The sequence below is a fragment of the Mixophyes fleayi genome, chromosome 2, assembly GCF_038048845.1.
Source record: "Mixophyes fleayi isolate aMixFle1 chromosome 2, aMixFle1.hap1, whole genome shotgun sequence".
Lineage (NCBI taxonomy): Eukaryota > Metazoa > Chordata > Amphibia > Anura > Limnodynastidae > Mixophyes > Mixophyes fleayi.
This window is the reverse complement of record NC_134403.1, coordinates 30458596-30746953: the sequence shown is the minus strand read 5'-3', so window position 1 is coordinate 30746953 and position 288358 is coordinate 30458596. Positions and strand designations below refer to the sequence as shown.

Here is a 288358-nt window from a genome sequence, read left to right as displayed (position 1 = left end):
TGGATGCCCGAGGCCCCTGGGCTGTAGCCCAGTTAGACCTCGGGTTAATCCGGCCCTGCCTGAGAGTCAGGGATTTATACATTGCAGAATTCCTGCCCTACTCCATGTTCAGGACTGTGTGCAGGTGCGCCGACACTGTTTACTGAACCGTACTAGCAGCAGGACCGGTGCTAGCATGTCCGGCACCCCCCTGCAAAAAATAAAATTTGCACCCTCCTCTTTCATAAATGATTTGTTCATTCAATAATGCTTTTACTTTTGATGCAAATCATATAACAAATTTTAATAAAGAGAGCAATACAAAATAAATACATTAAACAGTAAACATGAATTGCCATATGAATAATATAAATCAAGACTATGGGGTAAATGTATCAAGCTGAGAGTTTTCCGGCGGGTTTGAAAAGTGGAGATGTTGCCTATAGCAACCAATCAGATTCTAGCTTTCATTTTGTAGAATGTACTAAATAAATGATAGCTAGAATCTGATCGGTTTTTCAAACCCGCCGGAAAACTCTCAGCTTGATACATTTACCCCTATGTATTCTTTGTAATAAAATGTAACATTTTTGAGAAATTAGTTTGGTTGTGCCCCCTCCTTCATCACAGTGACCCCTCCTTCATCACACTGTGCCCCCTCCATCACACTGTGCCCCCTCCTTTATCACAGTGACCCCTCCTTTATCACAGTGACCCCTCCTTCATCACAGTGACCCCTCCTTCATCACTGTGCCCCCTCCTTCATCACACTGTGCCCCCTCCTTTATCACAGTGACCCCTCCTTCATCACACTGTGCCCCCTCCTTTATCACAGTGACCCCTCCTTCATCACACTGTGCCCCCTCCATCACACTGTGCCCCCTCCTTCATCACAGTGACCACTCCTTCATCACACTGTGCCCCCTCCTTTATCACAGTGACCCCTCCTTCATCACACTGTGCCCCCTCCATCACACTGTGCCCCCTCCTTCATCACAGTGCCCCCTCCTTCATCACAGTAACCCCTCCTCCATCACACTGTGCCCCCTCCTTTATCACAGTGACCCCTCCTTCATCACACTGTGCCCCTTCATCACACTGTGCCCGCTCCATCACACTGTGTCCCCTCAATCACACTGTGCCCCCTCCATCACACTGTGCCCCCTCCTTTATCACATTGACCCCTCCTTCATCACACTGTGCCCCCTCCTTTATCACATTGACCCCTCCTTCATCACACTGTGCCCCTTCCTTTATCACAGTAAGCCCTTCTTTATCACTCTGTGCCCGCTCCATCACACTGTGCCCCCTTCTTTATCACAGTGACCCCTCCTTCATCACACTGTGCCCGCTCCTTTATCACTGTGCCCCCTCCTTTAGACTGTGCTCCCTCCTTTATCACAGTGACCCCTCCTTTATCACAGTGACCCCTCCTTCATCACATTGTGCCCCCTCCTTTATCACTGTGCCCCCTCCTTCATCACACTGTGCCCCCTCCTTTAGACTGCTCCCTCCATCACATTGTGCCCCCTTATGATCACACTGCATCCTCCATGCTGCTTTTGCTCCCCTTAAGCTGTTTTCCCTTTATCACACTGCACCTTCTGGGCCCTCATTTCCTTTACTTACCGTTCTATTTCCTTCTTTCTTCTGTTTTCTTCTCTTCTGTCTGCTGTCTTGCTCCTGGCTCCTCTCTGCGCCGCTCCTCAGTCACGCCCAACAGTCAGTGGGAACGGGGCAGCAAGGAGGGGAGGAGGGTGCCCTGCCATGATAAGGTAAGTATTTCATTTTTTGCTGGCCCGGCGGACAAGTGGGGGATGGCAGGTGGAGGTGAGCACCTCTCAGGCTTAGCACCTCCCCCCCCCCCCCCCCGCATTTCTTAGGCCCTGATTGGCAGTACAGTGATACAGCTTTGTTAGAGTTACACAGTTTTCTGTTTTATTTATGTATTGGATGAGCCTTAGTGGTGCCTCCGGTTCCTGTACTATATAAAGGCTGCAAACTCCTGAATATTGGATCAGCCCACAAAATGTTCACATTCACCTTCTACAGACATAAGGTGCTCTGTATAACTGCTTGGTAAACATGGGCCTATAAGCAGAGCAGTCACCTGGCCATGGTTTAGGGGCCACTAAACCACTAAATGAGTTACAAAATGTCATTGAGTATCTTTATTATCACTCCCCTCACTAGGGGCACGCTGTTGACATAGAAGGGCAGCATTTGGCAGCTTCACAGGTAAGAAGCTGCCCCTCCATGTTGGTAATGGGCGGGGACTGTGGTGCCGGGTTATGATGTCACAGCCTGGCACCACAGTCTCACGAGGAGACCATGGAGCTTTGCCCGGCTCCAGCCAAGGTAAGAAGTAGGGTGGGGGCGGGGAATGGTACAACAGGAAGGGGTGGTGGTGGGACAGCACCCGATTGAAAGGGGAGTACCCACGGGGCACGCGCCAAGCCTGGCTATAACGTTTGGCAACTTTCTCTGTCATGACATGTTTACAGACCAAAGTATATCTCACACTCATGAGTGGACTTGCCCATTCTCCTGCCTGAGGGAGCAATTAAATTCATACTTGCCAACCTTTGAGAAGTGAATTCCGGGAGATCCCGGACAGGGGGCGTGGTTGGAGGGCGGCAGGGGGCGGGGTGCGGCCAATTGCGTAATTTTGGCTCCACCCCCGCAATGAAAACGTAATTTTGTTGTGGGGGCGGAGACAAAATGATGCGATTCACCGCGAATCGCGTCATTTTGGCAAGTAAATTCCAGTATGCGGGATACTTGCCTGCTCTCCTGGGAGTCCAGGAGACCTACTCGGATTTCGGGAGTCTTCAGGACATTCCGGGAGAGTTGGCAAGTATGACTAAAATCATCCCTTATACAAACTACCATAAAGATTTATATATGAGTTGTGTGCACTTTCAAATACAAATATTGTCATTTTTAATCCCTATTAGAGCTAGCAACAAGGAAAATATCACTAATTCACACATTTGTGTCAAGAAAACGATGTATTTTTAAACTAACACCCTTCATTTTGTTTACCTTCAACGTGCGCTCCCGGAGACAGCTGCCACAGGTTGCCTAATTATACCCCTGATCCCACTTCGCATAATCACAGCATTTCGGATGCTTATTACTGATAGTCATCTGGATAGCAATAAATAAAAAATGTCATCACCTGCCTGTGCTTCCTATTAAGTGATAAAATGTAACCGACTGAAAATCACTGACACATAAATAACTGTCTCTTATAAAAACTTACATCAGGGGGTCAAGCTTCAGGTTCCTGACATGTGTTGCTGTCAAAACAATTATTTTTATTGCAGAACTTTGTACAACCGTAGTCCTTTATTCCTCAGTCAGAGGAAATCAAAAGTACCAGCGACAAGTCAAAACACCACCATTTTTTTTTTTTTTTTTATAGCTACGAAAAATGTGTCTAGTTTATTATGTTCCAAAGAGACAAGTGTATATTGTATTCCATCCTCCTCAGAAGTACAGTAATAAGTCTGCCATGGCGTCTCTGCACATCTGTTTTTCATATCTGGCTTCCAAAACTTTGGTTTGTCTGTAATATTGTGACCTGTTTATTTTTTGACCTGCTCTGTGTACAGAAAGGGCAGCCCACTGTACAATTATTGGTTCTCTGGTGCTCACCCAGACCGAGATTGCTTTACAAGAGAGAAAAACAGCTGTTTGCGTTTTTTTATAAGAGCACCGGAGGACTAGGGAGGATTCTCATCCAAAAAGCTTTTTATGTCCCTTCTAAATTCTCGTATGCCTTCTTAAATTGCAGCTTGGCAGATGGAGAGTAAATGAGCAGCAGAGAGCAGTAGATTTAAAATGATTATAGAGTAGTAATAATCCAGGACTGATCCTCTCACCGCTTTGTTATGTGTTAACTCATCTGAACCGGGCATAGCAAGAAGCCACTTCTTAGTATCAGATATGAATACAGCTGTCATGTATTCCTCATTCCTTATAACATACATTATTTGAATATAATAATATGTATACTGTGAATTGCAACTGAGTATTTGCAAAGGGGTTGGGTAGATCAGAGCCTCATCTCAGCTTTCAAATCACCCTGTTCACCTTGAGATATATAGAGAGGACATTTATGAAGTGCCAAATGAACCAATGTGCAGTGCAAATTTAGCTTTGGGGCAAATTGATCAAACTGCGGGTATGGAAAAGTGGAGTTGTTGCCAATGTCAACCAATCAGATTCTGTCATTTTGTAGAATGTACTAAATAAATGACAGCTGGAATCTGATTGGTTGCTATAAGCAACATCTCCACTTTTTCAAATCCGCAGCTTGATAAATTTACCCCTTGGTCTTGATAGGTGCCGTGCGTAAGTCTACCTTGATTTCTGCCAATGCGCATAGATTGGTAAAGCAGAATTGTGGAGGAGGGGAAGTTTGCACATGACGAGGTCAGGAGTTGGGTGGAGGCAGAATCCTTCTTGCAAAGTTCGGAGTAGTTGCAATGTTGCCTCTAGTTTTATAAGTTGGACTTTGATGTGATGTTTACACTTTTGCTCAGCAGACCTCCTAGGACTTTTTATGCGCACTGGGAGGACCACTCAGAAGCAATGTAGCAAAACTAATGCAATTTGCAGAGCATATCGTGTGCGCTTCAAATCTGAGTCCCAATCTGCTCATCAACGGCTCCATATGAGACCCAATTATAGGAAGGGAAAGTAATTGTGCAGACAATTAGCTTCTTATCAGTCCGCGCAGCCACACGCACTGTGCTGTTCATGCAAAACCGACTTTTGCCTAAGAGTGCGCCAAGCACCTGCTGCACCTGGGTCACAGGATGAGTGGCATCAACCTAAAGAATTCTACAGCCCTGAGCGCTTGTTTGCAGCAGTGAAGGGTTCCGGTGACTCTGCATTGTTGTGGGGGCATAAATTCCTGGCATGGTTTGGCTGCAGTCATGCCCATAGAAGGCTAATCACTATATAATGTCACTGAGTGATCATCATCACCCCAGGTTGCAGCATTTGTTTCCTGATGGGAGCTGCGTCTTCCTGGATGACAGTGCCCCCATCCACCGAGCATGTGTGGTCACCCAAAGGTTTCATGAGCATGACCCTGATGTTATACATATGTCTGGGCCTTCTCAGTCAACAGATCCCAATTGAGCATTTAAGGGATATTTTGGAATGACCCCTGGGACAGTGTCTTCTACCACCATCAACCAGGCCTCAGTTCAGTGACTGTTATGTGGAAGAATGGTGCTGCGTCTCCCCTGTACATTTCCAGACATGGGTTGACCATACTCTCCCGGAATGTCCGGGAGACTCCAAAATTTCAGGTGGGTCTCCCGGACTCCCAGGAGTGTATGGCAGTTTCCCGCATCTGCCCACTTCCTAGTGAAGTGGGCAGAATTAGGTCCAAAATGATGCGATTTTCTGGGAATCACTGCATTTGGCCCCCCCACCCCCCGCCGCTGTAATATGACGTGTTTGTGTCATTACGTCATGGGGGCAGGTCCAAAATGATGCGATCTACGAAGTCACCCCCCCCCCCCCCCCCGCACGACCACCTCCTCCCGGACGCCAACTACAAGAAGTAGGCAAGTATGGGGTAGATACAATGCCACAGTGTATGCAGGACATAATGCCCGAACGTGGTACCTTAACGCTCTATTAAGTGACTTTATAGTGATTTTTCCATGTTTTCATCTACTACCTGTACATTATATGGTCATTTTATATGTAATCTTTATTTCAATACTGATTTCCTAAGCAGCAAAGCCCAATTAGACTAAGGACATGTGGGGCACAAATCCTGTTCCCAACTTCTATCCAAGCAGACAAGCTACAGTGCAAAACAAACCATCTGGAGATCATTTATGACATGTTCAGAATGGGCACCGTATGTGGGTTTTGTTCTTTTAGTACTGCACCTACCTGGGTCTCCCAGCACACTTCAATGTCCATGTCTACTTTCTGGTCTTTAGAGACGCCTTCGCAAAGTAGAAGTTCCCCAAGCTTTACAGGCCGGAGGAAAAGTGAGAAGACATGGACTGTACAAAAGTGTCAATGTGACATCAAAGTCATCATCAGCAACAGCTATTTATATAGCGCCACTAATCCCGCAGCGCCGTAGAGTCCAACCTCCTCTCACTTTATAATCACCCTTTTATCAATGAACGTTGTCTAAAATACTTCTTGCTTTAACTACATCATGGATTAAATAAATGATGAGAGTGAGGTGACATCGGGACATAATTACACGCCGGCTTTTTTGTGGTTTTGTTTTTTTTTTTACATTGGCAAAGTGCGGCCACAAATGCGCTTGTGGCTGAAGTGCAACCGAACAGAGCAAAAATGTGTCCGCTTATAAATATATGGGGTGAGACCTGGGGGTACATGTATCAAGCTGAGAGTTTTCCGGCAGGTTTGAAAAACCAATCAGATTCTAGCTATCATTTATTTAGTACATTCTACAAAATGGCAGCTAGAATCTGATTGGTTGCTATAGGCAACATCTCCACTTTTCAAACCTGCCGGAAAACTCTCAGCTTGATACATTTGCCCCCTGATCTTCACCTGCAACAATCAAACAGTGCTTCAGCTTTTGGCGTTAAGGGGGGGTTGTGGGTTACAGTAAAAACACATGGACTTACCTGGCTGATCGGACCAAAACTCTGGTGCCATGGTGTTTGAATTGGTACTTCCTGAAATATAAAAAAGATGAACATGAATTAACATAAAATAATTAATAGATATGGGTCAGAGAGGGCAGTGGTGATAGACTAATACATTGCAAGCTACATATCTTACAAAGAATTTAAAGGACCACAAAATACAATGCACTGTGCAGTGTAAAACCATATATTGTGTAGTTGTATCTTTTTCACTACCAGGATTGCGTCTTTATGTGAGTTACTTCATCTGGACAGTTGTCAGATGGGGATGTTAGGTTGGGTAACTCAGTAAACTCATTTATTTAAACCTACAACAGCCCAAAATCATTAAAAAAGAAATGACGCGTTTACAACACTGTTGTTTAAAAAAGCAAAACAGTAACTAACTGGGCAAACCTGGGTTTGTCAGGGGTGGCAGAGACTTTTCGGACCACAAACAAAACTTTTACATCTGCTTGGAATAAATTTGGACTTCTACAGGATAGCTCTCTGCAGAAAGTACTTGGATAATAGTTGTGAACCCACGCAGCACACAAGTAGACCATAGTTGCCTACTCTCACGAAATGACCGGGAGACTCCCGAATTTTTGGGAGTTCTTCTGGACACTCGAGAGCAGGCACACATCCCGGATGTAGCCATCTCCGTTGTTGAAGAGGGAGGAGGCATCATCATGGCCCGCCCCCTGCTGCGATTGGCCAAAATTGTCTGATTGCCCAGGGCGGGGCATAACGGCGCAACACGCGTGGTCACGCCCCCTCAACGAACCCCCTCCCGGACAGCTGCCTTCAAAAGTAATCAAGTATGAAGTAGACGCACCCCTGCAAGTTTATGCCTTTTCTTAGTTCTAGTTGAGACCCATTGGGTGAAGTTTGCTCCTTCTGTGTTGTCCTAGAGAATCTACGTGAACGCCGTGACACTATATAGAAATATATAGGGTAGTCCTGCAGTGGTGGGATTCAGCCGGTTCGCACCGGTTCTATAGAACCGATTCCTAAACTACTTGCGGTTTGCTAGCCTGCTGTGCGGCCATAGCCGGATTAAGGGGGGGGCACAGGGGGCACGTGCCCCGGGCCCACCTCTCTCCAAGGGCCCCCCGCCGCCGCATGCACTTTCCTGCTGTCAGTTTCTAACTGACAGCAACTGCTCCGGGCCCCCCTCTCTCCGCGGCTTTCCCCTACCCCCCCCCCGTTGCCCATATGACCCAACCTGCTCCTGCTGTCAGTTGCTGTCTGACAGCTCTGCCTATGATTTATTTTTTTTTTCGGCAGCGGCAGGGGGGGGGGGGGGAGGGGGGGGTGGTTTGCGGGCGGGTTCTGGGCTGCTCCTCCTCGTTGGTGGGGGGAGCAGGGTAGCAAAAAAATATATATATATTTAATCACCTGATCTCAGCGCTGGCGTGCCTCCTTCCTCTCTGCTCTGTTAATGCTGAATGACAGGTGTGACATCATCAAGTCACGCCTGTCATTCAGTGAGGAGCAGCGCGGAGAGGAAGCAGGAAGAGAGAAGACAGAAGAGAGGAGAAGAAAAGAAAAGCTAATAGAAAGGTAAGTGAAAAAAGGGAATTAAGCAGAAAGGCAAACTATGAGGAAAAAGGAGATGAGAGAGGCACAGTAAGGAAAAAGGAGATGAGAGAGGCACAGTAAGGAAAAAGGAGATGAAAGAGGCACAGTAAGGAAAAAGGAGATGAAAGAGGCACAGTAAGGAAAAAGGAGGTGAGAGAGGCACAGTAAGGAAAAAGGAGGTGAGAGAGGCACAGTAAGGAAAAAGGAGGTGAGAGAGGCACAGTAAGGAAAAAGGAGGTGAGAGAGGCACAGTAAGGAAAAAGGAGGTGAGAGAGGCACAGTAAGGAAAAAGGAGGTGAGAGAGGCACAGTAAGGAAAAAGGAGGTGAGAGAGGCACAGTAAGGAATAAGGGGTGGAGAGAGGCACATTAAGGAATAATGGGAGAGAGGCACAGTAAGGAATAAGGGGAGAGAGGCACAGTAAGGAATACGGGGAGGAGAGAGGCACAGTAAGGTAAAAGGGGGGATGGGAGAGGCACGGCATGAGAAAAAAGGGGGGAGATGCACAGATTGAGGAAAAATGGGGAGACAGGCACAGTATAAGGAAAAAGGTGGGGAGAGAGTCACAATAGTAGGGACTATTAATTTAAGATGGGGTGGTTTGGGGGTGAGTTTGGGGAGAATGAGGTCTCTATTAAATGTGCCTATGAATAATTTAATGGCAGTGACAGGTTCAGGAAATAGGTATATTTCTGAAATGCAAATACTATTCATTTATTGCTGGACCTGTTTGTAGGGAGGAAAATAGGTTTATTTATTAAATATGAATACTATTATTTTAATGTTGGGGCTGGAGGAAGGCCTAATTATTAATCGTGGGTGGTATTGATTTAACCTCGGGGCTGGCTGTAATTTTCTAAATGTACCCATTTTTTCCTCCAACATTCCAGGATCCAGACAAGCCGCAACTAAAAAAACCTGCAGCACAGGTGGTGAAAGTAAGAAGAACAGGTAGGAGAGAGCAGCAGCAGAGTCTGTGAAACGTTGTGATTCTAGTGGGACAATCCTAATTTTTGGTGACCGTTCAATGGTGTACACAACAATGCAGGTTTTTTGGTCTGTAGGAGGGTGCATCAACACACCCATTAGCAATTTTGAATAAATATTGAATAAAATTTTAGTACATTTTATATATATATATATATATATATATATATATATATATATATATATATATATATTATTTTTTATGTTAGTTATAATGTGCGGTATCATTGCTAGTTTTAATGTGCATTATCAATGGTATTTTTAATATGCGGTATCATTGCTAGTTTTAATGTGTGGTGTCAATACCAATTTTAATGTGGTGTTTTGATGATTGTTTTAATGTACAGTATTTTAGTTTGTGTAAACAATGATATTTCTTATGCAGACAACCCAGGCGAGCCCTCTGGGAGAGCTGTAAGTGTCATACTGTGGGCTGTAGGTGATGTAATGCAGCATCTGTCACTATTCCCTTCATTTTAGATCTTAAGGGCCCCCCTGTCTTAAGTGCCCCGGGCCCCCCAAAGCCTTAATCCAGCTCTGTGTGCGGCTGCTTTAAATTTTTACACCTTGTGCACTGCAGCTTGCCCTGCTGGCCTGGACAACGATCCCAAATCAGTTTAATAGCTCACACAGGCCTGGCTCTGCTGTTCTAAGCTGTGCAGGGCTGTTCAGGCTGTCAGTCATCATGTAAGCCCCACCCTGCCTCCCTTGTTCTTTGCAACGATTGGCTCCCCCTACACGTGTCCTGAACGCACAACAGACTGTGCAGAGGAGAGATGCGAGAAGAAGATCCAGCCCAGGGAGGAGGCCGCGGAGCCACCATCAGCCATCACGCGGCAGCGCAGAACAGCAGAGCAGACAGGCAGCCCGGGCCGGGAGTACGGACATTACTGGGTCACTCACCGTCGCCGACCGTCGGCATCTGGGGTGAGTAACCGTGATGATGCTGATGTGCTGAGCCTGTCACTGCAGGTCTTATCGGCCTACCGCTGAAGGAATGGAATCCTACTCCTACAGTGCAAAGATGGTTAAGGGTAAATCACACAGCTGATGATGCTCGGATAAAAGCAAAGAAAATTGCAAGTGAGGACGCCAATCAAACAGCAATATGGAAATATCTTCACTAACTGTTTGTGAGGTATTTAATATTAAAAATCTTCCGTTACACATAATCTAGTTGTCTTTACCTCTTTTACTGTTCTTATTGCAGTATTTAATGCGTGAATTGTTAGACTACCTTTCGGTATATCTTTTGGTATAGTTAAAATGGTCATTAGGACATAGAACCTGTTGTTAATTTTTTTGAATCCCACCACTGTAGTCATGTCTTAAGCCTAGAAGAGGACAAGTAGGGAGGTGCTTTATTCATGAATTAGCCGAAGAGAGGACAAAGGAGCCTCCTTCTTACCTGGGCCTTTTACCATTGTACAACCTAATCTATGCATGATGGTAGCAACCATCTCCGGCGAATGGGAAAGATTGTGCTACAAATTGGGGATCCGTTTTGCAGCTACGGGACACCCCACCAACTGGAGTGCAACACAAAGTGATTATTTCTGGGGCAGCACAGTGGTTAGTATTGTTGCCTCACAGTGCTGGGGTCATGAGCTCAATTCTTGACCAGTGCGCTTTGTGGAGTTTGTATGTTTTCCCCGTGTTGGCGTGGGTTCCCTCCTACACTCTAAGGACAAACATGGTCGGCTAAGAGGTGTTTGAGCGTGGCACTCGCACTCCACCATTTTCCAAGTTAAAGGTTATTAAACCAAACAAAAAACAAGCCCGTGCTCGGTATATCCCATATTATATATGGTACCAGCTGCTTGGCAATAAGCCCGCGCTCGGTATATACCATAATGTATATGGTACCAGCTGCGTGGCAATATAAATGCTCATATATGTATGCAAAAAAAAAAGACAGTTGTCAGCGCTTATTCTTTACACTGCATATCTGTGTGTGTCTAGCAAAAGGAAAACATGAGGTATTAGTTCATATTTTGATCAAAACTTTAAGCCTTCATCCCAGTGTCAAGGGCACCTCATTATATGCAGGTCCTACACTGACCTATATACTTTAAACACCATTAAAATGTAGTTAAAATCAGATGCACTAACCTCCCAAGCTGGGATGCAGGCTTAAATGTTTTGATCAAAATATGAACTAATACCTCATGTTTTTTGCTAGATACACACAGATATGCAGTGTAAAGGATAAGCGCTGGCAACTGTCTTTAAGTTAAAGGTTATGACCTCTTACTGTCATGGGTTAGACGTAAAAGACAGTCAAACAAACACTAATTTTGTAGAAAAATAAAAACATTCAAATGAATGAAGAGGATAGTCCAGATGTAAGAGCAGAGAATACTTTAAGATAATGTTTTTACCTTTGCTGACAAGTTGCATTTCTATCACAGTCCAAAAACCTGCAAAATGTTCCTGGCAGCCCCTAAATTATGTACATAGCTGGGGTTGGCTAGTCTGGGGGGCAGAGGGAAATCTGTCCCCAGGGCTGGTCACATAATGGGCTACCCTGTGCTGGGACACTGGTCTACCTGCATTTTTTTCTTCCTTTAAAATGTTCCTAATTGGCTACTGGGCCCATTTTCGCCCCCCCCCCCCCCCCCCCCCCGAGCTAAAATTTGCTAGTCAGCCCCTGGTACATAGCACAATAAAAGGTGCAGTAGGTATAAAATAATTTACTACGCTCCCTCATTGTTTCTGCTATTAAAATGACCCTCTAGAAGAGAGAGCATCAGAACAAAACAATTCCTAAAAAAAATAAAAATGAAATACATTGCACTGTTCAATAATATTTATTTTCACATAATATCTTTCAAATTGGATGTGGAGGAGAATTCCGCTTTAAGTTTGCAGCTGTCCGCCCACACGTCAGTAAGGAAGGATGAATGTTGGAGATATTTGCACTTTCTTCCACTTTTCGCACTGGTTGCCTAGCAACGGCTGCACCACATAAATCCAGTAATAACACCACATTATTTTATCATCTTAAATTAATAAAACGGTCTCCTGAAAAATACACTTGTCTCATTATGGGTCCATAGAAAATTACCTCATAAAGAATTTGCTCCTAATAATTTGAAACAAACACAACAAAAAACAGAGCAATCTATGAGTGGGCTTTTAGTGAAAACATTTAGAACAATGGTTCAATGAGGGGGATCCGTCTTCTGTCTGAGAATGTAGGCAGAAGAAAATCAATTTCGTAGCCTAGACTGGCAGATGATCAGGAAATTTCACACACAAGTTTTTAGGCATACGTCGTCCTTGTAATATATGCACAGTGAAATGAATAACTAACACACTTCATAAAACCAGTTATCACCTTCCAGGGACAGTTCCATTGTTTGAAGATTTGTCCCTCAAAATTTTTGTTGACAATAATGTCCCTAACTTTCAATACGGACTAATTTTACAATAAAATTCCAATAATAATTCCTCTTTTGTGCAGGTTAGATACAATCCTATCTTGCATTTTATTTTATTATCTTTGCCTTTATGAGGTAATTTTCTATCATGGAGTATTTAAAATGCAAAAACAACCCCATAAAATTATCAAATTTAGTAAACATGGCATTATATATAGGGCAGCACAGTGGCCTAGTGGTTAGTACTTTTGGGATCATGAGTTTATTTCCCGACCATGGTCTTATCTGTGTGGAGTTTGTATGTTCTCCCCGTGTTTGCATGGGTTTCCTCCAGGTGCTCTGGTTTCCTCCCACACTCCAAAAACATACTAGTAGGTTAATTGGCTGCTATAAAATTGACCCTAGTCTGTGTGTGTGTGTTAGGGAATTTAGACTTATTATTTATGCTGGAGATTCCAGGGCTGGACCTGACTCAAAATAGCATGGCTGACATTGAAAAACGTTCTCTATACTTTGGAAACCCAGGGGCAAACGCAGGATTTGTAGAGGGGGGTTTCCACATCACGCCGCCAGTGGGCGTGACCAGCATGCAAGGGGGCGTGGCTATAATTTTAGACAGTGCTGGGCTGCTCTCCAACTCTTCCTATCTCCATAATATACATGGGCAATGCTGCGTGCACTACTGTTAGGTGCACGCAGATCTCCATTTTCAAGCAGAGCTGTGTGAATCGGTAGCAGGGTCCAGCCACCTCAATTAGACATTGCCCCAAGCTTGAAGGGGGGTTTTCAGGCACTAGGATCCCCCACCCCCTCGGTTTGCCTATGAAACCCTGCTTTAATTTACTATTAAAACATGTTTAAGATAGAAAAATCCTTGTACAGAGAAGTAAAATCTTAATTACAACGTACAGTTATTACAGTTCAGGCTTGAACGAATGACTGACATGTAAAAGTATAAAATTGTATATTGTGTAATGAATAATTTGACACATAAAGGAGACAGGGGAATTATGTAGGGGGAAGGATATATAGCAGTGCATTGTGACTAGCAGGGAAAGTTTAGACTCCACCTCTCCTGTTAGCGTAATCTCTACAACAATATTATATAACAAATATATATCTGCCACCATGTTGCGTATTGTGTGATTATAAAGCAATATATTTGAAACCTGTGGCTTAGGTCTTGAGACATATCCTCTTGCATGTGTATGCAGTGATAGTGATGTACAGTACACACAACTGTACAAACAGCAATTTGCAGCCACACTGGGAGTTCTCACCCTGTTGCCTCAGGCAGAGGTAAGACCGAATCATTGGTTCACAGCTGCAGAATGTTTGAGCTAGAAAAACAATAGCTGTAAGATATGAAGTTCAGATGACTCAACACAAGTTCTGTGATTATTTCTGGGTACGCAGTTCTATAAAGTAGGTAAGACTGGAGAAATCTACCACTGGCTTTTATCTACACCATGGTTCAGTCCCCTGACCTCAAACAATTGTCTGTACTGCATATACACTATATGGACAGAAGTATTTGGCCACACCTGTTAATTATTGAATTGAGGCGTTTCAATCAGACCCGTTGCCAGAGGTGTGCAAAATCAAGCACCTAACTATGCAGTCTCCATTTGCAAACATTTCTGATACAAAGTGGGTCGTTCTGAAGAGCTCAGTGACTTCAAACGTGGTACTGTGATAGGATGTCACCTTTGCAATAAGACGGTTCGTGAAATTTCATCCCTGGTGGATATTCCGCGGTCAACTGTAAGTGATATTATTACAAAGTGGAAGCTTTTAGGAACAACAGTAACTCGGCCATGAAGCAGAAGACCACGTAAAATCACCGAACGGGGTCAACAACTGCTAAGGCGCATGGTGTGTAAAAGTCGTCAACACTCTGCTGATTCCATAGATGAAGAGTTCCGAACTTCCACTGGCATTAATGTAAGCACAAAAATTGTGCGGCAGGAGCTTAATGGAATGGGTTTCCATGGCCGAGCAGCTGCCTGCAAGCCTCACATCACCAAGACCAATGCCAAGCATCGGATGGAGTGGTGTAAAGCACACTGACACTGGACTGTGGAGCAGTGGACACGTGTGCTGTGGAGGGATGAATCACGCTTCTCTGTTTGGCAGTCAGATGGGTGAGTCTGGGTTTGGTGAATGCCGGGAGAACGTTACCTGCCCTACTGCATTATGCCAACTGTGAAGTTTGGTGGAGTGATAATGGTATGGGGCTGTTTTTCAGGGTTTGGGCTAGGCCCCTTATCTTAAGTGAAGGGCAATCTTAATGCTTCAGCATACCAAGTCATTTTGGACAATGCTATGCTTCCAACTTTGTGGCAACAGTTTTGGGGAAGGCCCTTTTCTTTTCCAACATGACTGTGCCCCAGTGCACAAAGCAAGGACTACAAAGACATGGTTTAATGAGTTTGATGTGGAAGAAATTGACTGGTCTGCACAGATTCCTGACCTGAACCTTATCGAACACCTCTGGAATGAACTGGAGCAGAGATTGTGAGCCAGGACTTCACGTCCAACATCAGTGCCTGACCTCACAAATGCTCTACAGAATGAATGGGCACAAATTCCCACAGTAACACTCCAACATCTTGTGGAAAGCCTTCCAAGAAGAGTGGAAGATGTTATCGCTGCAAAAGGGGGCCCAACTCCATATTAAAGTATATGTATTTGAATACAATGTCATTACAGTCCCTGTTGGTGTAATGGTCAAGCGTCCGAATACTTTTGTCCATATGGTATATATCTCTCTTCGGGTACAATATATATGTTCCCTACTTAGAGTACTGGTAGGTTACTTTACTAAGAGGCTTACGGCCTAACGCGTGCTGGTGGCCTCCGTATATACTGCTGCTGCCGCACACAGAGTGGGCCATAAGCGTGGCCAATAGATTTTTCATTCATGGATGCAGTGTATGTCTCTTTGACAGACTCCTTCTCCCCTAATCAGAAGGTTCCAGCTCTTACCCCAGTGTCTGAGGTAAAAATGAAAGAACCCATAACCACCCGCTCTTCTCCCTGATCCGGGGGTTCCCAGAGAGGGAGAAAAAAGATTTCTGGTCAGGTTTCACCTAAGAATGTTTGAATAAAAACTTGTTTCCGGGACGCTTGTTCAAGCGCTTTTACCTCCTTCCACAGCACTACCAGCAGCCCCTCAGCCTATCTTTACGTGTAGTAGGCACTGCACAACATGGAGTAGGGGGTCTGGTTCGAAGCTTAACTGGCAATTGAAAACAATGGACGCAGGTGTATGCGTTTGTGCGCAGTATTCAGACTTCAAGATGTGCTCAGATTTAAACGAGCAGCAGATGCGTGCGCTTGACAACAAGCACACCCTTGGACCCTTTCGCAAAAGTGCAAAAAGTCCAATTCGCAAAAATGTACAAAAACCTTTTATGTTATGTTACAAATGCGATTGCTTTGGCGCATCATTCAAACTTGAATAACTTGGCTACGACAGCAGGAAAAACTTCCAGACATGCGTGCATAAAACAAATTAAATAAATTTATCTTTGCTACAATGCGCTCGATAAATACTAATCTATGGCTTAGCAACTACAAAAGACCCAATAAGCGTCTGCGAATCACTTGCAAACCTCTCATTAGATGCGGTTCCCTAGTTTTGGTGTCCGTCATCTACTTGCTTTATCAGGCGCATCTGAAACTACTTCCCAGTCTGAATCCAGCTCAATTGCTCGAACACGCCCTTACTGTCTACGTTAGAATCTCCCTTCCCCACCCCGTCACGGACCCTACTTACCACGATCCCTATGACTTTCCCCTGCACCAGATCAGGATGGATCAGGTAACCATACTAGTTACAGTTTGGCCATGGTTTGATTTCCCATAATTCATCAGGGCCCCAAACTTCCTCTGGGGTTCTCCTGGACTGCTTCCAGGGCATTTCCTGGATTTGTTAAAGACCCTGTCTCACTGCATGTGGATGGCAATATCACTGGGTTGCTAACAGATTTAGGGGTATATTTACTAAACTGCGGGTTTGAAAAAGGTGGAGATGTTGCCCATGGCAACCAATCAGATTCTGGGGGGGGTATTCAATTGTTCGGCTTGACGGCCAAAAAACTCGTGCTCTAAAACTATTACCGTTAATACGGTAAAATTGCACTTAAAAACCGTTCATACGGTAATTTACTCGCTGAATTTCAGCTCGCAGCTCCTTCAGCGAGTAATTACCGTATTAACGGTAATAGTTTTAGAGCGCAAGTATTTCGGCCATCAAGCCGAACAATTGAATACACCCCTAGATGTTATTTATTTATTGCATTCTACAAAATGATAACTAGAATCTGATTGGTTGCTACAGGCAACATCCCCACTTTTTCAAACCCGCAGTTTAGTAAATATGCCCCTTAGTGTTAGCATTGCCTAAAAAGACTTTTATTAGCGCGTGCTTGAGTTTCTGTACTTGGGATAAATATTTGCTCTCATCGGAGAATTTGACCTTTGGCTGGCTCTTGCATATCACACAGACTTATTAGCTTGGAAATATGAGGCAGGTGTCTGGATCCTGTGTCCCCTTGGTGTGCTTTCTAGCACATCTGGAGTTAATGCTTCTTCAACACCTTTGCACCTGGTTTTGTAATCAGGCCCTCTGTATAATCTGGCTAAGGCTTACTCCCACTGCCAGTAATTCTGTACAGCCTTTCTCCTGGTTCTGTCGTGGTCCCAGGCCTTGTCTGTCTGTATTCTCATGCTGGATTGTCTGGTCTTGTCCCTGGCTTCTTGAACTCCTACATTACTCTGCTGCCTGAACCTTCTGGCATTCCATGGGTATTGCATTATCGCACTTCCCTTTGAGTTTCCCAGCATCTATTCAGCAAGAAGCTGTTATTGCTTGTTTTTGCATTATGTTTTGTTTTTTTCTAACTTACTAATTGACTCTATATTTCTTGTTATATCTGACACGAAAAAAATAAATATTTTCTTTATCCGGTATCTTGGCGTGTCAAATCCTTACAGCGATTATTGACTACTATTATATGTATCTGCTCTTTCTCTGTTGGTTCAGAACTAAACAAAGAATGTTGTATATTTGCTTGCTGCGTGTCAATACGTCGGACATTCTTTCTTAGCATTTCTGCCCTCTGCGAATGAAGGTTCTTCTGATACTGGTTCCCATTCACCTTACAGACCCCTGGTTAATGGGGACTACAGGGGATAACATCTTTAATGGGCGCACAAAAAGACCCTTATTTAATCAGTCCATTGCAGAATTTTATACCGGCTGGCACCCATGTATTGTTCCCACAGTTTAATGTCACGCTTAAAACCTATTAACTGTCCCTCCAAGACATACATGCTGGTCAGTTGAGCTAGGTAGGAGAACTTCCTGCAGTACATCCCAAATTATTTTTTTTTTTTTTTGTTCAATTTTTTTTTATTGAGGTATAAAATATCACATATACAATTAAATGCATTATGAATAAATACATATTTTCACAATTCTCATACAATTAAATAAGTCACCAACATCCCTTGTTTCCTCTTCCCCAATAACCCATCCTATCCAGGACCTAACTATTAGAAGGTGGAGATAAAATAATCGGAGGGTCTGCTGAAACCATTCTTAACCCGTACCACTCAGTATTGTGGAAACTATTCCAAAGTTGTGTTCGTATAGTATGAGGTAAGAGAGTTATAAAGCTCTCCCATGTGCCAAAGAATTGCTTTACTCTAACTTCCTTCTGCAAAGACGTTTCTATCCAGTCCATTCGGAATATGTGATAGAGCTTTTCTTTAAAAAGGGAAAACATGGGAGGCGAATCCTGGGCCCAGACCTGGAGTATGCTCTTCCTGGCCGCAGCAGAAACTGCTAATAGTAGTTTTTTGCATCCTTTACTAACTTTACAAGTATTTGGAAGTATTCCAAATATCGCCCATTCCGGAGACAGAGGTGCATAATTTACCAGGTGTGTGTTAGAGAATCTCCAAATCTGGGTCCAGAATCGTTTAATTGGGGGACACTCCCAAAAACAGTGTGTCAAATCCGCTCTTGGAGACCCACATTTCGGACAACAGTGTGATTCTGATAGACCTATCTGAAATCGACGAGATGGAGACAGATATGCCCTATGATAGATATTTAGGAACATTTCTGTGTAGGTCATGGCCGGTAATATTTTAATGGAATTGGTCAGTGCCTTTAAAAGAACCTCTGGTGTCAGGTGAGGAAATTGTTCCTGCCACAATGAAAGGCCAGTTTTAGAATGGTTATAGTCAAATTGGGTACGTAATAGGGAATAATGCTGTGAGATGGCTTGACGGGTCAGGGGAGGTCTCGAAAGCATAGCCTCTAAGGGATTATCCCAATCCTCCGGAGAGATTTTACTCAGTACTGTATTAATGTAATGTTGGCATTGAAATATTGCTAGATGATAAGGGGCTAGTTGTGGATAAGTAGAGCTTATTTGAGTATAGGTCATAGGTTTTCGCGTATTTGCATCAATTAATGATCTTATCTTAGTAATTCCTAATTTCGCCCAGTTAGTAAATGGGAAGGAAGCTGATCCGTCCTGAAAGTTAGGGTTGTTTAATAATGGGAGGTTCATTGAAATATAAGGTCTTAAATGGTATATGTGGCAAAGCCTATGCCAAAGTTTACGCACAGTATACAAGATTGGATTATTTATAGTTTGAGTTGGAAGATCTTTTTCATGTAGATGAATAAAGGCTAATAAGCTAAGGTTAGGAATGAAATTCTGATCTAATGTAGTATTAGTATAAGTATCCGTGTTATGCAACCAGTCTTTAAGGTGTCGCAATTGGGCCGCTTGGTTATATTTGGTAGCATTTGGTAAGTTCAGCCCTCCTCTATTTTTTGACTGTTGTAATTTGATCAACCCAATACGCGGTTTTTTGGAATTCCAGATAAAACGTCTAAATTCTGTATCCAATTTCATTGCATCTGATCTAGTCAATAATAAGGGTAAAACTTGTAATGGATACAATAGTTTAGGAAATATGATCATTTTAATTATGTTTATTCTACCTCCATAAGAGAGGCAGAGATGTTTCCAACCTTTCATCTCATGTTCCACTACATTTATCACCCTAGAGATATTAAGGTTATATAGAGAGTGAATATCTCTTGGTAGTTGGATGCCCAGGTATGGCATGGCCGACCTTGCCCATGTAATGGGAATATCCCTTGCCCATGTTGGGACTATGACACCCTTTCCCAGATACATAGCAGTAGATTTTTCAAAATTGACAGAGAACCCCGAGACAGAACCAAACTCCACTATTCGGTCCATTAGAGATCTAAGAGAGACTTCAGGATTAGATATGTAGATCATTACATCATCAGCAAAAGCTGTAATTTTGATTTCCTGATCTCCAATCCTTATTCCCTCCAACTGCGTCCAATTTTGCAAGACTCTGAGCATAGGGTCCAATACCAAATTAAAGAGTAATGGAGAAAGTGGACACCCCTGGCGAGTGCCTCTATACATTTCCAGTGGGGAACCCTTGATACCATTGACCAATAGAGATGTTTTAGGAGAGGTGTAAAGAAAGGCTACAAGTGCTCTAAAATCAGTGTCAAAACGCCTGCATGAAAGAATTTCCTTCAAAAAAGGCCATGCAACAGAATCAAAGGCCTTTTGGGCATCTAGACTAAGGATCATGTTTGAGGTGGATCCCACATCTGAGGCCACAATCGCTGAAATGGCTGTCCTAATACCTTTGACCGAGTGGCGTCCTGCTACAAATCCCAACTGATGAGATGTTAACAACCCAGGAAGGATACCTTGTAAGCGGTCTGCCATGATTTTTGCTAAAAGTTTGTAATCTGTGTTTAAAAGAGTGATAGGGCGATAAGACCCCTCCATCATAGGATCCTTACCTGGTTTAGGGATAAGGACTGTATGGGCCACATTGAACGATGGATATACAGGACGTTCCCTATGTATTTTTGAAAACAAATCTGCTAAAATATGAGCCAGATCTCCTTCAAGGACCTTATAATACTCTGCTGTAAAGCCATCTGGGCCTGGTGTTTTATTAAGTTTCAAATGTTTGATTACAGTCTCTACATCTCGGGAAGTAATATCTTTTGCCATAGCTTCTCTCTGTTCTGGCGTTAGTGAAGGCAATTTGGCCTCAGTCAAAAGTTTGGACATTAGTTGGGGATTTGGTGTAGAGCCCTTATATAAGGTTGAGTAATAAGTTTGGAAGGTTTCTAATATCTCTTCCGACTTGGTAAGAATCTTAGAAGAATTATGGGCTTTAAGGGCAACTATATGACTTTTACGTTTCTGAGGTTTGGTTATGTTTGCAAGTAATTTGCCAGCTTTATTTCCCCATCTAAAGAATTTATTTTTTGAAAAATCAATTTGTTGTTTTGCTTGGGAAGTCAAAAAACTCTCTAAGAGTTGTCTCGCCTCACGATAAGTTGTCCATGACACATCCGACTGATCAGAAGCAAATTTAGCATATGCCTCAGCCGATAATTTGCTCAAATTATCATAAATTTCCCTAGCCTTCTTACGATGTCTAGACACATACGCAATTATGTGTCCCCTCATAACTGCCTTTGAAGCGTCCCAGAAAAGAATTTTGTCATCCCATTGGTCAATGTTATCATCTAGGTATTCAGCCCATCTGTGTCTTAGAAATTGTTGAAAGTGGTCTGAATTGTATAGGTAAGTAGGAAATCTCCAATGTCTAGGTCTCTGTCTCAAGCTCGGATTCTGGATCGTAAGAGAGATCATTGCATGGTCCGAAATAATTATGTCAGCAATGTCTGCCCTACGAACCCACGGCATTAGGGTGTCCGTGACTAACAAGTAATCTATTCTTGAAAAAGATCTATGTACACTAGAGTAGAAGGAATAGGATCTATCTGTTGGATTTAGGAGGCGCCACGGATCAACCATGCCACACCTGGACATCAGGCCAAAAAAACACTCAGGGTCCCTTGGACTAGTTGTAGAAGATGCCTTTGACCTATCGTACTTTGGATCAATAACGGAGTTAAAGTCGCCTGCTATCACAAGGTTAGGGGTGTCGCGTTGTAGGACTAATTGAATTAGGGACTGGTAGAAATCACGTTGTGATCCATTGGGGGCATAAATATTCAAGAAGGTATATTTTTCATCATTGATTTGTAAAGAAAGTAGTAGATACCGACCCTCAGGGTCTATGACTGTATCTAGAACTGTGTATTGGAGGTGTCTAGCTATTATTATAGCCACGCCTCTGGTTTTTGTTTTATATGAGGCCGAAATGCAATCTCCAATCCAGCTTCCCCGCAGGATATAACCATCATCCTTTCTCCAGTGTGTTTCTTGAAGAAACGCTATATCGATATGAGCTCTTTTAAGGTGAGTAAGGACTTTTTTACGCTTAATAGGAGAATTAAGCCCACCCACATTCCAAGATGATAAATTGAGGGTCTGCTGAGTATTAGGCCCATGGGAATCTAGCTGTGTAGGCTGCATTCCTAACCGATACCCACGGTGGGGCAATTAGTCAAACCAAAGGTGTGCAGGGTGAGATTGCAGACCAACCCCCCCAAAACCATCAATAAGTAAACTTGACCCAGACCATGGGATTCACCACCCCACATTTGTAAACTGAGACATTGGATATTTAACCATTTTGTGAAATATGAGAACAAAACATATAATGCATTACATTTTCTATACCTCAAACTTTTTCTTAACATTTTCCTAACCAAATTTTGCGTGTGATCCCTGGGAGTGTTACCAGAGATCACAGAATATTCAACAATAAACATTTGTAACATAACTAAATATATACGCATATACATGTGTATACATATAGAGAGAGTTTACATTAACAACATAAGCAAGAATCACAGTCACTATGTGATTTATCAGCCTTTTAACATCTTATCTAAATCTAGACTGCTATACCATTCAAGTTGGTGCATTAGAAGGTGAGCGAGCTCCAGCTGGTGACCTTGAATGCGGAGTAGGCACTTGAAAATGACTCTTTGCCATCTCCGGAGTTTCAAAAAGTAATGTACGACCATTCTCCACCACTCTGAGCTTAGCTGGGTACATAAGAGCAAAACTTTTATTATTACCAGCCAAGAATTTGCAAATTGGTGCAAACTCTTTTCTCTTCTGTGACAACTTAGCTGAATAATCCTGGAATATTAGTATTCGGTGACCCTCGATCTCCAATTGTTTCTTTCTCCTAAATGCTAACAATATTTTCTCCTTATCTTTGAAGTCTAAAAATCTAGCCAAAACAGGTCGAGATCTAGCTGAATTGCCCTCCCTAATTGAACCCAGACGGTGGGCTCGTTCTATTTGTAAGTTGTCTATTTCGTCATGTAAATTGAGAGCAACTATTAGGTCTTGACTAAGGTAAGAGGATAAGTCAGGCCCTTTCACCGATTCTGGAATACCAATAAACCTAAGGTTATTTCTTCGACTACGGTTTTCCAGATCATCAATTTTTTCTTGCATTTGTGACCATCTGCGCGAATCTTGTTCAGATCCGTTTTGCAAGGCTAGAACATTATCCTCCACATCGCTGGTACGTTGTTCCAGCGTGTTAATTCTAGCCGTGTTTTCTGTTATTTTGGCAATAGCCGCATCGAAGGTATCTTGAATAGCTCCGAATTTTTTGTCTATGATAGGAAGGAGGATATTTAGAATAGTTTGAGCCGTATCTGTACTTGCAGTATTTGTGCATTGAGTAAGAGGAGTTTGATTCCCCTCCTCCACGTCCCCCATTGAGAGGGGCGAGGAAGGAGAAGAAGCATCTTTGCTCGCTCCAGATTTGTTTCTGCCCGTCTTACTCTGATCCAGCTTGCTGTTTGCACGCTTGGATGAATTTTTGCTACAATATTTTTCCATTTCTAAGCAAACCAAGTACAATTATAAGGCACTAATCTAAGAGTCTGTCAGAGATTATTATATCAGAAATTCAATAACATGTGACTAAGGTTATATTGTAAACTCTCTCTTCTTATTTTTAAACTAATCACATATTAGTGGAAAAAATAAAAAATATAAGAAGTGTTAAAAAACAAAAGTATTCAAATTACTTTTTTTTTTTTTTTTTTCCCTCTGTAGTGTCAAGACTATACCATCGCGTAAGAATATTTGTATGAATTATCGATTTTGACACTTATTTCAGTATTTCAGATCTAATAAGCAATATTTAGTATTAAGCAACCAAACACATATAATTATACGTATCTAACTTCAGGAATGTTGCAATGATTATCTGTGTTCTACAGGCCCGCTTGTGTGGCCGAACTCCGGGGAGAGAATGAAGAGACTTGTTAAAACGCGGTCAGCTAGGTGTACCGCCCACCGGAAGTTCCTGTTATTAGATATTTAGTCAGTCATTTAAGCAGGGTGAGTTTCGAGGCTTTTAGTAGTCATCAGCCATGGAAAGATGATGAAGCACAACGAACCGCTCTGTTGTATATACTCTTTTCAGTGGTAGTGATGTAGCTTGTACTGAGACAGATTTGTTATGGAATAAAAGATGATCCTTGAAGCAGTACAATAAATGACCACTAGGTGGCAGAGTTTGTTGATTGTAGACTGCTACAGGAGGTAACTGCTTTATAGAGCTTTCGTGCAGAGAGATATGACAAATCTGCTGTAATTATTAGGATTGAGGTGTTGTCATGTATCATGTGGCCCCTTTGGTAAATGATTGGAGCTGCAATGCTATCAACACCAGCAGGTTATTGGTTAGTATTTCCACAGCTATTCTGCACTGCTGTAAGATAGAATCTTCGTTACAATGCAGCTAAACGCATGGGAATTATCAGTATCCACAATGTGAATCATCTGTGCTGAATCAGTGTTGGTGCATCCTCCCCAGAATTGCTGGATAAGCCACTTAGCAGTATTGATGTTCACTCTCTCCACCTGTCATGTAGCCAGATTTGGTGTTAATAATGTATTGGGGCTTTTCAGGTATAGAGGAAAAGGCAGGTTCCCCTCCACCCCCACTGCATACCTCTTTATTCTCCACAACGTCCCAGGATGGCTCCCAGCAGGCACCACGAGGTCTGATTCACCGGAAGAGAAGACAGTAATGGCGTTCTGCCACTTCCGGTTCTACTCCACCGACACCACGCAGCTCCCAGATCACATGAATGGCTCCCAGGCAGAAATCCCGGCGTCTATGCACCTCGCATGGGGGACCAGGCTCTCTCCTCTGAGATCTCCCCTCAGCCGTCAGTCCCTCTTAGCCGCGTCTCCTCTCAGCTCTCCAGGGCAATCTCCGCTGTCCCGCCTCAGCCGCTGAAGCGCTTGTCAGGTGAGCGCTTTTCCCCACACAGGATTTGGGGCTTACCTGTGTGATTGGGGTTCACTCAATCCGCCACTAAAGTGAGTTTTCCACTCTTTCTGTGCGGAGCTCCGTGCAGATGCGGCCGTCTCGCTCGGCTTCCAAGCCACGCCCCCCATCCCAAATTATTTAACCAGTCAACTGTCTAAGGAGCATATGATAATTGATGTCTTATAGAACAGTATTTCGGACTCTTTCCTTTCCAACTAACTCTTTCTGTAAGGAAATGCTCAACAATCCCCCCCCCCTTTATGTTTAAATGTGAGCTCAATCTGGGGGAGACTTTTAGCTTGCTCTCCCCCAAGCACTAGTACATCGCTGTGTCCCCTGGGACTCCTAACATTTTGAAAATACAGCACCAGAGCTCAAGCACGTACTCTTTCGGCAGTCATAGCCTGGATAGTGGTTGTAATGTAAGAGCTGCAGGAAAGGACGGATCTCATGCAAAACCGAAATGACATCTAGCTCCCGATTGGGCGAGTGCTGCAGTATCTCAACAGGTGACGGTGACACATTAGGATGTGAGCGGAGTCGGGGCTCTCGGTACTAGTGCTGAGTCGGCGCACTCTGTACTAGTGCTGAGTCGGGGCACTCGGTACTAGTGCTGAGTCGGGGCACTCTGTACTAGTGCTGAGTCGGGGCACTCTGTACTAGTGCTGAGTCGGGGCACTCTGTACTAGTGCTGAGTCGGGGCACTCTGTACTAGTGCTGAGTCGGGGCTCTCGGTACTAGTGCTGAGTCGGGGCACTCTGTACTAGTGCTGAGTCGGGGCACTCTGTACTAGTGCTGAGTCGGGGCACTCTGTACTAGTGCTGAGTCGGGGCACTCTGTACTAGTGCTGAGTCGGGGCACTCGGTACTAGTGCTGAGTCGGGGCACTCGGTACTAGTGCTGAGTCGGGGCACTCGGTACTAGTGCTGAGTCGGGGCACTCGGTACTAGTGCTGAGTCGGGGCTCTCGGTACTAGTGCTGAACCGGGGCACTCTGTACTAGTGCTGAGTCGGGGCTCTCGGTACTAGTGCTGAGTCGGCGCACTCTGTACTAGTGCTGAGTCGGGGCACTCGGTACTAGCGCTGAGTCGGGGAACTCGGTACTAGCGCTGAGTCGGCGCACTCGGTACTAGCGCTGAGTCGGCGCACTCGGTACTAGCGCTGAGTCGGGGCACTCGGTACTAGCGCTGAGTCGGGGCACTCGGTACTAGCGCTGAGTCTGGGCACTCGGTACTAGCGCTGAGTCTGGGCACTCGGTACTAGCGCTGAGTCTGGGCACTCGGTACTAGTGCTGACTCGGGGCACTCGGTACTAGTGCTGAGTCGGGGCACTCGGTACTAGCGCTGAGTCAGGGCACTCGGCACTAGCGCTGAATAAAGATGATGTGGATGGATGTAAATCTTCCTGAAGGTAAAATAATGCCTCTGGCAATGTATATATATATATATATATATATATATATATATATAAAATATAAATACACTACAAGATGCAAATTTCTCTAGTAATATATAGCAGTTCTGTTGCTGACATAAAAGTTGCGTGCTGCTGATAATGTTTCTGGTTTGTTTTTGAAGTATAAGACGAATGCCTCTGTTTCTAATACATGTAGTTATTATGTAAATTGCAAGCACTATTTTTATCTGTATGTTAATAGCGGTTGATGTGACAGCAGTAACCAGAGGGAAGGCTGGAAGGGGTGCCTGGTTTATGAAAGCAAACCTCAGTCTCCTCTCTTACCCCGCAGCAAAGTCAGCCTGTCCCCCCCTAGCAGTGTTATATTTAGCACAATTCATCAGGAAGAGAGATAAGATATCTGGATTACATACATATAAAGTTATTCCACAGGGCTGTTTAATTAGTGTATAAATATATTTGAAGAAAAATAACGGCTAAGAGATAAATCGCTGTAATATTATACATTATATATGGATAAATTGATTGCAGGTTTTCATACCTTGACCAAACTCATGTTCTTCGTGGTGCAAGCAGGAGAGGGTTGGCAAATTTGACTCAACAGCAGGTAACCCAGTGACCTAGCCCAAGATAGCCACTATAGGACCAGCCTGGGGGACAGATAACCTCTTGCCCCCCTGTCCCTGAAAGGAAGTCGCCTCAGGTCAGGGTAGTGGTATGTTAAAGTTAGAGAGGGTTCAAGGCGCATTCATTTCTGTATTAAAATTAGGGCTACACTGCCCTCGACCATAAGAAGTTATCTGTCCATTACCACTGTCTTCTAATCACTTCCAATCTATTCCAATTTAAATTTGAACCACTAGGGAAGAAGATGTGGACTCCACCCTAAGTATCAACAAGATAGTCAGATAAACATAGGAGATATAATTATTATTTTATAAATATCTTTATGTTTGATTCTGTTTTATATTATTGGTGATCCTACTTGGGGTGGAGAATTTTCTTCTGCTTCTCTCCTGTCTGATCCGATAGTGGCACTGTAGCTATACCTGTCTATGAAACCTGTTCTCAGTGGATATGCCGACAGTAAAACATACCTCGTCTTGATCCCATGCGATGAGCCATCGTCATTTGAGTTAACCTGCCGATTTCATCCTGCAGCCATCGCTCGTCCATGGTCCGGCACAAGTCTTGTCGGTGTTACCGCACCTGAAGGAACGAAACACAGGCACAACTCATCAGAAAGTCAATGCGGGCATCATTAACAACGTATAAAACAACCAAGGCACAGATTTGGTGACGCCATGTACATTAACTTTGCAGGTGCACCAACATTTCCCCCAAAGTACATGGTTTTGTGGAGCCGGTGTTCTGCTTTTGCAGAAGAAAAGAGGTTTGCACTGGGCAATAGAAAAAATTGACATTCACAGTGAATTGGACATTCTTGCTTAAACCTGTGCTCACTCTACGAGATGTTTGGACTGTACTTCCATTTGTGTATCAAACTACCATGATTGTGATTTTGCATATTTTATGTATGTTAAACATAAAACCCCTGTGTGGAGTTTGTATGTTCTCCCCGTGTCAGGTTTCCTCCGGCTGCTCCGGTTTCCTCCCACACTCCGAAAACAAACTAGTAGGTTAATTGGCTGCTATCAAATTGACCTTAGTCTCTCTCTTTCTGTGTGTGTGTATGTTAGGGAATTTAGACTGTAAGCTCCAATGGGGCAGGGACTGATGTGTGTGAGTTCTCTGTACAGCGCTGCGGAATTAGTAGCGCTATATAAATAGCTGATGATGATGAAGATGATGACGTTTATATAAACTTGCTCTATATATATATATATATATATATATATATATATATATATATATATATGAGCGCTGATCACTCAACCCAGATATATTTTACCAATGGAAGAAGTTTGGTTGACTATGCACACTCCCTAGATTTGTGGGGCGGTGCAAAAACAAGACTTTATATTGCAGACCGAAATCATTGAGTTAATGGGTGCATTTTTAGGGAAGTTCCTTGTTTTGAAAAATGGTTTACAGACTTTTATACCCCACAACAGGACTTGACTTTTGGACCAGCTGTGAGCTGGTCGATATTGCGTATCATTTCTATACTTTTAATGTTTGCAATTTGCGTCGTCCAGCGGCACTTTGATGGCGAAGCGCATTTTGTAAACACACACGTCCTGCGATTTTTTTACACATAAACAATGTATGAAAGTGCGTTTTTACATGCCATAACTGGACGTACGCCCCATTTAATCAGGACAGCGGTATTTAATACACATAAGCAGTTTTAGCATTGCATTTTTATTACAAGCATATTTAATAAAAATTTAATTTTGATGATAGTTCTCCTTCGAAATGATGATCCTTGGAAATAATAAAGTTCTTATATTATTAGCATTTTTTTTAACAGTTATTTAAATAGTGTCAGTACATATAGAAGCGCTTTCATCCTATGAATTAAACCAATGAATGTATGGTAATCTAAAACTTCTACGAATACTCCGATTTACTAAACACTACATATTTCCTCACTGTTAGGCAGGAGAAATGTATAGCCGAAGGGTTTAGTATATGTTCTTCATATCACCAGAGATAGTAGAAGTTGTTCTCAGGCTAATACAAAATATGTAGCTACAGATAAAAATGCAGCGCTCAGAACTAGCCGTATTCCTGTACAACAAACAAATCAAATTAATGAACCTTTCACAGCGCTAAACAGGGACGCAAGTAGATTTATTTCTTAGACTAAGAACCTGCAAACTTGAACTGTTCACAGTTTCATAATTCCTCCAATTGTGTAATGTTTCATTTACAGATTGCACTTGATATTTAATTGCACAGAACACCGCAGTCTTCCCAAACACCCTTAACAGATACATCCTGATAACTGACAGGGAATCTCATATGTTCCCAATAACTGGATTCTTCCATTCCTTAAAATAAGAAATGACTTTTATTCCTGCAAATAGTTCTAACAGAGACACCGCTCACATATAATGCAGTAGATAAAAATTAAAATAGAATAGAAAATAATTAGACATTTTGATAAAATTAGTTAAAATTAGAGATGCTCACTGACCCCTGTGAACTGGTTTTGGATCTGGATTAGCTTCGTGTTTTGGTTTTGGTTTCGGTTTTGGCAAAACCGCCCTCGTGTGTTTTGGTTTTGATTTTGGATGTTTTAGAAATAATTCTAAAATATGCTAAAATCACATAATTTTGTTCTTTTTTTTTTTGTTCCTACATTATTATTAACCTCAATAACACTAATTTCAAGTCATTTGCAGTCAATTTTGACCACCTCACAGGTCACAATATTATTTTCATACACTTTGGGACAAATACTGCAGCGACCTGGCTGGATGGTAAGCGACAGAGCAATGACACAAACACACGGCAGTTCCTAGCACATCTAGGACACATTGGCACACAGCAGTGGCAGAAAAGAAAAATGGGGGTCCGATTCAAGCTTTGGTCATCTCTAAGGTACATGTTGTTCAGTTGTATCACTTACACCAGCTATAGCGCAGGTGTAAGTGCCGAGTGATAGTGATGACGGCAGCTAGAACATGTGTTTGCAATCAAGAGCAACTGTAAAAATTAATTATGTACAGTAGATATTAATACACCTTGATAAATGTATTTCATGGGGGGGAAAAAATGGGAAAAAAGTGTTTTGTTAATTTTTTTTTTATTAATGACTATATTATTAACAATAAATTAATATTTTTTTTCTATGTTCTGCTGGGATCTATATTGCACATATGTGTAGTACATATCCCTCAGTGCGTTGTGTCTGTCTCAATACGACAAGTGCTGTATTGGCTGAGTATATCTAGACCTGTATTCAACCAGAGACGTTTCTTCAGAACCGCTTGTAGTTGAAGGCGGACGTGCGTAAGCCCGACTTATGCGCGTTTAAAAACAAAAACGCACAGTATGTTCCTTTTTGTTTGCCTTAATGAATCAGGCCTGTTACCCCTTAATATGACAAAAAGTAAAAAAAAACTATACATGTACAGTCTCAAGAGCTTTATTATAGACAATATATACGTAGCCCAAACTTCTAAGAAGGTGAACATATGTTGTAGCGCTATTAACAATAGGCAATGAAAAATGTATTTTGGTGTAACTAAATGTATGGAAACAGCAAAGAGTGCAAACATGACTGTGACAGGATGGACTGCCTATGCCACCCTGTCTGTTGTCGCTGGGGACCGGCTGGGCTCACTTTCCCACCGCCCCCTTTCTTTATCCCAAATACGCCCCTCCTGTCGCAATAGTAGGAGCCTGCTGCCACCACTAGGCTCCTACACCGGTACCTAGAACCGCTCTCTTCTGGGTAACTCTGGCTGCTAGGGTACCCCCTCGCTGGTATACCTGGACTGGTATACCTAACCTCTTGCCTTCAGATCAGGGTTGCTGTGGATGGTTCCCCCTGGCCTATCACACTGGCCAGAGGGGCAAAGCGTTGGCACTGGATTGCTGGGAGATCAATCGAAGAATGGATTAGATTTGGGTCTAATCTGTAGGTCACGGGAATTTACAGCAGGGTAAGTAGTCGTCAAAGCAGGTTCTTGAAGCAAAAGGTGGTTTATTAGTTCAAGTAGTCCTAACAAGGACAGTTCATATGCCAGTCTGTGGTACTAGCGATCTTTCCAGGAGTATAGATGGTACAAGAATGATACATTACATGTTCAAACAGCTAACTTTTTATTCAGTTCTGACATGACTCCTGGCAGGGGGTAAGCCAGCTCCCTGATCCCAGTTGGTTCCGCAACTTCTGAGCTATTTTTAGAATCAGTATACGATATGTTTTCCCAAATATGGATTTACATGCAATGCTAACAATATTTACAATACTAAATGCTAAAACTTGATGCTTGCATTATCTGAGATACAGCCACACCAGACAGAAAGGCAGTGGCCCCCTGCTGGGTATAGAGGCTAAACAGTTGATTGTTACTTCACATAAAAAGACTTACTTAGCATTTCCTGCTATCAGCAAAACAGACTTCCTCTAGCAAAGTTACAAACCCAAATAATGACACTTCCATACAAAACAGATCCCAATGTAACACTATAGGGGGTATTCAATTGTTCCTCCGGGCGCCGCCGGAACGAGCGCGTTAAAACTATTACCGTTTATACAGTAATTACTCGCTGAATTTCATCTGAGCTGCGAGATGAAATTCAGCGAGTAAACTACCGTATTAACGGTTTTTACACGCAAGTTTACTGTATAAACGGTAATAGTTTTAACGCGCTCGTTCCGGCGGCGCCCGGAGGAACAATTGAATACCCCCCTATAGGTGCATTTGCAGTTATTTACATTGGTGCCTGCACCACTAATTGAAATACATTTCTACAATAAATTATTTCTATATGATCCAGCCACAATGACTAAGAGCAATATTGACTATTTAATGTTTCTTTATGCATCCTTGAAAAATATTTTGACTAAATTGGCCAAACTTTGCAAACATGCCTATCAGCCTGAAAGCTGAGTGACAGACTCACAATTCATATCGTGTATATACGAGTTGCCAGTTTGGACAAGATCTGGCCCAGGAGGCTAGATCAGATCCGCTGCCACAGGTCTGGTAACACAGTCAGAAGATTGCTGCACACACACATAACCATCTTGACCACCAACTACATTCACTAACGTGCCATATAATGCGCTATAAATTTTGATAGGGTCATTATGGGGTGCCCTGCCGGTGCTGGCACAGATCTCTAGCTGCAAAAAGAATATTTTTATCATAATTAACTTCATCTTTCTGAACAGTGAAGATGTGTTTCTGCTTGTCTGTCAGGAAGGTGTTTTTCCTGCAGGGTATATCACTATAGCTAATTACCTAATTGCACAAGGATGTGATTAGTCTGCATGACCTCACTGATAGAAGGTCAAAAAGCCAATTACACAGGGGTCTTGTCCGTTCCAACAGTGCACTCCTTTCATTACTAGAACAGACTGCAGGAAGATGCCCAACATGAGCAGAGAGATATGATAATAAATATAATAACAGTTACAACAACTGGCATAATCCATTACCCACTGGATTTATAGCATTTTAGGGTACAAACCCTGATCTTGAACACATCGACTGACTGCAATAACATGTATATAGCAATGGAAAGCACAGCCAATCTAATCCATGCCTCTGTGTCACTGTGTTCCAGCCTCTGTGTCTGCAATAATAGGCAATAAGTGACACTCGCTCCGAGTTTTCCTGACCTACAGAATTTAATAGCAATCTGTGAGCTGCTGTTTAAAAATAGCTGGGAAAATGTCAGAAAACCTAACTCTGCTTATAAACAGAAATACATGTCACTTGGCTAATATATCATGGAGAGGACAGAGGCAGAAGGAAACGTGGGACAAAAAGGGATGAAACGGCGGATATACAGAATCTAGGAAGTGGTACTGTGCAGCTATCCATACGTTAACAGTAAGAACTGACAATTACACCATAAATTTATAGTGTATATTTGTCCTTAAATATATACAACTTTAAAATATCCCTATCGATTCTTATTAGAATGAGCCCATCTCTATAGCTCTTCACATGTTGACCAGAACAATCAATCCCACACTGAGGAGTCCCACAAGGCCAAACAGTCTGTCTGTAGATGGTTAGTCCGTGTCTGAGGCGTTGACTTAAAGAGCTGCCCTGAATATAGGGGTCATTTAACTGTTTTATATTGTTTGGGATATCATAGGATTTTATCAGGTGGGGTTTACAGGGCACATTGGTGTCCTGGAGTTTTATTTCAACATTTTGGGATCCCTACTTTTCTCTTACCAGTAGTCGTATCCGTGCTTGGACATCTCTACCCTTCATGTGAACACAGGTGACCATGGGTAATTTGGAATTTTTAGATGTTCTCTATATCTCTCTGTTGGGGAAAGTCGGGGAAATATGTAAGATTAGGAATAATCCCTGGATAGTTCTGCCCCAATGACAAATGAGGCTGAATAGGACGAATGCACTTAAAGGGCGACAGGGTTTGTAGTAAGCTGTACAAATACCTGAAGGTGTTAACATGGGTTGGCCCGACCAATGTGTAATCCAGTGGGAGGGACCTTGATTGATATAGGAGGCTGCACTTCCTGTTCTGGTTCATTCCACAGCACAAGATCCCACCCGCCCACTCCTTTGTGTAGTATTTTCGGTTATGTTGCGGTAGGAAGGCACTGCGTTCAGCGGCTGATTTGTGGGTGCACTGGTAGTTGTCGTAGGTCACTGCCCCCCGTTGAGGCACCAGTAACTCCCTTTTTGGCCCTTCGGTGAGGAGGGTCCCTGTTCGACTCGGTGAGGGAGGGCAGAGTGAGTTTTAAAGGGGGCAGTCACTCTGACGCCAACTCAGCGCAAAAGTTATGTTGGGATTTGTTCCCCGTGGTGGTGGACGTACGGCGGTTTGCGCCAGTCCACACGTGACAGTGTTTGTCAGCTTGAGAGTTGTTTCGCAGTGCCCTTTCTCCGCCACCATAGGTCTAGTTAAAATTAAAATCATAATAAAATTTCTGGCAATTTTTAATAACTTATACAAGTCTCCGTGTGTTTATTTGCATGCAAAGGTTTAGAATTATAAGGTTGATGTAAGGTTTACGGAGCATACACGGTGAGCCCTTTATGACCCTGTGTCACATGTCATGCATCCTTTTAAATGCATATTTGCATTAGAAATACAGAAACAATGTCTATCATATAACCACGCCTCCTGTTTTTGCGCAGTCACACCCACTCAAATCTGAGCTCCTCCCATCTCGTTGCTCCTCCCACCAAACCTTATACTATTCACAAACTTTACCATTGCAGAGCTTTGCCCTCCACATTGATCAGCAATGTCTATCCAGCCTCATGTTAGTCAGTGTCCTTGTTTTTTATTATCTGCACTAAGCTTAAATCATTGCTTTGCTCCCTTTCTTATTTACGCCTCAAGGTTATTAATTTCACCTCTTTTATGTCTCCCCTTATTTATTGTCAGTCTGTTTAGTCTTTGCTTGCTCCCTTCATTATAATATTAAAACGCACATTGTCATTGCTCCATTAGTATATACTGACTCTCTTTAGAAATAGCTATTTTGTTATTTGAAGTTTGGCAGGCTACGGGAAAGCCTGATAGAATGGGGAGATCGTTCCAGAGAAGGGGGTCAGCATGAGAAGATGGGTGGTGAGTCAGCGGTCGTTGGATGACCGTAGAGGGCAAGAAGTAGTATTTGTGGAGATGAGGTTGGAGAGAAAAGGAGCAATGGAGTTAGAGAGGACTTTATAATGAGGGTGAGGAGTTTGAAGAGAATTCTGAAGCGGAGGGGGAGCCAGTGTGAAGCTTGACAGAGAGGGGGGGCAGATGAGGACCAGCGGGAGGGGAAGATAAGTCGGACTGCAGCGTGTAGTGTGGACTGAAGAGGAGCAAGATGGGTGCGTGGGAGGCCAGTGAGGAGAAGGTTGCAGTAATCAAGGCGGGAGATGATCAGAGAGTGGATGAGAGTTTTGGTGGCAGGGTCTGATCCGGGCTATACTGAGGAGGTGGATGGGGCAGGATTGGGCAAGGGATTGTATGTGAGATGTGAAGGAGAGGGAGGAGTCAAGGGTGACCCCCAGGCATTGAACTTTTGGTAAAGAGGAGATGATGGTAGAACAAATAGTGATAGAGATGATGGGAGGGGAGGAGTCTTGTGAGGGGGAGGGGGGGTTATAAATTCAGATTTGGTCCTAGTTTAAGGAAATGTTGGGATAGTTATTACTCATTTTAGTCATTACACACCCTTGTTATGTAACGCATCTCTATTTACCCCTTATTACTGACGGCACTTCTGTTTATATATTCTTCACCTTGTTATTTACTGCACTTACTTATTCTGTACACCTACATATTTCATGTGTATTATAATTAAGAAATTATTTAGCTGGGGTGGTAAGGTGGCATGGATTTTATTAATATTTTTTCATACCACACACCCTCATCTTAATCTGGCACCACTTCCCCATTTATTTCTAACTGTGGAAATTCAGTGAAGGCGATAGGGAAAGGAATGCTATCAGCCAATTATACTAACAGAGCTGCTGTGAGCCAATAATCCAATCAGGACCTGGTGGATGACAGAACAACAACTAGTGATTGGGGACTGTAATGTCCACTAGCCACCAGTGAATTGGGCCTGTATTACCAACCAGCCACTGGTAAATAAAGGCTGCCTGCCACACCAACCACGAGTAAATGGAGTTTGTGTTACCCACTAGCTTTTAGTGAATGTTGTCTGTATTAGCCACCATTTAATTGGGTATTTATTTATTACCCACTAGCCAGCAGTGAACGGGGACTGTTTTGTCTACTAGCCTTACGTAAATTTAGTCTGTATTGCGAGGGGAGGGAGAATATTTCCTCATCCTTCCCTGCATCTTCTTTGTCCCAGCTGCCAGTCACCCCATTGCTCTTAAAATCACAGCAGGAGGTGGCTTCCATCTGCAGTCAGTGTTTGTGTAAGCAGTGTCTGTCAGCTACAGGTTCTCTTAAAGTCACAGCAGGAGGTGGCTTCCTTAAAGTCACAGCAGGAGGTGGCTTCCTTAAAGTCACAGCAGGAGCTGGTTTTCAACTGCAATCAGTGTTTGTGTAAGCAGTGTCTGCCAGCTACAGGTGCTCTTAAAGTCACAGCAGGAGCTGGTTTCCACCTGCAGTCAGTGTTCCTGTAAGCAGTGTCTGTCCATTACAGGTTCTCTTAAAGTCACAGCAGGAGGTGGTTTCCACCTGCAGTCAGTGTTTGTGTAAGCAGTGTCTGTCCATTACAGGTTCTCTTAAAGTCACAGCAGGAGGTGGTTTCCATCTGCAGTCAGTGTTTGTGTAAGCAGTGTCTGTCAGTTACAGGTTCTCTTAAAGTCACAGCAGGAGGTGGTTTCCATCTGCAGTCAGTGTTTGTGTAAGCAGTGTCTGTCAGTTACAGGTTCTCTTAAAGTCACAGCAGGAGGTGGTTTCCACCTGCAGTCAGTGTTTGTGTAAGCAGTGTCTACCAGCTACAGGTGTGAGATGGCAGAAGTTATACTACGCTTCGGGACGCATAGTGGTCTGGAACGCTAGAATCACTGGTGACTTTAGTAGGTCAGATTCCAGTTAAGTATAATGGGTTTATGGTAGGAATGCCATAATAGTTGAAGCTAGTCGCACCAATGCTTCACTTTGCACATCATTTAGAAGTTATGCAAGAACAAGTAAAGGTTGTTAATTACTGAGCTGAATAATATAAATGAAATGATTGGGGTATTTATACATAACAAAATACGTACATGATTACATGATGCTCATCTTGACTCCTCTGCAGCAGGATGCCATGTTAGAGGAGGATGTGCTACTTTAACTAAAGCGGCAGCGTTTGAGTGACAGCTTTGCAGACAAACTCTGGGGATTCATAAACAATGAGGTCACATTATTTCATTCTCAGCTTTTTCTCCTGTATGAGATTCCATTAAAAAAACGGCAATAAAAATAAGGGAGGGGCTTCCTCTGACAGTAGTGGATTGGGGGGTGGTAATACATTACTTTCTTTTTTAACAGAGCTACAGTGGAAAGTCAAGGTAACACAAATGTTTACTTCCATGGTTGATACTGTATTTTAGGGTTTAGTGGTCCTTTAAGTGTAGCTTATTTACTAGAAGTAGTTACACTGTCTTTGTGTCAGGATTTTGAACACTGAGGGCTAAATTTACTAAACTGTGGGTTTGGGAAAGTGGAGATGTTGCCTATAGCAACCAATCAGATTATAGCTTTCATATATTTAGTACATTCTACAAAATGACAGCTAGAATCTGATTGGTTGCTATAGGCAACCTCTCCACTTTTCAAACCTGCAGTTTAGTAACTATACCCCTGAATGTCTTAAGTGTTTGTATTACAGCGGCTGGAATGCTGAATGGGAAAGCACTCACCAAGCACAGCCACGCGTCCTATTCTGTGTTTATCTGGCCGTGCTTAATGAGCATTGAAAGCTTATATCAGGAACATGCTTCTGCCTGTGTCCAGGTATTCATTGTGGGTGAAAACAATTTCCTGTTGTGTAATGAAATATTGTCAGAGAAGTCAGAATGCAAATACCGTGATAGGGAAAACCTGCCTGGGGATTAGCAATACATTACATTTTCTACATTCTAATGCTGCTTTGTATTTCATATTCTAATAACTATGCCCGCAGCAAGCCTACACATAAAAGGGGTGGAAAAGACTGGCAAAGATGTTTTCTTTAAAAAATAATAAATAAATAAAAAGCCTTAAATAAATATAAAGGCCACTTATACAGTAACTGTGAATAAGCTTAGGACCTGTTTATAAATAGCTGCTGAAAATGTTAAAATGTAGTTTATCCCTTACAAGCAAATATAAAATTATTAAATGAATAATAACAATATCTGTTGTGTAGTGAAATTCTATCCTAAGATATCAGGCGTTGCTGTTATACATATTTTCCCGGGTACAGGAATAACGCCTTGATCTGTATTCTGCATAGCAGAGGACTTGTACTATATAGTTGGTAAATTCTGAAAATCAGGGACTTTTCTGGGATAAAACTTTGGACAAGTATGGACAGAACCAGCAAGGTACGTTCGTCATGTGTAGCTGCACAGGGTGCTGAGACCTAGGGGACACCCCACGCAATGCACAATGTTTTAACATCTAAGGGTTCAGCACACAGGGTCAGCTCGAGGTACAGTCTGACCTAGCAGTCAGACAGTGCCTCGGTCCCCCTCCTGCATTCGCTGGTGCGGTGTGCTCCGGCGCCCTGCTCTCTCCTTTTCACTGACTGTCAGGTGTGATGTCATCATCACGTCCAGATGCTGTCAGTAAGGAGCCGCGATAGAAGAGGAGAGAGAAGTGAAGAAGACAGTAGAAAAGAAGGTCATAGGAAGGCAAGCAATGAAGGGAGGTGAACAGTGTGATGAAGGTGGAACAGCGTGGGGAAGGGGGAACAGTGTGATGAAGAGGGAGCAGTGTGATGAAGGAGAACAGTGTGATGAAGAGGGAGCAGTGTGATGAAGGGGGAACAGTGTGATGAAGGGGGAACAGTGTGATGAAGGGGGAACAGCGTGGGGAAGGGGGAACAGCGTGGGTAAGGGGGAACAGTGTGATGAAGGGGGAACAGTGTGATGAAGGGGGAGCAGTGTGATGAAGGAGAACAGTGTGATGAAGGGGGAACAGTGTGATGAAGGGGGAACAGTGTGAAGAAGGGGGAACAGTGTGATGAAGGGGGAACAGCGTGGGTAAGGGGGAACAGTGTGATGAAGGGGGAACAGTGTGATGAAGGGGGAGCAGTGTGATGAAGGGGGAACAGTGTGATGAAGAGGGAGCAGTGTGATGAAGGGGGAACAGTGTGATGAAGGGGGAACAGTGTGATGAAGAGGGAACAGTGTGATGAAGGGGGAACAGTGTGGTGAAGGGGGAACAGTGTGATGAAGGGGGAACAGTGTGATGAAGAGTGAGCAGTGTGATGAAGGGGGAACAGTGTGATGAAGGGGGAACAGCGTGGGTAAGGGGGAACAGTGTGATGAAGGGGGAACAGTGTGATGAAGGGGGAGCAGTGTGATGAAGGGGGAACAGCGTGGGTAAGGGGGAACAGTGTGATGAAGGGGGAACAGTGTGATGAAGGGGGAGCAGTGTGATGAAGGAGAACAGTGTGATGAAGGGGGAACAGTGTGATGAAGGGGGAACAGTGTGAAGAAGGGGGAACAGTGTGATGAAGGAGAACAGTGTGATGAAGAGGGAGCAGTGTGATGAAGGGAGAACAGTGTGATGAAGGGGGAACAGTGTGATGAAGGGGGAACACCGTGATGAATGGGGAACAGCGTAAGGAAGGGGGAACATCATGGGGAACGGGGAACATCGAGGGGGACGGGGAACATTGAGGGGGACGGGGAACATTGAGGGGGACGGGGAACAGTGTGGTGAATGGGAACAGTGTGATGAAGGAGGAACAGTGTGATGAAGGGGGAACAGCGCGATGAAGGGGAACAGTGTAATGAAGGGGAACAGTGTAATGAAGGGGGCCGAGTGTAATGAGGGGGCACAGTGTGAAAAAAAGGTGAGTAGTGTGATGAAGGGGAACAGTGTGATGAAGGGACACAGTGTAATTAAAGGGGGAGCAGTGTGATGAAGGGGGGCAGTGGGATAAAGGAAGAGTGCAATGTAATGAAAGGGGCACAGTGTGATAATGGCAATACAGTTTGATGAAGGGGTAACTGTGTGATGAAGGAGAAGCAGTGTAATAAAGGAGAACAGTATAATGAAGGGTGAACAGTGCGATGAATGGAAACAGTGTGATGAATGGAAACAGTGTGATGAAGAGGAACAGTGTGATGAAGAGGGCACAATGTGATGAAGAGGGCACAGCGTGATGAAGAGGGCACAGCATGATGAAGGGGCATAGTGTGATGAAGAGGGGCATAGTGTGATAAAGGGGGCACAGTGTAATGAAGGGGAACAGTGTGATCAAGGGGGTACAGTGCGTTGAAGCGTGCACAGTGAGACAAAGGTGACTCGACAGTGTGATGAAGGAGGATAATGTGAAAAAGGGGGGACAGTACGTTGAAGAGGGCACAGTATGAGAAACAGGGGACAGTGTGTTAAATGGGGAACAGTGTAATGAAGGGGGACAGTGTGATGAAAAGGGGACAGTGTGATTAAGAAGGAACTGTGTGATGATGGGGGAACAGTTTGATAAAAGGGGGGACAGTGCGATGAAGAGTGCACAGAGTGATGAAGAAGGAACAGTGTAATTAAGGGATGGGTGTCCCGCGCAGCTTTTATATCTGCATTGGAGTCACCAGAGCCGCTATTTTCAAATCATCTGTGGCTGACGTGATGACGTATTGGCTAACTTGAGGCTAATAGCCGGGTATATGAAAAAAGCGGTTCAAATGGAAGAAGCGGCACTGTGCTTAGGAGTAACAGTGGAATCCCTATAATTAACAAGTAATAAATAAAATCATAAACTTTATTCCGTGGGATGACCACGTTCCCACTAGTGGCTGGCCTCACCTCTCTGGCTACATCCCTTCTGTTGGCTGACAAGGCCAATACAATACAGTGGTGCGCCGCTGCGGAACACCCTATTTCATAAGACTCCCCTCTTGGGCTCTTCATGCTCCATTCCGACAGTGACTGTACCAGTAATGTTAGATTCTGAAACACTTCATGACTGGTATGTTTTAAAATATACAATGTTTGATAGCAGACTACAATTTCAATGGTTTCTTCTAACCTTCATAAGATCCACGCATTACCCTTAATCTCAGTAATAAGATAAAACAATACATTTAATTAAAGAATGAGACACCTATCTGTAATAACATATCTGCAGGCTTTTACACAAACGTTACGATCTATAGCAAGGAAATCTGACAATAAAGCAGTGAGGAGCTGAGAGCCGCAGGTGAAGGTTCTGGGGGTTGTATGTTATCCATCACTGGCCTACAGGCCAACTGCTTAAAGCTGGGCCATGGTCATCAAGCAGGGTGAGAGTCAGAGAAGGGATTTAAAAGTAAAACAAAGAAATGATAATAAAAATAATTATAAAACAAGAGAACTGATTTAATGTTTGGTTTGGTCCATTCAAATCCCACATACAAATCCATCGCTCCAGTTTTTTTCACGCTAATTTCCAAATGAATTAAAGAATTTATATCAAAGATATTTTTACATGAATTTAATTTAGTATTAAATCACGTTTCTTGCCGAGTGAATGTGGGATAAGAACATGAATGTGTATAGTTAGGCACCCATATGCAAAAGTAAGATTTAGGAAACATATTTTGTGGGCTAAGCCAATATTAAGAAGAACGCAGACTGTCAATTCACTAGCAAGTAGTGCCGTCCCTCAGACACGAGGCACAGAGTACCCCATTACGGCCACCAGTTCCAAGTGGATTGATCAGTTGCACAGTGGTTAGCATTGCTGCCTTACAGTGCTGCGGTCGTGTGTTTGATTCCAATCAGGGCTCTCTCTGCGAGGAGTTTGTATGTTCTAACCATGTTTGCGAGGGTTTCCTTTGAGAGCTCTGCTTTCCTCTCATCGTCCAAAAACATACTAGCATGTTAATTGACTTCTGAAAAAAATGGACCCGTGTGTGTGTGCGGTAGGAAACATCTCCAATGGGGCAGGTATTGATGTTCATATTCTCTGTACAGCGCAGCGTAACATGATTGTCACTATATAAACGGTAATAATATTATACAAAATATGGCTGCCTCTACTGTTTATAAGTGACAGGTTCACTTTAAATGCTAAAGAACCGATACCGAATAAGTCATTACTCGCCTATAATACTGTAAGATAAAGTCAGTATCTCACAAACAGAAAAGAAATTTGTTTCTACTGCAAAACTGTCTTCATCTTTATCAAATGCAGAACAAAAACCACATTGTTGCTTAATTCTATAGCCACAGAAGTCTGTGATGGTTTGTAGCCTCTCGGTATAAAGTTAGTTAACTAAAGTTTTTTTTTACCTTTTTCCTCTGTTTGTTCTGGAAAAGCGTGGATCAGAGCAGAGCGTCGGTGTCTCTGGGAGAACTGAGCCGAGTACCCAGCATCGGGCTGTTTGAATACAGCGGTGACGATGACTCGCAGAGAAATATGCAGCCATTGCCCGGACTTGCTTAGTTTTCACTACATAAGGCCTGGAAATGAGCTGATTGCTTTGAATTTGAAAAGAAGCAACGCCGTGCTGTAACATGCTATCAGCTCTAAGGATGCCAAACATTCTGCTAGTTCTCCCTGTTGCCAGATTTTCTACTGGTGTCCAATGCACGGCAATGCAACTTACAGCCAAAAAGTTATATTATATATAGAAAACACTGTCTGTCTATTTTTGTATTTAATTTTTTTTTTTTTTTTAAGCTTGATGCTACTTTCTCTGCAGCAGGCTTACAGTTTCACTTTTATTTATTATGGAATATATTTTTAACTAAACCCTAAAACCTGACATTTTTTTCAGATATGAGGCATGAAGGTGAGATGCAGGATTTAGGGTTCGCTCACATGTATGTGTTGGGAAATCACATGAACACTAGGGCAAGCTTTAGATGCATTGTTGTATTAACGCATGCCCGGGATGCCCCTCCTCTGGACCCACCTCCCGCGCTCTATCCGCTCTATCCGACTGTCCTTTAACCTGTGCACCTTCAAACGGGCACTTAAAACTCATCTGTTCCTCAAAGCCTACCAGCCATCCACCCAGGGGCGGATCTAGAATTTTTTTCGGGGGGAGGGGGGGCAATTTAGTCCCCGCCCCCTTTTTAAACTTGTAATAGTATGGTCTGCTGGGGCAATCACCCCTCCCAATCCCTAGCAGGGACGTTCAGCCAGTAGGTGTGATCTGTGTGGGCAGCTCTGATGATTGTGTTTTAGACCGCAGGCAGAACATTCCTGCTAGGGGGCGACGATTGCCCCCCCCTCGATCCGCAGGTGCATCAAAATTTATCAACAGTGGAAAGCTGTGGACGAGTCCTTAATCTTACTAGACAATCCACTGTAGTTAAAATGCCTAATACATAAGGCATCAAAACATACGCACTTGCTAGTGTTTATAACGCTAGAACAACGCATGTAAACAGGGTTGCCATTGGAACCCATTGCTTGCAATGTTACCACTCACATTCGTACTGGTGTTAGGGAGAGTTGCATTTGCATCGTGCGTGTACCTCCCAATATTTAGAATCCCAAAAGCATGACGAAATTAGCCCGCCCAAAATTGACAAATTTGAGTATAGCCCCACCCACTTTTCTGTTAAGCCCTGCCCCCTTTACGGCCCGCGAGCCGGGACGTCTCACCAAATTCGGACAGTTGGGAAGCACGTGCAGCATGTTTTTCTGGACACCGTCCCTTTTTTTTTTTTTTTGCTTTCACACAAGTTAAACGCATTATGGCCGACGTTTAACATGTGCTGTTCACACTCTAGTGGGCGTCAGGGCTCAGGGTGATAGAATGTTTAATTCTCCTATACCACAAAGAGAAGGTAAATCTTAGGTCAGTGATACACAGACAATTGATATATAGTCCATGGTCTTATCTGTGTGCAGTTTGTATGTTCTCCCTGTGTTTGTGTGGGTTTCCTCTGGGTGCTCCGGTTTCCTCCCACACTCCAAAAACATACCGGTAGGTTAATTGGCTGCTTTCAAATTGACCCTAGTATGTGTGTCTGTCTGTGTGTGTGTGTCTGTGTGTGTATGTTAGGGAATTTAGACTGTGAGCCCCAATGGGGCAGGGACTGATGTGAGTGAGTTCTCTGTACAGCGCTGCGGAATTAGTGGGTCTATTTACTGAGCGGCGATAAGCCAAAAATATGGCGAAAACAGATGTTCTCACCAGGGAATGGCCATCGCAGCTCTTCTTTTAATTTATCATGGGGATAAAGCAGAGATTCCGCCAGTCTTAACCTGGCTACGGCTGGTGACTGCAGTCCTCATAGACTTCTATTCCAATAGTATGGGCTGGCTGAGGAAGACTTCCTGGGACTTTATATGGAGCCCTCGAACCTCTGCACGATCTTCCCAGGGCGACATCCTCGCACCTCCAGCAGGCGACTGATAGACTTCTATGGGGACTGTGATGTGATCCAATTTAACAAGTGCTGAAAACGTTAAAAAAACTATTGCCATCTTGAGATGGAGTTAGCTTAGCTTTTTAATGGTGCACTCCATCGCCCCTGGAGAGGAACCTCTTGGTCCAGTGCCGGGGTCGCATTGCAATTCGCATGGACGTCCTAACCACTAGGGTCAGATTGCATGCTGGGTAAAATATAAAATATCTTTCATAGCTCTTAGCACAACAGTGCCACCCAGTGGGCAAATTCTGAAAACTTCTTGGCAGTCCCCATCTTTGCAGCAGGTAGCGGCACCAGAAGTTAAGGTTGTTGCTTTATCTGGGAAGTGTCATGTTGGCGATTTTTCAGTTTGGATTTTCCACAAAAAAATGGCTGACGGCCATCACCTTTTACTGACACGACTACACTATTGTACTATATTCTCTATTTCATAGGAGGCTCACTGATTGTAAGCAATGTGCTAAAACCATTCACAGCCTCAAAATCATTGGCAGAAAAGTATAAACTGCGTATTATTGATGCTCAATTTCCACTGTACAATCACCTTCCCACATGTCACAACTTAATACTGTAAATTGCAAAAAAGAATTGGGCACAGTTATAAATTTGACAAAGTTAGGTCACAGTTTTACCTATAATAAATTGGTGGCGGAGAAAGCAAAAATGTGAGACAGCTAAAACAATTGAATACTGAACAAGTGAATGGGCAAATGGCCTCTTGTGTCATAGTGCAGGTCTGGGGTGGTGAAACTACAAGCCCCAGCATGCTTTGCCAGCCGATTGTTGTCACGGTATGCTGGGACTTGTAGTTTCCATTACTTTCCAACTGTGTAGGGGATTGGAGTGTTGCGTATCATGTCATTTTGGTTTTGCCCCCTTTCCTCAATGCAATGCTGCGATCACGTCATTCCTCATGGGGGTCAGCCAAAATGAAGCGGTTCACAACGAATCACGTCATGGAGGCTCACGTTTTAAATGGGAGTGGGCAGGAGGTGGAAGAACTGCCTACTTACCCGGGAGACCTATCCGGAACTCGTGAGTCTCCCGGACATTCCGTGAGAGTTGGCAAGGATGGCAGTTGCACAACAATTGGAGAACCACAGGTTGGCAGGCCTGCTTTAGGGTGTCTTATTGTGGTGTCGTTATACAATGGCAGCAAGAACATTGCATTTTTGGTTTTTAATTGCACCAATGATATGTGCAGCCCCATCACTGCTCCAAAGTGTGTGTATTAAACGCACATATTCAATGCTAGAGCACAGTGGTGGTTTTAATCCATCTATACAGTGCTCCATCCAGGGGCGGATCTAGAGAATATTTGTACCCGGGGCGATGTGGGGGGGCGGCGATTTAGGCCCCGCCCCCTTTTTGACATCTGAGGCTGCCGGCGGCTGCAGGTCCGTTCAGCAGTGACAGTGTGCTCCCCGGATGCTCTGATTGTGTTTAAAACACAATCAGAGCAGCCGGGCAGCACACTGTCCCTGCCTGTCACTACAAACGGACCTGCACATAGTATGCAGCCGCCGGCAGCAAGCCACTGCTAGGGGGGGCGATCGCCCCAATCGCCCCCCCTGGATCCGCCACTGGCTCCATCCTGCCACTGGTAAACAGAAGACAAAAGTGGAGGGGATGTTTGTGCTCTAGGGCTCATTGATCCCTATGAAAAAATGTCTGACTGTGCAAACCATCCGCTTGGTATAATGTGGGACTGACATGTAGGCAAAAGAAACTCAAGTATTTTTATTTAGGGTCCATCTGTGTTATGTGAAGAAGCACGTGTATACTGCACTATATCTCATAGGGATCAGTGATCCCTATTGTGTCAGTTTGTTTTTTATCATTCGACTGAGAGAAAAATGGGATGCAGCGAGGACAGATTAATTATGAATTTCTACTTTAACATATTTCAGTGCGGTTTAGCAAATGTCATTTTTATGTAAATTTTTCTGTCAAAACACTGCAATACAGAAGGGAGATTAAGGCCATGGTTTCACTGAGGAAGCGGATTAGCTGATGCAGCGGTTTTTACATCAAAGATGATTTTCACTCTGACACAGGAACCTTCATGTAACTTTTCGCTTATTATGATAAAACTCAGGATGCCTTTGGCTGTTCCAAGCAATAAATGTATTTTTCATGGTTTGTTTTTTTCCTGCGAGTAGACATAACCTGAGGTAAAGGAATCTTCCAGGATTAAAGAACAAGGCTGAAACCAATGTGTTTAATATAATTTAGTCTATTGAATGAATGAACTTGTTTTACACCTCAGCCAGTTATAACATATAGGGGTAAATGTATGAACGTGCGGGTTCTTCAACACCCGCGTGTTCAGCGTGTTCGGCGATTAAATTTCAAGCAGCGCTGCATTGTAAAGGGAAGTTTCCCTTTACAATGCAGCGCCACTTGAAATTTAATCGCCGAACACGCTGAACATTTACCCCATAGGGGTAGATTCAATTAGCTGCACATTGTTATCATTACTGCAGTAATTTCTACCCGGAGTTTTTGCGAGCAAACGTCAGCAGAGAAATTACCTTAGTAACGGTAATAATGTGCAGCTATTACCGTAATAATGGTAATAATTGCGCAGTCTACCCCATAGCGTGTTTGGACAGCGTGTTTGGCGCTGGCTGTGATGGCACTGCTCGGCTTGTGATTGGTTGTGTGGTCACGCGCTGAGTACTTACTGCGGGCGGCGGCCGTTGTGTTTCGTTACACAACTGACGTGTGTGGGTGTGACGTGTGTGGGTGTGTGTACAGTGACTGACTATGTGATGTGAGTTCCGGCACCTTTTTCCATACAAAAAAAGCACTGGGCGGTACTATCATTGATGCAGTAGATGAGGTGAAGATAATGGGGCCCATGGAGATAATGGGGCCCACTGCACAGGAACTAGCAAGCTGTGGGCGCCAGTTCCCTCCTCCTCATTTATTTTTGCACCGGTGGCCACAGCTCGCTAGTTCCACCTTGGGTAGGTGTGATGGCAGAAGTCTTATTGTACATATGTGTTTTCCATATGTCTGTTGTTATTAGGGCAGAATAGCTTAGAAGGGGATTTCTACATGCAAAGAATTCGGCCATTTAATGAAATTGTGCCCTCACAATGTGAATCACTCCCTCAGTAACGTGACTCTTCCAATGTTACTGATGGATATAAGTATAAGTATATCGTCATCTTTGGAACACTAAGGACAACGGAATCACAGGTCAGCGAGTGCGACGTACTGAGATGTAAGCCCCGTTCTGCTCTATGGCACAGGAAAAGGGGTGCGCTAGCTGGAAAAGAACTATGCTTTATCAATTAATCTTTTATTATTGAAGCTCGACGTGCTTGCTCCAAATCACCCAGTGCCATGCAAAAACAGTGCTGGGGGCTTGGGACTTTAGACCCTTCCCAAAAAGGAAAGGGCCCCGTTGCTCCCTATCCCCCGAAGCCAAAAGGCCCCTTAGGGGAACAGATCTTCGGACACCCCTTCGCCAAAGCTAGGGGGTGCCCCTTTACATCCCCGACTCCCGGAACCAAAAGGCCCCTTTGGGAGCAAGGGTCTTCAGGATTGCCTCCGCCGCAAGGCTGGGGCAGCCCCCTTTACCCCAGGGTCAGCCGAAGCTTTCCCCGGGGGACTGGTTCTTCAACTCTCCCCATAAGGAGAGAGTCTCAGGTGACTGAGGGAGAGGGGTTCCCCTTAGGGTCAAACCCAAACCCAAAACGTGCAAACGAAAATCAAACAAACTGAAATCCGTGCAAAAAAAGGACTTTGCTGTGCATAAGTGTTCCATGTTCAATAAATAAAAAATAAAAAAGCATAAGCCCCAGCCTGATGCTTTATTAATTAATGACTTAATTATGTTTTTTCTCTTAAAATACTGGTCATAGCAGCCTCATTTGTGCCATGAGAGTGAGGGATTATTGGGTCTTAATTACATTTGGGAGATTAGTAATAAAGTTGATGTGTAATAAAGTAATTAGTAATAACTAGGGATGTGCACCGGCGACTTTTGAGGTCTCGTGTTTTGTGTTTTGGATCCGGATTTTCGTTATTTTTGAGGTTCGGATTTGTCTCGCAAAACACTTGACGAAAGGTCTCGGTTCGGATTTAAGGTATTGGATTCGGATTTTTTTTGAAAAAAACATAAAAAGTTTAAAAATCAAGTTTTTGGGCTTATTTTCACTCCTAGGCTATTATTAACCTCAATAACATTCAATAACAAGCATTTCCACTAATTTACAGTGTATTCTGAACACCTCACAATATAGTTATTAGTCCAAAACGTTGCAACAAGGTATCTTTCTGGACTGCGTAGAGGAGTGGGTCACCACAATATCTTAAAAACCCTGAACTTTTATGATTCGCACCAATAATTGTACCTGGACTGCGTAGAGGAGTGGGTCACCACAATATCTTAAAAACCCTGAACTTTTATGATTCGCACCAATAATTGTACCTGGACTGCGTAGAGGAGTGGGTCACCACAATATCTTAAAAACCCTGAACTTTTATGATTCGCACCAATAATTGTACCTGGACTGCGTAGAGGAGTGGGTCACCACAATATCTTAAAAACCCTGAACTTTTATGATTCGCACCAATAATTGTACCTGGACTGCGTAGAGGAGTGGGTCACCACAATATCTTAAAAACCCTGAACTTTTATGATTCGCACCAATAATTGTACCTGGACTGCGTAGAGGAGTGGGTCACCACAATATATTAAAAACCCTGAACTTTTATGATTCGCACCAATAATTGTACCTGGACTGCGTAGAGGAGTGGGTCACCACAATATCTTAAAAACCCTGAACTTTTATGATTAGCACCAATAATTGTACCTGGACTGCGTAGAGGAGTGGGTCACCACAATATATATTAAAAACCCTGAACTTTTATGAATCGCACCAATAATTGTACCTGGACTGCGTAGAGGAGTGGGTCACCACAATATCTTAAAAACCCTGAACTTTTATGATTCGCACCAATAATTGTACCTGGACTGCGTAGAGGAGTGGGTCACCACAATATATTAAAAACCCTGAACTTTTATGATTCGCACCAATAATTGTACCTGGACTGCATAGAGGAGTGGGCACTGGGCACCACAATAAAATATATAAAAAACCTTCAACAGATCTGCATTACACTACACATACGGCTGCTCCTCCATCCTCTCCATCATATACATGTTGGAGTTTTAGCGTGTGACAACCTCTTGTTTTTGATAATGTCAGTGCATTTTGAATATTTTTCAATTTGCCCCACACCACTGAATGTACTTTATCTATGATACGCAATACGCATCTATCTATCTTGACTGCGTAGTGTGGTGGCCCCGGTACACAATTTGGTACCGAGGCCACAATATAATTAAAAAACCCTCCACGTGTCTGAATTCCACCAAACAAGTATCTGGACTGCATAGTGGGGTGGCCCCGGTACCCAATTTGATACCGGGGCCACAATACCTCCTCCAAACATGGTACAGACAATTCGTCATTGAGAGACCCCAGACAGACAGGGTCGAAGTGTTATTGTTTGACTTTGTAAACCCAAAAAAATGTCCCTGTTGCACATAGTCGTGCAATGAAGACTGACTTTTTCATTTAAAGGCACGATCTTTAAAGTGTAGTGTTTGTAAGTTTAAGTCATATTATACTTTTGGTAAAATTGGTTTATTTTGTTTTGTTCCTCTTTATGGTAATTAATTAGTAATAGAATTAAAGTAGGAAATAGAATTAAAGTATGAAATAGAATTAAAGTAGGAAATAGAGTGGTATAGAGTTGTAGTGTGGTATAGATAGAGTGGTCCACACAATATAATAATAAAACCCTCAACTGGTCTGAATTCCACCAAACAAGTATCTTGACTGCGTAGTGGGGTGGCCCCGGTACACAATTTGGTACCGAGGCCACAATATAATTAAAAAACCCTCCACGTGTCTGAATTCCACCAAACAAGTATCTGGACTGCATAGTGGGGTGGCCCCGGTACCCAATTTGATACCGGGGCCACAATACCTCCTCCAAACATGGTACAGACAATTCGTCATTGAGAGACCCCAGAGAGACAGGGTCGAAGTGTTATTGTTTGACTTTGTAAACCCAAAAAAATGTCCCTGTTGCACATAGTCGTGCAATGAAGACTGACTTTTTCATTTAAAGGCACGATCTTTAAAGTGTAGTGTTTGTAAGTCTAAGTCATATTATACTTTTGGTAAAATTGGTTTATTTTGTTTTGTTCCTCTTTATGGTAATTAATTAGTAATAGAATTAAAGTAGGAAATAGAATTAAAGTATGAAATAGAATTAAAGTAGGAAATAGAGTGGTATAGAGTTGTAGTGTGGTATAGATAGAGTGGTCCACACAATATAATAATAAAACCCTCAACTGGTCTGAATTCCACCAAACAAGTATCTTGACTGCGTAGTGGGGTGGCCCCGGTACACAATTTGGTACCGAGGCCACAATATAATTAAAAAACCCTCCACGTGTCTGAATTCCACCAAACAAGTATCTGGACTGCATAGTGGGGTGGCCCCGGTACCCAATTTGGTACCGGGGACACAATACCTCCATCAACCCTCTAAATCCCACTCCACTGATGGCGGACACCGGGCGCACGTCTAACACCAACATTGCAGTTACAGCCGCAGTTATACGCTTTGCAATAGGGTGACTACTATCGTATTTGGTGGTCATGGCAAACGACTGTTGGACGGTCAATTGTTTTGTGAAAGACTTAGCGGTCTTACGACTTCCCCTCTGGGAAGATGACCGACTAACAGCAGCAACAGCAGCAGTGGCAGTAGTAGGCGTACCGCTGCAGGATTCCTCGGATGAATCCCGTATTGAGGAGGACTCAGTCTGGCTGCTGACTTGGGCTGCAGGACTGAATCTGATGGAGATTGTGGAGGAAGTTGACGAGGAGGGTGTTGCTGGTGTGTATCCAACTGGACCACGGGATTTAGGTGTCCCTGTACCGATGAGGGTCCTAGCCCCAGTTCCTGAACTAACCACTGAACTATGAAGGTTATTCAGGTGACGTATAAGGGAGGATGTTCCTAGGTGGGCAAGATCCTTACCCCTGCTTATTTGAGCTTTACATAAGCTACATATTGCCATACATTGGTTGTCCGGATTTGGATAAAAATAACTCCAGACCGAAGAGGTGCATTTTTTGGTCTTCTGACCAGGCATGACGATGGGCTTTTTCATCCCATGGACATCAGCTGTTTCCCCCCCTGGTGCCTCATTTACAATAACCACATCACCATCCTCATCATCAAGTTCCTCCACAGCGCCAGCTACATCATCAATAGCCTCCTCCCGAGCCACCTCTTCCCGTACAGTGATGGGAAGGTCAGGCTTGACAACCACCAACACCCTTGGACTCGCCTTGGGGATTTGTGATAATTTCTCTTTAGAAGGCAGAGTTGTTTGCTGTTTTGTTGCTGACAGCATAACTCTCTTCAATTTTTTGTAGGGGGGGGGGAGGAGGAGGAGGGCTAAGATCCGTGGGTGAAGCTGAACCACTAGTCATAAACACGGGCCAGGGCCTAAGCCGTTCCTTGCCACTCCGTGTCGTAAATGGCATATTGGCAACTTTACGTTTCTCCTCAGATGATTTTAAGTTTCTCTTTTTGCTACTTTTTCTTAACTTGGGCTTTTTGGATTTTACATGCCCGGTACTACGAGATTGGGCATCGGGCTTGGAAGACGACGTTGATGGCATTTCATCGTCTATGTCATGACTAGTGGCAGCAGCTTCAGCATTAGGAGGAAGTGGGTCTTGATCTTTCCCTACTTTATCCTCCAAATTTTTGGTCTCCATTATATGTAGCACAAGATACTGCAGAATGTGTGAACTTGGTAATATTGCAGTACCAATGGACTTATACTGCTGGATTGGTTTTGCAAATTTGGTTATAATTATTATATATTTTTTTTTTTTTAAATTTTTTATTTTTTTTTACTTTTTTTTTATTTTTAAAAAACTTGGGAATAGTGGGGAAATAACTATGCCCTTAGAAGCACAGAGCACAGGACACAGCACCACTGGACTGAACAGGACACGGCACAGGACCCAGCAGCACTACGGAACTCAGCAGGACAGAGCACAGGACACAGCACCACTGGACTGATACTGCAGAATGTGTGAACTTGGTAATATTGCAGTACCAATGGACTTATAATGCTGGATTGGTTTTGCAAATCTGGTTATAATTATTATATATTTTTTTTTTTTTTTTAAATTTTTATTTTTTTTTACTTTTTTTTTATTTTTTAAAAACTTGGGAATAATGGGGAAATAACTATGCCCTTAGAAGCACAGAGCACAGGACACAGCACCACTGGACTGAACAGGACACGGCACAGGACCCAGCAGCACTACGGAACTCAGCAGGACAGAGCACAGGACACAGCACCACTGGACTTTTACTGCTGAATGTGTGAACTTGGTAATATTGCAGTACCAATGGGCTTATACTGCAGGATTGGTTGTGCAAATTTTGTGGTAATTAAAAAATATTAAAGTAGTTTTTGGTATTTTTTAAAAAAACTTTTTTTTATGTAACACCCCCTTGTGTATTAAGCGTTGTGAGGGTATATATATATATTGAACCACGCAGATGCTTCTCACCTTGGTACTTGGTTTTCAGTGCCTCCACCCGAATCTCTGCTTTCTCTTCTGGGGGGTGTTCAAAAGATACACCAGGGGGAGATTCGGGAAACCCCCTGCCCAGTATTAACACTCTGTGACAAAATGTGTGCTGCAAAAGCCAGCCAGGCACATTTATTTAAATGGAAATCCTAAATGCAGCTTTGTAATTTTATAGAAAAATATACTTTGGTATAATTTGAAATAATAGTGCAAACAATACAATACAGTAATAAAACAAGTGTGGATGAAAGTGGCGCACCACTTCTTACTATGCACACCAAGTTAACACAAAAACTCGCAATAAATCAATAACAGCATACAATATAATATAATATATAACAATATAACCATTAACTGTCACAGCTTTATACACATGAAAAAATATATCAGATATCTTACTTGCTCCTGATACTGTGAATATCTTGCAGGGTGAATTTATATATTTTCCCTTATAGCCCTACAATGTACTGCCAAACACACACAGCAGTATTCAAACACACCACACAAATAGAGCAGTGCACTGCAAGTTGGGGCCCTTCTGTATGTATGCAGCATGGCATGGAAACATCATGTGTCCAGTTTGCAGATTTTGGAGATCTTTAAATCACTTGCAGTGAGGTACAGCAGTCACAGTATGCAGACCCTCCTCTAGCAACAACTGTAAAATCCTTTCTAATTTGTATCCTGGGACTTGTAGTTCCACAAGTGCTGATTAGACACACACTTGGTGCATATTTACCTGCCCACCCATCTATCCCTAACTCTTCAGCCCTTGTGGCCAGATATAGTCCAAACCCCACTTGAACAACAACAGATAGATAAAAATAACCAGTAACTTATCTGCACCAGTGTGTCACAGGTCTGAACTTGATTATCTCCAAAATGGCTGACTTGTAAAATGTCCTTCTTCAGAGATGCATGCAAACCTCCTCCTACAGCTTCAAACTGTGGCTTCCAGCAGGTTCTGTTCAGAACTGCACCGAGCTTTGATATCTCTGCAGACTGCTCTCTCTGCTCAGATCACTCATCCAGTGCCCTTCTGCCTAGGGTCACCTATCTGAACTGGTCACACAGCTCAGTCTCTCCCAGGATGCTCCTCTCTCCCTCTCTCTCTCCGCCCTCTGGTTTCTCAGTCTTCTTAGGCTCCGCCCCCTCTTCATAACAGCTTTCTGGGAGATGTAGTTCCTTCTCCTTGACTGGTAAATAGCTATATGCATCTCTTTTCTTACTGATGCAATTGTGATTATTAGCCCCTGGGTGCTCAAGTCCAACTGCAGCATCCCCAGGGGTTACACACTCCCCCTGTGGGGCAAGTCCACAATGAACAAATGATGAGGCTTGTCCCACATCCTGCAAATTTAAAGGGGTTAAGACATCCTGTCTAAATACACTTTCACATCCATACACAACAGGCCCTGGCATAACAGATATGGGAGTCAGATATGGCCACTGATAGACCCAGCTAGGATGAATCACCTTAGGAATCTCAGTCATATGACCTAGACTATCATAAGTCAACATCATTGGGGCTCTAGGGGTCCTTTTAGGCCGACCCTGGACTGGTGGGTTCCCTTCCTCTCCCCCCAACACCCTGTTGGGGCGTTCAGTGCATCCTCCATCTGGATCAACGACGTCCCCATCCATGTCAACTTCCTGGTTAGAGCCTTCCTCTACTGAACACTGAGAATCCAACCGTCCAGCTACTCTTGGGTTGACACTTTCATCTGAAATGGCAGGCATAGTTATCCTTTCTTCTACTTGTGGAGGTCTTACAGCGGCCCCCTCGGTAGACCTAGTGAGCCTTCTGATATCTTGTCTCCAATCTATTTCTCCCAATTTACCTGGAGCATCATACCCCCAATCATCTCCATCATCTTCTTCTGTGGTCGGTTCTCTGATTCGCCGTGATCTTCTGGGTGTGGACACTTTTGGCTCATCTGTTTCAGGCTCCTCCCAAAACCGGACACCATCTCTGATGGGAAGCAAATGTTGTCGATGGTATGTCTTTATAGGGCCTGTTAGCCCCTCGGGCCTAATTCGATAGGCTGGGATGTCTGGCAATTTTGCAACCACAACATGAGGATCCTTTCGCCAACGATTGGCTAACTTGTGTTTCCCCGGGAGGCCCAAGTGTCTAAGTAAAACCCTGTCACCTGGCTCCAGAATATGCTCCTTGACCTGTAGATCATAACGACCCTTGTTTCGTTGTCCAGCTTTTGATGCAGCTGCTTCCGCTAGTCTGTAGGCCTCCTTTAGTTCTTGTTTCAGCTGCTCCACATATTTCAAATGGGGCTTTTCTTGGGGATCAGCAGTGTCCATTCCAAAACAGATATCGATTGGTAATCTAGCCTCCCTTCCAAACATTAAGAGATATGGGGAGTACCCCGTGGACTCGTTTTTCGTGCAATTGTAGGCGTGGACCAAATGGCTGATGTGCCTACTCCAATGTGCCTTTTTTTTAGTGTCCAAAGTGCCCATCATGCTGAGAAGGGTCCGATTAAATCTCTCCGGCTGCGGATCTCCTTGGGGATGGAAAGGAGTAGTCCTGGACTTCTTTATCCCGCAGACCTCGCACAGTTCTTTTATTAGCTTGCTCTCAAAATCCCGACCCTGATCTGAATGAATGCGGGCAGGCAGTCCATAGTGGACAAAGAACTTTTCCCATAGGATTTTTGCCACGGTCACAGCTCTCTGGTCTTTTGTCTGGTAGGCTTGAGCATAACGGGTGTAATGATCTGTCACCACTAGAATGTTACACTTGTTGCTTTCATCCGGTTCCACTGATAGAAAGTCAATACAGACTAACTCTAAAGGCCCATTGCTGGATATATTCTTTAAGGGGGCAGCCTTTTCTGGGAGGGATTTTCGAAGTATGCATGTCCCACAAGATTTACAATAACTCTCAATGTCTATCTCCATTTTCGGCCAGTAGAATCTATCTGAAATTAAACTCATGGTCTTCTCTATTCCCAGGTGGCCGTGTTTATCATGCAACGCACGGAGAACCATGGGACGGTGCTTCTTTGGCAATACTAGCTGTTTCCTCTCTCTGCCATCTTTGCGGCTGGTTTCTCTATACAGTAGCCCCTGCTTCACCACCAATGACTCTCTCTGTCTGCTTAGCAAAATAGCTTCCTCTGTTTTCAAACTACTCGGGTGGATTCTTTGTCTGTGTTTAACAGACCACCTAACTGCTGCTATAGAGGAGTCATTCTGCTGATCTTCTTTGACTTGGCTTGAACTCAACTTCTGAAGATCACTGAGCTCCATTTGACTCAGCCAGCAATATTGTCTTGGTAGTGCATCTGTCGTTGCCCCTAGAGCTGTTAAGCATTCTTTGACTGGAGGCACGACCACACGTCCCTCGTGACACATCCCCTTCACCTCTGGAGCTGGCAACTCTATCCATTCTTCTTCCTGAGATTCCACAAACCTTCCCGGTAATCTTGACAAAGCATCGGCATCTACATTTCTTCTCCCAGGCCTGTACTTTATTGTGAAATTGTAAATGGCCAGCGCCGCCAACCATCTGTGCCCAGTTGCATCTAGCTTTGCTGTGGTCTGCACATATGTGAGGGGATTGTTGTCTGTATGCACTTCGAATGGTACTCCATACAAGTAGTCGTGAAGTTTGTCAACAACTGCCCACTTAAGGGCCAGGAACTCCAACTTATGCACCGGGTAGTTCCGTTCACTGGGTGAGAGACCTCGACTGATGTAATAGACTGGTCTTAACCTTCCTTCTTGCACTTGGTATAGCACTCCCCCAAGTCCCTCAAAGGAGGCATCTACATGCAGAATGTATGGTAACTCTGGATCGGCATATGCCAGAACAGGCGCTTGAATCAGGCAGGTTTTCAATCCTTCAAAAGCTTGTTCGCAAGCCTCACTCCACCTTTCCCCGAACGCATCATTTACCCGGAACAATGGTTTCTCTTTCCGATGGGAACCTCTTGGAGCAGGATAACCTCGAGTTAGATCTGTAAGGGGCTTGACAAGTTTACTGTAGTTTGGGACAAACCTTCTGTAATAGCCACAGAACCCCAAAAAAGACCTTAATTCCTTCAGTATTGTTGGTCGAGGCCATTCTTTCACCGCTTCTATCTTCGCTGAATCTGTAGAAATTCCTTCCCGATCCACAACATATCCCACATACTTGACCTGGGTTTTACAGAAGCTACACTTGTCAAGGGACAACTTCAACCCTTTCTTTATTAAGCGATCCAATACCTTGAGGAGTCTTTCGTTGTGCTCATTCAATGTTTTGCCAAATACTATCAAATCATCCAAGTATACCAGCACTTCCCTGAAATTCATGTCACCCACAACATCATCCATGCATCGTTGGAAAGTGGCTGGAGCCCCTGATAATCCTTGTGGCAATCTTTTGAACTGAAAGAATCCAACCGGGCAGATGAAGGAGGTTTTCTCAGCATCCTTCTGACTCATCAATATCTGATAGTACCCGCTGCGTAGATCTAGCACAGAAAACCACTTGCTTCCCTGAAGACAATCAAGGGCTTCGTCTATCCTAGGGACAGTGTACTGATCAGGAATCGTGCGCTTGTTTAATGTCCGGTAGTCCACGCACATCCGTATTTTTCCCGTCTTCTTTCTAGCCACCACAATAGGAGAAGCATAGGGACTCTCAGATCTCTCAATCACATCATTCTCTAGCATCTCCCTTAAATGTTCCCGAATATCATCCAAATCAGCAGGGCTAGGCGTCTTGACCGTTCTCGGAAAGGTCTGTCGTCCGTTAGCCTTATGTGGTGCTCCACTCCTGTCGCTAGACCTAAATCCCAGTCCCCCGAAGAGAAGGCAGCCTCTCTTTGTAGCATTTGCATAACTAGCCAGTGTCGGTCTTCTTGACTAGCATCACTACCATTAAAGCATTGATCAAAACTTCCTATTTGTAATGTGGTTTCTTTCTGAGATTTTTTTTCCTCTTTCTTCTTATAAGCAGCAAGGCACATAGGATGAATCTTAAGTGTTTTACTATAACTTGCTCCTCCCACCTCTTGGCACCAGTTGGCCAGTATCTCGAACAAATGGGAGTTAGTTCCAATAATCACTGAGACATCTCGAGGTTCTCCTTCGGCCTCAGGACAGACAAGTGCAAGCACGTTCACCTCTTCTTCTATTCCAGCTACTTCCCGTGGGAACTTCAAAGGTACAGTGATGTACCCAAGGTAGGGATAATTCTTGTCACTCAGACCCCAGATGGTCAGTCCACACAATGGCTTTATGGGCAAGTCAGATAGATTATCTCGGTACCACTTCTCGAACACAATGGACACCTGTGAACCACTATCTAGCAAGGCCATACAAGGTCTCCCATTTAGACATGCCGGCACGTGAGGAGAGGGTCCCAGCAATCCTTTGGGCAAAAGACCCCATTCCAGGTGAGAGTTCCCCACAGTGTTAATGTCAGCTTTCTTTAGAGGGCCAGTGTGGGGGTTCCTGGTCCTCCCTTTCAGTTTTCCGAAAGCTTCCTATCCCGGTGGGATGGTGAGGGTGACCACCTTCCTCCCTTCCTCTGAGGACATTGTCTAGCGAGATGCCCAACTTCTCCACAAGTGAAACAATTGTTCTGTTTCCGAGTAGTGTTAGCTTCGAGAACTTGCCGGGGGTGGATGTTCGGGTGCAGTTGCTCGGTAGTGTGGTATTTCAGCATCTGTGCTTGAATCTGCTTCTGCATCTCCAACAACTGAGCAATCTGCTCACCTTGTTTCTCCACAATCTTCATTAACTCAGTGCTGGGAAGGTCAGCCTCGGGCTTTGACTGTACGACCTTGACTTTCTTGGTCACCCTCTCTCGGGATTTAACTATAGCTTCCTCTTGTTTAACATCTTGTATCAACTGAAGAAAAGTAGGTGATGGTTGTCCCAGTTGAGCATTTCTTATCTTCATCGCTACTGGGTCATGGGACAGAGCACCCCGTAACAACTGTTGCATACGCCTGTCGTCTACTTCTGCTAGGGGTATTCCTTTCTTTGACACAATAAGGTGGATCAGCTTGTCCAGCCGATAGATATAATTGGACAATGTCTCCCCTGACTCCTGATAGGTGTGGCGTAGCTGATAGAGCAGATCTGTTGCATCCTCTGCCATTCCATATTCCTGATCTAGAGTCGCTAAGTAGTGTCGTGCAGTGGCTTGGGGGTCACTTCTCCGTACAGCTTGGATTAGTTCTCCAGCGGGACCTCGCAGACTTTCAACGATCCGCTGTCTCTTATAGGGTTCGGAGCAATGCCATTCCTCCAGGTATTGGGAAGCCATCTCTTTCCATGCCTCGTAAGTTTCTTCCCCAGTAGGGACTGGTTTTATTCCTGAGAAGAGCCGGAGCCTTCTGTAGCCCCCTTCATGCTGTGACTTTCCTAACTGGTCTACCAGTTTCTGTACAGCAGTGAGGAACAGTTCGCTTTGATCCTCATCAGTTTTCCTAGTACTGGAGGGTGACTGAGAATTCTCTTCCCTGGCCTGAGGGAATACTTGTCGGTTAATATCTCCATCTGGAAGTTCAGCATTAAGAGGTGCTGCGACTAGCTGTTTTGGCTTTAACGGTATCACAATATGCCATTGTTGTTTTTGTGGCCCAGAAACGAGGGAGGGAAGAAAATCTTTATCCAATTCTGCTTGCGTCTCACAGAGGATCAGACTGGTCTTATGCTGATCTCTACCTTTCCATCCAAGGATTTTAGGATGTTCTACCCCATAAATCCTGTGGAGCACATGCAGGACTTCCTCATCTGTCACTCCCTGAGAGTCACCATAGATCCCTAAACATCGAGTTGGGGCCACAGTCTGTTGTTCACACCACAGAAACACTTCTTCTCTTATACTATCCATGACGTCTGTGCTGATGGGTTTCACTGAGTGTGTCTTCAGTATCTCAGCAGTGCCTCCACTGTAACACCCCCTTGTGTATTAAGCGTTGTGAGGGTATATATATATATTGAACCACGCAGATGCTTCTCACCTTGGTACTTGGTTTTCAGTGCCTCCACCCGAATCTCTGCTTTCTCTTCTGGGGGGTGTTCAAAAGATACACCAGGGGGAGATTCGGGAAACCCCCTGCCCAGTATTAACACTCTGTGACAAAATGTGTGCTGCAAAAGCCAGCCAGGCACATTTATTTAAATGGAAATCCTAAATGCAGCTTTGTAATTTTATAGAAAAATATACTTTGGTATAATTTGAAATAATAGTGCAAACAATACAATACAGTAATAAAACAAGTGTGGATGAAAGTGGCGCACCACTTCTTACTATGCACACCAAGTTAACACAAAAACTCGCAATAAATCAATAACAGCATACAATATAATATAATATATAACAATATAACCATTAACTGTCACAGCTTTATACACATGAAAAAATATATCAGATATCTTACTTGCTCCTGATACTGTGAATATCTTGCAGGGTGAATTTATATATTTTCCCTTATAGCCCTACAATGTACTGCCAAACACACACAGCAGTATTCAAACACACCACACAAATAGAGCAGTGCACTGCAAGTTGGGGCCCTTCTGTATGTATGCAGCATGGCATGGAAACATCATGTGTCCAGTTTGCAGATTTTGGAGATCTTTAAATCACTTGCAGTGAGGTACAGCAGTCACAGTATGCAGACCCTCCTCTAGCAACAACTGTAAAATCCTTTCTAATTTGTATCCTGGGACTTGTAGTTCCACAAGTGCTGATTAGACACACACTTGGTGCATATTTACCTGCCCACCCATCTATCCCTAACTCTTCAGCCCTTGTGGCCAGATATAGTCCAAACCCCACTTGAACAACAACAGATAGATAAAAATAACCAGTAACTTATCTGCACCAGTGTGTCACAGGTCTGAACTTGATTATCTCCAAAATGGCTGACTTGTAAAATGTCCTTCTTCAGAGATGCATGCAAACCTCCTCCTACAGCTTCAAACTGTGGCTTCCAGCAGGTTCTGTTCAGAACTGCACCGAGCTTTGATATCTCTGCAGACTGCTCTCTCTGCTCAGATCACTCATCCAGTGCCCTTCTGCCTAGGGTCACCTATCTGAACTGGTCACACAGCTCAGTCTCTCCCAGGATGCTCCTCTCTCCCTCTCTCTCTCCGCCCTCTGGTTTCTCAGTCTTCTTAGGCTCCGCCCCCTCTTCATAACAGCTTTCTGGGAGATGTAGTTCCTTCTCCTTGACTGGTAAATAGCTATATGCATCTCTTTTCTTACTGATGCAATTGTGATTATTAGCCCCTGGGTGCTCAAGTCCAACTGCAGCATCCCCAGGGGTTACATTTATTTTTTTAAACACAGGGGAATATTGGGGAAATAACTATGCCCTTAGAAGCACAGAGCACAGGACACAGCACCACTGGACTGAACAGGACACAGCACAGGACCCAGCAGCACCACTGACCTCAGAAGGACAGAGCACAGCACACAGCACCACTGGACTGATACTGCAGAACACAGCACAGCACAGCACAGCACAGCACTAAACAGCACAGCACAGCACAGCACAGAACTAAACAGCACAGAGGACCACCTAACACACCCTCCCTCTACCCTGATCAATGCCCGAGTGAAGATGGCGGCGACTAGCGGGGAATTTATAGGGTCCGAGTATCGCGAGATCCGACAACGGGATTATGAGTCAGAGCCTCAGTTTCACTTTTGAATTTGGCGCCAATACCCGGATCTGTCTCGGATCCGACTCGGATCCGCAACGTTCGGGTGGGCTCGGATTTCAGAAATCCGAGTGCGCTCATCCCTAGTAATAACGTGTGTGTCTCATATGTTCAGTGCCCCTGGATGAACAAAGAGCTTCTAATTGAATGTATTGGTTTAAATTCTGCCTTTGAGATATGGAAAAATCATGTTGTTTTGCAGCCTAAAAAAGGCTTTGTAAATAAAGTCACCCGTAATGCACAGAGTCCAGCCCTTAAAGCTTGTTGGATTGTCTCATCCAGGAGAATAACTTACTGTGGCTAGTATGTGGGATACTGCGATGTGCCCATCTCTGCGTCAGGAGCTACGTTATTTCCACACTCATAAAGGACCTTTAAAGAAGATGTCCACTTATATAAGTATCATATAAGTAATCCCCCACCTCCTCCCCAGATGCCAGGAAAGGCCTGAGAGCCTTGATCATTGGGATTATCGCAGACCAATTAGTGTAGTGGTCAGGGAACAGGGGTAAATTACCCCAAATGGGGTAAAAATGAAAATCCCGGGGGTAATGCTGCCGATTCACATGCTGTCAGTTGGATTGTAGACCCCTTTAAATGTGAAATTGCTGTTGTACCAGAAGAGCCTCAAGGGTTGGCAGAGGCACTTCTTGAGCTTCGATGCAATAATGAAGCACGTATTGCATTTGAAAACAAAGCAGATGTCATATTTTTGGATGTCAACAGCTGCAAAGGCATCAAAATTGCACATGAAGAGTCAGTCAAAAAGTTGCTGCCTTTTGCAACAATCTACCTTTGCGAACAAGGATTTTCCACGCTAACCAACATAAAAACAAAGCAGAGAAATCGATTGGACGCTGATGACTGTATCCAAATTGCTCTGACATCAAAATGCCCCAATATTGATGCTCTCGTATCAAAAATGAAGCAACATCATTTCTCCAAAAACCGAAGTTTTGAAGTTGAACCTTTCAAAGAAATTTTGAATAGATTCAATAAAATTTAGAATTCTAATAATTAATAATATATGATTTCCTTCCTTTCAAATCAAGGGGGTAACGTCGGCGTATCTAAATATATTTTGGGGTAAAAGGTAAAAAAGTTCCCTGACCCCTGAATTAGAGCCATCTTACAAGCCGCCATGTGCGGTGTCTCCTGAACAGATGCACGTCTTTCTGACAACTGGGGGAGAGGGATTTACTAATAAAACACCTCTATGGGAGATGGCTGACTACCTGCCAATGTCTATAGTGCGCCAGTAGTATTAAATTACCACCTACTCTACTAAAACTCATGTGAAACAATAGAAAAATTGCAGCCGGTAACATGAGATTCATCTTTTACTACCAGGAGCTAATATGATGGATCTATTTTCTGTGGTGTTATTTATTCTGGAAATATGATATTTTGCTATAACAGCTATTGGAGCAAAGCCTGTGTTGTTTCAGATGTCCATTTAAACATTGTCCTCCACAGAACATGATTATCCTATAACGTGTATTGCACATGTACAGGTATGACCTCTATTACCCAGAAAGCTTGGGACGTATTTCTGTATAAAGGGCTTTTCCCTAATTTAAGATTGTGCATAAAATCTAATAAACTATACACATTAAAATGTGACCATTGGTTTCCCCCATATTGCACTGGTAATTACTCTCCACGTTATATATTCTGCAGCAGTACTCACAATGATGGTGGCAGTGGGAGATCGCGTCTGTGTATTACAGATTCCGCCAATTATGTTGTACAGCGGCGCTCCTCACAGTGGCTTAAGACTCTCCAATACAACCTTTTCCAAAAAGTTAAAAAGTGGTCTGCTCCTGAACGTCCCACCTAATTGACCAGTGCAGTTACCTGGGCTGAATTCATTAAAGAGAAACAGAAAACAACTGCGACAATCAAGTTAAGTATGTGGGAAAATTCGGGAGCACCGCATTCTGCATAGGTGGAAGGGATATCCTGCGGACCGCGCAGGCATGGCACCTATCCTGAATGACTGCATCTAGTTATTTCCTACCCAACAGTCACTTCTTCTAATTCAACCTCCCACAATTCACCACACAGTCATTAAAACAATATAAATTAACTTATAATTTATTGTTATTAATTTGTCAGCAACTTTCTAGTGGAAAAATAACCATTTATTTAACATTGTAACCTATCTACTTGTGTACTGGGTATTTCAGCTGACGTGTCATTTCAGTTTGAAAAGAGAGTGGTCTAAGCTCAAATCACCCTTCCGTTCCTGTCCTCTAAAACACAGCTTAGCCTACTGCCCTGACGAAAGATAGGGGGTTTTAACGCTGTTGCAACACTGCTGCTGCTGCAAGACAGTTAACTCTTAAAGACCATCTAACCCCAAAATGTCGATTTTCACATATGATCCCTAAAAACAAAATGCATTGTAGTGTTAACCTGACATTCTGCTGCAGCTGTTAAAAAGTCAAGTATCACTAACCCACTCTGTTATAGGCAGCCGAAGCTCCTCCTACATCCCTAGAACAGTGTCCTGATTGGATCAAATACAGGTCAAAAAGCTCAGAAATCAGTTAACATAATTAGCAATAACCCTCTTTATGATTGAACCAATACAGACAGTGCATTTCTGCAAAGCAAGTCTGCCGACCTGTCAGTCACTATGCGCTTGCTCTGTTAAGCTGGGTACACACTACACAGTTTTCATCCAATAATCGCTTAAATCAGCCGACATATGACCGCTCGTTCGAAAGTCGGGTCAGTGTGTACAGTGACACGATGGTCGAAAGTCTGCCCAAATGGACGATTGTCACCTCATTTGGTTGGTCGTACCGTTTAATATTTTCGTTCCAATCTCGTTTCCGCTGTGTAGTGTGTATAAACTTCCGACCGATCCACAACAGTGAGTACGAAATTACAGTCATTGCTCACGACAACATGGCTGTAAAAAGTCGCTAAAGGGACGTCCGCTCTTCCCTTTATCGTCCTAAACAAGGCTAGTGTGTATGCAGTCCATGGACCGAGCGATCGGACCATCGGTCGCATGTAAAATCGCACGGCATAAAAAGTTGGTCGAAATTTCTGTAGTGTGTACCCAGCTTTAGAAAAGCACCTTTGTTCAAACGTGGCAATCTGCTGCAGAGCAGTTAAAGGAAGCATAGTTGACTTAATAAGTCAACATACCTCCCAAAAGTCCTGATTTTTGGACCCTAAAAGTAGGTGTGGCCTATCAAGGAGTAGGTATGATTTCACATGCATGTAGGCATGGCTTGAAAGATGGGTGGGTCTTAATTTCATCCCACCTTTGCTTTCTAAAATGCTGTGAGGTATGTGTGAAAATATTACAGTTCTAACATATATATTATTCATCTCAGTATTGTACGGCTATTCACTATATTTGTGTCATTGTCTTTACTTCATACTACAGAGTGGCGGATGAGCTTAAATGTTTGCCAGACATAAGGCAGCAGGAACTTCACTGTTTGACAATTCTTGGACCCCACCGCTGGATGCCAAAGTTATTTCTTACTGTGCGTATACTGAAGTTGTCATGTCAATAAAAGATCTGTGTCTGCAACCATTTAGTGGCAAGGGCTGTTACACTTGCGTTGTTGACCTGCTAATTAAAAGTAAAGCACCAGCATTAATTGGTTTAATTAGAAAACAGATGTGACCTTCTGCAGATATCAGTCACTGCCAAATTCAGATAGATCAGTGTATAGGTTCACTGCTCTACACTGCCCCTGCTGGCCCTTTGCAATACTGCACTTGCACACAGAGGTAGAAAAACGTTTTATTCCAAGAGTAAACACAGGCGTTCTGTCCTAGTTATTCAGTAACGCAGTAAATATCTGGAATGTAAAATAACATTTTTATAATCTGGCAGTATTAAGGACATTACAAAAAGTAGCAGAGCAAGACTACAATATTAGACCAGAACCTTTCTTTGTCTGCTCTTAGCAATGTTCTCATTTACATGAAAAACAACATTGTAGCACTTTATTTTATTGTCCTTCTTTATGATCGTTCAGTAACTGGTTCCTATGTTTTTTATTACAAATTTACTTTTTCTTCAAATTAAATCCTCAACTTATCCATAGCCCAAAAACATTCTTGTAGGTTAATTGGCTTCTGACAAAATTTCCCTGCTGTGTGTGTCTTCATGGGCTTGAGAATGTAGACTTTAAGCCCCAATGGGGCAGAGATGATGTGAACGACTAAACATTCTCTGAAAAGCGATTTGTAACATGTAGGTGTTATTTCAAAAAAGGAGAATGAAGACTAAAATAACTGCTCAGTTAGATACACACTTGTGTAAGAGTGTATCTAACATGACCTGAATCGAGCACAAAATTCTCCTGTCTGCTAATTCAGGAACTTTGTGGGGACACAGGGTATGGCAATGGGCGACCGGCCATTTGTCCCCTTACATCCCCCTCCAGAGTTTCAGTTAGTTAGTGTATCTAACCAGCAATTGCAGATACTACTCATTTACATATTTAATTAAAATGTCCATAAAGATGGAATTTCCCTAAAAGTAGATATCCTCCCTAAAGTCTAATTTACAAATTAATCTCCCCTATATACCTCTAACATGTAGACCGTGGGGGTCCTGGACGAGCCACTGAGCGGTATATTCACACAGAATGACCCACGATGTCGGCCTTGGTGATGTGGATGTTACTTGGGCCACAAGGGGGAGCTCTTCCGCAGCTGCGGGGGCCCGTACGTGGCTTGTAATTTTTCTTATGCTTGGCTCTTAATAAATATGGTTCCTAAAAGTAATGGCGGAATTAAACAATACAAAATGCTTATTAGTAGAGGTATGAAATACTGTTGCATAAATGTTATTAATAAGGAATTTATGTGCAACTCTAGATGACATTAAGTTTAGTGAGTTCAAAGAAGTGAAAATTACTGATAGCTGTTCACAGGTCAGATGGGAGGAACAGCGAGGAGTAATGGGTGTAAATTTACTAAACGGTGGGTTTGAAAAAGTGGAGATGTTGCCTATAGCAACCAATCAGATTCTAACTGTCATTTTGTAGAACTTACTAAGTAAATGATAACTAGGGGCCTGATTCATTAAGGATCTTAACTTGAGAAACTTCTTATTTCAGTCTCCTGGACAAAACCATGTTACAATGCAAGGGGTGCAAATTAGTATTTTGTTTTGCACATAAGTTAAATACTTACTGTTTTTCAATGTAGCACACAAATATCAATTTTAAATTTCAATGTACAAATAAGCTATCAAGTATTTGTGTACTACATGAAAAACACTAAGGGCTAGATTTACTAAGCTGCGGGTTTGAAAAAGTGGGGATGTTGCCTATAGCAACCAATCAGATTCTAGCTTTCATTTATTTAGTACCTTCTACAAAATGATAGCTAGAATCTGATTGGTTGCTATAGGCAACATCCCCACTTTTTCAAACCCGCAGCTTAGTAAATCTAGCCCTAAGTATTTAACTTATGTGCAAAACAAAATACTAATTTGCACCCCTTGTATTGTAACATGGTTTTGTCCAGGAGACTGAAATAAGAAGTTTCTCAAGTTAAAATTCTTTATGAATCAGGACCTAGAATCTGATTGGTTGCTATAGACAACTTCTCCACTTTTTCAAACCCGCACTTTAGTAAATATACCCCATTTTACACAAAATACAGCACGCAATGGGACTTCTGTTCCTTAAAGATTCAGGTACTTAAGGTGCACTGTACAATTTTTCTTTATGGACTAAATAATAATAATAATAATAATAATATTAAACATATAAAAAAAGGGAAAACATCCCAAATAGTTAATTTTAATTATGAGTAATCTGAATGTTGGACTAGCTACATTATTTGTGCCACAAATTGAAATGTACTATAGAAAATGCAAAAGAATCTGATACTGTACACATCTACAATCTCAATTGTTTGAATATCTCACCATTGCCATTACTTATCTGTTTATGAACTTTCTGCAGCAAGTCGTCCTGACATGTCCTTTGTGCACCACTTAGTGGCAGCAACAAGAAATGCAAGTACATAGGTGTCATACAAAGCATGGGAAATTGTTATTTTATTTCATAGTTTAATATTTTCACAGCAATGTATATTGTACAGGAAGTCTATGGGTGCAATAGAGTATCACAATCTATACATGTATGAGATATTTAATGGAAAACTACAGGATGATTGATCATTAAGAAGCAGATGTAACAGGAGTGTAGACATATAGGACCTGATTTTGAGCGTATCATATGCAAAGTCATTCTATGCATGGCCAGAACTGGGACATACGCCAGTAAACACAGCCCTGTCCGTTCCGCCTTTGAACGCAAAGGACACTTACAGCCTATGATTTCGGGGTGTCAATGGGGCGGGGAAGGGGAATTTTGCAATAGTCAATGTACAGTAGGGACGTGCCAATCTCAAGCGCACACAGCCACGTCCGAATCCAGCTCTGACCATCTCAAAGCTATTTGTTCTTCTGCTGTATCTCTTGCTCCAGCTGCAGGGCTTGTCTAAGTCCTGATCAGCAGTGATGACGGTCCCCTATGCATGCTATAACATGTGTTTGCAATTACAAACAACTTTAAACATATATTTTATGTTCAGAAGACATTAACAGCATCCTAATAAATGTATTTCAGGAGAAACAAACAATAAAAAAAAATAATACTCCACACAGGTTTTGGACTCATCCTGCAGCGTCTTAGAGCACAGCAGACCTACACCCGAATTCAACAGCCCACGTATCTTGAGATCCATTCCTTGATGAATTCGGGAGTGCGCAAAGCCAAAATACGTGCATTTTAAACTAAACGCAGGTTGCGCTCAATATGGGTGCCTTGATGCGTCAGGCCCGTAGAATGTGAAGTGAGGTGTTACTAAGTAGTGACTGACAGGCTGCCAAACCTGTGCACATGTCCCATACACAGGTATTTTTTTTTAAATTTGATTCATTTAGCAAATAATTAGTAATTGTGCATTAAGGACCTAATTTACAGTAAGTCGCAATTTTGCAGCCCGAAATTATGGCCTGTGTACTTTCAGTTTCGAGAATCCTTTTTTTGATTATTTTTATCTTAATTATCTTAATCGGGACATCATTGTCCCACGGGTGGGAAATTTGGGAGGTATTTTCTGTTCATTGCTGCTTTGCATGTCTGAGCAGTGTGAATGGGTGCCGCACGCAATGAAGGTGTTTGGAGGGGAGGAGACAAGAGTATGGTTATAAAGTGCTATAAACGCCTCCCACCGTGATGTTGCCATACCGGCTGTCCTGATACCCAAATGTTGGGAGGTAGGTAATGTGTTATAGAGAATAAAACATGAAGCAAATGCCAGTCAGAGATTGCTGGAACATGTTTCGAATGGTGAAAAAAAAAGCACAGGCACTGAGGGGTATATTTACTAAACGTCGGGTTTGAAAAAGTGGAGATGTTGAATATAGCAACCAATCAGATTCTAGCTGTCATTTTGTAGAGTGCACTAAAAAAAATGAAAGTTAGAATCCGATTGGTTGCTATAGGCAACATCTCCACTTTCTCAAATCCGCAGATTAGTAAATCTAGCCCTGAGTGTTTTCATCATTTGTTTCAAATACTCACGCAAATCCCTAATTTTTAACTTTTTTATTCACTTTAATCCACATAGAATCTTATTTTCTTCCACCCTGAAGTAATCTGTCATGAATAAGAAAAAAAACAAAAACCATTAGCAAGTGACGTGAACTTGATCCTAGTGGAACTGCAACGGGAATGAATGAAGGGGCCTTTCCTTCAATAGCCAACTAAAGCGGTTTTGTAAGGCAGGTCAATTAAGCTCATTAACTGACTGGGAAGCGGTAAATGTATTAAACTGCAGTTCAGTCAAATCACAGATATTCTGCGATTTTGACAGCCATATGTAAAACGGCAATTTTATTAAAAGCAAAAACTGGCAAGTTTTGCCTTTGATAAAATTACAGTTTTAAATATGGCCTTCAAAATTGCAGAAAATCGGCAATTTGACGAAATCGCAGTTTAATACATTTACCCCAGGGGGTAAATGTATCAAGCTGATAGTTTTCCGGCGGGTTTGAAAAATGAATCAGATTCTAGCTATCATTTACTTAGTACATTCTACAAAATGACAGCTAGAATCTGATTGGTTGCTATAGTCAACATCTCCACTTTTCAAACCCGCTGGAAAACTCTCAGTTTGATACATTTACCCCCAGGAGTCAAAACATGAACAGCCAATCAAAACCAAGTCTCCCTGTTATAGTGTGACCAACCCTGCGTGGTCATGACTTGCGAGATGCTGTTTGTTCCCCTTCATCAATGGTAATCAGCCCAGGTTATAGTTACTCATGGGGGAAATTTTGTTTTTTAAAGAATGAATTTTTATTTTACAACTGTAAGTATACATGCTGATGTCTTACGTGTACTAGTCCCTACTGTAAGTAAAACAAAGTGCATATTTAGGGCCTAGATTTGAACTTGCATCCACCCCTAAATCAGGCCATAAAAGTGTAGAAATGTTTACATTTGTAACTGTGAGGATCTGCCACAATACTAACTACAGACAGGTGGAAGTGCACTGACAACTGCAAGATGTGAGGATCTGCCGTAGTACCATCTAAAGACAACAGTTAGCAGTGCACCATCAACACTGATGTCCAACGTGAAGTAGGACTGAGCTCAAGAAAACAGAGCTTGGGAAGCAGTCTAGAGGTACAGAGGGTGATGGAATAGTAGAAGGAGGACACAAGGAAAGAGGACACTGCTCGTGAGAGATTACGTCCTAAAGGAAAGGGGAAGACACAAATAGGGTGGTACCAAATGGGGAAGTGGAGGTGATAGCCGAGACAAGGGAGTTAGGAGAAGGGATGATAGACTTGAATAAAGATATGACTATTACGGGCAAGCTTGAAGCCTTGGATAGTAGAGACTAACCTGATAGGGTGTGGAAGATCGTTCCAAAGCTGAGGAGCAACAAGAGCAAAGTGCTGGAGGTGAGAGTGGGAAAAGATAATTAGTTAAGTAATAAGGCGGCAGGGGAGTCAAGGAGTGTAGGTAGAGTTGAAGTTGGAGATGTAGGAGGGGGGTGTATTGGATGAAAGCTTTATAGGTGATTGGGCAATTGTAAAGCGCTACGGAATCTGCTGGCGCTATATAAATAAATGTTGATGAATGCTGATAAGGTGAGGTTGAGGAATTTGAATCTGATTCTGTAGGCTACGCAGAGCCAATGTAGCAACTGGCCGAGTGAGACGACAGAGATAGAGCGGGGGGAGAGAAAGATAAAGTGGGCAACAGCATTGAGGATAGATTTAAGTGGGGCAAGCTGGAAGTCCGGTAGGCTAGAGAGGAGGTTACAGTACTTAAAGGCAGCAGAATGGTCGAGAAGTATATCAAGGGAGGTGACCTTTAGATTTAGCGAAGAGAAGGTCGTTAGTGACCTTGCTCAGGGAACTATTGGTAGAGTGGAGGAAGCGAAAACCGGATTGAAGCAGGTCAAGGAAGGAGTGAGATGAGAGATAGGAGGTGAGACGGTTTAGACAACCCGTTTGAGAAGTTTGGAGGCAAAAGGAAGGAGGGAGATAGGGTAGCAAATAGAGAAACAGGCCGGGTCCAGGGACAGATTTTTTGAGAACGGGGGAAATAAAAGCATGTTTAAAGGAGGAGTGGAAGATAAAAGAGGAGAGGGATAGGTTGAGGAGGTGGGCAAGGTGATAGAACAGGCCTCGAGGAGTGGAGGAGGTGAGAGGATATGAAGTCAAGTGGGCAGGTGGAGGGAGGTGAGGAGAATAGAAGGGTGTGGATTTCATCTGTAGATACCGGAGTGGAGGAAGAGAAGGTCGGCTAGCAAGAGCGGGTGACAATGGGGAACAAGGGATGGAGATAGTGTCCACAGAGGAGGTTGGGTGGCAAAGTGGGTAAGTCGACAGCAGAGAGCAAGGAGGAGGGGAGGGAGTCAAAGGTGGCAAAAAGGCGATGGGGGTTTGAGGATTGGGAGAAAATGAGAAGTAGGACTGTTTAGAGAGTGATAAGGCAGAACTGTAAGAGGTGAGTATGAACTTGAAGTGAAAGAAGTCTGCATGAGTGCATGACTTCCTACAGAGCTGTACCGTGCTACGGGAACATTTTTGAAGATAGCGCGTAAGTTTGGAGTGCCACGATTGAGGCGGGGACCAACAGAGCTTCATAGTGACAACTGGGGCGACAGAGTCAAGTGCAGTGGTAAGGATGTGATTGTCAGGGTTTCCTCTTGTCGCGGCAATCGCCCCGGCGCTATACTTCCGGCTAGCGCTGCCGCGATCATGTGATCGGGGCAGTAGCGGGGAATTCAAACCTCCCTGCTACTTAGGCTTCACTCTGACAATCTACTGTGTCAGAGCAACAAGTGTGCTTAGCGTCTGGCTGCTTCTGATCACTAAGTTTTCTCTGTGCACCTCTCCTTGTGGAATTCTGGATGATCTTCTGTGTACCGACCCAACTTGTCTGATTAACCCTGCACCTGCTGAATCCCTGGCAACACGTTCTGGCTGATCTTCTGTGTACCGACCCGACTGCCGTTCCTGACTCATCTTGTGTTTGCCTCCTCGTGCTTCTCTACTGGAGTCTGGATTCCACCTCTATACAGATAATCCGCTATTACCTAGCTTGACGTAGCCTTTTACTGTGTTCTCGGAACCATTCATCCTCCAGCTACCCCTCTAACACGCCGGTGGGCTTACCTAGGGGCCGCGACTTGTGGGCTTCCTGTAGCTAAAACCATCCCGCCTTGCGACGGTTCTTGGAGAAGACCAGGGGGTCTGTTAGACTCCACGCCCTGGGAAGGACAGTGCCAATACTGGCTGGTAGTAGTAACCAGTGAGATGTAACAGTGATTATAGAAGGAGACAACCTTATCAGGGCAAGAAAGTGAGATGATGGGTTAGTGGAGTGAGACTTGTGAGGAGAGCGTGGTAGGATAAATGGTGCCCAGGTTTTGCCTGGTGAGCATAACTTTATGGGATTGGGAAGGTGAGAGGGGTAAGGAAATGCTAAAAGTGAGGAGATGGTGGTCAGAGGGAGGAAAATTGAATTGTTGAAGTCGGAGACAGTATAATTGTGGGAAAAGACCACATAATGGGAGTGGCCACTGCGGTGGGTGGGAGAGGAGGTTCATTGAGATAGACCGAGGGAAGAGGAAAAGGGAAGTTTGGAAGCAGCAATCTCTGAGGGAATGTCTATAAAAATATTAAAGTCCCTCAAGATAAGAGTCGGGCAGGTCAGAGGAGAGAAAATGAGGGAGCCAGGTTGCGAAGTGATCAAGAAATTGAGAGACAGGACCAGGAGGACGGTAGATAACAGCCACTCCTCTACGTACCATTCCATATTCCGGATAGATTTGATTTTGTCCTCCTATAGATTGGCTCCATTTGTTACCTCTTTTGAACATCTTCCAAGGGGAATATCAGATCACTTCCCAGTGTTGATGAGTATTGACATGATTAGTGAGAGGAACGTCTTGTTCTGGAAATTAAATCTTACTTGACTTACCTATATGGGAGCTGGGTCAGACCTGATTAACATGGGGATAGGATTTTTCAGTGAAAATAAGGTGACTTCTTCCCGAACCATCCTCTGGGACACCTTTAAAGCCTTTCTTAGAGGGACCCTTATCAAGCGGGTTTCTGACATCAAAAGCTTCAATAGGAAGACAGAATCTTATTTAGAACAGCGATGCAGGTATTTAGAATGCTTATATCTTAGGTCACATACTACGGAAGAGACCACCTTTTTAATAAGTCTAAAAGTCGCCTCCTGTTTTCTAAACATCTGAACTACTCTTAGACGGATATGGGAGGGAGTTATTTGGCTTGGATGAATTAGCTAGTAGGACCATACCGGCTATATATAATGACTAGCTAATAAAACATTTTAGGAGTAGTGGAATTGCTGAAACCTTTTTTCATTACTATAGGGATGACTACACCTCTAAGGTGACCTATACACCTGCTCAACTCACTTATCTTAACAGCATTAGGTTACCCAGACTTTCCCAGGATTCAGTGGCCCTTTTGAGTGTGCCCTTTACAGTAGAAGAGATAAATGTGGCCATAGCTTTGCTTCCAAACAACAAAGCTCAGGGTGTTGCATGGCATCTCTCTACAATTGTATGAGAAATTCAGACATTTTTTCGTTCCACAATTATTGGACATTTTCACACAACTATTGAAAATGAGCCACTTGCCACCATCCATGTCGGAGGCGCCAATTGTTCTATCCAAACCTGGGAAAGGTTCTCTACACTGCTCCCACATCATGCTGAGCAGGGGCTTTGGTGGTGTCCCTTGATGCTATCAAGGCCTTTGACTTGGTGGAGTGGGACTACTTATGGAAGATACTTAACCGATTTGTGAATGGGGGGGTTTATTAACCAGCTCAAATGACTGTATTCCGCTCCCGTGAGCCGCGGCCAGAGTTTGTGCCAATGGTCATACCACTGCCCTGTTTAGTGTGGGTCGGGGTACTACACAGGGTTGTCCCTTATCCCCTGCTGCATTTGCGTCTGCTATAGAGCCTTTGGCGTGTTTGATTCCGACTCATCCTCACATAATTGGCTTCCCCGTGGCTATGGCCAAGGACACTGTAGCTCTCCATGCTGAGGATATGCTCCTATGCTTAACTGATGCCTCTCTGAGACATCTTCTCCACACGGCTAAGGATTTTGTTTTTTGGGTCTGCTGGTAAACTAGGAGAAATCAACTATATTTCGATTACATGGTATTAGTATCCCTGCGGCTTCACCACGGGAATCCTTGCAGTGGACACTGCTTTTTTGTGTTTAAATTCTTTATGTAAACAGGAAACAACAGGAAAAATACAAACAGCACAATACTGAAAGAAAATATGAATGTACAAGCGGGTCGGGGTAAAGGATCGGAGATGACGGGGGTAAGGCAAGTTGGAAAGGCACTAACAGCATCAGGAATATTGCTAAGGATAATATGTGCAACACGTCTGGGGACAAAACGTCCCATATAATTAAGAATCGAACATCAGCAAGGACAAGGTTCTTACCCACCATGCACTGCACCCAGCCTGGGTGATCCGGAGGCGGCCCAAACACTGTGTTCAAATTGAGGAAAGGGGAGCTGAAATGGATAGGCATCTACGGCTTGATTGCGAGTGCCACGGGCCCACACCTTGTCGAACTGATGGGGTTTGTCATGGAGATAGTATGTAATACTCTCCATGTTTGCGACATGCCAAATGTAATTCTGTAATTCCCGCATAGAGGGTGGATTAAAGTCTTTTCAATGCTTGGGTAGTAGGGATTTGGCAGCTGCCAGTATGTGAGAAATTAGCTTGTTGGAAGGGACGCTGTCATCAGGTATGGGGCGAGAGAGGAGAAATGACCAATGGTCCATATCAACCTGCTGTTCTGACATGGAATTTATAAGTACAAGGAGAATGCTCCAGAAAGGAAATATACGAGGGCAGGTCCACCATATATTTAGCATCGTACTCCTCTGACCGCAACCCCACCAGCAGCCCGGAGTGGCTGCAGGAAACATTCTAGACAGCTTGTCTAGTGTGTAGAACCGTCTATAGTACAATCTGTAGGCCGTCTCCTTGATTAGCGTAGAGATTGAGCTCTTGGCAACTCCCACTCCGACCTCCTCCCAACAAGATTGTGGACGTTGCATTTTAAATACCTTGGAGTATGGATATTCCAACCCTCTGACAAGTTTATATCCATGAATCTTGATCCTGTCACGACTATTTTATATTGAAAGCACATACCTGGAAAACACTTTCCTTCACTGTGACAGGCAGGTTTGTTCAAAATGATCATCCAACCCAAATTCTTTATATCTTACAACACTCACCTATCTCTCGAGCAGTCTTTCCGGCTTATCAACAGGCTCAGTGTGGTCTTTGCTGCCGAAGAACCGCAGGTCGCGGCCCCCAGGTTAGCCTACTGACGTAAGGGAGAAGGTTCTAAGTGATGGATAGTCAGACAGGCAATATGACAAGTGATGTAAGTACAGGCACTAACTGTGAATTCCAGGGTTTGAAGGTCTGGAGCAGTAAGCGGTAGATGCACGGAGTTAATGAGTGCGTAGCAGGAGATGGGTCCAGGAACACAGCCGGGTCGGTACACAGGAGATATCAGGTATACGGTGCCAGAGGGAAATCCAGAGAGAAGTTGATAACACAGCCGGGTCGGTACACAGGAGATATCAGGTATACGGTACCAGAGGGAAATCCAGAGAGTAGTTGATAACACAGCCGGGTCGGTACACAGGTAAGACAGTCCAATACGTGGTGCCAGGAATAAGCCAAAGAATAGTCAGGTCACAGCCAGGTTGGTACACAGGAGTAGGAGGAATAAAGTAGTACACAGGGAGCAGGTTCACAGGAGTCAGAAACACAGGTACTGTTAGCCAGGAACAGGAAACACATTGCTCTCACACAGATAGCGTGTCAGAGCAGGAATAAGTAGTTTTTTGAATTCCCCGCCCAGAGTCACATGACCCCTGCTGCGAGAATCCGGAAGTGCAGCGGCGCCATCAGGGAGAGCGCTCCCCGCTGAAGATGACAAGCTGCCAGACCCGACAGCGCAGCAGAGCGGGGAACAGGTAAGATCCTAACACAGGTCCTATTGGGGGAAAGCATACTAGATGGGTAGCCCTGATTATTGGGCAAGCAGTTGAGATATGGAGATTTTGCCAATCATCTGCTGGGGGTTTGTGGTTATGATCCATGTACTCAACTTTGGTGCAAATTCACTCTCCTGAACTTGCTAAATTGCAGAATCCTAACATATGTCAGGTTTGAGGATACTGCTATAGGTCAATTGTATCAAGGTGGCTGTTTAAAATCCTTTGCACAGTTGTCGCAGGAATTTGGAGTCCCCAACTGCGACATACCCCTTACTTCACAATTCTCTTTCCCCACCGCTGATTCAAACTTCTCCAAATAAGCACCTGTTGCCCACAGTGGGCAAATGCAAAACCATCTCTGTCTTGTACTCTACCCTCAACTTTGAGCTGGACCCCAATGGCTTACATATGTTTTGGTCCAAATGGGGCTTCTCTCTGATGACGGATGGACTCATATGCGTAATAACCTTAGAGATGCCACGTCATGCCTCCGATATAAACAGACACAGATACATCTGTTTATCCTATACAAGGGGGTAAATGTATCAAGCTGAGAGTTTTCCGGCGGGTTTGAAAAGTGGAGATGTTGCCTATAGCAACCAATCACATTCTAGCTGTCATTTTGTAGAATGTACTAAATAAATGACAATTAGAATCTGATTGGTTTTTCAAACCCACCGGAAAACTTTCATCTTGATACATTTACCCCCGGGTCCATCACTCTCCAATTGAGCTGTTTCGTATGGGGAGAAGAAATCATTTGAGATTCGAGTGGTAGCGGCTTCTGGCATATGTTGTGGGAGTGTTGAGAGGTCCACAATTTCTGGTCAGAGATCTGTGATTGTGCCCTCAATACTGTACCTATTGCCCCCCCCCCCCCCCCTCTGGATAACAAATGGTGTCTTTATGGTAGATATTACTGACAAGTTTACCTATAAATATATATTTAATCATATGACCTTGGCCAAGGTTATAATTGCTTGAGCTTGGCTTGCTCCTGACCCACCTGACTTCCAGAGGTGGACAGCACAAGTCAATGACACAGTGCAGCATAAGAGATACAGTATGTATATATACCTGTAGAAATTCCAAGGATAAATATCACAAGATCTGGTCTCGATGGTACCGCTTGATGGTACCTGTTCAGGTGATCTGGTTGTCCTTGACTAGATCTACTGTTATTGTGATGGGGGGGGAGGGACTCCTGTGTAACAGCATGTTCTTATAGATTTGTATACAACACCTAGCTACTATATGTTGCACACAGTGGTTCTGTCACACACAGTGCAATATGTAACTCTCTGGTTGTTTTCATTGCGAGAACATCCATGTCTGTTGTTCTATGCCATACTACATGTCTGGCTTTATTTGGGGTCGATACCAAAATGTTTTCCTTTTAGTTTGCAAGGTTTTGAGGGTTTAATGAGATATACCGAGCGCAGGTTTATTTTTCTCTGGTTTTGTCTCAAAATATTGCCTTATGTTGTCATAGCAGCTATCCATCGAGCTTATTTAAGGCACATTTGGATGTGGTTTAAAAGCCAGCCCCTTGCTAGATGTAAACCCCTATACCTGGGAGGTGAGTGCATCTAATTTTAAATGCATTTTAATGGTGTTTTAAAGCATATAGGCAAGTGTAGGACCCCTGCATATAATGAGGTGATCTTGACGCTGAGATGCAGGCTTAAGTGTTTTGATCAAAATATGAACTAATACCTCATGTCATTGTGCTAAATACACACAGATATGCAGTGTTAAGGATAAGCGCTGATAACAACTGTCTTTATACATATATGGGTGTTTATATTGCCACGCAGCCAGTAGCATATATATAATATGGGATATACCAAGTGCGGGCTTATTTTTTCTCTGGTTTAATGGGATAGTTATATATGTTATATTTCCTTTTAGATTTTTATTTAACTTTTTCAAGACAAACACATCTGATTTAAAAAAAACAATATTCTCTGTAAAGCACTGCGTAGTAAGTAGGCACTATATAAATAACTTAATAAATGAAATGTTAATGTATTTTACTGTAGTGATATAGTAATATGCAGTTTACTCTTAGCCACAAAAGCAACTAGGGGGCTTTGCTCTGCCCCAATATCACCACTGCTTGGGTAAAAATTCCACCCATTCACCATCCTTGGTTATAGTAGATGCATTTTCTTCTCAATCCGAGTGTGTTTTATAGCCAATAACTATGCGGGAGATGTTTATAGACAGCAGTTTATAACTGTAGGTGTTATGACAATAATCTATATCACTTGTTTAGCACTTAATTACGTGTGGGATGTTGTAAATAGTCAATGAGCACCGAGGACTATTCCTACCTAGAAACAAGTTCAGGCAGCACGGTGGCTTAGTGGTTAGCACTTCTGCCTCACAGCACTGTGGTCATGAGTTCAATTCCCGACAATGACCTTGCCTGTGAGGAGTTTGTATGTTCTCCCCATGTCTGCGTGGGTTTCCTCCAGGTGCTCCGGCTTCCTCTTACACTCCAAAAACATACTGGTAGGTTAATTGGCTGCTATCAAATTGACCCTAGTTTGTGTGTCTGTCTGTGTGTGATTGTGTGTCTATAGTAGGGAAGTTATACTGTAAGCCCCAATGGGGCAGGTACTTATGTGAGCGAGTTCTCTGTACAGCGCTGCGGAATCAGTGGCGCTATATAAATAAATGGTGATGATGATGATTCAACCGTTCACAACGATCTCCTTGTGGTAATGTTATTATTAACCTCCACCCATAGCGAGATTCAGCTTCTCCACAAACAGCAGCTGCAAGTATCAGCTGACCTTAAAATCTATTAGACACATCCGAGTAGGATAAAAGGCTGAACCTGATTGGACAGAGAGGACAAACCGCTCAGTATTTCATTCTGCATGTCTTTAAACCACTTGAGACTGATTCCCCCTTCCCCCCGCACTTTTATTTATTGATGGGGGCAATGCCTAATCCCCCCAGGTAGACATCCCAGAAATTATGCATCCAGTCTGTTTGATCCAGAAAAACAACAACCTAGATAACAAGAGACAGTACTTTTGCTAATAACTCTTCAAATTTGTTTTGGTGACATAATTCATTGAAAAATGTGTACCTCTGAGCTGTTGAAATGTGAAAAGGACAAAAAAAACAAAAAACAAAAAACAAAACCCAAACACATAAAGTACAAACAATGACACTTTAATCTCAAACTAGACATTATCTACAAAACATGGAGAACATTCTGACAAAACTATACAAACAAACTGACATTAACACCCCTTCTGTAGGGTGTAGATATGGAAACTGGCAAGCGTTACGGCACGAAGATCTACCGTTCCATTACTGGTAACAACCACTTATAAATAAAATAAAGTGTTTGCAAGCTCCACACTGGGTTCTCTGTGGATACTCTGGCCGACAAGAAAGGTGAGTTTATGAGCGTACTGGCACGGAGCAGGCACGCGGATCACCCCCTAAAAAGAAATGGAAACAAATTTGGCAACAAAATTCACTTAAAACTGCAAAAACACCTTTACATTATATTCTAATAATTTCTCAGAGAGCTACAATGACGACAATATTGAAACACTACTTTTCACCTAAGCTTATGGCTTTACATTTAGCAATATGTCTGGGAAAAGATATGATTTGACTCTTTGGGGTATATTTGCTAAACTGTGGGTTTGAAAAAGTGGAGATGTTGCCTATAGCAACCAATCAGATTGTAGCTGTCATTTTGTAGAATGCACTAAATAAATGAAAGCTAGAATCTGATTGGTTGCTATAGGCAACATCTCCACAGTTTAGTAAATCTAGCCCTTTGACTTTCATGGAGGTAGCTGTAATGCCTGCCCACTACCTCTCCAAGGTAGCCGCCGACGTAACATTTACGTAATCCGTTGTCTCTCAGTAAACAATGTGTAAAACTGTGTAAACTGATGGGGGGGCACTTAGAATCATGTTGCAGGTTCAATCTGAATATGGCTCTACTCACTACTCTCCCTCTTTCTATTGTAACACTGCCCCCAACTGGCTAGCTACACGTACTGTCAAATTCTGCCAGCTATGATTTCATGCCTCAGTGTTGACACAGACTCCAAGTGAATACATAAACTGCATTCTACTTTGTGCCTCATGCCTCAATAGTGGCATTAGTCTATAGTGCATTATACCAATTATTATTTCAGCCTATAAAACGGCTGCCTCCAATGCGTGCAGGCTACGTAAGATTTAGAAGAATGTATGTTTGCAGTATATATCTCGGGTAAATTACTGGTGCCAGGTAAGTTGTTATGATCTCATGTATCCCACTCAACACTGCTTTATTTTGTGTATAGCATTGATTGTGGTAGTAGCAATTTCTAGGTCAATGCCCTTCTCCACTTGTAACAGCAGAGGTCGCTAGAGCACAGGGAACGCAGCCAGTCTGCGCTGAGATTTATCCCACGAAGTCTGCTCTTGTTAATTTAGAATATTCTTGCTCAATGTGTTTTATTAAATCTTCAATAAACTGCTATGTCCAGCACATAAAATCCATCACAATGTCTGGATAATCTTCACAGTATTAAGAAGTGTAGAAATGCACTGATACAGCAAATCTTCATATCTTGTCTGAAACATATTACATCCATCCTATTGCTCAATACGTTTTACTATCTTTATTATTATCATTATTAACCCATTACCAGAACTACACTGCTGTGTGTGTGCTGCCTGCAACTAAAACGCACAATCACATATTCCTAATATTTGAGCTCTTGTTAGATCTTCTTCACCCAACAGTTTCAGATATAACGTTAAAAAAGTAAAAAAACAATTAAAAATATTAAATAAACAGACACAAACTTTAGTCTAGACCAGGCCTGGACAACCTATGGCTCTCCAGGTGTTGTGAAACTACAAGTCCCAGCATGCTTTGCCAGCCGATAGCTGGCCTGGTCTAGAAGAATAAAATAGAATCTTACTGATAGAATCAGGACACCCATTGTGACATTTCTATCACCCCCTCCCCTCTCCTCCCATAATGGGTATTAATTTGAACTTATCCCACTTCCAGCTCTGATCCAGTGGTATAGGCACTGCACATGTTCTCGATTATGCTCCTTTACAGTTTGGTAACTTGATGGGATTGAAGACCTTTGTTTACATGGAGCAATCCTGCCTCCATATTACATTATTATATGCTATATTTGACAGCTTATGATTGTGCTAGGGTTCCCTGTAATGTGTACAGTGTATCTGACAGACAGGAGAGTTATAGTATATTTTCACAATTTGCTATGATTGCATCCTCAGTTTCTTCAGAAACTGTTTGTATAAAGGAGAAACGTGTGAAAGAATTTTATCGAAGTGTCAAATTGCTCCCCTATCTTGAGAGACACTTATGGATCTTCTGGTCTTGTGAAAGTGTTGGTTTTTCTAGCCCCAGTGCTGATTATGGATAGAAACCTACAGAAAACAAGATGAGTCTATTTGAGGTTTAAGTGCTCCTCACGGGACTGATACACCTTGCCCTGGCGCTGTGGAGTGCATGCGGCTGCACACTACAAATCGCAGTACCGGCGGTGTCGCCTACTAGGAACCAAGGTTTGTGCAGTGAGAGCCGCTCAACGCTCCTCACGTGACTGATATACCTTGCCCTGGCGCTGTGGAGTGCATGCGGCTGCACACTACTAATCGCAGTACCGGCGGTGTCGCCTACTAGGAACCAAGGTTTGTGCAGTGAGAGCCGCTCAACGCTCCTCACGGGACTGATGCACCTTGCCCTGGCTCTGTGGAGTGCATGCGGCTGCACACTACTAATCGCAGTACCGGCGGTGTCGCCTACTAGGAACCAAGGTTTGTGCAGCAAGAGCCGCTCAACGCTCCTCACGTGACTGATACACCTTGCCCTGGCGCTGTGGAGTGCATGCGGCTGCACACTACTAATCGCAGTACCGGCGGTGTTGCCTACTAGGAACCAAGGTTTGTGCAGTGAGAGCCGCTCAACGCTCCTCACGTGACTGATACACCTTGCCCTGGCGCTGTGGAGTGCATGCGGCTGCACACTACTAATCGCAGTACCGGCGGTGTCGCCTACTCAGAACCAAGGTTTGTGCAGCAAGAGCCGCTCAACGCTCCTCACGTGATTGATACACCTTGCCCTGCCGCTGTGGAGTGCTTGCGGCTGTACACTACTAATCGCAGTACCGGCGGTGTCGCCTACTAGGAACCAAGGTTTGTGCAGCAAGAGCCGCTCAACGCTCCTCACGTGATTGATACACCTTGCCCTGCCGCTGTGGAGTATTTGCGGCTGTACATTATTAATCACAGCACCGTTGTCAGTAACTAGGAACTATGGGCTACGGATACTTCTTGTGAACACTAAGTCCTGATTGTTTGCAGTTAGTCTTTATCACTAATTACCGCTAGGACCAGAGATACCTCTAGCTGGTGAAGTTGATATACACCGTGGACCAGCTGATATCGTTTTGAGATGGACGGAAAGATTTGGGAACCAATCTGGTTGCTCAAATAGAGCCTAGAGGGATTTCTTACTATGAGAGTGTCCACCACAATGTATTGGAACTATCTTCCATCTATATCACTTGGCCGTGTTATACAATGATTGTACCTACTATGGGTTCGGACAAATATATTTTAATACATTTTTACTTTTAATAAGTTGGAGTAGGTAAATTGACATAGTAATAGTCTTCTTACTTTTGTATACTGTATGCTGTCTTATGAGAAATAGACAAGAAGTCTAATTAGGCCTTAATTATAGCCCAATGTTTCAACATATAAACTTGCAATTCAGAGATCTGACGTGGAAGAGAATCCATTGGTCATTACCCCAGAGGGAGAATTACTCACCGGCCAGTTGTAGTACAGATGACACAATTTGTAAGTTAGACGCTGCAGATGGTCCGGTTTCAAACAGTTGGTATCGAACACCACGTTGTAGTATGTTGGGTTCACTGACCCCTGACGAGCATTTTGACTTATTAGAAAAAAGTCGTACCTAGGAGAGAAGATTATTCGTTTATGTAAACACAGATCATTGTTGAATAACCTCAGCTGGAGGGAAGAGCAGAAAATCTGTGAAACCAATAAGGACACTAATGTGGCCGTATACACTGTGATAGAGCAGCAAGTATCAGCAATGGAACCTACATTGCAGTATGTAAAGCCCAAAAATAATTGTGTATCTCGATAATGATCCAAACTGACAGGATCATCATTAGACATATTCATAAACATGGCCGGAAGATGACCACAGATCACCCCAATGACAATGGAAGTGATCCAGTGAATGAATCTGTCTGACATATACAGGGGGTGAGGAAGGAATTTATCCCCCAGCAAGACCCATGTAGGGACTGCAAAATCCTCCCTTCCGCACACTTTGTTTGAGAGTTTGTGACTTTGTGTTTCACAGGTTTAATTACATTTCCCAAAGTGCTTTCAAAAATGCTCTTTCCCCACTTCAGAGGTGATGAAAAAATCAAGTCCTTTTGGCTGTTGGCGGCATCCTGCAAAGCAGGCAAGGCCCCAATAACTACGTCACCCACTACCACCTCCTTATCCAACTTAAATATCTGCTGGAATCTTGTCATTGACAGTAACAAACCCTATTCCCTCCTTCCCCTACTTGCGGAAACTGACTCACGGGGGTAGATTCATGCGAGGCGACGCAATGTGTCTCCAGAACAGTTCATTTGCACAGCAATTGCACAGACCATTTGCAAATGTAAATCAGCTGTGAGGATGCATCTGGATTAACAGTTAGAACTTTTTTAACTGAACTGTACAACATAAGCCAATCCCATACATAGCAAGTTCTACTTTGCATTTTCAGAACTACTGTACTTTACAACGGGTTATAGATAGAGAGTACAGGTTCACACAATCTATGGTGATTGGGTAGCGGAGGTGATTTACTAATCAAATTAATAGTTGTGAAAAAGTTAATATTGTTGTTTTCAGTGAATGTTCATGTCATGGAGACAGTGAAACACTCACTTTATAAAAGAGAACAAAACAATTAATTGATAATTCTGAAGTTGAAAAACAAAATAATAAATAAGATGATATCAGTATTATATAATGTTTCAGTTTCAAGACCTTGGGGTAAATGCATCAAGCTGAGAGTTTTCCGGCGGGTTTGAAAAACCAATCAGATTCTAGCTATCATTTATTTAGTACATTCTACAAAATGACAGCTAGAATCTGATTGGTTGCTATAGGCAACATCTCCACTTTTCAAGCCCGTCGGAAAACTCTCAGCTTGATACATTTACCCCCTTACCTAGCTTCTATAAAGGTGTTATAACTCTGCTTGCTGATTTTACTATACAGTGCACCATAATCCTATTATCTCTGACCAAAACACTTATTAAACACAAAACGCTTAAACAAGTTTGATAATCTCCTCAGCAGAGCGACATGACCAACTTGGGAGGAATCGGAAAAAAGACCAGAAAATGGGGAGCAGACATAATTCCACAAGTCTAATCATAGCCTGGAAAGTAACATAACATACACCAATGTCTAACATATACATTTTCTTACACAATTTAGCTACGAAATGCCTCCAAGTTGAAGTATAAAAACAGCAGCAACAACAATTATTAGTGGATTGCAAACTGAGAGTTTACTCACCATTCAGGTCTCGTAGCCTGATTGTCAATGACTGTGCCCACCGGTGGGTTCTGTAGTCCTCTGTTTGTCTCACTGAAGAACCTTATGGTGCATCTCTTCCTCACCACGGCCACGGTCATCTTAGGACTAGGAAAAACACGTACAGTCATTCTGTGCATTAGGAAAGTGACCCCTGCAAACATATTGTGCAGCAATATATAAAAGTAGCCTCATATATGTACTATACTAATATAAATGTAACACTGTATGTTCTATACAAACATATCTGTGTGTGTGTGGAATGTCAAAAGTAAAGATATTCACATATATGGATGCCTGGCACGGAGAATAGCAGCGGAGGAAAGTCAACAATTGTTCTATTTTTACTCAAGATCGACATAAATACACATTGTACAGCATATAATAGCATGGATGTTATTATGTAGCCATTATATACTTCACAACAATGGGCAATAGACGGATATTGCTGCCTGAAAGCCAAGCAGTAGGATGTTTGCTCTACATGACCACACACTTTGGCCTGCATTGTGGCGGGATAGCAGGGTCAGAAAACAGCCCGTAGCACATACAGACCGACAGCAGTCATACAGCAGCCCCATTTCTTTCTCCATTGAAGGAGAGTATGGAGGCTGCACACGCAGCATTCTCTGCAGGAAGGTCTGCACCTCCGAATGTAAACTGACCGAAATCTGAACCTTCAAGGAGCTAAGTCTCAAGGATACCTTGCAATAGCGCTAACTGGAAGGAAGAAGCAGGATGCCCTATGCACCAGGAAATTTAGGTCCTTCAGAACCTATGATAGTTCCTGTCCAATATCGGTTTGCGATACCTCAATATGGTCTGCACCATGCTCTCTGCAAACCAGATGGCATTAAAGATCATGGCTTCAACACCCACGCCGTTAAAGCCAGCAGAGGTAAACTCTGGTGCAAGAAGGGATCTTTGCTTAGAAGGACTTGGAGGGAGCCTTCACAGAGCAGTCTCTGTCATGGCGAGAAAGCTCTTTGGCCTGTCTGGATCCACCAGGATTGCTTGGGCACCCTCCCTCTTATTGAGACCCTTGGGTAGCATGGTGGGAACAGCTAAATGAGGAGAAATCCCAGGGAACCGATACTGCGTCTGTAACAATGCCTGGGGGTCCCTTGTCCTGGAGCAATAGGTGTCTTGTGGTTCAACTGGGAAGCCATCATGTCAACACCATCTGTTGGAAGATATCTGGTTGTAGAGATCACTCCCTGGATGAAGGGCCTGCCAGCTCGGGAAGTTTGGCTTCCAAGTTGTCTACCACTGAAATGAACACTGCTGTGATTGTCGGAACATGTTGTTCCACGATCCAAGCAGTATCTTTCATGGCCTGGGCTCTCTTGGTGCCGCCCTGGTAATTATGGTACACCGCAGCTGTTGTGTACCATAGATCTTACCAGGGCTTTGAAAATTGCCCTGCGTTCCAGTATGTTTATTGGAAGCTTTGCCTCCTCTGGAGTCCAAAGGCCCTAAAAACGGTACTGAAGGTTGAAAGCCTCCCGGCTCAAAAGTCTGTCATCCTGGAGTGGAATCTTGTAACCTGATCTGGATCAAAAGTGGAGACTATCCTAGAGTATTTCTGGACTCTGCGTCTGCCTGCCAGGCCCACAGCCAGAAGGCTACCACTGAAGCAGATATTCTGGACCCCACGAGGCCAGCATCAATTGCAGTTTCCCCTTGGTATATGGAAGCCTCACGGCCATGTTCCACTAAAGTGAGCAAATCCGCCCTGGGTGTTCCCGATTGCCGTCTGCTCTGACCACCTCTCCAACTCCTTGTTAACCCAAATCGCAGCATTATTTGGCCTAATAGTTTGAGTTACCACCTCCGACAGCCCTCAGCAGAGAAGGGCAATTGCAGGCATTGTATAAAAAGCTTCACAAACACAAAAGTGCCACCTGTAATAAAAACTGTCCAATTTCTTCTCACTCTCATGATTTATTTACATCATGCGTGAGGCTAAAGCAAGCAGTATTTTAGGAGTAAAATGGAAATGATTTCATTAAAAGGGATGGTTCTAACGAAATGCCTCTCTGCACTTCTAGGCTTTCAGTACGCCGAGGTGGCTCCTGAGTACAGAGAGAAAATGTGCACGTTAATGTGCCCTTGGAGGACAAGGTGCACTGGGGTGCTCGTTGGGTGCCCTTCGGACCTCCACTAACTTTTCACATAATTAGCTGTACAGTCTGACTACTATATTTACGATCTGCAAGACCACGGTGTTAGTATAGCTGCACCACTTACAGAGAATCGTATTTCCCCTTTGGTCCTCGACTAACCGGACCTGTGCTCATACCTGTAAGCAGTCCGAGTCTCCTTGAAGTAAGCAAGAATCTGAGGGATTTCATAATCCACGACCATCTTTAGCTGCCCGTCCCCGACACCGTCACGGTAGATGATAATGCGGCTAGGCAAGTCATTATTGCATTTCTGCCACTTCTCAATGGCACCTGTTGAGGAGAAATATAGTTGAAACAGTACATTTAAAGGGTCGCTTCATTTTAAATACACCATATTCCAATGCTACGAATACATAAGTTTACATCCCTTGAGATGTTTTATTTTGTGTTAATAATTGCTGTGTAGCTACCGTTCGCTGTTATCAAATAATTCAGACTAAGAGGGTCAGTTACGGAGCACTTTTGTGGCTGCTTGGGACGTTCAGAGCCCAAATATGGGCTCTAGGTACAAACATGGGTCTAGTTAGTGCCTACTTGGCCCACCTCCCCCTTTTAGTCAACATGATCTTAGTACTGACAAATAAAGCTTTATCCAGCTATATTCTCCGCCTGTCTACAAAGATTCCGTACCGGACGCATAGTCTGGCAGCAATGGTTCCACCCATGGTAAAGGACAATCAGTGAGAATGTAGCTTTAATAATACAGAAGACTGGTGTCCAGTCTTCTGTCACAAATATTACATATACAACATGTTTATTAATATTGACTCAAAGGTCTTGAAGATGAGGTGGGTCCTGCTAGAGGCAGGCCCACAGACAAGGACGGCTGGAAACAGATGGGCGGTTGGTTATTTTTTTTAAGCCATTGTTATTCTGCTTTAAGGATGCTGATAATTAAAGTTAATTTATGTTCAGTGACCAAAAGGCTGCGACCGTTGGGGCGAATTCCATCACAAAAGTTATGCACACATTTGCAAATATAGAGCCATATTGAAAGATGTGTGGTCCTCGTATCTGACCATGATTGGTCAAATAACTTGGGTTTATTAATAATGCGGTAAAGATAATTTTGGTAAGCCACTGCGCCACTGACCCCTTCAACTCAATGGTAATGACAAAACACTCATTTGATCAACATAGAGCACAATAGCATTTAACATATAATAATAAATCAATTTTCAGGTAAATCACTTAACATTAATATTCAACGAAAACATTTGGTGCACCAATATCCCAGTGCTGGGTTAAACCTCTCATGAAAAGTCTATATCTGGTGTCCTGCAGGTAAAGGCTGTATTTAACTTCCACCCCTGTGTACAGTAGTCTGGGTCCTAGACTCTAAACAATGGTCCTGATCTATGGAGAGTCAGTCCTCGTACCCTTATAGTCAGGGAGTACAGTAACTGTGGCCACCGTCACCCTGTCAAATTGCCAGAGGACAGAAAGAGACTGGAATGGAATACGTAGCTAGGAGGTTGTAGAACCTTTTAACTCCTCAACACCATGAAATTGTCTGATGAGAAGACAATGGACATGATCAAGTAAGGGAGGTAAAAGTTTGATTTAAGGAAAAAACAAACAAACACAGGAGATTACAATTGACCTAGGTCATGAGACTAAACCTAAAAGCACAACATATCTTATCTTTGCAACCTACACATTGACCTTGGCTATGCTATAAATGTTTCAACTATCAACTAGGACAAGATGACAGCCTGTGAAACTACATCAATGCTTATTTACAAAGACCCTTAGCCACATGGCAGGAAGGGAGATTGGGAGTTAAGAGACACCAAACATGCCCTTTCCTGCTGTAAACGCAGGATTTGTAGAGGGGGGGTTTCCACCCTACGCCACCAGTGGGTGTGACCAGCATGCATGGGGGCGTAGCTATAATTTTAGACAGTGCTTGGCTGCTGTCCAACTCTTCCTATCCCCATAATATACATGGGCAATGCTGCGTGGACTCTCCCTTTTCAAGCAGAGCCGTGTGAAGCGGGGGCAGGGTCCAGCCACCTCAATTATACAGTGCCCCAGGCTTGGAGGGGGGTTTCCAGGCACTAGCCCCCCCCCCCCCCCTCGGTTTGCCTATGCTTTCCTATAGCAGGCACTGCAAGCATACTCTCTCTCTCCACGATATGACTATATAGTATACTACACTTCCATTGGTAACATATCTTTAACACTAATATAAAGCTGGTTGCAATAGTGCTTCCCCTATATATATACATGAGATATTATGGGATAATTGACCCTCTGTTCAAATGATTTGTACAGGGTAAACAGCACTTGTATGAAATCCATACTTGCATATATCATAAGGCAATCGTCCCTCATCCCCTCCACTTACTAGCTGCGGCAGTGTTGCTAGTGATGGATTTCGCCTTATGCCCCTAGTATCCTTTCACGTTACTTAAATTAGGATACAGCCTCTTGATCTATATATCTCTGTACTAAAACACCGAAGCGGGCCATACTAGCCACCATTTGCTCTAGCAAGAAAACAAACAAGACAAAACCTACAGGTTGTTATGGCCATTCTGCCACAGGAGATGCTGATTGATACTTCTGTCTTCTCCTGGACTGATATAGGGGAGGGTGTGCGCGTATCTATTATATCTATGTTGATAATCGCTTGTTGCTTATGCAGAGGGGTCAGAGAGAATCAGCCTCCTATTATTAATGAGGGAGTCAGAAGAATGAAGGTTAATTGAATTTGTATAGAGGGAATTGATATGCTTTATCCTGTTGTAACTAGCGCCCAAGGCTAACCGCAGACTTAACGAGCTTTCGCCACAATCTTTGTGAACGTTCCGCAGTACAGCTTCATCTTCCCTTTTCACCACACCGAGCACTTTCTTTACTTTCCTAAATGTTATTATGTGACGTACTGACTAAGCGGGTTAACGAAAGTATAAAAATGTCTGGACATGAAATAAATTATTTTGGGTGGGCTCCCAGTTATATGAGGCAGTTTCACATTTTGGTCTTCCAGGCAAATTTTTTTTGTCTTACAAAATGTAAACTTTCTATTTTCCACCAAGTGTAAGCTCTCTCTCTATGTATATATATATATATATATATATATATATATACATACATTGCATGATGGTTTATTGCAGCTAATGTCAGAAATGCAACTGTTGCTCATATTAGCCATGTCAACTTTCTGACATTAGCTATAACATATTCACATGCTGGGCAGCACGGTGGCTCAGTGGTTAGCACTTCTGCCTTACAGCACTTGGGTCATGAGTTCAATTCCCGACCATGCCTATATCTGTGTGAAGTTTGTATGTTCTCCCCGTATTTGCGTGGGTTTCCTCTGGGTGCTCCGGTTTCCACCCACACTCCAAAAACCATACTAGTAGGTTAATTGACTGCAATCAAATTGACCCTAGTCTCTCTCTATGTCTGTGTGTTAGGAAATTTAGACTGTAAGCTCCAATGGGGCAGAGACTGATGTTAATGAGTTCTCTGTACAGCGCTGTGGAATCAGTGGCGCTATATAAATAAATGATGATGATGCAGGGGTGTATGAACCAGGGAGGTAGAGGGGGCAGTTGCCCCCCCATGATTTCTGTTGGGTGGGCAAAGACTGTCTTGTGCCCCCCCCCCCCCCCCATGAACTTCTACACACAAGCCTTCAGGCTACTTTCTGAAGTCATGGTATCTGTTCTAAACTTGTGAAACATTTTTAGATTGTCTTAGTATAAATACCAGATGTTCTTTAATATAGATTGCCTTAGTATAGATTTAATACTGATTGATTGATTTGTTTATTTAAAAAGAATTCTAGGTGTTCCGTTCTTAAACATTTAATAAATAACTTGTATTGTTGATGAACAACTATTCACTTTATTTTTACTCAGAATTTCGTGCGGTGCGTCCAGTAACAAACATGAGATATAAAAATGTATATTTATAGCACATATCATAACCAGTGAGTCAGTGACCATAGATGTAAAAATATTCCCAATCAAGTGAGATTAGGCTGTCAACGAAATCTGAATAAAAACTAGGTTAATGACTATAAAAAATGTACATTTTGAAAAAATGAACAATTGAATTTATCTATCTTTCTAGCAGCTATTGTACTAATTGGTAATTAATATTAATAATAATATTTATTTAATAATGTATAAATAAATTATTGGCCAGCCCCTGAAACACTGACAAAAATTAAAACAGGATCGGGAGTCTTTGTATAACTACAGTCACTGCTATAACTGTTGTAAAACGAGATAACAAGCGCAAGAAAAAGGGTCTCCAAGCCCCTATAGTAGTCCTTGGCCTTTAACCCCCCCCCATGAAGGTATTCATTCTTACGCCCCTGTACATATATACTGTAAACTGTAATCCCACCGCTAGCCTCCTGTCAACCTGACCTCTCCCTGGCAATTAATTTCTCCTCTCATAACCGTTGTTACCCTTTTACTCACTTCCAACCATAATTGAATTCCTCCACCACCATCACTTCCCTGGAATTCATTCCGCCTCCCACAGCCCTCTCCTGTAATTCATTCTCTCTCCCATTAATTCATTCTCCCTTCCCCTGTAAAACATTCACACTCCGCATCGGCTTCTTGAGTCATATACAAGTTGCGTGCAGCACAGTGGCCTAGTGGTTAGCACTTCTGCCTCACAGCACTGGGGTCATGAGTTCGATTCCCGACCATGGCCTTATCTGTGTGGAGTTTGTATGTTCTCCCTGTGTTTGCTTGGGGGTGCTCCCACACTCCAAACACATACTGGTAGGTTAATTGGCTGCTATCAAAATTGACCCTAGTCTCTGTCTGTCTGTGTGTGTATGTTAGGGAATTTAGACTGTAAGCTCCAATGGGGCAGGGACTGATCAGGCCTGGTGCTCCCATTAGGCGAGGTTAGGCACTTGCCTAGGGCGCCGGGCTCTGGAGGGCGCCACAGAATACTAAATGTCTTTAAAACTGTGCGGCGACCGCTGACCATACCTGTCACGGCCGCCGCACAGCATTCAGATGCACGGGGGAGGGGGGAAGAGGCTATTTTGTCACCACCGCCGCCTCTCTGCTCCGTCTCCTCCCCTCACTAGTGTCAGTGAGTGGAGGGGAGGAGACGGAGCAGAGAGGCAGCGGTGGTGAGACAAGGTAAGGAAAGATGGGGTGAGGAGGGAGCCGATTTTTGCGGGGGGCGCCGATTTTGTAAAAATGCCTAGGGCACCATGGACCCCAGCACCGGCCCTGGGACTGATGTGAGTGAGTTCTCTGTACAGCTCTGCGGAATTAGTGGCACTATATAAATAAATGATGATGTTAATGAAGGAAAGTCTATGACATCACAGCATGCGGCTGCCCTGACTCTCTAGTAGTCTGTGGGCAAACGCAGTATGGTGATGACATCACTGCAGCACCCTGCTCACAGTTGAACAATGACATCAGGCAGCAGCATGTTGTATAATACCAGGGACATCCGCTGCTTGTAAATGAGGTAAGAACTGGAGGAGACGAGGAATTACAGGTGGAAGAGAGAGCATGTACATGCAGAAAAGGGATTATTTTATATGTCTGGATATAGCAAGGATGCAGGCAATGTGTTTGCCCCGCAGATGATGTGTCAGGCTGTTATATTACACCAAGTAGGCACAACACCTTTGTTTTTTTTATATAAAATTTATTATCTTCTATTTGGACTGCTGGGAGGTGTATAGCTTTGTAACTTTGCTCATGCATTTACTTATATATATATATACATTTTAATCTATATTACTATTTTACGAGTAGATATGAATATACACACACGTGATTAACATTGATACATTTTATATGTCATTATTTTCATTCCCTTTTTATTGAGTTATTACCACTTATTGATTGTGGTTTTTGATGTATTTGGAATAAAATATTGATATTTATCCACGGTTCACAGTTGTTTTGTGGACAAGCCATACACTATTGCATATGTTTTCTTTTTACTTATTGTTTATTGGAGGATTGCAGACCTCCTGCAATTAGTGGTTTGTGTCCATTGCCAATACAGTACCAGGAGAAAAAACCTCCTTTAGCACTAAAACTGTCTACAAATTTGACCCCCTGCAGTGCAACATGGTTTTGTCAAGGTATACAATGCACCTTCTTGTCTGATGTATTCCTAACTCTACATTTAATCAAATAATGAGAAACCTATCTGTAATAAAATATCAGCAGACACTGTACTCAAGTGTTACAAGCTATAACAAACAAGTCTGAGAAAACAACATGATGAGCTGGGGCCGCTAGTTGCCTATCACTGGTCTATATTGACTACAAGACCAGGAAACTATTGGAATGAGTCGTGGCCTTCAGACCTCTGCTCCCCCTGTAGATCAATATAAAGTTATGCTCTAAGTCAACCCTTCATACACACATATAAAGGTTGAGCTTATGTACAGATAATTATTCTTTATAACCTGATGAGAGTAATATCTGTCATAAATTAGAGCAACGTGTTTATGTCAGCACAGGCTCCATCTGCCCATTCATGTGGGCAGTGAAAGATAATGTTCTGAATGACTTACAATCTACAAGCTGAATAAATATAGCCACACATCTTATCAGCTATAGTTTTCTATTAACAGACGGGATACAAGAGTTCTTGGGAGCACGTGATATTTTCCATTTCTAATCTTATTCTTCAGATAATAGCTGTTGCCACAAGTCTTATAAAGACCAAATACCTTTCATTAGAAGCCTCAATGAGCAGAATGCAGCTACTTACGTGGGGGAGGGAGAGAGGGAGAGGGAGAGAGAGTGACAGGGAGGAGGTGATAAAGAGAGGGAAGAGGAGAGAGAGTGACAGGGAGGAGGTGATAAAGAGAGGGAAGAGGAGAGAGAGAGAGTGACAGGGAGGAGGTGATAAAGAGAGGGAAGAGGAGAGAGAGAGTGACAGGGAGGAGGTGATAAAGAGAGGGAAGAGGAGAGAGAGAGAGAGAGAGAGAGTGACAGGGAGGAGGTGATAAAGAGAGGGAAGAGGAGAGAAAGAGAGAGAGAGAGAGAGACAGGGAGGAGGTGATAAAGAGAGGGAAGAGGAGAGAGAGAGAGGGGGGAGGGAGAGTGAGGTGGTGAGAAAGGGAGGGAAGAGGAGAGAGAGAAAGAGAGAGAGAGAGAGAGAGAGAGAGAGGTGGTGAGAAAGGGAGGGAAGAGGAGAGAGAGACAGAGAGAGTGACAGGGAGGAGGTGAGAAAGGGAGGGAGAGTGAGGTGGTGAGAAAGGGAGGGAAGAGGAGAGAGAGAGGGGGTGAGAGAGAGAGAGTGAGTGGGAGGTGGTGAGAAATGGAGGGAAGAGGAGAGAGAGAGGGGGGATGTGGTGAGAAAGGGAGGGAAGAGAAGATAGAGAGAGAGAGAGTGGGAGGTGGTGAGAAAGGGAGGGAAGATGAGAGAGAGAGAGAGGGAGGGAGAGTGAGGTGGTGAGAAAGGGAGGGAAGAGGAGAGAGAGAAAGAGAGAGAGAGAGAGAGAGGGAGGTGGTGAGAAAGGGAGGGAAGTGGAGAGAGAGAGAGTGACAGGGAGGAGGTGAGAAAGAGAAGGTGAGTGAGGTGGTGAGAAAGGGAGGGAAGAGGAGAGAGAGAGAGGGGGGAGGTGGTGAGAAAGGGAGGGAAGAGGAGGGAGAGAGAGAGAGAGAGAGAGGGAGGTGGTGAGAAAGGGAGGGAAGAGGAGAGAGAGAGAGAGAGAGAGAGAGGGAGGTGGTGAGAAAGGGAGGGAAGAGGAGAGAGAGAGAGAGAGAGAGGGAGGGAGAGTGAGGTGGTGAGAAAGGGAGGGAAGAGGAGAAAGAGAGAGAGAGAGAGAGAGAGAGGGAGGTGGTGAGAAAGGGAGGGAAATGGAGAGAGAGTGTGACAGGGAGGAGGTGAGAAAGAGAAGGAGAGTGAGGTGGTGAGAAAGGGAGGGAAGAGGAGAGAGAGAGAGGGGGTGAGAGAGAGAGAGAGAGTGAGTGGGAGGTGGTGAGAAAGGGAGGGAAGAGGAGAGAGAGAGAGGGGGTAAGAGAGAGAGAGAGAGGGAGGAGGTGAGAAAGGGAGGGAAGAGGAGAGGAAGGAAGAAGGAGAAAGGGAAGAGGAGTGGAGAGAGAGAGTGAGGAGGGGGAGAGAGTGATAGAGAGGGGGGTGTGTGGAAGTACATGCTTAAAAATAAAGATAAAAGGTTAGGAAACCCTGCTTTAGTTACGGGGGATGGTGACATCTATCTGCGTCAGGTAACATGTCATGAAATAATATGTTATTATTGACTCATGACATATATGATTAGTCTGAGTCAAGCTTAGGACATATCAAAGGTACACGTTCTCCTGCCGTATCTCTAGCACCAGTTACAGGTGCTGATTACCAGTGGTGACATCTGTGTATACAGCTACAACATGTGTCTGCAATCAGGACCAACTGTAAAAATTTATTTTATGTACAGTAGACATTAATAACATCCTCATCAATGTATTTTATGGTGTGGGGGGGTTAAATGTTTAAATGCTTTGTCATTAATGATTATATTAATAACAGGTGACACTAATAGTTTTTATGTTTTGTGCTTTCTTTTTGCGAACCTTAATGAATCAGGGCTAATGTGTAGAACTTTTGTGCAAACTGCTCCCATGTTAGAAAGGCGAATTGCTCAATGGTGATCGCTTGGACAATTATTCTACTGTTTCACATATTAATTTGGACTCTTGGGGGTGTATTTACTAAACTGCGGGTTTGAAAAAGTGGAGATGTTGCCTATAACAACCAATCAGATTCTAGTTATCATTTATTTAGTACATTCTACAACATGACAGCTAGAATCTGATTGGTTGCTATAGGCAAAATCTCCACTTTCTAGTGGAGTGTAGAGCAAATATAAACCCTATTCCTAAAGAGGGTATATATTTATATTTAAGAGTTCTATAGAAATACTTGCACCACAAAGTAATACCCTATTTGCCCCATCAGCATTACATAATAAATGTCTAACATCCAGGAGCAAAAATCATGTTATAGCAAAATATATTCTCCCTCAGTTCCACTGGTGTTGTGTTCTGACGTCACTGGATGTATATCAAATGCCAGGCCCGCAGTCAGGTCCCAGCAAACTTACCTGCTCCAAGCAGGGGTCCTTCCTGGCGTTAAGTGGGACTGTCCGATGACGGTGGCCATCTTGCGTATGGGTCTGCGCATACGCTTCATAAGTCCTCTCCCTCTCTGTCATTGGTGGCTCACCACCAGCAGGATATTTAAGGCACCTGACCCTGCAGTCAGGTGTCTGTTCTTTATGTCAAACCCTGACTGTGAGTAAGACGAGGTTCCCTTTGCTTCTGCTGCTCTATTCTGCTCGCTGTTCCAGCGATTCCTTGGTTGCTGTTCAGTGCCACTCATCCACACCTATCACCTCCTCGTGTTCAGCTTGCTGTTCAGTGATTCCTTGATTGTTGTTTAGTACCACTCATCCACAACTATCACCTACTTGTGTTCAGCTCGGTGTCCCAGTGATTCCTTGGTTGCTGTTCAGTGCCACTCATCCACAACTATCACCTCCTCATGTTCAGCTCGCTGTTCCAGTGATTCCCTGGTTGCTGTTCAGTACCACTCATCCACAACTATCACCTCCTCATGTTCAGCTCGCTGTTCAGTGATTCCTTGATTGTTGTTTAGTACCACTCATCCACAACTATCACCTACTTGTGTTCAGCTCACTGTTCCAGCGATTCCCTGGTTGCTGTTCAGTGCCACTCATCCACAACTATCACCTACTTGTGTTCAGCTCGCTGTTCAGTGATTCCTTGGTTGCTGTTCAGTACCACTCATCCACAACTATCACCTCCTCGTGTTCAGCTTGCTGTTCAGTGATTCCTTGATTGTTGTTTAGTACCACTCATCCACAACTATCACCTACTTGTGTTCAGCTCACTGTTCCAGCGATTCCCTGGTTGCTGTTCAGTGCCACTCATCCACAACTATCACCTACTTGTGTTCAGCTCGCTGTTCAGTGATTCCTTGGTTGCTATTCAGTGCCACTCATCCACAGCTATCACCTCCTCGTGTTCAGCTTGCTGTTCAGTGATTCCTTGGTTACTGTTCAGTGCCACTTATCCACAACTATCACCTCCTCATGTTCAACTCACTGTCCCAGCGATTCCCTGGTTGCTGTTCAGTGCCACTCATCCACAGCTATCACCTACTTGTGTTCAGCTCGCTGTCCCAGTGATTCCTTGGTTGCTGTTCAGTGCCACTCATCCACAACTATCGCCTCCTCGTGTTCAGCTCGCTGTTCCAGCGATTCCCTGGTTACTGTTCAGTGCCACTCATCCACAACTATCACCTCCTCGTGTTCAGCTCGCTGTTCAGTGATTCCTTGATTGCCGTTTAGTACCACTCATCCACAGCTATCACCTCCTCGTGTTCAGCTCACTGTTCCAGGGAATCCATGGTTGCTGTTTAGTGCCACTCATCCACAACTATCACCTCCTCATGTTCAGCTCACTGTCCCAGCGATTCCCTGGTTGCTGTTCAGTGCCACTCATCCACAGCTATCACCTACTTGTGTTCAGCTCGCTGTCCCAGTGATTCCTTGGTTGCTGTTCAGTGTCACTCATCCACAACTATCGCCTCCTCGTGTTCAGCTCGCTGTTCCAGCGATTCCCTGATTACTGTTCAGTGCCACTCATCCACAGCTATCACCTCCTCGTGTTCAGCTCACTGTCCCAGCGATTCCCTGGTTGCTGTTCAGTGCCACTCATCCACAGCTATCACCTACTTGTGTTCAGCTCACTGTTCCAGCGATTCCCTGGTTACTGTTCAGTGCCACTCATCCACAGCTATCACCTCCTCGTGTTCAGCTCACTGTCCCAGCGATTCCCTGGTTACTGTTCAGTGCCACTCATCCACAACCATCACCTCGTGTTCAGCTCGCTGTTCAGTGATTCCTTGATTGCCGTTTAGTACCACTCATCCACAGCTATCACCTCCTCGTGTTCAGCTCACTGTTCCAGGGAATCCATGGTTGCTGTTCAGTGCCACTCATCCACAGCTATCACCTCCTCGTGTTCAGCTCGCTGCGGGGCAGTGGCTGCAAAGCCCATACCTTCTTGCGGGGTTCCTGGTGAAGACAACCTGTCCCGTTAGACTCCTTGCCTCTGGGTAGAGTAGTGCTTAGTCAGACAGATACGGTGGTTTTTACATTTCTGCATTGGATCGTCACGATGTTGTTGCTTCCTATTGGTGAACTTCTTAAAGAACGGCTCGTTATTATCTGCCATTGGTCCAAATTTGCTCCTGGATTGTAACTATTAAACTAGATGAAGTCTTATGGCAGGACTTTATCAAGAGCTCTCGAAACGTATTACCATAGAATACAATTTGCCGAATGCTTACAAGAACACATCTTTGTTAAACCAAGTGACAATGAAGCCAAACATTCAGAAGGGATGTATCCAATAAACTTGTGCCTTATACTCCCCCTGCTAATTAAGAGTCTACAGGAATCGCTGCGTCCACAAAACTGAGATGTACATCTACTTAATTATCTCTGGTCTGTAGGCACAAACAATCACTGGTGTTTAGTCTCCGATCTCTTACAGTGGAGCACACTGCTGACCTGCATTCTGGCTGCTGAACTGTAGATGCAACTGATATATCTAAGTACAGCATTGAGTACAATACAGCACTATACTGTACTATATCATTTTACTCACCATTCACCAGCCAGAACACACATTATTTGGGCGCGAGGGACGGATCGATTCTGGTGGCTGTGAGCAGTGTGTGAACTTAACTTTCACCAAACAAAATCCTTTTTTATATATTTAAAATACATAATATAATAAAGCATCACACGGCAGTAGCAGAATCATTCTTAACCAGTGCAAATTGCTCTACAACTAATGTTTTTAATATAACCCTTTTAATGTACAATGGATTATAATACATCACATTTATCTTTATTCAAGCCTTTCTCCTAACTCCTTTCCATCGACTGTCCCCCCCCCCCCCCCCCACTCCCTCACTCGGTGTCACCCTATTTGTGTCTCCCCTTCCCTTTAGGATGTAAGCTCCCACGAGCAGGACCCACTTCCCTTGTGTTCTCCTTCTATTATTCCATCAGCCTCTGTACCTCTAGGCTGCTACCCCAGCCTTGTCCTCCTCAGCCCAGGCCTACTGCTCACTGATTGCTACCATTACTCTCACTCATTGTCCTGTAAATAACTTGATCTGCAATACCAAGTTATCTGTGTAATCTGTTAATTAGTACATATCTGTCCTTTGTATTATTATGTTTTTAATGTATTATGTAATGCGTTATGGATCGCTGCGGACCTTTTGAAGTGCCTTATAAATAAAATATAGTTATTAATATTAAACGGCAATGTGAACTAGATGCAAAGAGAAACTTCTAAGACGATTGATAAAATAATCCTTTATACATGCCTGGTGTTATGTTTCTTGCATGAATTATCCACAGTAATTTGCCTCTTGGGGGTACAGGAAACCCCCAATCAAATCACAGCATTTACCCAATGCAGTCAGAGCACTGGACAGCAGCGTAACGTACCTGGCTAAAGAAGTCATTCCAGGATTAGATGCGACAGTCACATGATCGTCTCTCACCTTAATTCGGATAGACCTCTTCTGATTTACCCCGTGCTGCTGTCCTGTCATCCAGATACATCACAATAATTGTTGAAATGTAACTAGGGGTTCTTATCGCTTTAACACCGAACAATAGCTAATAAACTATATAAATGCAATTTTTCTCATTACGATTATCTGGGTGCAACAGACAATTGGGTTCTCTGTGGCCGTAATATCTGGACTTTGGGTAAAGCCCAGAAATGAAAACTTGGTATCACTTCGTCAATTGTCTGCAACCTACAATTTTGTTTGTATTTGCATAGATAGTGCCCATAGATGGCAGTAATACCGATGGACGCACTGGTAGCTCTAAACAGAAGTGGCTGCAAAATGCTACATGAGTGATCACTATAAGAGTGCTAAATCTGTGCAAAATCTGATTGGGACTGATCAGTCAGATGTAGATTGCAACAAATGGGTCACGTAGAATCCATTAGTTGGCTTCAGCACCATAAAGTCTGTCCAAATTGGCCATAGAGTGGCACCAAATGAAACAGATTCAGTAGCTCAGCACTTTGAGTCTGCATTCAGATCTGCTGTGTAAGGGCACCGTCTGCACCCTCCAGGACAGACTGGTAAACAACGTTAGACCTATTCATTTTTGAAATACTGGACTTCGTCTACTATGCGCCATGCAAAACGTCTTTGCATAGCACCGGAACGCCTATATCGTCCACCAAGCTTCCTGCACTTACGCTACACTATCGGGAGATGCCTTTGCAAACTGCACATCAAAAGTCTAACCTTCTACCTGACCCACCCCACATAAAACGTTACCGTACTTTTTCTCCTAAATTATTATTTATGGCTTAATTTAAAACAGCAATAGCACATAAAGGGCCTAACTCTAACGCAATGTGAACGCAACCTGCGTTTAAGAAGATTGAATGTAACTTGTACGTACACAAGGGGATCTCAAGAAACTTTTCCATTTGAATCTGGGTATAAGTCCGCTCTGGCTCTACGTTACTTACCGTATGTAGACAGACAGAACACAGTGCAGGAAACACACATGTATATGTGCAACATAAAGGCCCATTAGAACACATGCAAATAAAATATTTTCTAAAATATATGTATAACTATTAAAACTATAATCATTAATAATAATATAGGTAAAAATGAATATATATATTTTTTTACATGAAATGCATAAATCAGGATGTTCTTAATGCGTACTGTACATAAAATGCATTTTTTAAAGTCTGTCTTACTTGAAAACACATCTTCTGGCATGCATACGTATAGTCGTTATCAGTCGGCACTTACACCTGTCCTGTGTCTGGTGCAAGTGATACGGCTAAAAATCACTTACCTAAGAGATGCCCAGAGTTTGAATCAGACGAATTCCCTTACTGTACATTTCCGGCATGCGTCCACCCCTTCCCGCCATTCAAGTCATAGGCCGCCAGAAGAGTCATTTGCATTTGGACATGAAGTCCGTTTCTGAGCATGCATAGAGGAATTTCTCGACAAGATACAGCACGCAATGGGCTGAAGATGAGTCCGACCCGGATTTTTTATTTTTAAATAGCAAGTTAGTTATCATGTACCTCATCTTCTTAAATATCCTCTACAAATCATTATCCCAATTTCAACATATCTTGGTTTGGCATAAAACAGATACAGTCAGTCTACCACACTGGCACAGGCTCACAGCATGTCATGTGATGACATAGTGCAAACAGAGCTCAGAGGGGTGTTACACAGCCTCACTGCTCATTAAATCATGTGCCATGTAACTGTGGTTGCCATGGTAGTCCACAGTCACATGTGCCATGTGACTGTGGCAACCACAGTCACATGTCACATCATTAATAGCAGCCTGAAGAACAAATATCGTAAATATCAACATTCTTCTTATAGCCTTCCACAGTGATTTACGTTAGACCGCAGTTGCCAGCTCAGAGCTGGTGATAAAATTAAGTCCTTTGACAGTGTGGAAGTGGCTATGTGCCCCTAAAATGTTCCCCAACCACATCATTATATCATTTCAATATTCTCATACAGCAAAATCAATTCTCATTTTTCCACTGTATTGCAAATCTCCATACTTACTTACATCTCCATGTACTTTATATATTGAAATTCTGTCTAATCCTAGTTGAACACGTTAACATTAGAAACAACTCGGTGCTTTTGGTTTCGCCCCACGGAAGAAAACATTATGCAGATTAATTGTAAACATGTTTTCGCTGCCTATTTGCCGCCTGATATTTCAAGACTGATTAATATCCAGGTTGAGCGATCTGCCGGTCCTAGCGGCTCCGGGATACATTACCTCTCATGCAAACTTTCAGGCAATCGGCAAAATCTGTTGATGTTTTCTGAATGATGCATTGTGAATACCACCTGAAGAAACAGAAATAAAAAGATAAAACACTAGCGCAGTTGTGTATCCAGCAACCTAATTCTCTCAGCCAGCAATGTAATGATCTTCACTGCTAAATAGCCTACAGTGCAGAAGAAAGACATTCAGCTTCACACTAAAATGATAGTTTTATGAGAAATATTGAAGAAAAATATAAAATTAGAAAAGTTCTGCAGCGCGGATAAGTTTTAATCTATATATTGCCATATAACACCAACAAATCAACCAAGAGAATTGTTCACATAATTCCTTGTTTTAGTTTTTCCCAGGATGTGCTCGTTGCAGGAGCCTTTCCAAGAATGAAGCTTTTATAGGGATCATTCATCCCATCGAAGACTCTTCCTACTTCCTTCCTACCAAGGGAGCAAACCCCATATGCAGCTATCTGCAAACCAGTGACAGCAAAGTTTAAGAGCAAACTTACTGGCACCTCTTCTGTCAGGTACTGCCAGTACCAACATGGCCTCTACTTCTGCCTGGATCATCCATGTGGTAGGGACCCTGGGCCCATCCAGATCAGAGAGACATTTATAGACCTGGAGCCTCCAGAATTTGTGGGAGATTTAACTGGCCGTGATGTGCTGCCGGACATCACCGCAACGTCTGATTGCACACATTCCATTACGGAATAGAATCTCCACTCAATTTTCCCTGCACCTCTATGGGGTGAGCGGAGATTCCATCTGCAATATCAGAGCAATGCGTCTCCGCGAACTGTTCAGTAAACACAATCATTGGAAATCGAGCTGCTTTCTGGGGAAATGTATGTAGACATGAAGTGGATGACGAAACAGAAAGGGTGTGCATGGAGGATCTGTGTGCAATGGGGGAATCAATGAGCAAATGGAGAATCTCTGGCAAAGTTGGCGTCTCTGGGTAATGGATCTGTGCATTGGGGGAATCTGAGCAAATGGGGGACCTTTGTGCATTGGGGGAATCTTTGTGCAATGGGGGAATCGCTGTGCTTTGGGAGAATCTGTGCATTGGGGGAATCTGAGCAAATGGGGGGAATCTCTGTGCATTGGGGGGGAACTGTGCATTGGGGGGAATCTCTGTGCACTGGGGGAATCTCTGTGCACTGGGGGGAACTGTGCATTGGGTGGAATCTCTGTGCACTGGGGGAATCTGTGCATTGGGGGGAACTGTGCATTGGGGATCTCTGTGCATTGGGGAATCTCTGTGCACTGGGGGAATCTCTGTGCATTTGTAGGGAATCTCTGTGCACTGGGGGAATCTCTGTGCATTGGGGGAACTGTGCATTGTGGGATCTCTGTGCATTGGGGAATCTCTGTGCACTGGGGGAATCTCTGTGCATTGGGGGAATCTCTGCACTGGGTGAATCTCTGTGCATTGAGGGGAACTGTGAATTGGGGGAATCTCTGTGCATTGGGGGAATCTGTGCATTGGGGGATCTCTGTGCATTGGGGGATCTCTGTGCATTGGGGGAATCTGTGCTTTGGGGGAATCTCTGTGCATTGGGGGAATCTCTGTGCATTGGTGGAATCTCTGTGCATTGGGGGGGGAATCTCTGTGCACTGGGGGAATCTCTGTGCAATGGGGGAATCTGTGCATTGGGGGATCTCTGTGCATTGGGGGAATCTGTGCTTTGGGGGAATCTCTGTGCATTGGGGGAATCTCTGTGCATTGGGGGGAATCTCTGTGCACTGGGGGGTGGAATCTCTGTGCACTGGGGGGGGAATCTCTGTGCACTGGGGGGGGAATCTCTGTGCACTGGGGAAATCTCTGTGCAATGGGGAAATGTCTGTGCATTGGGGGAACTGTGCACTGGGGGAATCTCTGTGCATTGGGGGAACTGTGCATTGTGGGATCTCTGTGCATTGGGGAATCTCTGTGCACTGGGGGAATCTCTGTGCATTGGGGGAATCTCTGCACTGGGTGAATCTCTGTGCATTGAGGGGAACTGTGAATTGGGGGAATCTCTGTGCATTGGGGGAATCTGTGCATTGGGGGATCTCTGTGCATTGGGGGATCTCTGTGCATTGGGGGAATCTGTGCATTGGGGGAATCTCTGTGCATTGGGGGAATCTCTGTGCATTGGGGGAATCTCTGTGCATTGGGGGGGGGGAATATCTGTGCAATGGGGGAATCTGTGCATTGGGGGATCTCTGTGCATTGGGGGAATCTGTGCTTTGGGGGAATCTCTGTGCATTGGGGGAATCTCTGTGCATTGGGGGGAATCTCTGTGCATTGGGGGGAATCTCTGTGCACTGGGGGGAGGAATCTCTGTGCACTGGGGGGGGGGGGGGGGAATCTCTGTGCACTGGGGGAATCTCTGTGCAATGGGGGAATGTCTGTACAATGGCAGAATCTCTGTGCATTGGGGGAATCTGTGTATTGGGGGGGAACTGTGCATTGGGGGGAATCTCTGTGCAATGGGGGAATGTCTGAGCAATGTGGGATCTCTTCTGCAGCTTCCATTACTCTATATGTATTATTTCCAGACTGAAACATTATATACTGAGAATCAGAGATGTGTAGCCAACTTAGGGGAAGAACTAAAGTCACCACACTTACTTGGTGAGCCTGGCATTTGTGCTGGCCACAAACCCAACGACTGATTGAGATTTATTCAGCGAATCTTTGTTGACATCTATCCCGATCACCATGAGGGACTTGAGCTGTGAGAACATAATCACCAACAATTACAATAACACCGTATTTCTTTAACCGTTGTCTATAAAGGAAGGAGGAGGAACTCACAGGAATTTCCACAGCCCACAGTTCTCCTCCTATCTTACAGATGATCTGCATGGCGATCTTGTTAGCCACGCTCATCAGCATGTGCTGCTTGCTTAGCGTGCGGGACTGCACGCACTGGCTGGGGACCGGCAGCTCTAGGCTCAGGTACTTCTTTATGGAATCATAGCTATCTTTTGAATTGAAAGGCAGAATACAAAACACCTGAGCAGAGTAAGAGAGAACACAATCATCATTTGTATTAGCAAAAGCTTCAGCTCATGATACATGTAAGAAGAAAAACAAGATTAAGTAATACAAATGCAAACGTTTTAGTAACTTCTCAGAACTAAAGAGATCTAAAAGAAGGCTATGGGCTAGATTTACTAAGCTGCGGGTTTGAAAAAGTGGGGATGTTGCCTATAGCAACCAGTCAGATTCTAGCTGTCATTTTGTAGAAAGTACTAAATAAATGCCAACATCCCCACTTTTTCAAACCTGCAGCTAAGTAAATATAGCCCTATGATTCTTATGGGGGAAATATGTGTCTATGCACAACTAACTTCCTTCTAGGGGAGCAATTCAATCAGGGCCGGATTTACCACTAGGCAACATAGGCAATTGCCTAGGGCCCAGCGGTCCCTAGAGGGCCTTCCCAGGGCTGGCGGTGGGACCACCCTTTAAAAATGGCCTGCTACTTATGGGCCAGTGCTATATGCTTGCCCCCCCCGGACTAAAGTCTGCCAGCCTGTTCCTGAATAGGGGTATATGTTATGCTAAAAAAACTATAGTGCTATGGATTTTTTCAGGGAGGGGGCCCCAAACCAGTATCTTGCCTAGGGCCCCATAAGGTCTAAATCCGGCTCTGAATTCAATCGAACCTGCTGTTCAGGTTGAAATCTCAGCTCATTTTTGCTCACACCTCCTTCTCTTAAATAGTCACCATGAAGTAAATACCGAAGTGTTTGCGTTATATATGGTTGTTTTTGTTGAGCAACATCCTACAATCCTCAAACCTCTGTATACCTAATGCATTCTTCAGGTCAGAGACATCAACATTTGACTGCTTTGGTTGATAATCCTCTGGGGATAGTTTAGATAAGACATGCTAAAAAAATAAAAAATATTAATAATTGTGCTGTGATGCTGGCACATTCTTACAGACTGGTCAACCAGGATCTTGTAACATACACAGCTGTGTATGGACAGGACTCGCTTTTGAGAAAAAGTTGGGAAAAAATTAGCTGTGATAAGAAGTAACCGAGCATGATTTAGAACAGTGTTAGCTAACCTGTGACAGTCCAGGTGTTGTGAAGCTACAAGTCCCAGCATGCTTTGCCAATATATGTAGCAGCTTATTGCTGGAAAGGTATGCTGGGGCTTTTAGTTTGACAACACCTGGAGTGTCACAGGTTAGCCAACACTGATTTAGAATAATACCAAGGATGGATCTATTTAATATCACCACCATTTTTTAAAAAATTTCAGCCCATGAAAGAAATACTGCATGGTGATTGATGGAAAATGTGCGACCTGTAAGCACACATGCAAAAGGATAACAGAGGGCAGGAATTGGCCCAAGAAGGTATATAAGCGCCCAGGTTGAAAAAGATAAAGAAAAATTGAGCCTGGCAAGAGTTAATATTACAGTTTTATTATGGTTTAACAGTCAATCAGTAATGATGTCTGGGGAAGGCCTGATATGGGGAAGGCTAATAAGGACTGGATTAGTTTAGTTTTACTCCATTACCACTACCCAGGCCCTGATGTCACTGTATGGATTGCATTGTTGTCTGCTCTGCATTTTTCTTCCTGAAGGGTCTTGGTGTTGGACAAGCATGCCAATCAGCCGCCATTATGACACATTCGGGTGCCAGTTGGGCACTCTCCCTTAATAGGGAGGTGTTACAACTCTGTCTGTTATTTGTATCTAGCAGCAGTACCTCATACCACCAGAGGTGCTGCTGTTCTGTTCCTGAACTCTTCTACATGCCTGAAGGAGTTAATCTCCTTGAAATATGACTAATTAGAACTGCACCTGTCGCACTGCTTTAAATACCTGCCTCAAGCTGTGCTCTGTGCAGTTCATCCTGTTTATTCCTGGCTGCTGCTGCCCTGCTCCTGTGCTGTTTGGTGTATACCTTCTGGATTGATCTTCTGTTGTGACCCGTGGCTTGATTCCTGAACCCTGCTCGTTTGACTGTTGCCCTGACCTTTTGGCCTGACTTCTGGACTCCGCTTATTTGCTTGTGACCTTGATCTCTGCCTGGCTATTTGGATTTGTTTGTCTGATCTCTGCTTGATCCCTGGACTCTGTCTGCTCTCCTGGACAGTCTTGTGCCTTCTGGACTGGGGTAAAACTTATAATACCTGTTCCTGTCATTTTTACTATACAGTCTCCTTAGGAACCTGTTCTTATCCGTGGATCTGAGTTATCTTTGTTTGTGTATTTACATGAATAAAGACACTTTGCTTTACACTCCTTTGCTCTTCGTGAATACACTGGGAGTCATAACAGGAGGTTTATTTAGTAACACTCCATTACAGGGAGTTATGGGACACACCGCCTGGAAAGACGGGCCCCGGCTATTGAGCCAAAACGGGGTATAGTTGGCTCCACCGCCTACAAGTGACCGAATACATTGGGTAGGCATAATTCTGGCTTTTGGAGTGGCTAATAGATGTACTGCATCACAAAACACATTTGGAGGTGGAAGCATTTGTACTCCAAGCGTATATAGGACAAAATATACGTAAAAAAAATCTTGAGTTGAGTTGGATGTATTTCAGGTGCATACAGCTCAAAACAGTAGCATTTGCGCCAGATGTTTGTCAGTGTGTGCAATTGCTGATGAAAGCAAATCTATGTTTCCACCCTTACCTATCTCCGACCTTCCTATACCAAGTATCTAGCTGTCTATCTGCTGCATGTACCTGGGAGTCACAGCGCTTCCTCAAACTCATTATCTCCAAATCAGAGATCAGCATCTTTCCTCATATTCCTCCCAATATTTTCCTCTTGGTTGACAACAAAGCTCTCAGTCCTGTCACCCCTCATATCCAGTCTCTCACCAAATCCGTAACATCATGAAAATCCGTCCCTTCCTCTCTCAGGAAGCAACCAAAATCCTGGTGTATTCATTCATCATTTTTTCGTGTTTGATTGTTGCAACCTCCTTCAGATTGACCTTCCGGTCTCTAACTTTTCTGATCTTCAATTCATCCAGAATAATACAACTAGGCTCATCTTCCTCCTCCGTCGCTCATCTTTAGCTTCTTCTCTGCGTAAATCTCTTCATTGGCTCCCTATCCGTTTCAGAATTCAGTTCAAGCTCCTCACCCTAACTTACAAAGCCCTTACCAACACTTCTCGTCCGTACATCTCTGACCTTGTCTCGCAGTACATATCTACCCGGCCACTCCGCTCCGCCTATGACCTTCGTCTCAACTCACCTCTTATTACCTCCTCAAATGCTCGCCTCCAAAACGTCAGCCATGATGCTCCCAAACATTGGAACGCCCTACCCCACCCAGGGCCGGATTAAGGGAATGGAGGCCCCTGGGCTAAGGGCGCCTCCATTCCCCCGTGAGGCCCCAAATGTGAGCCACCCGCCACCCCCCCCGGACCCCGTGAGGGCCCCCCCCCCCAAGCGCTTAACTGTCACTGTAGTCCTCCGTCCCCGGCGCGCTGTAAGCTCCTTACTGAGGAGATCTTGCGAGAGTTCACTCGCGAGATCTCCTCAGTAAGCAGATTACTGAGCGCCAGGGACGGAGGACTACAGTGACAGTGCTCAGCAGCATTGATCAGGCTGGGGGCGCCCCGTCCCCGGACCGATCAATAATGCTGCTGAGGACTTTGAAGGGCCCCCTGGATGCCCGAGGCCCCTGGGCTATAGCCCAGTTAGACCTCGGGTTAATCCGGCACTGACCCCACCTCACTCAACTCTCACTCAACCTCTGAACGCTCACTCAAGACTCGCCATTTTAAGCTTTCCTACCCTACTGCCTCCTGACCATCTTATCCATCATCTTCTCTTCTTTCGAATTCCATCTCTATTTTTTCCCAGTTGGTTCTACTGTCACTCACCCCTCCCTTTAGAATGTAACCTCTCACGGGCAGAGTCATCTCTACCTATTGTCCCACGTCTGTCTACTGTCTGACTCCCTCATTCGTCCTGTCATGTCTTTTGCTGCTCTCTGTTAGAGTCCCCATAGCATTACTCACATTCATCTGTGCTAATATGTATAACCTCATCTATTTGTTATTTGTATTCAGTGCTACGGAATCAGCGGCTCCTTATAAATAAATAATAATACTTACGCCCCATGATAACGTAGAGAATGTGTAGAGATAGTGTAGCTGAGTGTTAGTAGTAAACGTTGATGTTGCATTACACTATTAGTACACAATAGAACAATTCAATTAGGAGTTCTATATGCAGGAGAGAACAGTGTCTTAAAAGAGATTAGCAAATGCAAAAGATTTATGTTCATTAAAAAATTGATTTGAATACAAACACCTCCACATCTGTTGTTTACGCTTTTAAAAATCAATTGGGACGTTTTCTTTCTGTAGTGGTCTAAATGGAAATGTCAATTAGGTAAGACTAATAGATCATCATCATCATTTATTTATTTATATATATAGCGCCACTGATTCTGCAGCGCTGTACAGAGAACTCATTCACATCAGTCCCTGCCCCATTGGAGCTTACAGTCTAAATTCCCTAATATACACACACACATACACACACAGACAGACAGACAGAGACTAGGGTCAGTTTGATAGCAGCCAATTAACCTACTAGTATGTTTTTGGAGTGTGGGAGGAAACCGGAGCACCCGGAGGAAACCCACGCAAAAACGGGGAGAACATACAAAGTCCACACAGATAAGGCCATGGTCGGGAATTGAACTCATGACCCCAGCGCTGTGAGGCAGAAGTGCTAACCACTTGGCCACCGTGCTACCCAATAGATGGTTGCGACTTCATACAATATCAATGATTTAAGTCCTATCAGCTGGATGGGTCACTACTCAATCAGTCAATCAGAAGAAGATAAATAGTGCTGTTGATAGCCATCAATGCACCAACTTGGCGATACCCACAATAGACACACCACCTAAAAGGCGTATCTGACCCGCAGTTACGCGAACACATCGTTACTGTACTCCGCTATGCTTGCACATCTCTGTCTGCTCTTGGTCTGCCTCTCCTTGCCTATGCAGGTCAAAGGTATGCAAAAATCCAGATACAGACGTACGCGCACACTTTTTTGGTGCAAATGCACAGTACGGAAATGACTATCTTCCTAAAAAAAATTGTAAGCCCAACTCTGCAGCATAAAAGCCATAGTGTCCTCTAGCGGTAGCAGTCAGTTTCACGATACTGACTACCCCGACACAGAACAGAGCGACATGAGGATTCCGAATGAAGATGGACGGACCCGCCTGTCATTTATGTAAAGTAAGTACTATTTTAGGGGTTAAGGTTAGGGTTAGGATTATGGTTAACCCCAACTCCTAACCCTAATATCCTTAACACCCCATACCCCTAAAAGAGTACTTCATTTACATAAATGACAGGCGGGTCCGTCCATCGCCGCTTTAAGCTGAGTCGCAGTTCCTGATGACGTAATTTTCTCAAGCCGGCAAGACAGGGAGTCGTGATGTGAAGTCTTCTGCATTCCGGTAAGTAGGTTTTTTCACAGGTCGGTGTAGTCTTCACTCGGAATCCTCATGTCATTCTGTTCTGTGTCGGGGTAGTCAGTACCGATAATAGGTACTACACCCTCCTCTAGATCCAACAGTTGGTTTTCCTCTAGTTGCCAGCAGACGTTTTAAGATTTCTCTCATTCCAACCGCACTCCACCACCGAGCGCTACACAGAAATGCCAGTGGCCAATGGCTGCGTTATTATTGGCGGCTGATAAATCTGCTGCCTAACAATAGCCACACCCACTTGCCCCACAGATCGTTACCTTCTGTTTTACGTCACTGTATGTGATTGGTTTGTCATGATCCCCTCAATGCACATCTCTGCACAGTATGCTAGCATGTCAGCGCTGTACAAATAAAATATATTAATAAAAACTATAAAAGACCCCCCCTATGTGCACTCTGCGTCTATTCATACTGAGCGAGGAATGCTCTCAGCTTGTCCAACTCAACCTCGCCTGTAAGATGAAAGCTTGATTTACTTCACTTTTAATTAAACTTATTGTGAATTTATTATTTAAAAACAAAGAACAAAGCATCATTTAATACTAGATTCCCGACCATTCTTGTAATTATGTAGCATTATCTCAGCGTTACAAGAACGATGTGATGTTGATTTATCCTCTCCTTAATTGGGTACGTGCTTCTAACAATAAAACTTGGGAATGTTAAACTGTCCATTTGTCTGTTCTGGTTTTTTTTCTTTAATATGCACTCAAAACATTAAGTAATTATCTGCTAGAAAAATATTCAATATTGCTGTTATTTTCTGAGCAAAGATACTCAGCCAGACCTAAATATATTGATTACTTTCTTGAAAGAAACATTTCCTAATTTAAATGTAGTAATTTGGTTGTTAAGAAGCAATAAGAGACTGCAAAAAGATGATGTCGTTTCTGAAGCTCGACTCCTACTGAAATAAGCTATTTCTGCCTACTGGTAGATAACGCGACTTCCCGCAGAACCCGGCGGTGATACGGGATGAGAGCCGACATCTCACTGCTATTCTAGGAATTACAATCCGAACACAAAGCCGTGTCTCTCAGCTACCGGCTTCAGCTTTATGTCTGACACAATACTGGGGGACTGAAGCCGGTGTTTCATGTTTCTACTGAGCCGAGGGTATCTGTTCCCCAGAGCAACTTCTATCCACTGGATACAATCACAATTAACCACCAAATCATTCAAAGCAGAGAAAACTCATTTAATTGCTATCAACGGCACTGAAGATGTGTAACTTACTCGTCTGGAATTTTAATAAAGCTTTTCAGAATATGTTATTGTGTCAGTTTAAAGGAAAACACAAACACTCACAAAGGAGTGTGTGCTTGTCTTGTGGACGGAGGCGTGACTGCGCGGACTGGTAGCTTGCTATTGGTCTGTGCGATCACACCCTCCAAAGCTGTGTGGGCGCAGCCTGGGGGGAGGGGCGAGTTTTTTCTGAGGTTGCACATACAGCCTAAAGAGGGAGTTAGAGGGGCCCCAGCTGCATCGGGGACAAGGATCCACCCATGGGGCATGAGCAGAGGTAACTAAGTGCTGAAGTGACATTATAACCCTCTAGTAATCACTTATGAACATTCGCGCACAATACACATGGTCGGCAAGTGCGGTCATATCACAAATATATTTAGGGACAATGTGCCGATTTTGATGTAACATAGTAACATAGTTGATGAGGTTAAAAAAAGACACCAATCCATCAAGTTCAACCTATTTGGATCTCCTGCGATCCTGCACTTATATTTGAAATTGATCCAGAGTAGACAACCGCCAAACTGTTTCAATTGTGATGATCTCCCATACCCAATATTGCAGTCCTATTTTTACCCTATATCCACTACTATCCTTCATTTTCATTAACGGTCGTATCCCTGGATACACTTTTCCCTAAAAATTTGTCTAACCCTTTCTTAAACATATCTATTGAATCTGCCCTCACAACCTTCCCTGGCAATAAATTCCATATCTTGACTGCCCTGACTGTAAAGAACCCCTTCCTCTGCTGGTTGTGAAACTTCCTCTCCTCTAACCTTAGGGAATGACCACGTGTCCTGTCTATAGTCCTTGGGATAAAAAGTTCCCATGAAAGTTCTCTGTATTGACCCATAATGTATTTGTACATAGTAATCAAATCTCCTCTTAGATGCCTCTTTTCTAAAGTAAACATGCCTAAACTGGCTAACCTTTCCTCATAACTTAATGACTCCATACCCTTTATCAATTTTGTCGCCCTTCTCTGAACCCTTTCTAGTTCCAAATGATCTTTTTTATAGAGTGGTGCCCAGAACTGTACTGCATATTCAAGATGAAGTCTTACCAACGATTTATACAGTGGCAAAATTACACTGTATTCCCTTGCATCTATGCCCCTTTTTATGCATGCCAATACTTTATTTGCCCTTGTGAAAACGTCCAAATCAAAGGAAGGGTCCATTACCAGCCTCATACTTCAGCGATGGCTCTGTTTACTAGTGAACTGACTGCATTTTCACTAATGTCTTATCCTGATTATATAAAAGCATATGGCAATAAATCTGAACAGATGTATTTATATGTGGGCAGTGTCAGGTCCTTATCAATAAAGGCCACTCCAAACTGGGAGAGAGTGTCATCGACCCTGATGCAAAGAGACGAGACTCCTACTGGAAGACGACTCCAAGGAAGAACATGATCTTAGGAATGATGTCTATTAGAGGCAGGGGCGGATCTAAAAAACTGGTGTACCCGGGGCGATTTAGGCCCCGCCCCTTTCTAACATCTTAGGCTGCCGACGGCTGCATACTATGTGCAGGTCCGTCCAGCCGTGACAGGCAGGGACAGTGTGCTGCCCGGCTGCTCTGATTGTGTTTTAAAACACAATCAGAGCAGCCGGGCAGCACACTGTCCCTGCCTGTCACGGCTGGACGGACCTGCACATAATGTTCAGCCGTCGGCAGCAAGTGTCTGCTAGGGGGGGCGATCGCCCCGATCCCCCCCCCCCCCTGGATCCGCCACTGATTAGAGGGTGAATAGGGAGTTTTGGGGAAGGGTGAGTACTGGGGAACGGAGGACAATTAAAAATAAGCAATATTAATAAACTATAGGAATCAATACTTTACACTCTGAAATCCTTATCAGATAATAATTAATACTAATACAGTTTATCCTCTTAACATGCTGAGAAATTCACAACGGAACACTTAAACTGTAGATAAGTTAGTTTCAGTGAATGATACATTCTGTTAAAACTAGGGCAATAAATAACATGGAGTTCTATCTCCCATCTATAAAAAACACATTTTACTGATGAGTAAGAAAATCTTTGGTGATTTCATAACTTGTTTTAGGACAATTAATTGTTCAGTTGGGTTGGGAGCGAAATCCAAACACTTCTCCTGCTAACATGAAAATTCCGACAGGCTAAATGCCGGTAGTTTAATTTCTCTGCCAATGGTAAAATATCAACATTGTGATGGCCGACACTGATAATGACAACAGTCTCAATGCTGACATTAAATTGGCAATGCCAGAGGGTTTAGCGGCTGAACAGTAAACAGTCTTAAAAATAAGTGTAGAAATAAAAAAGTGTGACTGTTTTGTACAGCTATGTAGACGATCTATACTGGCATAATGACAGTTTGCGGAACTTTTTCTGAATATCCCGATCACATGTTTGTGTCTAAGTATAAAACACATACCAATTGTACATCACGATCCACATGCTGCTGCAAAGCACGCAGGAATGAGACTGAGCTGTCTTCTACTTGTATTCTAGGAGACAAAAAGATAGACATCATCAGATATAAAGATATTACAGGCCTTTACTCATTGGTATAAAAATACATGTGCTTGTTGACCAGCGCCAACATGTCAGACGTAATCAAGATTCCGTGGATAAGGGCCCTGAAGATCAAAGGAACAAACATACGGATGCACGGAGCTTTCCTATTTCTATCTGCCTGAACTATCCCCGGAAAATCAATCTGTACCAACTTTTGCAGGATTGCTGGTCTTACTGGGAACGGGCAGAGTGGAAACGTCTCTACAAAGTCCTGCGTACTACCACCTCATTCATTTAAACTTGTCCTAAATTATGGCTTGGTTTATCCTGATTGATATCTTCATTCATCACAGGAGTGAGAGCTTCAGGACTGGCTTAATTACATGTGGCGCTTATATTTGTTTGAAAGTTTTAATTACCTTGGTTGATATGTATGTACCTAGAATTGTGCTTTCCTGTACGGAATGTGTCTAAACAGAGCAAAACGTGTCCCACTGTAAGTCTAGTATTTCCGATAGACTGATTACCGGAATCCTCCTGATCACCCAAAAATTCAAGTCCCCTAGTGTGGGGGAAAATGCTATGTAGCTCTTTGAAAAATAGGGAATACCCCTAACCCCTAGAAACACCGCTAAGTCACACCAATCCTTCATCAGAAGGTGCAGAATTTTGCCTTCACACCGATGCCATCCACAACTTCATACTCATCATCATCACCAATTATTTATATAGCGCCACTGATTCCACAGCGCTGTACAGAGAACTCACTCACATCAGTCCCTGCCCCATTGGAGCTTACAGTCTAAATTCCCTAACACACACACACACACACACACACACACACACAGACAGGCAGGCAGAGAGAGAGAGACTAGGGGCAATTTTGATAGCAGCCAAATAACCTACTAGTATGTTTTTGGAGTGTGGGGGGAAACCAGAGCACCCGGAGGAAACCCACGCAAACACGGGGAGAACATACAAACTCCACACAGATAAGGCTATGGTCGGGAATTGAACTCATGACCCCAGCGCTGTGAGGCAGAAGTGCTAAACACTTAGCCACTGTGCAGCCCACAATCAATCTTCTAGTAAAAACAGGGGATTGTCGCAAAGTGCTAGAAGCACTGCGAGGGGGTGATGCATATTATGCACTTCTGAAAACTATATTACATCAGAAGATGTTTTTAAGACGGTTGTATATTCCCTCAATGGCCCACTAGATGGGCCGTGCAACTAAAACTATAACTGCCACTGAATTTCCAAACATTATCTAATACGCTGCTGGAACAGCTATTAGATCTGCCAATTTATTTTGAGTAACAACCTATTTTATTGACTCAGCAGCTGGCGTACCCGTTTTACAATGTCAATTAGTCTGTTTTATCTCAGAGACCTGCATACACACATGACACCATCATTTGCTCTAAGTCAAACAACGGCCAGAGCAGGCTTGCCTACAATTGTGGGGATTTATCATCAATTTGTTAATAAGATTAAATGGGAGCAATAATAGTCTACCAATCTCACATTTGAAACAAGACTCCAATCCAACAAATGTTAATCTATTAAATGCTCGGTGTCCCTCCAATCAGAAATCAATTACTAGACTATTACAGAACTGGACTAACCACATTCCAGACATTAACCTCCATAATCTTTAGTAAGTTCATATTGTATAAGTAGAAACAAGAACTATCTGGGGAAAATTCAACTGCCGGCAAAGAGCCACCGCATTCTTCCTCGCACCTCTATGTGGAATATCAGCGCAGTGCGTCTCCATGGATGTTCCGGAGACACATCCTGCTGAATTGAATATCCCCCTGTAGGTGTAAAGGAAGGACGAGTCTGATAGCCCTTAATCAAGATTGTGAACAACATTAGCTTTAGTAGTATTGAATAAATTACATTGCTGTTGTAAATATATTAACCTGTGTCCAGTTTCACATCAGCCATTTAAAGAACTTGTTTCTGCCTGGCCATGCAGAAGGAATTCTGGACATCTCAAGGTTAAAAACGTTTCCTCCAACACGTTAATCTGAGGCAGTCAGAAAGACGAAGCAGATATGATGTATGAACCAACAGGGCACATCCAAGTCTACTGCAACCAGCATAGGACCCTGGTGTTGGGGCTGCTGAGGTGTGAGGTGTCCAGCCTCCCAAGTATACAGAATTATGATGATAGCACTCAGCACTGTAATTACATCAACTGAAAATAAATCTTATGGCCTGTGAGTGTGAATGGGGACATAGGTAATACAATGATCCCACTTGTCAAACATGTGAGCCAACTGTGTATGGCGCTAGGCTGGTTTGAACACTGTTGGTGGTTCAAAATTTTATGTATTCTGATTCTTTGGCACAATAACATACAACATTATTAACAAACACAGTTAATACATCAAAACGCTTGCAAACACTGATTTGCCGTCATGACAACAAAAAATGCCTGCACATGAATTTATCACTAAATCACTTATACTAAATACCATGTTCCATTGCATAGAACAATTCTTGCAAATCTATGTGAAGGAATAACACTCTCATTTTCAAGGTGCAACGCATGTGCTACAGAAACTGAAATATTTCAAATAGTCGGATAATTACTTGCGATGTGAATTTTTCCTATTATGTCATTTGTCACCTACAAGGTCTTACATACATCAAACACTTTTTAAACAAAGATAACAGAAAAAAAGAGCCACAGTTATACACTGTAGTGAATGCAATCAGATTCATTCTTAATCCCTATTACATGTGGTTCAAGAACATTATTATCTGCAGAAAACATTTTCGTGGTCATGTTGACAAATTTGTGTCTGCAAGCTTTTTAATGTATTAACCTTCTTGTATTAATAATGCTGTATGATTAAATGTCATGGAGGTTTGCCCCTAATTATGCAAACCTATTTATGAATCAGAGAATATTATATACCTTATTGAAAATCCTTGTAATAATCACTATATAGGAAGAGCCACCAGGATACTCAAAATAAGGATAAATGAACATTTCAGAAACAAACGCAAGGGCCTCTCTAATCATTATACAAACCATCATAACCGTAACCTCATGGGCCTTAGTATTATGGCCATTAGAAAAGTAAACACGGATAAACATATGCATTTTACACTTAAAATTTTGGCACCATATCGGCTGAATGTGGAGTTTGAGATACACATACTATCATCCTAAACTTTGGAACAGACAATAATATCCTCTTCTTCTATCTCACAATTTCCCCCTAAGACCCTGCGAATATCACTTATAATGTCTGACGAGTAATAAGCAAAGGAATTATACTAAGAATAGCTCTTAATTAGTGATCCTGGACACAAGCACCACCACAGATGGTTGGACACTTGTTTGAGGCCTAACAGAACCATTAGAAGATCCCACCTTCTATCCACTTTACATGGGCAAAGGTAACAGAATCAGTTACAACTACTGGATGAGTACAGTACGAGCCTAAAGCTGAACTTTCTGCCTAGTCGGTATTTTAAATACCCATGTTAACTTCGTAACCCGTAGGCACAACTATTATTCTTAAAATGCACCATACAAGGCGCATACATTTATATGTAACTGTAAACTTACTTTATTGTGAATAAAATCTCAATACTCTAGACAACACCATAATGGTTGTTTTATAACCGATATGATAAGGAACGTTAATGTTTTATTCCGCTGGATTGCTGTACTGGACGATGACCATAGCTTCTTAGATATGATTATTATTGCATATCCTAACAAACCATTGTCTCATGTACCTATATCAACTTTATTTTAGATGACCAAGCTAGACACCACAATTATAACCGAATCTGGATTGAGCTATGAATAGACAGGATTATTTTCCATACTAAGGCGCCTCCATGTTTAATACAGGCAATGAATAAAGACGATCACAGTGGCCAATTAAGAGGCCCTAAGTCGCCCATAAAGATGGAACTCACTAGACTTGGATAATTGCAAAATTAAAAGCAGTTACTAGCACTTAAACTAACTGATTAATTAAACAATTAACCAGAACCTCCATGTACATGATTTATTTAAGATTGGGAGAGGGCTACTGCCAACACACACTCCCTGAGAAAGTTGGTGGCGAAATGCGTTAGTTCATAGTATATGTCAACATCTTTTATAATTTTCTTTATTGCCACTGAGCTAAGTGTGTCGACGGCACAGCAAGTGGGTTAAATTCTTCACATATAACTATGAAACCGTTAGGGACAATGATAAGCGCACAAACACCGAGGCCACAGCTTGAAGATGAAACCCTTGTAAGAAAGACTGTATCCTTGTGACGGACCACAAAATCAGAGTGGGATTCGTACCAGAACTTAGGGGACCATGGCCACATCACAGACACAGGTAATATGGATAAGCAATAAGCTTATAAAAGCAATAAATAAAGCCTTGACATTTAAGTAAATGGAAATATGCAATTTCTGTACTAATATTTGTTACATTTTATCTCCTAAATTAGATTATAGTTTCCTTCTAGCCTTAACAATGTGAAACGGTTATTGTTCATGTTTTTGTTCGAAAAATGATTTACACAAATATATGATTAAGCTTCGCCCAGGAGATTAGAAACTGGTTTTAGATAGGTTCCTGAACATCCGTTTTCTCCATGCTTCTGTTAGGATGTGAACATGTCTATAAAAACTGCCATTATTAGACTAGTGTTCAGCTTTGCATTCTTTTGAAATTGCAGACACTGTACATGCCTGAAATAAAACTCTTGACTTAGAAAAGACTTCGTTGTTTCCATAATTTTTCCATAACAAGGGGAAAAAATCCACCCCCTCACTCTGTGAATACGCTTCTAGACACACTGCATTATGAAAGCCTCACACACTCTCCTGTTAGGAGTGTATTACCAGCAGTTCATGAATTATCTATTAAAGACTAATCATGCTATTCATTGACCAGATGGTTATACCGTAAGTGCTATAACATAAAGACAGGTATGGACAATTTACTGTGGCATGGGTATGTCTGTCAGCCTACGGAAAGTGAATATATTACTGTTTCGACTGAATATTTCTTGAATACTATGCAGGGCCATCTTTTCCATTGGGCACGATAGGCAGGTGCCCGCGGGACCCCACGGGCAAGGGGGCCCCCATAGGAAGGGCTCTTAATTAGAATAAATAATCCTGCAAAAGAAAAAACCTGCAAAAAAAACCTTCAAGGGTCACTGAGCAAGTACATCTATCTCTATAACTATATCTGTATCTCTATACATCTATATCTATATATATATATCTATATATGTAGGGGCCCTGGTGCACTGCTTTGCCCGTGGGCCCATAATGTTGTTAAGTTGGCCCTGATACTATGAGAATTGTCACAATCCATTAATCTGGACCAGTGTCAGGATTCTGTTTCCTAATTGTTTCCTCCTCTGCAAGGACATAATATAGCAAAAATAATTTGAAACAAGGTATTTACTATAAGTGACTTACTGATACTGTCCTGGGCAGGCATATTTGATGTCATGATGAATTTGTATCTGCCAGCTTTTGATGTATTAACCTTTTTATATTAATATTGCTGTATGTTTTTATGCTAATGAATCAGAACACAAAGTTTTGAACCACCACATACAATGATAAAAAACACAATAGTGTTCAAAAAAGGGGATTTTTGATGCTTTTGTAAAATCCTTTTCTCGTAATACATAGGGTCACTACACGAGGTACACTGGAGTCACAATAGGGTATAGACGCGGTGTGCGGAGCTCTGACACTTTAAATAAATCATGAATGGCAAGCTTCTCCCCCTCTATAACTCTAGTGGAGCCTAACAAGAGGAGAGAGAGAGAGCGAGCGAGATGGAGAGAGAGAGAGGGAGATAAAGAGAGGGGGAGAGAGAGAAGGGGGGAGAGAGATAGAGGGGGAGAGAGAGAAAGAGAGAGAGAGGCATGGAGATAGAGAGAATCGCTATAACACAAGGATGAAGAAGAGGAAAACTGAATCAAAAGAGCACATCAGGAAGGGTGTTCAGTGTATCACCTGTATTACGAGAAAAGGATTTTACGTAGTAACTTGCAAAAATCCCATTTTCTCTAACATCCTATGAGGGACACTCGAGTCACAATGGGGAAGTTCCAAAGCCGTCCCTAGAGGGAAAGCTCCACAACAGTACATAGAACCCTGCAACCAAAATACTATCTGTGGAAGCAAAAATGTCATGGATGGGTCACATATATAATCCACCTGACAATAGTCTGTTTAGAGACAGGCCATTCACTCTTCTGCACATCATTCAAGCTGCATATCTCTTTTGTTCTCTAAATATAAACATTTATATATATATATATATATATAGATATATATAGATATATATAGATATATACATACATACATACATACATACATACATATATATATATATGACAGGAACCACAATTTCCTGGTTAAAGTGGATCTTGGACACTACCTTCAGTTGGAATGAAGGTTTCGTTCTGAGCAGCGCCTTATCCACGTGAAACACAAGGAAGGGAGATCAACAAAACAAGGTCCCCAGTTCTGAGACCCTGCAAGCTGTAGAGATCACCAGGAGGAAAGCCGTCTTTAAGGACATATATTTTAACTCTACAGCTTGTAAGGGCTCAAAGGGCGGCTGTTGTAACTGCTTGAGCACAAGGTTGAGGTCCCAAGGGACCACTGGATGGACGTAGCGAGGCTGCAAATGTAGCACACGCTGAAGAAAAGTTTGAACCTCAGGCATGGATGCCAGCTTCCTCTAGAAGAACATGGACAGGGCTGATATCTGATATATGGACCTTTAAGGTATGGAGTCTAGGGCCTTGATCCTTACCCAAAAGAGGGATAAAAGGAAGGACAGTCAAAACAGCTATATAAGGAACGTTTTCTTTTTGCACCAAGAAATCTAAGCTTTCCATATTCTATGGCAGTCCCTGGTGGAGACTGGATCTCAGCATTGTCTGCACCATGCTATCTGAGAGACCCTTAGCTTTTAGGATAACGGTTTCAATAACCACCCTGTAAACTAGCCATAATATATGTTGATACAGGAACAGATCTTGAGCGAGAGGGTCTGGACACAAAGGAAGTCTCCAAGAAGGAGCTGCCAGCATGCTGATCAGATCAGATCAGATTCCAAGATCTGTTGGGCCAGTCCGTTACTATGAGGATTGCGTTGACTCTTTCTCTTTAGATCTTTTTAAGATCCTTGAAGCATGGACACTGGAGGGAAGAGGTAGACTAGTGGAAAGACCCAAGGAACCACGATGGTGTCTATGAACAATGCTCGGGGGTCTCTGAACTGGCCACGTAGTCCTTCCCCTTGTGGATGAACCTGGACTCCAGGTCAATTTCTGTCAGTCTCACCAATTCACCAGTTGTTGGAAAACTTCTGGGTGAAGTGACCACTCTCCTGGATGAACATCTGACGGCTGAGATAGTCCTCCTCCCAGTCCAGGATGGGAATGAACACGGCCATGATGTCCTAAATATTTTTTTTCGGTTCATCTACTTCATGGCCTTGGTGCCTCCCTGATGATTCAGATACGCCATTATGGTGGCATTGTCCGATTGTACCTTTCTGGCTCGTCCTAGAAGGTTGGGGTGGTCCTTGGAAGGTGCCTTTAGAACTGCACTGAGTTCCAGTATATTAATCGGGAGACTGGACTTCTGGGTCCATCTACCCTGGAAGTGCTGCTGTACTCCAACCCCAGAGGCTAACATACGTGGTGAGAAGAATCTAATTTCAGATAATGAATTGATGATCTTTGGTGAGAATGCTTCTCTTCAGCCACCACAGGAAGAACTTGAGCACACTGGGGGACAAAACAATGCATTGTCAACCGTAAGTGGGACCTGTTCCATTTCAAAATGAGTTAGTTATGGAACTCCCTCAAGTGGAACTGGGTGAACTGGATCCTCTCGAAGGATGTAACCATCTTGATCTGGACTCTCTTACAGAGGTGGACACCTGATTCTTGGTCAAGAGGGACTTCACAAATTCCTGAAGGAAGACAATCCATTCCACCATCAGAAACACCTGTTAAAGGAGGGTGTTTAAGAGCAACCTCAAGAAAAGCAATTTCTATGTTGGTACCAGGTTGGCTTTTTTGAAGTTCAACATCCACCTTGGCCATCTCTGTTATGTGATTGAGGAGTAACTCTGGGGACTCTGTCTTTGTCAAAAGGTCATCCAGGCACTTGATCACAGTTATCCCCTTCGTTCATAGCAAGGGCACCATGATGTCGATGACCTTGGTAAAGTCCCTCGCGGCTGTGGACAACCTAAAAGGTAAGGCCCTGGACTGCCTTGCAAACAGGAGGAAACACATTGAGGTCTCTCCCAGATAGGTATGTGCAGGTACGTAGAACACCATGGAATCCCCTTGCTCCATAATGCTGAGTACAGACTTCAGCGAGTCCATCTTAAATTTGTTCACGTGTAGATGGACGTTCAGGGACTTTAAGTTTAGAAGTGATCTGAAGGAAGTAAAAACCCATTACTCTTTCATTTTCTGACGCTGGCGAAATGACCCTTGAAGAGAGTGTCCGATGTCAAAGCCCCTTTGTCCTAGAACAGAAGCAGGCGGTGTCTCACAACAGGTATTCCCTGGGTGGCCATCCAGCCCAATATGCTGTTCGGTTATCAGTGGGCTTTCTGGATGCAGATTGCTTCCGTAACCGCTTATTACCTCTGGGTCTGGAAGGTTGGGCCCTAGAGGTGGCCTGGATTTTAGGCTTCCCAGGGGAGCATAAGGACAGAAAAGAAGGACCCCTAGGTCTAAAAAATCTTTTGATGGGAGGAAGAAGCTCTTCCCCCTGTGGCAATCTAGATGAGCTTGTCTAGCTCCAGGCCAAACAAAACCAGACCCTTTTTGGATTTGTCATTTGCTCCGTTAACTCTCAACCAGAGAGCGGCCTCCACTAATTACTAATTAGCATCCCGGATGTGTTCTGAGAGTAAGAGTGACTCAGACTTGGGTCTACCTGTCACAGATTTAGGGTATTTGCCTACTGATTTTTGCACTACTCACCCAAGAGGTGCGGAGTCTAACGTGTTCCTGGTTTTCACCAGGGACCCCCGCAAGGAAGTGTGGTCTTAGCTGCGGGAACACGCAGGTCGCGTTCCTCTAAGGGAGTAATCAGTGAAGCAGTAGATGAAAGCGGTGTCGTACAGGCCCAGTCCAAACCGTGAATTCAGGAGATGTCCAAGGGATAGTTCAAAGCCGTAGTCAGGGAAGCCGGGTCGAGGTCAGAAGCACAGGAGGAAGAGTCAAATATCAAGCCGAGGTCAAGTTCACAGGGAGCACAGAACAGGGGTAGTCAGTAACAAGCCGGGTAATACACAGGAGGCGCTGGAAACGGTACACAGGAACGCTGGAGCTAGGATGAGACCTAATACTCTGGCACTCTCCATGTGCCAGAGTGAGGTTTTTATACAGGTGCGGACCAATCACTGGCGGTGGTGACGCTAAACACCACCGCCGGAGTTACTAGGAAGCGTTCCGTTGCCTAGCAACGGAACGCGCGACCGCTGACCCGGAAGTACGCTCGGTTGCCTGGCAACCGAGCGCTCAGTCACAGAAGCAGACGTCCGTCTCTGTGCGGCAGGCATAGCACGGAGACGGCGTCTGACAGTACCTCCTCCCATACTTTGTTGGATAGATCTTTGTTTGAGGAACTGTTTCAATAACCGTGGGGCGTGGAGATCTTCTTTTTGCACCCAGGATCTCTCTTCTGGCCCAAAGCCTTTCCAATGTACTAAGAATTGGTGTCGTCCATGAAGGATACGGAAATCCCGGATACGACTAACTTCACATTCTTCACCTTCCGTAGTACGTACAGGAGCTGGACGATGAGGCGACTGATGAAATTTATTGAGTACAAGTGGTTTGAGAAGAGAGATATGAAAGACATTGTGGATCTTCAGGGAAGGGGGTAACCGGAGTCTGTAGGTTACTGCATTGATCACATGTGTTATGGAAAAGGGACCAATATAACGGGGAGCCAATTTTTGAGAAGGTACTCTTAACTTAAGGTTACGTGTGGATAACCATACTTTGTCGTTACCCTGTAAAAGAGGGACCAGTCTCCGATGGCGGTCTGCTGCTTGCTTATAGCGTAGGGAAGTCTCTTGGAGTCTAGCTTTTGTGTTAGACCAAATCTGAGAAAGGTTCCGCATGACATCCTCCACTGCGGGGACTGACAAGGAACTTTGGCTGGAAAAATCTGGGAGGGTGGGTTGGGAACCATAAACAATAAAAAATGGAGAGGCACCAGTAGACTCGTGATGATGGATATTGTGAGAAAACTCCGCCCAGGGTAAGAGATTAGCCCATTCTGCTTGATTATCTGAAGAAAAACATCGTAAGAAGACTTCGAGATCTTGGTTAACCCGCTCTGTTTGACCACTGGTTTGTGGATGATAACCTGATGAAAACTTGAGGTCAGACCCAAGTATTTTACAAAAGGCCCTCCAGAATTTGGAAACGAATTGCACTCCACGGTCAGAGATGATCTCACGAGGACATCCATGAAGTCTAAATATTTCTTTAATGAAGATAGAAGCTAACTGAGAAGCAGATGGTAGAGCAGACAAAGGTACAAAGTGGGCCATTTTAGAAAATCTGTCCACAACAACCCAAATAGTGGTGTATCCATTGCTGGGGGGAAGGTCTGTGATGAAATCCATGGATATGCTTTGCCAAGGGAAATCTGGAATGGGAAGTGGTTGAAGGAGTCCAGAAGGGGCCATTCTGGGGTTCTTACAACGGGCACATGTATCACAAGAAGCCACAAAACTTCGTACATCTGAATGTAGTGTCGGCCACCAATATCTCTGACGAAGAAATTCAAGAGTTTTCTTAACACCAGCGTGTCCTGCCAATTTAGAGGAATGCGCCCAGCGGAGGGCTTTAATTCGCAAATTAGGCTCTAAGAAGGAACAGCCCCTTGGGGGTGTCTTGGCCGTGGTTTTGGTAAGGGCGATAACCCTGGTAGGATTTAGAATGGGTAGAGGTTCCGAGGAAGTACAGAGATCCGTGTTGTCAAAAGATCGAGATAGAGCATCAGCTCGGATGTTCTTGGATCCTGGGTGGTAGGTCAGGATGATATCAAAACGTGCGAAGAACGATGCCCATCGAGCTTGGCGTGGATTAAGGCATCGAGCCTCGCTAACATAAAGCAGGTTTTTATGATCGGTAAGAACCGTTACTGGATGACGTGAACCTTCAAGTAAGTGTTGCCACTCCTCTAGGGCAGCCTTGATAGCTAGTAACTCTTTGTCACCAATTACATAATTCTTCTCGTGGGATAAAAATTTTTTGGAAAAGAACCCGCAAGGTAAATGAGAACCGTTTTTGGATTTTTGGAAGAGTACTGCCCCCACACCTATAGCAGAGGCGTCAACCTCTAGAAAAAAGGGTTCAGATTGATCCGGTTGAGACAGGGCTGGAGCGGATGAAAAGGCCTGTTTCAGGAGATTAAATGCCTTTAGGGCTTCTGGAGACCAATTCCTGGGGTTGGCTGATTTTCGTGTCAGCGCTGTTATAGGTGCAATAATGGAGGAGAACCCTTTAACAAATTGTCTGTAATAATTGGCGAATCCAATAAACCTTTGGATGGCCTTGGTGCCCTGGGGAAGAGGCCAGTTGGTAATGGCAGACACCTTTAGTGGGTCCATGCTTAATCCTGCTCCGGAAACAATGTACCCAAGGAAAGAGATTTGTTCCACTTCAAAGATACATTTTTCTAATTTGCAGAAGAGTTGATTAGCTCGTAATCGGAGTAAGACTTCCTTCACATGGTGTCGATGGGAGGCAATGTCTTGGGAAAAGATTAGAATGTCGTCCAAATAGACAACGACGAAGTGATATAAACAGTCTTGGAAGATTTCATTAACGAAGGATTGAAATACTGCGGGGGCGTTACTAAGCCCGAATGGCATGACTAGATATTCGAAATGTCCGTCCCACGTGTTAAACGCTGTCTTCCACTCGTCTCCTTGACGTATCCGTACTAAATTGTATGCCCCTCTGAGATCTAGTTTGGTAAAGATGCGGGCTCCACTAATCTTGTCGAAAAGGTCCATAATAAGGGGTAATGGATAACGATTCTTGATAGTAATTTTATTTAGATGCCGATAATCAATACACGGGCGTAAGGATCCGTCTTTCTTCTTAACAAAGAAAAATCCTGCTCCGGCTGGAGAAGATGATTTTCTAATGAACCCTCGGGCTAGGTTTTCAGATATGTATTGTGACATAGCTTGGGTCTCCGGTAAGGACAGGAGATACGTCCTACCGCGAGGAATTTGTTTTCCCGGGATTAATTCAATCGGACAGTCCCACGGGCGATGGGGTGGAAGAATCTCTGATCTTTGTTTGGAGAAGACGTCCTTAAAGGCTAAATAGACCGAAGGTAATGTACAGGTTTTAGAATTCGTCTGAGTATGACAGACATGAAAGCGGTGTGAGGGAATACATTGCTTATGACACTGCGGGCCCCAGGAAATTACCTCCGCACGAATCCAGTCAAATTGAGGAGAATGGTTCCGGAGCCAAGGAAGGCCCAGTATCAGTGGGTTAATAGACTGTGGTAATACTAGGAATTGGATCCACTCTTGATGTAAGGCTCCTACCAACAATTGAACCGCACTCGTAATGCTGGAGATGACACCGTTGCTGACACGGTTACCATCCACGGCAGTGAGGGTAAGCGGTTGGGGCAGATCTTGAATGGTTAACTGGAGCTCTGAAGCAAGAGAGGCCGAAATAAAATTTCCTGCGGCACCGGAGTCCACGAAGGCAGAGATTAGTTGGGGTCCTTTAGTAGTCAAGAGCTGGACAGGCATGAGAAACTCGAGATTGGAGGTGGAGTAGGGAGTGGAAACGGTGACTCCTAAGGCGGCCTCCCTCTTACCGTCTAGGAGGAGGCGTTTCCCGGTCTCTTGGGACAGAGACTTAGAACATGACCAGACTCCCCACAATATAGACATAATCTCTGCTTGAACCGTCTCTCGCGTTCTTCAGACGTTAGTTTAGAGCGGCCAAGCTGCATAGGTTCTTCAGTGGAAGATATTGGGTTTTGAAATTGGGGAGCCAAACGGGGAGTCCGTCTTGTAGAGGACCTTTCTGAACTTCTCTCTCTGAAACGCAGATCGATCCTGATACATAATGAAACGAGGGCGTCCAACTCCGAGGGGAGTTCTCTGGTAGCCAATTCGTCCTTAATTCGATCGGTAAGACCCTGCCAGAAGGAAGCAATGAGGGCTTCATTGTTCCATCGAAGCTCAGAGGAGAGAGTCCGAAATTGTACGGCATACTGCCCGACAGACATAGAACCTTGTCGCAGGTTCAATAGGCTAGATGCGGCAGAAGAGACTCTGCCCGGTTCGTCGAAGACCTTCCTGAACATGTCAATAAAGGCTGCGGAGTCCTCCAGCAAAGGGTCATTGTGCTCCCATAACGGGGATGCCCAGGCCAGGGATTGCCCACTAAGTAGCGAAATTATGAAGGCTACCTTGGTACGTTCCGAGGAGAATGCTGTAGAGTTACACTCGAAGTGAATGGCACACTGGTTAAGGAACCCTCTACATCTTTTTGGATCCCCGTCAAACTTATCGGGGGAAGGTATTCTTAGTCCAGTAGTGGCGGCTGGAGGGGCAGCAGGAGCCGCAGGGGACACTGCAGAGCGAGAAGGAGCCGCAGATGGTTCCGTAGGAGGGGTTTGTCCTGTCCGTAGAGAGTCCAGGCGAGATAGGATTCCCTGCACACACTGGAGTAAACGAGAATGGTCCGCCTCCTGTTGTTCCACTCGGCGGCCCAGGTGGATAATGAGGTCCCGAGTTGTAGGTTCACCTTTTCCATCTGACGTCATGGCCAGAGTATACTGTCACAGATTTAGGGTATTTGCCTACTGATTTTTGCACTACTCACCCAAGAGGTGCGGAGTCTAACGTGTTCCTGGTTTTCACCAGGGACCCCCGCAAGGAAGTGTGGTCTTAGCTGCGGGAACACGCAGGTCGCGGTCCTTTAAGGGAGTAATCAGTGAAGCAGTAGATGAAAGCGGTGTCGTACAGGCCCAGTCCAAACCGTGAATTCAGGAGATGTCCAAGGGATAGTTCAAAGCCGTAGTCAGGGAAGCCGGGTCGAGGTCAGAAGCACAGGAGGAAGAGTCAAATATCAAGCCGAGGTCAAGTTCACAGGGAGCACAGAACAGGGGTAGTCAGTAACAAGCCGGGTAATACACAGGAGGCGCTGGAAACGGTACACAGGAACGCTGGAGCTAGGATGAGACCTAATACTCTGGCACTCTCCATGTGCCAGAGTGAGGTTTTTATACAGGTGCGGACCAATCACTGGCGGTGGTGACGCTAAACACCACCGCCGGAGTTACTAGGAAGCGTTCCGTTGCCTAGCAACGGAACGCGCGACCGCTGACCCGGAAGTACGCTCGGTTGCCTGGCAACCGAGCGCTCAGTCACAGAAGCAGACGTCCGTCTCTGTGCGGCAGGCATAGCACGGAGACGGCGTCTGACACTACCTGATTGTAGACCCTCCGTGAATTGATTTGTCCACCATTCCATGGCATTGCTGACTAGCTAAGGTAAGGCCAGGTTGGATCTAAGCAGAGCCCCTGCTGCAGAAAAAATTTATTTAAGTGTCACCTCCATTTTTCTGTCTGTGCTATCAGTCAGGGAAGGTAATCCCGGAACTGGGATTGTGGTGGATATAGATAGGCACAGTACAGGAGAGTCAACTTTGGGTGGAGATTCCCACTTGTGCGTGTCGAGAACAGACAAGGGGCTCACAGACTGAAGTCTAAGGGATACCTGAAAACTCTGGTCAGGATGGCCCCAAGCTTCAAACAAAAAATCCTCCAATTGGGGAGAGGAAGTGAAAGTGAGCCCCACTTTCTTCCGGCGTTTGAAGAGAGATATGGTTTGAACAGTCTTGGATGTTCCATGACCTTTTGGACCACTCTGATTAGGAACTGCACTCTCTGTGAAGCAGAAGGATACTCCTCCGTCATAGACGAAAGATCTGGAGCAGAATCAGCCCTGGAACATAAGGCCACAGGTATTGGATGTCTCTGGGACCTAGCAGTGGAGATACAATCATTATTGCCACTGTTGATCTGCTACAAAGATGATGACAGCTGTGCTAACCCCTGAATGGTCTTGGCCATCTCTTCTGCCCAGACCATTCCTGTCGCAATACCTGGAGAAAAGTCAGTGAGACCATGGGAGTCAGTGAGACCTCTCATATTATCAGGGATAATACGAGAGAGTAATCCGGGGATAAAGCCAAAGGTCAGAGCCAAAACATAATGCAGGAACAGGAACAGGAACAGAAAGCTGATGAACCAATACTCTGGCGCCAGATACAGCCAGAAGGAGGTTTAAATAGAGGGAAGTGCTCCCTAATAGGCAGGGGTGATTAGGGGATCAGCTGCAGTTGGAGTGTCGGCTAGCAGGAGAACTGCGTCCTGTTGCCTTGCACATGTGCGTGCAGCGTGGCCGCCCGAAATCAGGAAGAGCGTCCCGTTGCCTAGCACTGTCAGCGAGAACAGCAGGCGTCCGTCCCCGGCACTTAGGAGAAGTTGTCACGGTTCTTGCGATGAGACTCGGCAGATGTAGTGACCCCAAGGGATTCGAACAGTTTAGCACTACTCCAACAGGGCGCGGAGTCTAACGAGGAGACGGTGTTCACCAGGAACCGCCGCAAAGCGGTATGGGCTTAGCTGCGTCTACCTCGCAGGTCGCGGTCCCTACTAGAGCACTGTACGGAAGTCCCTGAGAGACTTCAGGCAGTAGTACCGTAGTAAGAGTGGTAAATATAATAAGTAATGGCAATGAAGATGATGCAGTTCGGTGTAACTCTGCAGACCACTATGTGGTGTTTAGGTTCAGGAGAATGAGCGTCAGCTCTGAAGACAAATGTAGAGAAGTTGTCCGGAGATGAGTGTCAGCTCTGCAGGCCACTATGTGGCGGAGAGTCTAGTAGAATGAGCGTTAGCTCTGTAGACCACTATGTGGTGTAAAGTTCAGTAGAATGAGCGTCAGCTCTGCAGACAAATGTAGAGACAATGTCCGGAGATGAGCGTCAGCTCTGCAGACTAGGATGGAAGAAAATAGCTGGAAGATAACAGGAAGCCACTTCTATCACCAGGAGGTGACTCAAAGAACAGGCACTGTAGGTAAGGAGGAAGTGCCTTTTAAACTAAGCGCCATTAGAATCCACCAATGAGAGGAGAACAGAGGTTTTAAAGAAGCCGTCAGGTCTGCGCATGCGCAGACCCGAATCCAAGATGCCGGCGCCCAGGACGGAGCGGAGCGCCGGAGCCAGGTAAGTCTGCCGGGTGTCGGGTGCGCTGCCCGCACACCCGGCGTGTGATAGAAGTGCAGCGATGGTGCCTGACACCCCCCAAGCGACTGTGGGCAGAGAGCCACCACCTCACAAAACAATCCTGGGTCTGACTGTGCCACTGGACTTTGGCATTACACTTGGAGCAGGTGAAAATCTTTGCTACTGCTTCCCCGGGATGAGGGGCTTTACTCTTCCTAGACATGTACAAGTGCGGGAGGAAAAGCACACAATATGAAAAACAGTAAATACAGTAAAATGTCTTAGCTGCAGGACAGTGACTGACCTGGTAAAGTAATGCTAAACAGCATAAGTCACAGGCACCATCACATAAGAGGATAATGGACCAGAGAATGAGTAAAGAAAAAAACAGGAATTAACCAGACACTCACAGAAGAGTATGAAAACTGTTACTGTTTTTGGGCCAAAGTTAAATTGCAAGCTCTGTAGACGAGGTAATAATCCTGGTCCCTACATTAAACAGAAAATAACTGCTTCCAAGGTATAAAAAACAAATAAACAGTATAACTAGGGCATTATAGTAAATAAACCTCCCTCTGACCAAATTATACATAAATGCTTGATTGACATTGCGGAGGGCATCCAAAATGAGTTATTTTGAGTTTATGCAATCATTACTATCATCGTAATTACTCAAAAAGGACAACTTCTGCCACTGTCCAAAATGGTTTAGCAAACTCTCAATTATTATACAAGAACCGGACAATGTCTGGCAGAAGAATGCTACCTCTCACCACACCGCTCAGTGAACTTGGGGAATAACAACACGTCTTACTATTCATAAAGGAAGATGGGTGTGTGCTGCACGGTGCTGGAGTTTGTGCTCGCCCTTTAGGGACAGGCGCATACCCATTAAATGCATTTTACAGCTAATCAGGTAAAGCAATGTTGGCTGACTGAGCGCTATACAGGATCTTTGCACTGAAGGACCAGGCAAATAAAAGGAGCTTGGTAGGCAACAGCATTTATGAAATGTTGCATGTATGGTCTTTTTATAAAACAGAGATGCAATTCACAATACAATCTTCCTGAATCAGTTTGATAAGAGCCACACATCACTACTATGGGCTGTGGGTGAACCCTGCACTTTCCATTATATAACTCTCAGTCCATGACTTCCTGATGCCTCCATTCCCCCTCCTCACATCATGTCACTGCCCCTGTCACATGCAGCCCTGTCCTCACTAACACATCACTCATCTCCTGATATACTCTGTGCTGCTGGGGGACCCTGCTCCTTCCACTATATAACTCTCAGTCTGTGACTTCCTGATGCCTCCATTCCGCTCCTCACATCATGTCACTGCCCCTGTCACATGCAGCCCTGTCCTCACTAACACATCACTCATCTCCTGATATACTCTGTGCTGCTGGGGGACCCTGCTCCTTCCACTATATAACTCTCAGTCCGTGACTTCCTGATGCCTCCATTCCCCTCCTCACATCATGTCACTGCCCCTGTCACATGCAGCCCTGTCCTCACTAACACATCACTCATCTCCTGATATACTCTGTACTGCTGGGGGACCCTGCTCCTTCCACTAGATAACTCTCAGTCTGTGGCTTCCTGCTGCCTCCATTCCCCTCCTAACATCATGTCACTGCCCCTGTCACATGCAGCCCTGACCTCACTAACACATCGCTCATCTCCTGATATACTCTGTACTGCTGGCGGACACTGCTCCTTCCTCTATATAACTCTCAGTCCGTGACTTCCTGATGCCTCCATTCCCTTCCTCACATCATGTCACTGCGCCTGTCACATACAGCCCTGTCCTCACTAACACATCACTCATCTCCTGATATACTCTGTACTGCTGGGGGACCATGCTCCTTCCACTAGATAACTCTCAGTCTGTGGCTTCCTGATGCCTCCATTCCCTTCCTCACATCATGTCACTGCGCCTGTCACATACAGCCCTGCCTAGATGTACCCTCTGTCCCAGCTCTCAGGCCTCCAGCAACATAAGGAAGACCAGAAAAACAGGCTCAATCACATGTTCGTGACCTGTTGGACAACGGGACCCAGGGGCAATTCGGCATTTACAATCAAATATCAGCATCAGAAATAGCTAGCACCCCTCTGGCTGAAGTTCTCCCAAATGTTCAATGCTAAAATCATTATTTTCAGCTACTGTAGGAACCATATACATCTGCAAAGCATTAGAATAATCATTTACCCTGAATTCTCTCATGCATTGTTTACCTTAGCTAAGTCTGAGGGGACTGAACATTACTAATTTTACAAGTTAAAAGTACCAAGAAGATCTTATATACAGGTTGTATTATTGGTTTAGGGACAGGTTTTAAAAACATTTAGTGGCTGCAGTTGAGAGCAGACAAAGCCAATTTCTGCACTTGTGGTGTGTTCCACCCTTTGAACATTTTACCAGTTATTTACTCTCATTTATAGCATTGCCTGTGGGCTACCCATGGGAAGGCTGCAGCTAATTCTTGGTGTGTCTGAGCCTCTCATACAATGTATTTACCTCTCTCACGTGATACTAAAAACGAGACAATAGGAAGAAGAATACAAGCTTCCATAAGAATCAGGGGAAGCCATTTAGCACCCAGAGGCCGTTACAGCGACCTCTCAGTGCCTGTAAATTGAAACCAAAACTAGGTGGTGGGTGTTATATTTTGAAAAAACAAACATAAGTTAACGTACCAGGTAGATACAGGTAGATAAACAGCTTATATAACCATGCTATCCCAGTGCCAGACTTAGACCTCATGGGGCCCTAGGCAAGATACTGGTATGAGGTCTCCCTCCCTGAAACCATCCTAGCACTATATTTTTTTAGCGTAGCACATACCCCTATAGCAGAGTTGAAGTGTAAGCTATGCGCATTGAGGAGGCGCGCCATTAAAGGAGGTGTGGCTGTACCACTGGGCGTGTGGCTTGCATCGTTAGGGGTGTACCTAGCAGGTGAAGAGAGCTAGGCCACCTTCCCACATATAAACCCTGCATTGCTGCATACAAAATTGGCAGAAATGTGACACATAAATCCAAGGATGTGCACCTTGTCTCTTTTGTCCCTTCACAATAACACTGTGCCCCTTCACAATAACACTGTGCCCCTTCACAGTAACACTGTGCCCCATCATAATTTTGTTTGAAACAACTTGTTTCCCCTTTATCACAGTGTGCCATTGTGCCTCCGTTAGTTTACTTACCTTTTTATTGTTTTCTTCTATTCTGTTTTCTTTTCTTCTTGTTAGGAACCCCTCCAGCCGGCACAACACAACCCGGAATCTACTCTGCCAATCAGGTGTTCACTGGAGCCCCTGATGGTGGGGACAGACTGGGCCGCAGACTGACAGAGGGTCGTGAAGTGCGTACCAGCTGGGGAGAACCCAGGCAAGAGGAGTCAGGTCCACGCAGAGGTCAAGGGCCGGCAGCAGACAACGGTAGCGATGAACAAGCTGAGGTCAGGGGTCACAGGCAAACAGCAGAACGGGTAAACAGGCCAAAGATCAGGGTCACAGGAAACACGAGCAAGGTCCAAATCAAAGCCAAGGGTCATACACGGGGAGTCAAATAGAGATATCATGATACAGGACAGGAACTAGCAGGTTAGCAGACTGGAACACAGGAGCTATAACCGGCAATGAGGCAGCAGACCTCATTGCCTTAAATACCAGTGGCCACCAATCAGAGCCTAGCTCTGAATTAGACACAGCCCCCAGCATAATTAATAGGCTGCATTAATTAGCCCACAGGCTAGAACATATGGTGAGCGCTGCGCCCGGCTTCCTCTCATTGCCGGGACGCAGCGCCGAAGCGTCTTCTCGTTGCCCCGGCAACGGCCGGGTCAGGGCCGGAAGTGACGTCCCGGTCGCCATAGCGACGGCCGGGACGCAGGTGAGTGAGTCGCGGCGGCTGGGCACCGCCGCGGCTCGTAACAGTACCCCCCCCTTGAGGAGGGGTCGAGGGACCCCGACATCCAGGTTTTCTTGGGAACCTCCTGAAGAATTCCGTCAATTGTTTAGGGGCATGGAGTTGTCTTCGCGGAACCCAAGATCGCTCTTCTAACCCGCGATTCCTCCACTGCACCTGTCCTTGCACTTTTTTGGAATCTAAAATCCTTTGAACCACATATCTTAGTGGCTTCCTCGAACTTCCCCCAGGCATAGTTGAGGATTGGCTAGGATACAATACCGGCTTTAACAATGAACAATGAAATGTGTTCGGAATTTTTAGTGAGCTAGGAATCTTCAATCTAAAAGCTACCGGATTGATCTGTTTGGTAATCATGAACGGCCCAATAAATTTAGGCCCTAGTTTTTTACAAGGCTGTCTGAGCCTGAGATTTCTAGTTGATAGCCATACTTTCTGGCCCACTTTGAATGGGCAGGTGGTACGGTGGCGATCCGAAAATTTTTTGGCCGACAATGAGGATTTTTTCAAGGAGGACTGAACTTTCCCCCAAATTACTTTCAGATCAGCAGCTGTGGAATGAATCTCCGGAATACCAGCAGATTTGAGAGAGTACAGAGAATTAGACCTGGGATGGAAACCGAAGTTACAGTAGAACGGGGAAGTTTGAGTAGATGAGTGAGATGAGTTATTGTAGGCAAACTCTGCCCAAGGCAGCAAAGATGACCAATTGTCATGGAATTCTGAGGAATAACATCGGAGGAACTGTTCAAGTGCTTGGTTAACCCTTTCAGTTTGCCCGTTAGACTGAGGGTGGTATGCAGATGACAGACTGATCCGGATTCCGAGGAGGGTGCAGAAGGATTTCCAGAATTGTGCTATGAATTGTGAACCACGATCAGAAACAATATCGGAAGGAAGGCCATGGAGCCGGAAAACATGTTGTATGAAGAGAATGGCCAGATCTCGAGCTGTAGGAAGCCTGGTTAATGGGATGAAATGTGCCATTTTACTGAAACGGTCCACCACAACCCAAATAGTATTATGTCCTGCAGAAGGTGGCAAATCAACAATAAAATCCATGGACAAATGTGTCCAAGGTTTTGCAGGAATGGGCAATGGAAGCAATTGACCCACCGGGCGAGTCCTGGGGACTTTGTTCCTGGCACAAATTTCACACGAGAGGACATGACTTTTGACGTCAGCGGACAAGGATGGCCACCAGACCGTACGGGAAAGGATCTCCAGCGTCTTATAAACTCCAGGGTGTCCAGCAGACCTACTATTATGTGCCTCTGCAAGAACCGCCTTCCTTAGATGGACTGGAACAAAAAGACGTTGTTTGTTCCGGAGTAGTATCAGGGGCTAATTTCTGGAATCTCTGAAGTGTGATACTCAGATCTTGGGTTAATCCAACATGGATTATGGAAGGAGGAATAATAGGCTCTGGGTTCGAAACTGGAACGTGGTGTGCCAAGAAACTTCTGGACAGAGCATCTGCCCGGACATTTTTGGAACCCGGTCGATAGGTGATCAGGAAATTGAACCGGGTAAAGAACAACGACCAACGGGCCTGTCTGGGATTTAGACGTTTGGCCGATTGTATATATTGCAAGTTCTTGTGGTCGGTAATGACAGAGATCTGATGTGGAGCACCCTCCAGCCAATGTCGCCACTCCTCGAAGGCCCATTTGATTGCCAACAGTTCCCTATTCCCGACATCATAATTGGCTTCTGCTGAAGAGAACTGACGGGAGAAATAGGCACACGGGTGTAGACGATTAGTATGAGGGTCCTTCTGTGATAGTATAGCCCCAGCACCGACGTCAGAGGCGTCGACCTCAAGAACAAATGGTTTAGCTGGATCCGGGTGTCTAAGGACCTGAGCGGAGACAAAGGCTTTTTTCAGGCTTTCGAATGAGGCTACTGCTTGAGGCGACCAATTAGTTGGATCCATCCCTTTACGGGTTAGGGCGACAATGGGAGCCACGATGTCCGCAAAACCTGGAATGAACCTTCTATAATAATTGGAGAAGCCCAGAAACCTCTGCACCGCCTTAAGGTTGTTTGGTTGCACCCAATCTAAAATAGCCTGAACCTTAGTTGGATCCATGGAGAATCCCTCAGAAGAGATTATGTAACCTAAAAAGGATACTTTCTGCACCTCGAACTCACACTTTTCTAGTTTGGCGTAAAGGTGGTTCTCTCGCAGTCTTCGTAGAACTTGTTTAACGTGATTCTGATGTACAGACAGCGATCTGGAATAGATGAGGATATCATCTAAATAGACGACCACGAAACTACCAAGAAAGTCCCGAAGAACCTCATTGATTAAGTCCTGGAATACTGCAGGTGCATTGCTAAGACCGAACGGCATAACCAAGTATTCATAATGGCCAGAGTGCGTATTGAATGCCGTCTTCCACTCGTCTCCCTCCTTGATACGGATGAGGTTATACGCTCCACGAAGATCGATTTTTGAGAAGACAGTAGCACCTCTCAGCTGATCAAATAATACGGAGATGAGCGGAAGGGGATAGGTATTCTTGATTGTAATAAGATTCAATCCCCGGTAATCAATACAGGGTCTTAGTCCTCCGTCCTTTTTGGATACAAAGAAGCATCCTGCTCCTACGGGAGATTTAGATGGCCTGATGAAGCCCTTCTCCAGATTTTCTTCAATGTATTCCTGCATGGACTTGGTCTCCGGACCAGAGAGAGAGTACAGGCGACCCTTAGGCAACTTGGAACCAGGAATAAGCTCGATGGCACAGTCAAAGTCACGGTGTGGTGGTAAGGTGTCAGCAGCTTTCTTGGAGAACACATCCCAGAACTCATGATATTGTGAGGGAAGCTGCTCCGGAATAGACCGAATCACCCGCAGGGGCAGGGACAAGCAGGACTGTGTACAGTAAGAGCTCCACTGGACAATTTCTCCTTTTACCCAGTCCATGACAGGGTTATGACGGGAAAGCCATGGGTGACCCAAGATCAAGGGAACTGATGAACAATCGATAAGAAGGAAGGTTATTGACTCTGAATGGAGAGCTCCGATTTTTAATTGTAGTGGCGAGGTCTCCCAGGAAATCTTGCCACCAGGCAACGGACCTCCATCTAAGCCACAGACAGTAATAGCGGACTTGAGTTTTACCATCGGAATTTTAGCAGCGCGGGCGAACCCGATGTCCAGGAAGTTGCCTGCAGCTCCACTATCAACGAAGGCAGACAGGTCCATTGAACGAGCACTAAACATGAGCCGTGCAGGGATCAATACGGCGTTTTTCGGGGAGACAATCTGCAGACCTAGGTGAACTTTCCCCTCGTTCCCTAGGCATGCTCTTTTCCCGGCTTATTCGGGCAGGAACGGGAGAAGTGGCCTTTTGTGCCGCAATAGAGACATAGGCCCTGTGATCTTCTCTTGTCTCTTTCCTCAGGGTAGAGACGATACGCCCCCAATTGCATGGGTTCCTCACCATCCGTGGGAACAGGAATGAAGCCGGATAGAGGTGATGATGTCTCTTTTTCGATTTTCCACTCTTTAAATCTCCTGTCGATTTTAATGGAGAGGTGCATCAGATCCTCCAGAGAGGTAGGAGATGGGTACTGCACCAAAGAGTCTTTGACCTGTTCCGACAGGCCAAGACGGAACTGACTCCGCAAGGCAGGATCATTCCATCCACTATCAGGTGACCATCTACGGAATTCAGCGCAGTATTCCTCTGCCGAGCGCCGGCCTTGTTTCAAGGCCCGTAGATGAGTTTCAGCGGAGGCAGTACGGTCCGGGTCGTCATATAGTAGACCTAACGCCTCGAAGAAAGCGTCTACTGACTGCATGGCAGGACTGGTCTGCGGCAAGGAAAACGCCCAGGACTGGGGGTCACCCTGTAAAAGGGAAATGATAATCCCGACTCTTTGATGCTCTGACCCGGAGGAGCGGGGTCTCAATCGGAAATAGAGCTTGCAGCTCTCCCTGAAATTCCGAAACAGGGACCTATTTCCAGAGAAGCGATCCGGCAAGTTCATCTTAGGTTCACAGACGGAACTTGGAGTGGGTTGTGACACTTTTGCGGCTTCTTCTTGAACAGACAGACGCTCAGCCAATCCCTGGATCATCTGATATAAGGACTCAACATGAGCTGCTAGGGCTTGTGCCGGAGACGGTGAGGATCCACTTGCATCTATTCCAACCTCGTCTCCGTGAGTGGGCCGGTTATAATGTTAGGAACCCCTCCAGCCGGCACAACATAACCCGGAATCTACTCTGCCAGTCAGGTGTTCACTGGAGCCCCTGATGGTGGGGACAGACTGGGCCGCAGACTGACAGAGGGTCGTGAAGTGCGTACCAGCTGGGGAGAACCCAGGCAAGAGGAGTCAGGTCCACGCTGAGGTCAAGGGCCGGCAGCAGACAACGGTATCGATAACCAAGCTGAGGTCAGGGGTCACAGGCAAACAGCAGAACGGGTAAACAGGCCAAAGATCAGGGTCACAGGAAACACGAGCAAGGTCCAAATCAAAGCCAAGGGTCATACACGGGGAGTCAAATAGAGATATCAGGATACAGGACAGGAACTAGCAGGTTAGCAGACTGGAACACAGGAGCTATAACCGGCAATGAGGCAGCAGACCTCATTGCCTTAAATACCAGTGGCCACCAATCAGAGCCTAGCTCTGAATTAGACACAGCCCCCAGCATAATTAATAGGCTGCATTAATTAGCCTACAGGCTAGAACATATGGTGAGCGCTGCGCCCGGCTTCCTCTCATTGCCGGAACGCAGCGCCGAAGCGTCTTCTCGTTGCCCCGGCAACGGCCGGGTCAGGGCCGGAAGTGACGTCCCGGTCGCCATAGCGACGGCCGGGACGCAGGTGAGTGAGTCGCGGCGGCTGGGCACCGCCGCGGCTCGTAACACTTCTATTCTGTTTTCTATCTTGCCCGTCGCGCGCTGCTCCTCTCCGCTCTTCAGTGAGTCTTCACTGAATATGTTGTCGGGCATGATGACGTCATGCGACGTGGCTCACGCCTGAAATTCAGTGGAACGCGATGGAACAGAGAGGAGAGGAGGAGGCTGCCTCAGGTGTTTTTTTTCCTTCAGCAGCATTATTTTTCTTTTCTTGGCTGGTGCCCCCCCCCCACCTTATCCGCCGGGCCCCCTTAGAATCGCTGAGCCCTAGGCAGGAGCCTAAATTGTCTAGCGGTATATCCGTCCCTGTGCTCTCCCCATCATACCACTCATCAGTTCAAATGCACATCCTTTTCTTCTAGAAAGGAGAAGCGGTGTAGTAGAAAGTACCTGGACACAGAGGTCCTCCCAGTATTGGATGTGATTGGACACCATACATCCTATACTGCGCTGTCCTCTTCGCCCAGGTATGTCCTGATGCTGTCCACTCCACAGATGTAGGAGTTCAGTGCAAACAGTTCAACTTATTCAACTAATATTTCTAATGGGAGTACAGGCTGAGAGCATAGTTGCATACTCTCCCGGAATGTCTGGGAGACTCCTGAATGTTTGGGAGTTCTCTCGGACTCCCGAGAGAGCAAGCAAAAATTCCGGATCCAGCATCTCCCTATTGTAGAAGATGGTGGGGGTGGGGCTAATAGTGCCATCGTGGCCCCGCCCCCTGCTGCAATTGGGCAGAATTTCCTACGGTCGACAGGGGGCGGAGCCTAATGGTGCACCACGCATGGCCACGCCCCCTCAACGGACCCCCATCCCGGACAGCTGGCTTCAAAAGTAGGTAAGTATGGCTGAGAGACACTACAGCACCTGGATAAGTGCCGCCAACGGATTGTCATTCTACCACTGTATAAAGGTCTTCTCCAAGAATGGGTTTCATTGTTATTTGTTTTTTCCATAGAACAATATACACTTAACTGTTCAAATTCTTCCCTTTTTGTTTATGTAAATGTTGTTGGGATTGTTGTTATTAGTCTACAATTTATTTTAGTTGAGAATCCTGCAGCAAAGGAATTATAGAAATGAAACCGCTACTGATAAGATTTGAGGATAACAATAAATAAAAATAATAATGAAAGAGCAAAAATAAAATAGAAATACAAACTAATCAAAGAATAAGCAATGTCACCCGTATATTAGAGGCTGGTTATTTCACTTTATTTTCCATTATTTGCAGTTATGCCTGTTGTCTACACTACAGATTTCTAAACAAAAATAGACAAGTTTTATTGCTTGTTACACTCCATAATATTAAATGATGTCTCTGGTTCCGCCCTCACTCATGTTGTGTCTTGAAGCTGAATAAACTAACATCAACTGAGTGACATAAGTGTGCGTGACGACCATTTCTGCAGAGACAACAATGCAGCAACAGATAAATCACTTAATCTTTTACAAACCATAAAGGATTAAATTAGCAGCCTTTGTCTAATAGTTTCTGAGTCAGGGTGGTTCCCTGTGAATAGAGGCAGGCAGCCTAAATACACCAGCTGTCCACATAACAATATCACTTTGAAGAAAAATACAATTGCTGCTATTTACTAACATAGATGCAAACTAGCTCAGTGTTGTAACTGATGACAACCAATCAGACACCTGCTTTCATGTGCCACCTTGCACTACACTGATAAAAAGGTAACTGCTGATTGGCTGCTATGGATAACTGCACAAGGTAGCACATACACTAATAAAAGTCTGCAACACAACTTCTATTCAACTACACTATAGAAAAAAGAAATCATATACTCCTAGACGACATGGGTGTATCAAGTGGGCATGATTTAAAATTATTCTCCTCTAGTTTCCATGAGAAACCCTGTTTATGAAGAAAACTGATGACATGTGTTTTGTCTAATGCATACTGTAACTATCAATAACTGCATTTGACTACATTATCATCAATACATAAATATATATATATAAATATATATATATATATATATATATATATATATGTATATATATATATATATATATATAGAGACAGATAGATAAATAGATGTATATATATATATATATATATATATATATATATATATATATATGTATATGTATATGTAGAGATGCTGAAAAAAAGAGGCTTTTTATACTTATAATAACTCTGTTTCTTTGATTCCATCTGGGGGATACTACTACCATGGTTTGTATGAGGGGAGCGTGAAGTTGGCACTTAACTAGTTAACTTGTTTAATGTAACATGTTGACAGACCCCTCCTCTCTGCAATCCCCTGTAGCTCTTCAGTTTAATTCTATAGCTCCAAGGAAGGGAGCACCAAAATCACACAGCAGAAGAGCAGAAGGGAGGGAACACAGTGTCCCCCAGATGGAATCAAAGAAACGGATTTATCTTATGTATAAAAATCCTCTTTTCTCTTTCATCCTATCTGGGAGACACTGCTACCTGTTGACATAGGCCACAGCCGTGGTATTGTTGGATTGTAGATGGCCTTCAATTCTAGGATGTTGATTGGAAGTGAGACCTCCTGGTGCAACCAAAGTCCCTGAAGCTGGAGATCAAGGACCACAGCACCCCACCCCCTGCCTACCACCAGGAAGTCCTGAACAATCCGTCATTGAAGGGATACCTGCGTCTCGGGTGACAGCCAGATTGGTTGACATTCCAATCGCAGATTGGAGCCTGACCACTTTTCCAAGAGATCCCACTGGAAGCAATGGGAGTGGAATCGTCCATAAGGAAGTGTTTCGAAGGTCGGCACCATATTATCTAGGAGCTGCATGCAAAGGAGCATGGACAGTCTGCGGTTGAACAGAACCTGTGACGCTGTGTCCTGCAACGATCTTGCCTTGTCCTCTGGGAGGAATACTTTTTGTTCCTTTGGGTCCATGATGAGCCCCAAGGAGGTCATCCTCTGGCAGCGAACTGGGATTTCTGGAGATTTATAATCCAGCCATGGAGTTCCAAGATCCTGATGGTGAGAAGCTCTAGGTTCCTCTAAGTCCAGAAGGTCCAGGGCTTGACTCACTGCCAGTACCAGGACGTCAATACCTTGATGTCTTGGGGATTCGTTCCGGTGCGTAACCTGCAGGGAATCGCAATCATGGATGAGTTCACCCTCCTCTTCTGACGATCTCTCAGAAACACAGGGTGAAAGAAGAGGGTTAGTGGATCGGTGCCACTTGTTCCTTGACAGCGGAGGCCTTGGCGAATCCAAGTTCCGGTTTAACCGGTCTGGACCTCTGACCAAGGATGTGGACCAAGCAGGTTCTCCTCATGACGGACCAGCCAGTCCTAAATCTGTAAATTCAGCTGGTACCTGGACCGCTGTGGCAGGGTCAAGTGCTACTGAGGTGGAGAGGAGAACCGTGGAAACAGCTGGTATGACCACTGAGCGAGCGAGGTGCTGAACTAGTATCGCAACTCACTGCACGAGTGAAGCTGGCCCCACTGATTCCTCCACTACTGGTGCTGCATACAAATCGCCCCTGGGTCCTGTTGTCCAATAGGTGACTTAACTTTACACTTTAAACAAGTGAAGCATTCTGCTTGTGGTGTCTTACCCTTATCAGACATTCTCTGAATGGGAATTGTGTCACAGAATACAGAATGCAAGTATAGACAGTCATACAAGACACAGGCTTGATTTTTGTTACAAGGATACTAACTAATTTATCACTTCCGGTCTAAAGTAGTATCTTGCAATAACTTTTATGTGTGATATTTAATATTTTTTTGTTGAGTAGAAATCTATAAAATATGCTACTTGTACACAAAAGAACAAACAGTTACTAATATACCCCTATCAGTTATAACAGCTCTATTAAGACGCCTGTCAGCACTGGAAACAGCAGGTGCTGTAAGTGAGAGATGTCCGTCTCTCAGCCTGTGACAGCTTTAACGTAGCGATAATGCAAAGCATAGTGCACACAACCTGTAGTTAACATAAAGCAATCAAAATAAATGGAAATAAATGGGCACTTAAATTAAACTGTGGAGCTACAGGGGGTTGCAGAGGGGAGGGGTCGGTCAGCATGTTACATTAAACAAGTTAACTAGTTAAGTGCCAACTCCATGCTCCCCTCATACAACCCACAGTGGCAGTGTCCCCCAGATGGGACAAAAGTAAAATGTATTTAGAAAAGAAAAACAATTTGTTTATAACATCCACTTAATGGCAAAAGTATGTGTGACACCCAGGAATGGGTAGGGTGGTTAGAGCAGGAGCAGATTTTGAGAGGAGGTTCCAGAATGAGACTTACACAGATTGTTTCAGGCAGTATTTTTATTGCAAACAAAGGCTTTTAAAGTAATTTGTTTAAGCTTATAATTCATTATTGGTCTGCAAATTGATCCATGTGGGTGTTAATGTAATGTGTGTGTGAGGTATTAATGTAATGTGTGTGAGGTATTAATGTAATGTATGTGTGACAATGTATATAATATGTGTTGGTATTAATGTACTGTATGTATATAGCAATGTAATGTGTGTGGGAGGGTATTAATATAAAGTTTTTAATTAATGTAGTGTGTGTATTAGTATAGTATAGTATGTGAGGTAATAATGTAAATGGCAGCACAGTAGTTAGCATTGCTGCCTCACAGCACTGGGGTCATGTGTATGAGTCCAACTAGGGCCTATCGGAGTTGAGTTTGTATATTCTACCAGTGCTTGTGTGGGTTTTCTCCTGGGGGTCTGGTTTCCTCCCACAGTTCAAAACCACAATGGTAAGCTAATTGGCTGCCGACAAAAATGGACACCAGTAAGTATGTGTTTGTGTGCAAGAGGATTTAGACTGTAAGCTCTCATGTGGCAGGGAATGATGTGAGTGATTACATTTCTTTGTACAGATAAATTGGTGCTATATAACTGACTGGTAATAAACAAAAAAATATAATTTGGGTATTAATGTGATGTGTGAAGGTAAAGATGTTTATGTAATGTGCATTCAGGGTTTTAATGTAAACACATACAAATTGACAACAGATATGGTGAGTGCAATAGCTATTTCTAGCTCTGACAAAATACTCCTCAAATTAGGTCTGGGTTGGAAGATATTAATGTGTGTGTGTCCGTGGATGTGGGTAGAGAGTTTTAAAGTAACTTGTGAGGGGACGGTAGTAATGTGTCTGTGAGGGGTAATAATGTAATGTGTGTGGGGGTGGTAGTAATATGTCTGTGAGGGGTATTAATGTAATGTGTGTGGGGGTGGTAGTAATGTGTCTGTGAGGGGTATTAATGTAATGTGTGAGGGGGACGGTAGTAATGTGTCTGTGAGGGGTATTAATGTAATGTGTGTGGGGACGGTAGTAATGTGTCTGTGAGGGGTATTAATGTAATGTGTGTGGGGGTGGTAGTAATGTGTTTGTGAGGGGTATTAATGTAATGTGTGTGGGGGTGGTAGTAATGTGTCTGTGAGGGGTATTAATGTAATGTGTGTGGGGGTGGTAGTAATGTGTCTGTGAGGGGTATTAATGTAATGTGTGTGGGGGTGGTAGTAATATGTCTGTGAGGGGTATTAATGTAATGTGTGAGGGGGACGGTAGTAATGTGTCTGTGAGGGGTATTAATGTAATGTGTGTGGGGACGGTAGTAATGTGTCTGTGAGGGGTATTAATGTAATGTGTGTGGGGGTGGTAGTAATGTGTCTGTGAGGGGTATTAATGTAATGTGTGTGGGGGTGGTAGTAAACACACACAAACTGACCAAAAGATATTGTGAGTGCAATAGTTATTTCTAGCTTGAACACTTCAAATAATGTCTTAAACATATATTAAAAGACTAATTCTTACATTTTGGGGTATTCCATATTGAAGCCCATTCCATCTCCCACTTTCTTCAGACTGTAAAGCAGCTTTTCAACAACCTCTTCGTTGCGGTAACTAAACAACAGCAACCAGTTGGAGAGGGACTGCGCGCTGATCATTTTCGCATCCCGTGTATCCCGAGACCAGTCGGCAGCAGACATAGGTTGGCACTAGGAGATGTATATTTAATAAGTGTTAAATCAAGTTCCATGCATGAACTCTTTCATATAGAGGCACAAAAAACTCATTGATTGAACTCCAGCTGAAGGCATGAAGAATGCATATAAAGTTCACTCTTGTTTTTGATGTGTTGATCTCCATTTAAATGTTGTTTACGCACAGACAACACAAGCAAAATAAAACATTGCTATAGGCGCTCACTTACTGTACTGCCAGTAGCAAAACTTATATGATTAAGCCAATTGCATTTGAATACAGACTTACACAATAAATTGCTTAGAAGCATTGGCGAACAGTTTATGCTTTACCGTTCCATGATGTATTTATTTGTGCTGTCAAAACTTAACTTGAAGGATGCAGACATTAAAAAAATAACATTATAGAACTCCATCACGTGTTTGAGCATTCTTTTTAAACAAAAAAAAATAATACAATAAATAACAAAAAAACACAAGAACATTATGAAATGGTGCAGCTAGTTTTTGTGGTAAATTACAACCCTACTACCTTAGTGTATTCATCGCTTACATAAAGTGGAGCAAATATTTCTGAGGGCTGAACAAAACTGAGAATACAGCCTATCAATTCACTTTGAGCTTAATGTCTCAGTGATGTCACTAGTTCCCAGTGACCTGATAGGCTGAATTTTGGTTCAGTCGACAAATTGGCTTCTTTTTTATGTAGACAACAGATACCCTTTAAACTCTGAATACTGCAGTCAGTTATTGTCTTGCCCTGGGATTTTAATTTGTCTCTACTTGTAAAAACGTACTCTTACTTTACTCGCGCTTTGTTACTTTTGTCACAATAACTAAGGTTTAGACATATAGGGAAAAGGAATACATGTCAAAATTGCTAGCTACAGAATTATGTACCAGCTTTTACTAAAATGGATTCACAAAAGTAACTTATTCTAATAGCATTTCTGTACTGCACATCAAATTTAGCCTATTCTACTTACCCAGACAGCACAGTGAAATATAGACTTTCTGTTTTAAAGCTTTTCTTTTTAACAGTTTATAACGTTTTAATGTATATAAACGGTGACATTTTTGCCACTTAAATAAAAAATTCATTCATAGTTTGTTTCCATTTGCTGTTCACCAGGTTACACCAGGTACTTACTATAGTGTCCCTCATACAAATCTTCTCCGGTGGAATCACGCGGCCCGTGAGAGACAGCTGCTTCTCAAGTCGCAGTCCCCACTTTGCCAACTCCGCGCTGGCCGTCCGACTTCTGCGAAAAGTATCAATCAGCACATTAATAATGCAGGTCGTTACCGCTGTCACCGAACGGCTTTCCCTTTTACAGGAAGGTGGCATGAAATAGAATCTTCTAATATCATTAAATATATATGTGGTCCCGATGCCAACTCATAAGAGGCTTGCTAAGTGTATCTGCCATTCATATCGTTTAGCAGAACAGAACAAGAAAGCACATATCATTTGTAACAAATATTAGGATACAAATGTAATCTGTTATTTGGTCATCATAAAAGGAATATCTTTATTTATTTGTATATCTTAAAATACAATCCATTTGTTTTGTTAGTCAGTTAATAGAGAAATCAGTTCTTCTATGCAAAATATGAAAGTTAAAATGAATTTCTAGGAGAGCACCCCAACAAGTTATATTTTCTAGTTCTCTTCTCCTAAACGATATAGTGTGTACTGTTCTAGTAGAGCACCCTAACAAGTTATATTTTCTAGTTCTCTTCTCCTCAATGATATAGTGTGTACTGTTCTAGGAGAGCACCCAACAAGTTATATTTTCTAGTTATCCTCCCTTAAACGATATAGTGTGTACTGTTCTGGGAGAGCACCCCAACAAGTTATATTTTCTAGTTCTCTTCCCTTAAACGATATAGTGTGTATTGTTCTAGGAGAGCACCCCAACAAGTTATATTTTCTAGTTCTCTTCTCCTAAACGATATAGTGTGTACTGTTCTAGTAGAGCACCCTAACAAGTTATATTTTCTAGTTCTCTTCTCCTCAATGATATAGTGTGTACTGTTCTAGGAGAGCACCCAACAAGTTATATTTTCTAGTTATCCTCCCTTAAACGTTATAGTGTGTACTGTTCTAGGAGAGCACCCCAACAAGTTATATTTTCTAGTTCTCTTCCCTTAAACGATATAGTGTGTATTGTTCTAGGAGAGCACCCCAACAAGTTATATTTTCTAGTTCTCTTCCCTTAAACGATATAGTGTGTATTGTTCTAGGAGAGCACCCCAACAATAGTTATATTTTCTAGTTCTCTTCTCCTCAATGATATAGTGTGTACTGTTCGGGGAGAGCACCCCAACAAGTTATTATATTTTGGGGAGATATACCAGTATGAAGTCACTACGATAAAGACGTATCGGGTATTTTTCTGTTACAATTCTTTTCAAAAACCAAGATAATGAGCTTAACAAACTAATCAAATGTATACACAGAACAATGGATCAGATAACGGTCTCAATAAAATACTAATAATTAAGTCCTTTTGTTATAATTGTGTTCAGCAGTCACTAGTGAAATTGCCGACTTAATTTGCTGCTTATTACCAATATATTTAATTGAAACTGATTACTGGTTTCACAAAATAATATAGTTTTTAGCAACCATTGTGCACTTTATATTCCTTTTTTTAGAGCTGCGGGAAAGGTCTTTAACCCCTTTAAAATAAATTAAGCAAAAATGCTGTGCTTTTCAGAAGCGCTGTAAGAACCAACAATCAATGTGGAATTCTATAATTACTTACAGTAATATTCCCATTACCCAACTTTAACCTTCCTTGGCACAGCCAAGGGAAACAAGCGTTACAAGTAATTTATCTGAGAGGGGATTTGCTGCGTGATTCCTGGAATGGTGACAAGTTAACAGCAAGGTAAATGAATTACTCCTCAATGTTTTCTGCCAGCCTCTGCAATCTCTGCTGCCTGCGTTCTGGATTTAATTGGGTTTCCATAGACAGGTCCTTCATCAGGCGGAAGTCCGTAAGCGCGCGGCTGGACAGTCCTAGGGATAATGCAGAAATGGCAAGCAATTAACAACAAGGAACTGGCTCTCCAATCTATAGTTTATATATATATATATATATATATATATATATATATATATATATATATATATATATATATATATATAGTCAGATACAGGCTAGTGTCGATGTTACTAATATGTCAATATTATCAGGGCAGACATAGATGATTAGCATCAAATGACAAGGTAGTTGTCCCTTGTACTTACAAACTCTGCACCTATGCAACTAACTACGTGTGCGCGGAACCAAGAGACATTGCGTCTGGTTCATGTTTGAACACAGTGTGCAGTGGGAGAAAAAAAAGCACAAAACTTGTGCTTAGTTACGAACGTATATAAATGAACACATCTTAACAGTATAAAAATGATTTCAAATATGGATTCATTTATTTATATATATACTGACTATTAAATACATAAATAATTATGCTTTTAATGTCTACCGTACATACAATGTATTTTTATAGTCTCTCTTACTTTACTTGCATACACTTTTTCTGCGCTAGCTAGTAGCACACATGTGTGTCGTTTTTAAAAGAAGGACTATCCTGTGACAGTCACCACTATCAGCCGGCACTTATACCTGTCTTGTAGTTGGTGCAAATAATACGGCCGAAGCCAAGCGTATTTACGAGAAAACCCAGTGCTTGAATAGGCCACATCTGCATCAGAACGCCATCGGCGCGACCTTACTGTACACTGCCTACACGGTTCCCATGGCCGTTCCGCCTACTCCATCTGTAAGACTGTTCCCTTAAAGTTATTTTTGGGCAGTTACTTTCCTTTAATATAATTTCTATGAACAGTTTAAAACACTGAACCAAGCAGAATAACTGGGCTTATGATTATGATATCACTCCTCTATTATATAATACATAAGACATTAATACCTATATTACTGCATGTACCCTTTCAGTAATTGCACCATATAAATTATTATGTAAATTTTTTCCCACATCTTCAATACCAATACATTTTTTTTTACCATCCGCTATACTCAATATTTTCACAAAATAATGTTTCAACACTTTGTTTGGCACCTAAGCGGTTAATAACGACTGCACAGGCTACTTGTAATACGCTATAATTAGTAAAGATGTTGAGTGGGTGATTGACAGCGTTTCTGGCATAATGTATGCTGTATCTATTTTACGAGCTACAGCTAAATATTTAATGACACATGCTTCCTTTGGCTGTGCATCGACTCAACATCATCTGTGCATTAAAGTATTGAACAATGCTTCATTCATTAGGAGGCTTGCTGAGTGTCAGTCAGCCCACGAGCTCTCTGCCAGGATCTGTGTGTCGGGGAGGCAGCCTTGTAAAGACAAACTCAACTTATGTCAAGGAAAACGCGTGTCTTGTTAAGACTCAATCTCCACGAGAAACGGCAATGCCGGGAAATGAATATTTCAGTCGTTCCAGAGTTAAAGCTGCTTTCATTAAAGCACAGGCGAGTGTACGCTTAAAGCTACAGCATTATGATATCTCAAAGCTTACTTAATTCTCATCTTTTGTCAGTAAAAAAAATATGATGACACTGCTTAATTAATATAACTTTTTGGTGCTTCTATGAAGAAGTTCACTTATTTATTTTATAGGTCATCCCTCCCCTCCCCCACCCCTGTCCCCTATAGCATAACAGCGGGATTCCCATATCTTGACTGTCACAGTTTAAAATATACTCAACTCAGCCTCTGCTAGTAGTTATGAGTCCTGCAGAGATCGCACCTTAGTAGAATACGTCCAGATAAGTAGAGTTAGCCTAGTATAAGGGATTATCTTATGGTATTGTGGGTGGGCTATGCTCAACGGTAGTGGCTGATGGGTTTGTTCAGGATGAAAGTACGCAACAGTTAAGGATGGAACCTGGTAGCACGGTGGCAAGTGGTTAGGACATGGCCTTATCTGTGAGGAGTTTGTATGTTCTCCCCATGTTTGCGTGGGTTTCCTCCGGGTGCTCCAGTTTCCTCCCACACTCCAAAAACATACTGGTAGGTTAATTGGCTGCTAACAAATTGACGTCTGTCTGTGTGTGTGTTTGTCTGTGTGTGTGTTAGGGAATTTAGACTGTAAGCCCCAATGGGGCAGGGACTGATGTGAGTGAGTTCTCTGTACATCGCTGCGGAATTAGTGGCGCTATATAAATAAATGGTGATGATGATGATGGTAATAGGATAATGGTTAGTTATAGTAGTTTTTTTTAGTCAATTTGTAACATGTTACTAAAGAGGTCTTAAATTACTACAATGGGACAACATTTTGGAGAAAAAAAGTGTCGACTGGGACTGGGTGCTCACAAGCTTATTATATATATGTGTGAAGGATAGATTAGTAATGGGGAATCTCCGACTACTTTCCTGGAATGTTAAGGGATTTAATGACAGGACAAAGAGAACCCTTGCTTTGTAGCCAGCTGAAAAAGTGCAATCTGGATGTGACGTGCCTGGTTGAGACGTGTCCGGTGGATGGAAAGATTCTCTCCCTTAAAGAGCCCTGGGTAGGGTGGTCCTTAGATAATGTGCACTCTCACCAGAGACGCCGGTCACATGCACAAGTAATTTTAATAATGCCATAGATAAGAACTTTGATGTATGAAGAGAATATCAGAATGTTGGTGGACAGGAAGGTCTGGCATTTGCCTGGTAGCAGAAATGGGTTTAAATTAAGTTTGGCGTCTAAGGCACCCAAACAGTTCTCTGGTTTTTCAGACTCATATCACTCATTATCTAGTATATGTCTTTAACGTATTTCCATCAGATTGATAACCTCTGTAGTAGCCATATATAAGCCTAGAGTTATATCCGACCATCTCCTTTGCTAATATCCATTGATTTTGCTAGGTCAAGAGAACAAAAATTCTGGATGATCAATCCATCCTGACTGACGTTAACGGGTGCAAGCGATGAACTGGTGTGACAATGGGAAGGATATTGTCCCACGAATGCATGGACAGTGGGCCCATGTGTTCTCTGGGATACACTTAAAGTTTATTTGAGAGGTACCATTATTAGCTGAGTGGCAGGCCTAAAGACATTCAAAAAAATTAATAAAAAAATGAATTAAAACAAAAATGTCAGTGGCTAAAATAAAAATATAAAAAAATCACACTCAGAGACAGAATAAAGTGTCTGACTGCTCAAAAAGAGAGGGGGTGCTCTTTGCCAGACACACCTAATTGCTGCATCCTGCGGGAGACTCCTATTAGTCAGAGTTATCACAGGACAGGCCTTCCCAGGGTCCGGAGTCTAACAGATCCCCCGGTCTTCTCCACGAACCGCCGCAAGGCGGGATGGGTTTTGCTGCCGGAGGCCCCCAGGTCGCGGCCCTTGACGTAATAGGAGAGAGGCTGTAGATGAGAGATCAGGAGAGAAGACTCTGAAGTGGTAAAACTCGGCAGGAGAATTTAGCTGAAATAGATCAGCACACCGAAGAATCCCGTCACGTCTCAGTGGCACACCGGGTCGGATACACTGAAGATATACCAGCTTCAGGAGAGTCGCAGAGTCGGATACACTGATACTCAGACAGCGGAATGGTCAATAATAATAACCAGGTCGGATACACGGAGGCACAGGCAGCAGAGTAGTCAGTATCAATAGCCGGGTTGGATACACAGTAACACAGGTTGCAGAGTAGTCATAATCAATAGCCGGGTCGGATACACAGGAGCAGGGGCAGAGAGTAATCCAGAAGCAGTGGTCTAACAAGCCAGAGGTCATACACGGAGGAACACCAGGAAGCAGCACAGGAAACATAGAGAGGGAGAGCCAGATGCCAAGCTGTAACTTGTTGCTCTGACACAGGTAGTGTTCAGAGCGTGCAAGATATAGGGGAAAGGAATTAAAATTCCACGCAACTGTGTCACATGACTACAGCGGCGTGCAACCCACCCAGAAGAACAGAACAGCGGCTACAACTATGGTAAAGGTTGATATGGCGATTACTTTCTTCCCGAACAGAAAGGCATCGGGACTAGATGGGCTCCCGATATAACTGTATAAAAATCACTGAGCATTCTATCGTCAGTTATAGGGATGTTACGTGGTATGAGTGTGGTATATTCTATCAATCTTCGAATGTTTGTTTCCACTATGCTAATCCATATGAATCGATTGTAACATTTGTAGTTAACTATACAACATGTTCTTTGATCGGAACATTGGTGTCAGCAACAACGGATCCACATATTGTTTGTGAGATATATCTTGAGAGACAATTTATCAAACTGTGTTCTATATCTATTTAATGGCACACAAAATGCTTCATGTAAGGAATTCCAGATTTCTCTGTCAATATATTAGTCAAAGTCGTTTAGCCATTAGTTTAAGTTTACAATGCCACTCACTGATTGGCCGACCAGCATATAAGAACTGCACTGGCGGCTGCTGTCAGATATCACATTGAAAGACACGAGAGGCCGGGATGAAACGCGTTGGTAAAGAGTGGCTCGGCGGTTAGCTTGTCCACCCTGCTGGAGAACTAGATTGATCGGCATTTCACAACTCGGGACAAATAACATCTCAATATGAATTTTTATTGAATGTCTATGGAATTTTTTATTGAATCTTTATTGATTGTCTATGGAATTTTTTTTATTGAATATTTATGAAGTTTCCACTTATTTTGGGATTTTCTGTTTGTAAGTGTGCTGGAATAAAAACTTGCTTTTAAGGTTTTAATTACGCCAGATCTCGCTATATTTTATTTTTTATATACAAATTACATTCCAACAATACAGGACCATAAAGGAAAAAGGCGATACCAATCATATCTGAGAACGCTTCATTATGATTGAATGCATGATTTGAGAACAACTTAGTAAGTGCAACTTAAAGGAGCGAGTCCCCTGTCACTTATTATTGTTCTTTTAAGAAATTCCACATGTGGTGTGCAAATGTATCTCTAGCAGACTCTTGGAGGACTCACTCTACCATTATATCAAGGGTTATTGGTGCTAAAGAGTGGTTTCTGTATTTATTGGCTACACTATTTTTTTGTCTTTTTATCTCTTTGTTTTACATATCTGCCTTACGCCACTGGAGATCATTGCTGTGTAATCACCGCTTTATCTTCACGATAAACTCTGTTGCTACATTTCAACAAGTCCTGTGACTTTTTTTCATGTGATTCATTGATTTATAATCACGGACATTATTTGGTAATTAGGGATTTATGGTATGCGCCTGTGTTGCACATTATCTGTTTGTTTTCACTCCGCATTCTATGTCCTCAAACTCCAAGAATCCTTTAATGGTCTATATGCGTACCCCTGCAAGGTCAAACACTGTATGGGGGAAGTACGGACAGGGTGTGTAACTAAAATCTGCCCAGTAACAATAAATGTATATATATAAGACTGTGTAAATACATTAATTGCTGTTCAGAATCTTGTTAGAATGCTGCACCCAATTAGAGAATCTCAGATTGGATCTTTGACTTCAAACTGCTTGGAAAAATCCTAGTACTATAACAGACACAGGTTCACTCCCCCAGTCTGTCTTAAGCTCTGATAGTCATGCTCCCAAAATCTGTCTCATTCCCTGTATCTTGGCTATAAACCCATTTGTTGTCAATCAATGTGAAAATAGTGGCTAGCATTCTAGCTTAGTGACTTTAGTGACTTTTGTCAAGAGACTCGATGAGTAATTTGTTGCAACTGGTGGACGAATTTGGATTTTTTAAAGGTCTCAAAATTAATTGTGATAAGTCCAATACTTACCCACTAAGCAGAGACTGCCCGCGAAGGGGACTTACATCTGTCACCACTTCAGTGGACGTCTAGGGTCAGATATTTGGGTACATGGGAGACTAATTATATGTCAGAAGATGTACAGGTAAATATTCAGGCCCCAAAAATATATATTTGAAAACCAAGATTCACACATGGAAAACTATCCATTATCAGTGACAAGCAGAATTAATCTAAAAAAATGACTGTCTTGCATGTGTAAGGTAATTGTTTAAATTGGTCTGTAACCATGGATGGTAACATGTAATTCAAATTACAGCTAGCATATGGGAAGGAATGTTATTTTCTGGGGCTTATAATTAATGCAGAATCATGGTATATTAAATACACAAGTACTTGGAAATATAACAGGGATTCAAACACATTTAAAAGCTAATTCCCCCTTTATTAGTTTTTACCTATTGATTTTCAATGGCTTCACTAAATTTTGCCAACAGAATCTGTCTCCCACCTCCACCCCACTTACCAACCTGGTACAATGTTCCATATAAGGCCATACTGTGATGGTGAAAGGACGGAGGGTGGTAGCAGGTCCCATATGCAGCAGATGCAGCCAATGGGAAGCCATCTCCACATCTGCAGCCAGTACAGCTACATAAGGCAACTGTAACTTGAAAGACTAAAGGGGGTAACTTCCCTCCTCCACCACCCCCGTTAATGTACAGACTTGGTACTTACCAGTGATGTAACACAATTCTGGAAGCAGATGAACAGCGCGGGGGGTGTCACATGCCTCATTCTTCTTTACCTTCAGGGTACTGACCAGCATGGGCTGGCATAAATCAGTCAGCTCTATATTGTATTGCTGGAGGAAGAAATGATTGGTGAGGTAGGGTCATATTTATACTAATTACAGACAACTTTGCAACTTGGTCCAATAACTGATCAAGACGAGATAAAACACCACTTAAGGCAATTTACAATCTAGCTGTAACACACGCCGGAAACAGCCATTTTGTGGCTTTGACCAAACTATTTTGTGAGCATGAGGCACGCAAAATGGCTGCCTCACTACGTGTGGGTGACACGTACACCCTAAATAATGGTACAAAGAGCACAAATGTGACATAACCCGTGACATAAACCATTCCAACTAGACATTTACTTTTATAAGTTAAATATGGATCAAACTGGTTAAACCCAACGTCAATGTAGACACTCCTATAAAAGGCTAAAATGGGAAAAAGAGGATTTATGTACTTACGTTAAATCCGTTTCTCTGATTCCGTTTGGGGGACACTGCTTACCATGGGGAGCTTGGGAGTTGGCACCTAACTAGTTAAACTTTAGTACTGCCGACAGACCCCTCCCCTCTACAATCCCCCTGCCTCTTCCTGTTCAGTTAGTTTTAAAAAGCCCAAGGATAAAAAGGGCAGTCAAACAAGAGCACACAGAAGAACAACAGAAGGGAGGGATCGCAGTGTCCCCCAGACGGAATCAGAGAAACGGATTTAACGTAAGTACATAAATCCTCCTTTCTCTTTCATCCTGTCTGGGGGACACTGCTTACCATGGGGACGTTCTAAAGCAGCCCCCTAAGGGTGGGACTACTCTGAAAACCCCGCTCGTAAAGCACTACGAGCGAAATCTGCATCAGCTGATGCAAAAACATTAAACTGATAAAATTTTGTAAAGGTGTGAACAGAGGACCAGGTGGCTGCCCTGCAAAGCTGGTCTGCAGAAGCTCCATTCCTTGCTGCCCACGAAGCCCCAACCGATCTGGTGGAATGGGCTGTAAGTCTCTCCGGCACAGGACGGTTAGCCTTAATATATGCTTGTCTGATGGTAGACGTAATCCATTTTGCGATGGATTGTTTTGAGGCTGGCCAGCCTCTCTTATTAGCGTCATAAAGGACAAACAGAGAGTCAGTACGTCTAATCTGGGAAGTTCTTTTGACATAAATGCGGAGAGCTCTAACAACATCTAGCTTATCCATAGATTGTTTATCTGAATGAGAAGAAGATGAGAAAACCGGAACTACAATTTCCTGCTTAAGATGGAAAGCCGACACTACTTTAGGGACAAAAGAAGGAAGGGTCCTTAACACCGCTCTGTCCTCGTGGAAAACCAAATAAGGTTCTCTACAGGACAAGGCTTCTAATTCAGAAACCCTACGAGCTGATGCGATAGCCAAAAGAAAGAGGACCTTCCAGGTCAGCCACTTTAAATCTGCCTCGCTCAAAGGCTCAAATGGAGGCCCCTTGAGCATATCCAGTACCATGTTGAGATCCCATGGAGCTGTAGGAGGTACATAAGAAGGCTGTATGTGCAAGACTCCCTGGAGAAAAGTTCTAAAATCTGGCAAATCAGCTAATTTCATTTGAAAAAATACTGAAAGTGCCGATACCTGTACCTTTAGGGAACCTAATCTGAGACCTGCTTCCAGGCCCTCCTGAAGAAAAGCTAACAAGCGAAGAATACGAAAAGCGGATGAATTGCATGTCCTGTTTTCGCACCACCTAATGTAGGCCTTCCAAATCCTGTGATAGATGCAAGATAAAAACAGGTTTCCTAGCTAACATCATCCTAGTTAACTACACTGGAAGAAAAACCTCTAGACCTCCAGAGGCTGGCTTCAACAGCCATGCCGTTAAACTGAGCTGAGGTAAACTCTGGTGCTGGAATGGACCCTGCAGACGAAGGTCGTCTCGATACGGAAGGTGGACCCCTGGTCCTTCCGCCATAGACAATATTTCTGCGTACCACACTCGGCGTGGCCAAGAGGGAGCTACTAGTATTACTGCTTACTCGTTTGAGGACGCGAGGAAGCATGGGAATTGGAGGAAACAGGTATCCCATCATGAACTCCCATGACATAGTCATGACATCCACTGCCACCGCTAGGGGATCTCTTGCCCTTGCGCAAAACCTTGGAACTTTCCTGTTGTGCCTGGAGGCCATGAGATCTATGTCCGGAAGACCCCACTTCTGAACCAGAGACTGGAAGACCTCCGGGTGGAGTGACCACTCCCCCAGCGTCATCTGGATTCGACTTAGACAGTCTGCCTCCCAGTTTTCTATTCCTGGAATGAAAACTGCAGATATTGCCGGAACATATAGCTCTGCCCAAACCAATATTTGAGCTGCAATATCCATGGCAGTTGCACTCCTGGTTCCTCCTTGCCTGTTGACATATGCCACGGCCGTGGCATTGTCTGACTGAATTCTGACCGGGTGGCCCGGAAGAAGGGACTGCGCTCCCCTGAGGGCCAAGTGAATGGCCTTCAATTCTAATACATTTATTGATAGGGCTGATTCCTGAACCGACCAACGTCCTTGGAGTCGGAGGTGCAGGATTACCGCCCCCCAACCTTTCAGGCTGGCGTCCGTCGTGGCTATGATCCACGACCATGGAGCGAAGGATCTGCCCACTTTTAGGTGATCCTGAAACAGCCACCACTGAATAGATTCTCTCGCCCTCGGAGATAGGGAGATCTTCTGAAGTTCCAGGTGTAGGTGTGATCCTGACCACTTCGACAATAGATCCCACTGGGAACATCGAGAATGGGCTCGACCGAAGGGAATGGTCTCGAAGGAGGCCACCATCTTTCCGAGTAGCCTCATGCATAAATGCATTGAGGGGCTTGGTGAAGACAAAACCTGAGTAGTTACAGTCTGAATAGAGCTGATCTTCTCTACTGGGAGAAACACTTTGTTTGCTGGTGTCCATGATAAGTCCCAGGAAAACCATGCGCTGACACGGAACCATCTGGGATTGCTTTGAATTTATCAGCCAACCGTGGCCCTCGAGAACCGCCCGGGTGAGGGATAAGTGATGAAGTAGGCAATTCTCTGAGGAAGCCTTGATGAGTAGGTCGTCCAAATAAGGAACGACCTGAACTCCCTGCAGGTGAAGACATGCTGCCATTATTGACATAATCTTTGTGAAGACCCTTGGCGCAGTTGAGAGGCTGAAGGGGAGGGCCCGAAACTGGTAGTGGAATGATCCCACTGAGAATCTGAGAAGGGACTGATGGTGGATCCAAATGGGAACGTGAAGGTATGCGTCCTTTATATCTATGGACGCCATATACTGATCCTTCTCTAGGCCGTTTATCACTGACCTCAGAGATTCCATCCGAAATCTGTCCACCCTTAAGTGAACATTGAGTCCCTTTAAGTTTAGGATGGGACGAAAGGAGCCGTCCGGCTTCTTGACTAGGAACAGGTTGGAATAGAAACCCCAACCTTTCTGGCAATCTGGAACTCTGCAGATGACATTCTGAAGCAGAAGAGAAGCGACACAATCCTGTATAGCCTGTCTTCTTAATGGATCCCGGGGTAGCGGGGTCTGAAAGTAACGCTGTGGAGCCGGGCCCAACAGGTCTATCCTGTACCCTTCTGAAATAATTCGCCGGATCCAAGGATCTTGGGAAGACGCTGCCAACTGTTCCCAGAACAGAGACAGACGTCCCCCCACTAGGGCCCCCTGTGGTACAGGGTGGTCGTCAGGACGCAGGCTTCTCCTAGGTCTTGGAGGCCTGGCGCTTAGATGCAAACGAGGATCTCCCCCTAGTAGAGGAGCCTCGAGAATTAGATTGTCTGCCTCTAAAGGACTGTCCCCTAAGAGAGGAGGTTCCCCGAAAGGGCTGACGGAAAGAGCTGCCCCGTGGGTTGCGGCTCCTGTAAGAATATACTTGCAAGGAAGTGCTTTTGCCCCCCGTTGCCTGTGAAATAAGGGCCAAACAAACCTGCTGCAGAAAACGGAATAGTTTCAACGGACCTTTTTGATTCCGCATCACCTTCCCAGGATTTCAGCCATAGCGTCCTTCTTGCTGAAATAGAGGCCACCTGATTGGAAGAGGAAACCGCCGCTGAGTTCTGGGCTGCCTCATAAAGGTACCCCGAAGCCTCCTTTAAATGCAAGGCTAGGGGAAGAAGTTGGAGTCCTGTAAGGCCTCTGCCAGCTGGTCTGCCCATGCTTCCATGGCTCTAGCCACCCAAGCTGAGGCAAATGTAGGTCTGAAAGAACCCGCAGCTGCAAAAATGGATTTAAGCTGGGTTACAACCTTGCGGTCATTGGCGTCCGGAAGGGACGCTGAACCAGGAGCTGGGAGTAAGGTATGCTTTGCCAAGCGGGCAATAGGGATATCTACTTTGGGAATAGTCTCCCAGCGAACCACCTCTTCCTCCTGTAATGGATACAGGGAGGAGAACCTCCTAGGAATAAAAAAAACATTCTTTCAGGCTGCTTCCATGCCCTTCAGCAATAACCCTAAGCTCAGCAGAAGGCTGAAAATGGCTGGCCTTTCTCTTAACCTTCTTAAAGAGACTTCTGTCTCTGGGGGTAAGATCCTCCGGTTCTGGGAGGTCCAACGCCTGTCTAACCGCTAAAACTAAATCATTAACAAATTGGCTTTTGGGATTGTCTTCCTGTTCCAATAGGTGTAATTGGTCAGGATCCGAATAAATTTCCCCCTCTTCCTCAGAGTCTTCTTCAGAGTCTGATAGGACCATAAGGGGATTTACTGATCTAGGTCTCTTTCTTTTAGCAGGCGGGGTATTAGAGGAATCAAGCAACTGGTTAAGCTTGTTCACACCCTTTAAAAAAGCTGTAGACCATGCCGGTTCTGTAAGAACAGGGGCTGGGTCAGGCTGTAATGAGGAAGGTCCCGGCAAACCCGATCCACTCGAACCTGAGGAAGCTGGGAGGTCTTACTGTGGGTTAGCATTATTAGCCACCGAAGTTGCTACAGTAGTTAGCAACTAATTTGACTGAAAAAACCATCTGAGCTAAGGAGGAAACCGACTGTGTCAGGGAGGTCACCCAGGCCGGTTCCTCCGTCGGTGGGGCTGAAACCTGCTGGGTATGCGCAGTGGGAACCCCTGCTTCGCATGCAGAGCAGAGGGCCAAGGGGTCCTTCGGGCCACAAGGTAATTTTACATGACACTTTGAGCATGTGAAATATTTTGCCATGGGGCCCTTTCCCATATCTGTCATTCTTGTAAAGGAAGGCACACCAAACACACAGACTAAATTATAAATCTAGCTGAGTAAACAGAGAGAGATGAGAGAGAGAGAGAGAGAGAAAGAAATGTATGGAAGAACAGAGATAAAAAACAAGTAATCAACTGATCTTTATATAAAAGTTGAACTTGTAATAGTTAAACACCACCAAGTATTTAAGCTAGTAGGAGACTATAATGTAAATCCTACTAGCCCAGTTATTAAAACATTAGATAAGTGTTTAATTAAAGGTGATACTTAGCCCATAGGCCACAAAAGGGGAGAAGTCCAACAGCAGTCCTGTGCTTTCTCCCTTAGCTCTGTTCACTCTCCCGGGCTTGTCTTGGCGCCAGAAGCCTGGGAAAGACCATCTCTCTCTCTCTGGAAGGAGGGGGGGAACTCTATGCTCTAGCTCCCCCCTCTCCAAATTGCCGCTGCAAAAATAAAAAGTTTTCTCTCCTGGGTCTTGGAGAACCCGCAGCTTGGAAACGTGGCAGAGTATTGGAGACAGATGGTTTCCGCAGCAAAGATACCCGACACCCCCCTCCTCTGTATGAGGGGGGGAATCTTGGTATGGCCCCCTTCAGCCGAGTGAGCGATTTGAAAAATGGGCGCCAGCTTTCTCAGTATCCGATAACCGGCGCTCTATGCCTGTAATGGCAGCGCCGGTTATCGGGGAGGCTGGAGGAGTGCAGCGGTCCCTGAGACCGCTTGTCACTCCTCAATCAGGTACCCTTCTCCTTCTCCTCCAGTCCCTGACAGTGAGAGCCGCTGGCTCTCATCTGACAGGGGAATGCCTGCGCTTCCCTGCTGTCAGTGTGTTCTCTATAGTAGAACACACTCCAGCGCTGCCACCTGTGAAAAAAAAGTAAAAATCAAATAAAAGAAATGAAATTTCTTTAAAATTTACACTAAGTACTAAAAACTCTGCCCCAACTCCAGGGCACCTAAAAAAAACTGAACAGGAAGAGGCAGGGAGATTGTAGAGGGGAGGGGTCTGTCGGCAGTACTAAAGTTTAACTAGTTAGGTGCCAACTCCCAAGCTCCCCATGGTAAGCAGTGTCCCCCAGACCGGATGAAAGAGAAATACATTTTGTTTCATAAAAAATATAAACTATCTTTATTTCTCATAAAAAAAACTCCATTATTTAAACAGAGACAGAAATATTAAGACACTATTATCCTCTAACCAGGAACAGTCCGTTTTAGAATACTCTAAGGGGTATATTTACTAAACGGCGGGTTTGAAAAAGTGGAGATGTTGCCTATAGCAACCAATCAGATTCTAGCTGTCATTTTGTAGAATGGACAAAATAAATGATAACTAGAATTTGATTGGTTGCTATAGGCAACATCTCCACTTTTTCAATCCCGACGTTTAGTAAATATACCCCTAAAACTCTGACATTCTAACTGACGTTCCTTTGGGCACAAGATCAAATGTCCATTATGCGCAAAGAGCGAATAGTCTGCTGCAGGACACAGAAGGTAAACCGAGTCAGTTTATCGCTTGCAGTTACAAACTACGAATGCTATCTTTAAAACATCAAGAAATTATCCAGATCAATATGCAGAATAAGATAATCATTTATTGTCTACTTCCATTAATTTCTATACTAAATAAAAGTGAATACACACATAGAATATTCAGTTTTAAAGTGCACCCATCTCATACTCACCAAGGAGGCAGCCATTTTGAGGACTGAAGCAATATTGGTGACAATTCTTTTAAATGCCTCAGTGCTGTCAGTTATTCCTTCTGAAATTATTGGCTCCTTTCTTGTGAAAATGTTTTCAGTCCTCAAAATGTCTACCTCCACTGTGTATAGACGATGTATGTGCACTGAACAGATATACGGGCAGCACGGTGGCTCAGTGGTTAGCACTTCTGCCTCACAGCACTGGGGTCATGAGTTCGATTTCCTGCCTTATCTGTGTGGAGTTTGTATGCTCTCCCCGTGTTTGCGTGGATTTCCTCCGGGTGCTCCAGTTTCCTCTCACACTCACAAAAAACATACTGGTAGGCTAATTGGCTGCTATTAGATTGACCTTCGTCTATGTGTGTGTGTTATCCCTATTTAGACTGTAAGTTCCAATGTGGGCAATGACTAATGTGGGTTCTCTGTACAGCGCTGTGGAATTAGTGGCGCTATATAAATAGCTGATGATGATATAGGGTAGTGGTCAGGGAACAGGGGTAAATTACCCCAAATAGGGTAAAAATTTAAATTCCTGGGGGTAATGCTGCCGATTCACATGCTGTCAGTTGGATTGTAGACTCCTTTAAATGTGAAATTGCTGTTGTACCAGAAGAGCCTCAAGTGTTGGCAGAGGCACTTCTTGAGCTTTGATGCAATAATGAAGCACGTATTGCATTTGAAAACAAAGCAGATCTGTCATATTTTTGGATGTCAACAGCTACAAAGGCATTCAAAATTGCACATGAGTAGGCAGTCAAAAAGTTGCTGCCTTTTGCAACAACCTACCTTTGCGAACAAGGATTTTCCACTCTAACGAACATAAAAACAAAGCAGAGAAATCGATTGGACGCTGAAGACTGTATCCTAATTGCTCTGACATCAAAATGCCCCAATATCGATGCTCTCGAATGAAGCAACATCATTTCTCCAAAACCTGAAGTTTTGAAGTTGAAGCTTTCAAATAAATTTTGAATAGATTCAATAAAATTTTGAATTCCAATAGATAACAATATATGAATTCCTTCCTTTCAAATCAAGGGGCTAATGTCAGCGTATCTAAATATATTTGGGGGTAAAAGGTAAAAAAAGTTCCCTGACCCCTGATATAGGGGGAACACACTGACGAAAAACCCGTAGGTTTCACACCGATGAAAAAATGTGCTAAGACATATGTATTAAGAAAATCTCCCTTAGCAGTAAACGTGATCAGCCATCATCAGTGTATAAGAGATGAAAAGTTCCAATATAAAATTAATTTAATGGATTCTATATAATGACTGAATGGTACATTAGCCCAAATAAATCTGTACCTGTTTATAATACTCCACATAGGAAATCTCACTGCCGTCCTTTCTGGGGAATTTGTCTGTTGGCTTAGTGGTCCAATTTATGTCATCAACTCTGTATGTTTTATTGTTGTATCTGAAGAAAAAAACACTTTAAGTCACACAGTGGAAACATTTTCATACAATTAGCTAATAATAGTACAATATGATAACTGCTCTCTTTAATCTCACATTTCCAGCATATTGGAATATAAACCCATTTCTAAGGCCCCATAACAAGTACCTGGTTAACACAACCAGCCCCAAAATCTCTTTTTCACAGGCGTCGATGAATCTCGCTTCGGGAACCCTTGTGTAGAGTTCATTCATGGAACACAGGATGGTCTCGTTGCGCAGGACTTTGTGGCTCACATCTGCGTTCAACGTCAACTGACTTTCAAGGTTCATGACGGATACAGAGAAACCGGGCCAGAGCATCAACCTAACGGACAAAAATGGAGAATAAAGTAACCAGAGAAACTCAAATTGTGGTCAGACCATGCAGAAAATGTTTACTGAAACTTTATCCCTGTACACCAAACAGAACTAACCACAGGCCCAAACCACCATCAAAGTATTCCAGCAGTATCAACTTCTAGCGAGCACCTTGGCGAGGATTACAATCTGATGACAGGTCATAAAAGCACACAGTAAATTAATCCAGCATGCAAGAGGACTGCTCACTACAGGAAAGCACATTTAGCCCCCTATCTCCATCCAGACCTGCAACACTACTCCAGGTATTACCTTCTGCCACGTGCACGGAGTGGACGGACATCAAAGGATGATAAGGGGTCCGGACAAACTGCGCACAGGGAAAGACTTTCCCCAAACACTAAACAAGCTTGAAGAACTATAGTTTGGATATGGTTTGTGTATTTTCATACTTGCCAACCCTTCGAAATGTCCAGGAGACTCCCGAAATCCAGGTCGGTCTCCCGGAGTCCCGCAATTACCTGGTCCAAATAACATGATTTGCGGTGAATCGCGTCATTTTGGTCCTGCCTACCCGTGACAAAACGTCATTTTGATGCCTGTCCGGGATCTCCCAGACTTCACTGCCTCAAAGTAGGCAAGTATGGTGTGTTTGTTTAAATGACCGAGATCCCACTATAGAGTGGAGACATCAACTTAGAAGACGCTTAGTAAAAAGAACATAATGGAACCCATAGGAACAGTTTGACGGTTTTACTGTGGCACTGTGAGGTTCTGCCCAGTGGTTACAGACTAGCAAGAGAATGCGTATAGGTTAGAAACAATTTCCAGAGATTTCATGGCAATCATTTATTTATAGTGTTTTAAACTAACCTTAATATTGAATAAACTTTTTATTTTCACTAATATGACCTATCTGTAAGGATGGATTCTGTGCCCACATCCAGGACCTGATCAAATCAATAGGCTGATCAGGCTGCAGCCTAGGGCGCTGGGTCCTGGGGGGAGGGTTTCATTTTTTTGATTATTATTAATGAGTCTACAACCCTTTGTGCTGATTCTACGCTGCCGCTGCTGCTCCCTCCCCCCTCCTCTCCTCTCACAGGCTGTCAGGCATGATGTTATCAGCTGCGGTGTTGTCGGAAGAGAAGAAGTCAGAAGACAGGTAAGTAATTTGTGTTTGTACAGAAAGGGGACAGCATGATGCAGAAGGAGGAGAGTTTCCTGAGCGGGGGACAGAAGGAGTGCTGAGGGGGACAGAGGGTGTGCTGAGGGGGGATAGAGGGTGTGCTGAGGGGGAACAGAGGGTGTGCTGAAGGGAGGCAAAGGGTGTGCTGAGGGGGGACAGAGGATGTGCTGAAGGGGGAAAGAGAGTGTGCTGAGGGGGACAGAGGGTGCACTGAAGGGGGACAGAGGGTGTGCTGAGGGGGACAGAGGGTGTGCTGAGGGGACAGAGGGTGTGCTGAGGGGGACAGAGGGTGTGCTGAGGGGGACAGAGAGTGTGCTGAGGGGGACAGAGGGTGTGCTGAGGGGGAACAGAGGGTGTGCTTGAGGGGGAACAGAGGGTGTGCTGAAGGGAGGCAGAGGGTGTGCTGAGGAGGGACAGAGGGTGTGCTGAAGGGGGAAAGAGAGTGTGTTGAGGGGGGACAGAGTGTGCTGAAGGGAGGCAGAGGGTGTTCTGAGGGGGAACAGAGGGTGTGTTGAGGAGGGACAGAGGGTGTGCTGAGGGGGACAGATGGTGTGTTGAGGAGGGACAGAGGGTGTGCTGAATAGGGACAGAGGGTGTGCTGAGGAGGGGACAGAGGGTGTGCTGTAGGGGGCAGAGGGTGTGCTGAGGGCGGCAGAGGGGGGACAGAGAGTGTGCTGAGCGGGGACAGAGTGTGCTGAAGGGGGGCAGAGTGTAATGTGCAAGCTGTACAAGAAGGAGCTCAAACTATCTGCCACCACTGGGATAGATGTGGATTCAGCAAAGTAGCATCTTTGAGAGGCCATAGAGTTTTAGGATTAGAAAGTCCCTTAACAGGCTGTATTATCTGTGAGAAAGCTGGAAAACTGACATCACTTGTATGGAACAGTTATTAGGTCACTTGTCTATTCCCCCATTTGTAGGACTGCACCAGCACAGCCTCTAACAGGGATTTACTAATTCTGAATGTATGTCCCCACTTGTCAGAGTTCCTTCCATTTCAAGTTTCATACTTGTCAGACCTATAATTGACAAATCATCTAAATCAGAAATCTATAGTATGTTAAAATAATACAGTATTTATAAGTGTTCAAGGATATTGATTTCAGTTTGACAGCAGTATAACTAAAGCAATGGCTGTAACAATCACCCACCCTTGTCTCCTTATTGGCTTTGATATCAATAGCTGAATCACTTAAATGCTATCTTCAAGCACTTATTTTTGAATAGATGTACCCACTGGGCTTAATGCTAGATAAGAGACATTTATGCATAAATTCTTTTCACTAATGTTATAAATTGGCAAGTGGAGGGTATGTGAGGGGAGCTAAGGTGGGTGATGAATTGCTTTGGGAAGTGGGTGATGAAATTTCCAGGGGACTCATGAATTGGCCGCTGCGGTGTGATGCAATGGCCAGAGGATCATGAATTGGCTGCTTGCGGGAGGTATGATCTCTGTATTGTGTGGCGTTCATGAGGATGCTCTCTAAAGAGCCTAATCATTGAGGGTTTGTAATGTTTGCATATTTTTAAAACAGAACCCAACCTTCCAGAAGACAGCTAAACGACAACAAAGCTGCAAGAAAGAACAGCAAGAACAGGTTAGAGAATCTGTCTAAATTTGTTTGCTGGATAATAATCCTGAATTTTCCTTTAATGACTTGGGGTGGGGGGCACTGCAGGTGTATTGGCATAGAGCAGCCAGAGCCCTTAATCAGGCCCTGACCTAATCACTTTATCAATCTCCTTATCAATGAGTCAATTCAGTTCCAAAAACATGGTTTCAAGATCCAGGATCTTGGTTTAAAGCCAGATACTGCAGGCATTGACGGAAAATGAGTGATTGTGAGACAGAAGATCCGGCAAACAGGAAGATAAGGAATCAGCCAAGTCAGGGTGAAAAGGTACACAATTAAGAAAGGTCATGGGACGCAGTAAAGCTTGTGAGTTAGACATGATGCCAGCAGATATAGACATTTGCCAAAGGTTTAAGAGATCCCGAAAAAAATTAAGCGACCACTTGCCGGAGTCTTGGATTTGATTGCTCAGTAAGTCTGCCTACCGTTGTCCACCACTGAATTTACCACAACTCTGCAAATTGCTAAATGCGAGATGTTTCTTTCATGTTTTCTTTCTGTCTGATGGCTCAGGTAAGTCACCACAGTGGCATTAGTTGTCTGATCCTGAAAGAACAATGTGCATGATTCTGATTGGAGACCACATTCCCTGGGAGTGACGGTCAAGGAGAACCAACTCTGGGTGCTACTAAACTCTGGCTTCTGCCATGGCCACCTGCCAAATGAGGACGGAAAAAGGTCTCAATCCCAACAGATGGGACTTGCATTTCTACCACCAGAGGGAACAGCCACCCTCTGAGGAAGTAGGATGGGGCTTGCACGTTGGCCGATGGATGTACTCCCTGGAGCACAAGAACCTGGATTGTAAAGGATGGATGTGGAACAGCAGCTGATCTCAGAAGTATATTAATATATAAGATAATAATGATGGAAGCAAGAAAACTTTGTCCTATAGAAGGCACACCCGCTGGAATAGAGGATACTCGGGAATAATTATGAGGCTGGTGGCCCAAGAGATCATTGGAGCTTTGATAATCTGACTATGGGTCTCTAGAGTCTAGATGGTCAGCACAAGATTTTAATTTATCAATGTCCCCATCTCACGTAGTCTAAATTACAGACTGGTGATATTCTATCTTGAATCGCTCTTGCAGGCTGTTAGGGGTTCCAGTATGAAGACCACGGCGAGTAGAGTAAATTAAACAAAGTGCAGTCAATGGTAAAGCAGCTAGCACAAGTCCATAGAAACACTAGGAGCAGGATACCAGGATTATCAGGTTTAGCTGAGCAAGCGAGAGACACTGGAAACCAGACACAATTAGATAACGGCAGGAACAGGATACCAGGATTCCAAGGTTTAGAAGAGGAAGCAGGATACACTAGAAACCAGGCACGATTGGAGAACTGAAGGTACAGGATACCAGGATTACCAGGTTTAGCTTAGGAAGCAGGAGATTCCGGATAACAGGCACAAATTTAGAACTGCAAGTACAGGATACCAGAATCTCCAGGTTTTGCTGTGCAGCTGGAATTACTGGATACCACGGAAGAATCAGACTGGAGGAAGGACAGACAAGCCAGGGTCAGAAGTCGGAAGATCCACAACATTATCAGGGAATAAACAGGAGCAAATTCAAGCAAAGCCGAAGTCAGTTTCACTGGAAAAGGTGCAATACGATGAGACAAACAGGAAACAAATCAGGAGGACCAGATTACAGGAGTTTCTCAGAGAGACCAGGAAACACAAACAATTGAACTGGCACCAGTCTGTTGGAGTAGCAGTCATTAGAAGGCCAGACACAGATGATCAAGATCCAGATCAAATGATGAGGGCTTAACCCCTTGCAGGCAGGATATGAAACAGTCAATGCAGCATCCAAATAGGAGGTGATGTACTGCAGACAGAGGCAGATCGTAAGACAGGCCTGAGCCAGAGTGATTACCACTCCCTTCTCACCTTAGGTAGCCAGGTTGTCCAGTTGACCTTCAGATGAGGCCATGGGGAGGGGTGAGAGATTCACATGCGAGAAACATGTGGAAGCGGATGTTCACAGTTGAGGCTGTACAACACAGGCCTTCCAAAATGGTACCAGTAAGGCAAAACAGGGGACAGATTACCCTGTAACTCAGAAAACTAAATAAACTAAGACCCATAGTCCTGCTCCCACCTGCTATGCAGGAGGCTAAACGGGAGGGAATAATAGCTGAATAACAAATTGTGTTCCCATTTTTAGTGCTAGATTTACTAAGCTGCGGGTTTGAAAAAGTGGGGATGTTGCCTATAGCAACCAATCAGCTTCTAGCTTTTATTTATTTAGTACTTTCTACAAAATGACAGCTAGAATATGATTGGTTGCTATAGGCAACATCCTCACTTTTTCAAACCCGCAGCTTAGTAAATCTAGCCCTTTGAGTCTTGGCTCTACTTAACATAAAGATCTCTGCAGAAATCCACCCGAGTCTCTCTCCTCTGCTACTTGTTAATACAGCTCCACAAAGACATTTTTGCACACAGCGTTTTTTTTACTGCATTTAACAACCCAGAAAAAAATAACAAGCACAACCCACAGATGCCAAATTTTGATAAACGTTCCTAGAGATCAGCTAGAGAATTGTTAGTTTTCTGAGGATAATAGCCTCATTAATCAACTTCTTCCACCTATAATATGTTGGAACCTCAACACTTCTTTCCAGCATAGGACAATCATGTTTTATCATAAACCACCAATTGAAACAAAAGACAATTTACCAGCTGTTAGAAAAGCAACAACATCCGCTAAACCAAACTGGCAAAGATGAGGAGAGGAAAAGCTGGGTAGCCTAGAGTGGCTCATACTGCCAAATTCTAGCTACCTGTGGGCATTGACATGCCATACTGATAATGTACCCTCCCCTGTATGGCATCTAGTATGTTCGCCACTGCTTAGGAATGTAATCTGTGCTGGCACAGCGGGGTATAATAAACTTGGTGGGTGAATATAAGTTTATCAATTCTATCCTGTGCCCAGATAAGGATGGACTTTGTCCAGGACCTCCTATCATAGTTCACCAGTTAGATAGCCTACATCTGCCAACGGAATGTGACCAAATCAGTGTAACTAATACTTAACAAGAAATAAACACCAGGGGGTAAATGTATGAACATGCGGGTTTTTCAACACCCGCGTGTTCAGCGATTAAATTTCAAGTGGCGCTGCATTGTAAAGGGAAGTTTCCCTTTACAATGCAGCGCCGCTTGAAATTTAATCGCCGAACACGCGGGTGTTGAAGAACCCGCATGTTCATACATTTACCTCCAGGGATCATGCTATCAAAGTTATATCGCATTGAAAGGATCGTTACGGGAGGACACATCTGTATGCACTGGAAGGAAGACTCTGCACATCTGCTCTGTTTTACTACTGCTGCGTTGAGGTAGTCTGCATGAAATCCATATAAAAATGAAAGAACCTTCTAGCACTAAAATATGGCCGAGGTTACAAACCACTAATTGCAAGGGGTTTGCAATCCCCCCCCAAAAAACAGATTTTCTTAAAAAAAAAAAAATTGCAATAGTGTTTCAGTAACCACGCAAACAGATATATGGACTGCGGATAGTTTAAAATCATTTAATATGTGAATTCCTTAATAAAACATACAAAAATGTCATACATAAACACTTTGCTGAATATGTTTGTTTTGTTGCATGAAATCCATACTATACAACACCAGAACATTTCCATGAGCCTGATTCATTAAGGAAAGTTAAGTAAAAAAATTGAGTAAGTTTTCTTGACTCAAGTTTTCTGGACAAAACCATGTTACAATGCAAGGGGTGCAAATCTGTTTATTATTTTGCACACAAGGAAAATATTGGCTGTTTTTTTCATGTAGCACACACATACTTGATAGCTTATTTGTACACTGAAATTTAAAGTTGATCTAGGGAAAAAAAAGCAGTGTTTTCCTTATGTGCAAAATAATAAACTAATATGCACCCCTTGGATTATAACATGGTTTTCTCCAGGAGAAAACTTTAAGTAATAAAAATGAGTACTTTCCTTTATGAATAAGGCCCCATGTCTCTACCTACAATTCCTACAAGACTTTTTTGTACCTTTTATTTTTGAATGTAACTAGCTTCATGGTGAGCATGTGAAAACCAACATATTTAAAAAACAAAACACTCTACTCAGGGGAATCGTCCAGTGAATGAACAGTTAAGAGAATCTCGTGTTTAAGAGGATGGAGTCTGTAGAAGATACTACAAAAAAACAATTTTGAGACATGCACCATCATCATTAATATGTTTACTTTTAAAATACATTTTTGGTTTAAAGATTGAAGTAATAGTACTTGTACAACCAAAAAACAGGAGAGGTGCAGAAATTACCAGCGACTGAACACACAAAGTCAGCAAATTAACAAAACTGTCCAGTGAATAAACAATGTGACTTATTTTAAGAAAACAAAGGCAACAGATCAACTTACATAGATGGCATATTCAATCAGATTTTAATTCATTAACATTGAAAATGTTCATTAGCTAGAAACGTTCATTCACTGGACGATTTACTATAAATATATACATAAATAAACAAACACACACTTATCGAAGTGGACATTTAGAAGTGGCGGTATGAAGAAAGTAATGGGAATGTAAGTGAATGGAATTTGATAGTGTTACTGTCTGTGTGAATGTGTGTGTATTTTAGGGAATTTAGACTGTAAGCCCCAATGGGGCAGGGACTGATATGAGTGAGTTCTCTGTACAGCGCTGCAGAATCAGTGGCGTTATATAAATAAATGGTGATGATGATGATGATGTTACAGTGAAGGCAGAAGGAGAAGTGGCGATATGGCATACCACTGTACTCTCTCTCTCTCTCTATGTATATATATATATATATATCCTGTATATAAAACCAACATTCATCATCACAGACAAACACTATCTCTTTTAATTTCGACTTATTTTTGCACTAAATCCTCATTTAATTATTTTCATCACAAAAAACAGTGATTGGGTAAAAACATTCCGAGCCCTCCCATCCATGAAGTACGGTACAGCTGTACAGATTCCTCTGTGGCTGGTTGTGCCTGGGTTCTGTTGTTTCCCTACTTGGGAGCATGTAGGTATCTCACAGACACAACAACCCGTGATGTCTCTGGGCACTGTGAGAAGTTTGCACCCTTCCCAGTTCAGTAAAGAGGTTACAGAAATTAGAGTACCACTGTAGCCAGACATAGCAGCTCTGACATGATTAGTAGCATACATGCCAACTTTTCCTCGTTGGCATCAGGGAGATCCCGGGGGAGGTGGACGTGCAGGGGGTGGGGCTTGACGAATTGCATCGGGGCTAAGATGCTGTGATAGTTGTATCATTAAGCACCGCCCCCCACTTATCTATTGCGGGGGCGAGAACCGGGAGGTCTCCCAGAAATTCTGTGAGATTAGGCAACTATGCATTAAACAAAATCAGTTAATGAATCTCTAGAGACTGAAGTGTCTTTTACATTTCTGTCTCCATTACTGAAGTCATGTTGTCTTACCTGTCAGTCTTTGATTAAATCTTGGTCTCCATGAAAATGGCCCCCTCCATAGGCATCAATACATGGACATAGGACACATTTTTTGAACTGTGTCATCATGCCACAGATGGCGAAGCCAACCACATCTTGTACTGGCTCAGCATCAGGGAGAATGCCAGACTCTTCAGGGAGTGAGGGAGAGCACCCCTATTTCAGGGAGTCTCCCTGACATTCAGGGAGAGTTGGCAAGTATGATTAGCAGTAACAAGTAACATTAAACTGGGGAGGACATCTGCAACATTCTGATGTTAGAATGAACCATTTATACATTAGACAATGTCCATCAAGGTATATTATAAAGCAATCTTGAATGAAAAGCATTTTGTCCTGTAATGATATGGTGGAAATGTGAGTGTATAAATTCAATAATCAGTTTCTACCTAATGTAATACTATAGATTATATACTCATATAAATATACATACTTGTGCTGAGGAATTTCCACAGGGTCTGACGGGCTGTAGTAATTGCGCCCCACTTGGTACATGTTGAGACATTTAAAGATCCTAGGAAACAAAAATACACGTTTATTAATACAAACTATTATTACCATGTGTGTAACACAATGACAGTTCAAAAATATAAAATGGAAGGGAATTAAGCAATCCAACACAAAACCTAAGTGATTCCTATATAAGACGAGGTTTCTAAGCATCCAAAAACCAATAGACAGAAAAAAATGATTTACTAACTGCATTGTATGGGGGGTGCACTTATCCTAATATACCCCCAATCCCTAGCTGGAGCCTTCTTGGCTGCTGGTACTGTAACACACAACAAGCAAATCAAATAAACTCAATACCCTTAAATGGAGGAGGACGGGGTGTTACATAAAAACAGTTGGACAAGACCTGGGGATAAATGTATCAAGCTGAGAATTTTCCAGCGGATTTGAAAAAACAATCAGAGTCTAGCTATCATTTATTTAGTACATTCTACAAAATGACAGCTAGAATCTGATTGGTTGCTATAGGCAGCATCTCCACTTTTTCAAACCCGCCGGAAAACTCTCCGCTTGATACATTTACCCCCAGATCTTTGCCAGCTCTGAGCTGGGGCAGAATTCATGTCCTCTTGCAGAGAGGAAATGGCCTTGCATTGCTATGGTCACAGATAAAAATGCTCCTTCTTCCCCCATTCATCTCATGACAATAACCCTGCACCACAAACTCATTTCTGCTCCTCTGCAAAATTAGGAGCAACCCTGCGCCTTCTCCATACCCCACTAGGGATGATGCCATTACTCCGTCCCTGCTCCATTCTGCATGTGCAAAATACTGCTCCTCTGTAAAGGTGGCAATCTGTGCCCTGAGATAATCTAGGAGCATTCGTGCCGATAAGTCGCACAGACGGTACAAAACTGTACTTGTGCTGTGAAGCGGACGTTTTTGCTCTTTGTAAATGACCTCCGTTGGGGTATAGGTGACGGGTACAATTTGAAAATAACTGATTTTAAAATATACTGTACACAGATGCTGTGTATTCCTCGAACAACAATAACATTGGGAAATAACGTATTGTGAGGACCCACTGAGGTGTCGGCAGTTGTGCAGCAGCCGAACTGTTTATAGCTCCAGATGGAGCTCTGCAGTCGGCTACGTTTGTGGCTTTTCTCATGTACGCTCTGTAAAACGGTTATTCCAATGTCTGCAGATAGGGCATTTCCCACTCACTTTATTTTCAGAGTAAAGATTCCCTTCATTTGATAGAACCCATTATTGCGGTATATAAGACAAATGCTGCATAGTATATGAGATTGCAGTGGAAGTGGACGAGAAACATGAAAATGACGATTAAGATACAGAGTTTAGATGCTGCTAACGGGACCTTCCCTACTGTTCATATTATCACATCACTAGGACAGTTCGGGAAGATGAATTTTACACAATATTTTTGTCCGTATGGCTCCACTTTTACCGCTGCCTGTGCAGTCCTTATACCATGACAAGTTCAGCTCTTGTCTGTTCTCAGAGAACAGGCCAGGTTCCAGCCATGCCTACACGTGACTTTATTGGACTGAAATACTGCTTACTCCTCCGGCTGGCGGTTCTAAGAGCGCAGACAGCATCAGAACACTGTTTATTATCACTGTGCCTTTGGAGAGCACACACAAGTGCTCCGTCGATAAAATTGTTGCCAAGACACACACAGAGCTGAGGTGAGTGGCTTTGTATCAAAAAGCAATGAAAGTAAACTACTCAGAAACTATAAAGCTCTAGCAGTGTATTTAGTAAAAGGTGCAGGAGGGCAGGAACGAGCCAATAAAAAGCTAAAAAGTTGTATAAAGGTAGAAACCCCATTTAACAATGAAGTTCGGCATCATTTTAGTTCAGCTATGGCAGTGATTATCTAGGGAGAGGTGCTAGTGGCTTATCCACAAAGAGCGGGGTAGACAAAGAACAAAATTGAAGGTTGCATTCTGCCAAATCTGATACGTCTCACAAAATGTGTGCAGCCAAGTACTGTGAAGTCACATCTGCTGATTAAGGTACAAGGGCAGATTAAATGTACTGTTCTTATTACAACTACATAATAGCCATGGCACAGATAGACCAAATTGTGGATCTATTGCAAAGTTTAAAGTGGAACTAAACCCAGAAATGAAAACATGTATAGTATATATGAGGCATCTACGGGTCTATTTCACTGGATGATTTTGCTGTAACTTCTATATTCTTAGTATTTCCATGTCAAAAAACAAAATTATAATGTCAAATTACACAATATCAGCTTTTGCAAACTGGTGCCCCTAAAAGTGATTGTCACTGTTCTGTACATAACAAGAACCAATGAAATCCCTGGATACAGAAATACTATTTTTTTTATTTTTAGATATAAGCAGCTTGGGATGAGACAGTCATGTTATGTAATATGTTGGCGCTATATAAATTATGATTATATGTAACGGCCACTGACATAAAGCTTTAGGACAGATAGTGAGAGGTCTTCACCTATCGCAGTCGCCTTTTCCGTAGAGATAGTCGCGCTCACAGGTACTTGGATGCCCCCAGGTCATAACTCTCGCATAGTAAAGGTTTATGTCTAGAAACCGTAGCTCGGAGGTAGGAGGAAACGCATTGGCCGGAAGTGATGTCCCGGCTGCCAAGAGAACAGCCTGGACGCAGCCACTGGAGAAGTCACGCTGCGGCGGCTCGTGACACTTTAACAGAAATATGGCAGCATGTGTGACGTAAGGAACAGCCACGTCAATAAAGGTAAGTTTCATCTGTGACTCTTTTCATACAGGGTGTAAAGTCATTAATTGATCCCCCATATTTTAGTCCAATTAGTCCAGTGAAATTCCCCATGGGGTCCAATGTGTCACAATTTGTTCACCCATCCCTTTCACAGTTTGTATTTGTTGACCTCCATAGTCTTTCAGGACAGTCAGACTAAAGCACAACCTGCGCTAATGGGTTAAACACACCACACCAAAGCCATTTAAGTGCGAACCTTGGGAGGGGTCCAATCACCATGCCCCTGCCTAATCCAATCACCATGCCCCTGCCTGGTTTATCTAATCTTCTAGTGTCTTAGTCAATGACCCACAGTTGCCAACTGCGCTGACCCACCCCAGGACTGTGTGAATTTCTATAGGGATCAAAGACCATGGCTTGAGAGAGCTCAAGCTTATTTTCGGACAAGCCGAGGATGGGGATAGCAGTTTCCGTCTGGCTGATTCATGTGAAAAGACTTGTGGACAGCTGCAAAGCAGGTAAAGGTTGGTTGCTGTCAAAACATTTATATCAGATCCAGGTAGCTGGAGTTGATCCACCAAAAGTGGGGAGACACTAGATCCTGGTGCAAGCTGCTATTAGCAGCACTGTGCGGGATAGGGACAACGGGACGTGTGTAGGAACATTAGATCACTGGACTTCCATTCTATGCCCTTTGGAAGTTTGAGTTCCAGGAATGTGCTAAGACCTAATGTTCCCAGGTTGTTGTATGTTCCATTATGTTAGCACAGACTTTTATTACACAGTGAGATTGGAAGTTAAAATAAACATGTTTCAACATCAATCTAAATATGAGCTAAGAGTCCTACCACGCGGTGACACTTAGCCCCTCTCTTCCCTGGTAAGGGGTCCAGTTTGGCTAGGTTACCATGCAGATGCCCGACAAAACAAGCCTCCCCCTTCTCAACATAATAAAATAATTTTAGGGGTTTAGTGTTACTTTAACAAACGTGGACAGTACTTACCTCTTGAAAAGGACATTGAAGAACTGGATGCAGACGGGCGAGCCAGCCGGGAGTGTGCTTGTCATGGTCACTGTGATCTTCACAACTTCCCCATTTCTTGTGGTACTGGTCAGTTCCGTAACCTAAACAAAATTGTCCTATTAATAACATTCATTCATATAACTATATCCTATATGATAAGGTTATTCTTTTATTTAAACCAAACTATATTTTCGTCTTTACTGGTCCTTTAAGCTGTCCGAATGCATTTCTGCTGTTATCAAGGAAAGTGATATAAGAGGCTTTGAAATGAGCACAATCTGTGAATTCAAAACATGCCATTTTGTGCAGAATTTGCACTGAAACAAATCAACCAATCAAGCATTAGCTTTTATTTGTCTACTGCAAGTTAGACAATACAAGCAAGCTTTTGATTGGTTGCTATGGTTTAGTGTACATATTGCACCGAAAAGCAATTTTAGCAAATGAGCCAGAAATAAATACATGAATATATTCTTCCGTCATTTCACAGCGAAAGGGATGAGAGATATGAAACAGAGATATTATGGGTGTGCGTGATTTACTGCAAGAACTGTCCAGAAAAAAATCTTGTAGCAGAGTTATCAAAATGTAGGGAAAATGAATCTTAAAGACAAAAGGATAAAGTCAATAATTAATATTCAATATTATAACATTATAAGGCTCCCGGTGAGTGGCTAGGAAATGTGGGACTCTACCGCCATGGCACCCGCCGTTTGTCAATAAATGAGTTCTAATGTCAAACTTTAAAAACCAAAAAGGTCCGTGCTCGTGTCCGGGAAGGGTAGGTAGTGCACTTACCTTCCTCCCCAGGTCGTCTTGTCCGGATGCTCCTGTTCCAGGGTGGGCTCTTCAGATGTAGATCTCGCTCCCAGCCATAATATCTCTGTTTCATATCTCTCATCACATATCCTCTATCCTTTGAGCCGGGGAACTCCGTTGTTGTTTTTGATTTGTCTTATTTAGGAGGTTAGAGACCACCTCCCCTGTTTGGTTCCCCTCGGCTGCCTGTTTCACCTACACGTGGGAAGCGCAGATCCCCCATCCTTTTACTTACAATGAATCTCTAGAGACTGAAGTGTCTTTTACATTTCTGTCTCCATTACTGAAGTCATGTTGTCTTACCTGTCAGTCTTTGATTAAATCTTGGTCTCCATGAAAATGGCCCCCTCCATAGGCATCAATACATGGACATAGGACACATTTTTTGAACTGTGTCATCATGCCACAGATGGCGAAGCCAACCACATCTTGTACTGGCTCAGCATCAGGGAGAATGCCAGACTCTTCAGGGAGTGAGGGAGATCACCCCTATTTCAGGGAGAGTTGGCAAGTATGCCATAGAGGTGCGCAGGAAAATGAGTGGAGATTCCTACCGTCTGACAATACAGAGAAGACTGGTGATGTCTGAGCCAAATCGGGACTTAAAAAACTGTCTGTGAGATACATAAGTCAATTGGGGATGTTTTATAAATAGGGGTGAGGGATGATGGCTATTCTGACAGCTTGAGATATGTATTTACTAAATCACATAGTTTGAGAGATAATGTGATTTGTATACTTACGTTATATCCACTTCATAGTCCCCTGGGGGACATGGAATACATTGGGCGCCTGGTGTCCCCCAATGGATGCTGGTAGAGAACACATTTGCGGCTGTGTGTAATGTTCTGTGTGGTGTATATTTAGGAGGTAACCACATAATATAGTAGGGTGTTCTGCCATTTTTTTATTAGGGCAAGATGTCGCAACATGATCTGGCTAAGCTGGCAGCTTAATACTATTTATGAAATAATGGACGACCTAATCCCCAAGCAACTGCAGGTCTAGCTGGAGCTGACCATCCGAGAGTCGAACATTTTTTTCTTGGCCTGAGTTAGGTGCATAAATGTTCACTAATAACGTCTAAATGACCAATTTTACCTGTCAGCATAATGACTCGCTGTCTGTCTTGGAAGCTGTGGTCTCTATAGGGGGAGAGTTGTGGAACAGTTTTGACAACCTGTTATGTATTAACTGGTGCATTTTGTATCTCTAAAATGAGTTTCTTCAAGAAACATGTTTCCTCAAAAATCGTGAACTGTGTTATAAGCCAAAGATCTTTTTTTCAGGTATAGATCGAAATAAGATTAACCTACACCCTGGACCAAATTGTGCTTGGCTCTTTCCAAAAGTGGGGAAAGGTGAGTGGCCTCTAGAAGGCACGGAGCCGAGGGAGGCCCGGCAACGCCAGTCCAATTTCCTGAGCAGGTAAGGGGAACGGCACAGTGAAGCCCCACTTGGGGCAAGTTCAGAACGGGCCTCTTTTGAGCATGTACAGGCCAGCACATGCACAGTGACATGTGAGCCGCAGGGTAATATATTGGTAATAGTCGAAACCTAAAATACAGAAGGAGAAACACCTTCTCCAGGGGACGGTCAGAAGGTGACTTTGAGGGGATGGAGAAGGAGTGCTAAAGTTCAAGAGTAGAGACAGACAATATGTATATAAATTAGTTAGTCCCTAGCATGAGTCTATGTGAGGAAAGCCCGTTGTAGAAAGGGTACATGCCACAGATAAACATTTGAACATCAAATTCATGCCAAATTTCTAACCAAAGCTCTGCACAAGGACGATATAACAGCAAAACAGTTTGATCGTTCCATCGCTTATAACAGGAATTAAGGCTAAGTACATACTAAAGAAAATTTCTCTGGATGCAATATCTTTAACGATTTTACAAACAACTGGAAAAAATTTTTTCCTGATCAGCATGCCGATTCCTGTGTAAACACTATACATGTTTTACTTTCAGATCTGTGCTCTTTATCTGTCATAACCATCAGCTGAAAAGATAATGACTCTGCACACTCCATAGAGATCTATGGACACTGCAGGATTGGAACAACATCGTTCCATCGTTCAATGAGATTTTTTTGTCCAAATGAAACAATACAATGTGTTTTGGAACAATAATCGTTCATCGTCGCATCGTACACACTAATGCGATATCGGGCTGAACAGTCATTTATTGTGTGATTGGCATAATAGTCGTCTGAAAACCCTGTAGTGTGTACCCAGCCTAAGTACCTGAATTCTATGCTATCCTACTGCATCTACATTAACCTCATCTAATTGTTGCTACAATTGCACGTGTCTCTAAACCAAGTCCATTATAATCAAGGTGGTGAGTAGGCAGGAAACCAGAAGGATTGCCATTCGATTAAGCTATAATGCTGACCTGAGCCTGATATACAAAGATAAAGAACTAGGGCCTGATTCATTAAGGATTTTAACTTAAGAAACGTCTTATTTCAGTCTCCTGAACAAAACCATGTTACAATGCAAGGGGTGCAAATTAGTGTTCTGTTTTGCACATAAGTTAAATACTGACTGTTTTTTCATGTAGCACACAAATACTTGATAGCTTATTTGCACACTGAAATTTAAAGTTGATATTTGTGTGTCCAGGAGACTGAAATAAGAAGTTTCTTAAGTTAAGATCCTTAATGAATCAGGCCCCTGCTTCTTAGTATTGAGGAATGGTGTCCCCAACAATGTATGTGAAAATACACCCAACAATGTAATTAACTAGCATTGTTCAGATGTCTGGCTCCTATCAGGGGAGAAACATCAATTATGGAAACACGTTGTAACTAACCTCAATAGTATTATACCTCTGATATCTTAATTTCATGTGGGTGGATTGCTATCCCCATGGGGTACATTCGGGAGTACGTAGGTGAGCCTAAAGTGATACCCACATGATTATACACAATACCTATATATAATAATGCTAGCCCATGTATACTGTTTTATATAACATGAATAACTAATAGTCATATGTTGTGATCTAAACACTTTAAGCGGATTTAAATGGGACCATTAAAATTATTAAGTATGATATAATAATATACCTGCAACCCTCCAACCAAATAATACAGCCTATGACAAATAGCATGAAAGCTGGAATGAGCTAAGACTGGTTCCGCTTTCTATTAGTAATACAATTAGGAGAGTAAAGAAGTGAGGTGGTGGGTGTCTATTAGACAAATTGCCGGTACTTTATCCTTCTGCAATTTATTAACTACTGTGAAAGCACTGTAGTCATTAGCCTTTAAATGCACGTTACATTAAGTGTCCACTAGACATTTTGAAGACAGAAACACTATCCAGACTATCAAATCAACAGGAACTAGTGGCAACACGGAGGTACAAGGTGCCTCGTGCCTCAGCTATGCCATTAGTTCATAGTGAAATAATAGCCTATACTGCTAGTGAATTTATTGGCTGCCTTTAAAGGAACACTAAATATAAAATAAAGTGGCCTTAAAAAGAATATTTTATAAGATTCACAAAAACTGTATATTTGTAAATATTCTTGGGCAGCACAGTGGCTCAGTGGTTAGCACTTCTGCCTCACAGAGCTGGGGTCATGAGTTCAATTCCCAACCATGGTCTTATCTGTGTGGAGTTTATATGTTCTCCGTGGGTTTCCTCCGGGTGCACCGGTTTCCTCCCACACTCCAAAAACATACTAGTAGGCTAATTGGCTGCTATAAAATTGACCCTAGTCTCTCTCTCCCTGTATGTGTGTATGTTAGGGAATATAGACTGTAAGTTCCAATGGGGCAGGGACTGATGTGAGTGAGGTCTCTGTACAGCGCTGCGGAATCAGTGGCGCTGTATAAATAAATGGTGATGATGATGATTCCATGACAGAAGTGGGCAACGAGGCAACGTTATAATACAATGCACCCTACAACTGAACAACATACATTTTTGTATCTTATATATGCTAGTCTGAGACACTTTCCATCCAGGCATCTTATTCTACGTTATGCTTTATTCCGCCAAATAAAGGTTCTATTGCTGCATTATGTATTTATTAGTGGAGCGCACAGAAGCTTTCCTCTTTATCATCTATCTCTCTATCCCCCTTCATCTCTTCACTGTGCACCAGCAAACTAGCAGCAAATAAATAGGCTAATAAGAATATATTATTTAATAGTAAGAATGTTCCCAAGAAGTGACATTTAAAAAATATATATTATACATATATTAAACCATTTTTGTAACACAGTGTTATTAAAAAATGAATTACTCTTCAGAATACCTCTCTGCCAGCAGTGATGTCTACACTGATGTCCAGCTTACCTATCCCTGGAGACGTCACCACAGACCTCATCTAATCGTAATTCACTAAACACAATGAGTAATGGAACTAAAGAGCTACACTGTACAATGGCTGCCAGTGATGGGGTACATCAGGGGTGTCAAACTCGCGGCCCAAAAGAATATTTGCTGTGAACCTGCGGAAGGCGGTCAGCTGGTTAAGTAAGGCTGGGGACGCCAAGCCTGAGAGGCGCTCCCCCCCGCCTGCCATCCCCCACTTCTCTGCTGGCACCATCCTCCCATCGCACTGAATGTCATCACACCCGACCTTTGCAGTGTGAGTCACCCAGAGAGAGTCGCCACAAGAAGAGAAGAAGTTGCCAAAGGATAAGAATATAGAAGAGAAGAAAGAAAGGCAATAGAAAGGTAAGTGAAGGGGAGAAGAAGCAGCATGAAGGGCACAGTATGAAAGAGAGGAGACATAAAGGGGAGAAGAAGCAGCATGAAGGGCACAGGATGAAAGAGAGGAGACATAAAGAGGAGAAGAAGCAGCATGGAGGGAACAGTATGAAAGAGGGGAGACATAAAGGGGAGAAGAAGCAGCATGAAGGGCACAGGATGAAAGAGGGGAGACATAAAGGGGAGAAGAAGCAGCATGAAGGGGCGCAGTATGAAAGAGGGGAGACATAAAGGGGAGAAGAAGCAGCATGAAGGGCGCAGTATGAAAGAGAGGAGACATAAAGGGGAGAAGAAGCAGCATAAAGGGTACAGGATGAAAGAGAGGAGACATAAAGGGGAAAAGAAGCAGCATGAAGGGCACAGTATGAAAGAGGGGAGACATAAAGGGGAGAAGAACCAGCATGAAGGGCACAGGATGAAAGAGGGGAGACATAAAGGGGATAAGAAGCAGCATGAAGGGCACAGTATGAAAGAGAGGAGACATAAAGGGGAAAAGAAGCAGCATGAAGGGCACAGTATGAAAGAGAGGAGAGATAAAGGGGAGAAGAAGCAGCATGAAGGGAACAGTATGAAAGAGAGGAGACATAAAGGGGAGAAGAAGCAGCATGAAGGGCACAGTATGAAAGAGAGGAGGCATAAAGGGGAGAAGAAGCAGCATGAAGGGCACAGGATGAAAGAGGGGAGACATAAAGGGGAGAAGAAGCAGCATAAAGGGCACAGGATGAAAGAGAGGATGTCACGACTGTTAGTGGGTGTATGACTGGTAGAAGGTACCTGCTGTTGTTGGCGCAACTCAGAGGAAGGCGCGGAGTCTAACGCGCCCCTGGTATTCACCAGGAACCCCCGCAAGGAAGTATGGACTCCGCTGCAGGGACACGCAGGTCGCGGTCCTTCCTAGAGTCCACAGCGAGATACAAGGGGTTGTCAGACAGGCCGGTTCAGCAACGTTCAGGTAGAGGAGGTACAAAGGGAAATCCAGAAGAATGGTGAGGCAAGCCGGGTCGGTAACGTTCAGGGAGTGCAGTACAAAGGCAGAATCCAGATAGGGGTGGTCAAACGGTCCGGGTCAAAAGGGTCACAAGCAGCACGAGGAATGTCAGGGACAAATACAGCAACTGGAACACACAAACGCTGGAGACAGGAAGACCTGATACTCTGGCACTGATTAGAGGGCAGGAAGAGGTTTAAATAGTGTGGAGGTCCAATCAGCATCAGCGCTGCAGCGCTGTCATACCTGCCGCCGGGAATCCTACATAGCGTCCCGTTGCCTAGCAACGGGGCGCGTCATACAGCAAGGGGTCAGGCAGGGGGAATCCGGAAGTGATGCGTCTGGTTGCATAGCAACCAGACGCGCGGTCAGGCAGTCAGGCGGCCGTGCGGACGGCGCCTGACAGTATACCCTCCTCTTCTTCCTCCTGTTTGAAGGAACTTTTTGAGAATTCTAGGAGCGTGAAGGTCCTGCTTGTCCACCCATGATCTCTCCTCTGGGCCAAATCCTTTCCAATGGACAAGAAATTGCTGTTTGCCACGAAGAATGCGAGAGGCCAAGATCCGATTGACTTCGAATTCAGTTCCAGAAGAGGTTTGTATTGGTGGGGGACGACAGGGAGGTCGATAGAATTTATTGAGTACCAGTGGTCGTAGTAATGAGACATGAAAAGTATTATGACATCTCAGAGAAGGAGGAAGTTTCAATTTAAAGCATACAGGATTAATGACTTGCATGATGGTGTATGGGCCAATAAATCGAGGAGCCATCTTCATAGAAGGAACCTTTAGTCTTAGGTCCCGGGTGGATAGCCATACTTGGTCTCCCACCTTTAAGAGAGGAGTGGCCCTCCGATGACGATCTGCAAAGATTTTGTGATGCTGAGTAGCCTTGAGTAAAGCCATCTTAGTCTTAGCCCAAATGAGAGAAAACTCCCGATACAGAGTATCTACGGCTGGAACCGGTGAAGAGGACACTGGAAAAGGATCCGGAAACACAGGATGACTTCCATATACAATAAAGAAAGGGGAGAATCCGGTAGACTCATGAATGTGTTGATTATGGGAGAACTCCGCCCAAGGAAGGAATTGAGACCATTTATTCTGGTTGTCGGAGGTAAAACAGCGGAGGAATGTCTCGAGATCTTGATTGATTCGCTCCGTCTGTCCGTTGGTTTGCGGATGATATCCCGAAGAGAATTTCAATTCTATGTTCAATCTCTTACAAAAGTTTCTCCAGAAATGGGACGTGAATTGGACTCCACGGTCCGAAATGATCTCCTTCGGGCAACCATGTAGTCTGAATATCTCTTTGATGAAGATATCTGCCAAACGACTGGCCGTTGGGCAGTCCAGTTAGAGGAATAAAATGTGCCATCTTCGAAAATCGATCAATAACCACCCAGATAGTGGTAAACCCTGCACTGAGGGGTAGGTCCGTAATAAAATCCATGGCCACACTTTCCCAAGGAACATCGGGGATAGGGAGTGGACGAAGAAGGCCTGCCGGAACTCTTCTACAAGTTTTGTGTTGAGCACAAGTAGTGCAGGAAGCAATAAATTTACCAATATCGGCACGTACATTAGGCCACCAGAAGCGTCGGCAAAGCAGCGATGTTGTCTTCTTTATTCCAGCATGGCCGGCAATGCGGGATGAATGAGCCCACTGCAGGGTCTTGAGCCGGAGATGGGGTTCCACGAATGACCGGCCTAGAGGAGGAGAGGACGTTTTGGTCCTAGTAAGGGCTACGATATTAGCAGGATCAATAATATGCTGAGGAACCAACGGTCTTAAACGATCGGAATCGTCAAATGAGCGAGATAATGCATCGGCACGTCCGTTCTTGGCTCCCGGGCAGAATGTGAGCTTCATGTTAAATCGAGCAAAGAAGGATGCCCAGCGGGCTTGCCGAGGATTAAGGCAACGAGCCTCTTGAATGAACACTAGGTTCCGATGGTCGGTAAACACAGTAACAGGAAATATAGCCCCCTCCAACAGATGTCGCCATTCCTCCAGAGCCGCCTTGATGGCCAGTAACTCCTTGTCCCCTATTCCATAATTACATTCACTAGGAAGAAATCGTCTGGAGAAAAACCCACACGGGTTGTGTGAGCCAGCCGGAGACTCTTGAAAAAGCACCGCCCCAATGCCTACAGAGGATGCATCTACCTCTAAGAAGAAAGGTCGTTCTTGATCTGGCTGGGACAGAACTGGGGCTGAAGAAAATGCTTTCTTTAACATTATGAAGGCAGACATGGCTTCCGAGGACCAAACCCTGGGGTTGGCAGTCTTCCTGGTTAAGGCTGTAATGGGGGCTATAATGGTGGAGAATCCCTGAATAAATTGGCGATAATAGTTTGCAAAGCCGATGAACCTTTGAATAGCTTTAAGGCCTTGTGGCTGAGGCCAGTCCAGAATAGCTGACACCTTGGTGGGATCCATACAAAGACCTTGACCCGACACGATGAAACCAAGAAAAGGTACCTGGCTAATCTCAAACACACATTTCTCCAGCTTGCAGTAGAGGTGATGTTTCCGGAGTCTACGTAAGACCTCCTTTACTTGTTCCCGATGAGTCTTCAGATCTTTAGAAAATATTAATATATCGTCTAAATACACTACCACAGAAGTGTACAACAGGTCATGGAAGATATCGTTAACAAAGGTTTGGAAGATGGCTGGGGCGTTGCAGAGGCCGAAGGGCATCACTAGGTACTCGAAATGTCCATCTCTGGTGTTAAAGGCCGTTTTCCATTCGTCTCCTTCTTTGATGCGAATCAAATTATAGGCCCCACGGAGATCTAGTTTGGAAAAGATTTGAGATCCACTGAGTTTGTCAAAGAGGTCGGAGATGAGGGGTAGTGGATATCGATTCTTGACAGTGATGCGGTTGAGAGGACGATAATCAATACAAGGCCGAAGAGACCCATCCTTCTTCTTAACAAAAAAAAACCCTGCACCCGCTGGGGAAGTGGATTTGCGGATAAATCCCCGTCTCAGGTTTTCTGAAATATATTGAGACATGGGTGACGTCTCTGGACGAGATAAAGGGTAGGTCCTTCCTTTGGGGATGGGTTGGTCAGGAGATAAAACAATAGCACAATCCCAGGGACGATGAGGAGGCAAGATCTCCGCTTCCACTTTACTGAATACATCTTGGAATTCTATATAGGCCTCAGGAAGGTGGGTTAGCTCGGAATGAGCCATTACTTGACATTTTGGAGGCAAGACTCTAGACAGACATTCAAAGCGACATCCTGAACCCCACGACATGACTTGAGCGTGGTCCCAATCCATCTGAGGAGAATGTTTTCTCAGCCACGGTAGCCCCAAGATGAGGGGATTAATGGACCTCGGCAACACCAAAAGTTGGATCATCTCGCTATGAAGTACTCCTACCCTCAACCGAACTGGAGACGTCACGGAGGAGATGGAGCCGTGAGTGACACGACTTCCGTCGACTGCCGTCAGAGATAACGGTTGGGGCAATGGGTTTAGAGGTATTTGGAGCTGCGAAGCTAGATCTGCCGAAATGAAGTTCCCGGAGGAGCCGGAGTCCACAAAGGCCGTGGTGGAAAAGGTACCCTTGGGGGTGCTCAGGATGACAGCCATCTGAAATTCTGGGGAATTTTCTTTAGAATAGGGAGCAACTGTGGATTCTCCTAAAACGGCCTCCCCGCCACCGTTTAGGAGGAAGAGTTTCCCGGTTTCTTGGGACAAACTCTTAGCAGGTGTCCCGGATCTCCGCAATACAGACACAGGCGTTGTTTGAAGCGTCTCTCCCTCTCTTCAAGGGATAATTTAGAGCGGCCTACTTGCATTGGCTCGTCCACTGGCAGGATGGGATTTTGGAACTGGGGTGCTAGCCGTGGTATGAACCGTTTGCCGGGAGAGCGTTCTTGCGTGCGCTCTTGGTAGCGCAAATCCACCTTGATGCACATGGAGATGAGAGGATCTAACTCAGCCGGGAGTTCTCTGGAAATTAGCTCATCCTTAATCCGGTCCACCAGACCTTGCCAAAAGGTTGCCACCAGTGCTTCGTTATTCCATTTTAACTCGGAAGCCAGGGTTCGAAATTGAACTGCGTATTGCCCCACGGACAGGTCACCTTGGCGGAGGTTTAACAAGCTGGTAGCTGCAGAAGCAACTCTTCCGGGATCATCGAAGACTTTCCTGAAAGCTTCAATGAAAGAGTTGGAGTTGTTAAGAAGTGGACCCCCTTGTTCCCATAAAGGTGAGGCCCAGGCAAGGGCTTGACCACTGAGGAGGGAGATGAGAAAGGCTACTTTGGTGCGTTCTGAAGAAAAGGCCCCTGGGTTGCACTCAAATTGAATGGCACATTGGTTCAAAAAGCCCCTGCACTTCTTGGGATCACCGTCAAACTTTTCGGGTGTCGGGATGCGTACACCGGAGGCCGCTGTAGAGACCGTAACCACACTGGATGCTGTGGATGCCGCATAGGTTATGGCTGGTGTAGCGGGTGCAGCATTCTGAAATGTATCGAAGCGGGAAGCAATTCCTTGGACACATTGTAGAAGATGCGCTTGGGCTGCTTCTTGTTGCTCCACTCGTTGAGCCAAATGCAGGAGTAGGTCACGAGCAGACGGTTCACCAGACCCCTCCGTTGTCATGGCCAGAGTATACTGTCACGACTGTTAGTGGGTGTATGACTGGTAGAAGGTACCTGCTGTTGTTGGCGCAACTCAGAGGAAGGCGCGGAGTCTAACGTGCCCCTGGTATTCACCAGGAACCCCCGCAAGGAAGTATGGACTCCGCTGCAGGGACACGCAGGTCGCGGTCCTTCCTAGAGTCCACAGCGAGATACAAGGGGTTGTCAGACAGGCCGGTTCAGCAACGTTCAGGTAGAGGAGGTACAAAGGGAAATCCAGAAGAATGGTGAGGCAAGCCGGGTCGGTAACGTTCAGGGAGTGCAGTACAAAGGCAGAATCCAGATAGGGGTGGTCAAACGGTCCGGGTCAAAAGGGTCACAAGCAGCACGAGGAATGTCAGGGACAAATACAGCAACTGGAACACACAAACGCTGGAGACAGGAAGACCTGATACTCTGGCACTGATTAGAGGGCAGGAAGAGGTTTAAATAGTGTGGAGGTCCAATCAGCATCAGCGCTGCAGCGCTGTCATACCTGCCGCCGGGAATCCTACATAGCGTCCCGTTGCCTAGCAACGGGGCGCGTCATACAGCAAGGGGTCAGGCAGGGGGAATCCGGAAGTGATGCGTCTGGTTGCATAGCAACCAGACGCGCGGTCAGGCAGTCAGGAGGCCGTGCGGACGGCGCCTGACAGAGGAGACATAAAGGGGAAAAGAAGCAGCATGAAGGGCACAGTATGAAAGAGGAGAGACATAAAGGGGATAAGAAGCAGCATGAAGGGCACAGTATGAAAGAGAGGAGACATAAAGGGGAGAAGAAGCAGCATGAAGGGAACAGTATGAAAGAGAGGAGACATAAAGGGGAGAAGAAGCAGCATGAAGGGCACAGGATGAAAGAGGGGAGACATAAAGGGGAGAAGAAGCAGCATGAAGGGGCGCAGTATGAAAGAGGGGAGACATAAAGGGGAGAAGAACCAGCATGAAGGGCGCAGTATGAAAGAGGGGAGACATAAAGGGGAGAAGAAGCAGCATGAAGGCCACATGATGAAAGAGAGGAGACATAAAGGGGAGAAGAAGCAGCATGAAGGGCGCAGTATAAAAGAGAGGAGACATAAAGGGGAGAAGAAGCAGCATGAAGGGAACAGTATGAAAGACGGGAGATATAAAGGGGAGAAGAACCAGCATGAAGGGCACAGGATGAAAGAGAGGAGACATAAAGGGGAAAAGAAGCAGCATGAAGGGAACAGTATGAAAGAGAGGAGACATAAAGGGGAGAAGAACCAGCATGAAGGGCACAGGATGAAAGAGAGGAGACATAAAGGGGAGGAGAAGAAGCAGCATGAAGGGAAAAGTATGAAAGAGGGGAGACATAAAGGGGAGAAGAAGAGAAGAAGCAGGATGAAGGGTGCAGTATGAAAGAGGGGAGACATAAAGGGGAGAAGAAGCAGCATGAAGGGCAGAGTATGAAAGAGGGGAGACATAAAGGGGAGAAGAAGCAGCATGAAGGGCACAGGATGAAAGAGGGGAGACATAAAGGGGAGAAGAAGCAGCATGAAGGGCAGAGTATGAAAGAGGGGAGACATAAAGGGGAGAAGAAGCAGCATGAAGGGCAGAGTATGAAAGAGAGGAGACATAAAGGGGAGAAGAAGCAGCATGAAGGGCGCAGTATAAAAGACGGGAGATATAAAGGGGAGAAGAACCAGCATGAAGGGCACAGGATAAAAGAGAGGAGACATAAAGGGGAAAAGAAGCAGCATGAAGGGAAAAGTATGAAAGAGGGGAGACATAAAGGGGAGAAAAAGCAGGATGAAGGGTGCAGTATGAAAGAGGGGAGACATAAAGGGGAGAAGAAGCAGGATGAAGGGTGCAGTATGAAAGAGGGGAGACATAAAGGGGAGAAGAAGCAGCATAAAGGGCGCAGGATGAAAGAGGGGAGACATAAAGGGGAGAAGAAGCAGCATGAAGGGCAGAGTATGAAAGAGGGGAGACATAAAGGGGAGAAGAAGCAGCATGAAGGGCACAGGATGAAAGAGAGGAGACATAAAGGGGAGAAGAAGCAGCATGAAGTGCGCAGTATAAAAGAGAGGAGACATAAAGGGGAGAAGAAGCAGCATGAAGGGCGCAGTATGAAAGACGGGAGACATAAAGGGGAGAAGAACCAGCATGAAGGGCACAGGATGAAAGAGAGGAGACATAAAGGGGAAAAGAAGCAGCATGAAGGGAAAAGTATGAAAGAGGGGAGACATAAAGGGGAGAAGAAGCAGCATGAAGGGCACAGTATGAAAGAGAGGAGACATAAAGGGGAGAAGAAGCAGCATGAAGGGCACAGTATGAAAGAGAGGAGACATAAAGGGGAGAAGAAGCAGCATGAAGGGCACAGTATGAAAGAGGGGAGACATAAAGGGGAGAAGAACCAGCATGAAGGGCACAGGATGAAAGAGAGGAGACATAAAGGGGAAAAGAAGCAGCATGAAGGGAAAAGTATGAAAGAGGGGAGACATAAAGGGAAGAAGAAGCAGCATAAAGGGCGCAGGATGAAAGAGGGGAGACATAAAGGGGAGAAGAAGCAGCATGAAGGGCAGAGCATGAAAGAGGGGAGACATAAAGGGGAGAAGAAGCAGCATGAAGGGCACAGTATGAAAGAGAGGAGACATAAAGGGGAGAAGAAGCAGCATGAAGGGCACAGGATGAAAGAGAGGAGACATAAAGGGGAGAAGAAGCAGCATGAAGGGCGCAGGATGAAAAAGAGGAGACATAAAGGGGAGAAGAAGCAGCATGAAGGCCACATGATGAAAGAGAGGAGACATAAAGGGGAGAAAAAGCAGCATGAAGGGCGCAGTATAAAAGAGAGGAGACATAAAGGGGAGAAGAAGCAGCATGAAGGGCGCAGTATGAAAGACGGGAGATATAAAGGGGAGAAGAACCAGCATGAAGGGCACAGGATGAAAGAGAGGAGACATAAAGGGGAAAAGAAGCAGCATGAAGGGAAAAGTATGAAAGAGGGGAGACATAAAGGGGAGAAGAAGCAGCATGAAGGGCACAGGATGAAAGAGGGGAGACATAAAGGGGAGAAGAAGCAGCATGAAGGGCACAGGATGAAAGAGGGGAGACATAAAGGGGAGAGGAAGCAGCATGAAGGGCACAGGATGAAAGAGGGGAGACATAAAGGGGAGAAGAAGCAGCATGAAGGGCACAGGATGAAGGAGGGGAGACATAAAGGGGAGAAGAAGCAGCATGAAGGGCACAAGATGAAAGAGAGGAGACATAAAGGGGAGAAGAAGCAGCATGAAGGGCGCAGTATGAAAGAGAGGAGACATAAAGGGGAGAAGAAGCAGCATGAAGGGCACAGGATGAAAGAGGGGAGACATAAAGGGGAGAAGAAGTAGCATGAAGGGCACAGTATGAAAGAGAGGAGACATAAAGGGGAGAAGAAGCAGCATGAAGAGCACAGGATGAAAGAGAGGAGACATAAAGGGGAGAAGAAGCAGCATGAAAGGAACAGTATGAAAGAGGGGAGACATAAAGGGGAGAAGGAGCAGCATGAAGGGGCGCAGTATGAAAGAGAGGAGACATAAAGGGGAAAAGAAGCAGCATGAAGGGAACAGTATGAAAGAGAGGAGACATAAAGGGGAGAAGAACCAGCATGAAGGGCACAGGATGAAAGAGAGGAGACATAAAGGGGAGGAGAAGAAGCAGCATGAAGGGAAAAGTATGAAAGAGGGGAGACATAAAGGGGAGAAGAAGAGAAGAAGCAGGATGAAGGGTGCAGTATGAAAGAGGGGAGACATAAAGGGGAGAAGAAGCAGCATGAAGGGCAGAGTATGAAAGAGGGGAGACATAAAGGGGAGAAGAAGCAGCATGAAGGGCACAGGATGAAAGAGGGGAGACATAAAGGGGAGAAGAAGCAGCATGAAGGGCAGAGTATGAAAGAGGGGAGACATAAAGGGGAGAAGAAGCAGCATGAAGGGCAGAGTATGAAAGAGAGGAGACATAAAGGGGAGAAGAAGCAGCATGAAGGGCGCAGTATAAAAGACGGGAGATATAAAGGGGAGAAGAACCAGCATGAAGGGCACAGGATGAAAGAGAGGAGACATAAAGGGGAAAAGAAGCAGCATGAAGGGAAAAGTATGAAAGAGGGGAGACATAAAGGGGAGAAAAAGCAGGATGAAGGGTGCAGTATGAAAGAGGGGAGACATAAAGGGGAGAAGAAGCAGGATGAAGGGTGCAGTATGAAAGAGGGGAGACATAAAGGGGAGAAGAAGCAGCATAAAGGGCGCAGGATGAAAGAGGGGAGACATAAAGGGGAGAAGAAGCAGCATGAAGGGCAGAGTATGAAAGAGGGGAGACATAAAGGGGAGAAGAAGCAGCATGAAGGGCACAGGATGAAAGAGAGGAGACATAAAGGGGAGAAGAAGCAGCATGAAGTGCGCAGTATAAAAGAGAGGAGACATAAAGGGGAGAAGAAGCAGCATGAAGGGCGCAGTATGAAAGACGGGAGACATAAAGGGGAGAAGAACCAGCATGAAGGGCACAGGATGAAAGAGAGGAGACATAAAGGGGAAAAGAAGCAGCATGAAGGGAAAAGTATGAAAGAGGGGAGACATAAAGGGGAGAAGAAGCAGCATGAAGGGCACAGTATGAAAGAGAGGAGACATAAAGGGGAGAAGAAGCAGCATGAAGGGCACAGTATGAAAGAGAGGAGACATAAAGGGGAGAAGAAGCAGCATGAAGGGCACAGTATGAAAGAGGGGAGACATAAAGGGGAGAAGAACCAGCATGAAGGGCACAGGATGAAAGAGAGGAGACATAAAGGGGAAAAGAAGCAGCATGAAGGGAAAAGTATGAAAGAGGGGAGACATAAAGGGGAGAAGAAGCAGCATAAAGGGCGCAGGATGAAAGAGGGGAGACATAAAGGGGAGAAGAAGCAGCATGAAGGGCAGAGCATGAAAGAGGGGAGACATAAAGGGGAGAAGAAGCAGCATGAAGGGCACAGTATGAAAGAGAGGAGACATAAAGGGGAGAAGAAGCAGCATGAAGGGCACAGGATGAAAGAGAGGAGACATAAAGGGGAGAAGAAGCAGCATGAAGGGCGCAGGATGAAAAAGAGGAGACATAAAGGGGAGAAGAAGCAGCATGAAGGCCACATGATGAAAGAGAGGAGACATAAAGGGGAGAAAAAGCAGCATGAAGGGCGCAGTATAAAAGAGAGGAGACATAAAGGGGAGAAGAAGCAGCATGAAGGGCGCAGTATGAAAGACGGGAGATATAAAGGGGAGAAGAACCAGCATGAAGGGCACAGGATGAAAGAGAGGAGACATAAAGGGGAAAAGAAGCAGCATGAAGGGAAAAGTATGAAAGAGGGGAGACATAAAGGGGAGAAGAAGCAGCATGAAGGGCACAGGATGAAAGAGGGGAGACATAAAGGGGAGAAGAAGCAGCATGAAGGGCACAGGATGAAAGAGGGGAGACATAAAGGGGAGAAGAAGCAGCATGAAGGGCACAGGATGAAAGAGGGGAGACATAAAGGGGAGAAGAAGCAGCATGAAGGGCACAGGATGAAGGAGGGGAGACATAAAGGGGAGAAGAAGCAGCATGAAGGGCACAAGATGAAAGAGAGGAGACATAAAGGGGAGAAGAAGCAGCATGAAGGGCGCAGTATGAAAGAGAGGAGACATAAAGGGGAGAAGAAGCAGCATGAAGGGCACAGGATGAAAGAGGGGAGACATAAAGGGGAGAAGAAGTAGCATGAAGGGCACAGTATGAAAGAGAGGAGACATAAAGGGGAGAAGAAGCAGCATGAAGAGCACAGGATGAAAGAGAGGAGACATAAAGGGGAGAAGAAGCAGCATGAAAGGAACAGTATGAAAGAGGGGAGACATAAAGGGGAGAAGGAGCAGCATGAAGGGGCGCAGTATGAAAGAGAGGAGACATAAAGGGGAGAAGAAGCAGCATGAAGGGAACAGTATGAAAGAGGGGAGACATAAAGGGGAGAAGAAGCAGCATGAAGGGGCGCAGTATGAAAGAGAGGAGACATAAAGGGGAGAAGAAGCAGCATGAAGGGCGCAGTATGAAAGACGGGAGATATAAAGGGGAGAAGAACCAGCATGAAGGGCACAGGATGAAAGAGGGGAGACATAAAGGGGAAAAGAAGCAGCATGAAGGGCACAGGATGAAAGAGAGGAGACATAAAGGGGAGAAGAAGCAGCATGAAGGGAACAGTATGAAAGAGGGGAGACATAAAGGGGAGAAGAACCAGCATGAAGGGCACAGGATGAAAGAGAGGAGACATAAAGGGGAGAAGAAGCAGCATGAAGGGCGCAGAATGAAAGAGGGGTGACATAAAGGGGAGAAAAAGAGAAGAAGCAGCATGAAGGGCGCAGTATGAAAGAGAGGAGACATAAAGGAAAGAAGAAGCAGCATGAAGGGGCGCAATATGAAAGAGAGGAGACATAAAGGGGAGAAGAAGCAGCATGAAGGGCGCAGTATAAAAGAGAGGAGACATAAAGGGGAGAAGAAGCAGCATGAAGGGAACAGGATGAAAGAGGGGAGACATAAAGGGGAGAAGAAGCAGCATGAAGGGGCGCAGTATGAAAGAGAGGAGACATAAAGGGGAAAAGAAGCAGCATGAAGGGCACAGTATGAAAGAGGGGAGACATAAAGGGGAGAAGAAGCAGCATGAATGGCACAGGATGAAAGAGGGGAGACATGAAGGGGAAAATAAGCAGCATGAAGGGAACAGTATGAAAGAGAGGAGACATAAAGGGGAGAAGAAGCAGCATGAAGGGCACAGGATGAAAGAGGGGAGACATAAAGGGGAGAAGAAGCAGCATGAAGGGAACAGTATTAAAGAGGGGAGACATAAAGGGGAGAAGTAGCAGCATGAAGAGAACAGTTTAAAGAGGGGAGACATAAAGGGGAGAAGAAGCAGCATGAAGGGCACAGGATGAAAGAGAGGAGACATAAAGGGGAGAAGAAGCAGCATGAAGGGCACAGGATGAAAGAGGGGAGACATAAAGGGGAGAAGAAGCAGCATGAAGGTAACAGTATTAAAGAGGGGAGACTTAAAGGGGAGAAGAAGCAGCATGAAGGGCACAGGATGTAAGAGAGGAGACATAAAGGGGAGAAGAAGCAGCATGAAGGGGCGCAGTATGAAAGAGAGGAGACATAAAGGGGAGAAGAAGCAGCATGAAGGGAACAGTATGAAAGAGGGGAGACATAAAGGAGAGAAGAAGCAGCATGAAGGGGCGCAGTATGAAAGAGAGGAGACATAAAGGGGAGAAGAAGCAGCATGAAGGGCACAGTATGAAAGAGGGGAGACATAAAGAGGAGAAGAAGCAGCATGAAGGGAACAGGATGAAAGAGGGGAGACATAAAGGGGAGAAGAAGCAGCATGAAGGGCACAGGATGAAAGAGGGGAGACATGAAGGGGAAAATAAGCAGCATGAAGGGAACAGTATGAAAGAGAGGAGACATAAAGGGGAGAAGAAGCAGCATGAAGGGGCGCAGTATGAAAAAGAGGAGACATAAAGGGGAAAAGAAGCAGCATGAAGGGCACAGTATGAAAGAGGGGAGACATAAAGGGGAGAAGAAGCAGCATGAAGGGCACAGGATGAAAGAGGGGAGACATAAAGGGGAGAAGAAGCAGCATGAAGGGAACAGTATTAAAGAGGGGAGACATAAAGGGGAGAAGAAGCAGCATGAAGGGCACAGGATGAAAGAGGGGAGACATGAAGGGGAAAATAAGCAGCATGAAGGGAACAGTATGAAAGAGAGGAGACATAAAGGGGAGAAGAAGCAGCATGAAGGGGCGCAGTATGAAAGAGAGGAGACATAAAGGGGAAAAGAAGCAGCATGAAGGGCACAGTATGAAAGAGGGGAGACATAAAGGGGAGAAGAAGCAGCATGAAGGGCACAGGATGAAAGAGAGGAGACATAAAGGGGAAAAGAAGCAGCATGAAGGGCACAGTATGAAAGAGGGGAGACATAAAGGGGAGAAGAAGCAGCATGAAGGGCACAGGATGAAAGAGGGGAGACATGAAGGGGAAAATAAGCAGCATGAAGGGAACAGTATGAAAGAGAGGAGACATAAAGGGGAGAAGAAGCAGCATGAAGGGCACAGGATGAAAGAGGGTAGACATAAAGGGGAGAAGAAGCAACATGAAGGGAACAGTATTAAAGAGGGGAGACATAAAGGGGAGAAGAAGCAGCATGAAGGAAACAGTATTAAAGAGGGGAGACATAAAGGGGAGAAGAAGCAGCATGAAGGGCACAGGATGAAAGAGAGGAGACATAAAGGGGAGAAGAAGCAGCATGAAGGGCACAGGATGAAAGAGGGGAGACATAAAGGGGAGAAGAAGCAGCATGAAGGGAACAGTATTAAAGAGGGGAGACATAAAGGGGAGAAGAAGCAGCATGAAGGGCACAGGATGAAAGAGGGGAGACATAAAGGGGAGAAGAAGCAGCATGAAGGGGCGCAGTATGAAAGAGAGGAGACATAAAGGGGAGAAGAAGCAGCATGAAGGGGCGCAGTATGAAAGAGAGGAGACATAAAGGGGAGAAGAAGCAGCATGAAGGGAACAGGATGAAAGAGGGGAGACATAAAGGGGAAAAGAAGCAGCATTAAGGGCACAGGATGAAAGAGGGGAGACATGAAGGGGAAAATAAGCAGCATGAAGGGAACAGTATGAAAGAGAGGAGACATAAAGGGGAGAAGAAGCAGCATGAAGGGCACAGGATGAAAGAGGGGAGACATGAAGGGGAAAATAAGCAGCATGAAGGGAACAGTATGAAAGAGAGGAGACATAAAGGGGAGAAGAAGCAGCATGAAGGGCACAGGATGAAAGAGGGGAGACATAAAGGGGAGAAGAAGCAGCATGAAGGGAACAGTATTAAAGAGGGGAGACATAAAGGGGAGAAGAAGCAGCATGAAGGGCACAGGATGAAAGAGGGGAGACATAAAGGGGAAAATAAGCAGCATGAAGGGAACAGTATGAAAGAGAGGAGACATAAAGGGGAGAAGAAGCAGCTTGAAGGGCACAGGATGAAAGAGGGGAGACATAAAGGGGAGAAGAAGCAGCATGAAGGGAACAGTATTAAAGAGGGGAGACATAAAGGGGAGAAGAAGCAGCATGAAGGGAACAGTATTAAAGAGGGGAGACATAAAGGGGAGAAGAAGCAGCATGAAGGGCACAGGATGAAAGAGAGGAGACATAAAGGGGAGAAGAAGCAGCATGAAGGGAACAGGATGAAAGAGGGGAGACATAAAGGGGAGAAGAAGCAGCATGAAGGGAACAGTATTAAAGAGGGGAGACATAAAGGGGAGAAGAAGCAGCATGAAGGGCACAGGATGAAAGAGAGGAGACATAAAGGGGAGAAGAAGCAGCATGAAGGGAACAGTATGAAAGAGGGGAGACATAAAGGGGAGAAGAAGCAGCATGAAGGGGCGCAGTATGAAAGAGAGGAGACATAAAGGGGAGAAGATGCAGCATGAAGGGAACAGTATGAAAGAGGGGAGACATAAAGGAGAGAAGAAGCAGCATGAAGGGGCGCAGTATGAAAGAGAGGAGACATAAAGGGGAGAAGAAGCAGCATGAAGGGCACAGTATGAAAGAGGGGAGACATAAAGGGGAGAAGAAGCAGCATGAAGGGCACAGTATGAAAGAGGGGAGACATAAAGGGGAGAAGAAGCCGCATGGAGGGAACAGTATGAAAGAGGGTAGACATAAAGGGGAGAAGAAGCAGCATGAAGGGCACAGTATGAAAGAGGGGAGACATAAAGGGGAGAAGAAGCCGCATGGAGGGAACAGTATGAAAGAGCGGAGACATAAAAGGAAGAAGAAGCAGCATGAAGGGCACAGGATGAAAGAGCGGAGACATAAAAGGGAGAAGAAGCAGCATGAAGCGCGCAGTATGAAAGAGGGGACACATAAAGGGAAGAAGAAAGAGCATGAAGGGCACAGGATGAAAGGGGGGAGACATAAAGGGAAGAAGAAGCAGCATGAAGGGCACAGTATGAAAGAGGGGAGACATAAAGGGGAGAAGAAGCAGCATGAAGGGAACAGTTTAAAGAGGGGAGACATAAAGGGGAGAAGAAGCAGCATGAATGGCACAGGATGAAAGAGGGGAGACATGAAGGGGAAAATAAGCAGCATGAAGGGAACAGTATGAAAGAGAGGAGACATAAAGGGGAGAAGAAGCAGCATGAAGGGCACAGGATGAAAGAGGGGAGACATAAAGGGGAGAAGAAGCAGCATGAAGGGAACAGTATTAAAGAGGGGAGACATAAAGGGGAGAAGAAGCAGCATGAAGGGAACAGTTTAAAGAGGGGAGACATAAAGGGGAGAAGAAGCAGCATGAAGGGCACAGGATGAAAGAGAGGAGACATAAAGGGGAGAAGAAGCAGCATGAAGGGCACAGGATGAAAGAGGGGAGACATAAAGGGGAGAAGAAGCAGCATGAAGGTAACAGTATTAAAGAGGGGAGACTTAAAGGGGAGAAGAAGCAGCATGAAGGGCACAGGATGTAAGAGAGGAGACATAAAGGGGAGAAGAAGCAGCATGAAGGGGCGCAGTATGAAAGAGAGGAGACATAAAGGGGAGAAGAAGCAGCATGAAGGGAACAGTATGAAAGAGGGGAGACATAAAGGAGAGAAGAAGCAGCATGAAGGGGCGCAGTATGAAAGAGAGGAGACATAAAGGGGAGAAGAAGCAGCATGAAGGGCACAGTATGAAAGAGGGGAGACATAAAGGGGAGAAGAAGCAGCATGAAGGGAACAGGATGAAAGAGGGGAGACATAAAGGGGAGAAGAAGCAGCATGAAGGGCACAGGATGAAAGAGGGGAGACATGAAGGGGAAAATAAGCAGCATGAAGGGAACAGTATGAAAGAGAGGAGACATAAAGGGGAGAAGAAGCAGCATGAAGGGCACAGGATGAAAGAGGGTAGACATAAAGGGGAGAAGAAGCAACATGAAGGGAACAGTATTAAAGAGGGGAGACATAAAGGGGAGAAGAAGCAGCATGAAGGAAACAGTATTAAAGAGGGGAGACATAAAGGGGAGAAGAAGCAGCATGAAGGGCACAGGATGAAAGAGAGGAGACATAAAGGGGAGAAGAAGCAGCATGAAGGGCACAGGATGAAAGAGGGGAGACATAAAGGGGAGAAGAAGCAGCATGAAGGGAACAGTATTAAAGAGGGGAGACATAAAGGGGAGAAGAAGCAGCATGAAGGGCACAGGATGAAAGAGGGGAGACATAAAGGGGAGAAGAAGCAGCATGAAGGGGCGCAGTATGAAAGAGAGGAGACATAAAGGGGAGAAGAAGCAGCATGAAGGGGCGCAGTATGAAAGAGAGGAGACATAAAGGGGAGAAGAAGCAGCATGAAGGGAACAGGATGAAAGAGGGGAGACATAAAAGGGAGAAGAAGCAGCATTAAGGGCACAGGATGAAAGAGGGGAGACATGAAGGGGAAAATAAGCAGCATGAAGGGAACAGTATGAAAGAGAGGAGACATAAAGGGGAGAAGAAGCAGCATGAAGGGCACAGAATGAAAGAGGGGAGACATGAAGGGGAAAATAAGCAGCATGAAGGGAACAGTATGAAAGAGAGGAGACATAAAGGGGAGAAGAAGCAGCATGAAGGGCACAGGATGAAAGAGGGGAGACATAAAGGGGAGAAGAAGCAGCATGAAGGGAACAGTATTAAAGAGGGGAGACATAAAGGGGAGAAGAAGCAGCATGAAGGGCACAGGATGAAAGAGGGGAGACATAAAGGGGAAAATAAGCAGCATGAAGGGAACAGTATGAAAGAGAGGAGACATAAAGGGGAGAAGAAGCAGCATGAAGGGCACAGGATGAAAGAGGGGAGACATAAAGGGGAGAAGAAGCAGCATGAAGGGAACAGTATTAAAGAGGGGAGACATAAAGGGGAGAAGAAGCAGCATGAAGGGAACAGTATTAAAGAGGGGAGACATAAAGGGGAGAAGAAGCAGCATGAAGGGCACAGGATGAAAGAGAGGAGACATAAAGGGGAGAAGAAGCAGCATGAAGGGAACAGGATGAAAGAGGGGAGACATAAAGGGGAGAAGAAGCAGCATGAAGGGAACAGTATTAAAGAGGGGAGACATAAAGGGGAGAAGAAGCAGCATGAAGGGCACAGGATGAAAGAGAGGAGACATAAAGGGGAGAAGAAGCAGCATGAAGGGAACAGTATGAAAGAGGGGAGACATAAAGGGGAGAAGAAGCAGCATGAAGGGGCGCAGTATGAAAGAGAGGAGACATAAAGGGGAGAAGATGCAGCATGAAGGGAACAGTATGAAAGAGGGGAGACATAAAGGAGAGAAGAAGCAGCATGAAGGGGCGCAGTATGAAAGAGAGGAGACATAAAGGGGAGAAGAAGCAGCATGAAGGGCACAGTATGAAAGAGGGGAGACATAAAGGGGAGAAGAAGCAGCATGAAGGGCACAGTATGAAAGAGGGGAGACATAAAGGGGAGAAGAAGCCGCATGGAGGGAACAGTATGAAAGAGGGTAGACATAAAGGGGAGAAGAAGCAGCATGAAGGGCACAGTATGAAAGAGGGGAGACATAAAGGGGAGAAGAAGCCGCATGGAGGGAACAGTATGAAAGAGCGGAGACATAAAAGGAAGAAGAAGCAGCATGAAGGGCACAGGATGAAAGAGCGGAGACATAAAAGGGAGAAGAAGCAGCATGAAGCGCGCAGTATGAAAGAGGGGACACATAAAGGGAAGAAGAAAGAGCATGAAGGGCACAGGATGAAAGGGGGGAGACATAAAGGGAAGAAGAAGCAGCATGAAGGGCACAGTATGAAAGAGGGGAGACATAAAGGGGAGAAGAAGCAGCATGAAGGGAACAGTTTAAAGAGGGGAGACATAAAGGGGAGAAGAAGCAGCATGAATGGCACAGGATGAAAGAGGGGAGACATGAAGGGGAAAATAAGCAGCATGAAGGGAACAGTATGAAAGAGAGGAGACATAAAGGGGAGAAGAAGCAGCATGAAGGGAACAGTATTAAAGAGGGGAGACATAAAGGGGAGAAGAAGCAGCATGAAGGGAACAGTTTAAAGAGGGGAGACATAAAGGGGAGAAGAAGCAGCATGAAGGGCACAGGATGAAAGAGAGGAGACATAAAGGGGAGAAGAAGCAGCATGAAGGGCACAGGATGAAAGAGGGGAGACATAAAGGGGAGAAGAAGCAGCATGAAGGTAACAGTATTAAAGAGGGGAGACTTAAAGGGGAGAAGAAGCAGCATGAAGGGCACAGGATGTAAGAGAGGAGACATAAAGGGGAGAAGAAGCAGCATGAAGGGGCGCAGTATGAAAGAGAGGAGACATAAAGGGGAGAAGAAGCAGCATGAAGGGAACAGTATGAAAGAGGGGAGACATAAAGGAGAGAAGAAGCAGCATGAAGGGGCGCAGTATGAAAGAGAGGAGACATAAAGGGGAGAAGAAGCAGCATGAAGGGCACAGTATGAAAGAGGGGAGACATAAAGGGGAGAAGAAGCAGCATGAAGGGAACAGGATGAAAGAGGGGAGACATAAAGGGGAGAAGAAGCAGCATGAAGGGCACAGGATGAAAGAGGGGAGACATGAAGGGGAAAATAAGCAGCATGAAGGGAACAGTATGAAAGAGAGGAGACATAAAGGGGAGAAGAAGCAGCATGAAGGGGCGCAGTATGAAAAAGAGGAGACATAAAGGGGAAAAGAAGCAGCATGAAGGGCACAGTATGAAAGAGGGGAGACATAAAGGGGAGAAGAAGCAGCATCAAGGGCACAGGATGAAAGAGGGGAGACATAAAGGGGAGAAGAAGCAGCATGAAGGGAACAGTATTAAAGAGGGGAGACATAAAGGGGAGAAGAAGCAGCATGAAGGGCACAGGATGAAAGAGGGGAGACATGAAGGGGAAAATAAGCAGCATGAAGGGAACAGTATGAAAGAGAGGAGACATAAAGGGGAGAAGAAGCAGCATGAAGGGGCGCAGTATGAAAGAGAGGAGACATAAAGGGGAAAAGAAGCAGCATGAAGGGCACAGTATGAAAGAGGGGAGACATAAAGGGGAGAAGAAGCAGCATGAAGGGCACAGGATGAAAGAGAGGAGACATAAAGGGGAAAAGAAGCAGCATGAAGGGCACAGTATGAAAGAGGGGAGACATAAAGGGGAGAAGAAGCAGCATGAAGGGCACAGGATGAAAGAGGGGAGACATGAAGGGGAAAATAAGCAGCATGAAGGGAACAGTATGAAAGAGAGGAGACATAAAGGGGAGAAGAAGCAGCATGAAGGGCACAGGATGAAAGAGGGTAGACATAAAGGGGAGAAGAAGCAACATGAAGGGAACAGTATTAAAGAGGGGAGACATAAAGGGGAGAAGAAGCAGCATGAAGGAAACAGTATTAAAGAGGGGAGACATAAAGGGGAGAAGAAGCAGCATGAAGGGCACAGGATGAAAGAGAGGAGACATAAAGGGGAGAAGAAGCAGCATGAAGGGCACAGGATGAAAGAGGGGAGACATAAAGGGGAGAAGAAGCAGCATGAAGGGAACAGTATTAAAGAGGGGAGACATAAAGGGGAGAAGAAGCAGCATGAAGGGCACAGGATGAAAGAGGGGAGACATAAAGGGGAAAATAAGCAGCATGAAGGGAACAGTATGAAAGAGAGGAGACATAAAGGGGAGAAGAAGCAGCATGAAGGGCACAGGATGAAAGAGGGGAGACATAAAGGGGAGAAGAAGCAGCATGAAGGGAACAGTATTAAAGAGGGGAGACATAAAGGGGAGAAGAAGCAGCATGAAGGGAACAGTATTAAAGAGGGGAGACATAAAGGGGAGAAGAAGCAGCATGAAGGGCACAGGATGAAAGAGAGGAGACATAAAGGGGAGAAGAAGCAGCATGAAGGGAACAGGATGAAAGAGGGGAGACATAAAGGGGAGAAGAAGCAGCATGAAGGGAACAGTATTAAAGAGGGGAGACATAAAGGGGAGAAGAAGCAGCATGAAGGGCACAGGATGAAAGAGAGGAGACATAAAGGGGAGAAGAAGCAGCATGAAGGGAACAGTATGAAAGAGGGGAGACATAAAGGGGAGAAGAAGCAGCATGAAGGGGCGCAGTATGAAAGAGAGGAGACATAAAGGGGAGAAGATGCAGCATGAAGGGAACAGTATGAAAGAGGGGAGACATAAAGGAGAGAAGAAGCAGCATGAAGGGGCGCAGTATGAAAGAGAGGAGACATAAAGGGGAGAAGAAGCAGCATGAAGGGCACAGTATGAAAGAGGGGAGACATAAAGGGGAGAAGAAGCAGCATGAAGGGCACAGTATGAAAGAGGGGAGACATAAAGGGGAGAAGAAGCCGCATGGAGGGAACAGTATGAAAGAGGGTAGACATAAAGGGGAAAAGAAGCAGCATGAAGGGCACAGTATGAAAGAGGGGAGACATAAAGGGGAGAAGAAGCCGCATGGAGGGAACAGTATGAAAGAGCGGAGACATAAAAGGAAGAAGAAGCAGCATGAAGGGCACAGGATGAAAGAGCGGAGACATAAAAGGGAGAAGAAGCAGCATGAAGCGCGCAGTATGAAAGAGGGGACACATAAAGGGAAGAAGAAAGAGCATGAAGGGCACAGGATGAAAGGGGGGAGACATAAAGGGGAGAAGAAGCAGCATGAAGGGCACAGTATGAAAGAGGGGAGACATTAAGGGGAGAAGAAGCAGCATGAAGGGCGCAGTATGAAAGAGGGGAGACATAAATGGGAGAAGAAGCAGCATGAAGGGCACAGGATGAAACAGGGGAGACATAAAGGGGAGAAGAAGCAGCATGAAGGGAACAGTATGAAATAGGGGAGACATAAAGGGGAGAAGAAGCAGCATGAAGGGGCGCAGTATGAAAAAGAGGAGACATAAAGGGGAAAAGAAGCAGCATGAAGGGCACAGTATGAAAGAGGGGAGACATAAAGGGGAGAAGAAGCAGCATGAAGGGCACAGGATGAAAGAGGGGAGACATGAAGTGGAAAATAAGCAGCATGAAGGGAACAGTATGAAAGAGAGGAGACATAAAGGGGAGAAGAAGCAGCATGAAGGGCACAGGATGAAAGAGGGGAGACATAAAGGGGAGAAGAAGCAGCATGAAGGGAACAGTATTAAAGAGGGGAGACATAAAGGGGAGAAGAAGCAGCATGAAGGGCACAGGATGAAAGAGGGGAGACATGAAGGGGAAAATAAGCAGCATGAAGGGAACAGTATGAAAGAGAGGAGACATAAAGGGGAAAAGAAGCAGCATGAAGGGCACAGTATGAAAGAGGGGAGACATAAAGGGGAGAAGAAGCAGCATGAAGGGCACAGGATGAAAGAGGGGAGACATGAAGGGGAAAATAAGCAGCATGAAGGGAACAGTATGAAAGAGAGGAGACATAAAGGGGAGAAGAAGCAGCATGAAGGGCACAGGATGAAAGAGGGGAGACATAAAGGGGAGAAGAAGCAGCATGAAGGGAACAGTATTAAAGAGGGGAGACATAAAGGGGAGAAGAAGCAGCATGAAGGAAACAGTATTAAAGAGGGGAGACATAAAGGGGAGAAGAAGCAGCATGAAGGGCACAGGATGAAAGAGAGGAGACATAAAGGGGAGAAGAAGCAGCATGAAGGGCACAGGATGAAAGAGGGGAGACATAAATGGGAGAAGAAGCAGCATGAAGGGAACAGTATTAAAGAGGGGAGACATAAAGGGGAGAAGAAGCAGCATGAAGGGCACAGGATGAAAAAGAGGAGACATAAAGGGGAGAAGAAGCAGCATGAAGGGAACAGTATGAAAGAGGGGAGACATAAAGGGGAGAAGAAGCAGCATGAAGGGGCGCAGTATGAAAGAGAGGAGACATAAAGGGGAGAAGAAGCAGCATGAAGGGGCGCAGTATGAAAGAGAGGAGACATAAAGGGGAGAAGAAGCAGCATGAAGGGCACAGGATGAAAGAGGGGAGACATAAAGGGGAGAAGAAGCAGCATGAAGGGAACAGTATTAAAGAGGGGAGACATAAAGGGGAGAAGAAGCAGCATGAAGGGCACAGGATGAAAGAGGGGAGACATGAAGGGGAAAATAAGCAGCATGAAGGGAACAGTATGAAAGAGAGGAGACATAAAGGGGAGAAGAAGCAGCATGAAGGGCACAGTATGAAAGAGGGGAGACATAAAGGGGAGAAGAAGCAGCATGAAGGGCACAGGATGAAAGAGGGGAGACATAAAGAGGAGAAGAAGCAGCATGGAGGGAACAGTATGAAAGAGGGGAGACATGAAGGGGAAAATAAGCAGCATGAAGGGAACAGTATGAAAGAGGGGAGACATAAAGGGGAGAAGAAGCAGCATGAAGGGAACAGTATTAAAGAGGGGAGACATAAAGGGGAGAAGTAGCAGCATGAAGAGAACAGTTTAAAGAGGGGAGACATAAAGGGGAGAAGAAGCAGCATGAAGGGCACAGGATGAAAGAGAGGAGACATAAAGGGGAGAAGAAGCAGCATGAAGGGCACAGGATGAAAGAGGGGAGACATAAAGGGGAGAAGAAGCAGCATGAAGGTAACAGTATTAAAGAGGGGAGACTTAAAGGGGAGAAGAAGCAGCATGAAGGGCACAGGATGTAAGAGAGGAGACATAAAGGGGAGAAGAAGCAGCATGAAGGGCGCAGTATGAAAGAGGGGACACATAAAGGGAAGAAGAAAGAGCATGAAGGGCACAGGATGAAAGGGGGGAGACATAAAGGGAAGAAGAAGCAGCATGAAGGGCACAGTATGAAAGAGGGGAGACATAAAGGGGAGAAGAAGCAGCATGAAGGGTGCAGTATGAAAGAGGGGAGACATAAAGGGGAGAAGAAGCAGCATGAAGGGTGCAGTATGAAAGAGGGGAGACATAAAGGGGAGAAGAAGCAGCATGAAGGGAACAGTATTAAAGAGGGGAGACATAAAGGGGAGAAGAAGCAGCATGAAGGGAACAGTATTAAAGAGGGGAGACATAAAGGGGAGAAGAAGCAGCATGAAGGGCACAGGATGAAAGAGAGGAGACATAAAGAGGAGAAGAAGCAGCATGGAGGGAACAGTATGAAAGAGGGGAGACATAAAGGGGAGAAGAAGCAGCATGAAGGGCACAGTATGAAAGAGGGGAGACATAAAGGGGAGAAGAAGCAGCATGAAGGGTGCAGTATGAAAGAGGGGAGACATAAAGGGGAGAAGAAGCAGCATGAAGGGTGCAGTATGAAAGAGGGGAGACATAAAGGGGAGAAGAAGCAGCATGAAGGGAACAGTATTAAAGAGGGGAGACATAAAGGGGAGAAGAAGCAGCATGAAGGGAACAGTATTAAAGAGGGGAGACATAAAGGGGAGAAGAAGCAGTATGAAGGGCACAGGATGAAAGAGAGGAGACATAAAGGGGAGAAGAAGCAGCATGAAGGGAACAGTATGAAAGAGGGGAGACATAAAGGGGAGAAGAAGCAGCATGAAGGGGCGCAGTATGAAAGAGAGGAGACATAAAGGGGAGAAGAAGCAGCATGAAGGGAACAGTATGAAAGAGGGGAGACATAAAGGAGAGAAGAAGCAGCATGAAGGGGCGCAGTATGAAAGAGAGGAGACATAAAGGGGAGAAGAAGCAGCATGAAGGGTACAGTATGAAAGAGGGGAGACATAAAGGGGAGAAGAAGCAGCATGAAGGGCACAGTATGAAAGAGGGGAGACATAAAGGGGAGAAGAAGCCGCATGGAGGGAACAGTATGAAAGAGCGGAGACATAAAAGGAAGAAGAAGGCAGCATGAAGGGCACAGGATGAAAGAGCGGAGACATAAAAGGGAGAAGAAGCAGCATGAAGGGCGCAGTATGAAAGAGGGGACACATAAAGGGAAGAAGAAAGAGCATGAAGGGCACAGGATGAAAGGGGGGAGACATAAAGGGAAGAAGAAGCAGCATGAAGGGCACAGTATGAAAGAGGGGAGACATAAAGGGGAGAAGAAGCAGCATGAAGGGCGCAGTATGAAAGAGGGGAGACATAAATGGGAGAAGAAGCAGCATGAAGGGCACAGGATGAAAGAGGGGAGACATAAAGGGGAGAAGAAGCAGCATGAAGGGAACAGTATGAAATAGGGGAGACATAAAGGGGAGAAGAAGCACTATGAAGGGCACAGTATTAAAGAGGGGAGACATAAAGGGGAGAAGAAGCACTATGAAGGGCAGTGTCAAGCATCGGGGAAGAAAACATTAAACTTTATTATTGTTTTTTTAATAATAAACCTTACAAAATTGCATCTGAGACTTTTTACTTTTCTTGTGACCCACATAATCTTAGACTTTGATTATTTGGCCGAGTTGGGGTTTTGAGTTTGACATGCCTGGGGTACATGGAGGTGTTTCAGCGCAAGACTGGTTAATGCTGCAGTTTATTCTTTAAAATCATGGTTTCTCAATCATTTTGCATTACGTACACCTTTATGATGGTAGATATTAAGCAAGTACCCTATATCGTTTATGCCAGTTTACACACATACCCCCCATAGAGTGTAAAATCAACTTCAAATACCCTTTACATGTGTTTAGATGATTACCAAAAATCTATTATGTCTCCAAATGTTTACACTACCCCATTTGTTTAGTACACTGTTACATGTAACAGCTGGAAGTACCCCTTGATTCTGTTTGAGTTACCCCGGTTGAAAAACTCTGTCCAAAAGAGTAAAATAATTCTTAATAGCATATTATGTATCTGTTTGGTTTGAGAAATATTTATAAAAAATGTTATTGTTGGTTAAGTATGGCAAAGTCTATTACCTTATCTTTCAGTTTCTGCGACAAGAAAAGTATAGCTCCATCGAACGCCCGGGCGCCGCCCAGAATCTCTCCGTGACTGTAGAGCAAAGCAGCCTTCAGTCGCATCGAAGCGATGGCAGGATTGAAATCCACGTGGTACTGGTACAGCAGCCAATGGCTGGGTAACCCCAAGCCAAATAAGTTTGTCATAAGCATCACTGGACACCCACTTGTTCCTGAAAACAGACAAAGAAAATTCTTTAATTCTGGCACTTTGTTTTTTGCCTTCTAATTGTATATAAGAGGGTTTAGGCACTAGAAGCACCTTTATCATCATCAACATCATCATCAACATTTATTTATATAGCGCCAACATATTCCGTAGCACTTTACCATTCTAAACAGAAGTAGATGGACGGAACATGCAGACAATAGGTACAGCAAATTCTTAAAAGTATCTCCTAGCAAAAAAAAAAAACCTTTTCAAGTTTTCAAAAGAATTGTCATCAATCTACTTTAATTTACTTATTATCTTTGATAAAGATATAAGTTCAGGAGTTAAAGATCATTGCTGGGAGTGAAGTGGTATTGTAGAGTTAAATGTCTGTAATATCTGTATATTGTGCTTAGTGTAAGTGGTAAAGGGTAAGAGTAAATATTATTCACGTACAGGCTATAGATCAGTGGTCAGGGAACAGGGGTAAGTTACCCCAAATGCTGTCAGTTGGATTGTAGAACCCTTTAAATGTGAAATTGTTGTTGTACCAGAAGAGCCTCAAGGGTTGGCAGAGGCACTTCTTGAGCTTCGACGCAATAATGAAGCACGTATTGCATTTGAAAACAAAGCAGATCTGTCATATTTTTGGATGACAACAGCTGCAAAGGCATTCAAAATTGCACATGAGGAGGCAGTCAAAAAGTTGCTGCCTTTTGCAACAACCTACCTTTGCGAACAAGGATTTTCAACTCTACGAACATAAAAACAAAGCAGAGAAATCGATTGGACGCTGAGGACTGTATCCAAATTGCTCTGACATCAAAATGCCCCAATATTGTCGTATCAAAATGAAGCAACATCATTTCTCCAAAACCTGAAGTTTTGAAGTTGAAGCTTTCAAAGTAATTTTGAATAGATTCAATAAAATTTTGAATTCCAATAATTAATAATATATGGTTTCCTTCCTTTCAAATCAAGGGGGTAACATCGGTGTATCTAAATATATTTGCCATTTGCCCAACACAGGGCTGTAGAAGCGGAACCAGTGTGAACCACCCACCTACTATCCGTTCTAAACCAATAAAACAGAAACGCAAATTCCCATCACTCCCCTGCACCCAAAACATAGACATATCTCATCGTATCTCAAACAAAATTAGTCTCCAGCAAAAAAACACTTTGAAATGTTGATACATTAAGATTCTGTTTTTTTCTGGAGTATTTCTGGTTCCGTGCAGAACATGTCTGTCTGAAATCCATGAACGTATTGCAAATTGTGAAAGCTATCGCTCCAAAGAGAGCCACTGCACTACCATACACAAAGGACAATCAAACAATAAATAAATAAATAAACAGCAAGGGGTCAAAGCACTCGGCATCCGCCAATGCTAATATTAGTGTCATCACTTATTTACTTGTGGCTTTCATTACAATTTTATGTGATGTGATATCAGCAAAACATAAAATAAAAACTGTTTCAATATCACTTCACCGATAGGGGATAGTAAAAAAGGACATAAACACTAAGCTGTTGTCAGTGAGATGTTTAGGACATTCCAGCTGTCGCTTCACGTTCCTGATATGAACCCGCCTATCAGTGGCTATGACAATGTGTGACAGCTGTCATATTGAAAGCTGAACAGGAGATAAGAAGGAAAAAAAAGCATTCATTAACGTTTCATCATACGCCTCCAAGTTTTAGTAAGAATCTTCAATCTTCCCATTGTTATTCCAAGGTACTCAGGAAATAAGAGCGTTAAAAATGTGTTCTAAACAGTTTTATTGGAGCTGATGTATGGAATTATTATTTTAAGGTCCCAAAGCCCCCGTTCCTTAGGAGGTGCCACGTCTCAGAAGCGATACCTTGGGGTCACTAAATCGAAAAGGACAATGGGTGTAAAGCTGCTATTGCACTTTGTAAACCACTTTCAGAGTTTTCTCCTGAATTCTGGTCTCCCTAGCATCTCTATTTCTCTCCACCTCTAAGACCAGGTTCCCTCAACGCATTGGTTTCCCAGCTCTCTATATTATTGTGCAAACTTTTAATTCATGGCTCTGTCCTGACAAATGTTTTGCCAGTCTCAAAATATCTCCCAACTAGGCAACTCCATTTAATCCCTGGTTAAAACCAGGGGGGTAAATGTATCAAGCTGAGAGTTTTACGGGGGGATTGAAAAACCAATCAGATTCTAGCTGTCATTTATTTAGTACATTCTACAAAATGACAGCTAGAATCTGATTGGTTGCTATAGACAACATCTCCACTTTTTAAACCCGCCGGAAAACTCTCAGCTTGATACATGTAAATGTATTAAACTGCAGATTTTCCAAGTCACCGATATTCGGCTGTTGTGCATAGGAAAATCTAAAACGGCAAAGTCTTTAAAGCCAACTTGCAAAATCTGCAGTTTAATACAATTACCCCAAGGACTTAGCGGAGTTGACCATTTCAGCTCTCACCGGGTTTATGCTGGCCTTTGCCCAAGTTAAGCTGGGTACACACTACACGGTTTTTGTCCAATTATCGGCTCAATCAGCCGACATACGACCGCTCGTTCAAAAGTCGGGTCAGTGAGTGTTGTGCCACGATGGTCGAAAGTCTGCCCAAGTGGACTATTGTCGCCTCATTTGGTTGATCGTACCGTTAAATATATTCATTCCAATCTCGTTTCCATTGTGTAGTGTGTATAAGTTTCCGACCGATCCACAACAGTGAGTACGAAATTACAGTCATTGCTCACGACAACATGGCTGTAAAAAGTCGCTAAAGGGACGTCCGCTCTTCCCTTTATCGTCCTAAACAAGGCTTGTGTGTATGCAGTCCATGGACCGAGCGATCGGGTCATCGATCGCATGTAAAATCGATCAGCATAAGAAGTTGGTGGAAAATTCTGTAGTGTGTACCAAGCTTTACAAATACATTTATCCTCCCAACTACATTCAAAGTCAACACGTTATGAAATTTAAAGTACAGCTATGAATGCAAACATTATATACTCATAGAAACTGTACATTTAAGGAGCCACCCACACAGATAATCTCCAAATTATATACGTCCTTCCTCTACTAAACACCATACATTGAATTTAGACATTATAACAATATGAAACAGGGAAAATTAACTGAGCTGCGAGTGAGAAAACGGTGGATTTTACAGGCAAAATACCTAAAGGTTTTGCTGCCCGGGAAAAGTTGTGTAGTCATAGCAACTTACCTTCATTTATTGCCTATTTCTCCTTAGGTACACTGCGAAGATGTCCACTGCACACAAAGGAGCTAGAAATTGTTATGTAGTTAGCACTGCCGCGTGTCACAACGACCGGGAGAACACAAAAGTCCAATTCTAGGCTATTACCAAGCTTGACTCCAATTAATGAGCCACGGAAGTGCTATTTATATTTTCATTCAGCCTAGGCTCCACGTAGGAAGCTAGAAGCTAGTTAAATCAAACATAAAAAGATATTTTCTGCTTGTTCGTTAAATCACATAGCTGTTAAAAATATAAATTGCATCAATGAGCATTTAGAAGGTCAGGTAGCAGGTAAAGATTCTTTTTTTAAAACAACAGCACAGAAGAGGAGCAGACAATTGCTTGAGCTACATTGTGATGGAACATATAATTGAATTTCTCTTCTATACTATACCTACTATTATGATGAAGGGGTCACCTCTGAATATTTGTTTCCAATAAAGGTTTAAGAAATTACCGTAACCTCAGTGTAATTATGAATGACGATGACCTTCTAGAATCCTTCACTCTGCATTAAATTCTGACACATACATCAACTGATGATTTAAAATTAGGTTCAAGCTGGTGGTGGAAAGATTTTGACTAAACCACACATCCTGTTTACGAAACAGGTCAGGAATGTGCTCCCTCTACATGGTCATTCTGCCACGACAGGGACCTTTGTATGTAATACAGGACACATATTCATACAGACTGTGCAGTCAGAGCTCCTATGCAGGACTGCATTTCTTTCCATAGCTTAAAATTAGGCGGCATCACAGAGAGGGTAGGGTTGACCGATGACAAAAATTTGCCAACATGAGCTATAATAAGACATTAATCGGGATAATCATATGTATCGTGTTAAATATCTGATTGTAGGAATCACAAAAAACACATAGGTGAATAGCAGGACAAAAGGGGTTAACAGATGGGTGGAGAACAGACAGCAGGACAGGAGGGGTTACAGATGGGTGGAGAGAAGACAGCAAGACAGGAGGGGTTACAGATGGGTGGAGAGAAGACAGCAGTTGTTATCAGATGGGTGGAGAGAAGACAGCAGGACAGGAGGGGTTATCAGATGGGTGAAGAGAAGACAGCAGGACAGGAGGGGTTACAGATGGGTGGAGAGCAGACAGCAGCACTGGAGGGGTTATCAGATGGGTGGAGAGAAGACAGCAGGACTGGAGGGGTTATCAGATGGGTGGAGAGCAGACAGCAGGACAGGAGGGGTTACAGATGGGTGGAGAGCAGACAGCAGAAGAGGAGGTGTTATTAGATGGGTGGAGTGAAGACAGCAGGACAGGAGTGGATATCAGATGGGTAGAGAGCAGACAGCAGGGGTTACAGATTGGTGAAGAACAGACAGCAGGACGGGAGGGGTTACAGATGGGTGGAGAGAAGACAGCAGGACAGGAGGGGTTATCAGATGGGTGGAGAGAAGACAGCAGGGGTTACAGATGGGTGGAGAGAAGACAGCAGGGGTTACAGATGGGTGGAGAGCAGACAGCAGGACGGGAGGGGTTACAGATGGGTGAAGAACAGATAGCAGGGGTTATCAGATGGGTGGAGAGAAGACAGCAGGACAGGAGCGGTTATCAGATGGGTGGAGAGAAGACAGCAGAACAGGAGGGGTTAGCAGATGAGTGGAGAGCAGACAGCAGGGGTTACAGATGGGTGGAGAGCAGACAGCAGGACGGGAGGGGTTACAGATGGGTGAAGAGCAGACAGCAGGGGTTATCAGATGGGTGGAGAGAAGACAGCAGAACAGGAGGGGTTATCAGATGAGTGGAGAGCAGACAGCAGGACAGGAGGGGTTATCAGATGAGTGGATAGCAGACAGCAGGGGTTACAGATGGGTGGAGAGCAGACAGCAGGACGGGAGGGGTTACAGATGGGTGGAGAGAAGACAGCAGGACAGGAGGGTATATCAGATGGGTGGAGAGTAGACAGCAGAACAGGAGGGGTTACAGATGGGTGGAGAGCAGACAGCAGAACAGGAGGTGTTATTAGATGGGTGGAGAGAAGACAGCAGGACAGGAGTGGATATCAGATGGGTAGAGAGCAGACAGCAGGGGTTACAGATTGGTGAAGAACAGACAGCAGGACGGGAGGGGTTATTAGATGGGTGGAGAGAAGACAGCAGGACAGGAGGGGTTATCAGATGGGTGGAGAGAAGACAGCAGGGGTTACAGATGGGTGGAGAGAAGACAGCAGGGGTTACAGATGGGTGGAGAGCAGACAGCAGGACGGGAGGGGTTACAGATGGGTGAAGAACAGATAGCAGGACAGGGGGGTTACAGATGGGTGAAGAGCAGACAGCAGGACAGGAGCGGTTATCAGATGGGTGGAGAGAAGACAGCAGAACAGGAGGGGTTAGCAGATGAGTGGAGAGCAGACAGCAGGGGTTACAGATGGGTGGAGAGCAGACAGCAGGACGGGAGGGGTTACAGATGGGTGAAGAGCAGACAGCAGGGGTTATCAGATGGGTGGAGAGAAGACAGCAGGACAGGAGGGGTTACAGATGGGTGGAGAGCAGACAGCAGAACAGGAGGTGTTATTAGATGGGTGGAGAGAAGACAGCAGAACAGGAGGGGTTATCAGATGAGTGGAGAGCAGACAGCAGGACAGGAGGGGTTATCAGATGAGTGGATAGCAGACAGCAGGGGTTACAGATGGGTGGAGAGCAGACAGCAGGACGGGAGGGGTTACAGATGGGTGGAGAGCAGACAGCAGGACAGGAGGGTATATCAGATGGGTGGAGAGTAGACAGCACGACAGGAGGGGTTACAGATGGGTGGAGAGCAGACAGCAGAACAGGAGGTGTTATTAGATGGGTGGAGAGAAGACAGCAGGACAGGAGTGGATATCAGATGGGTAGAGAGCAGACAGCAGGGGTTACAGATTGGTGAAGAACAGACAGCAGGACGGGAGGGGTTACAGATGGGTGGAGAGAAGACAGCAGGACAGGAGGGGTTATCAGATGGGTGGAGAGAAGACAGCAGGGGTTACAGATGGGTGGAGAGAAGACAGCAGGGGTTACAGATGGGTGGAGAGCAGACAGCAGGACGGGAGGGGTTACAGATGGGTGAAGAACAGATAGCAGGACAGGGGGGTTACAGATGGGTGAAGAGCAGACAGCAGGACAGGAGCGGTTATCAGATGGGTGGAGAGAAGACAGCAGAACAGGAGGGGTTAGCAGATGAGTGGAGAGCAGACAGCAGGGGTTACAGATGGGTGGAGAGCAGACAGCAGGACGGGAGGGGTTACAGATGGGTGAAGAGCAGACAGCAGGGGTTATCAGATGGGTGGAGAGAAGACAGCAGGACAGGAGGGGTTACAGATGGGTGGAGAGCAGACAGCAGAACAGGAGGTGTTATTAGATGGGTGGAGAGAAGACAGCAGAAAAGGAGGGGTTATCAGATGAGTGGAGAGCAGACAGCAGGACAGGAGGGGTTATCAGATGAGTGGATAGCAGACAGCAGGGGTTACAGATGGGTGGAGAGCAGACAGCAGGACGGGAGGGGTTACAGATGGGTGGAGAGCAGACAGCAGGACAGGAGGGTATATCAGATGGGTGGAGAGTAGACAGCAGAACAGGAGGGGTTACAGATGGGTGGAGAGCAGACAGCAGGACAGGAGGGTATATCAGATGGGTGGAGAGTAGACAGCAGAACAGGAGGGGTTACAGATGGGTGGAGAGAAGACAGCAGGACAGGAGTGGATATCAGATGGGTAGAGAGCAGACAGCAGGGGTTACAGATTGGTGAAGAACAGACAGCAGGACGGGAGGGGTTACAGATGGGTGGAGAGAAGACAGCAGGACAGGAGGGGTTATCAGATGGGTGGAGAGAAGACAGCAGGGGTTACAGATGGGTGGAGAGAAGACAGCAGGGGTTACAGATGGGTGGAGAGCAGACAGCAGGACGGGAGGGGTTACAGATGGGTGAAGAACAGATAGCAGGACAGGGGGGTTACAGATGGGTGAAGAGCAGACAGCAGGACAGGAGCGGTTATCAGATGGGTGGAGAGAAGACAGCAGAACAGGAGGGGTTAGCAGATGAGTGGAGAGCAGACAGCAGGGGTTACAGATGGGTGGAGAGCAGACAGCAGGACGGGAGGGGTTACAGATGGGTGAAGAGCAGACAGCAGGGGTTATCAGATGGGTGAAGAGCAGACAGCAGGACGGGAGGGGTTATCAGATGAGTGGAGAGCAGACAGCAGGACAGGAGGGGTTATCAGATGGGTGGAGAGAAGACAGCAGAACAGGAGGGGTTATCAGATGAGTGGAGAGCAGACAGCAGGACAGGAGGGGTTATCAGATGAGTGGATAGCAGACAGCAGGGGTTACAGATGGGTGGAGAGCAGACAGCAGGATGGGAGGGGTTACAGATGGGTGGAGAGCAGACAGCAGGACAGGGGGGTTACAGATGGGTGAAGAGCAGACAGCAGGACAGGAGGGGTTACAGATGGGTGGAGAGCAGACAGCAGGGGTTACAGATGGGTGGAGAGCAGACAGCAGGGGTTACAGATGGGTGGAGAGCAGACAGCAGGACAGGAGGGGTTACAGATGGGTGGAGAGCAGACAGCAGGACAGGAGGGTATATCAGATGGGTGGAGAGTAGACAGCAGAACAGGAGGGGTTACAGATGGGTGGAGAGCAGACAGCAGAACAGGAGGTGTTATTAGATGGGTGGAGAGAAGACAGCAGGACAGGAGTGGATATCAGATGGGTAGAGAGCAGACAGCAGGGGTTACAGATTGGTGAAGAACAGACAGCAGGACGGGAGGGGTTACAGATGGGTGGAGAGAAGACAGCAGGACAGGAGGGGTTATCAGATGGGTGGAGAGAAGACAGCAGGGGTTACAGATGGGTGGAGAGAAGACAGCAGGGGTTACAGATGGGTGGAGAGCAGACAGCAGGACGGGAGGGGTTACAGATGGGTGAAGAACAGATAGCAGGACAGGGGGGTTACAGATGGGTGAAGAGCAGACAGCAGGACAGGAGCGGTTATCAGATGGGTGGAGAGAAGACAGCAGAACAGGAGGGGTTAGCAGATGAGTGGAGAGCAGACAGCAGGGGTTACAGATGGGTGGAGAGCAGACAGCAGGACGGGAGGGGTTACAGATGGGTGAAGAGCAGACAGCAGGGGTTATCAGATGGGTGGAGAGAAGACAGCAGGACAGGAGGGGTTACAGATGGGTGGAGAGCAGACAGCAGGGGTTACAGATGGGTGGAGAGAAGACAGCAGAACAGGAGGGGTTATCAGATGAGTGGAGAGCAGACAGCAGGACAGGAGGGGTTATCAGATGAGTGGATAGCAGACAGCAGGGGTTACAGATGGGTGGAGAGCAGACAGCAGGACGGGAGGGGTTACAGATGGGTGGAGAGCAGACAGCAGGACAGGAGGGTATATCAGATGGGTGGAGAGTAGACAGCAGAACAGGAGGGGTTACAGATGGGTGGAGAGCAGACAGCAGGACAGGGGGGTTACAGATGGGTGGAGAGCAGACAGCAGGACGGGAGGGGTTACAGATGGGTGGAGAGCAGACAGCAGGACAGGGGGGTTACAGATGGGTGAAGAGCAGACAGCAGGACAGGAGGGGTTACAGATGGGTGGAGAGCAGACAGCAGGGGTTACAGATGGGTGGAGAGCAGACAGCAGGGGTTACAGATGGGTGGAGAGCAGACAGCAGGACAGGAGGGGTTACAGATGGGTGGAGAGCAGACAGCAGGACAGGAGGGAATATCAGATGGGTGGAGAGCAGACAGCAGGACAGGAGGGGTTACAGATGGGTGGAGAGCAGACAGCAGGACAGGAGGGGTTACAGATGGGTGGAGAGCAGACAGCAGGACAGGAGGGAATATCAGATGGGTGGAGAGCAGACAGCAGGACAGGAGGGGTTACAGATGGGTGGAGAGCAGACAGCAGGACAGGCGGGGTTACAGATGGGTGGAGAGCAGACAGCAGGACAGGAGGGAATATCAGATGGGTGGAGAGCAGACAGCAGGGGTTACAGATGGGTGGAGAGCAGACAGCAGGACAGGAGGGAATATCAGATTGGTGGAGAGCAGACAGGAGTGTAGAAGGGGAGGGAATGCGGAACTACATTCATTATTCGGATGGAATTTGGACAATTGATAGACATGCTAACTCACCTGGTGGTCACATGGTCCTCTCTACTAACAATACACCCCCTCCTAATATATACCAAAATATAATATCTATACAACTATCCTCCGTGAGCCCTTATAACAACACCCCCCTCACCCGGCATATTCATTTTACCCCCTCAATAAATTTGAAGGATCGTGAAAACAAAACAAAAAAACATAGAACATGTTTAAGCATTATGTACCCTCATTTACAGTCTATTTATAATGTCCACCTCACATTTGGTAACATTATAGGCTGTAGCGGGCTGGCTGAAAATGTCCCCTACTCCCAATATCAAAAGGATTACCGTGACAGGTCGATGAAAATGAGTTTATGCTCTTTATTAATGGTATGGAATTGTTTCTTTTTCCTCTTTTCGATATAGCAAATCTAAAGCCTCAAGACAGTGCAAAGGAGACGGCACTGGAGGCACTGCAGTTAGGTAGATTGCTCTATCTCTAAGCACTTCAGGGACATGCAGATGAGCAGTAGATGAACAATGCATAGGCAAACCGAGGGGGTTTCCTAGTGCCTGGAAACCCCCCTTCAAGCCTGGGACACTGTATAATTGAGGTGGCTGGACCCTGCCCCCGCTTCACACGGCTCTGCTTGAAAAGGGAGAGCTGCTGCACCTAACAGTAGTGCAGGCAGCATTGCCCATGTATATTATGGGGATAGGAAGAGTTGGAGAGCAGCCAAGCACTGTCTAAATTTATAGCCAAGCCCCCATGCATGCTGGTCACGCCCACTGGCGGCATGGTGTGGAAACCCCCCTCTACAAATCCTGCGTTTGCCCCTGCAATGATAAACAAAAGGTGATCCAATTAAACAAACCTTACAAACAGGTTCATGGCGTCACAATACTGAATGCAAGCAGTATTTTTGCCTCATAAATAATACCCATATCTACTGACTTTTATGGGATTAGGAAATGTCAAGTCACATGATGTGTGAGCTTTCTATCTCTAACTTTAGGTCTCACTAAAGATCCATTCAGTGGCCATTTTGTTTGTCACATCCTGCGTGTGTGTGCAAAATTGTATTATTAACAAAATGGACACAGAGCTGTGAGTAGCTGCTCTCTACAGGGAGCTGCAGAGCAATCAAGCTAAAATGATCAAATAAAAGAATTTGCTGTATTTGCAATAATATGATGAATGTTGATAGATGACCTTCTTGATTTTAATCATACTCTCTGGTATTTATTACCTGGGAAAAATTTTTTTGCTATCAGTTCGTTATTTTTCCAAACGTTTATGAAGAACACATTTCAACTGCAATTGCTGTAAATCCCTTCTGAGCTAAGCACAGCATTCTGTAAGGGCTTTATCCATTCCCAAACAGTCTTGTTTACGTTTTATATTTTTAGTGCACATATTTTGCTTGTGTTTATACAATTTCTAATGTCCCAGGGAAATCCGAGAAATGGTTAGAGCCAATCAAATATTAACAGTGATAATGCACTATGCCAGTTTTATTTAACCATCAATTTTTAACTACAGGGACTGAATCATTGCTAAAGAGGTGAATACCTTTTCCTGCTTAGCTTTCTGTATGTATAATTTATCAGCAGTGTAATGGGCTGCACAAATATTTAAAATGTTGGCATTTGGTTTCTAGTATTTTTGTGAGAGATAATGGGGTAGATTTATCAAACCTTTTAAAAGGGAAAAGTGGAGGTGTTGCCCATAGCAACCAATCAAATTCTAGCTATCATATTCTAGAATGTACTATATAAATTATAGATAGAATCTAATTGGTCGCTATGGGCAACTCCTCCATTTTACGTTATCAGAAGTTTCCGTCTTGACGGTTATAAGAATTATCAGACAGGCAGACATTTTATGAGAACGCAGGATATGGATTCAATAGGACATTACTGAATATTGGTTCAGCACACAAAATGGTTGCCACCACATATACTTTATACTACACTTGTCATGGTGAGGGAGAACTTTCTCACCCTCACAGTGCTTAACCCAATGTGTTTATGTGCTGTGTGAAAGCCACATCCACGATCTGGGTACTGGGTGTCTGTATGACTCTGTGTGTCTGTATGAGTCTGTCTGTGAGTGTGTGTCTATATTAGGGAATTTAGATTGTAAGCTCCAATAGGGCAGGGACAGATGTGAATAAGTTCTGTGTACAGCGCTACGGAATCAGTGGCGCTATATAAATAAATGGTGATGATGATGATGGGTGGCTGGGTACTGAATATTCACCAAGGTTCTAAGACTTATAGCTTGCAGTGTGTTATGGGGAAGAGTGCAACACACTTTAACAGTGATTTGCAATGCTGAAAACTGCGCAGGCACAGCACAAATGCAGTGGGGTGTCTTCTTGGTTTGAGACAATATGCCTCTAATTTTCTGCATTATATGGGCATACACATGGGTAAGAGTCTTACAATGGTTCCTTCTGATGGATCCTTATTGTTTGGGTGAGAGAGAGAGGGGAAAGAGAGATTCAATTTGCCGAAAGGCATTTTTTTCAGTACTACGGTACCACAACATCACAGATTTCTCCTTGCACCCCAATGGGGAGCAAAGAGAAATCCAAAAGGTTGTGGTAACATGCAGTGTCTTCGCCACCGTTCCAGTGGCACTCCGCACATAACCGAATTCCCCCCAAAGAGTGAGAAAGAGGGAGAGGGAATGGGAGACAGAGAAAGAGATAGAGAGGGTGAAAAGCAAGGGGATGCTCTATAGTGCAAGCAAATAGTTTAATTCCAAAATTTCAGAGTGAAAACTAACATTACTCATTTAATGATTATTAACAGAAACATCCCACGGAGACACAACGTGCAAAGTTTCTAAGGTACCTAGCAGAAAACTGAATCACACTCCAAGGTTACGCTTATTTTAGGCAAGCCTGCCCTGAACTGTGCGATTGGGTAATGGATGTGTCTATATTTTTAGTCTCACCCATCCCTATATAGTAGACTGGTTCAACGTGTTTGTTACATCTAACAGGATTGGCTAACATTATTCTGATAAGAGGCAATCACTCACAATGCTTTATTAGTTATAAAATATGTCAGTCATTGGGATAATCTTGCCTATAGACTGATTGGCACCCATATTGTTGCCTCTCTGGCTGTTCCTGTAATCTAGGACGATATAAACACTGTACACTAGTGCCAGACTATCCACCTGATGAAGTCCTGCGCAACTAAACATGTTGGTTCACTTTAACCAGTCCACGCAGACAGACTGATGGAGTAGTAATCTACTGACTGCTCCCGATCCCGGGTGATAACCTGAAGTGATGTTATCATCATCATCACCATTTATTTATATAGCGCCACTAATTCCGCAGCGCTGTACAGAGAACTCACTCACATCAGTCCCTGCCCCATTGGGGCTTACAGTCTAAATTCCCTAACACACACACACACACACAGACTAGGGTCAATTTGTTAGCAGCGAATTAACCTACCAGTATGTTTTTGGAGTGTGGGATGAAACCGGAGCACCCGGAGGAAACCCACGCAAACACAGGGAGAACATACAAACTCCACACAGATAAGACCATGGTCAGGAATTGAACTTATGACCCCAGTGCTGGGAGGTAGAAGTGCTAACCACTTAGCCACAGTGCTGTTATACAGCATCTTCTCTATATGCAGTTCTTGAATTTAATGTGGTACTAAATACAAGCAGATCTCCAAATACGGGTAGAAGTACGCTCAGCCTAATTTGTATATTAGGTATTCTATATTTGCAATCTTTATATGCTCTGGAAGTTCTGTTTTCCTTATTTTTGATATATAAAGTATATGTTTCTTTCCAGGAGAGATAAGAAGAAAGGGCTTTCTTTGCTGCAGGAAGTTACAAGTAAGCCCCCATATCATGTCTAGAATTCCATAACAAATGTTTTAAAGAAACTTAAATCTTTTCTTTTCAAGACTAACCATGCACTTTGTGTGCAAAGACAATGCAGGTAAAAGCAAATCATTCTGTGCACAGAGCTGAAGAGGAAATCGTTTTACAGTAATTATTTAGCTAACCCATAGACAGACAAGCTATTGGGTATAACAGTAGGGTGCTAGGCTGTGTAAAGTACAAACCACAGGAAGCAAATGTTTATTGTGCTACTTTATATATTATTACTCAGACCTCTATGTCCACCTCTAGGGATTTTACACACAGCAGCAGGAGAGAAGAATCTTACACACTCCTTCAGCTGTCTACGTCTGCTGGAATGAAATCATTTACTGCAATTGGTACTAAGTAAATAAATGTGTTAAATATGTAGATGTGGGCTCATTTAGGGACTGGCAAATATGCAGAAACATAGCACAAGGGACGATTGTTAGACTTTTGTGATGTCATGTACTGATTTTGGCACAAGGCTTAGCGGCAAGAAGGAACCGCAGAGGTGCAAACCTTTGGTCCATGCGGTGGACGGATGAAGCTGGACTTGATGACTGTGTGCTAGCTGCATGCTTGCGGCTTATAGTGTTCTCAAAAATTAGATTTTGTGTCGCCAGATTTTTACATGCGTTGCAAAAGTTGGAGGGTGTGCAAGGAGCCAGTCTTGATTTAGATGGTGGAAGAGAGGAGGATCTCCTACGTGGATCATTATAAATATTGGTGAAACCCATTGAACCACTGAGCAAAAGTAGGCTTTTATTTCAACACACCTAGGGGTATATTTACTAAACTGCGGGTTTGAAAAAGTGGAGATGTTGCCTATAGCAACCAATCAGATTCTAGCTGTCATTTTGTAGAATGTACTAAATAAATGATTACTAGAATCTGATTGGTTGCTATAGGCAACATATTCACTTTTTCAAACCCGCAGTTTAGTAAATATACCCCATAGCCTTTACTCACCCTTAATATACCTTTCTGCCCCCTGTAACTGCAAATGTGAACATCTCCCAACTTTTAAACAAATCGTATATGCCCAACATTATAACACCCTATCTTCAGTAGGAAGAACACAAATATTTTTGTTTCATTTGTTTCATGTGCTTTGTTTGTTGTCCCAATAGCCTGTAAAAATGTTGCTTGTATAAATGATCAAGTTTGACATAAACTTCATACCACAGATTCCTTCTTCCGCGCACAACCTCTCCTCATGTACAATCATACCTCTTACCACTAGTAAATAAAGACACCGACAACTTCAGCTATGGCTTAAAAAAGGTCACAGTTTATTAAATGTATAAACCTGGTGGGGCGAGAGCACTTGCTTTCAGCTAACTAAATAAAAGCTAAACCAAACAGTGTACGGCCCCCCGGCCTACCACTGATACCGGGACCTAGTCCCTTACGATTGGCCGGTGCTAAATCTGGCGTAATAGTGACCACATCACTTCAGGGCTCACGAATGAATTGCCGTACAATGCAGAACACAGGGTTCCCGTACCGGGTAACCACGAACCAAGATGCTTCGAAGTATGTGGTGGCATTACCCAATCAGCGATAGCACCGTACGCCCGAGTTGCCAACTGCAAGGGCTCTCCTGCTTAACCTTACTTACTCTGTGACTACCAAACCTTATAATATAACAAAGAAAAAACAAACAACAGGGTGGGTGGGAGGGGATTTCTGCGACGGAAGAGACCCAGCATCCTCTGCGTGAGAATATATGGGCACACAAACCTAAACACTCCCACAGGATTCTATTGGCTGGAGGTGACCAACAACTTAACCCTCAATGGGTAAGTGCTATGCTTCTGAACATGTGGATAAGTTTAAGGACGTTTGGCTTAATGTGCCTCACTTCTCATTAACTAGGTTTTCTGCAGTGTGTTCTCAAATAACTTTGATTTCTTTTTTCTCAGTGTCTCGCTTGTTCTCCTTACCGGGCATCACTGCTATGTGCATCTATTTAAAAGGGTCCTGGCACTCACCATCACCATCACCATCAGCCCAGCTCTCCATAGCAGGGGAGGTCTGATATAGCAGCTCTAAGGCCAGGGGCAAACGCAGGATTTGTAGAGGGGGGTTTCCACACCACTCCGCCAGTGGGCGTGGCCAGCATGCATGGGTGCGTGTCTATAATTTTAGAGAGTGCTAGGCTGCTCTCCAACTCTTTCTATCCCCATAATATACATGGGGAATGCTGAGTGTACTACTGTTTTGTGCACGCAGCTCTCTATTTTCGAGCAGAGCCTTGTGTCCAGCCACCTCAACTATACAGTGCCCCAGGCTTGGAGGGGGGTTTCCAGGCACTTTAACCCCCCCCCCCCCCCCCCCCTCGGTTTGCCTATGAAGGCTTCCATATAGAGCCTGGGCCTGTACAGCACTTCCGCATGGACTGATAAACCAAGCGTCGCTCTGAATGGTAATTGCGAGGGGATGAGCCAATTAGTGGAGATCTATATATGGCGATCTGAGGCACTGAATGTCCCACTTTTATCATATGTAGAGAATTGTTTTAATAAAAGGTAATGCACCAGATCGCCTTCTTTTCTCATATGTTACATTTGGATATGAACATCATTTTCGTGGAGTGGACACTTAGCGGGAGGAATCTGACACGTCCTCTACTTGGGGTGTGAATCTTGCCTTCATCGCGAGAAGAGTCTGATGTGGATGCTCAGTGGGAAGAATTTCACATACCATTTGTTTGGGGCGTGTACCTTACCTAAACCGTGTAAGCGCATATCCATTGGGGTGTGAAGCAGGAGTGAAAGCACAGGTGATTGGGGGTGAACCATCGTATCAAGACACGGATTTCCCCATAGTGATTATGTTCTCTACTTGGTTGTAACTGTATTACGCTATGAGAAGTTTTGCTTGTTCACAGTTTTCTTAACAGATATTTGTCCAAAAAGAACAAGATACAAGTTCATTTGGAGTATAAGAAGGTGCATGTTAAGAGAGAGCTTTATGTATGTACAACATTTTCTCTTGCTGCGTGCACTACTGTGAGGTGCATGTAGCTCTCTATTTTCGAGCAGAGCCGTGTGAAGCGGGGGCAGGATCCAGCCTCCTCAATTATACAGTGCCCCAGGCTTGGAGGGGGGTTTCCAAGCACTAGGAACCCCCCCCCCCTCTGATTGCCTATGAAGGCTTCCATATAGAGCCAGGGCCTGTGCATTCTGAGCACCCTCAGGCCAGCAAAGATCCCCCCTCAAATTCTTAGTCAGTATGCAGCGACATCATCTTGGGGGTGTGGCTCTGGGCTCTGACATCATAGCCTAGCTCCACAGCCCATTACAAACATGGAAGGCAGCAGCTTCACAGGTAAATAGTTGTCAGCTGTCGCCCCTTCAGTCTACCGGCCAGTATTCATTGTGGGGGGCGCCACAGTGACAAAACAGACACTGAATGAGGGTCATTATGTCACTCATTGAGTGATTTAGGCTCCCCTACACCCTAGTGCCCAAACACCTAGGATTACCTAGTGGTAGCACGGGCTCTATAGACAGTCATTACATTTTCTTCATGAGAATACAAATTTCATAGAGCTTTCTTATATACATTGGAAAATAAGCACATTGCAGTAGGAGGGCACGCACACAACAACAGGTTAATCATACAAAGAAATGGCTGTGTTTGCAGAAAAAAGATTTAACATTGCTTGGTGCCTCCTTTCTTTCACTCTGAAGTAATTACAGATAAGGATATGATAACATTTTCTGGGGGAGGGGAGGGTGTTTCTCAGAATTAAAATTAAAACCATACATCAAGACATGAAAATAATCCCTTTTTCAACGTAACACTTGTAACAACTACATGCAGACTGGTTCAACTTGAATTCTATTATATCGTAGAGCAGAGATACAATCTGTGAGTGCTCAAAGTGAGGACCCAGAATCTGGTTTTGGGGATATCCTGACTGCCAAATAGATCATCATCTTTTTTTTTATTTATATAGCGCCACTAATTCCGCAGCGCTGTACAGAGAACTTACTCACATCAGTCCCTGCCTCTATAGAGCTTACAGTCTACATTCCCTAACACACACACACACGTCAATTTAATAGCAGTCAATTAACCTACTAGTATGTGTTTGGATTGTGAGAGGAAACCAGAGCACCCTGAGGAAACCCATACAAACACGGGGAGAACATACAAACTCCACATAGATAAGGCCATGGTCGGGAATTGACCTCATAACATCTCAATTTTATTAAAGAGGTTTTTTTCTCTCTGGCTCAATGTGAAAATGTCTGCCAGCGATAGTCACACAATTGGAAACCACCTCTTTTGGAGTCCCAAAATAATGGCACACTGATAATTGGAGTTCCAGCACAAAAGGTTGAGCACCAGTGACATAGAAGATACCATTTGCTGCATGTCTATTAGATCTCAGCAGTGCAGTACACAACATCGATATACTAAGGTCAATTAAGAATGGGTTCATTGTTCATTAGAATTCTGTATCTTGTTCAGCGACACAAAATCTAATTTTTGCTGAATTGTAAGAAAATGTCTGTGTTTAGTCCTCATTCCGTATAGAACACCTCAATCCAGCCAGCTCCTCACACTAGTAGAAGCAAACCCAAATTCCCCCAAAATTACCAAATACGTTACCATATAACCATAATGAGGCCGAAACACGCTGTGACCAGGAATTCCCGATCACACCAGACCTGGAACACTCGGTCTGAGCACTGTGTTTCCCAATACATTACCACTACTTCTGCCATGTAATCCAAGAAGGACTGGCTATATTAGGACAGAAGAGACATGAGGGTAAATGTATCAAGCTGAGAGTTTTCCAGCGGGTTTGAAAACCCAATCAGATTCTAGCTATCATTTATTTAGTACAGTCTACAAAATGAAAGCTAGAATTTGATTGGTTGCTATAGGCAACATCTCCACTTTTTAAACCCACCGGAAAACTCTCAGCTTGATACATTTACCCCATGATCTGCGGTCCTACTGCCTCTCAGCACCAATATATAACTGTTATATAACACTGCTGAGCACACTGGACTCATCAATCAAATCCTTCTGCACCTCTCTGGTCCCCAGCACAAAAAGAAGTAAAAATATAAAACAACTTTAATAAAATGTAAAACAAAAATTAAGATCAAAATCTAGAAATAAGAAAACTTTTCCCTGCCACCACTTTTCTCTCTTTTTCCAGCTCAGCGAGCCTGTGACTGCGCACTACGGGTGATTTAAAATTGAGAAGTAGGGGTTAGGACAGGAGGATTCATTTAAGACTAAAATGGGTACTTTTGAGCTTATACTTACGGTAAGTTGAATAAATAAGATATATTTGGTATCACTGTACTCCAAATTATGATGCGTTTTGTTTTGTTTTTATTACAGTTGGACGACTTCAGAAAGAAAAAACACGATTCCATAAGGATTTAGGAGGCTAATAAAGAGACAAAAGAGGATATTTTGGTTGGTGCTCATTTGAACTAAAATACTTAAACACACTGGGGGCCAGGAACAGGAACAGTATTGAACATATCATCATCATTTATTTATATAGCGCCAGCAAATTCCATAGCGCTTTACAAATGGATATGGGCAGCACGATGGCTTAGTGGTTAGCCCTTCTGCCTCACAGCACCGGGGTCGAGTTTGATTCTCGACCATGGCCTTATCTGTGTGAACTTTGTATGTTCTCCCCGTGTTTGCCTGGGTTTCCTCCGGGTCCTCCAGTTTCCTCCCACACTCCAAAAACATACTAGTAGGTTAATTGGCTGTTATCAAATTGCCCTTAGTCTCTCTTGGTCTGTGTGTATGTTAGGGAATTTAGACTGTAAGCTCCAATGGGGCAGGGACTGATGTGAGTTCTCTGTACAGCGCTGCGGAATTAGTGGCGCTATATAAATAGATGATGATGATGATATATGACTGGTTGTCTAGAGTAACTTGCGTGAAATCGCTCCGAATGTGCCCAGAAATGGGCGCACGCATAAACCCCTATGCAGACCTGAGTGAGCCTGCCACTAACACCCGCTTGCTCCAGGTGATGGGGGATGAGAGAGGTAAGGGGCGTTCAATAGCAGACCGAGAGCCTAAAACGGTGTGGTCACTCAAATGCGGCTCATGTAGACCTGCAGAAACATCCATATACACTTGTGAGGAGGTGTATGTTGTGAACCGGTTATAGGGCAGCTTCAAATACACAACAATGGTGATGACTTATCATAAACTGGCAGCATATGCAGACATGGATGCACCTCGAGCTGCGTACAGTTCTGTATATAGGTCGATATCCGTGCACTTTTTAATGAGTAAGCTAATCACGTTTTGCTTCCAACTATGCATCAGCCCCACGGTGTCTGCGTTTTTACTATTAGATACTGTTGTAGAACTATATGTTCCAACAGGTCATGGCTGCCAGGGCATGCTGGTGCTTCTAGTTCCACAAGCTCCAGCACGCTCTGGTGGCTATGGACAAGCTGGTTCTTGTAGTTCTACTGTTGCTGGTTAATTATTTATAGTCTAACTAGGCTGCACCCACAGGGGGCGTATTACATGCGTGCATGTCCCTACTGTGTTTAACTCGCGCATGGTCAATACCGACCCTGCTCTCTAGAGTAGAGTGCTGCAAGTGCAAACTTCACCTCACTCTAAATGCGGCTGCATTTTACTGTGCGGCAAAGCACATTTCTGCTGGACTTGAACTAGTTAAACTGCTCACCGTTTAAAAGGAAAACCTGTTTTTCAACTGTGTATACAGAAAACTGGTTTCCAGGTAACCGGGTCCACTTTGCCCTGAATTGTGGCAGACCAGCTGAATCAGATGCAAACACATGCTGCCAGCTTATCATGATATTACATACATCACAGTCAGAAATACCTGCTCAATACAAAATAGCTGTGCATCAATATATATATATATATATATATATATATATATATATATATATCTATCTGGAAGTTTGTTTGTTGTTCAAAATCTATATTACATTCTCTGTACACCGGTGCATAATATTTTGACTCTATATTAAATAATTTTTTTGACCTGCATCCTGTTCCTGTTTAAAGATCACACTAACCGTGCCATTCCTTTTGTATTACTGTCATTAAGAAAGACAGTGATCGTCGTCAATAAACAAACCAGCAGCAGATACTCGGCAAACTCTGGGGTAACTTAATAACCTCTTTGGTGGAAGGCAGCCTTCATTTCTTATGGGAACTTTCTAACACTGTGCCGAGATTGTCAAGTCAGCGGACGCCAGACATCGCAGAGCTGGTTAACAAATGAGCAATTCATAATACTAGTGAATGCAAAGTATGTGTTCTGGGGGGAGTGGAATGCAGGTTGGCTTCTTAAGGAGGCTGATATCTCCTTTTAATAGGAATGAGTGATGTTTTGAATGGAAAAGTGGAATAGCAGAATCGGCATATAACAGAGGTGATACCAGGGAAAGCCTTCAGAAAGAAACTAAAGGTGGATGTACTCTCTGAAAAGGTTGTCCTCATTGGGACAATCCCCTCTTTAATAAAAGACCTTCCACACTACTCCTACAGTATAATTTATGTAACAGTCCCTCCACCATGAGAAGAACAAGGGGGATAGAAAGCTGTAAGCACTAGAGGAATGGAGCCATCCAAGGGTTTCAACCAGCACAAGAAGTGTGCACTGAATGTATTACCCGATTGCATGGCCAGAGTCACAGGCCAATCAGGTGCTGCATTCCCTACACACCTCCCAATTCTGCAGATTTGATTTGCTGTAACTGCTCTGACACATCATGTGCACAACCCCTTTCACAAAGAACTTCATGTATTCCAGAACCTTCATTCCAGAGCTGCATTTACTGACCCAATACTCAGAATAATGACGTGAATCATGAGATACGTGTTGCTTTTGTTGTTTATGGCTATTATAAATTGTCTAGGTGTTCCAGAGCTTTTACTGAAGTGGGTGAGTGTCTATATATTTGTTACGTTTGTGTTATGGCTGACGGCAAGTGTCATAAACTTATAGAACAGGTCGCAGAGGTCTTCGCCTATAGCAGCCGCCTTTCCCGTATAGAACGTGCTCAAAGGTACTCGGATGTCCCCCAGGTCTTAAGCTTAAAGTAGTACAAGTTTATAACCCTACTGCAGCTCAGGCGAAGGCCAGGTGGAAGAATAGCAAAGTCCAAACGGGTCAAGGTCAAGGGGTACAGCGGCCAGCGGTGGTGTAGTCCAGGCAAAAGGTCAGGGCTGGCGGCAAACAACAAATCCAGGTAACAGGCAGAGATCAAGGTCACAGGCAATACAGCAGAGTCCAGTACACGGTCCAAGGTCATACACAGCAAGATCAATCCAAAGGCAGAGAAGGGGAACAGAGCAGGGAGCAGGTAAGTATGCACAGAGCAGGAACTATAACCAGCAGTGAGGCCCAGTCCTCACTGCCTTTAATACTATGATGGACAAATCAGAAAGGAGGAGGACAGGGCTGACAATCAGCCTAAGGAGGCTGCTAATTAATTACTAGCTGGGAACTAGCATAGGTCATATCACAAACCAGGAACATGTATAAATGACAAATAGAATCATGTGAGAGCTCCCCCTGGAGTTGGAGGATGTCCCTACACCCTCCTACTCTATGCCACAAAGATAACAGTGCATTGAAACTAATGCACCTGCTCGGCTGCTACCTCACGCCAGGAGGCGGCGTACCGCCGCGGCTCGTAACAGTTTGACAAGGGGAGGATGAGGATCGTGACTGTGTGCCAGTAGCTGAAGCTACTGAACTAAGAGGAGCAGAGTATAACACGACTCCAGTGTTCACCAGGGACAGCCGCAAGGTAGTATGGACTTTGCCACGTGGGAAGTGCAGGTCGCGGCCCTCAGTGACAGTAACTTGCGAAACAGATAAGTGTAGGTAGCGAAGTCAGACAGTCCAAAGTCAAAAGCCAGAAGGGAACGTGGTACCAGAGTAGAATCAGAAGAATAGTCAGGGGAGCCAAGGTCAGAAGCCAATAGGTATGCCAACAGGAACAGGATCCAAAGAGACTAGTCCGTAGGCAAGCCGAAGTGAAACCGAGAAATCACAAGCAGGAGTCAGGAACAGGGAACAGGGAACAAGGATGCAGGAGCCAATAGGATACAGGTATGTGCTGGAGCTAGGGGACCTTAGTGGTGTCCTTCTTAATTGAAGCTTTTTTGGTCAGTAACGTCACTGACCACCGCCGCTGAGAAGGGATCGCGTCCCGCTGCTTAGCAACTGGACACGCGTACACAATAGGATTCCAGGGTCAGCCAGGCGGAAGTCGCGTCCAGTTGCTAGTACCAAAGAAGGCATCCGTCCCTGGCCGCCGGAAGGTCACAGGGACGGCACCTGATAATATTGTCTCAAAATAGGAAAACTGCATCTGTTTACACTAACCTAAAATGTCTTCTTGAAATTTTGGAATAAATGAAATATAGAGTCGACAATACGTCACAATAGCTTCAATCATAAACTAGTTACTTTTCATGAACTCCGAATTTAAAAAAATGCAATTTCCAAAAAACCCCCCCAAAAAAACCTACATATATACCAAACATACCTGTCTTACTATCCTTCACATGAACCATGGTCTGCCGGGTGTTGATTCCCATATCTAGTATGTTGCGTCCAAGCCGTCGACCTCTCTCTGCAACTACGTACCGTCCATCTCCAGCTGAGACAGTACCTACGACAATCGAGATGGAAAGGTGAGTATCACAGAGTGGTTTAGAGGATAAATTTATTTGACATGAACTAAAGTTCCCAGGACTTGAACAAACTTGGGGGTTCTAAATATTTCACACTCATGACCTGCGTGGTCAATAGAAATTTGTGATATTAGATGTGTTTTGTTTCAACTGATTCTACTAAACACAACATTGGGAAACTCTCCCAAAACTAGTGGTACCGTGCTAAATGTGACGGGGACTGTTTATGGGGAGCATACAGAATGAAAAGCTATTATGGTGAACGCAATAAGCCTAGTCTTTGATATATAATTTATGGGCTACTGAATACATTGGCCAATACAGTGATAAACAGACTGAGAATAGCATCTGAAAAAAGCAGACTTTGTGTTAGAAAAAGAATTAGGAGCCTAAAGCATGTTTCTGATGCCCCTGATCTGAACAGGCGCTCCAGAAATACAACGTACTGCATTGTTATCTGTAAAGGAAGATTATTCCGAAAAAAACAAGTGGAAGATGTTATTGATGCACTATTTCTTATCTATTGGTTTATGTATTAGAAATGATATTCTGTGCACTCAGGTTTTTTTTTTTTATAATATATTACAAGCCAACATTTTAATAATTTTGTTCTTGTGCACAGTACACAACAAAGAATTTGTGTATATCCCAATGGCGATCTAGGTTCCAGGTGTTAACAATGTCAGCAATATAATCTCAAGCATAGTGGAGAGGTTCTTCAAAGCTCTAAGGTCAACAATAGTGTTAAAATGCATACTGCTGACTTCCTTCTTCAGTGCACTATACCTTTATAATGTTAACTTAACACTCTAAAATTTTATCTATGAAATAAACACATAGACAACTTGAAAATACATATAATTAAAATTCCAAAACCGGGAGGGTGGGGATTCCTGAAGTCAAGAGGGAACACGACTATTGAGGAACTAATATATATATATATATAAACTCAGCCTAGCTTCACCTCTCTGCATCCATTGGCTGCAGCAGGTCACCAGACTTAACCCTGGAAGGTAAGTGCCTGATTCGTGACAAACAGATGTGTTTATCTGCATTCAGCTTAAGGCCTCATTTGATATTTCCCAGCAGGTGACTAATAAAATTGCACATCAAATGAAAAGTAGGATAACACTGGTTATTACAGGGTTCCACAGATCAGTGGTCTGTCTCTTGGGATGGGTCAGTGCGGTTGTAGATCAAATTCTTCTCACAGTATGTTACATCTCCACAGTTGTGTGCTCAATGTCACCATTAGTTATTACTTTCTTTTCAGGTGGCACAGTGCAGGTCCCCCCCCCCCAAAAAAAAAGAGGCTCTCCAATAGTGTAGTAGTTGAATATTTATATAGCAAAATGTAATACATAATTAGCATTAAAAGCTTAAGCTGGGTACACACTACAGAATTTTCCACCAACTTTTTATGCCGATCGATTTCATATACGAACGGTGGTCCGATCGCTCAGTCTATAGACTGCATACACACTAGCCTTGTTTTAGACGATAAAGGGAAGAGCGGACGGCCCTTTAGCGACTTTTTACAGCCATGTTGTCGTGAGCAATGATTTTAATTTCGAGGAAGTATCGGAGGATTGTCGTGGATCGGTTGGAAGTTTATACACACTACACAACGGAAAGGAGATTGGAACGAAAATATTGAAAGGTACGACCAACCAAATGAGGCGGAAATCGTCCATTTGGGCAGACTTTCGACCATCGTGTCACTACACACACTGACCCGACTTTCGAACGAGCGGTCGTATGTCGTCTGGTTGAGCCGATTATTGGACAATAACCCTGTAGTGTGTACCCAGCTATACATCATGACCCCTGAGGCTGCCTCTCTTTCTGCCCTCAGGCTACAAATTTCTCTGACAGATTTATGTGTATGTGGGCACTTGATCTGGAAAGTTTTCAAGTATATAAGACACACCTAAAATTCCAATAAACCACTCCCCTTTTCAAGCAATACTAATATTCTGGCCGCTAACTTTAGGAGCTGCCTCCAGGATTTTGGAAAAAGTTACCAAGACCACAGCATAATACATCATCTCATTTCTGTACAGTTATAATAACACACTTACCCCTTTACTTGAGATATAAGTTTGAGTCACAAAACAAAATTAAGTCAGTTAGAGTAAGAAAATCTAGGAGTGGGCAACAGACACAAAACCGGTTGTATAACAGTAATGGATCTCTCTCATGTTTATACTTTGGGGCAATAAGCCTTGTTGCTGTTACCCATACAGGGGGCAATCTGCAAGGCTGATGGCAAGGTTCTTTTAAGGTCCTCCACATAGGCAACCGAGGGGGGGTTTGCAACCCCCCCTCCAAGCCTGGGGCACTGTATAATTGAGGTGGCGTGCACCTAACAGTAGTGCATGCAGCATTGCCCATGTATATTATAGGGATAGGAAGAGTTGGAGAGCAGCCAAGCACTGTCTAATATTATAGCCACGCCCCCATGCATGCTGGTCACGCCCACTGGTGGCGTGGTGTGGAAACCCCACTCTACAAATCCTGCGTTTGCCCCTGCTCCATATAATTGGACAAATAGACAGTGAGGTCTTGCAAACTGACACTCCAAGGCAGTGCTTCCCAAACCCAGTCCTCAGGGACCCCTAACAGTGCAAGTTTTCTAGGTCACGAGTGAAATAATTACTACCACCTGTGGATCTGTTACAATGTGTCAGTCAGTAATGAATACACCTGTGCTCCAGCAAAGAGAAATGGAAAACATGCACTGTTAGGGGTCCCTAAGGACTGGGTTTGCGAAGCACCGCTCTAAGGGGAAATCAAGTTCAATACTGGAAGGAGCAGCATTGTTGATTTTTGTCCTCCCGTTACCATAGACCAAAAATTAGTGGCCAGGATCCCTTATAAACCCTCCTTAACCAGAGTGCAGAAGGAGTCTTTAGAAGCTTTGGTTCAGTGGATTTTGCAGATGCGTTTTTCTGACACTACGGGAAGAACAAAATATACGGCACAATGAAAACCAGTACAGAGTCCACAACTGAACGCTGTTATGTATTTTTTTTGTAGACGTTCACAAGGTGTACAGCGTTTCTATATTTCACACTTACCCCATGCGTGACCATCTTGTCAGTCCAGCATCTGCCAAATAGAATTCCACCCTGGATCTCACAGAGGGATATTAGTCCAAGGAGACACAGCACAAAGCCACTTAATGTGCCCCCAAATGTCTTTATATAGAGCATACTTTACCATACATAATAGTCCCTTGGGAACATAAAAATAACATATTGTATACATGTCTATAATGCTGTTATCTTAACATTGAAGGTGCAAGCACCACACAGAGTGTGGTTTTGGGATTTTAGTGTCTGACCAGATGGGCCTTAGACTAATATGTCCCTATAGTTTAAAGGTGAACCATTTTAAAGACACACAAAAACAAGAACAATTATGTAAAAGGATTACAACAATCCGATTTAATGGGGCATGCGTCAGATTAGGACAAAAATTTGCTTATGGGTTATGGACATCATATTAGAAGCAATTTTAGGTTTATTTTGGAGGCAACAATCACTAAGTGTGTGCCTGTTATGCACGTCTAGTTGCTATCCAACAACGATTGTCGATTGCCGTAATGTGGTTCCAAAGCACAATGCGATTTAATAGCCAAAAGTAGCAGAAAAACAAATCAGAATAAAATAAGTACAGCCGTTACTTATCGCAGGCGCCCTGGATCCAGTGCACAGTCATTTAGGTCTGAAGGCTGTAGTCAAGTAGACTGTCCACCAGGTCCAGAGCCCCGCTTATATACAGTCAGTAAATACAGTGAAACAATGCAGATGACGTGGCTAGCTTCAATTGGTCCAGTTTTCAGGAAGGTCCAGTGTAATGCAGGTCATAGGCCAGTTCAAACAAAAATATCCAAAGGGGGTCAGATCTCCAGGAGATGCACTCCGATTTTCCCGCCAAGAATCCAGTTTAAACTAGTCTATTTACATTACACAGACAGTATCATTTTAAACATTTATATAGTATCATCGCTAACTAGAGTATGCAATGTGCGATCCCTTTGGCGAATGAACCGGACAACTGCGGATAAATAGGGGATTAAAATGATACTAAACATGACATGTTTCCTGTAACCTGAACCTTTGATTTCACTAACATGTACTTATAACTTATAATATTAACCATGAATATTGCTACATTTCGACATAAATAACTGTGTGTAGCAACTACAATTAATGTGTACTAATTACAAATGTGTATGTTCGTGCGAATGCGTGTAAATGTGTAAAACCTGTTACTGCCACGCGTTGCAGCTGGATACGCTTCTCCACGCCATAGTGTGCTATACGCATAATTTTCAGACAAAGACGATCAAGTTGTTAGATATTAATTGAAATGACTTTATCCAATTAGCTGACTTCGACAGTGCCCAACTGATATCTGACCGTCTACATACACTAAATATACAGAAGCACACCGACGTTCCCCGTAATAAGATTCAGTTTGATAGTATTCCATAACGGAATGTTTCTGAACATCAGTGAAGGTGATGCACCTCGATATGACTAGCGTCTCACAGAAAAGGTATATCATTTCTGTCCGTGCTGAGTTTATCTCCAAATTGGATTTCTGCTAGAAAATGACAATCAAAGCAACTGAAATGTCTGGAGGATCATTTCCTACAGAAAATATATATCAAGATCTGAGTCTTAAGAATTAAACCGGAGAAACATTTTTACCCTACGTGGATTGATGCATCACTGAAGGGCAGTATAAGGAGTGAAGATGATATTATAGCCACGGCAAACCCCTAGCACATTCCCTGTCAGAACTTAATTTACGTCCTCTGGAATCTTCCTGTGGGTGAAGAGGAAAAAAAAAATGACCCAAGGAATGGCTGCTGTAAAAAGATGAATGGTTGCATTAAAGTGGACAAGCCACTCGAAATAAATACATTGATGTGGCAGTAATAGCAGAAATTCCTCTTTACAGAGAATTTTGCTCAGGTGACAACAAAAATAAATCCACAACAGCGGTCTCCAAGCAATTTCACATATTTCCATTCTATTGTGTTAGGGGAACCTCAAACGCTCATTTTAATGTTTTGTTTTGTTTTTTTAATTGTTTTGATTTTACATGACCAACATTTTTATAGAAGTCTATAAAATAAAGCACTATTTCTACAAGGTGTCATTATAGGAAGATTATAATCAAAGTTATAATGTTAATACTGTATGGCAGAGGTCAGACACCTGGGGGTAAATTTATCAAGCTGTGGTTTTGAAAAAGTGGAGATGTTGCTATAGCAACCAATCAGATTCTAGCTGTCATTTTGTAGAATGTTCTAAATAAATGATAACTAGAATCTGATTGGTTGCTATAGGCAACATCCCCACTTTTTCAAACCCGCAGCTTGATAAATTTACCCCCTGACGTAGGGCAACAAGACCCAGCCTTCCCTGCCAGCGAAGGGCAGGGATCTTGTAGTTTCACAAAAGCCGCAGTCACAAATTGCCAAATTCTACTAAAATTGGTCTAACGTCAGGAAAACACATATATATTTTTAAATTCTGAAATTTCTGCTAAATTTCCATGATCAATATGGCAATTAAAGTAGTATTTTCTTAACCCTAAGCTGCACAAAGAGATACTCAATTCCCATCACAATTTTACCTCAGATGCTGCCACATACTGAACTTCAACTTTGAGTTCTGAACTTATTTTTTTATTTGAAAGAATATGCAATTTTAAAGTGGAGCTGTTTTGGGAATGCACCTGTCACCACCAGGTGTAGTATGGTAACACTTGCCAGAGCTAGCACTAATGAACTTAGAGGCGCAGAGTCTAACGCGCCCCTGTTCTTCTCCAGGGCCCCCCACAAGGAGGTTTGTTCTTAGCTGGGATGTGCAGGTCACGCTTCTCCAAGACTGTCGCCGGCGAAGCATAGGTAAATAGTCAGACGAACCAGGGTCAGTACTTGCCGAAGAATGTACTTGCCGAAGAAGAAGTACTTGCCGAAGAATTTTCATAGATATCAGTTGAGCAAACAAAATGGCTGCCTCGCATGAAGCAAGCACAGGTTAGCATTTGTTTCAGATAATATCCTTCATTATTTAAAATGATGGCTCCAGCTTGCAGATGACGATACATTAAGGCTTCATTTGTTTCCGCAGGAACCAGAAGCATTTGAATGATATTATTATTATGCTACATTATTACCATTTTAGTACCATTTGCTATGCAAATGGAAGCTTAGAGGGGAAAATATTTACATGACTACGAAGAGAGCTTTCAAGCACCACTACAACGTACAACATAAGTATAGGTCACGGTATAAACAAGAACTGTGAAAGTATATTGGCAATGCAAAAACTTTTCCACCCTTCAAATATTTGATTCGCATTTCAATCTTTGATACACTCGGATAATGTGTTTCTCTGAAGGTAAAATCAATTTCTTTTTCAAACATTCTTCAAAACAATAAACATCATCTATATTTATAGGGAACTATCCTCACCGTGAGACTGTAACATGAAAGAGTTATAGTTTCTCGTTCACTATTTTTTTCTGCAAATGTTGGTTTAGCATTTTAATCCCCACAAGCCATAATTCTCAAGGTGTTCTAGAAGTAGAAACTACTACAGAAGTGGCAGACAAATGCCTGGAAAAGCCAAATGTTTTAAAAAGCTCCCGTCGGTTACCTTTGGCAATTTTGTAGGCTACACTAATATTTAGGAGAATGTACAAGGGACCAGTGCTCAGGAATATTACTCAGGCTTCATCAATACTAGAGAAAAAAGAAAAACCCTACGGCGCTCAAATTACAATAGACAAAAAACTAGTACACAAACTCAGCTGCTAAAATAAGAGAATCATTGTTATGCATTTAAAAAAACTTTCAGAAATAAAGAAATTATATTCAGAAGTTGAGTTACCCTCTAGTCAGCATTGTAAGCAACAATATATTGGAAAACAAATCAAAGTTAAAAAAACAGAACAGTGGAATAACACATAAAATTAAAGGCAAATACTAAAATCAAACAGAAAAAAACCACAGAACTTCACCATATAAAAGCCGAAAACTATATAATATAGAAAACACTTATACACATGCACCCTACTTATATTATAACTATATATCACTGTGCTATTAATATTAGTCTTCATAAAAACATAACGAGTATACCGATTGTTAAGCCATAGGTAAAGCTAGTATGGTCTTTTTTATCTTCAATAGTATTTTATTGATTTTCAAATTTTTTAAAAAAATTAAGGGATACAGAAAGCAAAAAATGGAAGGGGGTGACAGGGGCGCACGCAGAGGGGGTTTCTGGGTCTCCAAAAACCCCTCCCCTCCGCTAACGAAGTGCCCCACATAGTGGCACTGTACTATACAGCAGCTGTGGCGCTGTCAAAGAAGCGTCCGCGGCGGTGCTGTATTGTATACAGCACCGCCGCGGACACTTCTTTGACAGCGCCGCGGCTGCTGTATAGTACAGTGCTGCCGAAACGGAGCTTCTGCGCATGCGCGGGCGCAGCACTCTCTCTGCGTGCGCCCCTGAGTGAGGAAGGGACAGAATAAAATAGGGGTAGACTTCATCAAGGAGCGGATCTGAAGATACGTGTGGTGATGAAGATGGGTGTAGATCTGCTCTGATCTATTCAATTAATGTCACCTGTTAATAATATAATAATAAGGTATAAATGATAAAAAATAAAAAAGGATGTTATGAATGTCTACTGTACATAAAATGCATTTTTACAGCTGCTCCTGGTTGCAAACATCTGTTCTAGCATGTATTCTCAGCTGTCATTATTATTATCATTATCATTTATTTGTAAGGCCCCAAAAGATTTCCACAGGGATGTACACAATACAAACATTTTACCATACAGGGTAAAACAGTACAGAACAAAAATCGAGTGACCAAGACTCCAGTAGCTCCAAGCAGAGCAGTTATAGAGAAGTTGGAGCAGAAGAACTGGTATAAAGACAGGAGAGAGGAGGACCCTGTTCATAAGAGCTTACATTCTAAAGGGAGGGCAAACAGACAGCAGGTACAATGGGGAATCAGAGGGGATCAATCGCAAGAGAAGCGAGTGGTGGGACAGAGGAAGAGAGAGTTGGAGAATGAGCATGTAGAGAATATTAGGTTGAAGGCTGGTAGGCTTTGAGGAAAAGGTGAGTTTTAAGTGCCCGTTTAATGGAGCATAAGTTAGGGGACAGTCGGATGGAGCGAGGGAAGTCATTCCAATGGAGAGGGGCGGCGCGGGAGAAATACTGGGATTCGGGAATAGGATGAGGTGATCAAGGTGGAAGAGAAGCCGCGGTCATTGGCCGAGAGCCGGGAGTGTGATGGAGAGATAAGGGGCAGTAGTGTGGGAGAGAGCCTTGTAAGTGATGGTGAGGAGCTTGAAAAGAATTCTGTAGGGAAAGGGGAGCCAGTGTATGGCCAGACAGCGAGGGGAGGCAGAAGAAGAGCGTTGTGAAAGGAAGACAAGTCTCGTGACCGCATTAAGCATAGAATGATGACGGACGAGGTGAGAGCAGAGGAAAGCCAATGAAGAGGTTACAATAATCAAGAGGGGAAATGATTAGTGCATAGATTATGGTTTTGGTGGCAACCTGAGATAGGAAGGGCTGGATGCCGGCAATGTTACGTAGTTGGAAGAGAGAGGATTGGGCAAGGGAATGAATAATTGAATATGGGGCGGCTAAAGAGAGGAAGGAGTCAAAGGTGACGCCCAGACAGCGGAGTTGGGGGACAGAAGAGATGGTGGTGTGGTTAACAGTGATAGAGAGATCAATGTGGGATGAGGATATAGAAGGAGGGAAGACAATGATTTCTGTCTTAGCAATGTTAATTTTGAGAAAGAGTAATGACATCCAAGAGGAGATGGCAGAGAGGCAGTCAGGTGAGAAGAGAGTTGAACGTGACAAAGAGTTGACGGAGATTAGAGGACTGAGAAGAAATGAGGGACTTAATAAAAGATTGTTTAGCAGGGGAGAGGGCGGAGCAGTAAGAAGAGAGGATCTGTTTAAAATGACTGAAGTCAGCCAGGGAGCGGGATTTTCTTGAAGTGTTTAGTGAATACTGTGAGGGGTAGATAGGGAATGGGGGCAGATAGGCGTCTAGTGATGGAGTAAATGAGGAGAAAATCGGGCGGAGAGACATCCAGGGAGACAGTCTGCATCATCTAATGGTGGGCAGCATCTGATGGAGCAATGGACAGAGGGAGAGAATCCAAAGGACAGCAGGGAGAGAGTCCAGGTCGGGGAGTGGAATGGGGGAGGAGAGGCGGAAGGCAGACATCAGTCATGCACAGTAGTGACTGAGATTGAGGCCGTCTGGGCAGGGAGAAGGTGCGGTTGAGACCAGGCTGGGAGGCAGCATCAGGAGCCGGAGCGAGCAGTGGCAGAAGTGGCAGGACATTGGAGCAGGAAACAGCAGGCCAGGAACAACAAGAGAAAGAGGCCTTATTCGCGTCCTGGAGTGGCAGCGTCTGTCAGGACCGTAGGATCAGGCGTCAGCAGGACACCAGACGACGGGAAACAGCACAACATCAGGGCATGGACAGCAGGTAGGCAGCACAACATCAGGGCACAAACAGCGTGAGACGACAGGAGTGGAAGACAGAAAGTAGGCCGTCGGAGATTAGGCCCAAGCCAGGGTCTGTAGTAGGTGGCAGCCGCAAGTCAGACAAACGATCCAAAGTTAGAGAGAAAAAATGCACCCATGAAAGGGTAGATGAATAACAGGATCAGGGATCCAAGAAGGCATCTACAGAGGTATAAAACGGGGCTCAGATGGAGGACCAAGCTGGGCACCAATGGAGAGCTTGCAGGGCACGTCTGCCCTAAACAGGAACAGAAGTGTTTCAGTGGGGGAACCATCATCATTAGTAATCAGCACTTAGACTAGACCTGTAGCTGAAGCAAGAGATATGGCTGAAAAACAAGTACCTAAGAGATGTCCAGAGCTTGAATCGGACGCCGATACGTGCACTTGAGTTTGGCAGTCTGTACATTGACTACGAGCATTTGGGCCTTTCCCGCCCTGTTCCCTCCCTGAAGCCATAGCCTGTAGTAAGTGTCCTTTGCGCTCAAAGATGAATGAAATGTTGCTGCGGTCTGTGGTGCATGGTCCAGTTCTGGGCATTCGCAGAGTAATTGTGCAGATTATACGCACAAAATCGTGTTTACGTCCCTTAATGAATCAGGCCCTTTATGTTTTTCAAACATTGCCATAAAAAGTAATATTTGTAATGGGGATGGCATCAAGTTTCCGTGCATTCAGAGTGCAGGGAAAGGTGCTGATTTCTCACTGAGGACTTTCAGTAAATTATCATTTGAATCCTTAGTACGCCTTGCAGAGCGAATACAATCCTTTTAAAAAGAAAGATCAGTGGAACATGTAGGGGCTGATTTAGAATTGTGTGCAACCATTGCAGCTAAGCAAATCTTGCATTGCAGTTTAAATATATATATTTTTTTCATGCAGGACAAATGCTGCATGCTTTTAAATGCTGCACACATACTGACTTGCTGTATTATTACACTGAATTTTAGATGTGGGCTACACCGTGCCCCCATCACAACTATAAATCAGTTGTGCATTTTTACCCCCTGCAACACAAAATGGTTTTTCCATATGCAAATTTTGCCCACAGTGGCTGGATTTGCTCCGTCACAGCCATATAAATGTTTAGAACAAACGTGTTATAAGCCTCTCGCTTTGTATCTTGCAGTCCTGTCATGAGAGAATATTGAAGGGCGCTCAGATCTGCGGAAGCCTGTCTACTTTATATCAGCAGTAACAGATCAGCGACACGTAGACAAGAAACCTGAGGTTTCTCAAATCCCAAATACCGCTGCAGTCCTTTGTATTCCTCCCTGGGCACAGCACACTTTGTGTTTTTGCACTTCAAGCTACTTTTAATAACACAACTTCTTATCCTCCACGTATTGTACTGCATGTTAAATGAGGCGCACAGCCACGTTTTATGAGGTACAGACACCATTGGGTATTTTATGTGCTTTCAAAAGCTGTTTCTTCTTAACTTTGAGCTTCCGAATGACACCAGAACATCAGAAACCACAGCGATCATCTATCCTGGAGTGAAGTTCTTGACAGTTCCAATATATAACTCATATCACAAAACTGCAAACTGATTACATCGAAAATGGAAGTCTGCTGGCTCTGTTCCCCTGTTAAATCATTCTTCTGACACCGCGTATAAATAATACACAAGAAGCTACGTTAGTAACCTGAATAATAATATCTAGAAGAAAAGTTACTGGCGCCATGTGACACATCCGCATGGTGGGATCTACCTGTGAGTACGGAACCTTTATCCACCGCTTAGATCTGACAAAAACAAACACAGGGCTTTAAATACAATGTCAACCTTGTTTTAAAGAAAGTATAAGGTTTAATACAAATTACACCCACATAACTGTGCTTTTTGTAACTTCTATTAATATATATGGACAAACTTTCCTGTGCCTAACGGGTAAGAAGTTAAACAGCTCAAAAATAAATAAAATAGCAAAAGATACAGTATTAAACACACTTCTGGGGATTTATATTAGAGCCCGATTTGGCCAAACTGCAAGACTTTTGCCGTTTTTATGGGCGGTTTGCAAACTTTTGCAATTTACTGCACTATAGGCAAAACCGAACGTCAAAGGGCATTAAAAGAAACCTACAGATCTGAAATGGCGATCCCGATTTTCACACATGGAAAGAAAGGAAATCTTGCAATGCATTTAGCGGCAGTCTGTAAGACTGCATGTCAAAGTGCCACAAAAACAGCAGGAGATTAAGATGTGGTTCTGATAGGCGAGATTGCTCAAATAGCATGCTGTGTATGCTACGTTGGCTATGAGAGGTGATGAACAGAAAGAAGGAAGTGAGTTTTTGAACAAGTCCCCATCCCTACATAGCGAGAGAACAGACAGGTGCTGTGTAGCTAACTGATGGGACAATGGGACCTGCGCAGATAGTTTGTTACATTTTCTCGGTTATTCAAGGCTATATAATTACTGCTTTATTGTTAAGTTATACGTATGATATTCGTATTCCTCACCTTTAATACGTCTGTGTGCATTGATCTGTGAGATCCATGCAAACATTCCTTCAGTTACCCGGACTGGTGAGTTCATTGCAGAAACCACTCCCATAGTGAATCAGGATAACTATGCAAGTGATTATTTTTATTAGCCAGCATAGGCTCACCTGTATATGAAGTATGGATATAAAGTATGTTGATGGACTTAATATTTGAGTTAACACATGAGATAATACTGGACTTAATATTGGACTTAATACACAAGTTAATATTGGAGCTAAAAAGTTAATACTGGAGATGATGCATGAGATAATACTTAAGTTAGTATTGGAATTAATACAGGAGTTAATACTGGTGTTAATGTATGAGTTAAAACTTTAGATAATAATGTAGTTAATGTATTAGTTAATTTTAGAGTAAATACAGGCGATAAAACTGGAGATAATATTGGAGTTAATACAGGAGATAGAAAATACTGGAGGTAGTACTGGAGTTAATACTTTAGAGTTAATACTTTAGATAATACTGGTGATAATGTAAGAGTTAATATTGAAGTTAATATTGAAGTTAATACAGGAGTTAATATTGAAGTTAATGCAGGAGTTAATATTGGAGTTAATACAGGAGATAGTACTGGAGTTAATGCAAAAGATAATAATGGGGTTAATATTGGAGTTAATATAGGAATTAATATTGGAGTTAATACCGAAGATAATACTGGAGTTAATACTTTAGATAATACTGGTGATAATGTATGAGTTAATATTGAAGTTAATACAACAGTTAATACTGCAGATAATGTATAAGTTAATACTGGAGATAATGTATGAGTTAATACAGGAATTAATACTGGAGTTAATATTGGGAGTTAACACTTTAGATAATACAAGCGTTTATACATGAGTTAATACTGGAGTAAATACAGGAAATAATACTGGAATTAATTCTTTAGATAATACTAGTGTTAATGTACGAGTTAATATTGGGGCAAATACAAGACTTACTATGGGAGGTAATGTATGAGTTGATATTGGAGTTAATGCAGGAAGTAATACTGTAGTTAACGTTAGCGTTAATACAGGAAATAATATTGAAGATAATACAGGAGATAATACTGTAGTTAATGCAGGAATAAATACTGGAATTAAATTGGATTAAGCTGGCCTGAGCAGCAAAACATACAGATATGTAACAAATACTGCACCACCTTACTGATTACACAGATAATTACCTGTCTCATTCTCTCGTCATTCTATGTAAACCCCATATATATATATATATATATATATATATACTGTATACTCCTCCTGCTGCCTCAATTCTCCATATCACAAACACATTCTCCAGCATATCTCCCTCTCCCCTATATGACTACAAACTCTCATTCTCTATCCCCCCTATGACTGTGTGTGCATGCTGACACTTGTAGTGCTTTTATATACCTTTATTTCCTAACATGTGCTAAAACAAGTGAGCCTGGCAGGGTGGCACCCACCTGACCCGTCCAGCCGTGCCCACTACCACTCGCATGCTATTCCGCATAGGCAAGATGCATCCGTTTCTACTATGGGGTTTTGCCAACAACTCGCGCAATTTAGGGATTTGATAAACTGCCACGCATCTTATGTGACTTTAGTTATTACACTCCGAAATGCCAGATCCGGAGGTGGTTTGGCTCTGAGAACCGCATAAAAAAACCCACGTTTTAGTAAATCTCCCCCTTCACGTCAGTTAAAAAAAACTCTTTAGACCTTGAGTCATAATTTTATATCTACAATAATTAATTGAAGTAAAAAAGATTAAATATGGAAATAAACATTGAGGTCTGATGAATGAGTTTTGGAGGAATGGGATGGAGTTCAGATATAAAATTGTTCTTCAATGCCAACGTTCACTTAATAATTACAGCCATCTTTCTGTGCTGGTGAGAAGTAGAAGGTAATACACCTTGCTGTTCCATGCTCATAGTACACCCAGAACAGAGAACTGATGTGTAAACACTTACACTGGTACAGAGAGACGCAATACTACAATTTTGGAGCACAACGGCTCCAAATGTAATATTTAGTTGTTCCATAAAACACAGCTCTGCCCAAAACAAACGTTTTGGTTTCCCTTTCTCTCTTATGAAGGACATTCTCTTAGCCCCTTTAGTCCTAAATTTCCCCCCATATAGTACTTGTTATGCACTTGAAAGCCCAGGGGCCTTGTACTTGTTCCAAACCCACATGCTCCATTGACATTGGACGTGTGTGGACTCGGAGTCTGGGCCAACCACCAGCATTGGCCAATATATGACTGATTTGGAACAAATCTCAGGTTTGGGGAAATAGAATTCTCTTTAACAGTCCTCCCTTCTCCATTTCCCTGCGTGCACTTCCGTCATCTTCAATACTTGGAGCATAATGCAAAAATATTTGTTATTCTTTATGCGCATTTGTGAGATAACTAAATTGTTGGACAGGGCTTCTAGCAGTGGTGAGGTATTTTGCTAAACTATTACGGGATGCATAACCTTCCATCTATTACATCATGAAGATAGTGTCACTCAAAGTGATACAGGGTCAAATAACTAACAATGTCCTTTACAGTAAAATGACTTTTACTTAACAGTGTCCATACTTGTTAGGGAACATAGTTGGACCGGAATAGCAAAGCATTTCAAGTTCAACCATCATATATATAGCTGAGGCAATCATTCTGAGAGTTGAACCAATATGTAGGAGAATACAGTTTAGCCATGATGTCTTTTGATGTCCTACTGAATACACAGACTGAATACTGGTTCAGACAACAACATGGTTTCCAGGATGTCACTGGTTTCTAGTGAATGAATAGTACACACTCTCCCCTTTGCCTGTCTGCAGGTGAAAGGTGTATTATAATACAGGAATTAAGTCCATTTTAACTGATTTTTGTTCAGTGGTTAATTGCACAGACAACAATGACATTGAGAGACTTGCTGGAGATCCCGGTTTTAGTTTCTGGGTCAGCTCCTTGTAGCCTTCAACAAGTCACTTACTCACCAGGTTGGGTAAACCTTACCTATTACCAGTATTCCGACATGGAGAAGGCCTACAAATGAAATACGAAATGATGAAAAACCGATTGGAAAATAAACAGACTTACCTTCAACCCGACGCTGGAGATCTCCGACGGGAGCACCATGCTGACAGCAAGTGATTCCAATTGGAGGAGTGTTCGGCACTGCAGGCTGACGTCATCGCGACGTCTGTCAATAGAAATTTAAAACGGCAATGTCGGGTTAAGTGTTGAAACACTTAACCTTAGGGGTCCCCACATTGCCGCTTTAAATTTCCAGCTCGGTACCAAGCTGCCTCGGCACTTTCGCGCGTTTTCGGAATTGAAAACGAGGCATAACATCATTGTTACGTCATCGGATCTTGGGAGCTTTGGATTCTATAAGTACCGCCCTCCACGGCGATCCGGCGCCATTTCACAGAGGGACACAGAAGGGGTAGCACAGTTCTTGGTAGTCTGTAGAGCAGTTGGGCAGCGTCATAGGTAGAAAAGAAAGAGGAGGGGTAGCAGTCTCCAGGAGAGCTCCATTGCTCCATTGCTAATTGTCATTGCTGAAATACAAATAATAGGTCTGGCAGGCTTGGTCTTCTAAATCTGCAGTCTTTGTTTGAAAGTGTATGAAAATAATATTGTGACCTGTGAGGTGGTCAAAATTTACTGCAAATGACTTGAAATTAGTGTTATTGAGGCTAATAATAATGTAGCGGGGGAAAAAAAAGCAAAAATATGTGATTTTAGCACACACAAAAATTGGGATTTCAGAAAAAAATCAGGAACCAAAACACGCAAGTTAATCCAGATCCAAAGAAAAAAACAGAACACGGGGGTCAGTGAACATCTCTAAAATAAAGATCCCACGGAAAACATAAGCGTGTCCACCACCGCTTACACCAGCTGCCCAGTTGTACAGGGACAGTCTAGCAGCGAATCACAGTGAAGCTTATTCATTCTGTTTCCCTGTCAAACTGACCTCACTGAGGAACAGACACAGCGACACCGGATACAATTTGGGACAGATAAATGGGTAAACCCAGGATAGAAATATTACGGTAGTAATAGTGGCTGTTATGGGATGTTACACATATTACAGTCTCCATTATTTTCCTACATGCATAAGCTTCATCATGAAGAACAAAAATTCTTACAATGTAAGTCAAATCTCTGCGCAAAGAGTAAAACTGCACAATATATAAGATACCTACAAATGGTACCGCCGCTTCCGTTGCTGCTGACATTACGTTTCTCATACAGAACTTTGGGGTTGTCATTTTCATCCCCGGGGAAGTTCTAAAATAAGTAAAAGTTACATGTAAGGGTCAAAACAAGCGCTGAAAACATGCAGATAAAAATACACTCCTACGAAAATAGAACATCAAACACAAATGGTCGGTGATAAATTACATTTAAAACAAAGTAGAATAAACAATAACAACTATATTTTGAGTCATAACGGCCAAAGTTTTTAGAGGAATACGCTCCCTAATACTATAAATGTATAACCCCACCCAAAACAGAAACAAATATTTTGGGTGGAGTTAAAGGAACCCATCTAGAAAAAGCATAATTAGTTTGGACAGGCCATTTGTCAAATCCACCAGGTACCAGATAAATATAACAGTGCCACACTGCACTCCTTGTTAATGCTCCGTTCCTCATGATCTTTCTATTTGCATGAATAGGACAACAGAGAGCAGTAGATTTAGGGCTAGATTTACTAAACTGCGGGTTTGAAAAAGTGAAGATGTTGCCTATAGCAACCAATCAGATTCTAGCTGTCATTTATTTAGTGCACTCTACAAAATGATAGCTAGAATCTGATTGGTTGCTATAGGCAATATCTCTACTTTTCAAACCCGCATTTTAGTAAATTTGCCCCCCAGAGAGAAGTGCGGCCTGGGACTATTAAATCCATCTGGTACTCCAGTATATCAAATGAACAGCGCTTCTGAAGTAAGTACGCTTTACTTTAAAATGAACTTTTAGTATTGAGTGGAGTTCACCTTAAAACGTCCTGTTCAATAGCTATAAAAAGCAGCCACCCGTCTGGCATTCTTCATATATATATATATATTTATTTGTTTTCTTAAATCATTACAAATATAAAACAGACTGATGCAATAACTGATTATATAAATATTCCCTTTATTTTAATACTTGCTAGAAGCACCTTTAGCTGCAAATTACAACTGAGAGTCTATGTGTGTCAGTATTTTTATATATTGTGTTAGCAGTATTTTTAGAAGGCTTATGTGTTTTAAAATATATCTATTAAGTCCACGTAGGGCTGTGTGAATTTCTTTGACGTCCAAGCGCTTTATGCTTTTTGTTTTGATCTTTACTCTTTTATTCACTGGTTTAGCGGCCCCTATATTAAAGCAGCTGGTGGCAATTTGCATTTTGTAAGCACCACATAGGGGTTCATTTTTTTTTTTTATTTTTTTTTTTTGGTGAATCCATTCAGCCCTCCATTATGACAAGCTTTTCACTACCTGAAAGAGAAAACCATCCCCATAGCATTTTGCTCCCCCACCATGCTTCAAGGTAAGAATAGTATTTTTGGCATAATTCAACTGTGAAGCAACTAGCGAGTCTCTTGGTGAAAGTTCACACAAGTTTTCTTCAAAATTATCCCCACCTCAATGTTATAAAGCAAGTTTGGCCAACCTGTGGTTCTCCAGGTGTTGTGAAACTACAAGTCTCAGCATATCCTGCCAGCTATCAGCTGGCTATCGACTGTAGTTTCACATCCCCTGACGATGCTTGGTTGTATAGGGGGAGGAATCAGTAAGAAGTAATAATACCACTATATAGGTCATTGGTACGGCCTCATCTAGAATACTGTGTTCAGTTCTGGAGGCCATATCTCCAGAAGGATAGAAATACATTGCAGACTGTACAAAGAGGGCAACTAAAATGGTGCATGGCCTACAGCACAAAACTTACCCGGAAAGACTAAAAGATCTTAATATGTATAGTTTGGAGCAGAGAAGGTAAAGGGAGGACATGATAGAAACTTTCAAATATATCAAGGGTTTGAACAAGGTACAGGAGGGAAACATTCTACAAAGGAAAAGAAGTATTAGAACATGAGGACATGCACTGACACTGGGGGGAAGTAGGTTCAGAGGAAATGTGAGGAAAATTTACTTTACAGAAAGGGTAGTGGATACGTGGAATAGCATCCCATCAGAGGTGGTAGAGGCTGATACAGTACAGTTTAAACATGCTTGGGATAGACATAAGGATATCCTTACAAAGAACTAAGGATCAAATAAGGTTTGTGGCTACTATAGGTTAAAAAATGGGCAGACTGGATGGGCCAAGTGGTTCTTATCTGTTGTCACATTCTATGTTTCTCGACACAGACTAACCTGCTACTGTATAAACGTACCACTCCTACTGTGTGACATCTGAATCCCGAGGGAGGGGATAATGGGGAGAAATTAATCTGGCGAGGAAGGCCCCCACTGAAGAACAGACAAGCAGACAATCATTTTGGGACTATTCAGCTGGGAGGTGGGGGCGTGCATGTACACATACAATGCCCTCAGACTGCAGAGAGAAGGCTCCTCAATTTCACCATATTTAAATACCGTTAGATACACTTTCTATATCTGAGAGTGTATCTAACTATGAATGCAAATAAGGTAGGAATGTGTTTAGTAACACATCTAACACATCTAATTCTAAAGAAAAAAATGTCCTTATGAGTGGAAACGTTCATTTAGTATATTTCTGGGGAAATATATAGGTCACTGATCATTTAGGTAATTATCAGTCTGTTGGGATTGCCAAGAACAAACTGTACGACAATGAATAGTTTTCCAATCATTTATAACATAAAATCATTGTCGCTGATATGGGAATAACGCTGGTACTTGGGAATTTGGCCCCTGATATATTCATATTACAGTTAATCCCGTGGTTGGGAACAGGAGAGTGAACTATTTCCTGGAGTAATGACGTTTATTGTCACCCGTCTTCTCTGCCTATTTCACCTTTATTTCCCACTACTCACATATATAGAGTTGTTTATATTACTGTATTCTATTTTCCTGTACGCTTTGTTTTACAGTTCTGTTACTGCTTTATACGATGTGTTAACAGCGCCTTTAGCTGTTTGCAGATTATAGTTTATTCTACAGATAAGTACATTCTAAATATCACATTAGTGATGGGCAGACGAAGAGACCCCCATGAGTGATTTCACTAGCTCCTAAGGAATTGATAATATAAGCTGCATTCTCTTGATCTAGGACCCTTCATCACTTATCTGGTTGTGTAATTAATAAAGAGTGGATGTTCTGCTGATGTTGAGTCCCGTTGAAGATTGGACATTTCCCTATACTACAACAGAGGAAGTCTTTTTGCTCTTTCCAGTGCATTGTTATGAATAGTTTCCAGTCCATCAAATGTCCTGCAATGAGACTGTGACTAAGGTCTTGTGAGACTGCCTTGGATAAGCAAGACCAGCTCCATTAGGAATACATCACATGGGTTGTCATATACAGGGAATTGAAGATTGCAGCACATGCACCCAGTAGGCACCCAGTGAATAATATTCATACAAAGGAAACGCACCAGTTCAGACGATCCGGCAGAGGAACCATGTCCGCTATCAGACAGCTTTCTTTTAGGAGGTCGTCCGGCCATTTCTCCTATTAAAAAAATGTATTAATATTCAAATAACTCAATAACAAAAACAAATCCTGATCCTGCTTAACACATCATGTACGGGGACACTAAAGACAGGTACATATATATATATATATATATATATATATATATATATATGCGTGCATGTATATATATATATATATATATATATATATATATATTCCATTTAATCTTTACATAATGCATATGTCAGACATAAGGAAACTCAGAAATGTGTCACTGGTGTAAAATTGATAACCTCTCCTGGCGATATAGTAACACTCTATAATATATAATATTATATGTTGACTGTAAGGTAACTGGCAAACCTACTGTAGCACAAATGCTTAAATTATACTTGTTGCCTCCATACAATGAAGGTAGCCTAATATTCAGGAAAATGCAGCCTATTCATTCACAAGGAACTGAGGCACGAAGTCTCTGTGCTGTTACATGTTCCTAGAGAATGGATAGACTGAATAATGGTGTCAAAAAGTAATCTAATTAAAACACAGTCGTTAATCCTAAAATTAAAGGTCATTGTGTCTCATAGCTCTCCCGCAGCACAGTGTACAAAGAGCTTAGATAAAACATTTTGTCCTAAACACAGAGAGTCTCATTTTGAGTTACAAGCAAATCCAACTAGGTGTAATTTTGCACCTGGGCAAGACAATGCTGAGCTAAAGAGAAGGGAGAGGAGGGGCAAATTTAATGGGGCAGATTCCATTCGGCCACGGTAGTCTGGGATTAACGCAGCATTAGTAGTATTATCTTTAATACGGTAATTTTAACCTGAGAGGTGCGAGTAAATATCAGCATTAAAATTACCGAACTAGCGGTAATACTGTGCCCTTTTACCGTACTAACGCAGGCCGCGTTATTCCTAGATTAACGCGGCCGCGTTGAATTGGCCCCAATGAGGAGCACATCAATTTTTTTTATTTTATCTTTACACATATGCATTTGCATCCCTTTGTGGGGCAATATGGTTTGCCCAGAAGGAAATTTGCATGCTTTAGCTCAATGGTCAGGGAACAGGGCTAAATTACCCCAAATGGGGTAAACATGAAATTCCTGAGGGTAATGCTGCCGATTCACATGCTGTCAGTTGGATTGTAGACCCCTTTAAATGTGAAATTGCTGTTGTACCAGAAGAGCCTCAAGGGTTGGCAGAGGCACTTCTTGAGCTTCGATGCAATAATGAAGCACGTATTGCATTTGAGAACAAAGCAGATCTGTCATATTTTTGAATGTCAACAGACCGCAAATGCATTCAAAATTGCACATGAGGAGGCAGTCAAAAAGTTGCTGCCTTTTGCAACAACCTACCTTTCTGAACAAGGATTTTCCACTCTAACGAACATAAAAACAAAGCAGAGAAATCGATTGGACGCTGAAGACTGTATCCAAATTGCTCTGACATCAAAATGCCCCAATATTGATGCTCTCGTATCAAAAATGAAGCAACATCAGCTTTCAAAGAAATTTTTAATAGATTCAAAACATTTTGGGGCATATTCAATTGACGGCGGGATCGCCGAAAATCCCGCGCTCAAAAAATATTACCGTTATTACGGTAATCCTGCGCAGGAAAACCGTTAATATAGTAATTTACTCGCTGGATTTCAGCTCGCAGCTCCAGTGAGATATTACCCGCCGACAATTGAATATGCCCCTTTGAATTCCAATAAATAATAATATATGATTTCCTTCCTTTCAAATCAAGGGGGTAACGTCGGCGTATCTAAATATATTTGGGGGTAAAAGGTAAAAAAGTTCCCTGACCCCTGGTGTAGACCATAGCCCACTTTGATGGTATTGATGTAACAAAGCAAAAAGTAGTAGCAAAAATATAATACACAAAAATGGTAAATGGTAAAATTTAGCAGTTCACTTTATAAGATAACATTTTACATTGTCCATATGACAGCGATCCCTCATACCCTTGGGAACGACCCTTCTAGTTATTTTCTTTCTATATTAATCACCTATCTTTTACTCTTTTAAATTCATCTGACGCGAGTCAATTACTTACTCTGTCACGCTGCTGTTTTGTTTAGTGGTGCTTTAATTATTTTACTGTCGTGCTTGTACATTTTTCTCCCCCCTAAAGCCCTGCGCCCATCTTATCAAGCTTGGACAGTTTTAAAGTCTACAAGCAGTGCTCTGATTTAACAATGTAGTTCCACCGTTTCATGGTGTACTTACTACAAGGATAAATTGCAATGACAATTTCACTAGGACAATAAATCAAAGTTACATTTATTTTCTTCCCACGGAACAGTTTTATCTGAACAGATGCATATCTGTTGGTAGACGATACTCCCGCTTATAGAGATGTAGCTCAGCACAATTTCAAAGGGAGAAAAAAATGACTAGGATAAAAATAACAATTCGTTTTGTATTTGCATTTTTATCTTAATAAGATAGGAAGTTCTTGTGTACATATGGTATGTTATTACCCACTGCGGATGTACCGTATACTTTTCATTTTTACCATTGGTCTAGAATGTTTTATTAGCAGTTGGAAGAACGAAGGACAGATCATAAAGTACTAAAAGTTCATGTATTTTTTATGTAAATCAAACCACACCTTTTAAGGTGCGATGGATTATGGTCAAAGCAACTTTCTGGTATAATTCTTCATCTCTTGCATGTCCCCACTTGGGAATGTGGTGGGAATAAGGCAAACTGCAGCCAATCAGAACATCAGAATGATCCCAGCAGACCAGAGTATTTCAGAAGAAGATTTTGATGATCTTGTGGGAGGCAGGAAAAGAGGCAAGCAACAAGCCGAAAGTTTACTAGTTGACGGAGCAGGACCGCGCAACCAGGGCCTTCTTAACAACAGTATGGGCCCCCGGGCAAAGCAGTGCACAGGGGCCCCTATATATGTAAAAAAAAAAAAAGAAGTGTGCGTTTGTGTGTAAAAAAAGTGATATATATATATATATATATATATTATTATTATTAATTTTTATTTATAGGGCGCCACAAGGTGGCGCCGTACAGGGACAAAAACGAATTACAATACAAGGTGAGACAGCACAGTACAGTAAACATAAAGCACAGTAACTCAGTAAGCTCAATGCACAGCTAGTGAGGGCGGGGGGAGTATCCGCAAATGACGGGGCCCAAAAGGAGGGCGCGGAAGACAGGGAGACCCCCAGAGGGGGGAGGAGGGCCCTCGAGGAGGAGGGCAAAGTAGCTGGAGAGCAGAGTTAGAAGTGGTGGAAACAGGAGGAGAGATGGCCCTGCTCAGAGGAGCGTACAATCTTAGGGGAGGGGTGGACAGACGGAGAAACACAGGGGAGAGAGGGAGAGTAGAAGGACGGAGGCAGGGAAGGGGAAAGAAGGGGGAGAGGCAGAAGATAAGGTAGGTAGTTAAGTGGGAGACTGGAAGGCTTTAAGAAAAAGGTGGGGTTTTAAAGCCCGTTTGAAACTGGACAGGTTAGGGGAAGTCCTGATGGAGGGAGGGAGCTTGTTCCAGTGGAGGGGGGCAGCGCGGGCAAAGTCTTGGATACGCGCGTGGGAGGAGGTGATGAGGGGGAAAGAGAGGCGACGGTCATTGGCAGATCGGAGAGGACGGGATGGAGCATGAGTAGAGAGGAGGGAGGAGATGTAGGGTGCTGTGGAGTTGGCGAGGGCCTTGTATGTAAGAGTGAGGAGCTTGAACAGAGTTCTGTAGGGGAAGGGGAGCCAGTGGAGGGATTGGTAGAGGGGGGAGACAGAAGAGGAGCAGCGAGAAAGGAAGATAAGCCTAGCGGCTGCGTTAAGTTGAGATCGAAGGGGAGCGAGATGAGAGAGGGGGAGGCCAGTAAGGAGGAGGTTGCAGTAGTCCAAGCGGGAGATGATCAGAGAGTGAATAAGGCATTTAATGGCATCTTGGGAGAGGAAGGGCCGGATGCGAGCGATGTTACGCAGCTGGAAGCGGCAGGATTTAGCAAGAGAGAGGATATGAGGGCCAAAGGAGAGAGAGGAGTCGAGGGTGACACCAAGGCAGCGAAGTTGGGGGACAGAGGAGATAGAGGAATTGTCGACACTGATGGAGAGGTCGACAGGGGATGAGGTATGGGGGGGAGGAAAAACTATCAGCTCGGTTTTGGTGAGGTTGAGTTTCAGGAATCGAGAGGACATCCAGGAGGAGATGGCAGAGAGGCAGGCGGACACCCTAGAGAGGAGGGAGGGAGAGAGACCAGGAGAGGAGAGGTATAGTTGAGTGTCGTCAGGGTAAAGGTGGTAGTCTGTTCTACAAACTTTCAAGCGTTCTCTGAAAACCTACCTATTCAGACAAGCGTATAATATTCCTCAACCACCATCTTAACCTCACTACCTTTAGCCTGTTACACAATTTCACACAAGACAACTACCCCCGGACCAACATTATTGTGTGACAGGATCATTTAGCTTATGAGTCACCCTACCTTTGCAGTCTGGCTGGGCCAAGATGCAAAATGTATACTTAACCTCATGTGTCAATCTCCCATTGTCCCATAGATTGTAAGCTTGCGAGCAGGGCCTTCTCACCTCTTTGTCTGTTTTACCCAGTTTGTTTATTAGTTTATTACGTTTGTCCCCAATTGTAAAGCGCTACGGAATATGTTGGCGCTATATAAATAACTGATGATGATGATGATGATAGTTGAGTGTCGTCAGGGTAAAGGTGGTAGTTGAAGCCGAAGGAGCTGATGAGTTCACCCAGGGAGGAGGTGTACAGAGAGAAGAGTAAGGGGCCGAGAACAGAGCCCTGGGGGACCCCGACTGGAAGGGTGGACGGGGGGGAGAGAGACTCGGTGGTGGTGACAGAGAAGGATCGGTCATACAAATATCACTTTTTTTCCCAAATCCCCTTTAACTTACCTTTCAATGGCCTTGTTCTCGGAGTCCAATCCCCTACACTTCTTCGTCGCTGTCCTGCGCTCCTCCGCGCAGTGAATGTCGGAGGTGATGACATCATCACGCCCGACATTCACTGAGAGCGCAGCACTGAAGAGGGGACCTGCAAACAGCATTTTTTTTTTTGCAAGAGTCCTGCCTCGGGCCCCCCTGTCCGCTTGGCCCCCGGGCACCTGCCCATCGTGCCCAGTCAGAAAGACGGCCCAGCGCTCAACAACATATAGTAGCAATGTGAGGCGTTTTTTGATGGTGCTAAGTTATTGTAACGCTGTTTTTTTTATCATTTTAGAGCGGGTTAACTTTACTTGCGATTCAATTCCATTTGTAACGCTCAGTTTTTTTTCATGAAACGGTCCTCTCGCGCTCCAGTAGAAGGTCTATTGAAAGTATAGGGTGTGCGATTGGCAGCCGTGTTAAAAGCTATTTAATTGTTTTTTAACGCGGCGGGTAAAACAGGAAAATATTCTGTTTTATCTCGCACCTCTTTGGGGTGTGTTAAAAAGAAAAAAAACTCTGAAAAGTATTTGAAATCATGTAATAATGTGGAAAAAAAAGTTAAACTTATGTTTATCACTAATGCCTAACTTGTGTTGATTTTCTTGTGAAAAAATAATGAAATAAAATAAACATAAATAAATAAAATCACTAATTAATTATATTTATGTATGTGTTTGGTACAAATATGAATGTAGTAATGTGTTTTGACATGGTATAGAAAATATAGATGATTGTATGGTAAAAAATAGTTAAATAAAAAAATATGGTAAAGAAAGTACTGTAATGTAGATATTGTCAATGTGTAATGCAATCTAATGTATGGAAATGTATGGAAAACTTTTTTTTTTTTTTTACATGATCGCGTTAAAACTCCCTTCACTGACCTAAAATCTTGCAAACACAATTTTTAACGCGAGGGGGCAGCGTTCCCTCTTTTTCAATTGAATTGCACGAGTTTTCCCGCTGCGCTAACTCAAAACGGTCGCTATAGCCGTCAAAAACCCGCAGTTTTTGGGGTTTTTTTACGCTGCGGGGGGAATAAAAAGAACTCGCTGACAATTGAGTTCCCCCCTAGGTTCTTTTACTTTGTAAACAATGGTGTTTTAGATGTTACCTAATAAATATATATAAATATATTCAAGGTTAATCCTTAGATTTGTCTAACAAACGTTTCATACCAAGGTCCATACTGAGGGCAATGGGCCATCAATTACGAGTAGAATACAGTTTCACTATCTGCATAGGAAGGGTTCTTTACTGTAAGAGTGGTAAAGATACGAGATTCATTACCATAAGAGATGTCGATTGCAATTTCACACAGACATTCCAACAGAATTTAAAAATGGATTGCATACCTGTCTTATAAAAATTTATATGTAGAGCGATAAATAGTTTCTATATCCAAATGCTATTTTTGGGATGAGGAGGAAAATTTTTCCCCCGATTTGAGGCTAAATTGGCAATTGTCACAATGGCGAGCTTTGTTATGCATTCCTCTAAATGCAATTAGAATTAATGAAAGGTTAAACTTAATTTACCTGTGTATTTATGCAACCTTACGATGCAATATTGTGACGTCAAATGCACGACTATGTTAATCAAATTCATACATTAAACTTGTTTTACTTTTGATTCACTCTTACAGCTTTTCGTATGCAGGACTCTATTCAAAGTAAACCATTGCAAAACGCACTCAATTAAAGCTAGTTACCCACCTACCCCAAGCAGGGGCGGATCTAGAAAACTGTTGTACCCGGGGCGATTTAGGCCCCGCCCCCTTTCTAACATCTTAGGCTGCCGACGGCTGCACAGTATGTGCAGGTCCGTCCAGCCGTGACAGGCAGGGACAGTGTGCTGCCCGGCTGCTCTGATTGTGTTTTACACTGATTGTGTTTTACACAATCAGAGCAGCCGGGCAGCACACTGTCCCTGCCTGTCACGGCTGGACGGACCTGCACTTACTGTGCAGCCGTCGGCAACAAGTGTCTGCTAGGGGGGGGCGATTGCCCCGATCGCCCCCCCCCCCCCCCCACCCCCCCTGGATCCGGGACTGACCCCAAGGTGTGCTAAGGTGTAATCTGTTCAGTTACTAAAAATGGGCCAAATTCACAAAGTCACAGTTGATAAAAAAACAGCGGAAAGAAATACGTTTTCTTTGAAATTGCAATTCATAAACATGTTCCGAATATTTTACCTGCCTAACTGTACCAGGTCTTTAAAAATCTTCTTTTAAAAATAGTCAATGATTGTCACAATAGTTAAAGATTTTTAAAACGTTGTTGACAACCTATTTTTCTTTTCTACAAAATGGACCAATCAGAGTATTCAGAACCATTCTTTTCTGCCAATACTTATCTTATCTTACCCTACACTGAACACTAATTTACCCATTTAAACAATCCATTGTTTGTAGGTACAGTTAAAAAGAGGTGGATCAAGGGCTAAAACATATATTATACTTAATATTATATAATAAAGTGGAGAAATACAAGAAATGAATATATATGTAAATGGTATATATATATATATATATATATATATATATATATATATATATAGGTATATATATAAACTCTCACATCACACTTCCCTGTATGAGTAGAGAACTGATGTAATTCATTAAACTAAACTTTAGAACACTACATAACTTTTTATAATTTGCATCACCCCACTTTTTAAATATCTTACTGCACCACATATGTCCCATTCTGTAGTTTATGAAAAAAAAGTGCATAAGGACTGCAAACAAATCAAACGACAATCATGAAAGCTATTTTTGTAGCTGTCATTTACACATAAACCATTAAAACCTCCATCTGCTTTGCAAAATGTTTTACATAAGAGCAGTGAAGACTTATGCAAATAATAAAGTGGGCAATATTATTTAACAACGGATCTAAATAAACAAAACGGACAATGCAATATAATATTATACAAATCGTGGATCAATACTTACAGTCGTCTCCCAGTAAGTGGATCTGCACCTGTTGACATAAACCTGTTTACCAACATGCAATAGAAAAACCGCACGATTATAACGCAGGAATGTAAAACAATTACCTGCCCCTGAGTTTCCGATGCAAACAACCGACCACACCCTGCAGTGGCGCACAGAACTCCCCCTGGAGGTGAAACAAGGAATTTACTTATGCCCCAAATGCATGACGTTTTTTTTGCAAAAAAAATATTAATAAAAAAAAACTTAAATTCGAGTACAGTGATTGGATGGTGCATTATTTTTTTTCTAAAAAAAATCAAATAACTACAATAACGATTAGGATGCAGTCAAATGCAAATATTACACCACTTGCATTGCAATATTTAAAACTACAGAATGCAAAACATACAAATAAATAACATACTAATACAACATAAGGATTAACAGTGTAAAAAAAAAAAAGTTGCAGTACACACCAGCTTCCACGATGCAGAATAAGTTCAGACTGATTTGTTCTTGCCTAGCTCAACAACACACTCTACAATGGGTGCAATATTAAGCAAATGGTACCAAGATTAATGCCATAGATCAGTGTTGGCTAACCTGTGACACTGCAGGTGTTTGTGAAACTACAAGTCCCAGCATACCCTTCCAGCAATAAGCTGCTATATATTGGCAAAGCATGCTGGGACTTGTAGTTTCACAAAGACCTGGAGTGTCACAGGTTAGCCAACACTGCCATAGATAATGCAGCCACCGAATGCATGAGTCAGCCAATTAAGAAAATATCAGCAACAGATCGATTAATAGTAGATAGGAAAGAACAGGTTTTTTTTACACAAGTACAGATACACATAAGGATTATTTTGCAATGTACACATACAAATCTATGTTATAAATCATTAATCATTAATCATACTGACATATCACAAAAAGATAACATTTATGTTTCTGTTACAGGAGCAATTGTGGACCACATGGAATAACTTTCATCCACCATCATGTAAGTTTTCCCCAATGGATGTTGACTTTTTATAAAGAGTAACATTTGATTTGAACATTCCACTTATTAAGGAAACTGCACTGTTTATTAAAATAGACAGCATTCAAAGCTTGTAGCCGCTTCCTTTCTACGGCATAAACATCTAGTGACTTTGGAAATTGCCGTTTGTCTAATATTAGAGTATATTTCTGTACTTGTTCAATAAGCGTGCCCTAATCTGCAAAATAACAATTCGTAGTACATGTAAATCATTGACTTGAGTTGTGGTCAACTTGTTGAGAACTAAAAGTAATTTCTTAGATGGTTATTGTGTGAAAATTGCATATACCAAAATTGGAGTAAAGTAGATGTCATGATTACAGCCGAATCAAGATCATTTATAAAAAATAATATGCTAATGTAGTCCATACTTGCCAACTCTCCCGGAATGTCCGGGAGACTCCCGTATTTTGAGAGAGTCTCCCGGACTCCCGGGCGAATGTGGCAAAATCCCGGATCTGCCCAAGTGGGCAGAATTAGGTCACAAACGCCGCGATTCCTGGTGACGCAGATTTTGGAGGCCCGCCCCCCATGACGCCAACCTCCCTCGCAGGCTCCCGGATACCAACATTGTAAAGTTGGTAAGTATGATGTAGTCATAATTTATCCTAATATTTTAATTTATTTTGGGCAGCATGGTTTCCGGCAAATCCCTGTGTGTAAGCAAACAAGGAGTTTATGGGCCTGTGTCATTAAGGAGAGCATAAAAGACAGTAACTTTGCACCTGGGCAAAACCATGTTGCATTGGAGGGGGAGGTCAATTTAAAATGCGGGGACAGATTTATAGTTGGGATAGGGCATGTCCTAGATTCATTTTAAATTTCAGTGTAAAAATAAAGCTACAAAGTACGGTAGATTGTGTGTCTGGGGGTGTGGCCATGCGAATCGCGTCTAGGCTCCACCTCCTGCTATACAATACCATTTTGACCTATTATAGCAGGGAGGACCAGGATGACGCGATTAACACCGCCCCCAACCACTTCACCAACGAAGCGGGCAGGATTCAGGTTGTTGCCCTGCTCTCCCGAGAGTCCAGAAAGAATTTGGGAGTCTCCCAAACATTCCAGGATAGTAGGCAACTATGTTATAGATGCATTTCTGGTGCTTCTTCCCCTACATAAGGAGCGTTAACATGCCCTATGCCTACGCCTACCCGCCCACTCTCTCCCTCGCTCCGCCTCTCTAAGTTGTTGGGAAGTGCCCCTGTAAAATATACGCATGTGTATAGTCCAATAAGGTACATAATAAGGGCATCTGATTTTAACTGCTCTTCAATGGTGTTTGAGGCATATAGGTCAGTGTAGGACCTGCATATAGTGAGGTGGCCTTGATGCTGGGATGCAGGCTTAAACGTTTCCATCAAAATATGAACCAATACCTCATGTTTTCATACACACAGATATGCAGTGTTAAGGACGATGGGCGACAACTGTCTTTTTGTTTTGTGTATATATATATATATATATATATATATGTATATATATATACATATACACATATATAGGCATTTATATTGCCATGCAGCTGGTACCCTATATGATATGGGATATACCGAGCGCAGGCTTATTTTTTCTCTGGTTTTGTCACATAATAAGGGCAGCATATTTTCTTTTTATTTGTTTTTTTATTTTCTTTTTTGTTTTTTCATTTTCCTTTGATTTTCTTTATTTTTGGGTCTTTATCAACCTCCAAAATTTCACATTAAATATTGCAGATAAAGAGGTACTATCATAAAATAGGCAAACTGAGGGGGGGTTCCTAGTGCCCCTCCAAGCCTGGGGTACTGTATAATTGAGGTGGCTGGACCCTGCTCCTGCTTCACACGGCTCTGCTTGAAAAGGGAGAGCTGCGTGCACTTAACAGTAGTGCAGGCAGCATTGTCCATGTATATTATGGGGATAGGAAGAGTTGGAGAGCAGCCAAGCACTGTTTAAAATTATAGCCACGCCCCCATGCATGCTGGTCACGCCCACTGGCGGCATGGTGTGGAAACCCCCCTCTACAAATCCTGCGTTTACCCCTGTATAAGGGGTGTACCCTGCACTAGTACAATCTACAATGTAATGTAGTGTGTGTCAGTGATTGCATTTCAGCTGTCAGCTCAGTCAGGAGAATTGTTTCAGTCCAGCTCTGGTACTGCTAAAACTAATGGTGTTTGTGCTCAAAGTTTTTTTTTTTTTTTTTCTTTGCATAGAACTATCTCCTTATCCTCATGAATACAGATCAGCTTTAATAAATGTTCAAGCTCAATAGCAAAAGTTTGTTGGGTAATATTTTCCGAGAACTTCACCGTCTGCCCCATCAGACTGAATAATATAATAACAAGCAGGTGAACGTAAGAGAAAGCATTGGGGAGGCATTGATGTAATATGATATAAAGTCCCGGTATGATTCCTGTAGTCATTTATGTTGCCTGCACCTGTTTGTCGAGCAGTATACATTGCATCCAATAAAACCTGTTTCCTTGATTCTTCATCAGTAGGATTTTATAATCAGCACATGTTCTCCCCACTAAATCACCGAGGGTCATCTCAGCATATCAGCAGCACACGGCATGCCTCTCAGTCCCCCATCTATTCCGTTCCATAATAAACGTAGCAAAGCCACACGATATATCAGTCACGGGCAATAAACAGGCAGCCAGTGTAGTTATTTTACTAGCTAAAAAAAAATAAATCCTGCAAGCTCACGTGTGGTAAAAAATGCAAATGAGTCACGGCAGGTGAAGCAGAATTTCAAGGGAAGAGTCCGTAGCCGTGAGCATAAGCTCATTGTAATCATAGAGAGAGCAGGATTGTTGTACAAAGCAGCTAGCCACAGAACTAAGTTCTATGCACATAACAATAGCGCAGTGTGGTTCAAGTACAAACATATTTTTGTGGAGAACTAACATATTTCACTTTTTCATATAGGTTATAGACCAGATTTTTTTTTGCATTGCTAAAGGGACAATATAATTTTGCATGAAAATAAAATATGCGTGGTATGATTTTTTAGCTAAATAATTTGACGGTCATCCAGATTACACAGCTGGTAATAAAGGCAGTTAAACTATGGCATCCTTCAAAGCTTTACACTGGAAAACTTTTTGGAAAACTCCATGATGTATATGAAATAATATACATTTCAAAGTTGAAAGGGATAATCAACTAATTGCATCCATTCTTACAGAGATATAGGGATATAATGATTGGTAGCACTAGCCAGATGCCTGTCATTCCATCATTATTACAGTTATTCTTTCTTTTCTCTGTCATCCAATCATTGGATGACAGAGTGATATCAGTCTCTTGTTTTTCTAGGGGCAGCTATATAAGAGAAACATGCTAGCAGGACAATTGGTAAGGAAGGCTCTGGCATAAGTCGCCAGAGAAGGATGGAGTCAGTCAGGAAAATGACAAAGTACAAAGAGGCAAAGAAAGGGTAACAGAGTCAGAAGCCAGGGACAGATTCTGTGTCACTTAGACAAACTCTTAAGAGAAAACAGGCAAATGTATAAAATCCCAATAAGACTCAGGGTACCATTAAGAATGATGATAAAAAGCCAGTAATCATGCCAACACTCTACTGGACTGGTATATAATTTCTTCTGCTTCATAGACCTCAGTGGCATTGTCAGGGGAGAAAACCTGCTTTGGCAAATATATCTATAGAGAGAAGTAACAAAGGATCTCTCCCATGTCCCTGACAGTCTAATGAAGGAGCTCATTGACTCAACTCAAGCACTGTAACCTGCACTCTAGTCATGGGTAGTCCCTTTTAGAAACCACTCATTTAGGCATTTGCACCAAGAAGGTATGCAGATTTTAAATTCCCCACAGAACCTCATCTGGCCTTCTGGTAGACACTGCAATGGGTAGAACTATTACACCTATCAAACAAACAATCTGAAAAGCAAATAAGACGACTATGTAAAACTAATTGCAATCAACATAAGAAAAACAAATACAAAGTTTGTTTAGAGTAACAGTGGGATCCAGCGCCTGTTGCAAGGTGTGTTAATTGCACCCCTCCCTAACTGTATCACTCTCACATAGTAACACTATAAAGTGGAAGGGTGCTCTCTCTCCTCTCTCTCTCTCTCCTCTCTCTCTCTCTCCCTCTCTCTCTCTCCTCTCTTTCATCTCTCCCTCCCTCTCTCCCCTCCCCTCTCTCACTCTCTCCCTCTCTCCTCTCTCCCTCCCTCTCTCTTTCTTTCTCTCTCTCTCCTCTCTTTCTCATCTATCCCTCCCCCCTCTCCCTCTCTCTTTTCTCCCTCCCTCTCACTCTCTCCCTCTCTCTCTCCCCCCTCTCTCTCCTCTCTCTCTCTCTCTCCTCTCTCTCTCTCTCCTCCTCTCCTCTCTCTCTCTCTCTCTCTCTCTCTTCTCTCTCTCTCTCTCTCTCTCTCATCTCTCTCCTCCCTCCCTCTCACTCTCTCCCTCCCTCACTCTCCTCCTCTCTCCCTCTCTCTCCATCTCTCTCTCCCCCTCCCTCACTTCCCCTCTCTTTCTCTCCCTCTCTTTCTCTCAATTTCTCTCTCTCTCTCTCTCTCTCTCTCTCTCTCTCTCTCTCTCTCTGTTTCTCTCTCTATCTCCGTTTCTCACTCCCTCTCTCTCTCTCTCTCCGTCTCTCTCTCGCTCTCTCTCCGTCTTTCTCTCTCTCTCTCTCTCTCTCTCTCTCACTCTCTCTTTCTATCTCCATCTCTCTCTCTCTCTCTCTCTCACTCTCTCTCCCTCCCTTCCCCTCTCACTCTAACACCAGTGCTTCTTACATGTTTTAACCATACAAACTGAGAAGCTGGAATCAATATTAAAGGTCTCCCTTACAAAACCAAAGCTATAAAACCCAAAAACGTGATATAAAGGGTTATTGCCTAAAAGTAAGACTAAAAAATAAATAAATATATGTTATATAAAAAATAAAGTCACACAGGTTAAGCAATTAGTGTTACACTAGTCATATGCAAAGCTGTTATAAAAAAGGGTTGCAAACATTTGAAATTATTTTACTGACAACTAGTTTTTGCTTACTGACAGAAAATCAGTATGATCAGTAAACTTATTGACAGCTGTCCAATCCTGCATATAACCTTTTGCTGCAGCAGGGAAAATGCCTGAATACCGCTTATGTAAAACCATTGCTTAACATGAGACGTTGGAAAGGAAATTTCTTATGTCCGACAATGTTCTCTATATCAAGGGCTCACTGATGACTGTCATAAGAACCTCTGAGATGGAACAACTGATTACTCAAGTAACAAAGTCACAAAACAGGTACAATCGCTGACCCTAGTGCAACATCAAAAAAGAATAACTTGTTCTTGAAAGGAACAGACGGGTACTATGTAGCAAAGAATGGACTTCATGGCATTGCAGGTTGTACCAGATGAAAATAAGTCAGAGTATTCTAGCGACACAGCGATCTGCGGTGTGAGTTACAGCCTGCTGAATGGTCACATATGTCTTTCTGTGCACTGTTAGCCTCCCCCGGGGAATTGGTGCTTTCTTGAGGTGTCACCTGGTTAAATAATTATGTGGTATTGTTACAGCTTCACAGTCATCAGATTTGTGGTTCGGTGGAAGACAAAAGATTAGCTTGAAATGATAAGAAGGGGATTGGGGTTAATATGGGCTGATTGAACGCTTTGTAAAGGGAATTCTGGCTCATTAGAGCTGAATTCAAAAAGTGTTCTGAACATTCTGTTTAACGCATTCGAAACCAGATTAGTTTTATATTATACAAGGTGTCAGTTGTGAACAACTGCTCACACCGCACATTGATTTGCATCGTCATCATCATCATCAACATTTATTTATATAGCTCCAACATAATAACGTAGCGCTTTACAATTGGGACAAATAAAGTAAGAAACAAACTGGGTAAAACAGACAAAGAGATGAGAAGGCCCTGCTCGCAAGCTTACAATCTAAGGGACAATGGGAGTTAGATACATGAGGTTAAGTCTACATTTTGCATTTTGGTCCAGCCAGACTGCAAAGGTAAAAGTGATTCGTAACTAAATGATCCCGTCATTCAACAATGTTGGTCAAGGGGTAGTTAGCTTGTGTGAAATTGTGTAATGGGTAGTAATAGGGTAATCTAGTGAGGTTAAGAGGGTGGTTGAGGAATATTATAAGCTTGTCCGAAGAGGTAGGTTTTCAGAGAACGCTTGAAAGCTTGTAGACCAGAGGAGAATCTTATTGTGCAAGGGAGAGAATTCCATAGAGTGGGTGCAGCTCGAAAAAAGTCCTGTAACCGGGAATGGGAGGATGTAATGAGGGTGGATGAGAGACGCAGATCTTGTGCAGAACGGAGTTGCCGAGTTGGGAGATATTTTGAGACAAGAGAGGAGATGTATGTTGGTGCAGCTTTGTTGATGGCCTTGTAGGTTTGTAAAAGTATTTTATTTTGGATTTGGTAGAAAACAGGCAACCAGTGTAAAGACATACAGAGTGATTCAGCAGAGGAATAACGATTTGCAGGGAAAATCAATCTTACCAATGTGTGCAAAATAGATTGTAGGGGTATGAGTATGTTTTGGGGAAGACCAGTAAGGAGGGAATTGCAATAGTCAATGCAGGAGATGATAAGTGCATGAATTAAGGTTTTTGCAGTGTCTTGTGTAAGATATGTGTGTATTCTGCAAAGGTTTTTTAGATGTACATAACATGATTTAGATATAGAGTCAATGTGGGGAACAAAGGATAGGTGTGAGTCAAGGATTACACCTAGGCAGCGAGCTTGAGATGTGGGGTTTAAGGTCATGTTATCAACAGAGATAGAAATGTCAGGTATGCTCTTGTTAGTGGGTGGGAATATTATTAACTCTGTTTTAGAAAGATTGAGTTTGAGTTGGCGAGAGGACATCCAAGATGAAATGGCAGAAAGACAGTCAGTTACACGGGACAACACAGATGTCGAGAGATCAGGAGAGGATAGATAAATTTGGGTATCATCCTCATAGAGATGATACTGAAATCCAAAGGAACTTATTAGATTTCCAAGAGAAGTGGTATAGATAAAGAACAGCAGAGGACCTAGCACTGAGCCTTGCGGTACTCAAACTGATAAAGAAAACAGAGCAGAGGTGGATCCAGAGAAATTAACAGTGAAAGAGCGATTAGATTGGTAGGATGAGAACCAGGATAAGACAGTGCCTTCAAGACCTAGGGATTGTAGCGTTTGTATGAGGAAAGAGTGGTCAACAGTGTCAAATGCAGCAGAGAGATCCAGGAGAATTAGGAGAGAGTAATGGTGTTTAGTTTTAGCAGTGATTAGATCATTGACAACCTTAGTCAACAAAGTCTCTGTGGAGTGTTGCGAACGAAAGGCAGACTGAAGGGGATCCAACAGGTTGTTTGCGGAAAAGAAGCGTGTGAGGCAAGTATAGGCAAGTCTCTCTAGAAGCTTGGAGGCGCATGGGAGCTGAGAAATGGGATGGTAATTTGATAGAGAGTTTGGGTCGGAATGTTGTTTTTGTCACGGGCACTAGGAGTCTTTACCCAGGGATCACCAGATGATGGACTTACCAGAGCAGTATAGGTGGTAATATGGTACTCTGGTAGCGGGGTGATCACGGAACAGGAGACAGCAGATGGTAGAGAATGCTCGTGGAAAGTCTATGACTAGCAGCACTGGTAATATGTAGGTAATAGTACACGAGGAACTGAATGGACAAAGGAAACGTGAGGGTAGTCAGTGGTCTGCGGATAGCAAGTTGTACCACTGCTATAGTGAGGAGGAATGTCCAGAAGTAACGAGGAGGTGATGAGAGTCAGCGGTCTGCGTATAGCAAGTTGTACCGCTGTCTAGGTGAGGGAATGGAATCCAGGTGAAGGTATCCGGGAAGTCAGTGGTCTGCTTTAGCAAGTTGTACCACTGCTATGTGGAAGGATACTGGAAACAGGTGACACAGGAAACAGGAATCAGTGGTCTGCCTCTAGCAAGTTGTACCACTGAAATATATAAGTGAGGAGGAGCACGGGGAGATAAATGTAATGCAGAGAATACACGGGCACACTGAACTTGATCCCATGATGATATGCACAAAATAGTAATAACTGAGCAGCACTGCACAAATATACAAAGTCACAAGAACTATCCAGACTAAAAGGTAACACAGTCAAATGATGGCAACGGTCTCAGTGGATAGGCAACTCCAGAGGAGAACAACTCAGTCCAGCAAGGTATGCAATACACCAGCACAGTCAATGATAAGTATGCATACCGTGGTTCAGGAGAGCAGGCTGTCAGACAGAGGTGCAGGGATACCTGAGCGGCTGGAGGCCGGCAGGATACGAAGTCCCAGGAAAATGGAAGCGGTAACCAAGTGGGTGCAGCGCACAGGTAGGTAGACCAGCAACGATGGAAACAATACTCAGGAAGCAGTAGTATATAGAACTGGACACCTGTAGATCACTGGAGAGTAGAAGAGGTATTGCAGAGAAGACAGCAGCGGAGCGTTGATCCAATGCAGACAGGCGAGTTGACACAGGCAGGAACACTGTAGAAGCACGGAGAGCGGATCAGCTGGCTGCAGACACGAGGAGTACTGGAGAGTAGCGATGAAACACGAGAGAGTTCAGCTGAGCAGGATACAGTAGATACACGGAGGCAGCGGATAGGAATCAGCTGGTGCAGTCACGATGAAACACGGGAGAATTGAAGTGAACTGGAAACTGTAGAGCACGGAGGCAGCGGATAGGAATCAGCTGGTGCAGTCACGATGAAACACGGGAGAGTTGAAGTGAACTGGAAACTGTAGAGCATGGAGGCAGCGGATAGGAATCAGCTGGTGCAGTCGATGAAACACAGGAGAGTTGAAGTGAACTGGAAACTGTAGAGCACGGAGGCAGCGGATAGGAATCAGCTGGTGCAGTCACGATGAAACACGGGAGAGTTGAAGTGAACTGGAAACTGTAGAGCACGGAGGCAGCGGATAGGAATCAGCTGATACAGTCACGATGAAACACAGGAGAGTTGAAGTGGTCTGGAAACCACAAGGAACAACAGGAATCAGCAGGAGCTGAATACACGAGGAAACACCTTCAGAGGCTCATGGGAAATGAGACTCCAAGATCAGGCAACGAGGTATGGAACTCAGGTGCTTTAAATAGGGAGTGTTGCCTGATCAGCCAATTAACTAAAAGGAACATGAACTGAAGGTTTGAAAGGGCTGCACATGCGCAGACCCTCAGGATGGTGGACGGCCACGGTTCCTAAACACACGGGAAGAAGCACTCACAGTCCGGTGAGTGACAGTACCCCCCCCTTTAAAGGTGGGCACAGAACACCTGGAACCGGGCTTGTCCGGATATTTGGAATAAAACTTCCTTAGAAGAGCTGGAGCGTTGAGATCTTCAGCCTTGATCCATGAACGCTCCTCAGGACCAAAGCCCTTCCAATGAACGAGGAAACGAAGAACTCCTCGCAAAATTTTTGCATCCAATATATGGGTAATCTCAAAGTCTTCCTCCTGATGAACTTGAACTGGCCGAGGTGCTGAAGGAGGGACCGAGAACCGGTTGATGATGAGAGGTTTGAGCAATGACACATGGAAGGAGTTGGAAATACGAAGATTCTTAGGAAGTAGAAGTTTGAAACAAACTGGATTTATCACTTGAATGATCCTATACGGACCAATAAAACGAGGAGCGAATTTCATAGAGGGAACCTTCAAACGAATATTTTTGGTGGATAACCAGACACGATCTCCAATTTTCAGTGGTGGAATAGCCCGCCTCTTTTTATCTGCAAAAGACTTATATTTGGCAGATGTCTTCTTTAAACAGGTTTTGACCTGAGACCAAATATTTTTGAAAGTTTGACAAACAGTCTCTACCGCAGGAACTTGGGTGGGAGGGAGGGCAGGAAATTCCGGAAAAGACGGATGGTGACCGTAAACCACGAAGAATGGAGTTTTGGAAGATGACTCATGGTACATGTTGTTATAAACGAATTCCGCCCAAGGAAGCAATTCTACCCAGTTGTCTTGATTGGCTGATGAGAACATCCTTATAAAAGTCTCAAGATCTTGATTGACCCTTTCAGTTTGTCCGTTTGATTGAGGATGGTAGGAAGATGAGAGTGCTAATCGTATGCCCAAGGTCTTACAAAGGGCCCGCCAGAATCTGGAAACGAATTGTGCTCCTCTATCTGACACAATCTCAGACGGACATCCATGAATACGAAAGATTTCTTTGACGAAATGCTCAGCCAGAGTAGAAGAGGAAGGCAAACCAGACAAAGGGACGAAATGCGCCATCTTCGAAAATCTGTCCACCACTACCCAAATAGTATTGCAGTTTTTACTAGGAGGAAGATCCGTAACAAAGTCCATACTAATATGGGTCCAAGGCTTGGATGGAATGGGTAGTGGTTGAAGCAAACCCGCTGGAGTTCTGCGGTAGGATTTAAACTGAGAACACAATTCACAAGCCGCTACAAACTCTTTGACATCTCTCCTCATAGAAGGCCACCAATAACTTCGAGAGAGAATCTCAAAGGTCTTGCGTTCACCAGAGTGTCCAGAAAAACGAGAAGAGTGGAACCATGAAAGGATATTTCTCCTAAGAGTAGGAGGCACGAGGGTCTTCCCAAATGGTAGCACCTTAATGGAAGAAGCAGCCAGCGAAATACATTTGGGGTCTAGTATAGAATGGTTGGAAACCTCTTCAACGTCAGAGGACGTCACAAAGGCTCGGGATAGAGCGTCAGCTTTCTTGTTCTTTGCAGCTGGTTTGAAGGTTATGATTAATTCAAAACGAGAAAAGAAAAGAGACCATCTTGCTTGACGAGGATTCAAGCATTGGGCAGACTGTAGATATGACAAGTTCTTAAGATCCGTGAAAATTGTCACAGGATGACGAGCTCCCTCCAACAAGTATCTCCACTCCTCTAATGCTACTTTAATAGCCAGCAACTCCTTGTCCCCGATAGTGTAATTCTTCTCCCCAGGCAGAAGACCCAGAGAATAAAAGGCACAAGGATGGAATTTTTGTTGCTCCGATCTTTTGGAGAGAATGGCTCCTAAACCAACATTAGAGGCATCTACCTCTAGGAAGAAGGGAAGCGTCACATCAGGCTGTCGAAGAATGGGAGCAGATGAGAAGGACTCTTTAAGAAATTGAAAGGCTTGGAGAGCCTCAGATGACCATTGCTTAGTATTGGCCTCTTTACGAGTCAGGGCCACGATAGGAGATGCAATTGAAGAGAAGTCTTGAATGAAGCGTCTATAGTAATTGTCAAAACCTAAAAAACGCTGAATGGCACGAAGAGTACTTGGCTGAGGCCAATGTAACACAGCATTCACCTTTTCTGGATCCATTTGCAGGCCAACTCCGGAGACAATATAACCCAAAAATGGAATCTAGGGCAACTCGAATGAACATTTTTCTAATTTACAGAATAATGAATTTTTCCGGAGTCTGGAAAGAACTTCTGCCACATGTTGGTGATGAGACGGCAGGTCCTATGAAAAGATCAATATGTCGTCCAGGTAGACAACGACACATACATATAACAAGTCCCGGAAGATCTCATTAATGAAGCCCTGGAAAACAGCGGGGGCATTACATAACCCGAAAGGCATTACTAAATATTCATAATGCCCATCTCTGGTGTTGAAAGCTGTCTTCCATTCGTCACCGGACCTGATTCTAATTAAATTATAGGCACCACGAAGATCCAACTTGGTAAAAATCCGAGCTCCCTTAATGCGATCAAATAGCTCAGTAATCAAAGGAATGGGATACCGATTTTTAATAGTAATGGCGTTAAGTCCACGAAAATCTATGCAGGGGCGTAGTGATCCATCCTTCTTTTTTACAAAGAAGAACCCGGCTCCAGCGGGAGAAGTGGAAGGTCGAATAAATCCTCGCTGGAGATTCTCTTGGATGTATTCAGATGTAGCTTGAGTTTCAGGTAACGAAAGTGGATACACACGACCCCTAGGAGGAGTCTTGCCAGGTAGAAGATCGATCGGACAATCAAATGAACGATGAGGAGGAAGACGATCAGACTGAGTTTTATCAAATACATCGGCAAATGAAGCATACTGAGGAGGAAGTCCCGGTGAGGAAGGTAAAATGGAAGATTGCTGTATTTTAAGAGGAATGACTTGGGAGAGACAACGATGATGACATTCAGCTCCCCAAGACGTAACTTGAGGAGTGCGCCAGTCAATCTGGGGAGAATGACATTGAAGCCATGGAAGGTCTAAAACAATCGGACTTGTAGTAACAGGAAGAATTAAAAAACGAAATTTCTTCTTGGTGTAGCACACCAATCTGAAGCGTTACTGGAGACGTACTGTGGGTGATGAGACCATTAATAAGACGTGATCCATCTATAGCAGTCACAGTAATCGGTGTCTTCAGAGTAATCACTGGTAGGGACCATTGATTCACTAGGGATTTAGAAATGAAATTTCCCGCTGCTCCAGAATCAATAAGAGCTTGGGACTCAAAGGATTTGGTAGCAAAGGAAATCGTAACATCAAAAGCGCAGACTTTTAACTTCGTAGAACATGGAGAGGACTCCAGGGACCCTAACTTCACCTCTCCAGAACTAGTTAGGGCCTGGCATTTCCCGATTTCTTAGGGCAGGAATTGAGCATATGTGTGGAATCAGCACAATAGATACAAAGTCTATTCTTTACTCTTCGGTTCCTCTCCTCAGAAGTTAATTTGGAGCGTCCTATCTCCATGGGGATCACAGGAGATGAAGCTGGACGAAGTTGAGAGGTTGAGCGAAGAGGTGCTTTAACTGAAGTTGTTTTTTCAGATTCCCTTTCACGAAACCTCATGTCTACACGATGGCAAAGGGAAATCAAATCTTCTAATGACGTAGGTAGCTCTTGGGTAGTCAGTGCATCTTTAATTTTATCGGAGAGCCCCTGCCAGAAGGCGGCAATTAGCGCTTCAGTATTCCACTGAAGTTCAGAGGCTAATATCCTAAATTGAATGACGTACTGACCTACTGTACGAGAACCCTGACGTAAACGGAGAATGCTGGAAGCAGCGGAGATGACACAACCTGGTTCATCGAATACACTTCGGAACATGGAAATAAATTTGGCACTATCCGGTAATACTGGATCGTTCCTCTCCCACAGAGGGGAAGCCCATGCCAGAGCTTGTCCAGAAAACAATGAAATAAGATAGGCCACTCTGGAACGATGAGTAGAAAAATTTTGAGGTTGGAGCTCAAAATGAACTGAGCATTGGTTGAGAAAACCCCTACAAGTTTTGGAGTCTCCATCATACTTTGACGGAGTAGGCAGGTGAAGCGTGGAAGCCGTAGACACCTGGGATGGCACTGGGGAAACGGAGGAAAGCACAGGAGCATCAACATTAGCTGTAATATTCTGTCCAGATGTTCCTTGGGAGGCTAACGTCTGGTAACATTGTAATAACAGTTGTTGGCGAGCATTCTGTTGCTCCACACGGGTAACCAGATGCTGCAGCATCTCTTTAGCTGTAGGTTCCGAATCTGGGTCTGTCATGGCCTGATCTTACTGTCACGGGCACTAGGAGTCTTTACCCAGGGATCACCAGATGATGGACTTACCAGAGCAGTATAGGTGGTAATATGGTACTCTGGTAGCGGGGTGATCACGGAACAGGAGACAGCAGATGGTAGAGAATGCTCGTGGAAAGTCTATGACTAGCAGCACTGGTAATATGTAGGTAATAGTACACGAGGAACTGTATGGACAAAGGAAACGTGAGGGTAGTCAGTGGTCTGCGGATAGCAAGTTGTACCACTGCTATAGTGAGGAGGAATGTCCAGAAGTAACGAGGAGGTGATGAGAGTCAGCGGTCTGCGTATAGCAAGTTGTACCGCTGTCTAGGTGAAGGAATGGAATCCAGGTGAAGGTAGATAACAGGGAAGTCAGTGGTCTGCGTATAGCAAGTTGTACCACTGCAATATATATGTGAGGAGGGCACGAGGAGATAAATGCTATGCAGAGTATACACGGCACACAGAACTTGATCCCACGATGATATCACAATACAATGATAACAGAGCAGCACTGCTAAAGTATACAAAGTCACAATAACAATCCAGGCAAATAGGAAACAAAGTCAATGGTAGCGATAGTCTCAGTGGATAGAGGACTCCGGAGGAGAACACAACTCAGTCCAGCTAGATATGCAATACACAAGCAAAGTCAATGAGAAGTATGCATACCGCGGTTCAGGAGAGCAGGCTGTCAGAGAGACGTGCAGGGATACCTGAACGGCTGAAGGGCCGGCAGGAGGAGAGACCACTGGAAGGTGGAAGCGGTAATCAAGTTGGTGCAGCGCACGGTAGGTAAACCAGCATGAACGAGGCAATACTCTGGAAGCAGTAGTAAATGGAACTGGAACATGAAGAACACAGGAGAGTTGAGATGGTCTGAACTCCAGTAGCAGAGATGGAAGCAGCGGAGCGCTGACCCGATGAACACAGGAGAGTTGAGATGAGCTGGAACTCTGTAGAAGCCACGGAGGCAGCGGATAGGAATCAGCTGGCTGCAGACACGATGAACACCGGGGAGTTGAGGTGAGCAGGAACTCTGTAGAAGCAACGGAGGCAGCGGATAGGAATCAGCTGGGCAGACACGATGAACACGGGAGAGTTGAAGTGAGTAGGAACTCTGTAGAAACAACGGAGGCAGCGGATAGAATCAGCTGGTGCAGACACGATGAACACGGGAGAGTTGAAGTGAGTAGGAACTCTGTAGAAACAACGAAGGCAGCGGATAGGAATCAGCTGGGCAGACACGATGAACACGGGAGAGTTGAAGTGAGTAGGAACTCTGTAGAAACAACGGAGGCAGCGGATAGGAATCAGCTGGTGCAGACACGATGAACACAGGAGAGTAGAAAGTGGTCTGGAAACCACAATAGAAATAACAGGAATCAGCAGGAGCTGAATACACGAGGAAACACAGGAACACCTTCAGAGGCTCATGGGGAATGAGACTCCAAGATCAGGCAACGAGGTATTAACCACAGGTGCTTTAAATAGGGAGTGTTGCCTGATCAGCCAATTAATGAAAAGCAACAGATACTGAAGGCTTGAAAGGGCTGCACATGCGCAGACCCTCAGGATGGCGGACGGCCCACGGTTTCCTAAATACACGAGAAGAAGCACTCACAGTCGGTGAGTGACACTCGCTCTCTCCTCTCTCCTCTCTCTCTCTTCCCCCTCTCTTTCCACCCTTCCCTCCCTCTCTCTCTCTCTCCCCTCCCTCACCTCCCTTCTCTTTCTCTCCCTCTCTTTCTCTCCGTTTTTTCTCTCTCTCTCTCTCTCCATCTCTCCCTCCCTCCCTCTCGCTCTCTCTCTCCCCCCTCTCTTTCCACCCCTCCCTATCTCTCTCTCTCTCTCTCTTCCTCCCTTCCCCTTTGGGTCTTTCATAGACCAAGTATCACTTTTACAATCCTGAAAAACCTGGATGTTCACATAAATAGTTCACTGTGTATGCCCTCCGTTCAAAACCATACCTTACGTAAACATAACCAAACTTATATAAAATAAAGACACGGAGACTTGAGGTAAAGTGGCACTAAAAATTATTTTATTATACCCTAAACTGGTGGCGGAGAAAGGGCACTGAGAATCAGCTCCAGCGATACCTAACCAAGCGTGGACATGGCAATATAGCCTTAAGTCACCCACTTCTCTCATAACCCCACTGCTTGGCCCGGCCCTAACCTGGCGAAGAGTAAACTGCACTCACCTTACTACTCACTCCCCCTCCCTCACTGAGCCGGGCGAGGCCCCTCCCCACGGAAGGGACAAGAGTAACCGATTGCCTTGTAAGGGGACAGATACCTGCGACCAATCACGATAGAGCCGTATATATCAGCCGCTGATCGCAGTGCCTTCCTCCCCCACTAATTATTCCTACTTAAACCGGTTTATAGAAAACCCTCAAAACCTGAACTTAATCAAAATGCGGATGGGTGGGCGGGATTTTGCAAGCCGAGTGACTATGTAAAATAAGTGCCTCCCCTCTACAAAACCACAAGGACCTCCCCTCATCCCCATAGGCCAGCTAAAAAAATAAATAAAAAAATAAATAAATCTCATGTTTAACTCCTTCAAGGTAAGTTCAAACTACGAAGCAACACTGTCACTATTTTACTTTCGTTCGTCTAAAAGGGGACTCTCTTGTACTTACCAGAGTTCTAGCTGATAGAGAATTGAAGAACACTCTGCTGAGACCAAAATGAACTCACTTTGTGTTCCAGCTGGTGCACCAGAATTAGGACCTTCTTAATCTTACTACACTTATGCACTATGGGTGGAAACTACCGTATGTATGTCATCCCATGGAGAATTGTAAGGTAGGGCCTGAGCGATGTGGGGATAGGAGAGGTAGAGGAGCACATTCTCCCTCACCTGTCCCCATGCAGCATTCTAGAAAACTGTGCTACAGCAGTGAGTGCGCGATGACTGCAGCGTGTAAGCAAGGGGAGCAATAGTGTAAGTGTCACCGTAGGCGGGCAAGTGCTTAGAACGTCCATGGTATGGTTTTTTTTTTTCACGTTTAAAGTAACTCTTGTATTTTTAGGCACTTATAATGACATAATATACAATACAGTAGAGATACTGAAACCAAACAATATTATTTTCTGCGGAAAATACATTTAGCCAAAATGGTAACCCTCAGGGGTAGGCTGGTCTGGGGGTCAGGAGGGCATCTGCCCCCCCCCCCCCGGGCTGGTCCCATAGTGGGCTACCTTGGGCTGGGTCACCTGCATTTTTACTTTCTTTAAAATGTTCCTAATAGGCTGCTGAGTCGAGACTTGCCCCTAAGGCTAAAATTTGCCAGCCCTCCCCTGGTAGACCTGAGCGAATAATGAAAAAATGGAAAAATATTTGTACATAACATTTACTAACATATAACAGTATATCATTATATCATTTCATGTATATTGTTTTTTAATACATTACAGTCAATCAAGGGTTGGTCAGTTGAAAAAACTATTAAAGGAATTTATGCTTCAAAAGAGAACAACAGATACTAAGAATTGGATCCAACGTAAAAAAATGGGTAGAAACTTCAATTTGGGAATTGCCTTTGCAAAATTATACAATCCTGTTCTCCGTGAATTAGTCCACAGGAGCATTAAAAACACAATTCAGAATTCATCTATCATGGACTCAAGGATGATTTATATAACTAGAATACTGTAACTCCATCTATGTATTAATCTTTTTATTATCAGTGACAACATTCTTCTGGAAATAATGCATTCTTAATCTGATGGGATTTGTGCAATATGCTCAAACGAGCACAGTATTAAAAAGATTAATCCATTTTAAAAGACAAATTACTATCGCAGAACCAAAACTCAGTGATTTGGTGAAATTGCATTTGCAGATACTTTGCTTTGATGCTTATGTTGTTAGTAAGCACAGGACATTGAAGTGGGGCACTTCGGAAGGTAAATGGTAGCGTAGAATGGAAACTTTCATGAGGCCAAAAAGGTAAATTTAGTTTAAATCGGTTTTGTTTTTCAATTCCGCACAGGTGGTTAAACAAACTAGTAAACCGAGGAACCAATAAAACTGCTCCTCTCCGCAGTGTGAGTCCCACAAATGATACTTTAACGCAGGTCTGGACAACCTTGTGGCTCTCTCGCTATTGCGAAACTACAAGCCCCAGCATGCTTTGCCAGCCCGTTAGTTGGCAGGGTACGTTGGGACTTGTAGTTTCACAATACCTGGATTTGCCACAGGTTGCCCAGTCCTGCGTTAAATAGGTGGTCAATAAAACTGTGTTGCTGCTCAGACAAAGGGGCACATTTATCATTTAACGTTGAAATAGAGAAATGGTTATCAATCCTTATCGGACGGATAAGTAATTGATTCATTTCTCAAATTGATCAAAAACCGGAGTACAGAAACAGCAGTCCCGATAATCTGCTGTTTCTGTGAAAAAAAAAAATCATACTTACCTGCCTCTTCGGAAGCGCTGTCTTCTGGTCTTCTCCTTACTCTTCAATTGCGCATGTCCAGTTCAAGAACTGGACATGCGCACACAGATCCCCTCTCTGTCTCTGCAACGATAGTTGCAGAGAGAGAGCTGTGAGTGACAGGGAGGGATCATGTGATCCCCACCACACATGCGCTGTCCAGCTCTGCTCTCCGGAGCAGAGCTGACAGCATTAGATTTCCTCATGTACGCCAGCTTCACCTGGCGTACAATTAACATGACAAGTTCCGAAAAAAAATGTTTTTTTTCGGGACTTGTTAGATTGCGGCCAGGAGCAGTCACCAACACAGGTTTGTCCAGACCTGCCGTTAAAGTATCATTTGTGGACTCACACTGCGGAGTGGAGCAGTTTTATTGGTTCCTTGGTTTACTAGTTTGTTTAACCACCTGTGCGGAATTGAAAAAACAAAACCGAATTAAAACTAAATTTACCTTTTTGGCCTCATGAAAGTTTCCATTCTACGCTACCATTTACCTTCCGAAGTGCCCCACTTCAATGTCCTGTGCTTACTAACAACATAAGCATCAAAGCAAAGTATCTGCAAATGCAATTCACCAAATCACTGAGTTTGGTTCTGCGATAGTAATTTGTCTTTTTAAAATGGATTAATCTTTTTAATACTGTGCTCGTTTTGAGATATTGCACAAATCCCATCAGATTAAGAATGCATTATTTCCAGAAGAATGTTGTCACTGATAATAAAAGATTAATACATAGATGGAGTTACAGTATTCTAGTTATATAAATCATCCTTGAGTCCATGAAAGATGAATTGTTTTTTTTAATGCTCCTGTGGACTAATTCACGGAGAACAGGGATTGTATAATTTGCAAAGGCAATTCCCAAATTGAAGTTTTTACCCATTTTTTACGTTTGATATTTCTATATTCTTTAGTATTCTTTTTTTTTCTCTTTTGAAGCATAAATTCCTTTAATAGTTTTTTCAACTGGACCAACCCTTGATTGACTGTAATGTATTAAAAAAACAATATACATGAAATGATATAATGATATACTGTTATATGTTAGTAAATGTTATGTACAAATATTTTTTCCATTTTTTTCATTATTCGCTCAGGTCTACCAGGGGAGGGCTGGCAAATTTTTAGCCTTAGGGGCAAGGCTCGACCTCAGCAGCCTATTAGGAACATTCTGCTCCCAAAAACGAAGAGGAGTGCAAAGCAGCAGATATCCATGATATCTGCTGCGATGCCCCCTTAATAAATTTGCGGAGGACACTGTGGGACCTTAATTATCCGTTAAAAGCACTATCGTGCTTTATTAAATATGCCCCTAAGGGAAAGAAAACAGTTGGAAGTCAGATGAAGGCTTTGCTTTGGTTCTACCAGCTGCACCACTCATTGGATTAAAATAAATACAGAGTAGGGTCATTATTCCTGCACACTAGACTGCAGCATCTTCTGCCAAAAGCTGATACATCGGTGGTCTCTATTTTGTGTCTATAATACTTAGTGATTGTATGAGGATTCCAAGTGGGCACAAATTTATCCAGGGGTATTTGATTCCTATTTATCCAAGAGACTGCTATTAGTCGCGTAGAACAGGCAGTATTCCTCCTACTGCAATGTAGCAGATTTGCATTGCATCCTTTATCTAACCAACTACTGAGGTTTTAGAGCCTGACATGTCGTTGTTCCTTATGAAGAAATCAGAAAAGGACTCTATACTGTCCTGAAATTTTCAGTCCGGGATAGATATATATTCAAGGACCGATAGACATCCAAGGAATGATATCTACGTTTGCCTTTCGATGACGGGTGCTACAACAATCTCCTGGTTAATGTCAAAACAAAGAGCTTTGGGGCCAAACACAGGCAAAGTCTTGTGAAACGTTTTAGACCTCCATGATGGCACTTTTAAGTCTTAAGGGTTAGTACTTGACTTGATCTCACTTTCATGATGCACAAATTTCTAGCTATTTGTGGTACAGTCATAGGATCCTCCACCAAGTGAGCCTATAAACAATGGATACTTTCTGTAGACGTGGACTGCTGCATGTAGGTGCTGGATCTAGATGGTTGTGTAGGAGCCAGGGTCCGTGGATCGTATGTAAGAGAGTAAGAAAAAGATGGTTAGTGTTGTATACTGCTAAGGGATGCAAGAAAACATAAGATAAATCAACTACATCTGCAACTATTATCCACACAATATATGCTAACAAGGGTTGTCAGTAAGTATACACTTATCCCTGAGGAAGCCCACACTAATACTATGGGCAAAACGCATTGGGTTTAAAACATATTTACCATCCTATTATCTACCACTTATCATCGTCCACGTCTATTACACTACGAGCTACCCAAGCTAACTGTTTTTTACACCTGCCCGCTTGCAGGGACAAAGCAGTTATCGGCATCTGACAGTCGAAATCAACTACAAGTGACCTATGCGCATGCACTGATTCCCGAATAGACCCGAGCACTCCGGCACTCCACTCCAATGCTGGGACTAGAAGCGAAGGCTGCCCCCGAATCTCCGGGGATGTTAGAAGTACCCAGGACGGGAAGGGACCAAGAGAAGGATACCATCGCTCTAGGGAGCCGCACTACTATACACACATGAGTCTAATATCATTTTGACTTTTTCACATAAAGCAAACTTTTGCATTATAAGTACTGGACTATATTGTGAATTTGATGCCGCAGTACTAAGGATTTGAACTCAACAGGGACAAGAATTTTCAAACTTGGAATTTGCTCGTTATTGGACTGATCACTGTATTGATTGATGCGATTGGACAATTCAATATAGACCCAAGACTCTTTGTGATCTGTCGCACAGCAAGATGCTGGTTGAGGAATATAATAATAAGCTTGTCTGAAGAGGTGGGTTTTCAGAGAACGCTTGAAGGTTTGAAGACTAAAGGAAAGTCTTATTGTGTGAGGGAGGGAATTCCACAAAGTGGGTGCAGCCCGAAAAAAGTCCTGTAACCGGGAATGGGAGGATGTGATGAGAGTGGAAGAGAGACGCAGATCTTGTGCAGAACGGAGGTGTCAAGTTGAGAGATATCTTGAGACAAGTGAGGAAATGTATGTCGGTGCAGTTTTGTTGACGGCGGCCCTGTATGTTAGTAGAAGAATTTTATATTAGATTCGTTGAAATACAGGCAACCAATGTAGAGTGCATAATAGATTGTAGGGGTTCTAGTCTGATTTTGTGAAGACCAGTAAGGAGGGAATTGCAATAGTCGATGCGGGAGATGATGAGTGCATGAATTAAGGTTTTTGCGGTGTCTTGTGTGAGATATGTGCGTATTCTGGAAATGTTCTTTAGATGTATGTAACATGATTTAGATATAAAGTCAATGTGGGGAATAAGCGATAGTTGCGAGTAAATGATTACACCTAGGCAGCGAGCTTGCAGGTGGGATTTATGGTCATGTTGTCAACAGAAATAGAAATGTCAGGCAGGAAACTTCTGTTTTTTTTTATTTTGAAAGATTGAGTTTGAGTTGGCAAGAAGGAATCCAAGATTTAATGGCAGAAAGACAGTCAGTAACGCGAGACAACACAGATGGTGAGAGATCAGGAGAGGATAGATAAATTTGTGTATCATCCGCATAGAGATGATACTGAAATCCAAAGGAGCTTATTAGTTTTCCTAGAGAAGTGGTGTAGATAGAGAATAGCAGAGGACCTAGGACTGAGCCTTGTGGTACTCCAACTGATAAAGGAAGCAGAGCAGAGGTGGATCCAGAGAAATTAATACTGAAAGAGTGATTAGATAGGTAGGATGAGAACCAGGATAGGACAGTGCCTTCAAGACCTAGGGATTGTAGCGTTTGTATAAGGAGAGAGTGGTCAACTGTGTCAAATGCAGCAGAGAGATCCAGGAGAATTAGAAGAAAGTAATGGCATTGAGTTTTTCCTGTGATCAAATCATTGACAACGTTGGTTAGCGCAGTCTCTGGAGTGTTCAGAGCGAAAGCCTGACTGAAGAGAATCAAGTAGGTTGTTTGTTGTATGAAAGTGTGTGAGGCGAGTGTAGACAATTCTCTCAAGAATCTTGGCGGGGTATGGGAGCTGAGAGATGGGGAGGTAATTTGAGAGAGAGTTTGGGTCAGAATTTTGCTTTTTCACTATAGGAGTAATCACTGCGTGCTTGAATAGTGATGGAAAAATACCAGTAGAGAGAGAGAGATTACAGATTTTAGTTAGAGGTGGAATGAGCACAGAAGACAGGGACCTACCAATTTGCAAGGGTATGGGATCAAGAGGACAGGAGGTAGAGAGAAAAGAGAGTAGAAAATTCCTCTTCATTTGTGGGATCAAATGAACAGAGAGTGTCAGAGGGTGCTACAAAGCTGATTGCTTGTCGAGGGAGATGATACCATTTCAACTCTGCTCTTATCTATTTTGTCCTTCAAATAGGAAGCAAGATCCTGGGCACTGATGGCTGTTGGAGGGTTTGGGGTGGGAGGATTCAGAAGAGATTTAAATGCGTTCAAAAGGTGTTTGGGGTTAGAAGCCTGAGCATAGATAAGAGATTGGAAGTATGTTTGTTTAGCAGTAGCCAGAGCATTTCTATAGGAGTGGTAGATACCAATATATGTGATGAAATCATTAGAGGTACAAGATTTACGCCAGTGATGTTCTGCTTTACGAGAAAGTTTTTGTAGATTTCGTGTTACTTTAGTGTGCCACGGTTGGCAACGAAGTCTACGCGAAGTATGTAGAGTCGCTGGAGCCACTTGATCAAGGGCAGTTGCTAGGGTTTGGTGAAAATGGGGTACTGCCCTATCAGGGGAGGAGAATGTAGAAATTGGGGAGAGAAGGTGTTGAAGAGAATTGGAAAACTGTTGAAGATTAATAGAGTTGATATTCCTGTGGGTGTGAGGAGGCTTTCTGAGAGTTTGATACTGTGGAGGGTAAAGAACTGGAGGTGAGCGAGTAGCTAATAAGGTGATGATCCGAGACGAGGAGAGGAGTGTTACAAATATGAAAAACTGAGCATAGTGTAGAGAAAACAAGATCAAGACAGTGGCCATCCTGATGAGTAGTGGATTCAATTATGTGGGAGAGGTCAAGTGAGGATGCTAGAGGAACCATAACTGATTTAATGAGCCATTCGCAGTTTCACTGTGTTGGTGAAACTAGATGCCATTCTTGCTCCACGGGAGGTTTCTGTCCTCCCTGAGCTCGCCTTAGTTTGGAAGCAGCATTTTAACGTGGATTAGCAATAGGGATATTGATATCACCCATGATGATGGTGGGGATGTCGGAGGATAAAAAGTGAGGGAGCTATACAGAGAAGTGTTCAAGAAATTGTTGGTGTGGTCCAGCGGGGCGATAGATGACAGCAGCACGCATAGAGAATGGGTTAAAAGTCCTAGCAGTATGTACTTCAAAAGATGTGAACGTGAGTGATGGGACATTTGGGAGAACTGTGAATGTGCACTGTGGGGTTAGACGTAGTTCAACTCCACCTCCTTGTCTGCCTCCTGGTCTGGGGGTGTGGGTGAAATGGGGGCCACCATGTGAAAGGGCTGCAGGTGAGGCATTGTCTGATTGCATGAGCCATGTTTCTGTTATTGCTAGAAGGTTTAGGGTGTTTGAGAGGAAGAGATTGTGTACAGAGGGAAGTTTGTTACATACAGAGTGTGCATTCCAAAGGGCACATTTAAATGAAGAGAGGGGAGACAGGTGATGCCTTTGAGGTTTGCTGGATTTCTGTAGCGTTCAGATATATGTGTGGGGGAGAAGTGAGGGGGACCTGGATTAGGTGATATATCACCAGCTAATAGAAGCAGTGAGGAAAAAGGTAGAAAAGATGATTGTAAGATGTGTGTCCTTTCAGTTTCTGGCGGCAGGGTGAGGCTGTTAAAGTTATTGAATTTGAATAGGAAACGAGTTCATGAGTGTTAAGTAGAGGTGAGTGAAGTAATGAAGGGGCACTGAGGACAGAGGTGTGTGTTGCAGGATGGGTGAGGGATGATATAGTCCTAAAGATAATGTCATGAAAAGAGAGAAAGAAAAATAATTTGCATTGTTATTTATGAGTAAAGTAGCGAAAGATGAGGGAATTAAAAGAATTACCTAGTTGCAATGGCCTGTGCAATCAGAGAAGTAGTGCAGAGAGAGGCTGCAGTAGATGTAGTTTAATCCTGGATGTCTGGATAGTATAGAGCAGTGGTTCCCAAACTGTGCACCTAGGCTCCCTGGGGTGCCTTGGAGATCTCACTGGGGTGCCTCGCCCAGGACCAGTGGTAAGCAAGGCGGGGGACTTCTTGGTAATTATGTTGGCTTAGGGGTGCCTTGAAAACATTTTGGAGACCCTAAGGGTGCCTTGAACTGAAAAAATTTGGAATCCACTGGCATAGAGTAATGATGTGGGGAGTCATGTGGGGGAGTAGGTGGAAGTGTTGAATGGAGAGTAATAAGACACAGGTGATGGAGTAGCTGAGTTGTTGGACAGCACGGTGGCCTAGTGGTTAGCACTTCTGCCTCACAGCCCTGGGGTCATGAGTTCAATTCCCGACCATGGCCTTATCTGTGTGGAGTTTGTATGTTCTCTCTGTGTTTGCGTGGGTTTCCTCTGGATGCTCCGGTTTCCTCCCACACTCCAAAAACATGCTGGTAGGTTAATTGGCTGCTATCAAATTGACCCTAGTCTGTGTGTCTGTGTGTATGTGTATGTTAGGGGATTTAGACTGTAAGCCCCAATGGGGCAGGGACTGATGTGAGCGAGTTCTCTGTACAGAGCTGCGGAATTAGTGGCGCTATATAAATAAATGGTGATGATGATGATGATGATGAGTCATTGAGAGAGGAGAGTGGTTCAAACTCAGTTTCATTTCTTCCTACTTCTGATGGCAGACAAAGCCTTGAGTAGAATTGAAAGTACAATGATGAGATAGGGGACTGAAATAGCTGTAGCATGGGGAGGGAGTGGCTGAGCAAGTAGTACAGTAGGTACAGTAGGCTGATTAAACAGAAGGGATTTTGCAGGGAAAATAAACTGACAGATAAAACAAACTTTTATGAGCTGAGTAGAAAATAAGAGCAGAGTCCAAAACAGTCTTCTTGTGGTGTGAAGCTTGTAGCCAGGGAGAGATGGAGACATCAGATTATGGAGTTTCTGATGTATACTGACTGTTGTCCTTGTGTAGCTGTGGTAATAGGCAGAATGTTCTTTTCCTGTTTCCTCCTGTTTAGCTCCGGTATAACTAATTATTCTATTTACATTTTTTACACTTGTAACTATACACTTAGAGCTATACACACTAACTATGCAGCCATCACTCACTATCTATCTCATATCTATCTATCTATCTCAGGGGCGCATGCAGGGGGGGTTTCTGGGTCTCCAGAAACCCCTCCCCTCCGCTAAAGTAGTGCCCCTACATAGCGGCACTGTACTATATAGCAGCCGCGGTGCTGTCAAAGAAGCATCCGCTGCGTTGCTGTATTGTATACAGCACCCCCGCGGACGCTTCTTTCACAGCGCCGCGGCTGCTATATAGTACAGCGCAGCAGCTCTCTCGCTTTTTTTTTTTTGGGTGGGGGGGAAACCTCCCCTTAAAAATCCTGCGTGCGCCCCTGTATCTATCTATCTATCTATCTATCTATCTATCTATCTATCTATCTATCCCATATCTATCTATCTATCTATCTATTTATCTATCCCATATCTATCTATCTATCTATCTATCTATCCCATATCTATCTATCTATCTATCTATCTATCTATCTATCTATCTATCTATCTATCCCATATCTATCTATCTATCTATCTATCTATCTATCTATCTATTTATCTATCCCATATCTATCTATCTATCTATCTATCTATCTATCTATCTATCTATCTATCTATCTATCCCATATCTATCTATCTATCTATCTATCTATCTATCTATCTATCTATCCAATATCTATCTATCTATCTATCGATCTATTTATCTATCCCATATCTATCTATCCCATATCTATCTATCTATCTATCTATCTATCTATCTATCTATCTATCTATCCCATATCTATCTATTGATCTATTTATCTATCCCATATCTATCTATCCCATATCTATCTATCTATCTATCTATCTATCTATCTATCTATCTATCTATCTATCTGTGTGTGTTTGTGACTTACACATGACTCTTGCACACAAGTCCTACGTATATAATACTAATTTTCTTTTATCAGTAACCTGGCTCTGAAATCCTGTGAAATAATCAGACCAGATTTAGCTGTAACAAACCTGAACTGATGCCAGCATCGTTCCGATTTGTGTAGATCCTCTGGGAAGCAGCTATTTCTGCCAAGGCCACTTACATAGGCTGCTCTTATAATAATAGATGGCATTGCCACCTGCTGTTTACTAGCCAGTATGTTATTGTTGACACTGCCAAGGAAGATATCAGACAATGATGGATGGCAGAGCCACAATCCTCCACCTCCTCACTTTTACCTTGTATGTACCAAACAAAAATCTCTTTTTATTCAATAGCAAGATAGGAAGAAACATCATGACGTTTTACATTAACTCTTCTATAAAAAATAATTCAATTAAAGCAAAGGTTGTTTTGAATGTCTGAGTGAATTCCCTTTGGGCACACTGATCTAAGAATATTGATTAAGTTGGAATTAAATCAAGTATCAGAAAGTGTTAGAGTGAATATTCATTTTTCATGACCAGTAGAGAAAAACAAGGAACAAAACACTGACATCATCCAAGAAAAGAAAAAGTCGAAATTTTCTACAATTATTAAATTTATTTGCATTTATTTATAAAGCGCCAGCATATACTCTGCAGTCCATAAAACAATCAAACTAATACAACAAGGTTGGGTATTAAGGAACAGACACAGAGGTTCTGTCAGAGACTGTTTGGTATAAATAAAATGGTCATATTTCATGTTTGTCTATTCTCCTGGAAAATGCGGGAGGCTCCCGAAGAATTTTGGTTAGTTCTCCCAAACTGCCGGAAGGGGAGACCATCCACCCACCCGCCCCCTTCCTAATAAAGTGGGATGGACATGGGGCCTCAATGACTCCTTTGCCCCTTGACCTCCTCTCCGGGAGTATGTCATAATTCTGAAGATGAATAATAGTTAATATTACCAGGAGATGCCTGTGACTTCATGGACTTTTGGGATGTGCCCTTTTCACAATGTGGGTAGTGACTCCAATGGTGCATAATGACGAGTCTGAGATTGAGGAGGCATCAGTTACCCCCTATATCTTGCAAGGTACAATAGGCTTTAATAAAGTTCCAAGCACATTCATTAATTCACTTGAGAGCTTCCCTGCAGCTTTGTGTTGAAATAAAAAAAAAATATATACATCCTGTATCATACATTGGGGTATATTTACTAAACTGCGGGTTTGAAAAAGTGGAGATGTTGCCTATAGCAACCAATCAGATTCTAACTGTCATTTGGTAGAATGCACTAAATAAATGAAAGCTAGAATCTGATTGGTTGCTATAGGCAACATCTCCACTTTTTCAAACTCACAGTTTAGTAAATATACCCTATGGTGTTTAAAGATATCCTTCCTACAAAACAAAAGGTTTTGGGGTATCTGGGAGTGGTTTATTGAAATGTGGAAAAATTGTTGTGGGGTTACATTGATTATATTTGTTGATGTGATTACACTCATTAGCATACCTCCAAATAGTCTTGTTTAGTGGACCCTAAAAGGGGTGGGCTTAACTGAAAAAGTGGGTGGTGCTTCATAAAAAATGGCAGTCGCTAGGCAGTGTGTGGCTGGATCATGGCTATGGTTTTGTCATAACCCTGATACAAACGTACCTGTTACCGTTGGCGCAGCTCTAGTAGAAGGTGCGGAGTCTAACGTGCCCCCGGTCTTCTCTAGGAACCCCCGCAAGGAGGTATGGGTTTTGCCGCAGGAGACGTGCAGGTCGCAGTCCTTCACTGAGCCGTCTAGCGAGGTACGAAAGAGAGATTAGTCAGGCTAGCCGAGTCAGTGAACATTAGGGGCAGCACGGTGGCTAAGTGGTTAGCACTTCTGCCTGACAGCACTGGGGTCGTGAGTTCAATTCTTGACCATGGCCTTATCTATGTGGAGTTTGTATGTTCTACCCGTGTTTGTGTGGGTTTCCTCCAGGTGCTCCGGTTTCCTCCCACACTCCCAAAAACATACTAGTAGGTTAATTGGCTGTTATCAAAATTGACCCTAGTCTCTGTGTGTTTGTGTATGTTAGGGAATTTAGACTGTAAGCTCCAATGGGGCAGGGACTGATGTGAATGAGTTCTCTGCACGGCGCTGCGGAATCAGTGGCGCTATATAAATAAATGGTGATGATGATCATGATGAAGTGTATTAGGTGGCCCATCATTGGTCTGGATAAATGTTGGAAGGAAGGTGTTGTTGTTTCAGTCCCTAAGTAAGGGAATGTGGTTCACCTCTCTACGACTATGTCCATTTTCTTGGTTCTGTCAGTCTGTTGAGAATTACTTTTCAATTTCTCATTCTATTCCAGCAAATATTGTTAAAAAATTCTGTGACATGTAGGTGTTCAGCGCAGTCTCTTTCATGTGAGAAAAATATGACAAAAAAATATTCTTTTACATAGTTTTCTCCATGGCTACTTTTAAATGTTCAGAGTAGTTTCAGAATACTACATCTAGGTCTTCTAAAGAAAGGATATCAATACGTGTCCTATGCTAAAAGTCTCAGAGAGTTTTAGGGATAGAAACAGAAATTTGTATGTATATATATATATATATATATATATATATATATATATATGTCATCAGTTGTTACTAGTATATAGCCCCTATGAATAATGGCTATCTACTAGTAACGTAGGTAATCTTATAGCGTATTCTATGTTGCTGCATGTTTGAATAAAGCTTGGGTTTTATTGAAGTTTGGTGTCAGGGATTTACTTGTGCAATCTACGGTTTTATGTATGGGAGGGCCACAGACAGGATTTTCTGTAAATCCCAGTAGCTGTTTTCAGGTTTCAAAGTACAGTCCAGGCGTTCATATCACAGCACTGTGTGCGATAATTGTGGTAATACACTACACCTCCCCAGGGGCAAACGCAGGATTTGAGGAGGGGGGTTTCCACGCCACATCTCCAGTGGGTGTGACTAGCATGTGTGGGGGCGTAGCTATAATTTTACAATATTTACACACAAAAATATCTATATCTATCTATATATATATATATATATATATATATATATATATATATATATATATATATATAAACATATAGATATATACACACATATATAAACATATAGATATATACACACATATATATATATATATATATATATATATATATATATATATATATATATATATATATATATATATATATAGGATAAGTGTTAGCTCATTTGGTGACTTGTGGATATTGGTTGTCATCTGCTCTCCAGCTAAGCGGCCGTGGAGTTACAGAGAGAACTGTTTGGGGGGTATTCAATTGTTTCTTTTAACGCGCTAAAATAAAAAAAAACGAGCGCTCTAAAAAAACTTCATATTATACGGTAATTTTGCGCGCGTAAACAGTTAATACGGTACTTACTCGCTGCCAGCGGGCTGAATTTCAGCTCGCTGCTCAGGGAGCTGCGAGATGAAATTTAGCGAGTAATTACCGTATTAACGGTAATATTTTTAGAGCGCTCGTTTTTTTTTTGTTTTAGCGCGTTAAAAGAAACAATTGAATACCCCCCTTTGTTACCATTTCCACTGGATTCCATGCAGCCCAGATGAGTGCTGGTGAAAGAAACCTTTATGTGTATATTTCACAGTGTTTTTATGTAAGTTTGATACTTACTGTTTTAATAAATCTGTTTTATACAGTATTATACTATTTTGGTTCTTTTTTTGTTATGCCTGTGACCTGAGGTTCCAGCTGCAATCAGCGTCATTTTGCTGAGGAGAAAT

The 288358-nt window shown here is 43.7% G+C and overlaps 3 protein-coding genes across 5 annotated transcripts in view; all 3 read right to left on the bottom strand.

Moving 5' to 3' along the window:
• Window positions 1-41984, bottom strand: part of AMOTL1 (angiomotin like 1) — a 132418-nt gene extending 90434 nt beyond the window's left edge. For both annotated transcript variants that reach the window (XM_075198748.1, XM_075198749.1), the window contains exons 1-3: window positions 41831-41984; window positions 27409-27520; window positions 6624-6674 (exon numbers count right to left, since the gene is read on the bottom strand). In XM_075198748.1, the coding sequence (XP_075054849.1) occupies window positions 6624-6674; window positions 27409-27487 (130 nt within the window). In that variant the 5' untranslated portion in view covers window positions 27488-27520; window positions 41831-41984. The remainder of the gene's footprint in view (window positions 1-6623; window positions 6675-27408; window positions 27521-41830) is intronic.
• Window positions 41985-79065: 37081 nt separating this feature from the next.
• Window positions 79066-258058, bottom strand: PIWIL4 (piwi like RNA-mediated gene silencing 4). Of its 2 annotated transcripts, XM_075198745.1 has the most exons (23): window positions 257929-258058; window positions 257575-257636; window positions 257471-257498; window positions 249547-249623; window positions 246168-246252; window positions 229722-229847; window positions 206722-206936; window positions 175761-175882; window positions 171985-172065; window positions 163036-163233; window positions 162777-162888; window positions 154497-154623; window positions 147925-148042; window positions 146165-146276; window positions 144845-145029; window positions 113797-113869; window positions 104423-104623; window positions 104237-104340; window positions 101612-101682; window positions 86847-87000; window positions 84527-84652; window positions 82739-82886; window positions 79066-79356 (listed from the first exon to the last, which is right to left on the bottom strand). In XM_075198745.1, the coding sequence occupies exons 4-23, from the start codon at window positions 249616-249618 to the stop codon at window positions 79240-79242; spliced, it is 2547 nt and encodes an 848-aa protein (XP_075054846.1). In that variant the 5' UTR covers window positions 249619-249623; window positions 257471-257498; window positions 257575-257636; window positions 257929-258058; the 3' UTR covers window positions 79066-79239. The 2 variants fall into 2 exon arrangements, with proteins under 2 accessions (XP_075054846.1, XP_075054848.1); XM_075198747.1 differs by lacking the exon at window positions 257471-257498.
• Window positions 93379-95136, bottom strand: LOC142140565 (uncharacterized). Its single transcript, XM_075198275.1, has 3 exons — window positions 94200-95136; window positions 93622-94048; window positions 93379-93495 (listed from the first exon to the last, which is right to left on the bottom strand). Exons 1-3 carry the CDS (start codon window positions 94910-94912, stop codon window positions 93379-93381), a joined length of 1257 nt encoding a protein of 418 aa, XP_075054376.1. The 5' UTR covers window positions 94913-95136.
• Window positions 258059-288358: the final 30300 nt, after the last annotated feature.

Coding starts and splice junctions, on each gene's coding strand:
- LOC142140565 (XM_075198275.1), bottom strand. CDS start 94,912: ATGTCACCATCCCCCGTAACTAAAGCAGGGTTTCCTAACCTTTTATCT. Junction 94,049..94,199: donor CTCCCTTTCTCACCACCTCC/CTCTCTCTCTCT, acceptor TCCCTTTCTCAC/CACATCCCCCCTCTCTCTCT. Junction 93,496..93,621: donor CCTCCTCCCTGTCACTCTCT/CTCTCCTCTTCC, acceptor TCCTCCCTGTCA/CTCTCTCTCCCTCTCCCTCT.
- PIWIL4 (XM_075198745.1), bottom strand. CDS start 249,618: ATGGCCGGACGACCTCCTAAAAGAAAGCTGTCTGATAGCGGACATGGT. Junction 246,253..249,546: donor CTGCCGGATCGTCTGAACTG/GTGCGTTTCCTT, acceptor TACTTATTTTAG/AACTTCCCCGGGGATGAAAA. Junction 104,624..113,796: donor TGGATCGTGATGTACAATTG/GTATGTGTTTTA, acceptor TACTCTGCTCAG/GTGTTTTGTATTCTGCCTTT.